The 227,690-nt window shown below is 59.1% G+C and overlaps 17 protein-coding genes, 1 long non-coding RNA gene and 3 pseudogenes across 49 annotated transcripts; 13 read left to right on the top strand and 8 right to left on the bottom strand.

Moving 5' to 3' along the window:
• Window positions 1-703: 703 nt before the first annotated feature.
• On the top strand, window positions 704-8,070 carry NRBP2 (nuclear receptor binding protein 2). 7 transcript variants are annotated; one of them, XM_086694980.1, is made up of 18 exons: window positions 706-1,033; window positions 1,573-1,695; window positions 1,771-1,872; window positions 1,970-2,084; window positions 2,236-2,293; window positions 2,380-2,474; window positions 2,600-2,623; window positions 2,694-2,777; window positions 2,863-2,918; window positions 3,015-3,110; window positions 4,186-4,318; window positions 4,438-4,540; window positions 4,663-4,713; window positions 4,788-4,923; window positions 5,727-5,780; window positions 5,880-5,943; window positions 6,046-6,101; window positions 6,190-8,070. In XM_086694980.1, exons 1-18 carry the CDS (start codon window positions 911-913, stop codon window positions 6,256-6,258), a joined length of 1,542 nt encoding a protein of 513 aa, XP_086551106.1. In that variant the 5' UTR covers window positions 706-910; the 3' UTR covers window positions 6,259-8,070. The 7 variants fall into 7 exon arrangements, with proteins under 7 accessions (XP_086551108.1, XP_086551105.1, XP_086551106.1 ...); XM_086694981.1 differs by having other exon boundaries at window positions 718-1,033; window positions 1,995-2,084; window positions 2,253-2,293; XM_086694979.1 differs by having other exon boundaries at window positions 705-1,033; window positions 2,253-2,474.
• Window positions 8,071-11,797: 3,727 nt separating this feature from the next.
• PUF60 (poly(U) binding splicing factor 60) lies at window positions 11,798-24,572 on the top strand. Of its 8 annotated transcripts, none has more exons than XM_086694992.1 (12): window positions 11,798-11,953; window positions 16,571-16,672; window positions 18,990-19,085; window positions 19,203-19,292; window positions 20,239-20,289; window positions 22,422-22,583; window positions 22,671-22,763; window positions 22,901-23,114; window positions 23,194-23,384; window positions 23,525-23,660; window positions 23,827-24,062; window positions 24,145-24,572. In XM_086694992.1, exons 1-12 carry the CDS (start codon window positions 11,930-11,932, stop codon window positions 24,442-24,444), a joined length of 1,695 nt encoding a protein of 564 aa, XP_086551118.1. In that variant the 5' UTR covers window positions 11,798-11,929; the 3' UTR covers window positions 24,445-24,572. The 8 variants fall into 8 exon arrangements, with proteins under 8 accessions (XP_086551118.1, XP_086551120.1, XP_025778660.1 ...); XM_086694993.1 differs by having other exon boundaries at window positions 11,807-11,953; window positions 16,574-16,672; XM_086694997.1 differs by lacking the exon at window positions 11,798-11,953 and adding an exon at window positions 12,173-12,302.
• A 608-nt stretch (window positions 24,573-25,180) lies between these two features.
• On the top strand, window positions 25,181-46,838 carry SCRIB (scribble planar cell polarity protein). 2 transcript variants are annotated; one of them, XM_086694986.1, is made up of 37 exons: window positions 25,181-25,692; window positions 26,924-27,041; window positions 27,150-27,228; window positions 27,326-27,415; window positions 27,519-27,575; window positions 27,674-27,737; window positions 27,833-27,907; window positions 27,976-28,120; window positions 28,457-28,575; window positions 28,799-28,998; window positions 29,097-29,263; window positions 29,346-29,473; window positions 29,548-29,673; window positions 30,443-30,610; window positions 30,733-31,134; window positions 31,779-31,841; window positions 32,240-32,329; window positions 32,839-32,916; window positions 33,569-33,892; window positions 34,476-34,556; window positions 34,641-34,895; window positions 35,433-35,543; window positions 35,646-35,939; window positions 36,030-36,218; window positions 42,651-42,761; window positions 42,865-42,912; window positions 43,107-43,181; window positions 44,093-44,161; window positions 44,771-44,878; window positions 44,966-45,125; window positions 45,222-45,351; window positions 45,454-45,639; window positions 45,733-45,875; window positions 45,962-45,999; window positions 46,109-46,183; window positions 46,366-46,417; window positions 46,498-46,838. In XM_086694986.1, the coding sequence occupies exons 1-37, from the start codon at window positions 25,534-25,536 to the stop codon at window positions 46,632-46,634; spliced, it is 4,914 nt and encodes a 1,637-aa protein (XP_086551112.1). In that variant the 5' UTR covers window positions 25,181-25,533; the 3' UTR covers window positions 46,635-46,838. The 2 variants fall into 2 exon arrangements, with proteins under 2 accessions (XP_086551112.1, XP_086551113.1); XM_086694987.1 differs by lacking the exon at window positions 46,109-46,183.
• Window positions 46,839-47,029: 191 nt separating this feature from the next.
• IQANK1 (IQ motif and ankyrin repeat containing 1) lies at window positions 47,030-71,085 on the bottom strand. Its single transcript, XM_086694998.1, is given in 14 exon segments — window positions 47,030-47,401; window positions 47,464-47,598; window positions 47,672-47,773; window positions 47,899-48,008; window positions 48,210-48,299; window positions 48,442-48,678; window positions 49,179-49,304; window positions 49,352-49,543; window positions 49,630-49,794; window positions 49,924-49,995; window positions 49,997-50,058; window positions 65,608-65,676; window positions 69,107-69,207; window positions 70,933-71,085. Coding segments are annotated over 13 exon segments (1,773 nt in total). The 5' UTR covers window positions 69,204-69,207; window positions 70,933-71,085; the 3' UTR covers window positions 47,030-47,085.
• SACK1H (scaffolding CK1 anchoring protein H) lies at window positions 66,863-80,907 on the top strand. 5 transcript variants are annotated; one of them, XM_025922945.2, is made up of 5 exons: window positions 66,863-67,778; window positions 74,636-75,097; window positions 75,932-76,096; window positions 76,171-76,295; window positions 76,493-80,907. In XM_025922945.2, the coding sequence occupies exons 1-5, from the start codon at window positions 67,188-67,190 to the stop codon at window positions 79,245-79,247; spliced, it is 4,098 nt and encodes a 1,365-aa protein (XP_025778730.2). In that variant the 5' UTR covers window positions 66,863-67,187; the 3' UTR covers window positions 79,248-80,907. The 5 variants fall into 5 exon arrangements, with proteins under 5 accessions (XP_025778730.2, XP_086551117.1, XP_086551114.1 ...); XM_086694991.1 differs by lacking the exon at window positions 66,863-67,778 and adding an exon at window positions 71,197-71,419; XM_086694988.1 differs by lacking the exon at window positions 66,863-67,778 and adding an exon at window positions 71,474-74,526 and having other exon boundaries at window positions 74,611-75,097.
• Window positions 80,908-82,255: 1,348 nt separating this feature from the next.
• On the bottom strand, window positions 82,256-88,514 carry MAPK15 (mitogen-activated protein kinase 15). Of its 2 annotated transcripts, XM_086695022.1 has the most exons (13): window positions 88,286-88,512; window positions 86,994-87,092; window positions 86,503-86,532; window positions 86,296-86,386; window positions 85,644-85,774; window positions 85,400-85,563; window positions 85,056-85,195; window positions 84,265-84,322; window positions 83,777-83,914; window positions 83,549-83,654; window positions 83,210-83,411; window positions 82,969-83,111; window positions 82,256-82,881 (listed from the first exon to the last, which is right to left on the bottom strand). In XM_086695022.1, the coding sequence occupies exons 1-13, from the start codon at window positions 88,352-88,354 to the stop codon at window positions 82,462-82,464; spliced, it is 1,791 nt and encodes a 596-aa protein (XP_086551148.1). In that variant the 5' UTR covers window positions 88,355-88,512; the 3' UTR covers window positions 82,256-82,461. The 2 variants fall into 2 exon arrangements, with proteins under 2 accessions (XP_086551148.1, XP_086551147.1); XM_086695021.1 differs by lacking the exon at window positions 85,400-85,563 and having other exon boundaries at window positions 83,777-84,322; window positions 88,286-88,514.
• A 270-nt stretch (window positions 88,515-88,784) lies between these two features.
• On the top strand, window positions 88,785-92,731 carry LOC147571760 (uncharacterized). 4 transcript variants are annotated; one of them, XM_086694927.1, is made up of 2 exons: window positions 88,785-90,909; window positions 90,950-92,731. In XM_086694927.1, the coding sequence occupies exons 1-2, from the start codon at window positions 90,060-90,062 to the stop codon at window positions 91,129-91,131; spliced, it is 1,032 nt and encodes a 343-aa protein (XP_086551053.1). In that variant the 5' UTR covers window positions 88,785-90,059; the 3' UTR covers window positions 91,132-92,731. The 4 variants fall into 4 exon arrangements, with proteins under 4 accessions (XP_086551053.1, XP_086551055.1, XP_086551056.1 ...); XM_086694929.1 differs by having other exon boundaries at window positions 88,786-90,279; window positions 90,374-92,731; XM_086694930.1 differs by having other exon boundaries at window positions 88,786-90,252; window positions 90,320-92,731.
• Window positions 92,401-100,259, top strand: LOC147571761 (uncharacterized; annotated as a pseudogene).
• Window positions 100,260-102,462: 2,203 nt separating this feature from the next.
• CCDC166 (coiled-coil domain containing 166) lies at window positions 102,463-104,210 on the top strand. Its single transcript, XM_025922948.2, has 3 exons — window positions 102,463-102,567; window positions 102,743-103,193; window positions 103,274-104,210. Exons 2-3 carry the CDS (start codon window positions 102,753-102,755, stop codon window positions 104,096-104,098), a joined length of 1,266 nt encoding a protein of 421 aa, XP_025778733.1. The 5' UTR covers window positions 102,463-102,567; window positions 102,743-102,752; the 3' UTR covers window positions 104,099-104,210.
• Window positions 104,211-114,324: 10,114 nt separating this feature from the next.
• LOC112859686 (ADP-ribosylation factor 1-like) lies at window positions 114,325-117,731 on the bottom strand (annotated as a pseudogene).
• On the top strand, window positions 117,032-125,511 carry LOC112859687 (26S proteasome regulatory subunit 4-like; annotated as a pseudogene).
• On the bottom strand, window positions 124,603-137,682 carry ZNF623 (zinc finger protein 623). Of its 2 annotated transcripts, none has more exons than XM_086695711.1 (2): window positions 137,388-137,682; window positions 124,603-128,430 (listed from the first exon to the last, which is right to left on the bottom strand). In XM_086695711.1, exon 2 carries the CDS (start codon window positions 128,351-128,353, stop codon window positions 126,842-126,844), a length of 1,512 nt encoding a protein of 503 aa, XP_086551837.1. In that variant the 5' UTR covers window positions 128,354-128,430; window positions 137,388-137,682; the 3' UTR covers window positions 124,603-126,841. The 2 variants fall into 2 exon arrangements, with proteins under 2 accessions (XP_086551837.1, XP_086551835.1); XM_086695709.1 differs by lacking the exon at window positions 137,388-137,682 and adding an exon at window positions 136,909-137,050.
• A 175-nt stretch (window positions 137,683-137,857) lies between these two features.
• Window positions 137,858-143,158, bottom strand: LOC147571762 (uncharacterized; the record flags this gene model as incomplete). Its single annotated transcript, XM_086695959.1, is given in 5 exon segments — window positions 137,858-138,746; window positions 139,113-139,396; window positions 140,849-141,535; window positions 141,538-142,605; window positions 142,607-143,158. Coding segments are annotated over 5 exon segments (2,922 nt in total), but the record flags the coding sequence as incomplete, so codon positions are not given.
• Window positions 143,159-151,150: 7,992 nt separating this feature from the next.
• GFUS (GDP-L-fucose synthase) lies at window positions 151,151-156,157 on the top strand. Of its 2 annotated transcripts, XM_086695712.1 has the most exons (11): window positions 151,151-151,290; window positions 152,031-152,187; window positions 152,503-152,617; window positions 153,800-153,928; window positions 154,007-154,080; window positions 154,274-154,407; window positions 154,493-154,557; window positions 154,932-154,998; window positions 155,160-155,239; window positions 155,418-155,517; window positions 155,803-156,157. In XM_086695712.1, exons 2-11 carry the CDS (start codon window positions 152,042-152,044, stop codon window positions 155,856-155,858), a joined length of 966 nt encoding a protein of 321 aa, XP_086551838.1. In that variant the 5' UTR covers window positions 151,151-151,290; window positions 152,031-152,041; the 3' UTR covers window positions 155,859-156,157. The 2 variants fall into 2 exon arrangements, with proteins under 2 accessions (XP_086551838.1, XP_086551839.1); XM_086695713.1 differs by lacking the exons at window positions 151,151-151,290; window positions 154,007-154,080 and having other exon boundaries at window positions 154,274-154,391.
• A 3,203-nt stretch (window positions 156,158-159,360) lies between these two features.
• On the top strand, window positions 159,361-164,790 carry PYCR3 (pyrroline-5-carboxylate reductase 3). Of its 4 annotated transcripts, none has more exons than XM_086695325.1 (6): window positions 159,361-159,499; window positions 161,519-161,583; window positions 162,112-162,291; window positions 162,606-162,818; window positions 163,070-163,223; window positions 163,404-164,790. In XM_086695325.1, exons 1-6 carry the CDS (start codon window positions 159,400-159,402, stop codon window positions 163,748-163,750), a joined length of 1,059 nt encoding a protein of 352 aa, XP_086551451.1. In that variant the 5' UTR covers window positions 159,361-159,399; the 3' UTR covers window positions 163,751-164,790. The 4 variants fall into 4 exon arrangements, with proteins under 4 accessions (XP_086551451.1, XP_086551453.1, XP_086551452.1 ...); XM_086695327.1 differs by having other exon boundaries at window positions 163,989-164,790; XM_086695326.1 differs by having other exon boundaries at window positions 163,131-163,223; window positions 163,989-164,790.
• A 780-nt stretch (window positions 164,791-165,570) lies between these two features.
• TIGD5 (tigger transposable element derived 5) lies at window positions 165,571-169,810 on the bottom strand. The gene has a single exon (XM_025922514.2). The coding sequence runs from the start codon at window positions 169,727-169,729 to the stop codon at window positions 167,780-167,782; it is 1,950 nt and encodes a 649-aa protein (XP_025778299.2). The 5' UTR covers window positions 169,730-169,810; the 3' UTR covers window positions 165,571-167,779.
• A 319-nt stretch (window positions 169,811-170,129) lies between these two features.
• On the top strand, window positions 170,130-184,112 carry EEF1D (eukaryotic translation elongation factor 1 delta). Of its 2 annotated transcripts, none has more exons than XM_086695323.1 (8): window positions 170,130-170,285; window positions 179,240-179,360; window positions 179,712-179,783; window positions 182,862-182,961; window positions 183,039-183,139; window positions 183,275-183,493; window positions 183,706-183,900; window positions 184,017-184,112. In XM_086695323.1, exons 2-8 carry the CDS (start codon window positions 179,244-179,246, stop codon window positions 184,053-184,055), a joined length of 843 nt encoding a protein of 280 aa, XP_086551449.1. In that variant the 5' UTR covers window positions 170,130-170,285; window positions 179,240-179,243; the 3' UTR covers window positions 184,056-184,112. The 2 variants fall into 2 exon arrangements, with proteins under 2 accessions (XP_086551449.1, XP_086551448.1); XM_086695322.1 differs by lacking the exon at window positions 170,130-170,285 and adding an exon at window positions 176,497-177,581.
• Window positions 183,388-186,234, bottom strand: LOC147571763 (uncharacterized). The gene is made up of 2 exons (XR_015246731.1): window positions 186,117-186,234; window positions 183,388-184,699 (listed from the first exon to the last, which is right to left on the bottom strand). It is a non-coding gene; the product is annotated as an uncharacterized LOC147571763 (long non-coding RNA).
• Window positions 185,426-189,255, top strand: NAPRT (nicotinate phosphoribosyltransferase). The gene is made up of 13 exons (XM_086695324.1): window positions 185,426-185,687; window positions 186,189-186,316; window positions 186,397-186,479; window positions 186,746-186,876; window positions 186,989-187,104; window positions 187,353-187,549; window positions 187,631-187,771; window positions 188,091-188,175; window positions 188,278-188,358; window positions 188,451-188,553; window positions 188,632-188,786; window positions 188,934-189,041; window positions 189,138-189,255. Exons 1-13 carry the CDS (start codon window positions 185,462-185,464, stop codon window positions 189,198-189,200), a joined length of 1,617 nt encoding a protein of 538 aa, XP_086551450.1. The 5' UTR covers window positions 185,426-185,461; the 3' UTR covers window positions 189,201-189,255.
• MROH6 (maestro heat like repeat family member 6) lies at window positions 189,191-196,576 on the top strand. 4 transcript variants are annotated; one of them, XM_086695318.1, is made up of 16 exons: window positions 189,231-189,316; window positions 190,962-191,031; window positions 191,394-191,549; window positions 191,664-191,816; window positions 191,973-192,127; window positions 192,690-192,807; window positions 192,932-193,116; window positions 193,210-193,347; window positions 193,465-193,579; window positions 193,680-193,823; window positions 193,934-194,107; window positions 194,244-194,411; window positions 194,647-194,766; window positions 194,969-195,071; window positions 195,183-195,248; window positions 195,474-196,576. In XM_086695318.1, exons 1-16 carry the CDS (start codon window positions 189,231-189,233, stop codon window positions 195,884-195,886), a joined length of 2,364 nt encoding a protein of 787 aa, XP_086551444.1. In that variant the 3' UTR covers window positions 195,887-196,576. The 4 variants fall into 4 exon arrangements, 3 of the variants coding, with proteins under 3 accessions (XP_086551446.1, XP_086551444.1, XP_086551445.1); XM_086695319.1 differs by having other exon boundaries at window positions 195,406-195,784; XM_086695320.1 differs by lacking the exon at window positions 190,962-191,031 and having other exon boundaries at window positions 189,191-189,316; window positions 191,430-191,549.
• Window positions 196,577-206,701: 10,125 nt separating this feature from the next.
• On the bottom strand, window positions 206,702-212,357 carry GSDMD (gasdermin D). The gene is made up of 11 exons (XM_086695949.1): window positions 212,209-212,357; window positions 210,983-211,242; window positions 210,622-210,814; window positions 209,942-210,110; window positions 208,984-209,086; window positions 208,670-208,723; window positions 207,950-208,045; window positions 207,645-207,820; window positions 207,420-207,561; window positions 207,237-207,310; window positions 206,702-207,115 (listed from the first exon to the last, which is right to left on the bottom strand). Exons 2-11 carry the CDS (start codon window positions 211,197-211,199, stop codon window positions 206,873-206,875), a joined length of 1,467 nt encoding a protein of 488 aa, XP_086552075.1. The 5' UTR covers window positions 211,200-211,242; window positions 212,209-212,357; the 3' UTR covers window positions 206,702-206,872.
• Window positions 212,358-227,690: the final 15,333 nt, after the last annotated feature.

Raw genomic sequence — 227,690 nt, forward strand, 5'->3', positions numbered from 1 at the left:
CTGGGCCCACCCTGGGACGGAAGCCTGGAGACAACCGCGGTGCCGCGCGAGGGTGGTGGGCAAGCGGTGCGGGAAGGACCTGCGGCTCCAAGAGCTGCACAGGGGCGTTTCCCGGAGCCCCGGGCCCGGTCCACGCAGGTCACGGAGCGCCCGTGGAGGACCCGACGTACACGGCTCCAGGCCGGAGCCGAACCCCCTGAGGTCGGCTCGCTGAACTCCGGCTGGCGGCGTGGCCTCTTCTGCCCGCAGCCGCAGCCGAGAGCGGAGGCTTGCTGCAGGAGCGGCTTACCCCGCCCGGAGCTGGACGCCCGGGGAGCGGGCTCTAGTCCGGATAGGCTGGGCCTCAGCCCGGGCGGACTCCTTGGGGCGGGTCCTTAGGCAGGGCTTCGGCCTGGGAGGGCGCCTCACATGGGATGGGGCTCGCGAGTGGGGTCTCGGCCCAGGGCGACCCCTCGGGTGGGGCGGGGCCAAAGGGCGCGGCCTTACCTGGGGGTGGGCGGGGCCTGGGGCTCAGGGCCTCAGATGGGGCGTGGCCGTAGCGGGGCTGGGGGGGGGGGAGGCGGGAGGCGGGAGGCGGGGCCTTCACCTTCATGGGGCCTGGGGTGTGGCCGGGGCGTGGCCTTGTCCGATAGTGGGCGGGGCCAGCGCGGGCTCTGCCCTCGGCCAGGAATCTCCATTAGGGCTCCGGCCCCAGGAGGCGGCTCCGGAGGGGCGGGCGGGTTCCACCCCCGGCTGGCCTCGCGCCCGCGCCTCCCAATTCCCGGAGCAGGGCGCGGGCTCCCGGCGGCAGTCGGCGGCTCCGCTCCCGCCTGGGCGTCTGGGCTCTGGGCCAGGGCGGGCTGGGAGCGGCGGCGGCGGCGGCTCGGGGCCGCGGATCCCACGGAGGGCGGCGGCCTGGGCCAGCCAAGCCATGGCGGCTCCGGAGCCGGCGCCGAGGCGGGGCCGGGAGCGGGAGCGGGAGGATGAGAGCGAGGACGAGAGCGACATCCTGGAGGAGAGCCCTTGCGGCCGCTGGCAGAAGCGGCGGGAGCAGGTGGGCACGGCGGAGCGGGGAGGGGGGAGCGGGGGGGGGGGGAGGGTGGTCACCGCCCAACTCCGGCGGAGGGCCCGGGAGGCCACGGCGGGGCCGTGGGAGCGCTGGGCAAGCCGGGAGGCCAGAAACCTCTCCGCGGCCTCGCGCAGACAGCCCCCTAATTGGGCGGCCCCTGCACCCTTCTGGTCTGGTCCCCATGCCCTGGTGACGACCCTCCCAATTTCCTAAAGTCCAGCCTCCTCCCAGGACCACTTCCCCGTGCCTCTGTGACCAGACCAGCCGCCCCCCACCCCCCGCCCCAACACCATCCTGAATCCCCTGAACCTCGCTCGGAATCTCCTCGGCCCAGCCCCTGGATACCACCACTCGGCCGGTAGAGCCCAACCCGCCTCCAGTCCCGCGGCTTCCCCTAGAGGGGGTCAGAGCCAGCACCCCAAGCTAGCTTCCCCCTCCAAGGGTGTGGGCGGAGACCAAGCCCCCACCCCACTCTGTCTCCTGACACAGATCAGCACACTCATACGCCCTTCCCCCAATGCCAGGTGAACCAGGGGAACATGCCAGGGGTCCAGAGCACCTTCCTGGCCATGGACACTGAGGAGGGGGTGGAGGTGGTGTGGAATGAGTTGCACTTCGGGGACAGGAAGGCTTTCGCAACCCATGAGGTGAGGCTTGCCCACCCCTCGAGCGACTGCGGCCCCCCCACCCCCACCACCCCGTGACCGCACCCCCCTTCCCAGGAGAAGATCCAGACCATGTTTGAGCAGCTGGCGCTGGTAGACCACCCCAACATTGTCAAGCTGCACAAACACTGGCTGGATGCCTCGGAAGCCCGGGCACGGGTGAGCCACGGTCACGGGCACACCACGGGCACACCACAGGGTGGGATGTGGCCACAGGCCGGGTGGGGGTGGGGCGGTGGCAGCGATCCACCCGCAGTTGGCGGAGCCTGCCCGCCCCACAGGTCATCTTCATCACCGAGTACGTGTCGTCAGGCAGCCTCAAGCAATTCCTCAAGAAGACCAAGAAAAACCACAAAGCCATGAACGCCCGGGTATGGGGAGTGGGACAGGGCTGCGCTGGGGAGCTGGGTGAGGGGGGCAGCTCCGGGGACCTGAACGGGCCGGGGCCGGGTCAGGGATGCGAGGTGAGGGTGCAGGGTGGGCGCCAAAGGCCCAGCTGCCTCTCCCGCACCGGTCGGACAGAGTCCATCCGCCACCAGGCCTGGAAGCGCTGGTGCACACAGATCCTGTCGGCGCTCAGGTGAGGGTCTGGGCTCACCCCGCCACACGCCTGCGGCCCCGAGTGACCCCTGACCCGACCACACGTGCTCTTCTTTCCCCCTGCAGCTTTCTACACGCCTGCAACCCCCCCATCATCCACGGGAACCTGACCAGCGATACCATTTTCATACAACACAACGGCCTCATCAAGATTGGCTCTGGTGCTGGCGGGGTTGGGGGGGGGGGGACTGCAGGGGGAGGAGGGGGCTGCCGGAGGCCGTGGGCAGAAGACACGCAGCCCCACCACACTGACGCCTGCTCTTTCTCCCTGCGGTGGCGGGTGCAGTGTGGCACCGCATCTTCTCCAATGGTGCGTGGGGGCCCTAGGGGGATGGGGGGCATGGAGAGGCCGGCCTGCTCATCTTCGCCTCTCTCCACAGCGCTCCCAGATGATCTCCGAAGCCCTATCCGCGTGGAGCGTGAGGAACCACGGAACCTGCACTTCTTCCCACCAGAGTACGGCGGTGAGTCCAGAATCCAGGCGCCCCGGCTGTCCCCCGCGAACACCACGTGTGCCGCACCCGGCCTGACTTGCTCCCCCACTTCCAGAGGTTGCTGATGGCACTGCCGTGGACATCTTCTCCTTTGGGATGTGTGCACTGGAGGTACCAGCCCGGTGGCCCTGTGGCCTCCCAGCTAGCTCACCCTGCCTCTTACCTGTTCCGTCTCTTTTCCACGCCTGACCTGGCCCTGCCTCCCAGATGGCTGTGCTGGAGATCCAAGCCAATGGAGACACCCGGGTCACAGAGGAGGCCATCACTCGCGCCAGGCACTCCCTCAGCGACCCCAACATGCGGGTAAGCACCTTGCCTTGCCCCTCCCGGCTGACTCTCAGTGCTCCAGGTAAGGGCCAGGAAGGTGCTTCGAGCAGGCCTGGAGGTGCAGCGGGCCGGTGCCGCTGAGGGGTATGCCAGCCCCGGTGCCCAAAGGCCTGCCCGCGGGAGGGCCTTACCCACCGCCCTAAGGCTCTGAGGCGCGTTCTAAGGAAAGGGAGACCACAGGGATGCTCCTCGTGTGAGCACCATCGTTGTGCCTGTCTTGGAGATGAGAAAGAGGCTCAGAGAGGCCAAGTACTCTGCCCAAGGCTTTGGGAGAAGTGGCAGACCCAGTGTTCTACCCCACATCCCTGCCTTTAGGCCTCCAGGAAACAAGGTAGAGGCGATGTGGCTCCAGCTTATGTGGGGGGGGGGGGGCGGGGTAGGGGAGAAGGGGAGTAGGGAGCTGTAGGGGGATGTAGTTGTAGCCACAATCTCTCTAGACTGTCTGGCTTGACCACATGGCTTCTGGGGTCAGAAGTGATAGGGCCTTGGGGAGCCTGGGTGGCTCAGTCGGCTAAGCATCTGACTCTTGGTTTTGGCTCACGTCGTGATCTCACAGTCTGTGAGATCAAGCCCAAGTCAGGCTGCTCACTGAGTGTGGATCCTGCTTGAGATTCTCTCTCTCTCTGTGCCTCCCCTGCTCACACACACGTGTGTGTGTGTGTGTGTGTGTGTGTGTGTGTGTGTGGTGTGTGTGTGTGTTCTCTTTCTTAAATTAAGTAAATAAACTTAAAAAAAAAAAAAAAAAAGGAGTGATGGGACTAGATGAGGCTGGTGAGATGTAGGCCCGGAATAGATATGAGAGGCGACAGAGGACATGTGTACAGTAGGGTAGAGAGCTGTGAAAGTCATCTTTGGAGTTGGGCCTGAACGGACGCAATCAAAAGAGGGGCAGTCTGTGGGTAGGGGGGTTTATGCTAGGCCACACTGACCTACAAGAGCCTGGAGGACGGGACTCTTGGGGTCTGGGGACTTCCGGGGCCTCCTCTCCTCGCCCTGTGGAGCCACAGCACCGAGGCTCCACCCACTTCGGCCTTTCCCCTCCACGTCCCAGGAGTTCATCCTCTCCTGCCTGGCCCGGGACCCCAGCCGGCGGCCCTCAGCCCACAACCTCCTCTTCCACCGCGTGCTCTTCGAAGTGCACTCCCTGAAGCTCCTGGCGGCTCACTGCTTCCTCCAGCACCAATGTGAGGGGCAGGCAGGCTGGGGGTGCACCGAGGGCCTGGCGGGGGGCGGGACATGAGAAGGGCCCTGGCAGGACCCGTGGCTCGGGGTGCGCTGCCCTGACTGCTCCTGCGGCCTGCAGACCTCATGCCTGAGAACGTGGTGGAGGAAAAGACCAAGGCGGTGGACCTGAATGCAGTCCTGGCGGAGCTTCCCCGGCCGCCCCGGCCCCCACTGCAGTGGCGGTGAGTGCCTGTTGCCCAGAGGCCTCCGCTCTCGGCCAGCCCCTCCCCCAGTCCTGTCCTCACCCCCCTTCCCCCAGCGGGGCAGACTGGCTGCCCTCATGTGGTTGTCACCCCCATGCCAGGTACTCAGAGGTCTCCTACCTGGAGCTTGACAAATTCCTGGAGGATGTCAGGTGAGAGCTGTCTTAAGTTTGGGGATCTGGTGGCTACCAGGCCTGGGCCCCCAGCCACCCCAGTGTATCCCCAGGAATGGGATCTACCCACTGATGAACTTTGCCGCTGCTCGACCCCTGGGGCTTCCCCGGGTGCTGGCCCCACCGCCTGAGGAGACCCAGAAGGCCAAGACCCCGACACCGGAGCCTTTTGACTCAGAGACCAGAAAGGTGAGCCCCTGCTCCTGCTGCATGGTGCCCATCCTCAGGCCTGTCCACAGCCCACAGGGGTCCCTTTTCAGGCGCTTTGAGCGCCCCCCCCCCCCCCCCCCGCACCGCTCAGCTCTCTTCCCGGCTGCCCCTTTTGTTGGGGGTAGGAGACAAGCCAGGATACCCCCTTTTTCAGAGGCTCCTTGCCCCCTGAAGTCCCCTCCCCTTGCTCCCTGCCTCCCCCCCCCCACCCCCTGCCTGCCAGCCCCCCATCCCTGCCCCATCCTTGCTGTGTTCCAAGCAGCCTCCATCTGGGAATCTCATCCACCCCTAGGCATCTCTGCTTCCCTGCCCTTGGCTTGCTAAGCCCCCGACTTCCCTCCACAGTGCAGCCAGGATTCATGTGCTAATGTCCAAAGCGGCCCACAGAGATGGTGGGGGGTCCTCAACATGACTCCCAGGTGCTCTGAGGCCTGGCCCTGCTGGCGCCCCCTGCGTCTGCTCCTTCATGTTCCTCCTGACCCCTCTCCTCCACCGCTGTCCCAGCTGTCTCCTTACTGAGGTGTTCTCTCCACCTGTGAAAACTCTGTTTCTCCCTCATTGCCCAGACTCGGTGTCTACTCTTCTGGAAGTTTTCCTTAACTTGCCAGACCACTCATGTGATGTGATGTGACGTGAGATGTGCTTTCTAGGCTCTCCTTAGAGATTTACCCCCATTTCCAGTCCTTACTCTTCCTTCTGGGCCCCCCAAGGTGGCATCTGCTCTTGTACTCAGTGCTGAGGTCAAGCCTCTGAGGGTGACCTTGATCCGCCCCTATCCCCAGGTGATCCAGATGCAATGCAACCTGGAGAGAAGTGAGGACAAGGCCCGCTGGCATGTGAGCAGGGCCGGCCCTGGGACCCGCAGAGGTACAGGGTAAGGGCAGTGGGGGATGGGGTGGACTCTAGGAGCCAACCACGCCCTCCTGCCTCCCCAGCTCACTCTGCTTCTGGTGCTGGAGGACCGGCTGCACCGGCAGCTCACTTACGACCTGCTCCCAAGTAAGCCGAGTGGGCGGGGCCCTGGGCAGGGATGACTGCGGGTGTGGGCACAGGCGGTGGCCTCACGCCTCTGCCCCACCCCTGCCTGTGTCCCTGCCTCAGCGGACAGTGCCCAGGACCTTGCTGCCGAGCTGGTACACTACGGCTTCGTTCACGAGGTGTGTGGCCAGCCCAGCCAGCTGGGAGGGGGGCCCAGCACAGAGTCTGCACCCCTCTGTCACCCCACGCCTTCCTCCCACCCTGCAGGATGACCGGACCAAGCTGGCTGCCTTCCTGGAAAGCACCTTCCTCAAGTACCTTGGAGCTCAGCCGTGACCTCCCAACCCCAGCCCCTAGGGACCAGCCCCGGCAGCCCGCATGGGGAAGCTCAGCATTGGCCCAGGGTTCAGAGGACCAGGGGCTGTCCTCTGCTTACATGCTGGGGGCTGATGACCAAACACCTGCCTTCTACAGCTTCCAAGGAGGCCCTGGAGTGGGGTGGGGAAGGTGGTGGCTTTGGAGCTACAGGGGGATGATCAGAGGGTGAAGGAGCCTAGGTTGGGGGTCAGGGGAGTCATTAGGTCCCACATGTCCTTAGGATCAGGATCCCCCCCCCCCCCCCCCCCCCCACCTAGCCAGCTTCCACAACTCAGAATCCCTTCCCGTGTCCACCACTTCCTGGCCAAGAGCTCTCCCCCCACCCCAGGATATCTGGCCAATGATTGTACCTTCAGCATGGGGGAGGCTGCCCCCCAGGGAAGCCCAGTGCTGAGGGTGGGGGACCCGTGTCCTGGACAGATGTCTGGCCAGGGAAATGCTTCACCCCCTGTTGGAACCACAGACCCACGTGAGGAACCCCCACATTAAGCCAGTGGCACCACACCCGCAGACGTCAGGCACATTGCGGGGCACAGGACAGGGCCACAACCTGGCAGGAGGAGCAGTTGACAGAAGTTTCCAGGGGCCCAAGTTCATAGTTTGATGTGCTTCTGCACGGCCCTCCAACCGCTGCCCAGTGCAGACCCGCCATGGAGCCCCCTTCAGACGTTCCACTGCTCGGAGACAGGGATTTGCCAGCCCTCTGCAGATACTCTCTGGTCCCTGCACCCCCCCTCCAAAGGGCTCTTTTCCATTCCCTGGCCTGGACAGGTTGGGCTCAGGCAGATACCCGCTCTTCACTGTGCCTCCTCTCAAATCCATTACCCCCTTTGTTACCTCCCTCACCTCTTCCCATGGCGGCTGCCTCCCAGGTCCCGAGACTGTCAGCTCCTGATTCCCCGTCTCTCCCCCTCAACTCCTTCCCACCCCTCATTGCCCTGGCCTCATTTCTCCCAGACTGCCTCCCCTCTGTCTTCAAATTGAGTTAAACATTCTTAAACATTTTAAATCGCATGTATACATTTGGTGCGTTCAGATTCCTTTTTGAGTATTTCTAGTATCAAATCAGGAAAGCCCACGGTTGCATTAGTTCTCTGTCGTTGCTATAAGAATTTACCACAAACTTAGTGGCTTAAAATACCACAAATTTATTATAATTCTGCAGGTCAAAAGTCTGGTACAGGTCTCCCCAGACTAAACTCAAGCTGCTAGCAAGGCTATGTTCCTTTCTGGAAGTTCTAGGGGAGCCTAGAGCCATTTCCTAGGTTTCCATCTTCTGTTCCTTCAGCTTGGGTCTGCAGGTGTCAGGCATGGTGCAAGCTGTGGGCGCTGGGCAGGAATTCATTTCCTTGCAATGGTAGGGCCAAGGTCCCCATTTTCTTGCCCTGAAAGAAACTGAAGGTCATTGTCAGCTTCCACAGGCACCACATTCCTTGGCTCACGTACCCATCTTCCATCTCCAAAGCCAGCAACAACTAGTTAAGTCTTTCTCATGAACCGTCCGTCTGGTTTTTTGCAGCCAGGAATGCCTCATGTAATTAGGTTGGGTCTACCTGGATAATCCAGAATAATCTCCCTACCGCAAGGTTCCTTAATCACACCTACAAAATCCTTTTTGCCATATAAAGTAACGTTCACAGGTTCTGGGGTTACAGCACGGACATCTTGGAGGGAAGGTGTCCTTTCTCCACCTACCACATTGCCCTAACCAAAAACCAAACCAAAACCAAGTTACCAAGGTGTCTCAAATAAATTAAATGTACAAACATGGTGAATCTCAAGTTGTCTTAAACACCCCAATACTCTACAAAGTTATCCAAATTCTTACATCTTCCAACTTAAATAACAAATCTAAAATAACTTACACGTCCAGTTGGAAATTCTAATGCTATCATCTTAAAATAATTTGAGTGTCAAATGCATAACAGATTGTACCCGTGATTTTTTTTTTAATTCTTTTTTTAACGTTTATTCATTTTTGAGACAGAGAGAGACAGAGCATGAATGGGGGAAGGTCAGAGAGAGAGAGGGAGACACAGAATCTGAAACAGGCTCCAGGCTCTGAGCTGTCAGCACAGAGCCCGATGCGGGGCTCAAACTCACGGACTGCGAGATCATGACCTGAGCCGAGGTCGGATGCCCAACTGACTGAGCCACCCAGGCGCCCAGATTGTACCCGTGATTAAACTGAACGCAAAAATATCAATACTATCATGGCTCCATTTAATCATGCTTATGTTGAGGTTTTCATTTTAACTTTTATCTTTTCAAAGTTATATACATATCGTTTTAAAAGTGGAATGCATTTTTTTTTAACCAACAATAAATAACCAATGCAGTCTCCAACTCTGTTTCCAAATTTAACTCTTAGCTATTTCTTCGGGCTTGTAAAACCCATCTTCCACAAAATGACACATGCTTTTACTGCTTTTTATTGGGTTTTCTACATTAAGGTCTTCCCCGGCTGGTGTCCTGGGAGAAGAGCAGGATCACTAGCCTCAGTTTCCTGACCCAGCATCATCCCAGTGTGGTGGGTATTATTACAGCTTCATTACTGCAGGTCTCAGCAGAGAACAAGGTGTCCTAGGGTTATATTTGCTTTCTTGCACAACTTTTTGTTTTGCCTGGAGTTAATAATTGCCTTATTTTTTGGTTTGCTTAGTTTTCTATACATGTCTCATGAATTCATTCTTAGATTCTCCTACTGAAGTGTGAACTTCTCAATACTTGAGATTCATTGCATAACTGACTGCTCAGTTTCATCTTTTCCCAGAGCCCCCACTGTGCCAGCTCTCTGCCCCAGGCTGCTGGTTCTTGGGCCTGTGACCCAGCTTTCAGCATGAGTTAGTTGTTCCTTCACCAGCATCCTGGAGCACCTCCTTTCTCCTTTGACTGGATCCTTAGCTCTCATCTTCCTTCCTTCACCCTCTGTTTGAGGAGGAACATCCTCCAAGTTTCCTGAGAGAAGGTACATGGGAAGTTATGGAGTCTTTGCCTATTTGTCCCTAGCCTACTCTTACATCTGCTTGTTAGTGTAGCTAGGCACAAAAGTTTGCCTAAGTTGAAAATTATTCCTCCCAAGGATTTTGAGAGTATCATGTGATTTTCTTCTAGTCCCAAGAATTCTCATGCCTTTCTGAATTCTGACCCCTTGTGATTTCTGTCTCTCTCACTTCCTCTTCCTCTCTCTCCCTCCCTTTGGAAATTCTCAATGATAGTTCTTCATTTAAAACTTCTCTTTTATCTGTTGTCCAGAGATCCCAATCCTTCAGTTCTAGGAAATTTTTTTTTTTTTTTGGTTGACTTTCCCCTTTCCTTATTTTGAGGAATTTTTATTATTTAGATGTTGAGCTTTGAGAGGCACAATACACGGTAGTTAAGGGCATAGGCTGTGGGGCCATTCCGCTTCCTGAGGTATGATATCGTGCCCCTACTTTCTTGTCTGTAAAAATGGGATAATAACAGTACCCACTCCATGGGATCATTGTAAAGATCACACAGGTAATGTTTGTAAAGTAATGAGAACAGTGCCCAGAACACAAGCACTCTGAATGCCTTATACGTCAATGTCAAATGTCACAGGGGAAGCTGCCACCAGACAGTGGTGCTTGTGCCCCCCCCCCCCACTCCTGCAGTGGTGGTGGTGGCAAGTCCCAGCCCATTCACTACTTCACCCATCCCTCTCTATCATGGAGGCCACTGAAGTGCCAGTCCAGTTCTAAGCACTGAAGAATACTGATCAGTGTGATTATGGTTACATTTTATCGTCTCTACCTATCTGGTTTTGTTCTATACATCCTAGAAGATTTCCACTGTTATCTTTCAACCCTCTACTGAATTGTTCATTTTCCTCCCATATTTTTCATTTGTAAGCACTCTTTATCATTTGCTGAATATTCTTTCTTTATAGCCTCCTGTTCTTGATTTTGTTTTTCTTTTTTAAAAAAGTTCTTATTTTGCTTCCAGTTAGCTGACATGCAGTGTTAGTTTCAGGTGTGCAATATATCGCTTGTTCTTGATTTTGGATGCAACATCCTCTCTAGCATCTGAGGATAGGAGTTTAGCTTTTCTTCTTTTTCTCTTTGCTTTATTGTCTCTGCTCCTTCTGAGTTCCTTTTCCATTTCCATTTTTGTTCCTTCTCCTTAGGTGTCTGGTGATCCTGGGCTGTCCAGTTGCTCTTAAGAGTGATATGATCTTAATGGTGGGGCTTATTGCCTGGTGAGCTTTGAGGCCAGGGATCTAGCCAGGCCATTCTCCTGAGCACCCTCCAGCTGCCAGTCTTCTTTTGAGCCAGGAGCTACTGCAGACAGGAGCTCTGAGTTTTGTGGTGGGCACATGCTGGGGGCTAGACTTCGAGCCAGGGTGGAAGTGGGGACAGGGCAAGAATCTCACTCCCTTTCAGAACAGGGTTCTGCTCTGACAGCCCAGCCACTGCCAGTAGGGATAGAGGTCCTGGGGGTCTCGTCTTTCTTGCAGCTGCATTTTCACACACGACCCCTCAGATGCTAACCTCCAGGTGGCTAAACAGACCCCCTTCTCCACCTTCCTCCGGTTCCACAATATTTCACTTCTGTGTTCATGGGTTTTTGTCTTTATAAAATTCTATCATTTTAGAGGGGAGGGGTATGAAGAAAATATTCAACCCTGTTTATCTGGACGGTAAAGCCTCCCAGGATTGAGAAGAGACCTGCCTAACTGGGAAAGACACTTTGTTGCCTCAGGTAGGCCGAAGTTGTTGGACTGACAATTTCACTGAGCTTACAGATGTGGCTTCATTGTGTTAGGGTCTTGGGGCTGGGTGTGACATATGGCAGATGTCTAGGGCAGCTCAAGGCCCCGATGGGGACTCTGGGTGCAGGCCCTTCCCACTGGATGGGTTCACAAGCCTGTCTTTTGGATTCCAGTTCTACCGACTGCATGTCATTGAATCTATGACGCCATCAGTTTCAAGATGCACTGCTGTTTTATGACTCACTAGGAAAGAGAATGAGGCTAATTAAACGAAGGCACATCATTCACTGGTAGGCGCATGCTGACTTCAGAGATGGCACGACGCAAAGAAGATGTAACTTGAAATCTGACTCTGAAATATGGCGACTCTTCGTGACCTCTTTCAACAAGATCGTTTGGGCAGATGGGACTTCTTCAGCCCTGGAGGGGATCCAAACTTCCTCTGTCCTGCCTCTTGGGTGAGAGCGGGGACGCAGGAGACACACACATCACCCGTTTTTCTGTTATGGAGGCAGGAAAGTGGAGCAGCGGCGGGAGGAGGGGCAGGAGGGTGAAGCGAGGGGCTAACAGACACACTGAGCCTGGACGGCCCTCCGCCGGCGAAGGGTAAGCGCTGCGAAAGACAAGATGTGTGAGGCAACCGGGAAAGAGGTGCGCGCCGCCGGCCCCGCCCACACGGTCCCGGCCCCGCCCCGTCCGCCGGCTCCTCTTCGGGCCCTTAACGGTCCCTCCCCACACCGGAAGCTCATTCCTCTGTCTTCCCTCGTCGAGGGCGAAGGGGCCTTTTGTCGCGAGACTTCCCTCCTTCTCCGGGCGCATCCGCTGGCACCCAGATCGCGCGAGACCGCGGAGGGAGCAGGAGCGTGTGGCGCGCGCGGCGGCCGCGACGGACGCAAGATGGCGACGGCGACCATAGCTCTCGTAAGTGAGCAGCCTGTGAGCGCAGGCCGCCGCTCGGTCGGCGGGAGTGGGTCGTCGGCCGGGCCAGGGCGCCGAAGGCCTCTTGGGGACGCAGCGGTAGCTCCCGGGCCCCCGCGGCTCTCGGTTGTGCGAGGCGGGGGCGGGCGCGAGGCGGGGCCGGGCCCGCGGCCGCAGCTTCCGGCTCGCGGGCTACAGCTTCCGGCGGTCGGAGTCTGGGGGCCGTGAGGCGCGCCCAGCGCCGCCCGGTCGGGGGGCGGCCGGCCGGGCCTGCGCGAGCGGCCTCGGGTCGCGCCGCCGAGTCGCAGCCTCAGGGCGGAGCCGGGCGGCCGTCGTACCCTTCTGCCGACGGGTGCGCCTGTGGCCGGGGCTTGACTGCGGGGCTCCTGGCCGTGATGGCGTCTTCTCCTGTCCGTGGGAACGGGCCGCCAGGAGTGCAGGGCCTGTAGGAAGGCATCTTGGCCTGGGAAGGGTGGTGGCCTTGGCTCCTTGCATCCACAGCTGCGACTCTGCTGCTCTCCGCTGATGCTCCGCGGGGAGTGGTTACCAGCTAACAGGGATTCCATCCCGGCTTCCTTATCCAGGAAGGAGAGAATGTGCTCTCGTATCACGTTTCTTGAGCAGTTTCTTTGCCCCAGGCTCTGTCCGAGCACTTGGGGGCACAGTGGGCAACTAGACGTAGCCCCGGCCCCGTTCTGGGGTCTGGTGGACCCTGAGGACCAGTTGCCACCCACGGGGCCCATGTGTACTGTCAGCTCGAGGGACCTGTGCTCAGGGTGGTGTAGACATCCAGCGGAAGGAGCCTCTCCCTCCCCTGCTCAGTGCTCACCTACCTTTCAGTCACCTGGAGCGATTAGCATTGATGGAGAACGCTTATATACACCACACTAAATGGTGAAGTTTCCCTTGACCCTTTTTTCTTCCTATTCGGTTTAAATGACTGTTCTCTGGGCCTTGCACAACATCATTCCGTTGCTTTATTTACCTTACACCCTGCCCCTAATCCATACCCACGGTGACATGGTGAGGTCTGTCAGAGAAGGCACCTGTTGCAGGTGGCTGGAGGCTGGACTGATGGGGATGACACCTGAGGTCAGGGAGTGTACTTAGGTTAGAACTAGATCTTGGCCAGGCCCTCTGCTGGGGGCCAACACCCATGAGGGAGGCTGGACCTATGTCACTGGGAGTCACTGGGACAGGAACAGGCTGGGGGGTGGGGGGAGGCCCCAGCTTGTGAGGGGAGCCCAGCGTGTGATCCTCCGACCTTGCTAACTTGACTGTCCTCTTTCTACCGTGTCCCGCTCCCTGTTGAAACCACAGGAGCAAACGACCTGCCTGAGAGGAAGTTAGAAAAGAGACGGAGATAGAGGACTTGGCGACTGTCCCGGACAGTGGTTAGAATTGGACAGCAAAGGAGAGGGAGGCTTGGAGACGAGGACCCAGACTCCTGGGAAAGTGTGGAATGTGGAGGAGGAGAAGCCAGTGAAGAGTGGGTGCCTGGTTTCCCTCAAGCCTCCTGCAGCGGCAGCATGGACACCGAGCGCTGGCCTCGGTGGGTGCCGGAGGCTGGAGCTGGCAGCGCCCTGCACTCACGGACACTGAGGGATGAGTTGGGCTCAGTTGTGCTGTGGCGTGGTGCCAGACAGAGGTGGCCTCACAGTAGAGGTGGCCACGGGCAGTGAGTCTGAGTCCCGCAAACCGAGGTTTTCCATAGGGGTGTTTGTTGCTCATTCGAATTCTCTCAAGAGGTTGACACGTACATAGGTTGGTGGGTGTCCGAAAACCGTACAGTCTCAGGCTTACATCAGATTCCGGGAGTGAGGTCCAGGCTGTGGTCTGACATGTTCCTCTTCTAACCTTTCCAGTGGATGGCTCTCTAGACAGCCTGTGTTCTCACTGTCTTGGTCGGGCATAGTGAGAGCCTGTTCTGTCCCGTGGTCCGTGCATGCTGAGCAGCACAGGTGCTGTCCTGAGATGTGGCTTCAGTTCTTGTGGGACGTGAGGATAGAGTGGCACCGAATTGGGCTGACAGCGATCACTAGGGAAGGACGCAGGAAGATGCGGAAGTGCCGCTTGTCCCTTCTGTGCCTTCCACCTGTTGGCTGCAGAAACAGGCCACAGCCCCTTCTCGTTAGGGGCGTGGTCTTCTGGTGGCATCGTGTGTCTGTGACTTATCGCTCCATTCTTCCCTACCTGTGACCACTGGGCTCACTCCTACTTGGAGCCATTCCTCTTGGTTTCCATCTATGTGGCAGGGGCGCCAGACCCTCTCCCTTCCCTGTGGGCACCGGTGCTTGCTTCTCCTTCTGAAGATGGTCCGCGCCTACCTCGTCGGCCTTCCCTGGCTGCCGCAGCGGAGCACCCTCGGTGCCTTTCTTCGCATCCTGCGCTCGCTTGGTGGTTTTTTCTTGTGCTCATGAACCACAGCAGTCTTCTTATGTAGGTGCCACTTGCCTTGTTTTTGCTGCAAAGTGCCCAGCACAGAACCCAGCCGTCTGGTAGGCCACGTGGCACCGTGTAAAGAGGACTGAACAGACGGAGGGCGTCCTGCAGTGGCTCTGCTCTGGGGATTTGACGCTGGGTGTTGTACCAATGCTGATAATGGCTGAGACCTAGAGCTGCTTGCTCTGTGCCGGGAGAGCCTTGAGTACTTTACACGGGGTGACTCACTGAACCTGCTCGCCAGCCCCGGGACACAGGCCTGAAGAGGCCGAGTCTTGGACACGTTAAGTAATTACTTTAACTTCTCTGGCATTTCTGATGGAAGTACTCGTCTTGAGCCTAGGCCGGTGAGCAGTGGTAGTGCTGGAGTTTGGGGCCCAGAATCACAGGGCTGCACTGCCTCTCAGAGGGGACTTCTCACCCTTTGAGGCACTGCTGCCTGATGACAGGGAGCTTTGTGACTGCAAAGCCTCCTGTTTTCATTGCCAGAGGGTGACAGCACGTGGCCATCTGTGATCATAAACAGCAGTTTTCTCCAAACTTTCTTAGCAGAACTGTGGGCTCTGTGGGACTAGCGCCTTGGTGTCCGAGGAGGTGGTGGCATGTTCCTTGTGGTCTCCCCTGTCGGCCTGACTGTTCCTGAGAAGTCTCTTCTGAGTCGTGTACTACCTTCAGCAATGGCCTGTTTCCTATGTTGGCTGTTATATTAGTTTGGGACAGCAAGAAGTCGTTGATAAATGTGCCCTCGGGTTGGCTCTGTTCACAGGCCTAGGTGCTGGATTGCTTTCGCAGACCTGAAGTCAACTCTTGCTGTGAGCCTCGAGAGGGCAGCCTCGGCTCCAGATGTGCTTCTGGGGGTGCCAGGGTGCTTGAGGCAAGCCAGACATGGACCCTGACCCCAGCTGCCATACGCCCAGTCGGTGGGGCCATGCCACAAGGGTCCCCCATCCTTTGGCTCACTGTGGGGCATCGTTTCTAAGTAGCAGTGGTGCTGAGCTCAGCAACTGAGTGGTGCAGCTCTGGGCAAGGCGCAGGGCTGGGTTAGCCACAGCTCCTGTGCCCACTGGCTGTGTATCCAGCACAGACAGGCTTGTGTTGCCGTCTTCTTTGGGGCTAGATAGAGGGCCTGAGACGAGCTCTGACCAAGTCAGCCCAGTCTCTGGCTTTGTGCACAGGGCTCCCAGGGTAGGCGTGGTTGTCCCCTGTGTTCCTAGATGTCTGTGGGTCTTGTGAGCTGGGAGTGGGGAAAGTGTATTCTGCTCTCCGTTCCCGCTGTGCGGCCTGAGAAGGTGGAGTAGGTCTCCGGGCCCTTCCACCAAGTCCCCCAGCCCCCATCGTTGCTGCCTCCTGCCCGTGGCCTGTCTTTGCTCCTGCTGAGCTGAGTTGAGAGCTGTTCTCTCCTTTGGGCTGTCTCTGCATGGCAGTGGCTCCATACCCCTCTGGGTGTGGAGTATGGCCTAGCTCTCAGCTGCCCTCCCTGCAGTTAGACAGCCCCGGACAGTTTGACTGCTGGCGGAGGGAGGCTTGTGTGTGCAGACCACGTGCCAGAGCCTGTTATTCGGAGAACAGCCCTCCTCAGAGGTGTCTTCAGGAAGGGTTTGGGGTGTGGGCTTGGCCAGAGCCTGTGGAAGGCACTGGGACTGATGCTGAGCCATGGGGCCGGCCCAGACGTGTGTGCAGGCAGCTAGAGAGGTTCCGCTGTCTGCCTCGGGGGGATGTGGGGGATGGCCAGCTGTGCCCCCTGTCATCCCTTGTGGCCTGGCCCAGCCTGCCGGCAGGAAAGGAACTGATCTTTAAGACCTCAGCTGTGTGGCCAGAGGGCAGTTTTAGACCTAGGGAAGGATGCCTTTCCTCGACATGGGGCAGGAGCTCTTATCCTCTGTCCTGTCCTTTCCTGGTGACTCATTGCCAACTCCAGGCTGCCCTAGACTCTGACAGGCCAGCCCCTTTTGCCAGGACCCTGATCAGCTGCAGGTGTCCTGGAGGAATGGGCAGTGTGGGGTGGAGTGGGACACTGTCGGATGCTCAGGGGCCAAGCCAGAGCCGGTCTTGTCCTGTGCCTCTGCTGCCTCTCTTTCTCGTCCATGGACACTTGGCCTTTAGCTAGGGAAGGGGAGAGAGGGCCGGGGTGGGTGGGTCTTATAACTGTCCGTTACAACATCTCTTTCCTGCCTGCAGCAGGTCAATGGCCAGCAAGGAGGGGGGTCCGAGCCGGCGGCGGCGGCGGCAGCGGCGGCGGCGGCAGTGGTGGCAGCGGGAGACAAATGGAAACCTCCACAGGTACTGACCTTAACCGTCCTTGCCCTCAGGCCTGCCCGCCTGCCCGCCTGCCTGCCCGCCCGCCCGCCCGCCCGCCCGCCTGCCTGCGTGTCCCTGGGCCTAGAGAGGTGGGGGTGGGGTGGGAGGAGCTCTAGGGACTCTTCTCCACCTTCTGGGTGCAGGCGCCTGTCTTGTCCCCTCACCACCCGGCCTCAGGCCTGGCTCTCCCCTTAGCATCTGCCCTGCTTTTGTGGTGGGTCACAGCCTTGTGTCTTCAGACGTCGGGCAGATAGTGATGATGGTTAGCTGGGGGCTGACCCAGAGCGACTGCAAGCCCTTCACCACGGGTGTCCTAGAAGAGGGCAGATGTGCCGTTTCAGAGTGTGATGGGTGTTAAGAGCCAGAAACAGAGATTTTCACTTCAGACCTCGAATTTAGATAAAACAGCGAAGCAGAACATGTGTAAGTCAGAGCACGGGGTCTGCATGGGACTCGGGCCAGACTGCAGAGTGGGTCTGGGCAGATCTCGTCTTGCTCCGGTTTCTTTGTCCTTGGGAGCTTGTCCTATAGGAGGTGGAGCCAGTCCTTGTCCCTGGGCAGTAGGGTTCTTTGTGCTTCTCCATGGCAGCGCCTGCCCCCAGCGGGTTCCAGTGGGGGCTCAACAAGGTGGCCTGGGGGCCTGCTGGAGTGGGACCCTCCTGCGGGCCCCCACACACTCAGGGGACGTTTGGCCGTGATATGCAGCTTGGATCCTGGGAAGTTATGGGGGCTGAAGCAGATGGGCAGAGGGGCCAGGGTGTCCATCTAGCCAGCCCTCCCCTGCCCTGATTGATGAGAGAAGGGCCTTTTGTTTACCAAGACAAAGAGGAGATTGAAAAGTTTCTAAGGGGCTGAAAGGGGGTTGGCATTGGTTACCATGGTGACAGCCTGCTCTAGAGTCACAGCCCCTGGCACTCTTGCCTTTGTCTCACTAAGGAGAACCTGGCTTGGGGCCAGCCGGGAGGGTGGAGAGGACAAGCCTCTGGGCCAGACTGGGTCGCCAGAGTAGGGACCTCCAGGCCCCTTCTGCCCTTTGATCCTGTGCTGGAAACCTAATTCTTGGGCCGGTCAGGATGGGGATTCCTGGGGTTTGGGTCAGCTGGCCCCTTCCTGCCTCCTCTGATGTCCTTGCTCATCATGCCTATGCTGGGGGGGGGGGGTCTGTCTGTCTCCTCTGCTGTCCCTCCCAAGGCTGTGCTGGGAGCTGCAGAGCATCCCCTCTGGAGGGGGCTGGTGGTGGTCCATCCTTGCGGTTGCTGGGGTAGCCCCAGGCCCTCTGAGCTCCTGGGCAGGCAGGTGTGGTCTGACTCCTGAGACACGTACTCTTTGGTCTGATGGCTGTGGTTTTTTCTTGCTCACAGAACTGTATTCTTTCGCCTGCACACAGCTTAGAAATGTATTTTGGCAGAAAGAATGTAACCTTAATCCTAGCTGCATTCGCTCTGGTCTGCAGCAGGCTGTGCCTGCTCCCCCCGCCCCACACCTCCCCAAAATGTCTCCTGGTCCCCATGCTCACCTGGCTAGGGTGCTGGCAGGTCCACTTTTCTTCTGTGGCTGGTCTGCTCCTGGCTTCTCTTCCCAGGGGACTGGAGTCCTCCTTGGGGCTGTGGTGGCCTGGGAGAACAAGTCCAGGTTTTCAAGTGTGCAGGGATAGGGGATGGGGCGCTGCCTGAAGGTATGCTGGGAGGGAGGCCCTTTCCCACACTTGCTCCTTGAGTAGTCCCTGGTACTCCACCCAATCAGGAAAGCTGAGTCTGTGACCATGGCTGGATCTGTGGGGCGGTGTGGAGGGCAGAGGTGGGTGACAGGCAGTCCGGGAATGAGGAGTCCCAGCACATCCAGAGAACCATGGCCCCTCTTCCTTATAAGGGATGGCTAAGGCCAGCTTTCTTGCACCGTGTGGGCCTGAGGTTCTGGGGTCAGGCTTGCTCCAAGGGATGGGCCCCTCTTACTGCTCGCTGCCTGTCTCGGTATCTCGTGAGGAGGCCATTGTGGCCTGGGCCCCAGAACTGTTCAGGGTTGTCCACGGGCCCCGACGTACCTGCCTTCCTCAGCGTGTGTCCTGCTCAGGAGTCTTGGGAGAGGTCTGACTAGGGACAGGCACAGGGATGGCGGAGGGGCAGACGCATATCTAGGCCAGGCCAGGGACAGCCTGTGACTAGGAGCTGTCTGTCCCTGGGAACGGACTGGGCCCGAGGCCACGTGCAGGTGTAGGGGGAGGCAGGTGGGGTGGGGTTCCTGGGGCCACGTGGGGTGGCCTTGAGCTTATTCTTAATGATTTCCCGCTCCCCACTACCAGGGGACGGACTCCATCAAGATGGAGAACGGGCAGAACACAACCGCGAAGCTGGGACTGCCTCCTCTGACGCCCGAGCAGCAAGAGGCCCTCCAGAAGGTGAGAGTGTACCTGCTGGGGAACCAGGGCACAGCGAGGGCGGGGAGCAGGTGGCGGAGGAAAGCGCATCTCCCGCAGGCCGGGCCCCCCAGTGCTCCTCACCGCCTTCTCCCGCAGGCCAAGAAGTACGCCATGGAGCAGAGCATCAAGAGCGTGCTGGTGAAGCAGACCATCGCGCACCAGCAACAGCAGCTCACCAACCTGCAGGTGAGCCGCCCGGGCCCCGCCCTCCGGCCTCGGTGCCGGCTCCGCCTGAGGCCGGCCCCGCCCGCCCGGGCCGGGAGCCTCCGCCCGCCCCTCCCCGCCACCCGCCTCCTCTTCCTTCTCTTCCTCCTCCTGTGCCTGTGGCCGTCCCCGCGAGGTGTCGCGGTTCTTTTTCTCAAGGACTCGTTCTTGGGACGCCCAGGCTTCTCCGTGAGGCACGAGTGGCCCAGCCTTACCCATCTGCTGAGTGCCCGCGGCCCCTTCCCGCCCTTGTCTGTAGCCCTGCCCCGCACCCTGAGTTGGCTCCTCCTCTTGGACTTGAAAGCGTTGCCTCAGGTCGCCTCTGCGCCCAGTTGAGGGTGCAGCATGTAGGGGCGTTCCTCCCCACCCCCCATTGCCTCGGATCAGAGGTGTCAGGCCCCGACCCCTGCAGTGAGCCCAGACCACCCAGGCTGGGGTCTGGGACGGACAGGACAGGCTGGGAGCACTTCCAACAGGGCCCTGTTCTGGCCCTGTGACTGGAAGCCGCAGTGGCTGTGGGGAATTGGCCAGGGAGAGGCTGACTGGTTGGTGCCTGGGCCTCGAGCCCCTTGACCCCCTGCCCGGCCCTCAGATATCCACACTGCCAGGAGATGCCCTGGCTCTTCACCGTGTTCCGTCCGCACCCTCCTCCTCTTCCTTCTCCTCCTTCTCCTCCTCCCCCTCCCCCCCTCCTCCCCCTCCCTTCCTCTGCCCCGCCGGCCAGGCTGCGGGGCGGGGCACCTGGGGCTCTGAGGCCCCCCCTGGGCAGGTGCCGGCGGCTGGCCAGTTGGCCGGCAGTTTGGGAAGGCAGGCGGGCCTCCCTGGCAGGGCGGGGACTCCGGGCCTTGCCGCTGTCTGCGTGAGGTGTGACAAGAGCGGGAGACTGCTCGGCTCCAACAGACTGAACTCTGTCTTTACTGTCTTTCAGATGGCAGCAGTGACAATGGGCTTTGGAGATCCTCTCTCACCTTTGCAATCGGTCAATAGAAATGCTCACTTCTTCCGGGGCTCATGTCCTTAGTCAGGGCTAGAGGGGGGCAGTGCAGCCCGCGTGCTGGGGACCTTGCTCCCCTAGCCGGCCCTGCCCGCCAGCTCGGGACGAGCGCAGCAGAGCGCCAGGCGTGGCGGGGCCAGTGGTGTGGGCGGGCACCCACCCGGGACCGCCCCTGGGGAGGCCTCCATCTGCTCTGAGGTCCCGCCTTAAAACTAACCGGCCAGGTAACTGCGGAGGGCAGCAGGCCAGGAGGGCAGCTGCCCACGCCAGGCCCACCTTCACCCATGTCGCCTGCACGCACGAGGCGCAGCGCCTGGGCCTTCAGCTCTGCCGGTCTCCAGGCTGCCCGGGCTCCTGGGTTGGGGTCAGGCCCCCGAGGAGAGACGAGTCCTAACTCCCGGCCCCATCAGACCCTGGAGGGAGGATGGATGGATGGGGCGGGGGGCTGGGGGGTCCCAAGCAAGCAGGAGAGGGAAGGGCAAGAATTTGGTCCTCTGGGCCTGGCTGTCAGCAAGGGGTAGAGGCCATGCAGCCAGGGAGCAGGCAGGGGCTGAGCCCAGAGTGGGCCAGGGAGGAGGCAGAGGCGGTGGCTGTGGCCTTGGCTGCCGTGGGCGGAGGAGTCTGGGAAAGAGACACTGCTCCATCCCCTGGGGGTCATCCCTGGGTGTGCTGCTCTCACAGGGGAGATGTGGCCCTGTCTGAGGGCCAGACAGACCCGACGTCCTCACTGAGGAGTGTCTGTCTATGGGGAGACGTCAGGGAGGAGGGCTCTTGGCCCACCTGCTGTTGGGAAGCCCACCCTGGAGAGGAGACGTGCTGTTATCTTGGGGGGTTTTGACCTGAGGGGTAGATGGTGTATGTGTGGGGTGTCTGGTGCGAGAGGGGACGTAGTTCCACCTTTGCTGGTCCTTGGTCTCTGCAGGGGCCTGAGGCCGACTTGTCAGGAGCCCAGTTTGAGGAGGGCAGTCCCATTTGGGGGGAAATTCCTAGTTGGGGGAACACATGGATCTGATTTTTAGGCTCCTCTTTGAGGGAGGGGGAGGTCTGGTCTACATAAGAGGCCGGTTGGTGCCTAAAGAGGGAAACTAAACTAGCCTCTGGTTATGGGAGCCTTTTGAGGGTGAGGGGAGCCCGTGTTTATGGAGGGACTAGAGCCAGGATCCCATCTTCTTTGCCTGCCCTGGGCCTCTGATGTCTTCCCCGGGGCCCAGCTCCTCCTGGCCGCCCACTGCATATGGCTCTGGGAACCCCCCTGCCTGGCACGTCACGTGTGAGGTGGCGGGGGTGGGAACCCTGTCCCTGAGGGGCATGGGGAGGTCCCTGGGCCCAAGCTTGCCCCGGCGCAGAGGCAGCGTCTGCCCAAGCAGAGTCCTGGGCCCGCTGGGCCTGTTCCCTCCCTGCTCCAAGGAGCCCTGGGGCTTCTCTTTTTGGCAGCTCTGCCACCTTCTGACATTCCTGGGGGCGGGGCCTTGGGGCTGCAGGGGTGAGCTCCAGCCAGCCCTTTTTTGTCAGGTGTTCAACACACTGGGGGGCTTGCCAAATGCTAAGCCCCCACCTGAGTTGGCCCTGCATGAGCAGCTGCCCTTTGTCTCTGCAGGGAGCCCCCATCTGGGCTCCTGACCTCCTCCCCTGGGCTCTCTTCTGGGCAGTAGCTGCCCTGTCTTCTGCCCCCTCTCTTGCCTCCACACCAGTGGGTCCCTGAAGCTTGGATGGCTTCCCCTTCCCTCTTCTGCTAGAGCACTTGACCAGGACCCTGGGAGGATCTTCTAGCCCAGCTTGGGGTACCTGGCCCCCAGACTGGAAGGTGGGCAGGGTGGGAGGGCGGGCAGCCCTGCCTCCCAGCCGCTTGTCAGCTTTGCTGCCAGTCTGCCCAGGACCTGGATGGGCCGGGGTGCGTCCGTGTCCTGCCTTTGGGCCTGGCCTTCCTTCCTGGGGGGTAGGGTCCTGTTGACCCCTGCTCCCCTGACTGCAGGAGCTGAGCCTGCACCTTGTTGCCGTGTGGGGAGCTCTCCCCACAGCGGAGCTGGGTAGGTGGGCCAGGAGGGGAGTGGGCTGCCCAGCCTCTTGCAACCCCCTCACAAGCCAGTGGCTCTCTCTCCCCTTGTGTCCTGCTCCAGATGGCAGCTCAGCGGCAGCGGGCGCTGGCCATCATGTGTCGGGTCTACGTGGGTTCCATCTACTATGAGCTTGGGGAGGACACCATTCGCCAGGCTTTTGCTCCCTTCGGACCCATCAAGAGCATTGACATGTCCTGGGACTCCGTCACCATGAAGCACAAGGTGAGATTTAGTCTGCCCCTCCCCACCCCGCCCCACCCCCCACCCTGGGCCCTGTTCGCCTAACGACAGACACATTCACGTGTTCAGGGCTTTGCCTTTGTGGAGTACGAGGTCCCAGAAGCTGCACAGCTCGCCTTGGAGCAGATGAACTCAGTGATGCTAGGAGGCAGGAACATCAAGGTAGGGGCCAAGGAGGTGGGCCTCGGGGCCGGGACATCGGGTGTGCTCTAGTTTCAGTCCCCTGGGAGACGCAGAGCAGCCCGAAGTGGCCAGGCCTGGGCTGACTGGGGACTCTTTGTCCCTTGCCTCTCTCCCAGGTGGGCAGACCCAGCAATATAGGGCAGGCCCAGCCTATCATAGACCAGCTGGCTGAGGAGGCGCGAGCTTTCAATCGCATCTACGTGGCTTCTGTGCACCAGGATCTTTCCGACGATGACATCAAGAGCGTATTTGAGGCCTTTGGCAAGATCAAATCTTGCACACTGGCCCGGGACCCCACAACTGGCAAGCACAAGGGTTATGGGTTCATTGGTGAGTTTGGGGAGACTGAGGTGAGGGTGGGGCCCACCTGGCACTGGGGCTAACCCTCACTGCTGCCTCTGCCCTGCAGAGTATGAGAAGGCCCAGTCATCCCAGGATGCCGTGTCTTCCATGAACCTGTTTGATCTGGGTGGCCAGTACTTGCGGGTGGGCAAGGCTGTCACACCCCCCATGCCCCTGCTTACACCTGCCACACCCGGAGGCCTCCCACCTGCTGCTGCCGTGGCCGCAGCTGCAGCCACAGCCAAGATCACAGCTCAGGTGAGGGCTGGTGCAGTTGTGTGGTTCGTTTGTGGGTGACAGCTTCTCTCTCCCTCATCCTTTGGGGATTGGCTCTTTGGGTGGTCTTGAGTGGAGGCAGCCAAATCGGGGACTGAGTGTGGTGGCTTTCTGAGTTGCAGGAAGCAGTGGCTGGAGCAGCGGTGCTGGGTACCCTGGCCACTCCTGGACTGGTGTCCCCTGCACTGACTCTGGCCCAACCTCTGGGGGCTTTGCCCCAGGCTGTCATGGCTGCCCAGGCGCCAGGAGTCATCACAGGTGAGCCTGGGTGGGTCAGGGCCTCCCTTCTTCTCCTGCCCCTCTGCGCGTAGCCCTCTGTGGCCAGGACAGGCCATGGTTCAGGCCTGGGTAGGTGGTGCTTCACTCCTTCCTGGGAAGGGCAGAGACGGGGGAGTGACCAGTGGACCTGGTGGATTTGCTGCAGGTGTGACCCCAGCCCGGCCTCCCATTCCGGTCACCATCCCCTCTGTGGGAGTGGTGAACCCCATCCTGGCCAGCCCCCCAACGCTGGGTCTCCTGGAGCCCAAGAAGGAGAAGGAGGAGGAGGAGCTCTTTCCTGAGTCGGAGCGGCCAGAGATGCTCAGCGAGCAGGAGCACATGAGCATCTCCGGTAGTAGCGCCCGCCACATGGTGATGCAGAAGCTGCTCCGAAAGCAGGAGGTGGGCATCTGGGGCCACTGGGGTGGGTGGGGCAGGGTGACCCAGCCAGCCATAGCTCTCAGCTGTCCCCTCCCCTGCACAGTCCACGGTGATGGTTCTGCGTAACATGGTGGACCCCAAGGACATCGACGATGACCTGGAGGGGGAGGTGACCGAGGAGTGTGGCAAGTTTGGTGCTGTGAACCGTGTCATCATATACCAGGAGAAGCAGGGCGAGGAGGAGGACGCAGAGATCATCGTCAAGATTTTTGTGGAGTTTTCCATAGCCTCCGAGACTCACAAGGCCATCCAGGCCCTCAATGGGCGCTGGTTTGCTGGCCGCAAGGTGGTGGCTGAAGTGTATGACCAGGAGCGTTTTGATAACAGTGACCTTTCTGCGTGACCTTGGCCCTATTCCCTGGACTTGCACTTGCTCCTTGTTTCCTCTGGGTTTTATAGAGTGATTTGTTGGTGTCTCAGGCCTAGCCACCCAGCGTGGGGATAAAGGTGCAGATGCTGTTGGCCCCGAAAGTCCCTGTGTAACAGTGGTCCTGTGCTTATTGTCCCGGAAGTCAGCTTGGGGGAAGGGATGGGCAGAGGGGGCCTTGAATTCAGGCCTGCTGGAAAACGGGAGGAAGGCATTTGCAGTGCTCATCAAGGCCTGCTTGGTTACATCCTGCCCTGAGCAGCCCCCGTACAGAGTGGGGCTCTCCTGCTCCGCGGTCCTGGCATCGCCTGTGCAGGTCTAGTGCCGGAAGACTGGCACTGAGCACCTCACGCTCGGGACGAAGTCGGCCCGGAAGTGGAGCACCGGCTCCGCTGGTCGCCTTGCCCCGAGGGAGCCCAGGTCCCGGTGGGAGGGGCGGCTGGCTGAGCAAGTGGTCGCGGGACCCGTCCCAGGGAAGGGTCCGGGCGGAACCTCCGGAAGCCTTCGGCCAGCGTCGTGGCGCTCGGTCCTTGTGCGGACTTCAAGTCCCATCGTGCTTCGCGCCCGGGCCCCGGAGCTGAGCTTCCCGACAGGCTGTGCGCGGGACCGCTACGGGTTCTCGGAGGCGCCGACACCGCGGGGCCTTGTGGGGGTTGCAGTTCCCGGCGGCGATGGGCGGCGAGGGCGGGCCTCGGCTTCCCGGCGGGCTGCGCGGCGGCCGGCGGTTGTCGGCGGGGCAGTCCGGCGGGCAGCGGCGGCCGTTCCGGCTGCGGCACAGCGGCGGGCGAGCGGGCTGGGCGGGATGCGGGGCCGCCGCCGCCGTCTCCTAAGAGTCTGAGCGCTGGCCGGGCCGCGCGCCCCCCCAACCCCCTCCCCTCTCGGGCCGAGCGTTCCGAGCGCGGCCCGGGCCCAGCGCCGCCGCCGCCGCCGCCGCCGCCGCCGCCCCGCCCCTCCCCCGCCCGGCCGGCCGGCCCGGCGCTCATGCGGACCGGGCCCCGCCCCCCGGCCGAGCCCGCCGCCCGAGCCCGCGCCTGAGCCCGCGCCGCGCGCCCGCCAGCCCGCACCATGCTCAAGTGCATCCCGCTGTGGCGCTGCAACCGGCACGTGGAGTCGGTGGACAAGCGGCACTGCTCGCTGCAGGCCGTGCCCGAGGAGATCTACCGCTACAGCCGCAGCCTGGAGGAGCTGCTCCTCGACGCCAACCAGCTGCGCGAGCTGCCCAAGGTGAGCGGCCGCCCGCACCTACCTGCCGCCCGGCCCGGCCCTGGGCACCGGTGGGCACCGGTCGGCGGGATCGGCCCCGCGGCGGCTCCCGCTCGCCCAGGGCTCGTCAGCAGGCGCTGGCCCCGGGCGGGGCACCGCAGCCTCCAGCTGGCCCTGCTGGTTCTTACTGGCCAACCCCACCCTCCTCACCCACCTCGGGTGCTGGCGCCAGGTGGCAGTGCTCCTCGGGTGCTGCTTGGGGGTGACAGGGATAGCCACAGTCTAGGAGCGAAGGGAGCGCAAGCACGGGGGCGGTGGATGGGATGGAGCCCGTCGAGGTGGGTAGGCGAACCTGGTCAGGCAGGTGAAGACTACTTTCTCACACTGCCCGGGAGGCGAGGAGCCCGGCGTTCTCCGACTGCTCTCCTCCTGGGGGCTGAGGCGGGGTAGGGGAGCTGTCCTCAAGGTCCTTGTCCCTGATAGGTCTGCTGCCTGTCTACCTCTCCTTGCAGTTGTGCGTCCCGGTCAGCTTGCTTTCCTTCTAAGGCTGCTCTGGAGAAGAGGTTACTAAAGGAAGCAGGTCATAAAAGGATTTCCTTTTCGGAGACCGCTTGCCAAGCGGCCCAGTGCTTGGGGCTGTGTGCCACAAAGGGTGTGGTGACCCTGTTCTGGGCTTGGGTGGGAGGGCTCTGTCCCTCACCACCTCCAGGAGTCTTCGGCCCCCCTGCACACGAAACCGCTGTACTGGGGGTACTTTGCTGATTTTGTCACTTTTCTTCGTGACTGCCCAGTCCTTGCCGCAGATCTGGGCCGGGTCGGTTGGGTGCAGCAGCAGAGCCAGCAGGGGCCCTGGAGGACTCGCCACTGGACGGGGGGAAGAGGGCTTTCAGGTTGCATGTGGAGTCCTTAAGGGAGCACACAGGGCGAGGAATGGAGAATCACCCAGCTAGACGTGAGAGTACTCACCAGCCAAGACTTGGAACGCTTTGGAAAGAGAGCGGCAGGGAACGTGTCTGAGTTGACGAGAAGGGACCAGGTCCCAAAAGGAACTTAGAAGCTTAGGGAGACGGGGGTGTGCGTTTTTCTGTCCTTTTCCTGCTGCGGACTGAGGTGATGTGGCAGGACCCTGGGTTTCTGTGGGGCCTGCAGCAGGCAGGGGCCCTTGGGATCTGTGAGCTGTGAATTCGTGTCCGCTCTTGGAGGGGCCCTCTGCTAGAGTCCAGACACCCCTGACCCCACTCCCTGCCCGCAGCCCTTCTTTCGTCTGCTGAACTTGCGGAAGCTGGGCCTGAGTGACAACGAGATCCAGCGGTTGCCCCCCGAGGTGGCCAACTTTATGCAGCTGGTGGAGCTGGACGTGTCCCGGAACGGTGCGGGGCCCAGGGCAGGTCTGGGGTGGAGCCTAGGGGAGGCAGGGAGGACTCGGAGTCCTCAGAGACCATGGGTGTCTCTCCATGGCGGTCCCTCTCCTACTACAGACATTCCGGAGATCCCCGAGAGCATCAAGTTCTGCAAGGCCCTGGAGATTGCAGATTTCAGCGGGAACCCTTTGTCTAGGTGGGTGATGGCCACGACAGGGGTGGGGGGCAGTAGCGGGTGCGGGAGGTTACGCAGCCCTGTTCTGGACACCTGAGGTCCCCTTCCTCTGGTGCAGGCTCCCGGAAGGCTTCACTCAGCTGCGCAGCCTGGCTCACCTGGCCCTGAATGACGTGTCCCTGCAGGCGCTGCCCGGGGACGTGGGCAAGTGAGTGCCCTCCAGGGCAGGGGAACTCGGCTCAGCCCTGCCTCTCCACTTATCCCCACCGTCTCTCTGTTTCCGTCACGCCCCACCTCGATCTCTCTTTCAGCCTCGCCAACCTGGTGACCCTGGAGCTCCGGGAGAACCTGCTCAAGTCTTTGCCTGCGTGAGTGGGCTCGGGTCCTCATCCGGTGCCTGCCTGGGCCGAGGCCCTCGGGGCTTTAGGCCGTGCAGTCGAGGCGACACCTGCTGTTTGTTCCGCAGGTCCCTGTCCTTCCTGGTCAAGCTGGAACAGCTGGATCTGGGAGGCAATGAGCTGGAAGTGCTGGTGCGGAGAGGGCGGGGCCGTCTCGGGCGAGGCAGGGCCGGGGACCTCAGGTTCTCGCTCTGACCCTGTCGTCCTGTCCCCGTCCGTTTTCGCAGCCCGATACCCTGGGGGCTCTGCCCAATCTTCGAGAGCTGTGGCTGGACCGGAACCAGTTGTCCACACTGCCCCCGGTGAGTGAGGGCGCGGCACCCCCTGGCCCGTGCTCAGCTGCTCCCTGACCCCCTGCGCCCACCTCCAGGAGCTCGGGAACCTGCGGCGCCTGGTGTGCCTGGACGTGTCGGAGAACCGGCTGGAGGAGCTGCCCTCTGAGCTCGGCGGGCTGCTGCTGCTCACGGACTTGCTGCTCTCCCAGAACCTGCTGCAGCGGCTCCCTGACGGCATCGGTCAGCACCGGCCGGGGCACTGCGGGGGCGTGGCTGGCGGGGAACCCGGGCCTGGAGGAGGGCCCTTTCGGGGAGGGCTCTGACTCTACTTACCTGGACTCCGAGAGACGCCCCCGAGAAGGGGAATTAAGCCGGGGTGGGGATGGGCCCGGTGAGCGGGTGAGGGAGCCTGGCAGTTCGGCTCCGGGGCAGGGAGCTCAAAGCGCTGCAAGGGCAGGTGGGTTGGGTGATGGGGGCCGGGTCTGCAGCAGGACAGGGCTCTGAGCTGTGCCCCGCACGGGCTGCCGGGCGGGGCTTGCCCCACACAGCGGTGTCATCGTGTCTCCCCGATACCAGGTCGGCTGAAACAGCTGTCCATCCTGAAGGTGGACCAGAACCGTCTGTGCGAGGTGACGGAGGCCATCGGTGACTGCGAGAACCTCTCGGAGCTGATCCTCACGGAGAACCTGCTGACGGTAGGCCCCGGCCCGGTGGGACCGGGGACACTGAGGCGGGGAGAGAGGAGCGCCGTGTGGCAGGCCCCGGGGGTCTGCCTGGATGGGAGGCTATGGCTGGAAGCGGTTCCCTGCGGGGGACAGGGAGCGGTGCCAGACCGAACCCCGCAGAAAGGTCCTCTTCTCCTTCCGGGGACCGGGGCGGTTTCCCACCGACCCGTGACCCTCCCTCGGCCCCGACCAGGCTCTGCCCCGCTCTCTGGGCAAGCTGACCAAGCTGACCAATCTCAACGCGGACCGCAACCGTCTGGAGGTGCTGCCGCCCGAGATCGGAGGCTGTGTGGCTCTCAGTGTCCTTTCCTTGAGGGACAACCGTCTGGCCGCCCTGCCGCCCGAGCTCGCCCACACGGCTGAGCTGCACGTGCTGGACGTGGCTGGAAACCGGTGAGCGCTCGCCCTGCCCGGCCCCCGCTGAGCCAGCCGAGCCTGCCGGCCCCCGCTGAACCTCCCGTGCCACCCGCCCCCCCCCCCCCGGCCCCCAGGCTGCGGAGTCTGCCGTTTGCGCTCACCCACCTCAACCTCAAGGCCCTATGGCTGGCTGAGAACCAGGCACAGCCTATGCTCCGGTTCCAGACGGAGGACGACGCCCAGACCGGCGAAAAGGTTCTCACCTGCTACCTGCTGCCGCAGCAGCCCCCACCCAGCCTCGGTAGGTGACCGGCCACGGGGCCACGGGGCGGCTGTGTCTGAGGGGCAGGGCCGGGCGTCCCCTTGATGACCGCGTCCTTCAGAGGAGCCGGGGCAGCGGAGCCCTTCGGAGAGCTGGAGCGACACCCCGCTCGGTCGCGTCAGCGTCATCCAGTTTCTGGAGGTCCCCGCTTGTGGCGACGACGCCGAGGAAGCTGCTGCTGAGAAGCGGGTATGGTGGGGGCGCCCCGGGGGGGGAGGGGGCGCATCCTCCCTGCCCCCCCCTCACCCCCCTGCACACTGCAGGGCCTGCAACGTCGGGCCACGCCTCACCCCAGCGAGCTGAAGGTGATGAAGAGGGGTGTCGAGGAACGTCGGGGCGAAGCCTTGGCCTGCAGGCCCGAGTCTGGGCCACCCTCGCCTTTGGAGGAGGTGCCTATGGGAACCCGCCTGGCACAGAAGGGACCCTGGCCCCGGGCGTCTTGTCCATCACGGGTGTAGGGCTTTGGGTGCCTAGGGGTGGGCGCGGGGGCTGGGAGGAGATGAGCCCGAGGGGCAGGGGTCCAGGGCCAAGTCCGCCACGCTCTCCAGCGGAGCAGGGCCCCGTCACACAAGGGCCGCTGGCGCGAGTGCAGGGGGACGTGTGGTGTAGACGCGCCGGGTAGGAACCAGAGGCGGTGTAGGGGCGGGGAGCGAGGGGAGCGGGTCAGACCTGCCTCGGGTCCTCACACAGCCGGAAGGGGCACGACCGGCTTTGGCATGGCACGCGGGGACCTGAGTCAGGTGGGCCCGGTGGTGCTCGTTTGGAGGTTCCTGGCGTTGGGGTCGGGGAAAGCTTGGGGACGCTTCGGGTGCAGCAGGGTATCTGAAGCCTGGAGGGACGCGGAGCCGGGCCACCCGCTCTGTGAAGCCGCCGTGGCTCATGTGCGGAACCGTGCTCACGTCTGGGCGCCTGGCGGTTGTCAGTCTGGTGGTCTTCTGGAACCTGCCTGGTCCCCATCTTGTGTCTTGCGGGAAGACCCCCGAGGGGCTGCGCCACGGATCTGTGGCTTTGCACACCGTCTGTTCATCTTGATGGTGGCGTGGCTTCCCTGGGGGCTGGGACAGGCTCCGTCTACCCGTCAGGGGGTGAGCCCACCGGGGGCTCTGCAGTCGGGGCAGCAGAACGCCCAGGCCGACCAGCTGCCTGACCCTGCCGTAGGAGAAGAGGCTGAGCACCGAGTCTGGCCTGAGCAAGGACTCACAGCCGTCTGATGGCACGGCCTCCCAGGGTGACCCCGAGGGGCTGCTGACCGAGACGCAGGGGCCGAGCCAGCAGGAAGCCGGCCCGGGCACCCCAGAGGAGCCTGCGGAGGAGACTTACGAGGAGGTGAGGCCGGGCCTCTGCCCCGCGGAGGTCTGCAGTGGCGTGCTGCCCAGCGTCCGGGAGCCGCGTCCGGGCAGGGGGCCCGTGCAGACCACGCCGCCGTCCTCACGCCCGGCTTCACGCAGCCCACAGTGCGCTTCGCAGAGGACACGCTGCTGCTGCCCCCGAGGGAAGACGGCGAGAGCGAGGAGGGGCAGTCGGAGGCGCCCTGGCCCCTGCCCAGTGGGAGACAGCGCCTTATCCGCAAGGACACGCCTCACTATAAGAAGCACTTCAAGATTTCCAAGCTGCCCCAGCCCGAGGCCGTTGTGGCCCTGCTGCAGGGAGCACAGCCGGACGGGGAGGGCCCAGCAGGGCCTGGGGGCTGGCACAACGGCCTCCACACAGCCTGGGCTCCTCGGGACGAAGAGGAAGGTGAGAAGGAAGAGGAGGAAGAGGAGGCGGAGGAGGAGGCTCCTCCGGACGAAGAGGAGGCTGAGAAGGAGGCGGCGGAGGAGGCGGCCCTGGTCTCCGCACCCTCCATCAAGGTGGGTCTCAGCTCACATACCCGGTCGACCCAGGCTCTGCTGGCCCCTGCAGGGTCTACACTGCTCCTCAGCGGGCCTCCATCCACACTGGTATCTCGGGGCACTCACGGTAGCTCTTGGCTCCTCCCCAAGGGCTGCTGACCGCGAGGTCTTCCTGGGCTGGGTTCGGACTTGGGTCCCGAGGCCCTGCCGGCCCCACTGTGGACCCACGCCCCAGTCCTCTCCCTGGCCCTCAGGGGGCTCTCGTGGGCCCGCACAAGGTCCTGCCTGCTCCCTGGGGACACGTCAGCACCACAGCACTTCTGTGCATCTGACGTCGAGGTTGTGCGTGGAGAGCGGATGTGATGCCGTGGCAGCTGAGGGGCCTAGGTGGCCGTACTCTGGGACAGCCAGACACAGGCTCAGCCTGCCCTGGGGGCCCCCGACCCGCTGATCCCGCCCCATTTGTTGTTTTGGCGGTGGCAGTGGTAGCCCTGCGTCTGGAGCGGAGGGGACCGCGTGCCCCGGGAGACGGGCCGGTGCTCGGGCTGCGGGAGCTTGGTGTGGTCTTTCCTCTCTTTTCTGCTCTCTGCGGGGCCGGGTAAGGCGGTGGCAGGGCAGGGTCGGGGCTCACCTGCATGCCTTCGCTGGTCCCGTCCTAACAGGGGGTGTCGTTTGACCAGGCCAATAACCTGCTGATAGAGCCCGCACGCATTGAGGAGGAAGAGGTCTGTACCTGCTCTGTGCTCTGCTCTGTGCTCTGTGTCCCGGGCTGCTGGCCTTGCTTCCCGGGCTGTGAGCTCTCACGCCTCTTGCCCCCCCTCCCCCAGCCCCCTGCCCCCACACGCCTGGGCAGATCCCGCCCACCTCCCCGGTGCTGGGGCCAGCCGGCCCTCTGACCCAGACGGACAGAGATGGGTGCGGGCCTGGGGCAGGCAGCCGGTGTCAGCAGGGGTGCTGGGGCGTCTCCTGCCTCCCAGCTGTGGGGACCCTGGAGCTTTGAGGCAGTATCTACAGGTGGGGGCAGGGCCTTGGGCACGGTCCAGGCTGTGCTCTGCTCTGTCAGTGCCCGTCGCCGTGCAGGCCCCCAGGCGGCCCTCGGACAGCCAGCCTGTTCTGTTTCCAGCTCACGCTCACCATCGTGCGGCAGACGGGGGGACTAGGTATCAGCATCGCTGGTGGCAGGGGTTCTACGCCCTACAAAGGGGATGACGAGGTGAGGACCTAGGGCCCACGAGGCCCCCTCTCCCTGCATCCCCGCCTTTTTTCTGCGAGGTTTTTCGTGGTTTTGAAAGCTGTTCCACTGCACTCTGCAACCTCACGGCGTGCTTTCTTCTGGTGCCTGCTCACCCTCAGGGACCCCTGGCCCCGGGTGCCCGGCCCTGATGGCTGACTGGGGACAGAGCCGGGCAGGTTAGTTGGAGGCAGTGCCGGGTGCCCACGCTCTCCTCAGCATCCCACTTTCCCTCCGTGGGTCACCCCTGTTGGGTCTGGGATTGAAAACCGTCTCAAGAGATTGACCTGGGCCTTCTAGCTCCCTGACTCACAGGACTTCCAGCGGTGAGCCCAGCGCCCATGACTGCCCTGCGCCCTCGGGCATCTCTGCGAGCCTGGTGCAGGGTTTCCAGGCATTGCCCAGCTGCTCCCCTGACGGGACGGGACAGCATGGGACCCCCTCCACGGCCTCCGTCCTGTCTCTCCGCTCAGCCTCTGCTTCTTTTCCAGGGTATATTCATCTCTCGAGTGTCAGAGGAGGGCCCTGCAGCCCGGGCGGGAGTCCGGGTGGGTGACAAGCTCCTCGAGGTGGGTTAGGGCCCCCCCCACCCCCCACCCCCCACCCCCCAAGGCTGCACACAGCCCTTGCTGTCAGGGAGGGAATCCGGGTGGTGCAGGGCACTGGCCGTGCCGGGGGTGGAGGCTGGTCGGGGAGGTGGTCACACCTCTGGCAGGCTGGGTCGCTGGCTTGGTTTCCTGCTCCCGAGCCTGGGCAGGGGCATCCGGGAGCTCTTGCGGGACACACCGGGGCAGGGTCTGAGGGCAACGTGCCCTTTCTGCAGGGCCCAGAAGGGGCCAGGAACGGAGGCTATGGGCCAGGCTGGTGTTCGCCCAGGCAGGGCTGAGACCACGCTGCAGCTCTCTGTGGAGGAGTGTGTGCCGTGGCCAGTACGGCAGGGAGAGCGGAGGAGAGGGAGCCCGACCAGGCTGGGGTCAGGGAGGAGGGATGGCGTCAGACACCCGGCGACCTCGGGCGTCTTCAGTCGGGCCGCTGGGCTGAGGGACGGGTGCGGGCCGGCAGGAAGGACACCCTCGTGTCCGTCAGCCGACCCGCGGCCTCACCCCGGGTTTGTGCGAGTCGCGGGGCTGGCTCTTTTTCCCGTCTCCCGTCTGTGGAGGGAGCGTGCGCAGGGTCTCCCCGCGGCCGTGGCCCTGCCCTGACCGGTGTCCCGCCCCGCAGGTGAACGGCGTGGCCTTGCACGGTGCCGAGCACCACCAGGCCGTGGAGGCGCTGCGGGGGGCCGGCGGCACTGTGCAGATGCGGCTGTGGCGGGAGCGCATGGTGGAACCGGAGAACGCGGTCACCGTCACGCCCCTGCGGCCGGAGGACGACTACAGCCCTCGGGAATGGCGGGGAGCTGCCCTGCGCCTGCCCCTGCTCCAGCCGGACCCCGCCGGGCCCCTCCGCCAGCGCCACGTGGCCTGCCTTGTGCGCAGCGAGAAGGGGCTGGGCTTCAGCATCGCCGGCGGGAAAGGCTCCACGCCTTACCGGGCCGGGGATGGGGTGAGGCGGGTGATGGGGTGAGGCGGGGGCCGGGGATGGGGTGAGGCGGGGGCCGGGATGGGGTGAGGTGGGGGCCGGGGATGGGGTGAGGCGGGTGATGGGGTGAGGCGGGGGCCGGGGATGGGGTGAGGCGGGGGCCGGGATGGGGTGAGGCGGGGGCCGGGGATGGGGTGAGGAGGGTGATGGGGTGAGGCGGGGGCCGGGGATGGGGTGAGGCGGGGCCGGGGATGGGGTGAGGCGGGGGCCGGGGATGGGGTGAGGCGGGTGCCGGGGATGGGGTGAGGAGGGTGATGGGGTGAGGCGGGGGCCGGGGATGGGGTGAGGCGGGGCCGGGGATGGGGTGAGGCGGGGGCCGGGGATGGGGTGAGGCGGGGGCCGGGGATGGGGTGAGGCGGGGGCCGGGGATGGGGTGAGGTGGGGGCCGGGGATGGGGTGAGGAGGGTGATGGGGTGAGGCGGGGGCCGGGGATGGGGTGAGGCGGGGCTGGGGATGGGGTGAGGCGGGGCCGGGGATGGGGTGAGGCGGGGCCGGGGTTCGGGGCCGGGGTCGTGCGCGCGCCACTCAGCTCCTCTTTCCCCTGCAGGGCATCTTCGTTTCCCGCATCGCAGAGGGGGGCGCTGCCCACCGGGCGGGTACTCTGCAGGTCGACGACCGAGTCCTCTCGGTGAGTGGGCGTCGTGGGGCCGGCCGACCGCCACATCCGCTCCACCCACCTCCCAGGGCTCCCTGACGGGCCTCGCTCTTGCAGATCAACGGGGTGGACGTGACCGAAGCCAGGCACGACCACGCCGTCTCTCTGCTGACCGCCGCTTCCCCCACCATCGCCCTGCTGCTGGAGCGCGGGGCCGGAGGGCCCCTTCCCCCCAGCCCTCCGCCAGCCCCCCCCACACCTCCCAGTGTGGCCAGCACCGCCGCGGCCGCTGCCGCCCCTGGGGAGTCTGGGCCGCTGCGGCTGGCCCCCAGCCTACCGGCTGCCACCTTGGAGGGGCCGTACCCAGTGGAGGTAAGACCGTGGCCCTCTCCCTGCCTGTCCCTCGCTCCCCTCCGGGTCCAGAGGGTTCACGCCGGGTGGGAGGAGCGCCCCGCCCTCTCCGTTCTGGTGCCAGGCCACTGGGCGTTCGTTTCTTTTTTTCATTTTTTATTTAAAAACAAATTGTTTTTTGGTGCTTATTCTTGAGAGGGACAGAGCGTGAGCAGGGGAGGGGCAGAGAGAGGGAGACATAGAATCTGAAACAGGTTCCAGGCTCTGAGCTGTCTGACTCGGTGCTCGAACTCAAAAACCGTGAGATCATGACCTGACAGAAGTGGAAAGCTCAACTGACTGCGCCACCCAGGCGCCCCTGGGCCTTCGTTTCTTGGCCACCTCCCCACGTGGTCTTTTTGTCAGTCCTGACGTGGCGGGGCCACCGCCCAGCGTCCCTAACAACCTGTCTGCATGCAGCCACCCTGGGCCCGTACACCCTCTGGGTTGGAGAAGCATCCCTTTGCTGCTCCAACAGGCTCATTCCAACCAGCTCCTCACGCCCTTGGGTATCCCCAGGAGATCTGCCTGCCGAGAGCCGGGGGCCCACTGGGGCTCAGCATCGTCGGGGGCTCTGATCACTCCAGCCACCCGTTTGGTATCCAGGAGCCTGGCGTATTCATCTCCAAGGTAGAGTGGGCCCCGCGTGTGTCTCTGCTAGGAGGGCCCGGCCCAGGCAGGGGGCAGCAAGGCCTGCAGCCCACCGGACCTCACCTCTACCCCCACTGACAGGTGCTCCCACGGGGCCTGGCTGCACGCAGCGGCCTCCGGGTTGGGGACCGCATCCTGGCAGTGAACGGGCAGGACATTCGGGAGGCCACGCACCAGGAGGCGGTCAGTGCCCTGCTTCGGCCCTGCCTGGAGCTGGTCTTGCTTGTGAGGAGGGACCCGCCACCCCCGGGCATGCGGGAACTCTGTATCCAGAAAGCTCCCGGCGAGAAGCTGGGCATCAGCATCCGAGGGGGCGCCAAGGGCCATGCGGGGAACCCCTGTGACCCCACAGACGAGGGCATCTTCATTTCCAAGGTGAGGGCCCCTCCTCGGCCGGCCCCGCCCCACTGGGTTCCTCGGGGAAGAGGAACCATCGTAGACCTCGAGGTCCGGGTCTCTCTGCAGGTGAGCCCCACGGGAGCAGCGGGGCGTGACGGCCGGCTGCGGGTGGGGCTGCGGCTGCTGGAGGTGAACCAGCAGAGCTTGCTGGGCCTGACACACGGCGAGGCCGTGCGGCTGCTGCGCGGCGTGGGCGACACCCTCACCGTGCTCGTCTGTGACGGCTTCGACACCGACGCTGCCGCCCCTGCCGAGGTCAGTGCCCACCCCCATCGGCGCCCTGCCACAAGGACGGGGTCCTGTTTGCAGCGCAGCCTAGACGTGCGAGGAGTGACCCTGTGTGGGCTGGGAAAGCTGGTCTTTCCATCTCTAGGCCTGGGGAAGCCCTCGGCCACTGTGAGTCCACGTGGGAGGGGGCCACGGTCCCGGGTGGGACAGGGCGTGTGAACTGACGGCACGATTGGGCCCTAGAAGAAGCCGGGTGCCTTCGGGTGGGCGGCATCTGCAGGGCAGGGCCACGAGCCGCGACAGCATGGCTTTGAGCCACGCACGCAGCGAAGTTGGGGCCCCTCGGGACTCTGCCTGCAGACACGTGTGGGGACCCCTCAGGGGACCTTGCTTCCCAGGACCTACCTCAGAGCGGAAGCCACGTGGGACGTGTGCGGGGCCCTCGGTCTGAACGAGTCTGGCCTCTGAGCCCGGCTTCCCCTCTGCTCTGGAGGGTCCCCTGTCTCACCCTCTCCCACCTTCTCCACTGCTGTCCCCGGGGCCCCCAGGCAAAAGGTGACGCGGCTGTGCCTGCGCCCCAAACGGGCCTCTGAGGACCCTTCGCCACAGTGGCTGCCTACTCTGCCTGGGGATGGGGCAGCCCCTTCAGACCGGCCGTCTGCAGCGCATCCTGGGGACGGTGGCTCCCTGCCACCCTGTCCCTGCACTGCCAGTGGGGGCTCATCCCTGGTTCTGTGTATCGTCTGCTGCGTGGAAGGGAGGCTGTGCTCACACTCTGCGCTCCAGGCCAGGCCAGATGCCCCGCGCCCACACCTCCCTTTGCCTTCACGGGAACCCCGGTGGTGGCTTCTGGGAGGGGTTTCTCTTAGGACTTGAGGTCTAGACCGGGTGGTCCCAGAGAAGGCTTTACCTTTTGTGCGTTTCCCGTGTGTGTTTAGAAAAGTTTACAAGTTTGCTGACTTGAAAGCCTTTTAGTTGAAGAGAAAAGAACAGCTACGTGGTGAGGGGCTCAAACCCCCAAGGGAGTGGGGCTGGCGTGTCCCCGAGTTACGGGGGTGCCCACACTTGGCTTTGCCGTCCGGGCACGTGGTTCTGCTGGTAGCCCTTTCACGTGGCTGTGCCTAGTGGTCCCTCCACGGGTCGCCACGTCTGCGCCTTCCTCCAGCACGCTGGCCAGCAGGCTCGGGAGCCCGTCTCTGTGCTTTGGGGGCGTTTGTGCGGGAAGGAGGCCTGGGGGCACTCGGACCGTCCGTCTGTCCTCGCAGACCGACCTGTGCTCTTTCGTGTTTTGAGCGTCAGCTTTTTGTTATGTGGGACGCAATTGTTTTTATCGCTTTTGCTTTTTAAGAGTGATTTCTTTGAGGTTTTAGAAACCTAAGTTCTTTGTTAATTAAGTTTTCTGATCTTTCCTTTGTGTCTTTGGATTTTGGGTTTTGCTTAGGAAAATCTTCCTTGCTTCAAAGAATTGTCAGAATGTCGCTGTGTGTTTCTTGCTTGTACTAATGTAACTTTTTAAAGACAGAGCTCTGCAGTCCCCCTGGATTGTTTTCCGAGTGGGCGATGCGTCATCTCAGGAGCGGGGACTGCTCACCTGTCACTCCCCACGGGTCTGAGGACCTGGGGCCATCTTTGTGAGAGCTCAGTGTGTCCAGAGCTGCTGCACGTGGTCCTAAACACGGTCACTTTCTGGTGCCCTTGGATCCCTGATTGGTCACGTCACCTTTTGCTTCTACTTTAGAAAAGCTTCAGTCTATCTCTCTGTGTTTTCTGTTCCAAACAAACCTGTCAAGTTCTGTAACAAAAATTGATTAGGACTCGAGAATTAGCCTTGATCTCGGGAGTTCTTCTACCGCGAGAGTGTGTTTTTTCCAAGCCCACGTGTGGACCGCTCTGCTCTTGCTTACTGTCCTTGCGTGGAGGTCCTGCGTCCTGAGCGGCGTATGCGGGTCTCGCTTTCCTGGTCAGGCCCCCCTGGTCCGCTCTGGCGGCCTTGCCCCCGTGCCAGCAGTGAGAAGTGGACTGCACACACTTCTGTGTGCCCCAGGGCACGGGGCAGGGCCCTCAGAATGCTCTCCTCGCTGCCCGCCCCGCCCCCCCCCCCCCCCCCCCCGGTGTCGTACCCCAGGCTCGTGTGAGAGCCCGTCTGAGCCCCGTAGGGTCCGGGCTTGCCGAGTGTCCCCTGAACCCTTTCGGGTCCTGAAAACCAGTCTCAGCGCCAGCTGGTGCACTGGCCGCCTTCCTCCCGAGCGCCCCTGGCAGCTCGTTAGAGGCGGGGCTCATGAGAACTTGCTGGAGCCGGCTCCACCGGCGAGGCCAGTGCTCCCTCTGTTCCAGCGCAACCCGGGGCACAGCCCTTCCTTACGGCGGAGCCTTGGGCAGGCGCTGGCTTCCCGGCCTCAGTGTCCTCGCCTGTGTAGTGTAGCGTCTGCTTCCAGGGAGGATCGGGCGGTGGGAACGGCACGGCACACGCCCACCGTCCCGTCCACACGGACGGCCACCTGGCTCCTTCCTCCCACCCTCTGCGCCCACGGCCCTTCCCCTGTGCGGTCACGTCCCTTCCTAACGGAGCAGCTGTTATCTTGCCCTCCGGCTCACGTTTGCCAGCGTGTCTCTTACTGGCTTTCCCAGGGGCCAGCATTCGGGCTTTGGCCACGGGTACCTTTCCTTTCCAGCGCTCCCTTAGTCTCTGCCGTGAGGGAGGGCTCCCCCCGCACGCCTCCGTGTGCCTCTAGGAAGAGAGCCCCTCCCGGCCGCGGGGCCCGAGACAAGGCGCTGCCCGGGACAGGCAAGACCGCACGCCGGGTCCCTCCCGTTGTCCCGACGGGGTTTTAAATAACAAGCTGGGGCCTTGGAAAGCTTCAAGGGTAGCAACCGAACCCTTTTTTGTTTTTGTTTTTAGCATTACTGTGAATTCACAGGTCTGTGTGTTCTTGATGTCTTTGAACCCATTGTGTTTTGCACTCACACTGTCCCCTCATTGGACATGTGGCTTCTGTTTAGTGTGGCACCTGTCATTCGATAGCTTCCTTGCACTCCTGAGTGACCAGGTATTTCCTCCCCCGGCCCTGGAATCGGCCATTTCTGAGAGGACCCTGGCACCTCTCAGCCACGAGTGGCGCTTCGGCACCACCCCCCCCACCCCCCCCCCCCCGCCGCCCTGCCCCATACTGGCCTGTGGCACTCATGGTGCTCGGCTCATTGCTTCCCAGCCTCTGCAGCACGTGCGGCCCAGGATGTGGATGTTTCTAGAAAGAGGAAAGCCATGAGTTTGTACTGTTCTTTATTTTTTTATGTAGGCTCCACACCGAACATGGGGCTTGAACTCGTGACCCTGAGATCAAGAGTCACATGTTCCATTGATTAGTCAGCCAGGTGTCACTGTACTGTTTTTTGTTTTTGTTTTTTTGACGTTTACTTATTTTGAGATAGAGAGCAAGTATAGGGGAGGGACAGAGAGAGAGAATCCCAAGCAGGCTCTGCACTGTCAGCACAGAGCCCAACATGGGGCTCGAACCCACAAACCATAAGATCCTGCTCTGAGCCGAAACCGAGAATCAGATGCTTAACTGAGCCACCCAGGCGTCCCACTGTACTGTTATTTTTAATTCGTAATTAAGTTTGCAGGGTTTTTACTTCTGATTTTATATTTGTGTCTCTTTTCTATCAAAACTTTAAGTATTGTTATTATGTTCAATAGTTCTGAAGCTGTTAATACCAAGGTCGTTGAGAGCAAGTTAAGATTTCCCCGAGTTCTTAAGATTTATGGGGCGCCTGAGTGGCTCAGTCGGTTGAGCGTCCGACTTTGGCTCAGGTCACGATCTTGCGGTCTGTGATTTCAAGCCCTGCATCGGGCTCTGTGCTGACAGCTCAGAGCCTGGAGCGTGTTTCGGATTCTGTGTCTCTCTCCCTCTCTGCCCCTTCCCTGCTCATGCTCTGTCTCTCTCTCTCTGTCAAAAATAAATTAAAAAAAAAAAAAAAAGATTTACTTACTAGGGTGTATGATCCCAATACTGTGTTCTAAGTGACTTGGAATAACTCGTCGTGTTGTTATGCTGCCAGCCTGGTAGGCAGCTGGGCTTCCTCATTCTCGGTGTTTAGGGATGGTTTTAAACTGCTCTTTTGTGTTAGTGTGAGTCTTTACGTGGTCCCAAAGCCAAAACTACAAACAGCACTTTGAGGAGTCGGACTTCTGTCCCTGCAGGCCACCAGGTGTGTCAGTCTGGGGTCAGTCTGCCATGATTTCTTTTTGAAAAATATGCGCAAATACATAAAATGATTTTAAATTTGGAAAAAAGCGAGAACAGGCCAGAGAATCTCTCGCTCAGAGGCCGTGTGTGCGCCTCCCCCACGGTCCCCGGCGTCTCTCGTCGCAGAGGGCTCAGTGCGGGAGTGCGCGGGTGGGAGCCTGGTGGCTGCGTCTCTGCAGTCTCCCCGACCCTGACCTTGTGGCCCGTGGCCGCTCCCCGCAGGCTGACCCCTGTCCCCCCAGAGCCTCCTGGCAGGGCGCACAGATGGCGGTCTGGCCCGTCACCCGCGGTCTCCACAGTGCTGTCTGCAGGTGTCCTCACTGCAAAGTGACTCTTTTCCCTTTGAAATCAGTATCGTGTGGGGGGACGTTGGGAGTGTCTGAATGTCCGTCACTCGTCCCGTGTCCGCCGCCAACTCTAGCGCCTGCAGGGATCTCTGGCGTCAGTGTCGCGGTCGTTGCCAGTGATGACATTCTGAACTTGCTCCTCCCGCGTTTGTCGGTCGGCCTTGTGCTGCCAGGAGGGGCTCCCCCTTCTCTGCAGTTAGATACTCCCCCGCCTGCCCCGATCGCAGACTCACTGGCCTCCACGTTGTTTCACGGGTGATGGTTTGTCGCCATGGCCGCTGCTTTCATGCTCCAGTAGCCCTGGACTTGGCCGATGGAAGGGGCTCCCCGCCAGCCCCTCTAAGCTGGCCCACGATCCTTGGAGCAACCTAGTTTCCGGCACAACGGGTCACTCTGGGCTCATCTCATGTTCTCCCGCCCGACTCTGCGGCACATTCCTCCAAGGAGTGCTCGTTCCTGTTAGCGGAAAGTGGTATTTAGAAGCCAAGATCTGGGCCCCAGGTGTGCTCGTGGCCTCCGCGCCTCTCGGCGGACGGGCTCTTCCGTGAGTGGGTGCGTGTTGACATTTGTGTCTCTGACTGTGGAAAAGCAGGAGTTCACGTCGTCATCCACCATCCCAGTGGCCTCCCAGGCCGGCCCCTCCCTGTGTACGTGGCCTCCTCTGCCACGATGGACCCGGCCGCCTTGCCGCTTGTGCTTTCCGCTCAGTCCCCGTGCGCGACTGTGCTCCCTGGTCTGAGGGCCCCGCCTCTCTCAGGCCCGCCTGCGGCCTTCTGACTGCCATGTTCCAGAAGGTGAGAAGGTGGGCTCCTTAGCGTCTGTTACATCTTCCACTGTTGTCAGAATCTCAGTCCCAGTTGGGGGTCTCCCGCTGCAGGGTTTCTGTCGAGCCCGCGTTCCTAGCAGACTCCACTCTCCCCCTCTAGCCTCTTGCCTGTCCGGCGCCCAGTTCGTGTTGTCATACCTGCCTCATGGATGGCTCCGTTCGTCATGACAGCGTCCCTGTCTGTCCGTTGTTTCCATCCTTGAGCCCCTCTTCTCTGCTGTGGGCACCCCCTGTCCTCGCTCTCCATGTGGCTGGCACCTCTCTGCCCTCCCCTCACTCACCCCTTCACTCCGGCTTTCTGAGTGTCGGCCGCAGCCGGATAGGTGTTTTGGCCCACACCGACAGCCGCCCCCGTCAGCGGGAGCCGTTCACACCGAGGGGAGTCTCCGTGCCTCCCCTCCGGTTCCTGCTGCTGTTCACGGCTGAGATCCCCCTCTTGTCTCTCGTGGGATTGGAGTGAGCCCTTCCCGTGTTTCCGCCCACCTGTGTTCACCCTCGGGGCCCACGGTTAAAGCACAGTTTGGGGACAGACCGTACGCTCTTACCCTCCTTCCTCCCACTGCTCTGCCGGCCGGTACCTGGCGGGAGACGGTGCCCGCCCCCCTTACCACCCCGAGCTGCCGGGCTTCCTCCTGCATTGTGTCCTTTGTTTCAGAATGCTTTCTGGGCGCTCGCGCTGCAGATTCCAGAAGCAGCCTGTGAGTCGGAAGAGGCTTTGTGCCGCCAGGCACCCCTGCCCGGTGCCCCCCATCCCCACCCCATCTCGGTGTTGTCACCTGCTTCCCGGGCTGAGTGTACACGGTCAGCCTCCCCTGCCTCCTGCCACGTGTCAGAATGGCCTCTGGTGCTCGTGACGTGCATCCATGTTCTGAGGCAGATGCAGTGACGGCACAACGTCCGGGGTGCCGGCAGTACCCGGTCACGGATCTGCCCACCCCAGAGGCCGCCTCAGCCATATGGGTCGCTGGCAGGTTCAGCCTACCTGCGGAGGGGACCCCCGAGACCGGGGGTCCCGCCCTTAGCCCACGTCTCTCCTTAGGTGTCCCCGGGTGTCATTGCCAACCCCTTCGCGGCAGGAATCGGCCGCCGGAACAGCCTGGAGAGCATCTCCTCCGTCGACCGGGAGCTGAGCCCCGAGGGCTCTGGCAAGGTCAGAACCACCTGCAGTTCAGCCCCAGGGGGCGGGGTGGGGGGAGGGGTGGGCGCGGAGCCTGAGGCCGGTGGTCCCTGACTAGTGCCTTCTCTGCTCATAGGAGAAGGAGCTACCAGGACAGACCCCACAGTGGGGACTGGAAGCTGTGGTGAGTGTCCAGGTGTCCCTGCCCCGTACGCTAGGCTTCCCTTCACACTCGGGCCTGGGGCGCCGCAGGGTGCCAGGGTGGACAGTAGGCAGCGGCCCAGATGCCCACCAGGCCCTCCCTTCCCCTGGCGGCGACCTGTCCCACACTCAGGTGCAGACACGGCCTTTCACACCACTGTCTACTCTGCTCCCCAGGGTCGGGGCCCGGAGGGCCTGAAGCTGGACCACCGCACCCTGGCCGCCACGCCCGGCGCTGGCAGCACGCAGAGGGTCAGTGTCCAGGTCACAGCCCGGCCCACTCTCTCGTCTGCCCTCTAGGCTCTGACCCACCCCTGCCTTAGCCTCCCTCCTCCCCCAAGACCCCAGGGACCAGGCAGGGCCCACGGGGGCACCTGAGGCAGAGGCACGCGGGGCTTGGGGGCCGGATCCCAGGAAGCCCCCTCCCCTCAGACCCACCGGAGGAGAGCCTGAGCCTGGCCTGAGGGCTGGGGAGGGGCGGGCAGAGGCAGCTGGAGGCCTCCAGAGCCACTGGGGGGTCTGCCATTGAGGAGGACAGCTTTAAGCAGCCGTGATGAAGGCCGGGCCGGAGGAAAGTGGCCCGCCGCTGACAGCCGTGCTGGACGGGACGGACGTCGGGTCCTCAGCCCTCCCCCACGAGACGGGAGCAGCCCTCCCAGCGGCTGCCCGAGGCGCCAACATGACCGAGAGCGGCAGGGAGTCATGCTGGGGGGCATCTCGGAGGCTTTGGTTGTAGACCTTCCCTCAACTGTGAACAGCTGAGAGCGGGAACCCCACGGCAGGGGTGGGGCCTGTGTCCTCTGACCAGGAGGACTATGCCACGGGGTGGCAGGCGAGGGTCTGGGCCTCCCTGGCTCACGCCCCTTCAGAGAACACGGGGAGGGGAGCCGGGGGCGCTGCCCACGGGACAGCTGCCTCGCTATGGTCAGAGCCTCCTTCCTGTTCCCCTGGCGTTGTGGGGTGCAGAGGGGACCCTGGGGGGCTCCAGGCTGTGGCCTTTGGGGGGGCACCCTTCGCACTGCCCAAACAGGTGTTTATGTCCACCTGGGGGTGCCCCCTGGACTGGGGTCAGGTCAGGAGCCGAAGACCAGCTTCTGCCAAGCACCCCACCCCCTGCGAGGCCCCACCCCGGCCTGACCCTCACTCCAGCCTGACGCCTGCAGGTCCTGTCTGGAACAGCCGGAGGGAAGATGGCCGAGGCTCCCTGCTCCCCCTCCCCCAGCTGCCAGCAGGTGAGTGCCTAGTGGGTGGGGGGCGGAGGGGACAGCACCTCCCCCCAGCCGCCACTCGGACTGTGAGGGCACAGCCTGCCGGCACCTCCCTGGCCAGAGGTGGTTGGTGGTGTGGGTGAGGGCTCGCCGGGGCCCCCGGGGTCAGGGCTGCCTCACCTCTGCCTGTCCTCTTGTCTGTGAGGCCCTGGGGGCCAGCTTGGCCCTACTCAGGCTCCCTGGGTCAGCTGCATGAGAGGGCAGCGGGGGGTGGGCACTGGCAATGCCAACTCAGAGGCCAGCTCCCGGCCTCTGCCCCTGCCCAGCAGATGGCAGACAGGTAAGTGTCGGCCCCGTGCCCCTGGGTACCCAACCTGACCACTCACCTTGGCTCCGTGTCTCTTTCCTGCACCAACTCCCCCCCCCCCACTTACCTGAACCCCGATCCCTCCCTCTGCTGACAAAAGCGGCTGAGGCCTGGCCAGGGGACTCTGTGGCCCCCAGGGATAGAGGTGATCCCCGTTTTGTGAGCGCTCTGACCTCCAGTGTGCGGGCGTCTCGGGCAGCTGGTGGGGACAGCTGGCGGCTGATGATGGCTGTCTCTGCACGACTCACGTGCACCCCACCCCTCAGCTCCCCTCCCCGCCCTCCCCCGACGCACTGCCCACCAACGTGAAGCAGGCCTACAGGACCTTTGCCGCCGTGCCCGGCCCACACCCGCCGCAGGACACCCCCGCCCAGGTACACGGTGGGCGGCCCGCCCTTCCTCTGCATGTGCTTGCGGGGCGCGTGCCGGAGGGGCCGGGCCTCAGGACCCACTCTCCCCAGTCCCCCACACCTGGGCCCGCGGCCTCCCCGGAGCAGCTCTCTTTCCGCGAGCGGCAAAAGTACTTTGAACTGGAGGTACGGCTGCCCCAAGCCGAGGGGCCCCCCAAGCGCGTGTCCCTGGTGGGGGCCGACGATCTGCGCAAGATGCAGGAGGAGGAAGGTGAGCGGCCGGATGGGCAGCGGGGAGGGCTGGGGCCAGGCCAGGGCCTGACCTGTCCCCCCCCCCCCCCCCCCGCGCCCCCTTCACCCCCCCCAGCCCGCAAGCTGCAGCAGAAGAGGGCGCAGATGATGCGGGAGGCAGAGGGCACCGGGCCCCCCCTGGACCTGGACGGGGAACCCCCCGATGAGCCAGAGGAGCTGCCGCTCCCGACCGGCCCCACCACAGGGTGAGGGGGCAGCACCCAGCGTCTCCCCGGGTGCCCCTGTACCCCCAGCATTCCACCCACCCGGCCCTCCTGTCCCATCTCCTGTCCCATCTCCTGTCCCAGGCTCGGACCCTCGTCCCCCCTGCCTCCGGGAGGCAGCGCCCCGGTGCGCACAGCCAAAGCGGAGCGGCGCCATCAGGAGCGACTCCGTGTCCAGAGCCCCGAGTTGCCTGCGCCCGATCGGGCTCTGTCCCCTGCCGAGCGCCGTGCCCTGGAGGCCGAGAAGCGTGCACTGTGGCGGGCGGCCAGGTGAGGCCCCTGCGGCCCAGCGAGGCCTCCCCTGCCCCCGCTGCCTGCGGCCACCGCACCACCTGCCCAGCCCCGCCTCCCGTTTGCTCTCAGGATGAAGTCCCTGGAACAGGATGCCCTCCGTGCACAGATGGTCCTCAGCAAGTCCCAGGAGGGCCGAGGCAGGCGCGGGCCCCTGGAGCGGCTGGCGGAGGCCCCCTCACCGGCGCCCACCCCGTCACCCACCCCGTTGGAAGGTCTGTGTCCCGGTAGGGGAGGCGGCGGGCCTGCCCTGCAGCCCACACCTCCCCCAACACCCACTTCTTGTCCCCCCCCCCCCCAGACCTCGGCCCCCAGACCAGCACCTCTCCTGGACGCCTGGTGAGGAGTCAGCAGTCGATGCCTGTCCCGTACCCCCCTCCCCAGACTCTGCCTCTCCCCTCACCCTTTTCACGCTCTCTGCCTTTCTCCCTCACGCTGTCCTTTCAAGGCCTTGTCTGGGAGGAAGTTTGACTACAGGGTGTTTGCAGCCCTCCCTTCTTCCAGACCGGTCTATGACCTGCAGGTACAGGCCCTTCCGCGGGACAGCCGCATGGGCTCCTGCCGCCTTTGCACCAGGCCTGTCCCGCCCTCTCTGCCTGTCTCCGGTCCTGTTCCGTGGGCGCGGGGACCCCCACCCCGGCTCTCAGGGGTGGTTGCAGGCAGCCCCTGGCTGCAGTCCTGACCCAACCCTTCTCCCCATCACAGTCCCCAGATTTTGCTGAGGAGCTGAGGTCCTTGGAACCGTCTCCTGGCCCTGGTAAGTGACAGGTGAGGCCCGGGGGTGCCCCCAGGCCACCCCACCCCCTGTCAGCTCACTGCCCTGCCTCTGCCCACCAGGCCTGCAGGAGGAGGACGGAGAGGTGGCCGTGGTGCTCCTGGGCAGGCCCTCGCCTGGCCCCGAGGAGGTGACGCTGTGCAGCAGCCGCCGCCCGATCCGGCCAGGGCGCCGCGGCCTGGGCCCAGTGCCCTCCTAGAGGTCCTGGGTACCTCCCCTGACTCGGGTGGGGGCCCTGCCCGCAGCACCACCGCCCCTGCCCCGAGTCTTTTAACCTGGGTGTTAGCATTTTAAAGAGGCCCCTCCCCAGTTGGGACCTGTTGGCAAGACTGTAACTAGTGACGTTTGTACAACCAAAGACTCTATTTTGTGGTTTAAGAAGAATAAAGTTGACTACGTTTTACCTCCTGTCTGCCTGCCTGCCCACACCCCGGCTGGGGTTCACGGTGGTTGGGGTGGGGGGGGGGCCGGAAACAACGCTGAACCCCCCAGGCCCTCCCCCATCCCGTGCACCCGGAGCAGCGTGCCCTCCATCCGGGCCCCCCCCCCCCCCCGCTCCCCACACGGGGTGGCGTGCACACAGTGGGAGGCAGGTACGGTCCTGGGGGTCACGGCCCCGCATCCCGGGGCCGACTTTATTGGGCCGGGCGCTAGAGGCCCCCGCGGGGCAGCTGCACGCGCACCGGGAGCAGCACCCGCAGCTGCTCCTCCGACGGCCGCTGAGCCCTGGTGACTAAGAGAAGGCGGAAGTGCCGCAGGCGCGCCTCCTGGAACCCGGCGGGGCCGTCCTCGGGGCCGTCCTCGGGGCCGTCGGCCGGCCGCACCAGCGACAGGTACCGCTCCCGCTCCAGGAGCCCGCGGCCCAGCAGCTCCTGCGCCAGGCCGGGCTGCACCGCCTCCAGCTGCTGCCGCACGGCGGGGAACAGGTCCACGTCGCGCAGGTCGAACACCAGCGGCTTCCCGTACCTGCGGGGCAGGCGGGTGGGTGAGGGGCCGGCGGAGGGGCCCCTGCCCTCGGCCCACCTTACCTGAGCGCCCCCAGCAGCGCCAGCCGGATCCTCTGCGGCCGCAAGTGGTCCGGGTTCACCGCGTCCACGTAGTTGGTGTCCTGGTAGCGCAGGAAGGTGGCTGCCTGGCCCGAAGGGTCGATGACAAGAGGCCACCTGGGAGCGGCCACCGGGTCACCGCCGTCCACCCAAACCCTCCGCTCGCCGTCACCCAACCCAGGTTATTGACCTGCCATCCGCGCGGATGCGGTCGCCCACATCCTTCGTTAGTATGTCGTGCAGCTCAGTGACCTGGCACTTCAGCCCCGGGGCCGCCGCTGCCTCCTCCTCCTCCCCCCCCCCCCCCCCCCCCCCCCCCCGTGGGGTCTCAGGATGGTGGCGGCAGCGAGGCAGGAGGACCCAACGCCCCCACCCCCCACTCGCCCAGGAGTGGGCCCCGCCCCCCAGCCCCGCCCACCCTCCTGGGTCTGCTCCCGCAGCTCCAGCCTGGCCATGGCCAGCGTCTCCTCTGCCTTCTGGGCCTCCAGACGTAGCCTGTCCACTTGGGCCTCCGCGTCCTTGATGGCCTGGAGGAGGGGCCCCACTCCGCTCAGAGCATGGCTTTACACCTCCACACAGGGCGCCCCATACACCCAAGGAGGGGACAGCGGGCCCCCTTCCACCCCGGAGGCCGCTGCTGGAAGGTGACACCCCTCGTTGGGGGGGGGGGGGAGGGAGGGAGGAGACCCCTGCCCCAGAGCCCCAGGCCGGAGAGGGAGAAAGCCCACCTGCAGCGTGAGCTCAGTGCGGCCCAGGCGCGTCCCTTCACACTTGTGCTCCGTGATCCTCTGGTTGAGCTCACGGTAGGCCTGCTGCAGCTGGGCGGGAGGGCCCCGGGGAGGCCGGCCTGGAGCCCTGCAAACCGGCTCAGCGCCTCCCAGCGCGCCTCCCGGGGCCAGCAGCCTGCAGGGCGCCTCCCTGCCCGCCCCCAGGCTTCCCATCGGCCAGGCTCCCCCTCACCTCTCTGTGGCGCCGCCGCCCTTCCTTAGCCAGCTGCGGCACTCGGGACTTCAGGCTGGTGGGGGAGGGGACAGCCCGCTCAGAGCCGCCCCCTGCCGCCACCCCCACCCTCCCCCGGCCGCGCCGCTCGGCCTGTGCCTCCTCCTGCCGCTCGGCCTCCATGCTCTGCAGCATGGCCTCAGTGAGGCCTAGGTCCCAGGACCTCAGCACACTAACCACGGCATCCAGGGAGGCCACCTAGTGACAGACGACGCCGGTGACGAGCTCAGCACGTGTGTCCTGTGTTCTGCCTGGCCTGGGAGGAGGCTCGGTTACTCTCCCGTTTAGAGAAAAGCGTGCAGCTGTCACAGCTCACCCTCCGAGGGCCCCCGAAGCCCTGACCGTCGTGGTGCAGCTCCCCCCACAGACTGGGACCGCCGAGGGTCCTCCGGGCCTCCCTCCCAAGACCAAGCAGGTCTCTTTTTCCCACCCCCACCCCCAGTCCCTCCTCCCTCCCCAGGCCCCCTGCAGACGCAGGCGTCCACTGCCCGGGCCACCCTTGGCACTGAGGGTTCCAGGCCTCGGTTCCCGTTCTTGGCTGTCCGCAGGACACCGCCCGCGCCCCCCTAGTCTCAAGCCTCCCCCTAGTCTCAAGCCCTCCAGGGGCCAGGGCCACACCCCCACACCCCCACCCCCCCACCCCCCCCCGACGGCCGAGGAGGGCGGTGCGAGGCGGTGCTCCAGCCGCGCTCACACACCTGCTCGGGGGTGCTACCGTCTTCTGCGTACACCCGGGGGTCGGCTCCGAGCTCCAGGAGCGCCTCCACAGCCTCCAGGTGCCCCCCGAAGGCCGCCCGGTACAGCGGCGTCCGGCCGTAGGCGCCCTTCGCGAGGGGCTCCTGAGCGAGGCCCGGGGGCCACGGGCGCCCACCTTGCTGTTGGGGCTGGCGCCCTGCTCCGCCAGCAGCCGGATGGCCAGGGCCTGCCCGCCGGCCGCCGCCTGCGACAGCGGCGTGTTCCCGCCGCGGTCCTCGCTCTCCACCAGGGCCACGCGCCCCCGCCGCCGCAGCGCCAACCCCGCCTCGTCGTGGCCCACGCCCTCGCGAGTCAGCAGCTCGTCCACCTGCGCGCGGGCCCGCGGTCACCGCGCGGGCCCCGGGGGCGCCCCGACCCCGGCCCTCGCCCCGCCCCCCGCCTCCCGCCTCCCACCTCCCGCAGGACCGCCTTGATCTCGCCCAGGTCCCCGGCGAAGGCCGCCTCCCGCAGCCGCGCCCCGCGCTGTCGATCCTCCCGCCGCCGCCGCTCGGCCGCCTCCTCCGCCTCCCGCCGCCTTCGCGCCGCCTCCTGCTCCCTCCGCACCAGGGCCACGAAGGCCTGCGGGCAGACCCGCACCGAGGAGTCGCGCGCCCCGGGTCACAGGCCGGCCCGCGGTCACACCCCAGCTGTGCAGAGTTCCCGCCACTGGGATCGGACCTCCGGGCCCAGCCAGCCCGGCCGCCTCACCTCCCTCTCCAGCCCTTCAACGCGCTGCAGGTAGTTGCGGTGCTCCTGCCGGCGGCGGGCCAGGGCCCTTCGGGGCCAGGAGCTGCCGGAGCGCACACTGGATGATCGTGGCCGCTCGATCCTCGGCGGCGGGCCCTGGGGGTGGAGAGAGGGCTCGGGGCTCCTGGTCCCCTCCAAGCCGCGGTCACGCAGCCGCTGGGACCCCAACACCAGGCGTGCCAGACCTCCAGGTTCACCCCACCAAAGGACAGAAATGTTCTAAAATCTGCAAACACAGGGGCACCTGGCCGGCTTGGTTGGTAGAGCAGTGACTCTCCATCTCAGGGTTGTAAGTCCCAGCCGCATGTGGGGTGTAGAGGTCACTTCAAAATAAAATCTTTAAAATGGGCAAATGTGGCTGCTCGGGAATAATACGCTGGCCGAGAGCAGAGGTGGAGGAGGACCCACAGGCAAGAGTAGAGTTAAGCCCCCAACTCCTGACCTGCCCCACCCCAGACACAGCTGGGACCCCCAGAGACCCCCGCTGCGGAAGACCAGCCGGAGAAGCTAGTAGGCGCCGGAGGAATGGTGAGAAACATGGCCTCGGGCGGAGAAGCCCCCACGTGCCCCCCACAGGCCCCGCCTGGGCATGCAGGGGCTGGGCAGGGCGGACACAAGCCCACGGGGACTCGGAAGAGGGAGCCCAAGGTGCCTGCAGCCCGAGCTGCAGGCCCCACGCAGCCTCCGTGGGGGGCTATGCACCCCGCAGGGAGCACGGGAACCCGACCCGCAGACCCGCACTGGACGAGGGTCCGCACCCCGTGCCCTGGCCCCCTGCCCACCTGAGGTCGGGTGGGTTCACCTCTCTGGGCCTCCGCGTCCCTTTCTGCAAAACGGGGTAACCGTGACGGTGACACCCCACGGGGCCCCTGCGGGCTCCCAAAAGTTACTCAGTGCTCGGCACGTGCTCCTGGAGTCGTGTGCCAGAGCGGCAGGGCGGTAGCCGCGCCTGAGTGTGGCAGGGCCACCGCAGCACGACCTCGCGGAGTCGGGCCACGAAGGCCGCTCACCCAAAGCGCCCGGAGCCGGAGCCGCGGAAGAGCCTGAGAGGGACTCGGTGCGACAAGGAGTCGAGGGGCGGGGACAGCGAGTGAGGCCGGGCGGCCAGAAAGCTGGTGCAGCGGAAAGTGGACAAGCGGAGACAGCGTAGAAAGGGAGGCGAGAACAATGAAACGTGAGGGTTATTCGAGTCTCCGGAGGTCTCCCCATTGTGGTCTCCGCGTTCCAGAGATAAAACACCAACGGATCTCCTGACTGGAGTCTACGGGTGACGAGAAAAACGTACCGGGAAACGGACCTCTGGCATCAGGCGCACCGCAACTAGGTCGTTGAACCTTCAAACAACAGCCAGAAAGTTCTTCGAGCCTCCGGATCGAAAGAGAAGCCGACCTGGGCTTCTCCTAAGACGCTTCCCGGCCACAGGAAAGGTCACGGGTCAGGGACATGGTGTCCACAAAACCGGAGGGAAAAGAGAAGCTGAAGATCCACAGGGACTCTTCTCCCGGTGGCCGAGCGGGGCGTTCGGACCGACAGACGGGAGGACAGCATGACTGCCTCGCAGGTACGAGTGGAAGGGGGGAGGGGGAGCGGCCGCCCCGGGAAGGGGGCCACAGACCCAGCGGGGCGCCGGGCAACTCGCGGCGCCAGGGGGACAGAACCCGCATGTGATCCGGAGCGCGCCCGCAAGGCTTTGGGCTGAGGCTCCGCTAATGGAAATACAGAAGGCGATTTGGGAGCCGCACAGGAAGAAAAGGACCCGTTGCTTCCCTGAAACGCAAATGTCAGTGAGCGCCCCCATCTTACGTGGCGCCACGCTGGGCGGGAACCCTGAAGGAGCCGGTCTTGGGGACGCGGAACAGAAGCCCCAGCAAACCAATCAGTCCTTGACGGGATCCAGATCTGGAGCCGCCCCCGCCCACCCCACCCCCCCCACACACAGACACCTGACGCCTGCCCGAGACCGAACAAATGGGCCTTGCAGGAGGATGGTGCTGCCCAGGGCTTTGGCACGTTCCAGAATGTTTTGTGTGCCACGTACCAAAATCATCAGGCAAATGAAGAAACACCATCTTACTGAAAAAGAAAATGATGAACAACAGAAATAAACCCAGATAGAGCAAATAAGGAGTTCTTGGACGCGGACCTCATGTCTGAGTGACACGTTCTCAGAATTAGAGACAAATTAAAAAGCTTTGGGACACCTGGGTGGCTCCGTCTGTTCAGCGTCCAACTTCGGCTCCGGTCATGAGCCCCGCGTCCGGCTCTGTGCCGACAGCTCGGAACCTGGAGCCTGCTCCAGATTCTGTGTCTCCCTCTCTCTGCCCCTCCCCCAGTCTCACTCCCTCTCTCAAAAATAAATAACATTAAAAAGCAATTTTTTTCAACATTAAAAAAAAAGGGGGTGCGCCTGGGTGGCTCCGTCGGGTGAGCGTCCGACTTCCGCTCAGGTCATGGCCTCACGGTTCGTGGGTTCCGGCCCCGGGTTGGGCTCTGTGCTGACAGGGCAGAGCCTATTTGGAATTCTCTCTCTTCCCCTCTCTGCGCCTCCCCTGCTCACGCTTTCTCCCTCTCTCCCAAAATAAATAAACTTAATAAAAACAATTGGGGCAGAGAACTGGAAACGACAATAATAAAGAACTAAATGGGAATGTGAGAAGGTAAAGATTCAAAACCTGAAGTTGAGAGTTCAGTGAGCAAGCTCAATGAGGTATCAGACGCGGCTGAAAACAGAACAAAACTGGAAGCAAGACACACGGAGACACCGGGTTAGAGGCGCAGGGGCCAGAGGACAGGCCTGGCACGCGCGCAACTCGAGTCGCAAGCTGAAGGGACAGGGAGGAGGTAGCAACATTCGGAGAAAACTTTTCAAAACTAACAAAAGACGTGGAAAACAAGCAGGGGCTCACACCCACAGCACGCCACGGTAAAACCGCTAAAAACTAAAGACAGCGAGAAAAGTCTTCAAATTAAAGGAAAAAAGGTCAATTACCTTCAAACGGATAAAGAAAAAATTAAGGCAAAACAAACACGCCTTTGGACACACAAAAGGGCCTCAGCAGCCGCAGAGCAGCCCAGCAGGGGTGCGGGCAGGGGCAGGGACAGGGTCCACGGAGAGAACGCACGTGCAGGGGAGATGCTCCCCAGACAGCGCTGCCGTCGCAAACACAGCTCAGTTAGGACACGCACAACACCGGGGCATGTGCCCAGAGGAGGGCAGGGGTAGTTCAAAGTGCCGAGGTCCGCGCCATGTCAGGATGGGGGACAGTCCCACCGGACTTGAAGACTCCAGGACAGGTGACCGCGGCAGGATTAGTATAGAAACACTGGCAGGCACGCCTGGGGTGGCGCCCAGCAGTTTGGGCCCCGTGTCGGCCCCCTCCTGGAACAGGGGTGCCGTCCGTGTGGCGCAGGCTGTGGGCACTGCGCCCCGTGGCTACCCCACGCTCTACAGGGCTCCCCCTTGGCAGACGGGGATCGCTGTTGTGGGCCCCGCGAGAAGGCCACGGGGAGGCACACGCACACGCCCGGGCCGCAGGAGTGCAACACGGCACACGCGAGCTGTCTTCCGTTACTGAGTTTGTGGCCGTTTGTCAAGGCAGCAACAGAAAACACAAAGTTATGCCCAACTGCGAGTGGTAAGTAAAGTCTAAGGCAACAGGCGTCTCTGGAGCTAAAGAACATTCCAGAAGGGGAGGGAGCAGTCTGCCAGGCAGTATGACTCTTACAAAGACGTCCACCTCTGCTGACAAGGCCTCAAAATGCACCGAGCAAAACTATGAAGAGCAGCCGATGAATCTAAAATGGCACTAGGGGGGCGCCCGGGGGCTCAGTCGGTGAAGCGTCCGACTTCGGCTCAGGTCATGATCTCGCGGTTCACGGGTTCGAGCCCCGCGTCGGGCTCTGTGCTGACGGCTCAGTCTGGAACCTCCTTCGGATTCTGTGTCTCCCTCTCTCTGCTCCTCCCCCGCTCACTCTCTGTCTCTCAAAACTGAATAAACGTTAATAAATAAAATCATAACGTGTGTAACGACACAGGAAACGTCTATTTTACGGCTAACACTCTGCCTGGCCGACATGTTGAAAATGCAGGACCCAGTCACCACCGAACCCCGTCACCGCGGGACTCTGTCACCACTGAACCCTGTTGACAGGGAGCACGGGGCAGGCCGGGGCCCAGCACAAGCTAGCACCTCCCCCCCCATCGTGGGTTATGTGGGACATTCCTCAGGCCCTCCCGGCTGCCCAAGGACAAAGGAGAGGAAAGGAAACCAAGGCTTAACCGATAGAGATCACAGTCCTGCAGGGCCTGAGTCTCCAAGTAAATTCCAGGTAAAAGGCAGTCTTCTCAACGGCCTCATCTCTAGAAACTCCCTCCTGCCTCAGGGCTAATGCTTTGCTAGAGGGAAAAACCACCTCAGCTCGACACTAGCTGGGCCTCCAGGAATCTCGAATCCTCTTTAGGATGTGGAAATCCCTTCAAGAAACTTCCTCTTGAGGTCATCCCCCCCCCCCCCACCACCGACCGACCGACTGACCGCACAGTATACCGAGCAGTCACTCTGCACGACCCCAGGGCAGCTCTCCCTGCCCTCGGGTCCTGGCCCCGGACTTTACTAAAATCACCTTCTTGGGGCGCCTGGGTGGCGCAGTCGGTTAAGCGTCCGACTTCAGCCAGGTCACGATCTCGCGGTCCGTGAGTTCGAGCCCCGCGTCAGGCTCTGGGCTGATGGCTCAGAGCCTGGAGCCTGTTTCCGATTCTGTGTCTCCCTCTCTCTCTGCCCCTCCCCCGTTCATGCTCTGTCTCTCTCTGTCCCAAAAATAAATAAACGTTGAAAAAAAAAAAATTAAAAAAAAAAAAAATCACCTTCTTGCACCAAAGACGACTTCCAGGATTCCTTCTTGGCAGTGGGCTCCGGACCCCCCACCGTCACCCCCAAACCTCATCACCTGTCACCACGGTTAAGGTTAAGATCAAATAAGGAAAAATCAAGTAGGGATACCCATACATTTAGAAATTCTGAAGTACGTTTTACAATAAGCCGCGTGTCAGAGGACAAAACACGAGGAAAACGATAAAGTACGTGGAAGCAAATGTTCACGGCGCGCGTGGGTCCCGCCGCGCGGTCAGAGGGTGCAGAGCGCTATCCGAGGGCGATGCCTCCTCCGTGGGTCGGGCCGCGCGGCAGAGCCCGAGCGGGGAGTAAGCTTTTGCCATTTGAAACCAAGAAACTTGTTCCTGAAGACCCGGCCCATCTGACCGATTCAGAAGCAGGCGGCAGACGTTCAGACTGAACCGTGTGGCCCGGGCTTCGGGCCGAGGCGGGGGGGCGCGCAGAGGACGCCCTCTGGGACACACGAGGCACCGCGTGAACTTGTGGCGCCAGGGGGCCAGGCGGGAGCACACGTTGGCAGCGCGCCCCTGGCTGGTTTTGACCAAGACGAGCTCAGAGTACGAGGGGCTGTTTTGCAAGTAGAGGGGGAAAGCGGGCAAGTCCACGCTTCGAGGACCAACCACCTGGATGGAAACGGTAGCTCTTTCAAATCCCAAATAGCGCGGGGACGTTTGAGGGGACGTTTGAGGGACACGCGCAGTGAGAACTCAGCCCCGCGTCGAGGACAGAGCCACGGGCAGGGCCGGGTCTGGGGAGTCCTCTCCTGTGACTGGGCACGACCCTCCCATCGGCCCCGGTAAACTCCAGGCAGCCACGATTAACGACAGGGATGAAAGCCAGCGAGGGGAGGCGAGACAGGGAGACGGACCCCGCCGGCCAGGGCTCCCGGCGCGCGAAGTCGTCCGGAGCCGCACAGGGGGCCGGGGCGGGGGGCAAACAACTGGACATCACGCGTGTCCACGCTGCCTCGTTCCGAACGGCGGGGCACGTGGGTGATTTGTTGCTTTTTCCTTTGATTTTCTGGCACGGCTTCAAATTTGTATGAGTGCGTGGGCTTGGGGGTGCCATCTCATAGTCGTGCACCTGTCCTGCACGGCTGGGACCATCGGCTGTGGACGTCCCTCCGGCCGGCGCCCCCCGACGGCTGGTGCTTCTCTCTCTATCCTCCCATCGCCAGAAGGTCCGATCGGAAGAACACGGACGCTTCAAGAATTACGGGGTCCTCGAGAGAGAGCGACGCGCTATGAACACCCCTAAGTCCCCAGATGGAGGCCTCAGGGGCTGTCCGAGAACTTGTTAAAACGACCTCTTGTATCTCACAGACGCAGGACAGGCAGATAAGCACCAACTGCAGGCTCGGTCGTGTGCGTCGGAAAACCACCACCACCGTCCCCACCTGCTTCACGGGGTTTTGGCTTTGATTCTTTGTATTTGTTAGTCGGATACAAAATACTTAGGGCAGGGTCTCTCCCGCGGTGAGCATGCGATAAGTGTGACGATCAGTGTCCTCATCGTCACTGTTACTGTACGAAAAGCCAAGTGGGAGAGCCGTGAACTTCCTACCAGAAGAGCCAATCAAAGAAAAGGTAGCAAAATTAAGAGGATGTACAGATTCACGGCACAGTGGAGGAACTAAGTTCTTCAGTTTTCGTACCGCAGCAGACGGACAGTTTGTGGACAGTGACTAAGTGATGGTGAGCTTAATCAGAAGCTCACTTCAATCGCACCTGCTGCTCCAGACGCGCCGTCCCATTAATGGAACCAATCAAGGCAGCACTTAGCACCTGTCATGGCTGCGACTATTAACCCGGTCAATGTCTGTCCTAGCCCGGGAAACATCGGCCACAAGTGGCTACTTCAGTGCAGTGACAAAAACCCAGTTGTCCGGGGGCACCTGGTGGGCTCAGTCAGTGGAGCGTGTGGCTCTTGATCCCGGGGTCATGAGTTCGAGCCCCACCCTGGATGTAAAGATTACTTAAATAAACTTTAAAAAGAAAACATTCGGGGCGCCTGGGTGGCTCAGTCAGTCAGGCGTCCGACTTCGGCTCAGGTCACGATCTCGTGGTTTGTAGGTTCGAGCCCCCGCGTCGGGCTCTGTGCTGACAGCTCAGAGCCTGGAGCCTCCTTTGGATTCTGTGTCTCCCTCTCTCTCTGCCCCTCCCCTGCTCACACTCTATCTCTCTCTCTCAAAAATAAATAAACATTAAAACAATTTTAAACAATGAGAAATGAAAAAAATAAAAAAAGTTCTTCTGGGTTGTCACTCCTGTTACTTTTAGCACACAACTGTTCAAAGCGACAGACATATTTCAAAATTTGGAGGTACGATCGCAGAACATAAATACACAAGTGGTGCGAGCAAGCAGAAAGGTAGTGAAATAGAATTTGCATGAGACTAGCCAATGAGCCCAGCATCTCTCCCGCCCCTGCCGCAGGCCTTGGAAAAGGAGCCTGATGAAGTAACCAGAGACGCAGGCAGGGACGCCCCTGCAGGGGCCCATCATCCCGGGTCCCCCCACCCCACCCCTGCCTCCGTGCGGGTGCAGCGAAGGCGTTCCAGGCTCTGACTTCTGGGGAGGTGACAACTGAAGCGAGTCTTGCACGCGTCCTGAGTGTGGGGTCTGGGACGGCCACCCTTCCGAAATCTAGGCGGCCCTCGGCAGCCCGCAGGTGCCCCGAGGCCGGGCCTCCGCTGCCCACTCAGAGGCGGAAGCCCAGCTCTTGGGGGCCCGCCGCTGGGCTCCTGGCCTGCACAGCCGCCCAGGTACCGGCCTCCCACAAGCTCCTGAGCTCGGGCCGTCCCCTCGACAGCCCCTTGCCCGCCCAGGGAAGATGGCCACTTCTGAGGCTTATTTCTGTGAGCTTCCGTGGTCCCTTCCTGATTTTTTAGACTCCCAACAGCTGTTCAACCAACTGTCCTATTAAAGTCTGTCTTTTGATTTTAGCAGGTTTCTGTTTCCTGGAGGGCATTCTGACGGGGACAGTAGCTGGTACCAGAACAGACCCTAAAAGATACAATCACACAAGCAGTTTGGTCCTGCTCTCATCTTCGACCATGGTACCGAGCTCCTGGCCAGCAGGGAGGGAGGTGCCCGTGACCCGTGGCAAGAAGCGGCGAACCAGACCGGCACCTGTGCTCGAACCGGAGGCCTGGATGCCTTCGGGGGGGACCCTGCAGCCCATCGCAGTCAACCCGCCTCCAAGCTCCCCAACGGCCCCGTTTGCGAGGGGGACTCGGCCCCGGAGGAAGGGCGGGGGCCAGAATTCGGACCAAGCACCGGGGCCCCAAAACACCACCGTGGTCCTCTAGTGACAGCGGGGGCTTCTCGTGGACAGGAGATGGTGGAACTGGGGCGCAAGAGGGGGGCCGAGGGCAGGAGGAGGGAGAAGGGGCTTGCTCTCCCCCGTCTGCTGCGCATCCTCACACCGCCCCGGCCACGCAGCGGCTTCCGCGTCAGAGGAGGCCGGTCTTCTGAACCAGGCGGCGGCCTCCACTGAAGCAGCCGCCCTGAGAGGCGAGGCCCCCGTGACCTCTCACCGCACCCGGCCCATAATCAGAGCCAGGGGTCCGAGCAGACGGGCGGGGAAGTGCAAGCCGGCTCCAGGAAGAAATAGCCGGCTTTCAAAAAACTCTTTTTTGCAGCAAACGGTCGATGTGAGTCTACAAAGCCTCCGCCTGGCTGGGATCCTTGGGCACCCCCTGCGCTAAAACAGTAAGAAGGACACTTGTGGGGACGCCTGGGCGGCTCGGTCAGTTAAGCCTGCCCGGGATTCTCTCGCTCTCGGCCCCTCCCCCACTGGTGCTCTGTCTCTCTCTCTCAAAATAAATACACTCGAAAAGAAAAAAGAAAGAAGAGGGGTGTCTGGGTGGCTCAGCTGAGCTTCCGACTCTTGACTTTGGCTCGGGTGGTGATCTTGCGGTTCATGGGTTTGGGCCCCGCGGTGGGTGCTGGCGGCTTGGAGCCTGCCTGGGATTCTCTCTCTCTCTCTCTCTCTCTCTCTCTCTCTCTCTCTCCCTCCCTCCCTCCCTCCCCCGCTCTCTCACTCAAAAAATAAACAAGCTCATTTTAAAAATTACTTTAAAAAGACAAAAGGAAGAAAGACACTTGTGAGTGACTGCGGAGCTCAGTGGCGACTCCGAGGGGAATGACCAGTTTCTGGAAGAGAAGAGGTTAAGTGGCTGCAGCACGCCGTCGTGACAGGCAGAAGGCAGAGTGGTGGTCAGGGCGCTCTGACGTGCGACGGGACACGTGGGCAGTGTGCGGGGCACCGTTCGATCTGTAAAGTCAGAATAACCCCAGGCTCTGCCGAGCAGATATCTGACGTCAGCCATCACAGTCGCCCGCGGTCCCAGACCAGCGCCAAAGTCAAAGGCGGAGCCGCTCTCGGAGGAGGACCCAGCCACAAGCTCTGTCCCAACACCGAATACTCTCGCAGTCCTTCCTCAGAGGGGTCCGTGGCCCTGTAGCTGAATGAAGCGCACACTGGGCAAAGGGGGGCGGGGTGTAGACCTTCAGAGGACCCCCGGGGGGTGGTATCTAAACCGCCACCGCCACCCGCAGCTTTGCAGCAGCGTCAGGGTCCTCTGCTCGCAGAAGGGGCGTCCGCGAGGAAGGCACCGTGGCTTGAGTCGTCTCCCCCGGGTCCGGCAGGTCTACGGATCCGACCTGTAGGTTGGGATGGATCTGCTCAGCCGCTGGAGGGAGGCTCACCTCGGCGCCTTGACCAGCGGGGCCATTACAGCAGGAAGAGCCAAGCGGGGCCCCAGGAAACTTCCTCCCGACCAAGACGGTGGACAAGATAGAAACAGTGCTTTCCCGGAGGACTCGTAGAGATCAGCAGTGACACCAAGGCCTGGAGGGACCCACGTAAATAGTCAACTGATCTTTACCAAGAAGCAAAGGCCGCCTTTCCAACGAACGGGCAGGGACAGCTGGTCACCCACATGCAAAGGGGGAGAGAACGTAGGCTCACAGCTGCACACACTTTACAGAAATTCACTCACAGTGGATCACAGACCGGGGGCGACCGACCGGCTCAGCCGGTGAGGTGTGCGATTCCTGATCTCGGGGTTGTGGGTTCAAGCCCCACACTGGGTGGAGAGATTACTTAAAAAACTAAAATCTTTAAAAAAAAAAAAAAAATGGATCACAGCCCCGAACGTAAAATGCAAAACTATAAAGCTCTTAGAAGATGACACGGCACAAAACCTGGATGGCCGTGGGTGTGCTGACCATCTTTGGATACAACTTCAAAGGCACCGTCCAGAAAGGAAATCGTTGATACGCTGGACCTCATTCACTTAAAAAATTCCTGCTCTGTGAAAGACAGTGTCAGAGAGTGAGAAGACGAGCCACAGACGGGAGAAAATATTTGCAAAAGACGCATCTGGTAAAAGCATGTCACACGGGGCGCCCACTCGTGATTTCGGCGCAGGTCAGGATCTCGCAGTTCTTGAGTTTGAGTCCCTCATCAGGTTTGGCACCGACGGTAAGGAGCCTGCTTAGGACGCTCTCTCCCTCTCCCTTTTTTGCTCTCTCCCCCTTCAAATACATAAATAAACTTAAAAAAAAGAAAAAAAGCCCACGTTATCCAGAGTACACAAAGAACTCTTGAAACTCAGCAGGAAGGAAACAAACAATTAAAAAACAGGCCAGAGGCCTTAACAGACGAGTCCCCCAAAGAAGATAAACAGATGGCAAACAATCACATAAAAGATGCTCCACGTCACATGTGATCTGGGAAATGCAAATGAAGACAACGAGATCCGCCCGCACACCTGCTAGAACGGCCAAAATCCAGAGCACCGACGACACCCGATGCTGGTGAGGACGCGGAGCCACAGGAACGTTCGCTCGTGGCTGGTGGGAAAACAGAATGGGGCAGCCACTTTGGAAGACAGTCTGGAGAGTTCTTATAAAATTAAACATGCTCTGGCCACGTGATCCTGGAGTCACGCTCCTTGCTGTTTACCTAAAGGAGATGAGAACTTGTGTCCACACGAGAACCTGCACACGGGTGTTCACAGCGGCTTCATCCAGAGCCCCCAAACCCTGGAACAGCCGAGGTGTCCGTCAGCAGGTGAACGGACAACCTGTGGTCCACCCAGACAACGGGATGTGGGTCGGCACTAAGTAGGAACGGGCTGTCGAGCCGTGAAAAGACCTGGAGGGACCCTAAATGTATATTACGAGGTAAAAGAAGCCAGTCCGAAAAGGCTACGCACGGTACGATTCCAAGTCTGTGACATTCTGGAAAAGGCAAAACCGTGGAGACGGTAAAAGACGAGTGGGGGCCGGGGGCCGGGGGGCCGGGAGGGACAGAGGGTTCAGGGCAGTGAAGCTACTCCGTGTGACACTCTCAGTATCGGGCACACGGATTACACGTCTGTCCAAACCCGCAGAATGTGCGGGCCTAGAGTGAGCCCTGAGGTAAACTGTGGATGCCGGCTGCTGACGAGGCATCACGATCAGGTACCCGTGTACGTTCACTGACTGGGACGCAGGTACCACTCTGGCGGGGATGCTGACAGCTGGGGAGATCGCACACGAGTGGGGGCAGTGGGTATATGTGAAGTGTGTGTACTTTCCCCTCCGTGCTGCTGGGAACCTGAAAGGGCTCTAAAAAATAAAGCCTTAATTTAGACAAGAAGGCAGGAAGGCTCGAGGAGAGCAGGAGTGGGGTCCCCAGAATGTCTCCATTGAATTCGCCAACCCGGCCTTTGCAGAAAGTGCGTAATGGCGGAAGATAACGGAGCACGAGCATGGTGACCTCGAATGGGTGGCAGGGCCGGTCGCGTCTGCCGTCCGGAAGCGGCGCCTTCGCGGGAGCCCATCCGCCTCTGGCAGATCGCAGGTGGCGACTGATTTGGCACATGCTTTCCCCTCGACAGCCATCACCGGGAGGGCCTGGCCAGGGCGGCAGTCTCCCCTCACCATCTCAAGACCCCGGCTACGCTCTGCCTTCCACTCCGCTACGGCTCACAGGGACCGTGGCAGAGCGAACGATGCCCCTGCCAAAGATGCCCATGTGCTGGTCCCTGGAGCCTGCGAGTGTGCTGTGTTACGTGCAGGAAGGAATTAAGATTGAAGATGGAATTAAGGCACTAATCAGCTGACCTTAACATGGGATGATCACCCTGGGTTATGCGGGTAGACGCAACGCAATCACAAGGCTTCTTACAAGTCGAAGAGACAGAGGGCGCCTGGGCGGCTCAGTCCGGTGAGCGTCTGACTCTTGATTTTGACCCAGGTCATGATCTCACGGTTCCTGAGTTCCAGCCCCACGTCGGGCTCTGTGATGACAGTGCGGAGCCTGCTGGGGATTTTCTCTCTGCCCCACCCCTGCTCATGTGCTCTCTCTCAAAATATACAAGCTTAAAAAAAAAAAAAAAAGTGGAAGAAAGACAGAAGAGCCCATAGGGAGCTGTGACTCGAAAGAAGGTCCAACAGATGCCACACTGCTGACCCGGAAGGTGAGGAAGGGCCAGGAGCCGGGAACGCGGGCACCTCCAGGAGGGAGGACACAGATTTCCCTCTGGAGCCCCAGGAAGGATCTCGGTCTTGCCATGGCCTTTCTGTCACCCGCCGAGGCCCGTGTCGGACTTCCAAGCTACAGTGCTGGCTGTCACAGCAACTGCAGACAGTGGACACGGGAACCCAGATGCTCCCGGCACCTCCCCGGTCCAGGGAGCTCCAGACAGCGGAGGCAAAAGCACGCCGGTGAAGTCTTGAGGGTTCATGAATCCGGGGCGCGTTGGGACATCTCAAGGTAAAGGAGAAATGGCCCGTGAGGACGTGAGAGCAGCACAAGCCATACCTGGGAGTACGGCCCACCCCGCTTACTGAGAGACCCAGAAAAGGCTACCGGCTCCAGCAGGGCCCGGAGGTCGTGGCGGAGGCAGGAGGCGAGGCCGGCCCTGCCGGAGGGTCTGTGGGGAGAAGGATGCCGTCGGCAAGGCCGGGGGACGGCCGCAGGCTCTAGAGTAAGGCTCTGCCTTCGGGGACAGAACACCATTCGTGGTTTGGCCCCTGGGGAGGCGGGGGTCCGGCTGGGGCACGAGAGGTCGTGCAAACTGGGCGGTCAATCGCCGCCTGGGGTCCTCGCCCGTGGACCCCGGTACGGGGCACACGCAGCGGTAATCCACTGCGTGACAACAACGAGCCACCGAGGAGGCACAGTACATTCCGTGACCCACACAGTCCCGCCGTCCTGTCCTCTCTCCAGCAGGATCACAGCCTCGCCACCTGGGAGCACAGGAGGCGGAGCAAAGTCTCGCCTTGATGCACAGGAGGCTCAGCCATGTGATCGCCGCCTGTTACGCTCCTCTGTCAGGGGGACCCTAGAAGACGGCGGTGGAGGGGCTCCCCCAGGGGCACCTGGTCACCCCTCCCTATGGGTGGGAAGAGTGGCCGGAGTGTGCAGAAAATGGGACCCCAGGACACTGGTGAAAGGCTTGGCTGGCTCCTCAGGAACACACACTGAGCAGGACTGGGATGACAGAGACACGCAGGTCTGGGAAGGCACGAGGATGGGCACGCGGCAGGAGCAGGCTGGGGGCACCACACAAGGGTGGCTGGCTCTGCATCTCACCGTGACACGCCCAGACACAGCCCGCTGCGGAGGAGACGACAAACACCCAGGCGGACAGCACAAGGGACCCGTGGGTATCGGCCGGCCTCTCTGCTCGGCTGCCCAGTGCTCACGTGCAGGCCTGCGCTGAGCGGAGTGGCCGCGGTGGCGGTGACGCCGGTGACACTCGGACCCAACAGCATGAGCCCCTCTCATCGAGGCTGACCCAGATCAGATGCTGTCCCGCCCGATGGCCTTCTCCATAGCAGCTCACGTCTGGGACTTGGGGGGCGGCAAGGAGCCTGGGGAGGACTCCCTCCGAAGGGACTTCTTGGAATAAACCCAGAGCGTGAGAACACTCCTGTGTTCCCCTCTGTGGCTGGCCCCCTCCCCCCCCCCCCCCCCCCCCCGCAAAGGCGGCTCTGGCTTAGCAAACGGACGCGGAGACTGTCCCAGGGCTCAGGAGCCACATGCCCCCGGCAGCAGGGCAGGGCCAAACACACCCTCCCCTCCGGGTGCCCAGGCCCGAACACATTTCCGTGGAAAGGGGACACCATTTATTCTGGCTGACGTGGGTTCCCACGGGGAGGCTCCTGCTGGGCCGCCTGCTCTGCTCACGGTGCCATGTGCGCAGACCTGCTAACCCCCAGTGCCAGTCCCAACCCCCGGCTCACAGCAGAAAGACACAGTGCAGGGGCCCGTCGGGTCTCATCCCACGCCCCAGAACAGCTGGCCTCAGACACGAGTGGCAGGGCCTGCTGGAGGCTCAGGACTCCCACCCTGTCAGACTGGGTGCTGTTCTGGAGAATTCGGTGGGAGCCCACTGCCCGCTCCGGAAACCGAAACAGAAGGCAGGGAATGACGTCTGTTCCTCCTTCCCCTGACACTGAGAGTGTGACCTAAGTGTGGACAGCTTCTCCCCAGGAGTCTTGGAAAAGTCACACCAGGCCACGGGCTCAGCAGAGACAGTTCTCCGTGGAGCTCCAGAGTCCAGTCCAGCCAGCACTGGCTTCCAGTGACAGAAGGGACATCCTACGCAGCCTTCGTCCAGGGTCTGACCTTGCCTGCGTCCTGTACTCCCGATCACTTCTGCCTCTTTCCCAGCCCAAATCCCCAGCTAATGAATATCCTTCCAGTACATTCCATTTCTACTTAAACTGCATAGAATATGTTCCTTCTGTACGTAATCCAGAACCATGACGAATACATCGGGCATATATAGCTTTTATAAAACCATTAGCTTTCACAAACCTTCTGTGGTCCACCCCTGTCCTCAGGACAAGGTCAGGCTCCTTGTCCTGGCCCTTGGTGTGTGGGTGCGGTGCTGGGAGTTCATCCTGGAGCCAGGCCAGCACCACCCACACAAGACCGGGTCTGTGTGGGGTGTGAGCCCGCTCGCCCTCCGGGGACTAGACTAGAAGTAAAATGGGACTCAGAAGGCAAAAAGACCAGGGCCAGGGGAGGGAAAGAAACCGAGAACACGAAGAGCTCTCCGTGGGCACGAGGGCTCTGGCTCAGGTCACCAGGGAGCAGTCTTGGGAGACTGGACAGCAGAGAGGAAGGGTCTACCCTTGGATGCGCTGGCGAGTTGGAGGACACCCAGGAGAGGGCTGGGGGGCCGAGCCGAACAGGGGATCGCGCACAGGAGGACGGTTTGGTAAAGACATAGCCCTGGAAGTCAGTGCCCATAGACGGCAGCGGAGGCTGTGCGAGGGAAGACGGCCTGGGACGGGGCCCCAGGCGCAGGCGCCCAAGAGTGAGCAGGAGAGGCCCGGTGGGACACTAAGGCGGTGCCTCCCTCCAGGCCCCGGGACACCCGCCGGCCGCTGGAGCTGAGGAGGGACGGACACGACCACAGGGAGTTAAAGGCAGGAGGGAGAGGGACTCCCGAGAGGCCGCGCCCCTGGGAGGCGGGCACGGAGCCAACCCCGCCCAGCCCTCACCTCCCGGGGAAAGTAGGAGGCCGGAGGCATCAGAGGGAGGGAGGGCCCGGGTTCGCGCGCCGCCCGCTCCCGGGAGGGCCGCGCGGCTGCACGAGCCCCCGCGCGCATGCACGCTCCCACTCGCACACACGCGCGCACTCCCGTGCATGCTGGCCACGCGCGTCCCGGCCCAGGGCAGCCCCTTCCCCGCCAGCCCACCCCCCAGTCCTCCCCCTCCCCGCCGGCCCCCAGGCTCTCACCTGCGGGGGCCTCGGCCTCCGGGCCGGTCTCCCTCTGCCCTGGCGGCTGGCGGTGCGTTCCCGGCTTCCCTGGGGGAGGGGGCGGTCAGCGCGGTCGAGACGTGGACCCTCCCCCTCCCCTCAACCTCGGGAGGCGACTCTGCACCGAGTGCAGTCACCTCCTGGCTAAGCAAGTTGCCTCCCGCCGTTAAGGAGCGCCCACCCCGGGGGCCAGCCCTCCACGGAAAGCAGAGCATCGCCCCTGGGGTTGCCGCGCGGGGGCGCCGGTGAGCCCGGCAGGCAGGGCCGCCCCTGCACCTGGGTCCCGAGGCCCCAGCTCCCGCGAGCCCAGGTGCTGCGAAGCCTCCGGGAGGAGGAGCCGCTGTTTGCTCCACCCCTAGGGCCGCCCGCATCTGGTGCCGCGTAGGTCCGCGTAGGTCGCGCGGGCCCTACTCCCTGTGTGTCTGCCTGTGCTCCCCGGAAGCTTCAGGGGCGAGGGCCGAGCGGGAGGACGAAGAGGGTGCTCCCAGCAGGGCTGGGCGAGGCAAACCGGTCAAGCCAGTGTGGCAGAGCCGGCTGGGATGGGGCCCTGGGCGTGGGTGTGAGTCAGCGGCCCCAGGCTGGGGAAACGCTGGGGAGGAGGGTTGGGGAGGAGGCCGTCTGGGGCCTCCTCCCAACAGGAAGCCCCGGGGGACGCCAGCACTCCTCCGGCCCTGTGCGCCCCCCCACCAGCCAAGGTCCGTCCCTGGGGATCCAAAGGCCTTTGCTTCTGTGGGCAAGGTAGCTGGACCCCCAAGCGCGAGGCTTCCAGAGCCACGGCCCCACCCCAGGGCAGGATGGACTGTTGCTTACTACCCCATGTCAGTCCACAAAATGCCTTTCAAGGCCCCACCTCTCCAGTCAGCCCCCACTGAGTGCCAGCACCCCCCCCCAAGAGGCCACCACTCTGGGCAAACAGCTCTGTCACCTCCACAGAGCACCCCAGGCAAGCGTGCGCCCCTGTGGGGCCCCTCTGGCCGGCTGGGGAGGGGGGTGCCAGGGTGCTCAGTGTGATCTGGAGCCTCCCATGCCAGTTGGGTTGGGACTCTCTGTGGTCAGGCTGGGATGCAGCTCCCGGCCCTGAGCTGGACCAGGGGTGGGGCGGGGGCAGGGGTGGGCGGTGGGGGGCGGAGGCACTGTTGCCCGCCCAGGGCAGGACCAGACTCGCTACACACAGCCTGCGATCTGGTTGCCAAGTCACCTCCGCCAGTTTCTCAGTCTCCCTCCCAGTCTGGCCAACGAGGCCTGTGGCCTGTAAAGTCCTGCGCCCTGTGTCAGCACGTTAGTCAGCCCTCGCGCCTGGGTGAGCCACCACGCCGCCGGAGTCCCTATAAACTCCCCAGCGTGGCCCAGCCCAACGAGCGGGGCCCGTGAGCCCCACAGGCAGAGCCAGGGCCCGGAGCCGCCGCATCATAGACACCAGCCAAGGGGCAGGGCAGGAGCGGAGGACCCACTGTGGCCTCCCGGGGATGGCCCCTGAGCCCGCCTGATCAAGGCTGGCCGGCAGTGAGCTAGGGCCCCGGGGCAGCAGACACCGGGTAAAAGGCGCCGGATCGCGGGCCATGTCGGGGAGACGAAGTCGGGCTCGAAGAGCCCGAGCCAGGAGGGCGGGCAAGGCACAGCAGGCCTCGGGTCAGCAGGGCCCTGAGGCCAAGCCCCCGCCCCCTGCCGCAGGGGGCCCTCGGGACGAGGTGGGGGTGGCCCCTGCAGGGCACGTGACCAGCAACAAGCCAGCTGCCCAGGGACACCCCAGGGTGGCCGAGCCAGAGCGGCCACAAGTAGCCGAGCGGCCAGTGCAGGCCACCGCTCTGGGGTCCGAGCTGGTGTTAGTCCCCCCTGCGGACATGGAAGGCTGTGGAGCGGGGGGCCTGGCCCCGGGCCTGGGTCCCGAGCTGCTGAGGCTCCACGAGGTCCAGCTGTGCCTGGCCCAGGAGCAGCTGCTGCTGGAGGACCGGCGGCGGCAGGTGCAGCTGCAGATGCAGCTGTGGCAGGAGGAGCAGCTGTGGAGGGAGCAGCTGTGGCAGGAGGAGCAGCTGTGGAGGGAGCAGCTGCAGGAGCAGCAGGCCTGGGTTCGCGTGGAGGGGCTGGAGCTGGCCATGGCCCTGGAGCAACTCCGGAGCGAGGGCCTTGAGGTGCTGCAGACCCAAGGCCAGGTAAGGGGGTGGAGGGGGGGCTCCGGACGACGCGTGGGGGTGTGGTGACCGTGCAGGCAGCTCACAGGTACCCGCCGAGGGCCAGCCGCCTGCTGCTGTGTGTGCTGCGGCCGGGGTGGCTGCGGGCTAACCGTGGGCCCGTTTTCGTATTTGCAAGTCGAGGCTGGTGCCCACGGCACAGGGCGCTACAAAGACCGTGCGACGGCAAGCCGTCCCGGGACATTTGTTCAGGGAAATTGAGGCAGAGGTGTTCCCACAGAGGACCCGGGTGTCCTGGCCAGCTGGGCCAGGACAGGTGGCTGCAGGAGCCGTCTGGGGCAGTGTCGGGGTACACAGGGTGACCTGCAGCAGGGCCCCGGGTGGACAGTCAGCAGGCAGCGGAAGCGAGGACATGCCTGCCCCCACGCCCCCAACGCGGCCTCCAGGCCTGCTGGCCCTGCCTCCACTGTTTACTGCAGTGTGTGCTCCCAGGGCTTGAGATCACAGAGGCAGCGTGCGGCCCTCAGCCTGTCATCCTCATTCCAGAAAGGCTGCTTCCTCAGACGCCGCTGGGGCTATTTTGGGAAACTAGGGTCTGACCCCGGCTTGACATGAAGAGTAGTCACCACCGTCCCAACCGTCCCGGCAGGTCATGCGCTCTGTGAGCCCTCTGGGGTCCAGGGACTTGGACCGCCCCCCCTCCGAGCAGAGGGGCCGCATCTGGGGAACAGGGTGGGTGCTCCATTATCCACCACAGACCCCTGGTGCAGGCTGGGAGCTGGAGGGACCCAGAACCACCGCCGGGAAGGCCGGCGGCTAAGTAGACAACTCAGACGAACGCCACGACAGAGAAGACGACAGAGAAGACGTGGGACTCAGAGAAGGGAAGGACGAGGGCTGGGGGGAGGTGCCCCTGCCGACCCCTGGCAAGGCTGAGCCAAGGGCAAGCGGTCACCATTCAGCCTGGAAGTGGCTATGGAGAGGGTGGCCCGAGAGAGCAGCAGCAGGCAGGGAAAAGCGGCGGATGGCCCAGGTGGAACAGAGGGTCACAGCGGACCACACACTTAGCCTGAGGATCCCCAGCGCGAATTGTCACCGAGCTGTCTCAAGCTGTGCTCCTCCACGCACTGCTCCCCAGTCCCAGCCCGGGGGTGCAAGTCTCAGGGTCAGGGCCTGGAACGGACTGCTGAGCCCTGAACCCTCAGTCTGTCATACCCAAGCCCATCTCAGAGGTCCCCTGAAAGCCACTCTCAGGGGGAAGGGTCTTCTCAGACCATCCCCGGTGGCCGCGCAGAGGGTCTCACAAGCCGGTGTCTGAGTGGAGGTGCCCGGAGATCAGACTCACGTACCGGCAATGGCTCTCGGGGCTCCCGGCCTGGCTCCAGGGACGGATGTCTGCCGCTTCCCTGACGGTGCAGCTTTGGCACCCCCCTTCTTGCTGCTCATTTTCCTGGGGCGGGGGGCGGGGAGGAAATGTCAAGGAGTGTGTGCTTAGAGTGGCAGCGGCAGCAAGGACCAGCTTTGCGCACGGACTTGGGCCTGTGTGGACCCCCCCCCCTCGCCCCAAACACAGCTTCCCTCCGGCTTCCTGGCCCACCTGCCTGCCCCTGGCCACTGGCTTGTGTGCGCCCAGCAGCTCAGGGGGAGTGCGCGACAAGAACATCCAGCCACGGCTCACCCCCTTGCCCTTGTTCACCTGCTGTCTCCACACCGTGGCTCATCCGTCCTTGGTTCCCAGGCCCTGACCGGCACCCCCAGCACTGGGTGTCCGGAACCTACGTCCCTGCTCCAAACCACTGGGCAGCCAGCTGGACAAGCTTCCTCCTAACGCACAGCTCAGTCCTGCTCCGCTGAAGCCTCCGTGCTGCCCCCACTGCCCCCAGCCCCCCCAAAACACTGACACTTCTGTGACCCCAGCCCGCTCCTGCTTCCGCCCTGGCAGGTGTTCCTGTCAGGGCCTGGAAGCACTGCCTTTCCCCCTAGTCCAGGCGGCTGACCCCAGAGTTTATTCCCCCCCGGGAGGTCTCCTTGGCCCAGGCTGGGTCGGGTCCCCTTGCCTCCCCCCCATGGACAGGTGACTCACTGTAGCACTGCATGGGCCCTGGTGTGACCCCAGGCCCGTGTGCGTGCCACTTGCGCTGCTGGTGTCTCACAGTGTTTGGGGAAGGAATTAGTGAAACTGACCCAGAAAACGGGGTCATGTGGCAAGAGGGACACGGAGGAAGGTGAGCAGAGACCGGCAGGAAGAGGGAGGGGAAGGGGGGGAAGGGGGAAGCCTTGGACAGTTGGACAGGGGACCTGGCTCGGACACATGGCTGACCACAGGGCAGGGCCTGAGGGGGTGAGGGGACTTCAGTGGAGTCTGATGGGGGACTGGGGCAAAGATCTGCAGTGTTTGGGGGGGGGGGACAGAGGGCTGCTTTGAGGGTGTCAGTGCGTGCATCCAGGGGCCCCTGTCCGTGTGGAGTACTAGCAGGTGCCTGCTGGGCGGAGGACTCCCGGTGTTCGTGTGGGGTCCTGAACACGCGCGCGGGTCTGTGGGGGAGGGTCCTGATGCTTGTGGAATTGTGTGCGTGGGGGATCAGCGGAGGCGGGGTCCCCTGTCTGCGTGTGGGGCCGGTGTGTGAGGGCTTCCCAAGTGCACGGGGCGTCTCTTACGTGTGTGGGTGGACGTTGGTGTGTGCCTGGGTAACAGGCATGTGGAGGTGGTGTGCATGTAGGGTCCCCTAAGCGTGCAGGGGTCCCCGTGGTGGGTCCCCATTGGTGCGGAGGGAGGTAAGCGTGTGTGGACCCCATGTGCCTGTGGAGGTGGGTGTGTGCAGAGGCCCCTGTGCCCGCAGGGTCCCTACGCGGGTCCCTCTGTTCTTGGGCGGTCCAACCTACATAGGGGGCATTGGCCTGGGAGGGTCTATGGGTGTGGGGAGAGGGTCTGTGTATGTGTGTGTGTGTGTGTGTGGTGGTGGCGGGGGTGTCTATGACCGCAGCGTCCCTGCGTGCCAGTGGGGGCCCAGGTACTTGGGGGTGTTGTGTGCGGGGGCGGCGGCGGTGGGTCCTCCGTGAGGGTATCAGGTTAGCGGGCGCTCGAGCGTGGCGGGGGACCCCCGGCGCTCGCAGGGTCCCCGGGCCCGGGCCCGCCCCAGGCTCGACACCGCCCCCGCGACCTCACCTGCCTCACCTGCCTCCCCCAACTCGCAGACCCGGGCGAGAAGCCCCGCCCCGCACGTCGGGCCGACCCGTTTCCTAGCGACCGAGCCGGAACTTCCGAGTCACCTCGACTTCCGGGGCGAGGGTCAGGGGTCAGGCGTAGGGACCCGGAGCTGGGGCGGGCGGATGGGCCCCGGGGGCGGCGGGCCGCGGGGGGCGGGGCGGCCGGGGGCGCGGGGCCGGGGGGCGCGGCGGGGGCCGGGGGCCGGGGGCGCGCGGGCGGCGGCGGCGGGCGGCGGAATGCGGGCGCGCCGCGGGTGGGGCCGCCCCGCCCCCAGGTGCTGCCCGGGCAGGCCGGCGGCGGGAGCGGCGGGCGGGGCGGGGGCGGGCGCGTGAATCAGGCCGCGCGGCGGGCGGGCCGCGACAGGGAGTGGCTGCCGGACCGACCGGACCGCGAGGCCGCTGGGCGGCGGTCGGCTCCTGCTGCCCTTGTCCCGAGACCCCGCGCACCTGGCCAGGTAGGGCCCCCTCCCCCGGCTCGAGCGGGGCGGGGCGCGCCGGAGGGGAGTGGGGGGGGGAGGGGGAGGCCGCGGCCGGGCCCGCGGGGCGGGGTCGGCGCGCTCGGCGCCCCTCGGCGCGGCGTCACCTGGGCGGCGCTCCCACCCGCACCTGGGCCGGGGCCGCGAGGCGGGCAGCGGGGCCGCGGGAGCGCGGGGGCCGGGCCAGGTGGGCCCGGGTGGGGAGCGGAGGGCGCCGAGGCCGCGTGTGCCGGGGTGGACGGGCGCGCCCTCGCACGACGCCGGCCCGGCAGGGGCCGAGTGGGAAGGGGCCGGGGGGGGGGGGGGGGGGGGTGCCGAGGCCATCCGCGCTCGCTCCCTCCCTCGCGGCCTAGCTGGAGCCCGGGGAGAGTGCCGGGCCCGGCCTGACCCCTTCCCTGGGGGCGCCTGGGCCTGGGGACGGCTGGGGTGGCCCAGGCGGTCTGGTTTCCTGCGTGGAGCGTAGGGAGAGCGGGAGGCCCGCGTCCCCTCGCGCCCGGAGTCCCGAACTGGGGCGGGTGGAGGGGACGTCAGGCCTGGGCGGTCGCTGACTCCTTGGGTGCAGTAATCCCTTTCGGTCCTGCGGGGCACACCCCGAAAACTACGACTCGCCAACTTCCAGTCTGTGAGTCCCATCGGGCCGACCCCCGTCCCCCTCCCGCGCCCCCGCCTCCATATGCCTAACGCTTCCACATGCTTCCTGCGGTGAGCCTCCCGCACACGTCCGCACGGAGCCCGGGGTCACCTCCTGTGCATTAGCCCCAGAGCCTTCCCTCCTTCCCGTCGCTTAGAAAACCCACCTCCTGCCCAGGTGGGAAGGACCCACGCTCTGAAAGCTCCTAGAGCCCTCAGGGCCCTGGAGGATTTGTGGGCCTTGTGTCAGAGGTCAGAGGTCAGCAGCGGAGGTGCAGATCCCTGCTGAGTCATGGGCTTGGGTGGGATGGTGCCCCTCCCTCCCTTAGGGCAGGCCTGCGGAGGACGACGGGTTCCCCAGAGGGGGCTGGAGAGCGGCCTCTGCCCGGTCCACAGTTCAGGGGTGTGCAAAGTGAAAGGACTAAGGTCATTGGATTATGGACGTATTACGGCGTGAGGCCATGCAGGGTCACCGGTGTGGTCACTCAGGATGGGCACCCCCTTCCTGGTGGGCCCTGGCGGATGAGCTGGCTCCTTGTTCATCATGGGATTTCCACCCCCCCCCCACCCCCATTGCAGGCAGCCTGGACAGGTTGTGTTGAATCCCCTTCTGAGTAAAGTGCAGGGGGCTGCGTCCCTTCTGTGGTTCCCCACCTTGGGAAGTGCTCCCTCTCAAATGTAGTGAGCAGGAAAGTGCCCCCAAAGCCCTGCTTGGCCCAACACTGACCCCATACAGCCAAGTCCACAGTGTCTGACCAGAACCACCCTCTGTCAGATACTGTGTGAGACACGCACCACCCTCCCCCCCCCCCCCGCCCCCAGCCCCGGGGTCAGGCACAGTGGGAGGCCCCACTACAGACAGGCCTGCACCTTGTTCCTTAACGTGGTCCTGCTATGAAGACAGCATGGAGATCCTGTATGTAACCACACCAGAGGGTGGTGCCCCCATGAGGGAGCGTCCGAAGAACTTTTCCTTAATACACCAGGTAGCATCTGCTGGATGTGGATGGGATGGCACACAGAAGTACCCCCCTCCCACCTTTGGGTTAGCTTGTCCCCCACCCCAGGAGGTGGACAGGCCCCCCTACCTAACCTTCACATCATGCTCAGCCTGTCACCGAAGGGGGACAGGAAAGTTTCCTCAGGTCACCACACACAACAGTCTTGGTCCCAATGTTCCCTGGCTGCCCAGTGACCCCATCCAGTCGGCGTCACCCGCCGCTCCTGCTGAGCAGGGCACACTGGGGAGTCTTGCAGGACCGGCGTCCAGGAACCCATGAGCCGGGCGGGATCTGAAATCCAGCTCAGTCCCAGCCCCAAGTTGCAGCCTCGGTGGGGTGGGCAGTGCGTGGGGCTCTCCTTCCAGGGTATCCGGGCAGTTCTGGCGATTGTGGATCCAAAAGCGGCCCCCACGTGGCCTTCCGGAGCTAATGGTAGCTCCTCCCAGCCTAGGTCCCCTCGGGCCCTCGGGGAACAGGTGGACTGGAGCGGGCCACGCCTGGCTTGGGTGTCAGTGTGAGGTTGGGGCAAGTGGTGAGGACGGGGAGGCACATTTGGAGCCCAGGATGAGCCTGACGGCCACAGCAAAGGGCTCTGATTTCATCTGGAACACAGTGAGAAGCAGAGCATGACCGGGGACTTGGGAAGACCACCGCTGCCCACATCTGCTGGGGGTGGGGGTGGGGGGTGGCGCTCGGGAGATTTTATCTGGAAATAAATAGTGGCTAAAAACAGTGGAGGGGTGGGCCAGAGGGAAGCAAGTGGTCCCGGTGGGCAGGGGTCAGAGTTGGAAGGGCTGTGAAGTCTGTGAATGGGCTGTGGGGCTCACGGTGACCCATAGGATGGGGTCCCCCATAGGAAGTTCTTGAGCTTCACGCCGAGTCCTGGGACAAAAGTAGTGACGAGTTTGTGTGCTGAGCTCATGTTGGGCCAGGTGTGGTATCAGGTCGACCCTGACAGCTGCATTTTCCAGTGGAGATAATGAGCCAGAGAGGCAGTGAGTGGCCCTGGGTCCCCTCTCAGCCCCCTGCACTGCGGACAGACACAGGCGGGGGGCCACCCGACTGGTCGGTACACACAATGCCAGAGGCCCACGAAAATACATTAATGCCAAAGGCAGAAGGAAAAAGTGACTATAATAAAGAATCCAGTCTGGATCGTGTTTTCCTTGTAACAACAATCATAAAATACTGATTTTCTCCTATGGAGGAAGGGCCCACAAAGAGGTGCCTGGGTCACAGAGTTCCTAAAATAACCCCGAGCGGGGTCTGCGTGCAGCCGGAACCCCTGCGGGGAAACCAGGCTGCAAGCACTCCTGAGGTCCTGGCCGGAGCAAGGGCCCAGCCAGCACGGAACAACATGAGACAGGGCCGGGGGCGGGCCTGTGCCTGGGCGCTCCGCTGGCCTGCCCCGGCTGGGGGGCAGTCTGGGTCCAGGCGTGTCTGGAAGGCCTGCAGGTATGGCCTGCACTCCACCAGCCCTTTTCTACAAAGGGTGTGTCTGCTGGGGGGGGGGGGGCGGGCACGGAGCCCCTGCCCCAGTAACGTGTCTCCCCGCCCCTCCCAGGCCGCTGGCCCCGACATGGCCCGTCGCTCCCAGAGCTCCTCGCAGGGGGACAACCCGCTGGCACCTGGGTACCTGCCGCCTCACTACAAAGAGTACTACCGCCTGGCGGTGGACGCCCTGGCTGAGGGCGGGCCAGAGGCCTACAGCCGCTTCCTGGCGTCCGAGGGGGCACCTGCCTTCCTGTGCCCTGAGGAGCTGGAGCATGTGAGCCGTCACCTGCGGCCCCCACAGCATGTTGCTCGAGAGCCCGCTGAAGGCAGTCCTCCCAATGTGGACATGGATGGCTCCTCAGGCACCTACTGGCCCATGAACTCAGACCAGGCAGTGCCCGAACTCGACCTAGGCTGGCCCCTGACCTTCGGCTTCCAGGGCACTGAGGTTACCACCCTGGTGCAGCCACCACCGCCTGACAGCCCCAGCATCAAAGATGAGGCTCGAAGGATGATCCGCTCAGCCCAGCAGGTGCGCTGTCGTGGGCTGGGTGGACCGTGGGGGAAGGGCAGCCCGAGCTGGACCCTGAAGCATGAGTAGGAGTGTGCAGGTGGAAGAAATATGAGCATGCCCAGCTTCGGGGGCAAGGGTGAGGCCAGGGTAGCTGGCCGCGCCTTTCCAGCCTTCAAGCACCAGCGAGGGCTCCCTGGCTGACAACTTTTGGGGTCACCAAGGGTCTGGTTATTGCAGGCTGCATGCTGCACAGGCTTGCTTGCCGGTGGTCCTGGCCAGTGTCCAGAAACTCAGGGGCTCTGGGATGGCTGCGCACGTCTCCTGGTTGGATTTATGGTTCAGAAAAGTCTCTCTAGTTTTAACTTTGACCCAGCTGAGGGCTTCTTACCCCCACCAAACAGGTGGCAAACAGCAAAGGAAGCCTGGTAAATCTTGGAGGTGGGGGCCACAGGTCCTGCAGCTAAAGACCCCAACTGCCCTCTGCACCCCGGGCAGCACTAGAGCCTGGGCTCCGCCATCTATGGGGTGGGGTGGCGGGGGCTGTCGCAGGGCTTTCGTTTGCCTTTGCCCCTTCCCAGAAGGAGGTGGACCCTCTGTGCCTGCCTAGAAGGCCCTGTCCGGCCATGATGGGCCACCCACCCGCCAGCAGCCCCCCAGCCCCCCATGATAGGCCTTTTCCTCCTGAGCCCTGTTCCCCGACAGGGTCCCTGCTCTCCTCTGGGACGGGCTAGAGGACAATTTGCAGTGTTTGTGGGAGATCCAGAGGCCCCCGTGCGGGCCATGCAGGTATGGCCAGAGAATGGTGGGGACAGCAGAGGGGTCTGTCCTCTGTCCCTAACTCGACCCCTGCAGGTGGTGGCCGTGGTGATGGACATGTTCACCGACGTGGACCTGCTTGGGGAGGTGCTGGAGGCAGCGGCACGCCGCGTCCCGGTCTACATCCTCCTGGATGAGATGAACGCGCAGCACTTCCTAGACATGGCCGACAAGTGCCGTGTCAACCTGCACCACGTGGATGTGAGTGACAGAGAGGGGGCGGGGAGGGAGGTGGGAGACTCCCGCGCACAGACCTGACGCCTCTCGCTCCCCAGTTCTTGCGTGTGCGCACTGTGGCGGGCCCCACCTACTACTGCCGCACTGGGAAGTCCTTCAAGGGCCACGTGAAGGAGAAGTTCCTGCTGGTGGACTGCGCCGTGGTCATGAGTGGGAGCTACAGGTGCGCCCGGCCCCGCGGCCCCAGCACCTCCCCACCTAAGGGCCTCCCCTGCAGAAGCCCGGGTCCCACAGCCCCTGACGCGCCTCCGCCCCGGGGTTCTGGTAGGCTTCAGGCTTCCGGGGCGGGCCGCAGGTGGGGGCGCTGCGGCCCTCGCGGCTGCTTGGCCCCGCCCCTGACCCGCCCCGCCCCGCCCGCAGCTTTATGTGGTCCTTCGAGAAGATCCACCGAAGCCTGGCGCACGTGTTCCAAGGCGAGCTGGTCTCCAGCTTCGATGAGGAGTTCCGCATCCTTTTCGCGCAGTCCGAGCCGCTGGTGCCCTCGGCCGGGGCGCTGGCCCGCATGGACGCTTACGCCCTGGCTCCGTACGCGGGGGCTGGGCCCCTTATGGGCGGCCAGGTGACCGGGGCGCCGACCCCTTTCTCCTTCTCTAAGCGAGCGCACCTCCTGTTCCCACCGCCCCGGGAAGAGGGCCTGGGCTTCCCCTCCTTCCTCGACCCCGACCGCCACTTCTTGTCGGCCTTCCGCCGGGAGGAGCCCACGCGGATGCCCGCGGGAGCCCTGGAGCCGCACGCGGGGCTGCGGCCGCTGTCGCGGCGGCTGGACGCCGAGGCGGGACCGGGCGGGGAGCTCGCGGGCCCGCGGGGCTTCTTCCAGGCCCGGCATCTGGAGATGGACGCCTTCAAGCGGCACAGCTACGCGGCCGCCGACGGCGGGGGCGCGGTGGAGAACTTCGCGGCCGCGCGGCAGGTGTCGCGGCAGACGTTCCTCAGCCACGGTGACGACTTCCGCTTCCAGACCAGTCACTTCCACCGCGACCAGCTCTACCAGCAGCATTACCAGTGGGACCCGCAGCTGGCGCCGGCGCGCCCTCAGGGCCTGTTCGAGAAGCTGCGCGCCGGCCGCCCCGGCTTCGGCGACCACGACGACCTCGCGCTGGGGGGCGGGCCACGCTTCCCCGAGCTCGGCCCGGACGGACACCAGCGGCTGGACTACGTGCCGTCCAGCGCGTCGCGCGAGGTGCGCCACGGCTCGGACCCCGCCTTGGGCCCCGGGCCCCGCGGCCTGGAACCCGGGGGGGCCCCGCGCCCCAACCTTGGCCAGCGCTTCCCATGCCAGGCGGTGGCGAGGCTGGGCCCGGAGGCCACGCCCGACGCGGAGCCCGAGCGCAGGGGCGGCCCTGAGGGGCGGGCCGGGCTGCGGCACTGGCGCTTGGCCTCCTACCTGAGCGGCTGCCATGGCGAGGACGCGGCCGACGAGGGCCTGCCGGTACCCATGGAGGCCGAGGCCTACGAAGACGATGTTCTGGTGCCCGGGGGACGAGTGGCCCCCGGGGACCTGCTCCCCTCGGCCTCCCGCGGGCCCGCACTCTTCCCGGCCAAGGGCGGCGGCGACGGCCTGGAGCGCGAGGGCCCGGAGGAGGCGGGCCTGTCCAAGCAGGACTCCTTCCGCTCGCGCCTGAACCCGCTGGTGCAGCGCAGCTCGCGCCTGCGCTCCTCGCTGATCTTCAGCGCTTCGCAGGCCGAGGGCGCGGGTGGGGCCACGACGGCCACCGCCGAGAAGGTGCAGCTGCTGCACAAGGAGCAGACGGTCAGCGAGACGCTGGGCCCCGGCGGCGAGGCCGTGCGCTCCGCCACCTCCGCCAAGGTGGCCGAGCTCCTGGAGAAATACAAGGGCCCGGCGCGTGACGCCGGAGGGGCGGGGGCTCCGGTCACAGTCGCCGGCCACAGCAAGGCTGTCGTGTCCCAGGCGTGGCGGGAGGAGGTGGTGGCGCCGGGTGGCGCAGGAAGCGAGCGCCGCAGCCTCGAGAGCTGCCTGCTGGACCTGCGCGACTCCTTCGCACAGCGGCTGCATCAGGAGGCCGAGAGGCAGCCCGGAGCGGCCACGCTCACTGCCACCCAGCTGCTAGACACGCTGGGCCGGAGCGGCACCGACCGGCTGCCCTCTCGCTACCTTTCTGCCCAGGGCCGTTCCTCCTCCCCACAAGGGCGGGACAGCCCCCCGCTGGAGGGAGGCGCCCGCCAGGCGCCCCACGCTGAGCCGAAAGGGAGCCCCACCTCTGCCTACCCTGAGCCGAAAGGGAGCCCCACCTCGGCCTATCCCGAGCGCAGGGGCAGCCCCGTGCCTCCTGTGCCAGAGCGCAGGGGCAGCCCCGTGCCCCCCTTGCCGGAGCACAGGGGCAGCCCCGTGCCCCCCGTGCCCCCCGTGCCGGAGCGCAGAGGCAGCCTCACCCTTACCTTCTCCGGGGAGTCTCCCAAGACGGGGACCGCGGAGGAGCCGGCCGGCGGCCCAATGGAAGTCCTGCGCAAGGGCTCCCTGCGCCTCCGCCAGCTGCTGAGCCCCAAGGGTGAGCGGCGCACGGAGGATGAGGGCGGCTTCCCAGCGCCACAGGAGAACGGGCAGCCAGAGAGCCCCCGGCGGCCGTCGCTGGGCAGGGGTGATAGCGCTGAGGCTGCCGCCGGTGACGAGCGGAGCCCGCGGGCGCGCATGACCTCCGCCACGGCCAATGCCTTGTATAGCAGCAACCTGCGGGATGACACGAAAGCCATTCTGGAGCAGATCAGCGCCCACGGCCAGAAGCACCGCGGGGCCCCGGCCCCGGGCCTGACTCACAGCAGTCCCGAACTAGGCCGCTCACCAGCTGCCGGCGGCCTGGCCCCGGACATGTCCGACAAGGACAAATGTTCTGCCATCTTCCGCTCGGACAGCCCGGGGACACAGGGCAGGCTGAGCCGCACGATGCCCGCCAGCGCGGAGGAGCGCGACCGGCTGCTGCGTCGCATGGAGAGCATGCGCAAAGAGAAACGCGTCTACAGCCGATTCGAGGTCTTCTGCAAGAAGGAAGAGGCCGGGGGCACGGGGGCAGGGGAGGCCCCTGCAGAGGAGGACACCAGGGACAGCAAGGTGGGCAAGTTCATGCCCAAGATCCTGGGCACCTTCAAAAGCAAGAAGTGAGTCTTCTGGCCCAGCAGTAGCCCAGGTCCAGGTGCCTGCGTCACTGCCACCCACCAGGCAGAGCACCTGCTCTCACGGGGGGGGGGGGGGGGGGGGGGGGGGGGACGGGGGTGGTGGGCAGGGCCGCCCGCGGAGCACAGCCTGAGCCTGGCTCCGCCCGGAGCTCACCCAGCGGCGGGCCTGCCTTTTGCCTCTGGCCTCTCCCCTCTGGGGCTCCAGCCCCTCACTGCCCTGCGCCTCCGGCTCCATGCCCGCCCCTGTGCCCTGAGCCTCCCCCTTCAGATTCCTCTGCCTCCACCACCTGGTTGAGCTTCAGGTCCCCTATAGACCTTCATTCGCCTCAGGGCTTCATCTCCTTGTGCCTTAGGCCCCCACCTTTTGGGGGGCCCACCTCTTTCTGCCTCGGCCCCCATCTTCTTGGGGGGCCATCTATGCACCTCAGCCCCCCATTCTTTGGGGGCCTCACGTCTCAGGGCTTCCGTGTCTCAGGGTTCCCCTCTGCTCACTGCCTCCCTGCTCTGCTGCTGCTTGGTCCTCCTTTCCCGGCTCCCGGCAGCCCCAGCCCCTCTCCCTCAGCCTCCCCCCTCCCCAGAGCCCGGTGTCCCCCCCCTCCCCCCCCCCCCCCCGCCCATCACCAAGACAGGTGGCTCAGGTCTCACTTCCGGCCCTGCTTGCTCTCCTCACTGCCTCCCTCTCTGCCTCCTGGTACCTTTCGTAGCCGCCCATCCTCTCCCTGTGGGGACAGAGCTGCCTGTGGGTGACGCGTGTTGGGGGTGGAGCCAGACCCAAAGGCGGTCCCTCAGGAGGCGCTGTCCTGTCTGCTGGGCCACCGGCAGATGGGGGCACAGAGGAACTGAGAGACCGCCTTGCCAAGAGGACTCAGGCCTGGCCACATCTGGCCGTGCTCCAGCCAGCACCTGGTGAGGGGTAAGAGCTCCGAGTTTTGCAGCACGAAACCCTTCAGGTGGATGAGGCCAGCCCGAGAAGGGCTGGATGTGGAGCGCCAGGCCAGTACTCACGGGTGAGGGTTCTGGTTCAGGTCCCAGCCGACCCCAAGTCCGCCCCGTTCTGGCTCCTTTCTTCTTTGTCACCAACCCACGAGATCGGAGTTTCCCTGCCGACCTTTTCTTGTGTCTTTTTCACCTGTGGAGAGTGACTTTCGTTTGGAATGACACATTTTGGCACCAAATGCTGAGGAAGACCCCTGCTGTAAGTTTTAACATTGGGCAATTAGTGTTTGTGCAACAGTTTTGGGGGTTTAAGTATAAGAAATGGCAGTCACTCGGACCGGGGAAGGACTGGACACACGAGGTCACTAAGCAAAGGCAGTACTGTGACTCCACGTGGCAGGAGAGGGAGGCTGGGGGGACAGTTGCTCCTCAGCAGCTCAGTCTGGTTACCAAAGCCACGAGCCAGGTGAGGTGACAGCAGGGACTTGGGGCCAGGCGGAAAAGGTCCCCCAGGAGCCAGATGCGCTGCGGTGCCCTTGGCCTGGCCGCACTTGCTGATAAGTCCGCTTGCACCCTCCTGGTGCCGGCCTGTTGCCAAGGGGGAGCCCTGGCAGCCTCCTGTGTGTGTCCTCTGCGTCGTGCCGAATAACATCTCAAATGTGACCCTGCACATTTCGGTGTTAACAATAAAACACAAGATTTTCCAACACGTTCCTAAATACCTATGATCGCCCAGTTGTACGTTGCAAACTTTAGTCCTGTGAACTTCTCAGATGTCCCTCTGGACTCCGCCGCCCATCCCTGTGGGGACCACGGAAGACCCCCGCCTGCCCGCCTGTACCGCAAACACCTCTCGCCACATCCCCTAACCTCGAAGAAAGACTCCTTCCACCTCAGCCCTCTCCCGTGACCGTGATCGTGACCGGCTCCCCTTCAGGGCCAAACTGCTTTAGCCCACTACTCCCGCTCCCCACTTCCACCAGCCCTGCGCCCCCCACTGGTGCGCCCCTGGGGGGTCCGGGTCACTGAGCCCCCACACACTTCCCAGCCTCCCCTGCACTGGGTGCCAGATGTCTGGACCTCTCAGGGCCCCCAGGTCTGTGTTCGCAGGGGTGGGCTTCCTGGGGCCTCGCCTGCTGCTTTCTGGGCTGCCGTGCCACTTCCCAGGGCCTCATCCGCCCCCTGTCCGTCAGCCGGGGACTCTAGGACCCTGACACGCTGCCCCCTCCGTGGCTCCTTACCTCCTCGCCGCCCCTCTTGGCCTCCTCCCAAATCCTGTTCTGCTCTCTCGTGGCCCCCCAGCCTGGCCAGCTCTCCTGTGCCTCCCCCTGCGGCCCCCAGCTTTTCCAGGAGCCCACAGCTCCTGCTGCGGGCAGCCCCACCCCCAGCACAGCAAAGGCCGCACCCTTTAGACTGGGAGCTGCCACCAGGCAGCCGGAAAACAGCCTCCCCTGTGTTCCAACCCCTGCCCAGGGTCAGGTGTGGTGCCAGGCACCCTGGAGCCATGAGACAGGTGCCCACCAGGCCCCTTGGATCTCTTCAGCTCCCACACCCTGGACCCACCCCCCACCCCCCCCACCCCCCCGCCAGGACAAACCAGCTGCCAGTCACTGTTGGTGACAGAGGTGGCTGGGGTCGGCAACAACAGCCAGTCAGGAGCTGTACCCCGGGGCACCACCCCAACATCTCTTCCACTTTTACTCTGGCTCACGGTCACAAATGCAGTCGTGGGATGGCTTGCATCCAGGCAGCAGGTGCACGAGCCCCTGCCCTTCCAGGAACCCCGGGGGACAGCGCGGTCCCTCTGATGGGCACCACGCAGTCCCCAGAGCATTTGTGGACAGAGGACGGGAAGCTGGACCCAAGGAGCGCCCCCCCCCCCCCGCCCCCGGGCCAGCCTTTGGTGACGTGAGCCTAGAGGGAAAGCACTGGGCGCTGGGCAGAGGGGGGCCACGCAGCTTCTCATAGACTCTATACTAGACATCTGGGTTCTCGGAAGGGGGTGGACTCCGTGGCCTCGGAGGGAGTCCCTCAATGAGGACAAAAGATGAACAGGGAGACTGTGGCCAAACACGACTTTATTGGAGGAAGTGGCTGGGGGTGGGTGGGGACCTCTCCCACTCCCCCAGAGACGGCTGGACAAGCTCCCTGGAACTCAAGGGTGTGGGCAGGCAAGAGGGGGAGCGGGTAGGAGGGGGTGGGTAGCACGGGGCACTCGGGGGCAGATCCAGGGCTGGGCGAGGGACGCGGGCTGAGCACAGGAGCTAGGTCGCGGGCTGGCAGGGCGGCTTACGCGCGGGGCCCGGGAGCAGGAGCAGGCGGCCCAGCGCCGAACGGCAGACGGTACCGTAGGCTTGAGAATAGCCCCCGAGCGCGGCCCTCGCGGCCCCCTGCGCCCCCTGCCAGGCCGAGGCGCCGAACATCCGCCGGCCCGGCCGGGGCTCGGGCCGCGCATCCGCCGGAAGCCCGCGAGGGACCCGCGCGCAGTCTGCGGGCCGCGCGAGGGGGCGGGGCCGGGGGGCGGGGGGAGCGGTCGGGGGGCCGGGCGGGCTCACCCGTCGCGCGCCGCTCGCCCTCACCCCACGGCCCGGATTCCAGTCGCTCCGGATCAGGGCCTGGACGGCCACCCGGGCGGCGGCCTGAGAGGCCAGGGAGGGCGCCGCCCCCTTCACGCTGGGCTTCACCTGGGAGGGGGCGCGTCACAGGGTCACCGCCCCACCGGGCGCCGCCCTCGGAAGTACAGTGAGAGGGGCCCTCCCCGGTCAACCTACCCACGAGTGGCCCGAGGGGGCCTGTGCCGTCACCCCAGGGGGCCTTTCCGCCCTCCCGAGGCCCCCTGGGGGCGGGGGCTGGAGCAGGGGCGCCACGTCCGGCCGGGGAAGGTTCTCGGCTCCGCAGGGAACGTCTGTGGGGTCTGAAGACCAACCCCCGGGGTTAGTCCGGCGCTGCGGACCCTTGGTGGCTCCACCCAGAAGGGTCAGGGGCCGCGCTCCGGGGGGACGGGGCACACACCGTGTGCGGACTGCTGACCCAGGCTGCTCTGGGCGTCGGCACCGGGCTTCTGCGAGGGCGAGCCCGGGGACAGCTGAGGGACGGCTCTGGGTGAGCGCAGGCGCGCCTGGGCCCGGGGGGCGCTGGGCTCCGTCCCCGGGGGCGTGCCCCCCGGGCCCTTCCCTCTCGGGACGGGGCCGCCGCCCCTGCGCTCCAGGATCATCTGCGGGAGGCGAGGGGCGCTCAGAGGTGGACGGCGTGGGTGTAGAGGGTTCTGGGGGTCGCTGGAGCGGGGGTGGGGGAGGGGGGACCCGAGGGTGAGCGTGGGTGTGGGAAGATCGTGGTCGCGGACCGGAGCACCTGATAGACGCGGCTGCGGTACTCAGGCGCTGACAGCTGAACTCCTTCGAGCACCGGGAGCCGCACAGCCGCATCCAGCGTCTGCTCGCGAGCGGGGCAGTGGAACCTGCGGGGAGCCAGCCTCGGGCTGCGGTCAAGACGGCCTCTCCGGCCGAGCCCAGGTCCGGGACCCAACACCCAAGACAAGACCGGCAAAGCAGCAGCTGGGCCAGGGGACCCCGCCCCTACCTCTGCACGTAGGGGTGCCGCAGCGCCTGCGCTGCGCTAAGCCGCTTGCCCGGGGCAAATACCAGGAGTCCCTTGAGGAGATCCAGGGCCTCCGGGGGGGTGTCTGGCGGCAGGAGGGCGTCCAGCGTCTGCCGTGGCCTGTAGGTGCCTGCATATTGTCCCCTTTCCAGGGCGGGCTCCTCCCCGTCCTCTGCCCAGCGCCACTTAACTGCCTCCGTGCATCTCCCCTCCCCACACGACACCCCCAGGCAGCATGGCACTGATGGCCGACCCCTCCCTGCCTCGTCCTCTGGTCCCTTGCTCTCCATGCCCCGCGCAGTTCCCGCGGGCCTGCCCATGCCCCCAGGCCAAGCCGGGCGGTGCTGGAAATTCCAACTCGCTGGGTTTGGGCCTGCCATCCGAAGGCCAGGGCCCGGGTCTGGGCGGGCAGACTGGCCAGCAAATTTACATGAGGAGTGCGAGCCAGGCTCCTCAGCAGCCCCGCTCACCGGGACCCCAGGCAGGGCAGGACTGCGGCGCTGAAGCTTGAGCTGAGAGCCAGGAGGTCTGCAGGGAGGGTGGACAGAGGTGGTGTGTGGTCAGGGGGGCCTGGCCCAGGGGGGCGGGTGGCTCAGGGAGGTCTGGGGCCAGTCGTTCTTCCTGCCCCATGGAGTGGCCTCTCTGCAGGGCTGCGGCAGTCTGCCAGGACTCAAACCTTCAGTATCCGGATTCGTGCCCCATCCGTGTGCTGGCCCTTGCACACTTACACCCCCCACGCGTGCACTCCACATCCGGGCACTCCCACCTCCATGGAAGAACCCCTTCCCCGACTTCCCCACCCGGTCCTTCCCCTCTCTTGCTCTGCTCCCTCCCCCAGGAACAAGGACAGACCCTCCCCACCCCACCCCCCCACCGCCACCTAAGCTACCTACCTCTGCTGCAGCCTACCTTCCTCCACATCTTCCGCCAACCCCCAACCTCCCCTGCCCGGCCCCCATCCCTCAGCCGCTCAGCTGGACCCTTTATGAGCACCGCTCGGCCCTCAAGGACCTGTGGCCAGGCCCTGCCCGCCTTGCAGACCTGTCCAGTTGCTTTCCCAAAGCCCCCAGCAGCTCCTCCCTGGGCCTGCCATGTGTGGGGCCTGCCCTTTCCGGTTTTCCTGAAACTTTGGACCTTCCCCACCCCTCTTCCCCAGACTCCTCCCTACTAGTCCTGGCCCATCATGTGCTGTGCCCCCAGAGCTGTATGCTCTGACCCTTGGGATCCCCGGTGCCCAGCAGGCCCCTGTACACATACTCACCCTCCTTGGATGGAGGCGGGATGGTCTCCAGGATCAGCTCCAGCTGGTGGAGTGTAGATGTGCCTGGGAACAGGGGTCTCCCCCGAAGCATCTCCCCCAGGACGCAGCCCAGACTCCACATGTCCACCCCAGGGGTGTACCTGGGGCAGGAAGGGGTGGAGGCTTGGGGGGGGGACCCCAGAGGTAGATGTGGAGGGAGGAGGAGAGACACTCAAAGGGGCAGGGCCTGGGGTGCTAGGAGGGGGCCGGTGAGGGCACAAAGTGAGGGCACAGGAAGGCCTTGGGGCCTTGGCTGGGTGAGAAGACATAGGAGGTACTGCAGGGGGAGGGGGCGACGCTGTTACCAGCTCGAGGACAGCAGCACCTCTGGAGCCCGGTACCAGCGTGTGGCCACGTAATCTGTCAGGGCCGGGCCCTCAGGCCCCTCAGGGAGGCCCCCGAGAGGGCGGGCGAGACCAAAGTCACAGAGTTTCACCAAGCAGCTGGCATCCAGGAGAATGTTGGACGGCTGCAGGAGAGGAGGTGGGCTGAGGGCTAATGGTGGGTGCACACGCTGGGGGGCAGCCGTGACTGGACTGTGGGTGGCACCTTCTGGTCCCGGTGGATGACGCCTCCTGAGTGGATGAACTTGGTGGCCCGCAGGAGCTGGTACATGATGAAGCGCTTGTGGACGTCCTTCAGCAGCCTGCCCTTACAGATGACGGCGTTCAGGTCAGTGTCTGGGGGAGCACGCAGGTCAGTCTGGGGGGCCTGGGGACACTGGACAAGTCTGCCCCACCTTTGACCCTTGTGGGGTGCTCAGCCCTCCCCCGGTCGCGGTCCCCAGGTGGCACCGGCCACCCTCAGAGCCCTGTTCCTAACCCTGTCCTGGGTACACACGCTTCCCAGTGGCTCTAGCAGGCTTCTTCAGGCCTGTTCTGTCTTTGTCAGCACAGCAATAACAGTTTCTGGGGTGATTTTTAATACTTTATTTCATGTTGCTTTGTTTTATAACATGGGTAGAAAAAGGAAAAACAGTTGCAAACAGTGGAAAAAGCAGGAGCCTCATGGAGGTGGGCTCGAGGGGTCACTGCCAGGCCCAGGCGCTGACCATGCACCAGCCACACCAAGAAACTGTTCTGGGTGACAACTGACCACTGTGGTGACCCGGCCGCAGAGGGACATGTAAAGGGATCCAGGCCATTGGAGGGTCCTGGACCAGGACTGAGGTGAGGCTGGAGGGTGAGAAGGCCTCACTTACCCATAGACTCAAACACCAGGTAAATGTCCCTGTCGTTCTCCGCCCGGATCACGTCCAGGAGGCGGATGATGTTAGGATGGTCCCCAAGTTGCTGAGGAGAGAGCCAGGGGCTGTGTGCTTTGGGGGGGACGCAGAGCTGGGTTTCCCCCCCACCTTGCTGGGAGAACCTGCACCTGGAGGGGCTGCCAGGTGGCCTGGGCTGCTCACCTGGAGCAGCATGATTTCCCGGAATGTTCTCTGGAATGAGACAGAAATTTGAGCATAAGTATGGGGCGAGAAGGAAGCCCGCCTCCTTTTTTTTTTTTTTTTTTTTTGGAAAGACAGAAAAAGAGAGCACCTGTGTGAGCAGGAGAGGTGCAGAGGAAGACAATCGTAAGCAGTCTCCAAGGCTAGCAGAGCCCTATGCTGGGCTCAGTCTCACAAATCGTGAGATCATGACCAGAGCGGGAATCACGAGTCAGACGCTTAACTAACTGAGCCACCCAGGCTCCCCGGAAGCTCATTTCTCGAAAGGATCCACAGGGATTGACAGACGTCACCCACACCTGCTGGACCACAGGTTCAGGTCATGTCTGAGCAAATTATAGAGACCTGCTGTGAATCGGCTTCAGAAATACATTGGAGCTTCCAGGCACCAAGGCAGAAGGGGTCCCCCCCCCGCACCCCTGCCCTTGTCCTCACGCCTCCTCTCCATTCACCTGGGCGTCCGTCTTATCCCTAAAGGCATCGAAGATTTTCTTGATGGCCACGACTTCGCCAGTCCTCCTATCCACTGCCTTCCACACAATGCCGTAGGCCTGCGAGGACGGTGGTCAGCTTGCTGGGCACGGGGCCAGCCTCCTGTCCAGCCCTCCCCTGCCCAGCAGGCTGCCTGAGGCTCCCGGGAGGGAGTGAGGGTGTGGTGAGGGCCTAGGGCTCCGGGCAAGGTCCCCACAGCTGCGGGCTGCTAAGGCTGCTGCAGCAGCCCCCCCCCCGCCCCCCCCGTTTTTCCAGAAGATGGTGATGAGAAGCTAGGCTCCAGGAAGAAATAAGGTTACAAAAGGGAGACTCAGGGTGGAAGCCAAAGCCTGTTCTGGGCACCTCTCCCCTCTTTCACACCCTGCATCCAGCCTATCAGCAAATCCTGTCCGCTCCACCTCCAAACTTCATCAGAATCTGACCTCTTGCTGCCCCACCTGGGACTCTTGCCTCTCCCCCATCTCTTGTCTGGATCGCTACACTAACCTCTTAACTGGCCTCCCTAGCCCACACTACAGTCTGTCCTCTACACAGCAGGCAGCGTGAGCCTTGTAAAGCGGCACCAATGTCTACTACCACTCCGTGTCATGCCCAGAAATCTCTGCAGTTCCCCAAAGCCACAGGTGATCCCAGCCCTCCCGTAGTTACTCTTAACCAGTTCACATCAACTCTGCTGTTTCCCCACAGCCAGCAGGTTCTTACCTCAGGGCCTTTGCACCTGCTGTCTGTGCTGTTTGGACCGTGCTTTCTCTTCTCCCCAATACCACCCACCCAGTCACACACCTTCACAAACACTCTTGTACACAATCCCACATGCTGTCACACACAAACGCACAATCGCTCACATGTGGTGCACTCCGTGCCCATTTACCCGCTCAGGCCCTTCCTGGGCCAGGCTTGGGACCCACCCATCGCCTTTAGTGATTGGAGTGGGTGGGCCCGGCCTCCTTAGTGTTCTATGGGCCCCAGGAGAGGCAGCTGGGAGCAGGGGACGTGGGCGGGGGAAAGGGTTTGTCCACGATCCCTCTGACCTGAGGCCGCTGTGAACCTAGAGCCAGGCGACAGGTTCACTTGCAGTGGGCGCTGTTAGAGCCCCCCTACAGGAAACTGAGGCCCGAGGGGCTCGGTGGCTTGCCCAAGCCACCCTCCAGTCCACGGAGGAAACAGGACGTGAGCCCAGGGATCCCTGGCCGCGTCGGAGGGAACAGACCTCCGACTGGACCTTCCCCCTCCCTGCAGGTGCCGGGCTCACCCCCTTCCCCAGCCGCCGCTTGAGCAGGTATCTCTGGGCAACTTGATGGTCCACCTCCGCGGCGCACATGCCAACAGGTGGGCGCCCGGGGGGCCTCCAGACGCCGGCAGCGCAGAAACTGTTGAACCCGGTTGCCTTGGAAACTGGGGGGGGGGGGGAGGGCGTGGTGATACCCCTCCCTTGCGCCTCCGCGGCGCTGGCGTGGGGCGGGATCTACGGCCCAAGCCCCGCCCGATCCGGATAGGCCCAGAGCCCCTCCCGGCCGCCCCGCCCCCGCCCGCCTTACTGCCTCCTGGCTCCGCCCCCGCCGCGCTCCCACCCCCACTTCCGCACCCCGTTCCCTCCCAGGCCCCCGCTGCGGTCCCCACGCCTCTACCCGTACCCCGTAACCCCGCCTCCGCAGCACCCCCGACCCTCCTCCCACCCCGTAACCCCGCCCCCGCTGCGCTCCCCACGCCCCCCCTCTCCCCCCCCCCCCCCCCCCCCCGGTCCCCGCCGCCCCGCGGCGGCCCCCTCCCCCTCCCCCTCCCTGGTCCCGCTGCCCCTTTGCGCCCCCCACCCCGGCTGGGCCCCGGGGCCTCTGAAGACGGACTGCGGAGCCAGGCATGCTCTCTCCCTCCCGACCGCCTCCTTGCAGTTCCTTGAGCGTAAATTCACCGTGACCCCGGCGTTCTTCCCTGGGTGCTTGCCCAAGAGAAATGAAAACTTGGGTCCACACGGAAAATCACGCACGAATGTTCGTAGCAGCCCCGGACTGGAAACGACCCGAATTTGAGACAGGAGTGGATAAACAACAGGCCGCTGCGCCTACGGTGGCGCGGGGCTCAGCAAACAAGGGAGAAGCGCCTGCGAACACACACGCTGGACCTCGGAGGCGGTCGGCCCACTAGGCCAGACTTCTCGCGAACCCCGCTGTGTGATTCCGTTTTTCCAGAGCTGCAGAAAATGCGTCGCACCGCGTGGAGAGGCGGGGGGAGCCGAGGGGAGCGGTTGCGAGCCCCCTAGAGCTTCCCAAGGCCTCAGAAGCGCTGGGTTGTGCGGACGCGCTCAGGGTGCACACTTAGGTCTGAAGTGTCTCAGTCGTGTACCTGCAGTGTGTGCCACTTCAGTCGTAACACGGTGTGAAGTTGGAGGGCGCGGAGAGCAAACAGGGGAAAGAAACCCGGAAGGACCAAGAGAGGCCGCTCTTCCGTTCCGACCGAGTCACCAGCACTGGACGCGCCCTCCCCCGGGAAACAGCTGGAAAACTGGACAAAACATGTGAAACAACTGTCTGTAGGTTGGGCACCCAGCGGCGCAGGACCGCGATCTTGGCAAAACAGGAACAAACAAGGTCCTGGGATTCCAGGGCCGGCCTGTGTCTGGGGAGGAGTGGGAGAAGGTCCTCCCAGGCTGAGACGGGGAAGCTGAAGGACTCCATACAAATCTGCTTTTTGTTCCTTTTCCTGCTTCCCTTCTTCTTTTTTTTCTCTTAACGTTTATTTATTTTTGAGAGACATAGAGAGAGAGAGAGCACGAATAGGGAGGGAGCAGAGAGAGGGGAGACACAGAATCCTAAGCTGTCAGCACAGAGCTTAAGGTGGGACTGGAACCTCCAGAACCTTGAGATCATGACCCCCGTTGAAGTCAGGCCTCTAACCGATGGAGCCACCCAGGCGCCCCACTACTTCTGTTCTTGGTAGGGCCCGCACCCCACTCTACACATGCCTCAGAATGCAAACAGTGTACATCCTCCTTGTAAGGGACAAGGAGTTCATGATTTCTCTAGAACAGAATGTCTAAGGAAGGACTGGGTGAGAATGACCTGACGAAGTCATTACATGTGTATTCCAGACATCAATGTCAGACCACCAAGCCAGACCTCCAAGCCAAGACCTCCAAGCCAAGACCTCCAAGCCAGACCTCCATGCCAGACCTCCAACTCAGACCTCCAAGTGAGACCACCAAGCCAGACCTCCATGCCAAGACTCCATGCCAAGACCACCAAGCCAGACCTTCATGCCAAGACCACCAAACCAGACCACCAAGCCAGACCTCCATGCCAAGACCACCAAGCCAGACCTCCAAGCCAGACCTCCATGCCAAGACCACCAAGCCAGACCTTCATGCCAAGAACACCAAACCAGACCACCAAGCCAGACCACCAAGCCAGACCTCCATGCCAAGACCTCCATGCCAAGACCTCCAAGCCAGACCACCAAGCCAGACCTCCATGCCAAGACCACCAAGCCAGACCTCCAAGCCAGACCTCCATGCCAAGACCACCAAGCCAGACCTTCATGCCAAGAACACCAAACCAGACCACCAAGCCAGACCACCAAGCCAGACCTCCATGCCAAGACCTCCATGCCAAGACCTCCAAGCCAGACCACCAAGCCAGACCACCAAGCCAGACCTCCATGCCAAGACCTCCAAGCCAGACCACCAAGCCAGACCTCCATGCCAAGACCTCCATGCCAAGACCTCCAAGCCAGACCACCAAGCCAGACCACCAAGCCAGACCTCCATGCCAAGACCTCCAAGCCAGACCACCAAGCCAGACCTCCATGCCAAGACCTCCATGCCAAGACCTCCAAGCCAGACCACCAAGCCAGATCTCCATGCCAAGACCTCCATGCCAAGACCTCCATGCCAAGACCACCAAACCAGACCACCAAGCCAGACCTCCATGCCAAGACCTCCATGCCAAGACCACCAAACCAGACCACCAAGCCAGATCTCCATGCCAAGACCTCCATCCCAAGACCTCCAAGCCAAGACCTCCAAGCCAGACCTCCAAGCCAGACCTCCAGGCCAAGACCTCCTGGCTCTCAGGAATAACCCCTATGCCCTGGTGTTTGTTCTGACCAGTTCCTGGATGCCGGAGAGGACACCTACACCAGACCACCATCCTCAGTGAAACCCCAGACCCAGGGGCACCTGGTTGGCTCAGTCGTTAGAGCATGTGACTCTTGATCTTGGGGTTGTGAGTTTGAGCCGCACGTTGGGTGTAGAGTTTACTTAAAAATAAAACGGCGCCCAGGTGGCTCAGTCGGTTAAGCATCTGACTTCAGCTTGGGTCACAATCTCACGGTTCATGAGTTTGAGCCCCGTATCAGGCTCTCTGCTGTCAGTGCAGAGGCTGGAGCCTGCTTCGGATTCTGTGTCTCCCTCTCTCTCTGCCCCTTCCCCAATCGTGCTTTGTCTCTCTTCCACTCTCAGAAATAAGTAAACATTAAAAAAATATTATTTTAAATGAGACAAAAATAGGGGCTCAGTCAGCTGAGCATTCAACAAAAAATCTTTTTTTTTTTTTTTTTTAAATAAAACAAAAGAAAACCCAAACCCCAGACAAAGATGAGACTCATGGTCCTGTCCTTTCTGAGTCTCCCAGATGCTCTGTCTGTATCTGGTCTCCCTGTATCTTCAATAATGTCTGCTCTCACTTCCTGTTGACTCATGTTTGATTTCCGTCCTGCGTCCTTCATGAAGCCAAGGAGAGTCCTGGCTGGTCCTATAGGATCCCCTGGGTCCTCGAACCTGGCCTACTGCCATCAAGTCCAGGCAAAGAACAACTTGGCAGCAGGGGGTGGGGCCTGGAGGTGTGGGAGTTGCTGAACAACTCTCAGGTTTCACTTAGGTAGGGAGGTCGTTAACTGCCAAGAAGCCACGTTGGACACCAGAGCATTCAGGAGAGAGCCGAGACAGGTCACATCTCAGTAAAGTGACTGAACCAGCTCTAGACTAAAGCCTACTCCACACCCATCATGAGTGTGGAGAACAAGCCTTGAAATGAACAAGATTATACAAACAGAGCTTAAATGGTTGCCAGAAAACGTCAACACTCTTTAAAGGGACACATCAAAGGGGCGCCTGGGTGGCTCGGTCAGTTGAGCTTCCAACTTCGGCTCAGGTCATGATCTCTCAGTTTGTGAGTTCCAGCCCCGCGTCAGGCTCAGTGCTGACAGCTCAGAGCCCGGAGCCTGCCTCAGATCCCATGTCTCTCTCTCTCTCTCTCTCTCTCTCTCTCTCTCTCTCTCTCTGCCCTCCCCCACTCATGCTTTCTCTCTCTCTCAAAAATAATAAACATTTAAAAAATTTTAGAAAAAAGGACTGAAGTATGGCTACATGTTACAATGTGGTGAGTCTCAGAAACATTGTGCTAAGTGAAAGAGGTTAGATTCAAAAAGTCACACACACAATGCCACATATATGAAATATTCAGAATAAGTACGTGTATAGGGACAGAGAGCAGATAGGTGGTTTCCCAGGGGGAGAGGGGGTTGGGAAGAGGAATGGGTAGTGACTACTTAGTGGATACAGGTTCCCTTTAGGATGATGAAAACGTTTTGTAAGATCGAGGTAGTGGTTACTTAACACTGTGAATGTACCAAATGCCACTGAGATGTATACTTTAATGTAGGTAATTTTATGTGAATTTCACCTCAATAAAAAAGTTACAAAGCTTACGAGGAAGGAGGAACACATGACCCAGACCGAGGAGAAAAGCCAGTTGACAGAACTAGACCCATAAGTGACAGAGATGATGGAATTGGCAATGACTTAAGAATTAGCTGTTATAGGGGCACCTGGGTGGCTTGGTCGGTTGGGCGTCCGACTTCGGCTCAGGTCATGATCTCACGGTCCGTGAGTTCGAGCCCTGCGTCGGGCTCTGTGCTGACAGCTCAGAGCCTGGAGTCTGTTTCAGATTCTGTGCCTCCCTCTCTCTCTGCTCCTCCCCAGTTCATGCTCTGTCTCTCTCTGTGTCAAAAATAAATAAAAGTTAAAAAGAAATAAAATAAAAAAAAAGAAATAGCTGTTATAAACATGCCCAGGGATTTAAAGAAAGACATGAATATGATGAGATGAGGAGTTATAAAAAAGAACTTGCTAGAGTTGAAAAATAAAATCTCTGAAGCGAAAATTCATTGGATGAACTTAACAGCAGAAGAGATATCAGTGAACTTGAAGACACAGCAATAGGAACTATCCACGTTGAAACAGAGGGGAAAAAAACAAAACTAAACTGAAGAACCTGTGGGATCATATCAACAAAAGAGAGCGATGTAGAAAGTATCATTGAGAGCAATGGCTGAAATTTTTGCAGATTTGAAGGAAAAATCATACACTCACAAGTCTAGGAATTTCAATGAAACCTAAGTAGGAAAAACGCAAAGGAAGCCATAATAAGCACATGATAAATAAATTGCTGAAAAAGTGATAAAAGTACTACAATTATAAAAAAAAAATACAGAGAAACAAAAATAACTATGACTTTAGAGTTCTTGTCAGAAAATAATTTTAAGCCAGAAGACAAAGCAAGAACATCATTAGTGCACTAAAAACAAAAAGAAAAATAAACAAAACAAAACAAAAACACTGCCAATCTAGAGTTACATACTCAGAGAAAATATCCTTCAAAAATGAAGACAATAGTTTTTTCAAAGAAAAAAAATTGGAAGTATATAACACCTGCAGACCCACACTACAAAATAAAATAAAATAAAGTTTTCTTGGATGAAGAAAAATAATTCTAGATGAAAATCTGGATTGACATAAAAAAAAAAAAAAACAGCCCTGGAAATGGGATATAGGTGGGTAAATATAAAAGACATTTTTCTCATCTACTAAATTTCATTAAAGGATAGTTGACTGCCCCACTTAGACCTGATAACTCAACGATATAATCAGAAGTCTCTCTCGAATCAAATTACAACCATGATGAGATACCACCTCATGCCTATTAGAACGGCAAAGAACAAAAACAACAACAACAAAGCGAAGCAAAGCAAAGCAAACAAAAAATGAAAATGGGAAATTGGTGGTGAGGATGTGGAACTGGAACCCTTGGACACTGTTGGTGGGATTATAAAATGGTGTAACCAATATGGAAAACAGTCTGATTATTCCTAAAAGAATTAAAATTAGAACCACTCTATGAGTCAGCAATCGCACTTCGAAAAGTGAGTATATATCCAAAAGAATTAAAGGCAGGGTCTCAAGGAGATATTAGCACATCCTTCTTCATAACATTATTCACAATAACCAAGAGGTAGAGACAGCCCAAATGTCCGTTGGTGGATGGATAAACAAAATGTGGCTATACATACAATTGAATATTATTCACCCGCAAAAAGGAAGGAAATCTTGTTATATGCTACAACATGAGTGAACATGGACGTTATGCTGAGTGAAATAAACCAATCACAAAAAGACACACACTGTGTGGGGCGCCTGAGTGCTTCAGTCAGCTGAGTGTCTGACTCTTGATTTCTGTTCAGGTTGTGATCTCATGGGTTCGTGGGATCAAGCCCTGCGCCATGCTCCGAACTGCCAGCACAGAGCCTGCTTGGGTTCTCCCTCTCTCTCTCTCTCTCTCTCTCTCTCTCCCTCTCTCTCTCTTTCTCAAAATAAATAAGTAAACATTAAAAAGACACATCCTGTGCGGTTCTTCTTATACGGATACATAAAGTAGTCAAACTCATAGAAACAGAAAGTGGAATGGTGGTTAACAGGGGCTGTGGGGAAGAGAGAGTGGTGAGTCATTGTTTAAACATTGTTTAATGCGTATCAAGCTTCAGATTGCAAGATTAAAAAATTCCGGAGATCTGTGAACATGTGAATACACTTAATATAAATACATTTAACACTACTGAACTTTACACTTAAAATAGTTAAGGCAGTAACTTTTATGTTGTGTTTTTCTTTACCACAATTAAAAATAATTTTTAAAAAGATAGTTAACCAGGGTGCCTGGGTGGCTCGGTCAGTTAAATGTCCAACTCTTGATTTTGGCTCAGGTCGTGATCTCAGTTTGCGGGATTGAGCCCCACGACAGGCTCTCACTAGCAGAGTAGGGCCTGCTTGGGATTCTCTCTCTCTCCACCCTCCATGGCTCTTGCATGTGCACTGTCTTTCTAAAAATAAACAAATAAAACATTAAAAAGACAGTTAACTGTTTAAAGGAGATAGAATAAGAACATATGGTGAGATGTATAACCTGTAAAAGTAAAATGAAAACATACCTAAAGAGACATAGCTAATAAGCCCATAGTCTAGATAAAATGAAATATTAAAAATTACTCAGAAAGAAGGCAGAAAAAGGAGGACGAAGAAACAGATAAGACAAATAGAAAACAAATGCTGAGATGGTATACGTAAACCCAACCATCTAAATGATTACATTAAATGTAAATGGTCTCAATGCTCCAACAAAAAGGCAGCAATTGGGGCCACCTGGTTGGCTCAGTAGGAAGAATGCACGACTCTTGATCTGGGGTCATGAGTTTAAGCCCCACATTGGGTGTAGAGATTACTTAAGTAAATAGATAAAATTTTAAGGCAGCAGTTGCATAACCTTATTTTCGTTTAAATTTTTTTCTTGACGTTTATTCTTTTTTGAGAGACAGGGCACGAGCGGGGGAGGGGCAGAGAGCGAGGGAGACACAGAATCCGAAGCAGGGTCCAGGCTCCGAGCTGTCAGCACAGAGCCCGATAAGGGGCTCCAACCCACAGACCACCGCAATCATAACCTGAGCCAAAGTTAGATGCTCAAGCGACTGAGCTACCCAGGCACCCCACAACCTTATTTTTTTTTTTTATCAGAATCCAAGAATATGCAATCTACAAGAAAGGCACTTTAAGTATACAGACATAGAGAAGTTAAATGAATGATGCTGTGGTCTGAGTATTGGTGCCCTCACCCCAGGACTCATATGTTGAGACATTGTGGTAATATCAGGAAGTGGTGCTTTTAGGAGGTGCTCAGGTCATGATAATAAAGCCTCATGCTGGAATTTGTGCTCTTAAAAAACAGGCACCAGAGAAATCCCTAACCCCTTCCACTATGTGAGAACACAGAGAGGCGCTGGCCATGAACCATGAAGAGGGCCCTCACTAGATTGCAACCATTCTGGCCCCTTGATCTTGGACTTTTTTTTTTTTTTTAAGTGAGCTCTACTCTCCAATGTGTAGCTCAAACCCATGACCCCGAGATCAAGAGTCACATGCTCCATTGACTGAGCCAGCCAGGCTGGTGCCCCAATCTTGGACTTTCCAGCCTCCAGAACCATGAAAAATAAATTTCTGTTGTTTATAAGCCACCCAGTCTGTGGTATTTTGTTACAGCAGCCTGAATAGACTAAGGCAGATGGAAAAAGATAGATCATACCAATAGTTATCATAAGAAAGCTTCAGTGGCTATATTAATATCGGACCAAGTAGACTTCAGAACGTGGAATATTACCAGGAGAAAGAGGGACACTTCATCATGATACAAGTGTCAACCTGTCAAACAGATAATATAATCCTGAGAATGTCTGAACCTAATAATACATTCTCAAATACATTAAAGTAAAACCTGACAGAACTGAAAGAAGAAATAATCAAGTCAGTTGGGAGACTGTACACTCCCTTTTCAATAATTAGTAGAGCAAGCAAGCAGAAAATAAAGATATAGTAGACCTGAACAATATGACTGTCCAACTTGATCTAGTTGGCATTTATAGAACAATCTACCAACAACAACAGAATACACACTGTTTTCCATTGTGTATGAAATAGTCACCAAGATAAACCATATTCTAAGTACCATAAAACAAAGGTCAACAAATTTAAAATTATTGAAATAACACAAAGTATGTTCTCTGATCTCACAGAATTAGAAATAGATAACAGAAATATATTTGGAAAATCCACCCAAAAATTTGCAGGTTAAACAACACATCTAAATAAACAGTGGGTCAAAGAAGAAATCACAAGGGAAGTTAGAAACTATTTTGAGCTGGAAGATAATGAGAACGTGAGGTGAGAATGTGCTGGGTGCAGCTAAACTGCACTTAGAGGGGAATTTATAGTTGTAAATGCTCATGTTAGAAAAGACAAAAATTTTAGTTTCCACCTTAAAAGGCTAGAAAAAGACAACAAATTTAAACCCCAAATAGGTAGAAAGAATGAAGTAATGATAAGAGTACGAATCATTGAAATGCAGTGTATAAGCATGAGAAAAAAACCAATACAATTAAAAGCTGATTCTTTAGGTAAATTGAATACAATCTAAGGAGACTCATTAGGGCTAAGAAAGAAATTACCAATGTCAGGAATGAAAGACAGTACATTCCTACAAATTCTTCAAACGTTAGAAAGATAACAAGAGTTTATTAGGAACAACCTCACATCAATTGATTTGATAACTTAGCTGAAACGGCAAATCTACTGAACAAGTGGGAGCATTCCCCAGATATACTCAAGAACAAACATAAATACGGATGGAAGAGCTATAAGCCCACCAGGACTGAGGGCAGAGGAGAAGGCACAGGCATGGGCACAGAGGGAGGGCTCATAGCTAGTTGCCCAGCCTGCAGGAAAATAGACCCGGTCCCACTGATGAAGAGCCCAAGGCCCGGAGAGGGCAGCAGGATCCTTCATGAGCTGGGTTAGCGGGAGCCTCTTCCCAGTCCTGTGCACCTGCTGAGGGCGGCTGGCATCAGGGCACCAAAGATATGTGACAACTGACAGGCCGGTCCCTCTTTGCCTCGCCTTCCCCCACGAACCCCAAGCTAGAGGCGTTCCTGACCCTGCCGTTTGGCCACCGAGAGTGTAGTCACTAAGCAAAATCAGACCGACATCAGGGAGCTTCAGCATAAAGAATTCTGCTGAGTGAACTTCATTACATGTAATTATTAAGACAGTTTTTCAATGGGCATTTGATTCATCCATTAGTTGGTATCTTTTAAAGCTGCTGTTACGTGTATTCTCATGGGGCCGCATGTCTGCAAAGCGCCACGGTGCCTTGTCCAAACATTACCCCTGCGGATGTAAATTTGGGCAAAAGAGTTTACTTTCTCATCGATTGTTAGCCGACAGCCAATTTTGTTGCACGCGGTCGTCACCCTCGGCTTCGTTTGGAGTGCATCATCAACTGGAGTATTTATTAGGAGTTAGCTAAAAAGCGGACTGTGTAGTTCGTTTTTAGCTGACACGTGGGAGAATCACGGCAGCTTGGGGAGGCCTTGTCCAGAAGGCCCAGAGCCAGCAGGGAGCGGGTGTGTGGCAGGTCAAAGTCCCCAGGGTGAAAGGATGTGGCGGGAACTTCCTGCTTCATCCATTGCCGGCCTCCTTGTAGCTCAGGAGACCAAACTCACTCGGTCCCCACCTCCCAGGCCGCGTCCTCTCATCGTCCATGTGCGTGCGCCCCACCCCCACCCCCCAGGGTCAAAGTCTGAGACATAGCACAGCTGTGTCCACACCTGCGTCACAGCTGTAGCCACTGTCCCATGCACAGCCTCTCCCACGCTGCTGGAATGGGCCTGGTACAGTCCTCCAGCACCTGGGTCTCCAGAGCCATCCTGTCCTCTCTCCTGGTCCTGGCACGGGCTATGGACTCAGGTACTCCAGGTCACTCCAGGAAGCCACGTTGAGGGTATAGATGTGGTTGTCTCTGAGATCACGAGTCCGACTCGGGAATGAGGGTCCCGGAGGAGGTGTGCCCTTGGCTGGGCTCCCCCTCAGAGCTGTCTCTCAGGGGCATCTCTGAGCCAGCCTGCAGACGTGGGTGTGGGCATCGCCACTGGGGCCTGCGGGGGGGCTCTGGACACTGGGCATCCTTCTGTCTGTCATCCTTTTCCTCACAAACAGAGGTAGTGGGCATTCCTGGGGAGGGGGGACATGCCGGCTGACCTAGGCCACACCCCAAGCCCCAGTCTACCTGGCTTGACCCCCTCAGCGTGGGGGGGGGGGCAAGCCCACAGGCCCTCCCTGGGTCCCAGAGAGGCCTTTCAAAGCTCATTAGCCTGCCCTCAAGCTGTGACCCCGCTGACCTTGAGCAGGCCAGACCCAAGGCTCACCACAGCAGCATCACCACGAGCCCCACCCGGCCTTCGCGTGCTCCCTGCACCCACCAGCGATTCCTGCGGGCCGGGGCCTGTCTTGGCTCCTGTGAAGCTGTGGCAGGCCGGCCAGGGCCCTCACGGCACCTGCACCGTGTGTCGGGGAGGGCAGAGCGCTTCCTCCAGGGGCAGCCGTGGCTGTGGGAGCCGACGCACCTCGTGGCCGGATCTGGGCTTTCCGCCTGGGGCTGACTGTGAGGCTGGCGTGGGTCTGGCACCGGTTCCAAGGTACCTGGGGTGAAGGGAAGGCCACTTGAGGAAGAAGGGTCTCTGCCTGGTGCCCAGCCTAAAGCCAATTCCCGGAGCTGGGGGTGGAGGGGCAGGCCCGCAGGTGGTACCCAAATTAGGACACAGGCGAGGGGACAGATTTGGTCCCCCCCAGGGCCCAGAGAACAGCCAGGCCTGGGCTCCCCAGGGCTTGACCCCAGCCAGAGGACACACTGGGTAGATAGGCTCTCCTGCTGGACTTTGCTCCTGCCCACCATCCCCTTTGTGGTGGTGATCACCATCAGCGCCCCCCCCCCCCACCCCGTGCTTCTGGTCAAGAGGGGAGGTACTGCTGGGGTGGGGCTGGAGCATCCCTACCACCGGGCTCCCCAGGGTCCCCTCCTCTGACCACTGTTCAGTATCTGGCTGTCCTGAGTGTCAGCCTCCCACCCACAGCTGAGCTTCCAGAACCGGTTTTGGTGTCGCCTGAATCCACCCATTCTACGGGTCCAGCTGGCATTGGCAGGTAGAAGGGTCGCGGGCGCCAGGCATGTGCCGGCCTCAGGCTGCTGTGGGGTGGGTCCAGTGGCTGGCTCTGCCCCTTGCATCAGGACACAGGGCAGGGGTGGGGGGAAGCTTTGGCAAGAGGCGGTAAACGGCAGGAAGAGGCCACCAATGCCTAAGTCACAGCCCTCGTGACTCCAGGGGTCCTGGGACAAAAACAAAATCACCTTGTGCCTCAGTTTCTCCATCTGTGAAATAGAGGCGGAGGCTGCTGGCAGCGCTCACCCCGGGGGTCAAGCACAGCCCAACCCCACCACCGGCTACTCCTGAGGAAGGGGGCTCACCCCAAGTCTCAGAAGCTGAGTAGGGAGGGCGTCCAAGGCAGAAGCCACAGCGAGACGGGGGCAGGTGAGTGGGCCTTTGAGAAGCTCGCCTGCGGGTGGGGGGGTGTGGCCGCGTGTGCGGTGGGTACTGAGTACCCTGCCGAGTCGTGTGAGCTTCAATCCAAGAAACTGCCTTGGGGGTCCGCGGCAAGCCCCCAGCAGAGAGCTGGGCAGGGGCAGCCTGGGCGGAAGCTGAGCAGACAGCTAGCCCACCCCCCTCTCTCCCAGTGTCTTTCCAGCTCGGTGTTCTCCCAAGAGGTGAGTGACCCCTCACCCCACACCCTCCTCAGCCTGAGTCTGAGGGAGACACAGTCTTGGCCCCACCACCCTATTCACGGAGGGAGGGGGGAAGAACCCCAAGGAGGGGGGAGAAATATCATGGGTAAAGCCTGACTTTGACTCTGAGCCCTCGGAGGTTAGCTGTCTCTGTGCGCGGCGCTGGGACCCGGTGGACGCCAGAGGCACCCCTGCGGCCAACACTGGAAAGGCCCCTGGTTGGGGGTGCATCTCGGCCTGCCTCCAGGCCAGGCACTGTGCCTGGAACCATCCATGTGCCCCGAGGCCTGCGGCGCGTAGCAAGCGCGAGGCAGCAGAGGAAACGGGGTCCTAGCTTTCCGCTAAATGGCGTGGGTGGGCGGTGAAGCCCGGCGCCCAGCGGCCGAGACTCCGCCGGGGACGGAAGTGGGGGAGCCGCGGGGGAGGGGCGGGGCCGGAGCCGATCCGGGGTTGGGCGTGGCTTGAGGGCGGGGAGAGCGGGACGCGGGCTGCGGGCGAGGCCGGGGCTGCGCCCAGAAGGGGGGTGATCCGGATGCACCCCCGCGGCTCTCCAGACTATTCCGTGGACATTGCAGTATTGGGAAGAAGCGAGTCTCGAGGAACGCGGAGGCAGAAGAGAACAAAACGCTCGGCGGACCTGTCCTGGGAGGAGGCATTTGTCAGCCGTAAAGCGGAGACAAATCCGCGGGAAGTACGGGGGCTGGGACGACTTAAAATCCTCTGCGCATGGAGTCCCTCGCCTCGCACCAGAAATTAAAAGACCGAGGCCAACCAGACACACACACACACACACACACACACGCCCGGGAGGGGCTGGGGGGGGGAGGGGGGAGAGCAGGCCTCCGCTCCTCGCGGCCTGTGTAGCAATCTGGCAAATGGGGGCGGTGGCCCCGCGTGGCCTCGAGGGTGGCCAGGGAGAGGAGCGCAGGCGTCTGCCCCGGAAGCAGAGGCCCTGGTTGGAAGCGCCAGGTCCTAGAGATAGAACAGACATCCTCACTGGCTCCGTGGAGCCCCCACTGCAGGGCCTCGGGTGCTTTTCACCCTGATTCTACTTGGTCTTTTCTTACATTCCTGTGAAGTTAGATACCAATTTCCTATTAAAAACACCGTATCTGGGGCGCTTGGGTGGCTCAGTTGGTTGGGCGTCCGACTTCGGCCCAGGTCATGATCTCGCAGTCTGTGAGTTCCAGCCCCGCGTCGGGCTCTGTGCTGACAGCTCAGAGCCTGGAGCCTGCCTTGGAGTCTGTGTCTCCTTCTCTCTCTGCCCCTCCCCTGCTCATGCTCTCTCTCTCTCTCAAAAATAAGTAAACATTAAAATAAATAAATAAAAAAGAGCGAGTGGGATGAGTTGAACAGGTGCACACGTGTGGGCTTAGGAACCCCACAGAGGAAATCCCAGGGAGAAATACAGTGGACAACGGATGACATCCGAATGGACACGATCTTCCCCATAACCCTAACTCCCACCGAGGCCCCCAGGAAGAGGGAAAAGAATCACGAAGTGCTTCGAAGAAAACTAGGATCTCCAGAGAAATGATAAGCTGTGGGGAAGCTCTGTCCCGACAAGATATGGAAATTTCACACGGGGTGGGGGGTGGGGGGCTTGCCCACGCCTGGAGGTCGGAAACTTGTGGCGCCATTTCCCCATATGGGGGCGCCGGCGGTGAGGGTCCCCTGGGCGAAGGGCCCAAGTCTCCCGGCACGCCAACAGTGGGGACTACTTGGGCTGCTGCTAGGTCGGATTCGGAAGCAAGTCCTGCGTCCTCCTCCGGAAGTCAAAATCCTGCCCATCTGAGATCGGACCTCTGCAGGGCGCGCACACGGGCTTGTCACGCACCGACTTCGGGCGAGGGAGTGGCGGGCGGTGGGGGTGGGGAGAAGCCGGAAGGGGAAGCCGGGCCGTTGCCCAAGCGACGGGGTGGGAGTGGAGGAGGGCGACTAAGTTCTGTCTCCACGGAGACCGTGCAGCATGAACGCCAAAGTTACTGAAGGTGGGCACACCCCGACGGACCGACGGCCACGGCCCGGAAAAGGCCCAAGAGTAAAGGTTGGAGACGATGCCCGGACCCCCATGCCCCTGACTCTGCCTCCCCCGATCTCATGTCCCTGAGACGCGTCCCTCCCCGCTAGAATTTTCGGGCGGGCGGGGAGGGGGTGGGAGGGAAGGGCCAAGCTGGAGCAGCGGCCTGGGGGCCGTGCTCTCACGCGTGCCCGTGCCCCAGGCCCCAGCCCATGGCTCCCAAGAAGAAGCTCGGGACCAGCGCGGGGCGCCGGCCGGGCGCGGCGGGAGACGGGGCCGAGCCGCCGCTGTCGGAGCGCGCGCAGTACCTGCAGCGCGAGTACACGCTGCTCTCGGAGCAGCTGGACGCCTGCGAGGCGCGCGTGGACCAGGTGCTGCAGGAGAACGCCTTCCTGGACCGCGAGGCGCTGCGCTTGCGCGAGGAGAACCGGCTCTACGCCAGCTACATGAGCGCGCGCGCGCAGCGCTGCGCCCACGCCGTCGTCCGGCTGGAAGAGCAGAACCGCGTGGACCTGACCCAGATCCACGGGCAGCGGGCGGAGCTGGAGGCGCTCTACCGCGGGCGCGAGAACGGAGTGCGCGCGCAGCTGCTGGAGATGGAGGCGCGCGCGGCGCGGATGGCGCGGCAGGTGCAGGAGCTGCAGCCCTACAAGGCCAGTGCGCCCGCGGACGTGCCCGGCGGGAGGGGTGGCGGCGCGCGGCGCCCGGGCGCTGACCCGCGCCCCTGCCGCAGGAGCTGCAGCTGGAGCAGTTGGCCCGGATCCGGGCGCTGGAGCGCGAGCTGCTGCACATGCGCGTGGATCACACGCAGCTGCTTCACCGTGTGAAAAGGCGCTTCCTGGAGGACAAGGCGGCCTTCGAGCGCGAGGCGCGTCAGCGCGTGCAGTCCTTGGGGCGGCGCGCGGAGCGAGAGGCGGCGCGCGCGCTCGTCGCGCACACGCAGGCCATTAAGGCTGACAACGCGCGTCTGCGGCAGGAGCTGCTGCGGCTGCTTAGCTGGGCCCAGCTTCTGCATGACACGCGGCGCCAGCTGCTGGAGCAGCGTGAACAGCTGCGGCGCGAGCACGAGGACACTTGGGACCTGGCGCGTGTGCATGGCTGGCTGCGCCGGGGCCCAGGGGGCCCGCCGCTCTGGCGGCCGCCGCCGCCACCGCCACCGCCACCAGCGCGGCCCGCCTCGCATCAGGGGTCCTTGGCCGCCTCCACAGCCCCATCGCGCGGGGCCTCCCAGACCCCGACATGGCTCCCGCGGGTGGGCTCCAGGGCCCCATCACAGGCCCCTTCGAAGGAGGGTTCAGGGGCTTCATTCCAGGCCCCGTTGCGCGCGGGCTCCCACTTCCTGTCCTCGACCCCGTCCCACCCCGGCTCTCGGGTCGCGTCCTCCACCCCATCCCGCCCGGGCTCCCGGGTCCCATCCTCGGTCCCGTCGCGCCCAGGCTCCCGGGTCTCTTCGCGGGCCTCGTTATACGGGGCCTCAGAGAATACCGCCCCCTCTGCCAAGTCTGTCCCGGGGCCAGGTTCTTCCCGTCCTCCAGACGCAGGAGCCCGTGGACACTGACGCTGCAGGGGAAGCCGCCCCAAGGGGAGCCGGAATCTGCCGGGGGCCGTGGAGGGCGCGCGGTGCTCAGGTGTTTGGTGAATGCAATGTTAATAAAGGTGTGACCCGCTCACCGGGCTCTGGCACGGCCTGCTTTCCCGCTGCAGCGTTTCCGGCGGCACAGGGGCCGCTCGTTCCGGCTTCCAAGCCCCAGAGTAGCCTGATGCGCCCCTCGCCCTGAATGTCAGCGGGGATCCGGCATCCCTCTAGTCCGCAGCTGACCGCAGCTGCTCCGCAAGGACAGAGAAGTCGGCCGCACCAGTATCCTCCCACCAGGGCTGACGGAGACGGAGGTCGCCGGCGCGGACAAAAGGTGTAAGAGCAGGAAAGGAGTCGCACCAGCCAGGAGGGCCAGCGTGGGGTGCGCTGTGGTCAGGAGGGCCCGCCTGCGAGGGGGAGGGGTGTCTCCAGCGCCACCGGGACCATAGGGGGTTTATGTTGAACCTGTTGGAGGTTTGGGGGTAATTTTTAATTTGAACGTGATTTCCAACTTGGAGAAAAGCTGCAGAGCACAGAGAACTCCCGGGTCACCATTACTCACCAGCAGTCTGCTTCCACTCCCTGCAGCCGAGTTTGCATTTTCCCCTAAACCACTTGACATCAGGCTCAAGATGCCGTGTCCCTTCACTTTTAAGTCCTTTCGTGTTCCTGAGCACAGGATGTTCTGCTACCCCAGAACAATGATCCAAACCCGGAAACTTAGTACAGAGAAAACAGTATTAGCTGAGCCACAGACCCCACTGAAATGGTGTCAGTTGTCCCCACGGTGTCCTTTGCAGCCACCCCCTCTGCCGGGGCCACACGCCGCATTTAGTTCTCAGTCTCAACCTGCAGGGGCTGGTTATTAAGACGTCCCACAGTTGTGGTTTGTATTCATCCACAGCCATGTTTTGGGGGGGGGGGGTTGTCCAGCAGCTCTTGGGAGAGCCCAAGCCCTGCACACCCTCAGTACTGGCCCAAGGGCTAGGGGCTTCATCCTGAGCACCGAGGGAAGGTTCTTGAAATTTCTGGGTCTTTGGTTGCACATTGGTGCCCAGTGTTGGAGAGGCCCAAACAGGAGGTGGCAGTGGCTAGGGTGGCTGGTGCACTTCTGGCAGGAGGGTGCAGACACGGTGGGGCCTTTGGGGCACTGCAGAGCAGCCCCCACAGTGGCCCACGGACCACGGGTCCAAACAGCAGCCCCTGATTGCCTTGTTAACCTTAAAAATTAAAAGGCCAGGTATTTTACCAGCAGAAATAGGTTTGTTCGGGAATAGCAGAGAATTGCAATCCAACACAAGCAGGGGAGGGCTAGACCACAGGTGCGGCCTCAGAACAAAGGAGCTGAACAGTCTTTTATAGGGGAAAGGGGGAGCTGGGCGGTGCTGTTGTAAACAAAAAGTCCTTTGGAGTAAACGGAGCTGAAAGCGTAGTGGCTGCGCTTTGGCTGAGCCCCCGGCAGGGCGGCCCCTGGTGGGCTGGGAAGTAGTGACCGGCCAGGTCCCACTTGGGTCTGCAATTGACAAGATGGTGGGGCAGCGGGAGCTCCCCCTGCTGGCCTCCCGGCTCCATTCGGCTCCGTTCGAAACGAGGTTTCCCTTTGTGAATTTTCACAGCCCGCATGGGAGGGCCCTAGGGTTGGAGAGGGCGGGTGGAAGCAGGCTGGACCTGGGCCCGGTGGAGGCAGGAGTTCAGATCACAGGTTTTAAAACGGAGTTCTCAGTCGTCGCGGGCAGTGCACGATGAGGGTGAACCACTCGGAGGAAGCGGGCGGAAACCCCGTCCTCGCCCAGCTGTATGCTTTGGCCAGCTCTCCCACCCCCACCCCCCACCCCCGCCATGAAACTTTAAATGTTCTGGACCTGGGTGGGCAGTGCTCTTGGGCCCCTCCCAGCAGTAAACACACTCTTGGAAGAGTACACCATTTCTGTTTAAAAGGAACTAGGGCTCCTTTGAGATTTGGGGAAGGAGGTAATACAAAATGAGTTTAGGATTTCCTGTGCCGCAAAGCAAGGCTGCTCCCAGAGAGACACCTGCCAGAGGGGCAGGGTGACAAAAGTGAAAGGCTCTGAATGGCCAACAAGTCAACAATTTCAACATCAAAAAGAATAATGGCTGCACTGAATAGAAACATATCAAATATAATAAAATGCATGCGCTTAAAACAGTATTAACACCCATTCCATTGGTCATCTTGAAGGTTGCTAGTACAATAACCCATTATTCTAAAAATACATCCATTCTGCCTTTCCCCTATGAACTGTATTTCAGGATAAATTGGTGGAGGGAAGTTATGTATCGAATTCCATCTAATAAATGCAGAAGAAATAATCGGCAATATCATAATGGTAGTGAAAGCCAATTGGTAAAAGACTGATGAAAATAACGGAGGGTTCAGCTGACCCTCTGAACCCATGAGTGACCCAAACTTTGCTAAGAGATATCAAGTGCCTCCTGGTGTGAAGCCATTGAATCCTGCACAATGCAACACAGAGCACTCTTGATGAGAAACAAACTGATCTGATCAAGTTTCTGGATGCGACTACTAATGCATACAAAATACAGGGGAAAGAGGAACATATTAAAAGAGAGAGTAGGGATGTAGTCATCCAAACCCCCATAGGGCAAATGACTGCTTTTTCCCAAGTGGGAAGTAATTCTTTTTTTAAAGAGGAAGGGGACATTGATATGGATTAGCAGACTTAAGACACATTTCCACTAAATGCAACATATAGACCTTGTTCAAACCCCTATTCTAGTTTGAAGTGTTACATCAAGATAGAGTTTCTTGGCAATTATGAAGCTAACAAGCAGTGACACGCCCCACACTTCCTCGTCCTGGGCATTCCTTCTGGCAACTGACGTTCCAATGTCTCTTCTGCCCAGACACCCCGTCCTCAAGACCCTCTAGCCCACTGATTTCCATGAAATAATGAGACACATCAGAGTAGGCATTTGTCCATTTCTCTTTGCAGTTCTGTCATTTTTATTTTATGTATTTTTGAAGCAATTATTAATTGCGTACAAGTTTAGATCACTAGCTCTTCCCCGTAAACGGAACCTTTTATCAGCCTGCCTTCCTTGCTGTGTTCTTCCTTGCCTCTGCCTACAGCCTGTCTGTTATTGATGTGGCTGCTTCAGCTAGTCTGGAAAGTCGTTCTTTGTGACTAAAGATCCAAACATTAAAAAAAAGTAAACACACATTTGTTAGAATGGCTAAAATCCAAAACACTAACACCACCACATGCAGGTGAGGGTATAAAGCAGCAGCAACACTCACTCGTGGCTGGAGGGGACACAAAATGTGGCAGCCACTTTGGAAGACCAGTTTGGCGGTTTCTTACAAACTAAACACTCTTACCACGTGATCCTGGAATCACGTTCCTTGGTATTTACCTAAAGACTTGAAAACTTGTGTCCACACGACAACCTGCACACGGGTGTTCACAGCGGCTTCATCCAGAGCCCCCAAACCCTGGAACAGCCGAGGTGTCCATCAGCAGGTGAACGGACAACCTGTGGTCCATCCAGACAACGGGATGTGGGCCGGCACTAAGTAGGAACGGGCTGTCGAGCCGTGAAAAGACCTGGAGGGACCCTAAATGTATATTACGAGGTAAAAGAAGCCAGTCCGAAAAGGCTACGCACAGTATTATTCCAAGTCTGTGACATTCTGGAAAAGGCAAAACCGTGGAGACCGTAAAAGACAAGTGGGGGCCAGGGGCCGGGGGGACGGGAGGGACAGAGGGTTCAGGGCAGTGAAGCTACTCCGTGTGACACTCTCAGTATCGGGCACACGGATTACACGTCTGTCCAAACCCGCAGAATGTGCGGGCCTAGAGTGAGCCCTGAGGTTAACTATGGAACGTATCAGTATTGGCTCATCAGTTATAACAAGTAAACCACACTAATGCAAGATGTTAGTAACAGGAGGAACTGGGGGTGGGGGGATATGAGAACTACTTTCTGATCAGTTTTTTCAGCAAACCTAAAAATGCTCTAAAAATAGGAAATCCATTAACTCTTTTCCAAAAGCAAAAACAAAGTAGTGCAAGCATTCTATAATCTTGAAGATTAGGAAGCATTTTTTGACAAGAAAGAAAACCTCAAGGCATAAAGTATCGCCACGCAAAGGTATGAAACATTAACGTGAAAGACGTTATGCTAAGACACACCATCGATTAGGAGACAGCAATGTTTACAACAAGTAAAGTAGAAAAAGGATAACTTTACGAAGAGCTGAAAGAAAAGGGCCGACCACTCACCAGAATAAGGAAGGAACACCGCGGCACCGGCCAGGTGTCAGGGAGGCAGGTGACATTGAAGCCCAAAGGACAAAAGTCCTCATCCCGGATGGGGAGGGCAGCCATGGCCGCTGGGCCAGAGATTGCGGTGGATCTAAACTTTGGATCTACTAGATTAAAGCAGACCTACTCGGAGCCGGCAGTATTCTGGGACCCTATTCTGCATGGAGGGTGTGGATTGAACTGTGTCCCCCAAAGTCCTAGCTTCGGGATGTGAGCTGATTTGGAAATAGGGCTCTGGCAGATGGAGTCCCCCGGATAAGGTGGCTCTAACCCAACAGCATTGGTGTCCTTATAAGAAGATGGCCACGTGAAGACACAGACACGCAGGGAAACACCCATGACAACGGAGGCAGAGACCGAAGCCATGCGTCCATGAGCCAAGGAACACCAGAGGCAGGAAGAGGCAGGGAGGACCCTCCCCTCGAGGTTTCTGAGGCAGCGTGGCCCTGCCGATGCCTTGACCTTGGGCTTGTGACTGTGGAACAGAGACAACACATTCTGTTGTTTCAGCCGCCCCAGGAAACTGACACGACCCACGTGCATACAGGAGGCTCCCAGGAGATGTCCTCCAGCAGGACGCGTGTCCTGCAACCCCATGAAGCTGTTCAAAGAAGGGGGACAAAACCATGGAGAAGGACATGGGCCGCACGAGTCCACCACCGCGAGGAAAACAAACCAAGATCATGTGTTACTTACCTGGCACGGGATGAGCGCTAGGGTCAGGCTGAGCCGCTAACCAAATAGCCGTCGGGCCGGGGCTGGGTGGTGGGGGGAGCTCTGGCTTTTTGTCTGGTTCCCACAGAGATACTTTATCGGGTGAGGCTGATGTTGAACTGTAACTTGGAATAAACTTCACTAAAGCAACATGCACTTGGCTCTCTTTTCTAGACAAAAGTTGCCTGATTTGTTGGTCGAGGGACCCAGAAGCTCACTCCACCCTCCCCGACGGGTGAACGTCTGCACCTTCACATCGGACAGTCAGATCCCAGGGGCCTCCGGCTGAAGGGATTTCCAAGTGTCACAAAGGACAGGGATGAAGGAGACACAACACAGCAGCCTGGGCCTTCTGGGACCCAAATGGGGGGTCTTCGGTGCTAGGCTCTGCGGGCCCGCTGCCCAAGGGGGCCAAGGACAGAATCACGTGCAGAGGGAAGCCTGTGCTCCATATGGACAACCTACAGGCGGCTCTGAACGTGGCCCCCACGGAGAGGGAAGGCCAGGTCACCGGCATGGCTCACCCGCCAGCCCCCAGTGGCACACCTATCCTGCCCGAGTGGACTCGCGTCCTCTGCCCTAGACGAGCGCAGGCAGAAGGGGCGGTGTGGTGGGGGAGGGGCATGTTGCTAGCCAGGCTCACCTTACAGGCCACCTGCCTCCAGAACCCCGTCACTCTGGACGTGGTGATCATCGAAAACCGACCTCTGTGCTCCGGAGCCGAAATACAACCCGAACAACAGACTTTGAGGACAAAGAGGAATGACAGTTTTGTGACTTTGCTGCAACAGGCTGATGCCTTTGAACCCGCACACCTGCCCGGCGTAGGTGGCTGAGGGGTCTTACACGTTTCCACGGGCCTCTGGTAGGCCCCGCCAGCTGCCTCCGTCCTGTCTTCAAGGTGGTCGTGACCGGTGCTGGGTCCGTGGTGGGGTCTCCCTACCAAGTATCAATGCCAAGTTCCTGGAACACAGGGTTCCACGGGAAAACAAGTGAAGAGTGGGGGAGGCTTCAGGAAAAAGAAGAGAAACATTTGTTCACTTTACTATAAATGTTTATTTTGAGACAGAGAGGCAGAGAGGGAGAGAGAGAATCCGAAGCAGGCTCCGCACTGCCAACGCACAGCCCCAGGAGGGGCGCGATCCCACAAACTGCGAGATCATGACCCGAGCTGAAATCCAGAGCCAGACGCTCAACTGACTGAGCCTCCCAGGGGCCCCCCAAATTTGTTCAGTTTAAGCACTCCTGTGTCCGTCTGGACTTGCGCCCCTTTACCGTGAGCGGTGCCGGTGACGGGATGTTGACATGCAGACCTCACGGTGCTTTTCCGTTGCTTCACCGCCGCGGTTCCCTCCCCAAGCTGTGCTGAAGGGTGGTTTGCTCAGGAAGTCATGCACAGATATGCACAGGAGCACCAGCCTCCTGAGCCCCCGACGTGCCCGTTACTGCTCCCTCAAGGGCCTCTCCAGCCACAGCCCCAAAGCGGAGCACAGACGACAGACTGGGACTCGCCCCACAGCTGCGGCCTCGGCAGCCAGCACAGGTGAGCGAGGGGACACTGGGAGCCTGACGCTCCCACCGTCCCACTGCCACGAAGTGCCAAGGTGGCCCACTGGGATTGGTCCATAGCTGTCATCAGAGGGAATGTAGCTAATCGCATAATTCTGCATTGTTCATATTTAATTCCACACAATCGCATCATGAAGTGAAAGACCAAAAACCAGAAACCGGTGACCCCGACACACAGCCAGCCGGTTTCTGCAGGATACGGCTCAAGTCCGTAGCACGCCTGCCTTAGCGCTTACTGCCCAAAGATGGGGAACGGGCCGGTAGAACCTGCACTTGGATGTCCCGCGAAGGCCCTTACAGCTCCACAGGTCGGGGACAAGAAACCAGGCACTCCCCTGCCCGACTGTGCTGAACTGGAAAAGAAATACAAACGCTGCTACAAACGTTTGGATTCTATGAATAAGAGACACCCACGCACTCCACTGGGCAGATTTCCATTCATTCTGGGGGCCTCAGGACCCAGGCCCTATGCTTCAGTAGCCATGCTGCGCCTGTCCTGCAGGAGCAAGGCCTTCCCCAGCTGGTCTGCGGGCCAGGACTGACCCAGGGAAGATTCTGCTATGGAATGAGTTGTCCCCCCCCCCCCCCCCGCCAAATTCCTACACTGAAGCCCTAACCCCAATGGGATGGTTCTTGGAGGTGGGGCTTTGGGGGTGATTAGATTAGACGAGGTCATGGGGGGGGGCCCCCCCAACAGGCTAAGTGCCCTCATAAGATCAGACACCAGAGCTCCCCCCACCCCCTGAGCTCACAGCGGGGAGGCGGCCGTCTGCCCGCCAGGAAGGGGGCCTCCCCCGCACCCGACCGGGCCGACGCCCCGCTCTCAGACTCCCAGCCTCCAGAGCCGCAAGAAACAAACGTGTGGCTTACAGCACCCGGTCTGTGGTGCTGTGTTCGGGCCGCTGACTGAGCCGAATGGCCCAGCACTGTCACTTAAGGACTTAACGGCTGTTTTCAATCATCTTCAGTACATACTAATGAACTGAAAATATAAACATCCGGTAAAATAAGAAAAAAAGAAGAAACTTTTCAGACACAACTAGTTTCAACAGCTCATTCTGCCAGTATGCTTTTGTCCGTCTTCTTTTTATTAGAATTTTAAAGCAAATCCCCAACACCTTGTCATTTCACCCACAAATAGGTCAACATGCAAATGCGTCCCTAATACGGATTTTTTTTTTTTTTTTAGGTAGGCTCCACACCCAGCATGGAGCCCAATGTGGGGTTTGAACTCACGACCTGAGATCAAGACTTGGAGGTTACCCGCCGGAGCCACCCAGGCGCCTGCCCACACAGGCCTCTCTGACCACCTGCCAGCGTCTGGCCACATAACACTGGGAACAAACGTTCCCAAAGCGCACACAGTGTGACTGTAGACGAGTGAAGGCATGACGTGGTGCCCATGAGTGAATTCAGTTGGGGAGGTTGCATGGGACGACGGCACCGTCAGCACGGGGTTCTAAGACACCGATGGGGATGCGTGGCCGGCGTGGGCACCAGATGGGATGCCCTGTCCTCATGCGGAGACAGGACCAGGACAGCCCGAACCTGCGCCCTGCACATGTGAATGTTCTCACACACCTTCCCACAGACAGGGACCCGTCACTGCCTTCTCCCAAAGCAGGGGTGGGGCAGCCTGTCACTCTTCACTATTCTTCCTCTAGAACTTGTCTGTTGCTCACTGGATTTGGGACTCAGCCACAGCCTCCCCTAAACTGTGCAGCCAGGGTCTGCTCAGCGCCAGCCTCTGACCCCAGCTCTGTTGAGAGCCATCCTCCTCGGAGTCACCGAGTTTCCTGCTGCCGTGCGCACCTGTGTCTTTGCCAAGTCAAGGACAGAGCCCCAAGATGCAGGAGAGGCCAGTCCCAGAGATGCCCTGAGAAAAGACAAACCACCTGGAGGAAAAATGCCTAGTTACCCATCAGGGATGAAAGGAAGAGATCTCACTATAGATCGTACAGACATTATCAGTATCATAAAGAGCCACGAGGAGTAAAAGTATGCCAACAAGTTCCCTTAAAAACACAACATTTGGGGTGCCTGGGTGGCTCAATCGATTAAGCCTCCAACTTCAGCTCAGGCCATGATCTTGTGGTCTGTGAGTCTGAGCCCCACGTCCGCCTCTGTGCTGACAGCTCAGAGCCTGGAGCCTGCTTCGGATTCTGTGTCTCCCTCTCTCTGCCCGTCCGTCCCCTGTTCGCACTCTGTCTCTCTCAAAAATAAATAAACAAAGAAATTTTTTAATTTTCTGCCTATCAAAAGTCAGTTCAATGAAAAAGCAAGTCGCAGCCTGGGAGAAAATAGTCTCAATACACGTATCTTAGAAAAGGCTCCTATCCAGAACTAGAAATCCTACACGAGTAACAGAAATAAAAAGAAAGCTAAAATGAGCAAAATATTTGAAGGTTTCACTAAAAGACCCACGACGGTCTCTAAACGCCCGACACAGAGCATCAAGCCCGCGTCCCCAAGAACTTAGAGGAGACACTGAGCTCCCCTCGGGGCTTAATGACCATCCCCGCGAAGTACTGAGCGCAGCCCCACCAACAGGGCGCCCAGGGCGCGCCACCACCGGTGAGACCCCGTGAGCTGAAAACAGAGGGGAAGGGGATGCACCACACGAACGACGGCCGGAACCGCATCCAAGGCCCCCCGCATCGCAGCCGTCCAGGCCGCGGCGTGGCGAGGAGCGCGGAGAGGGAGGAGCCCCGGAGAGCACCGAGAGAAGTTCCATTTTGGAAAGGTCCCTCGGGGTGGACAACTCGGAGGGCAGCGGGTCGGGTGGGGAAGACGGTGAGGCGCCGGCCGCCGATCCCGAGGGCGGGAACGGGGCGCGCCAGCCGCGAGGACACTAGGCGTCTGCGGTGGCGGAGCGCGGGCGGGAGGAAAGGGCTCCCACCTGGGGACAGCCACCTTCCCGGTGGGGCCGCCGGGGAGGAGCAGAGAGCTGGGCGTGGAGAGCCGGGGACTTGGGACACTGCGCCCGCGGCGCCACAGTCGCGGTCCCGGCGGAGCCGTTCGGGCACGCCCTCTGTCCGCGCCCCGCCCCGCCGAGGCCACCGCCCACTTCCCCAGCGGAAGTGCTCCTCCCGCCGCCGGAAGCGGCGCTCCCGCCCTGCCCGGAAGCGCGTCTCGGTGGTGCGCGCGGGCGGCCGGGCGGGCGAGGTGGCAGCTCAGTCGGCCGCAGCGACCGTCCCCCGGGCCCCCTCCCCGTCCCCCAGCTGTCCCCACCCCCCGGCGGAGCCCCTCCACCTTCCAGCCTCGCTCCCCGCCGCAGCCCTCCGCCGCGTCTCTACAGTGGCTGGCGCTCCGGCGTCTCCGGCCCCTTCGCCAGGTGTGCGTGGCTGTGCGTGGACCCGCGACTAATACAGCCATGGCGCCGCTTCTCGAAGCTTTCAGTACCGGGCGCCCCCCCCGCCCATGTCCAGCCGCTCAGGCCGCGTCCTTCCCCCTGGGTCCTGCGGTGTCCATCAGTCACCCACTGGAGCCCGGGGCCCGTCTCCAGAGCCCGCAGTCCCTGTGGGACCCTCGTGGTGGGCAGGTGGCCGCCTCCCTTGGGGCCACCTGGACGCCCGCTCCGCCGCCCTCCGGTGCGCGCTCCCAACCCGCCCGGCCAGTTATGCCTTCTTATTTTTAATTGAAACACACGTAACTTAGAATTGACCGTCTTAACTAGTTTTGACTGCACAGTGCACTAGTATTAGGTACGTCACAGTGTTTTGCATTTAAGCTCCAAACTCCAGATCTCGCAAAAGAGGAACTCTGTATCCATAAAACAGCCACTACCCCCCACTCAGTCCCTGGCAACCATTATTCGCCCTCTGGTCTTAATGGTTAAATGCCTCACATTAAGTGGAATCGTACAATATTGGGCTCTGCGTGACTGGCTTATTTCACCTGGCAGAAGTCCTCCCCTCTCATGTTGCAGCCTGTGCCCGGAATTTTGTTAAGATGGAGTAGTATTCCATTGTATGGATAAGCCACCTTTTGTTTATCCACTCATCCCTTGAGGACAGCTGGATGGCTTCCATCGTTCGGCTGTTGTGAATAACGGTGCTGTGGACCTGGGTGTGCAAGGATCTCTGCACGTCCCTCCTTTCGCTTCCTTATGTAGGCAGAGGTGGAACTGCTGGGTCGAATGGTAATTCTATTTAAACATTTTTGAGGACCAGCCATACTGTTTTCCAAAGGGGCCGCACCTTTATATTCCCCCCAGCAGTGCACGAGGGTTCCGATTTCTCCACATTTTCGCCAGCACTTGTTACTTATTTTTCACACTAGCCATAGCCATCCCAGTGGGTGTGAGGTAGCATCTCATTGTGATTTTGATGTTCGTTCACATAGTGATTAAGGATATCAAATGTCTTCTCGTGTGATTATTGGCCGCTCAAGTATCTTCTTTGAGGGGCTCTTGGGTGGCTCATTTGCGTAAGTGTCCAACTCTTGATTTCAGCTCAGGTCAAGATCTCACGGCTTCTTCGCTTGATCTTGGCCAAAAGGTCGAGAAGCGGTAAGATCTCACGGCTTCTTGAGTTCGAGCCCCATATTGGCTTCTGGTGCTGACGGCGCAGAGCCTGCTAGGGATTTTCTTCTCTCCCTCTCTCTGCCCCTCCTCTGCTGGCACTCACGCTTTCTCAAAATAAATAAATAAACTTTTAAAAAAGCCCCACAAATATCTTCTTTGGAGAGATGTTTGTTGAAGTCCTTTGTCCATTTTCAAATTCAGTTTTGTTGTTGCTGTTTTTAGGAGTTCCTTATATATTCCGGGTATTAATCTTTTATTAGATATGTAATGTGCAAATATTTTTCTCCCGTTCGGTTGCCTTTTTATTTGTTGATAGTGCCCTTTGATGCACAAGTTTTTAGTTTTGATGAAGTAACATATATCTATTTTTGTTGCCTGTGCTTTTTGGTGGCGTATCCAAGAAATCATCACCAGATTCAGTGTCGTCAAGCTTCTCCCCTATGTCTTCCAGGAGTTTTATGGCTTTAGCTCTTAAGTTTAGGTCTTTGATTCATTTGCAATTAATTTTGATGTTTATTTTTGTTATTTATTTTACTAGTTAAGAGACTTTAGTAGCTATAATTACAGTGCTTGTTTGTCAAAATGAAAACTGGAAATAAGTATACAAAACAGTTGATTACCAATTGTGTATCGAAAGCAGTATGAGGTTCCACGATACCAAATAAACCAGTTCTGAGGATTTCCCCAAGATAAAGTTGAACGGCTCCAGCTTCTTCAGTGTTTATCAAAGTAAGAGAAAAAAGTAGAGGTCGTTGTTTCGTTGGCAAACCTGACCCTTGCAGGCTGAGGGAGTGAAAGCACATGTGGACGGAGGTGGGGGGTGGGGGGCTGCCTTCTGGTTCTGGAGCTGATTGGATAGCCAGTCCAGTCCCTCATAGAGCCTGTCCCCGCTGGTGGCACAGGTGGCCCGAATGTACCGGTTCCTGTGGCGCAGCGAGTGCAGGCCCAGCTTGTCCATAGACTCGGCCGCCTTCATGGCCTCAGGGAGGTCCTGGTGGGCGAGGCCCGGCGACCTCCGGTCAGCGGTCCACGGGGACCACCCCTCCCCGCCTCCCACCCCGCGTGGCCGGGGCGCACGGGCGCACACACCTGCTTGCTGGCGAACACCAGCCGGACGGCATCCCTGAGCTCGTCCCCCGCCAGCATCGTCACGGGCTCCTCACGGGCCTCCTTCACACCCTCTCTGACCTTGCTGTCCACCAGGAGGATGAGGCCTTGTGTGTTCCGGAAGAAGTGGCGCCACAGGGGCCGATCTTGTCCTGGCCGCCCACGTCGCGCACGGTGAAGCTGATGTTCTCGTACTGCACGGTCTCCACGTGGAAGCCTGGGGTGGGAATGGCGGTCCCCATCTCACCCAGCTTCAGTTTGTACAGGATGGTGGTCTTCCCTGCAGCGTCCAAGCCCACCATGAGAGTGCACGTCTCTCTTTTTGCCAAAAAGGCCCTTGAAGAGGTTTGCGAAGATACTTCCCATGCTGGAGACTGGGGCGGGGGCAACACTGGCTGGAGGACCCCTCGACGGCCACTGCGAGGCTACTGCTACGAGCCAGCCGTTGCTTTTGCCCCCACCCGCAGTTAATTTTTACACAGTGTTAGGTAAGGGTCCAATGTCCCTTCTTTGGCATGTGGAGGTCCAGTACTCCCAGCACCATTTGTTGAAAAGACTGTCCTTTCCCCACGGAATGTTCTTGGCACCCATGGTAAAAATCATCCGACTATACATAGAAGAGTTTATTTCTGGGCTTTGCTCTACTCCAATAAATGTCTGTTTATGCTACTACCTACACCAGATTTTATACCCATGGAAGCCGGAGGTAACCTGGCCCCAACAGGTCAAGTCCATAATACTGTATGGTTCCATTTATATGACATTGTTGCAATGACAAAATCATAGACACAGAAAACCTTAATGGTTGCTAGCTGAGAAGGAGGGGTTGAAGGCAGAAAGGGAGTGAGTACGGATATAAAACAGTGAGTTCTTCCTGGAAAGCAACTCTTCTGTATCTTGAAGATGTCCATGTCAATCTCCTGGCTGTACTGTTGCACTGTGGTCTTCAAGATGCTGCCATTGCCATTGGGGTAAACAGAACACGGAAACTCTGTATTACGTCTTACACACAGGCATGAATCTACCGTTATCGCAAAAAGTAGAAGATTAAAAAAGTGACTGTGGAGGATGCCTGAGCTAATTACATCAGCCTGGGCTCCAGTAGGGCCACCCCAGGGGCTGTTAAAACCCCCCAGGTGATGCTGAACCATAGCCAGGGCCAATCTTACTTCTCCTGAGGTCTCTACCTCGTTCCCTCTGCACGGGACACAGCTGCCGTTATCCCGGTACTTGCCAAACGTCAGGCAGCTGGGGAGACCTAGCCCACCAAGTGGGAGTGGGGGACCCCCAGAGGGCTGACCTAGAGGGCTAGAGCCATCCCAGAAGAGCTGGGAGAGGGTACAGACCCCACACAGAAAGCACAGCGGACCCGGTTCACAGGCGGGAGACCGTACCCAGGAGGGCACACGCTCAGGCACGTGCCTTTGGCTCCTTCCCTTGGTGCGGGGACAGTGGCATAAGGAATGACTGGATTGCAGCGGTCCAGCGCAGTGGGAGACCTCTTAGCCCAAGTCCTGATCAAAGTCCCTGTATACCCTGGGGTCGAGACTCTAGCCCCAACCCCCTCTTTCCCCACCTAGGACTACATGCGCTCAGCTCCCCCCTTCTGCCACTTCCCAACAACTTGGTCCATAGCACCTGCCCGCCACCACCACCCCCCAGTGCAGGAAAGACTTAGTTGCTGTACCACCCAACCCCACCCACCACCACACGGAGCCCGTAACGGAAAACATTCCGAATTTGACAATAATAAACCCAAAGCCAACAAATTCGAAACCAATAAACTCCAATCCGGATAGTAACAAAAACACAGCAAGGCACATCATAACCAAATGGCTGAAAGCCACTGATGAAACCTTTTTTTTCTTTTTTAAGTTTATTTATTTTGAGAAAGAAGCAAAACCTGGGGAGGGGCAGAGTGAGAGGGAGAGAGAGGGAATCCCAAGCAGGCAAGGCACAGTCAGTGCAGAGCCCGACCCAGGGCTTGAACCCACGAACCAGGAGATCATGACCTGAGCCAAAGTCAGACAGTTAACCACCCGAACCACCCAGGCGCCCCTCGTTGATAAAAACTTAAAAGCACTTAGAGGCAAAAAAGACATTATGAAAAGAACAAAGGCAGAACGACTGCAACATTTTCATCAGAAATAATGCAAGCCCGGGGCGCCTGGGGGCTGAGTTGGTAGAGTGTCTGACTTCGGCTCAGGGCATGACCTCATGGTCTGTGAGTTCGAGACCCGTGTTGGGCTCTGTGCTGACAGCTAGGAGCCTGGAGCCTGCTTCGGATTCTGTGTCTCCCTCTCTCTCTTCCCCTCCCTCACTCATGCTCTGTCTCTGTCTCAAAAATAAATAAACATTAAAAAACATTTTAATACACTTTATTTTTAAAAAATGTTTATTACTTTATTGAGAGAGAGAGAGAGAGAGAGTGTGCACATGTGGGAGGGGCAGAGAGAGAGAGAGAGAGAAACCCAAGCAGGCTCTGTACTGTCAGTGCAGAACCCAATGCAGGGATCAAAGTCACAAACCATGAGATCATAACCTGAGCCAAAACCAAGCATTGGACACTTAACCAACTGAGCCACTCAGGCGTCCCTCCAAGAAATACACTTTAAATACACTGACATACATAGATTAAAAGAAAAAAGTACAACTATGTCCTAGAAGCACTAATCATAAGCCTAAAACAACCGCATTAGCATCAAATTTTGGGTTTTTAAAAAACACCAAAGATGGATACTTTTTTATTTCTTATTTAAAAAAAAATTTTTTTTTAACGTTTATTTATTTTTGAGACAGAGAGAGACAGAGCATGAATGGGGGAGGGTCAGTGAGAGAGAGGGAGACACAGAATCTGAAACAGGCTCCAGGCTCTGAGCTGTCAGCACAGAGCCCGACGCGGGGCTCGAACTCACCGACCGCGAGATCATGACCTGAGCCGAAGTCGGCCGCTTAACCGACTGAGCCACCCAGGTGCCCCAAAGATGGATACTTTTAAATGACAAAAGGGTCATCAAAAAACCAGCAAATCAGAGCGCGTGGGTGGATCAGTCGGTTAAGCGGCCTACTTCGGCTCAGGTCATGATCTCACAGTTCTTGAATTTGAGCCCTACATCGGGCTCTGTGCTGACAGCTCAGAGCCTGGAACCTGCTTCAGATTCTGTGTCTCCCTCTCCCCTTACCCCTCCCCCGTTCTCTCTCTCTCTCTCTCTCTCTCAAAAATAAAGATTTAAAACATTTTTAAAAACTCGGCAAATCTAAATGTTTATGTAACTGAAACCAGAGGTGCAAAATACATAAAATTTGACAACATCAAAGGAGAAAGACAAATCCGCAATTATAATTGCTGAGTCCAACATACCTCTCTCAGTGACAGAAAAGTAGAAAGAAAATCAGGAAAGATACAGAACACATGAACAAGCCTATCAGACAGACCTGACATGCACAGAATCCTAACACCTGACACCAGCAGGATGCAAGTGTGTCACAGGGGCACGTGGGGCACTCAGCAAGATAAGCCACCATCTGGGCTGTAAGACAAGTATTAAATCGAAAAGAGTTAATACATGGAACATGTTGTCTGATTAGACAATGGAATTAAACTAGAAATCAGTAATAAAAATAACTGGAAAATGCCCCAAGTATTTGGAAATTAAACAGACTTCTACATAAGTCATAGTCAAACAAAAACTCCCAAGAGAAATAGGAAACTAGGAATGACGATGAAAACAACATATCAAAATTTACAGAGTGCCGCTGGTACGGTATTTAGAGGAAAACTGCTCTCGGTGTTTACGTGAGAAAAGAAGAACGATCTAAAATGAATGATGTAAGCTTCCACTTCCATAAGCTAGAAAAGGGGAAATTGGTTCAAAGCGGAAGGAAACAAATAACGATTCTATTTCGATGACACAGAAAACGGACAAACGATAGAGAAAAATCAGGGAAAACAAAAGCTGTTTCTTTGAAAGCAGCAATAACATTGGTAAATACCTAGCCACATTGGTCAAAAAGTAGAAGATACCAATCACCAATACCAGGAAGGAGGGAAATCATTTAAAATGTAACTAATTCTCTCTCCCTCTGCCCCTCTCCCGTGCTCATGCACTCTCTCTCAAAAAAAAAAAAAAAAAAAAATTGAATTTCTAATTTTCTCAGAAAGAAATCCCCAGGGTTTCACTGGTGAAACCTATCACACATTTAAGGAAAAAATAAATTACTATGCAAATGACTTCAGAAAACGGATGTGGGTAGGATGCTTCACCACTCTTGGAAAGCAACCTTATCCTGATATCAAGACAAGACAAAACAAGGATGTCTTCTCATCACTTCTAACGCAAACGTACAAGATGCTGTAGTCAGTGAAATAAAGCAGGGGGGATAAGGTCTATAAAAGTTATAAAGGAGGAAGGAAAATTCTTTGATTATCTGCATAAGAAATGCCAGAGAATCTAGAAAATCATTAATGGAACCAGTACATGAATCCACCTGGGTTCCAGGATGCAAGGTCAGCATAGCAAAATCAAATGTATTTCCACACACTAACAAGAACAATTGGAAAATAGATTTTTCAAAACCTAGAAAGAACTCAAGAAATATAAACAAGAGATGCATTTTCCATAGTGGCAGTTCTAGTGGCCAAAGCAAGATAGGTCAGTCAGAGTGGTGGTCATGGCCCTGGAGGTGGCAAGAAGGATGACAGGGACAAGAAAAAGAAATACAGACCTCCTGTGCCAACTAGAGTGGGGAAAAAGAAGGGACCAGATGCTGCCAGCAAGCTGCCACCGGTGACACATCACACTCAGTGCCGCTTAAAACTACCGAGGTTAGAGAGAGAGAATGAAAGACTCTCTTCTCAGGGAGAATGAGTTCATTAGAGATCAGTAACAAATGAAGCCTTTAGAAGAAAAGCAAGAGGAGAAAAGATCAAAGGTGGACGATCTGAGGGGGACCCCAATGTCGGTAGGAACATTGGAAGAGATCATCAAGGGCAATCGTGCCATCGTGTCCACATGTGTGGGCTCAGAACACTGCGTCAGTATTCTTTCCTTTGTAGACAAGGACCTCCTGGAACCAGACTGCTCAGTCCTGCTCAACCACAAGGTACAGGTCATCGATGACACAGATCCCTTGGTCACAGTGATGAAGGTAGCAAAGGCCCCCTAGGAAACCTGTGCTGACACTGGGGGGGTTGGACAACCAAACTCAGGAAATTAAGGAATCTGTGGAGCTTCCTCTCACTCATCCTGAATATTATGGAGAGATGGGTATAAAGCCCCCAAAGGGGGGGGGGGGGTCATTCTCTATGGACCACCCAGCACAGGTAAAACCTTACTGGCCAAAGCAGTAGCAAACCAAACCTCAGCCACTTTCCTCAGAGTGGCTGGCTCTGAACTTATTCAGAAGTACCTGGGTGATGGGCCCAAACTTGTTCGGGAATTGTTTTGAGTCGCAGAACAACACGCATCATCCATCGTGTTTATTGATGAAATTGACGCCATTGGAACAAAAAGATAGGACTCAAATTCCGGTGGTGAAAGAGAAATTCAATGAACAATGTTGGAACTGTTGAACCAATTGGGTGCATTTGATTCAAGGGGTCACATGAAAGTGATCATGGCCACAGAGCAAATAGAAACTTTGATCCAGCACTTATCAGACCAGGCCGCACTGACAGGAAAACTGAGTTCCCCTCGCCTCATGAAAAGACTATGAAGTGCATCTTTCAGATCCACACGAGGAGGAGGACGCGGGCCGATGATGTGACCCTGGACGACTTGATCATGGCTAAAGATGACCTCTCCAGGGTTGACATCAAGGCAATCTGTATGGAGGGTGGTCTGATGGCTAGAGAGAATGCAGAATGAAAGTAACAAATGAAGACTTCAAAAGGCTAAAGAAAATGCTCTTTATAAAAAACAAGAAGGCCGGGGCGCCCAGGTGGCTCAGTCGGTTAAGCGTCCAACTTCAGCTCAGGTCATGATCTCACGGTTTGTGAGTTCGAGCCCCGCGCGTCGGGCTCTGGGCTGACAGCTCAGAGCCTGGAGCCCGTTTCAGATTCTGTGTCTGCCTGTCTCTCTAACCCTCCCATGCTCGTGCTCTATCTCTCTCTCTCTCTCTCTCTCTCAAAAATAAACCTTAAAGGGGCGCCTGGGTGGCGCAGTCGGTTAAGCGTCCGACTTCAGCCAGGTCACGATCTCGCGGTCCGTGAGTTCGAGCCCCGCGTCAGGCTCTGGGCTGATGGCTCAGAGCCTGGAGCCTGTTTCCGATTCTGTGTCTCCCTCTCTCTCTGCCCCTTCCGCGTTCATGCTCTGTCTCTCTCTGTCCCAAAAATAAATAAACGTTGAAAAAAAAATTAAAAAAAAAAATAAAATAAAATAAACCTTAAAAAAAATTTAAAAAAGAGAATCAGGAAAAAAAAAAAAGGTCCCCGAGGGGCTCTACCTGTAGTGACCACATTTGCCTTCAAGGAAACGGTCGGGAGCATCCTGACTCCTCAGAGGGATGAGGCTGGGAAGCCGCCCGGAGGAACCCACGTTCCAGTCGATCTTTCTTAACAGAACTTCCCGTGTCCCTTTCTGAGCTGATGTGTAGGGTGCCTACTGGGCTGCCTTCACGTGTTGGCCACTGCGGGGCTTCCCCCCCAATAAAGCAAGCTCCTCCTCCTCCAAAAAAAAAAAAAAAAGCACAGACTAGAAAAGTTTGGTAAACTGTAGACTTAATAAAATGGTTTTTAAATCTGATCTTTAAAAGATACCATTCGGGGGGCGCCTGGGTGGCTCAGTCGGTTAAGCGTCCGACTTCAGCTCAGGTCACGATCTCGCGGTCCGTGAGTTCGAGCCCCGCGTCAGGCTCTGGGCTGATGGCTCAGAGCCTGGAGCCTGCTTCCGATTCTGTGTCTCCCTCTCTCTCTGCCCCTCCCCCGTTCATGCTGTGTCTCTGTCTCAAAAATAAATAAACGTTAAAAAAAAAAAAGTTTAAAAGATACCATTTGGGCTAAATGGGTGATGGCTATTAAGGAGGGCACTTGTTTTGAGCACTGGGTGTTATATGTAAGTAATGAATCACTAAATTCTACTCCTGAAACCAATTGTTACACTACATGTTAACTAACTAGAATTTAAATACAAATTTGAAGGAAAAGAAAAAAAGATACCATTAAGAAAATGAAAAGGCGGGGCGCCTGGGTGGCGCAGTCGGTTAAGCGTCCGACTTCAGCCAGGTCACGATCTCGCGGTCCGTGAGTTCGAGCTCCGCGTCGGGCTCTGGGCTGATGGCTCAGAGCCTGGAGCCTGTTTCCGATTCTGTGTCTCCCTCTCTCTCTGCCCCTCCCCTGTTCATGCTCTGTCTCTCTCTGTCCCAAAAATAAATAAACGTTGAAAAAAAAAAAAAAAAGAAAATGAAAAGGCAAGCCAAAGATTAAAAGTACTTGCAATGAATATATATTTGGAAAAAAGACTCTTGTCTACAATATAGAAAAGACTCTTACAAGTCAGTAATAAGACAAACTCCCCAATTTAAAAAATGGGCAAAAGGTGGGGCACCTGGGTGGCTCAGTCAGTTAAGCACATGACTTCAGTTCAGGTCACGATCGCGTGGTGAGTTTGAGTCCCGTGTCCAGCTCTGTGCTGACAGTTCAGAGCCTGGAGCCCACTTCGGACGCTGTGTCTTCCTCTCTCTCTGCCCCTCCCTCCCCCCCTCAAAAATAAATAAAACATTAAAAGAAGTTTTTAAAAATGGAGAAAAGGTGTGTAGACACATCACAAAAGACGATAGGTAATGGCAACGCGTACACGACAAGATGCTCAATGCTATCACTGGGCGGACAAATATAAATTAGAAACGCAAATACACCATCACACACAACTAGGATGGATTACATTTCAGAGGAGTGTGGCAGGAGTAGGAAATGGTACAACCACTATTGAGAACTTTTTGGCAATTTCTCATAAAGTTAAAAACACACTGGAGCTTCTGGGTGGCTCAGTCGGTTAAGCGTCCGACTTCGGCTCAGGTCATGATCTCACGGTTCATGAGTTTGAGCCCCGCGTCGGGCTCTGTGCTGACAGCTCAGGGCCTGGAGCCCGCTTGGAGCTGTGTCTCCCTCTCTCTGCCCCTCCCCGACTCACGCTGTGTCTCTCTCTCTCTCTCAAAAATACACATTAAAAAAATAAAAATAAATAAAGTTAAAAACACACTTGTAACTCAGAAAGTAAATTCCTAGGCATTCACTGAAGAGAAATAAAGAGGCATTTCCAAATAAATACTTTTACACAAATGCTCATAGCAGTTTTATTCGTAAGAAATCTGGAAACCCAAATTTCTATCAACACGTGGATGAGAACAAATGGTTTGTCCATACAACGGAACACTACTCAGCAGAGAGATACCGAAACACAGAACTACTCGGTTGAGTCCTTAAAACATGCTAAAGCAAAAGAAGTGAAGACACGCGGTGTTATATACTGTTCGGGTCCTTTTAACGTGAAGCCCTACAACAAGCAAAACTAATCCACGCTGATGGAAAGCGGTTACTTGGGACTAGGGTAGGATTAACTGGGAAAGGGCCAGAGGGAACAGTGCCGTGTGATAAAAATGTTATTTTTCTTTATTCTAACGGTGGTTACACAGGTATACGGTTTCTCAAAACTCTGTACGCTTTAAATAGGCGTCGTACTGTATGCAAACTGGGCCTCACCAAAGGTTACTCGAGTGGTCCGGTACTCTCTCTTCTGTACCACGTGAAACATCTCTAGTGATGAGTTTTCCAGAAGATGCAGCGCTGCGTGCCCCTCTTGATCACTTACCCCTGGAGGCTTCTAGCGTTGCTGGAATTTAAGAACTCAAAATCTGCCCTCACAGGCAAAACAAAATTGGTTTATGTCATTTCAAAACCGGTCGTTCTGGCTCACGTCAGAGAAAAGACGTTCAGAGGCAAACAACCGTCAAGTTCTGCGCCGTTAGCTACCGTGCCATGAAGGCTGCCAAAACGGGAGTCCACCGCCTCCCTGTCCTGCAGCGTCCTCTCCAGGTCACTCTCCTTCTCGAGCTGCCACGGTTCTCTCAGTCCCGGCATCACCTCTTCTGTGAAGCTGTCCCAGACCCTCCATGCCCAACTAGTCCCCTCCTTACCTGTGTCCTACACAACCGGGGACTTCTACGTCAGCACTTAACGCTGCGTGTGATCTGTCTTCCCCAGCGGACTGAACGGCGTCATCTGTTTTCCTAGGGTTCGGCACTGGTCCTTCTAAATCACCACATTTTCAAGTAAATGACAAAGTGAGCCAGAAAGCAGGTGGAGAGACCAGAAGCGATGAGGTCAATCATGGAACTGAGACAAAACCTCGTGCAGTGCGCTGGATCAGAGTGGATCAGAGTGGATCAGAAAGATACACAGGCAACCAAGCGAAGACAGCACTCCCCAAAACCAAGTGGACGAGTCAAGGGTGAGCTCTAAAGGCAATAAATATGAGGTGTGCTAGTCTTACACTAGCTGTTGCTTACAACTTCTAAGTACAAGCAGAAGATATCAACAGGGCTGAGAGACAAGATACTTCCTGCAGACCAGTAAATGATGCTGTTACGGAACAAGAACCCAAAATTTCAAACACAGCAGTATAGAAAGGACAAAGCAAGAGAGGTGCCAATCACACACAGATGTGGGGTGTGCTCTTTATTGTCCTGCACCAGATACAGGGACACATAAGTCAGTCAGCTATGGTCACGTCCTTAAGGAGCCAATAGGGTAAGGAGGAAAGAGATAGTAGATAAACAACGTAACTTTGATAGAACAAAGAGCAGTAACAGAAGTGCCCCCAGCAACACAAGCACAGAGGGAGAGGAGCTGGCTGAGCCTGACACGATACCTGAGGAGTCAGGCAGGTGCGGGGCAGGGAGCATTCAAACAAGGACAAAGACGAGGAGCAGCCTGGCTAAGTGGGAGCGTCGACCAGTTAGCGTTGCCACAACACCAATCACGTGGCAGGTGGTTACGCAGTGGATGCAACTTCAGGAAGCAAAAAGGTCTTAGAAAGCAGGAGTGGGAGCTTGGGAAGTATCCTAAGGACAACAGGGAGCCAGTTTGTGGTGGTAAAGAAGAAAGATCTTTCTCAACTTGCCTTTTTAATAGATCAACATTTACTGTGTGATATTCTCTGAAGTATTGAGATTAGATTCAGAATTCTGCCTTAAAAAGGCTTTAACTCGGGAGTGACCTGTAATTGTGCAATAAAATACAGAACCTTCTCTGAGACCTAGCTCCTCCCCCAGCACTGTTCCAGCCCAGAGTCACTTGTGCAGTCTCGTGGCTCTCCGGAGGTCACACATTCCTAGCCGAGGACAGCAGCCCAGCACCGCCGCACAGCAGTAGGGGACAGCCCACTCTGAAAGCAGCCCTGCCTAAGACTTTGGAAAATGCTGACACATCCCAAGTCACATGAACGGAATCATGTGAACTCGTGCCGCTCCCTTCTAGACATCACCCACTGAGTTGGAGAAGCTATTTTATAAGTCAGCTGTACATTCCCCGTGACCTGCAGACTTCTCACCCAAATGTATGGTGGTCTTATTCAAGGGAAGTCCCTCCTGGTGAACACTTTGATTATTTTTAAAGTTTGGGGTCGAGCTGAAATCTTTCCCATACTGACTACATTCATAGAGTTTCTCTTCAGTATGAATTTTCTGGTGTTGAAGGAAGTTTGACCTCTGAATAAAGCCTTTCCCACAATAACTACATACATAGGGCTTCTCTCCAGTATGAATAATCTGATGTAGAAGGAGTTTGGAGCTCTGAATGAAAGCTTTCCCACAGTCCTTACATTCAAAGGGCCTATCCCCAGTGTGGATTTTCTGATGTTCAGTGAGGTGGGCTTTCTGGAGAAAGGCTTTCCCACATTCCTTACATTCATACACTCTCTCTCCAGTGTGGATTTTCTGGTGTCGAATAAGGTACGAACTCAGAAAGAAAGCTTTCCCACATTCATTACATTCATAGAGTTTCTCTCCAGTGTGGATTCTCTGATGCTGAGTAAAGTTTGACGTCTGGCTGAAACGCTTCCCACACTCGTTGCACACATAAGGCCTTTCCCCAGTATGGATTCGCTGATGCTGAATAAGCTTTGAGCTTCGAATGAAGGCTTTCCCACACTCGTTACATTCAAAGGGCCTCTCTCCAGTGTGAATTCTCTGATGCTCAATGAGGTCTGAGCGATGACGGAAAGCCTTCCCACACTCCTTACATTCATACTGTTTCACCTCTGTGTGGATCTGATAATGTCGAATGAGGCTTGAGCTCCTAATGAAGGACTTTCCACATTCGTTACATTCATAGGGTCTCTCTCCTGTGTGAATTCTCTGATGGCGAATAAGCAAGGAGCTCTGACTGAAGCCTTTCCCACACTCCTTACATTCGAAAGGCCTCTCCCGGGTGTGAACTCGCTGGTGCCGAACCAGGTCTGAGCTGTGATGGAAGGCTCTCCCACACTGCACGCATCGGAACGGCTTTCCTCCCACATGTGCCCTCTGGTGCTCAGCGAGTTCTGCGTAGCGAATGAAGTCCTTCCCACACATGTTGCACACATAGAGTCTTTCTCCAGTGTGAGCTCTCTGATGCTCAGCAAGGTGGGAGCTCTGGCTGAAGCTTTTCCCACACTCCTCACACCTGCAAGATTTCTCCCCAGAATGAGCAATCTGATGTCCCACAAGGTCTGAGTTAAATGGGAAGGTCTGGCCGCAAGTCTCACACTGGTGGGCTTCCCGTTCCACAAGCTCTCTCTGGAGGAGGAGGAGGTTTGAGCTCAGAACTGGGCTTTCTCCTGATTTACTGCCCACCCGAGCTGTCTCTCCTGCTTGGATCTTCCAGTGGGTAACTGTCACCTGCCTGAAACCTCCCTCCTGAGGGGGACAGCTCCGCAGGTTCTGCCCTTCTGGGTTTCCTAACAGCTCCCCTAATCCGGGTTCGGGGAGTGTCTGAGACTCAGTGGCAGGGGGCTCCATCACTGTGAGTGTTTCTGACATTGTCTTAGGCAGATTTCCATCCTCAGAAATTCGGGCTCCAGAGTCACCTTCTTTGTCACAAGTTCCTAGGTCAGAATCTGAAATAAAGGAGAAAAGATCATCTTTTCCCTTTATCAACAGACAGGAATCTGCTGGAGCAGTGGACGATAACACATATCCAAAGAGTGGGAGGGAGGAATGTTTCCCCTGCTCACACTCCCCACCCAACATGCGGACATCCCAGCATGCATCTCAGACACCTGCCTCACCCACTTGAGAAGGCTTCTCTGGGGTTCCACCTCCAACACCCAACTCTGGGGACAGACTAATGGGGAGGGATGTGGCTTGGATCCATTAAAAAATTAAGACACATTTCCAAAGAAACAAATGTATCGACCTTGCCACCCCTTCACTGTCCTCCCTTTCCTCTGTACCCAGCTTAGATCACGTGGTCTATGGTGCCGTGTTTATCTTTGGTCATATTTTATAACCATCTTCTTACATATTAGTCCTAACTCTCCCTGCCCCTCCTCTACCACGCTTTCGTGGGAAAATCCCGACGTGGGTTAAATTCCACTTGCTTCCTGTTCTGCATCTGCATCTACACCAACTGAGCTCTCTGTACATTTACAACCCCTTGCCTACCAGGGCCCTGAGAGCCACCAGCAATCTCTACTTTCCTCATTCTCCTACAAGACCACCCCTTTTGTCCTCTCTTCTCAAATGTGCAATGCCCCCCTCCTCCCGCTCAGCTGATGCCCTTGCTTATTTCAGTAAGACAGAAGCAATGAGAGGAGAATGTCAACTTTCTCCTACTGCATTTACCAGCCTACCTGTCTATACCCACATCAGGCCCTCCCTTCTTATATGGTCACGCTGCCCTTGATCCTGGGCACTACCTGGGCACTAAAACCCACCCCTCTCATCCACTCAATGACACCAAGCCTCCCCTGCACAAGTCTAGAGCTGGAATGTTCACAGCAGCACCATTCATAACCTCCAAAATAACCAACAGAGAGATGGATAGACTGAGGAGTACTCCCACAAGGGAATAATACGCAGCAATGGAAGAAACCTGCTAAATACAAAAGCAAAGATGAATCTCAAGACGCAATGTTCAGCAGAAGGAGCTCGTCACAAGAGAGTTCGTACTGTAGGGTTCTGTTTACATCAAGTTAAAAAAAAACAACAGACAAAAGTGATCCGTGTGGGAGAACTAAGACCCTGATGACCTTTAGGGAGAAGGTGAGAACTGGAAGGGGACGCAGGGGCACAGGGTGCTGATGGCCTACATGGAGCTCTGCGTCCCGCTGGTCTGTTGCTGTGGGAAAGCTTGTGCAGTCAGGGGTGCCAGGGTGCCATGCCCACTCCCATCCCCAGCTCACACTGGGGACCAACTGTAGGCAGGACTCTGCCTCCCCACAAGGTCACGAGCCTCCCTTTGAAGGCCCACTCTTAGTTGTCCATCACCTGTGACAATGCACCACAAACACAGCACAAGACGGCACATCTGACATCTCACACCTCTGAAGGTCAGAGCGCAGCCCAGAGTGACTGAGACCCCGGTTCAGGGCCACACAAGGTGTCAGCCAGGCTGAGGTCACATCTCGAAGTGCTGGGAAACCTGTTTCCAAACTCATTCAGATGCCAGTAGAAATCAGTTCCTTACAACCACAGGACTTTCCCTGAGTCCTTGCCAACTGTCAGCTGGAAGCTGCTGTCAGCCCCCAGGGACACCTGAATCTTTCAGGCAGGAACAGTGCATAGAACCCCTGACTTCTTTTCTGCCACCAGCTGTAGAAAACTACTTTCCAAGGGCATGCATGACTAGGTCAGTCCACCTTGAGAGCCTCCCCACCTTACACCAGCTGACTCAGGACCTTAAATACAACCGCAAAATCCCTCCAAGGCAGCTGGGAGGAGGTGTGTGTACCTTAGGGGCCAGGGATCTTGGATGGCCGTCTCAGATGCCTACCACACCACAGCCAATGCTTGGCCAATCACAGGAACCCAGAGTGTGTGTCCTTGTCTCCATCTGGGGCACCTGAAGTGTGGTCCCAACCCCACAGCTCCACTGGGAATGGCCGCAGCCTCAGTGTCAACCCCACCGCCTGATCCAGCCCTTCTCACGGATGTATCACCTGAGAACTCTACAGAGTAAGTCCACTTCCAGGGAGCTCCATCCAAGGTGACCCCAAACAATCACTTCTTGTCCCAAGTTTGCACCAGTGGGAAGCAGACCTTGCTGCGCAAACCTGTGAAGGGATGCCCTCCAGACCCATTTTCAACGTGGCCATCAAGGACAAGGACCCGCCTCTGAGGGCGAAGCTGGGGGCAGGGTGGAACAGGAGCAGGAGGAGAGTGAGCGACCAGGCAACACGTGTTCTCTGGCCCAGGAAGGGCGTCCTTTCAACACGATTTTCTCTTTGATGCGAACCGCAACTTGTACAAAGCGCACACATCTCGACGAACTCCCTGTGACACCTGTTTAACAACACCAGGCCGACACAGAACATTTCTGTCTTCCCAAAGGCTCTCCCTCCAAGGGCAGCCACTTCTGTAAGTAAAGGAGAACTCTGCCCATTTAATGGCTCAGTCAGCAGAGCCTGCAACTCTTGACCTTGGGCACGTGAGTTCAAGCCTGATGCTGGGCACAGAGTTTACTTAAAAATGAAAAGATACAAACACGACATTTCATTTAAATGGAATCACACGTGTTTGTGTCTGCTTTTTATTCGACACACACCCATTTTTTTGAGTTATAACTCACAATCTTAAACATGTGTTATTTTGAGAAACAGCACAAGAGTGCGCATGCGCACAAGTTGGGGAGGCGAGAGAAGCCCAAGCGGGCTCTTTGCTGTCAGCGCAGGGCCTGATGCAGGGTTCGATCCCACGAACCATGAAATCATGACTGAGGGGAAATCCAGAGTTGGACACTTAACTGACTGGGCCACCTATGCACCCATAAACTCACCATCCTGAAGTGCACAAGCAAGTGTTTTTTAGAATATTCCTCAGATTGCAAAACCACCACCACTGTCTACTTCCAGAACATTTCCATCGCTCCCCCAGAAACGTATCTGCTTCGGCTCAGTACCACGCCCGCGAAAGTCATCACCACGGCAGGCAACGACAGCTCACGCTCTCCAGTGACACGCAGCATACCGCTGCACGAACAGGTCACCATTCACTTCTCCACTTCTCACGAACGCCTCAGGTGTCTGTGGTCTGGACGACAATTAAAGCTGCGGTAAACACTCCCGTAGATGCAGGTCGCTTCTGCCGGGTATACACCCAGGAGTGGGACTGCTGGCTCACGGGTCCTAGAACTGCTTCGGTGGCCGCCTGTTCAGGACACGTTTGCAGATTCCATTGGGAACCCGTGCAGGCGTAGCATTCAGGGAGGCCAGGACTCGTGTGAGTTTTGAGTACAAACGACCGCACTGGCGCCTGGTGAAGAAAGCCACGCCCGCCCATCTGGGCCAGAGGAAGTGACAGGTGTGTGGGACAAAGAGCAGTGGGGGAGAGGGTAAGCTATGGCCGACCGAAGACTGCCCAGCGTCCCTGCTTCCCACCTAACATCTGAGCGGGCACGCGGCCGCCCAGCCAACGACTGCACTCGGTAGAGCCCCGAGGTCAGGTTCCACCCAATGACACGGGAAGGGAACGGATGTGTGCGGGGTCCCTACCTCCACCCATGGTGACATGTGGATGTGGCAAAGCAGCCAGGCTCCCAGAGGCCTTGAGGGCCAGAGCCGCCTAGGTAGGTGAAACGGAACGAGAAGTCAAGTTTTTTGAATCTCTGTTATGGCACCTTGAATAATGCCTAAGTAACGCTAATAAACAACCTGAACTCAGACGCGGTGCTCCCGATGATGAAAAAGAAACTGAGCCCACATACCAGTAACCGGCGCTGAGGACAAGGAGCTGAGCACAAGTCTGTGTCAGGCACTATGTCTGCGTGAGGTCTGCCAACACGGTTCCCCGGAGCAGCGCCGCTCGGCGCAGCGCGGACCTGGGCCACGCGAGGCCGGCCTGCTGGCGCTCACTGACCGTGTTCTCCTGAGCCAACTCACTAACATGATTTAAAAATATCTTGCTCCTGCTTATAAAAATTACTTTCAACTAGTTAGTTTTTAAAGGTATGAGATAAATTATGCCAACTGAGAAAACCGAGACAATGCAAATACTGAAAACAGAAAAATAAAATGACCTTTAAACCTAAGATTACCAGTTAGCATTTTCTCTCTGGTATTTTTTCTGCACCAGTATTTTTATGAAATCAGGACCATATGGCTCAGTTTTACATCCTGTTCTACTTTTGCATCCTTTTAATTCTTAGCCACTGCAAACATAAGATACACACTGTAAGAGTATTTCAAATAATAAAGTGTAGACGACATAGACACAGTAAAACCCCCCACCAATTCAACAGACTGCCCCCGTTAGCTGTTCTGGTTATACGCATTCGCTCACACTTTGCTTGCACAAAGGCCGTGCACTTGTGCAAAAACATATCCACTTACTCAGGCACACACGATTTTCAAAAATAAGAACGGAATCACACCACATTCACCATCTGCAACCGTCCCATTTACAACATATCCTGCGACGCTCCAGTCCATCCACACAGATGCCACCTCGTTCTCTGAAGGGTTTCACCACCGTAGGTAGTGACTGCATCCCTATTCGGATCAGACACGAAAGGCACATCCGTCCCCGTGCCCCCGGGGTGCCAAGCTGTGCCCCTGGTGTCCCGAGGAAGCGCGTTCCCTGAGGTATTCTGCCCACCTGCCCGGGGCTGTCTGCCCCCCAGAGATGGAGGGAGTCAGCCGGATCCGAGGGCTGGGGAAGAGCAGGCGGCTCGCTCGGCCCGGCCGGCCCCTCCCCTCTGAGCCGCCAGGGCTTCCCGGCAGAGGGCGCCACAGTCTGACTGTTGCTCTGGCCCAGCCTCTGCCAGTGGGAAGGCGACCGTGGGCTCAAATGCCTCATTGGTTCAGAGCTCAGAAGGGGAGGAGGGGCACTATTTTTAAGGGCCCCTCGAGCCCCGCCAGGCACAGTGCCGAGCACCTGACTCCCACTGTCTCACGCGCTCCTCTAAGCCTTAAGGCAGGTGTTCCCTGGGTATTTACTCTAGTTTACAGGTGACGAAACAGAGGCTAAGGGAGAAAGTCCATTGCCCAAGGTCACTAAACTAGTAAGAGGCAGCACTGAGGTTCAAATCTCGATCTGTCTTCCTCCAGCGCCCATGTCCCTAACGCAAAAGATTTTTTTCCCCAAGTGTTACCTGTCGCCGTTACGGGATGCTTTGCTTGGATCACGTGGAATGAGTATTACAGAAGCGAACAGATTAAGTCTTGCCTACCCTAATTAACAAAGGTGGCAGCAAAACGTTGGGGTTTTGTTTGTCTTGAAAGTAACGTCCTCCGATTTTTATGCTTAAAAGGACTGCTGGACTCCCCGCAAACACACTTTCATCTGTCTACAAGAAAATAGCTTTAAAAATGTGTTTTTTGGGGCGCCTGGGTGGCGCAGTCGGTTGAGCGTCCGACTTCAGCCAGGTCACGATCTCGCGGTCTGTGAGTTCGAGCCCCGCGTCAGGCTCTGGGCTGATGGCTCAGAGCCTGGAGCCTGTTTCCGATTCTGTGTCTCCCTCTCTCTCTGCCCCTCCCCCGTTCATGCTCTGTCTCTCTCTGTCCCAAAAATAAATAAACGTTGAAAAAAAAAAATTAAAAAAAAAAATGTGTTTTTTGCCTTGCCTGGGACCCTGTGATGACAGCCGAGAGCCTGGAACCACTTCGGATCTGTCCCTCCCTCTCTCTGTGCCCCTCCCACGCTCAAGCTCTCTCTCTCTCAAAAATAAAAACGTTTCAAAAAAAAATTTTTTTATTAAAAAAAAAGGGGGGGGGCACCTGGGTGGCTCAGTTGGTTAAGCGTCCGACTTTGGCTCAGGTTATCTCATAGTTTGTGAGTTCGAGCCCTGCATCAGGCTGTGTGCTGACAGCTCCGAGCCTGGAGCCTGCTTCCGATTCTGTGTCTCCCTCTCTCTCTGCCCCTCCCCCACTCATGCTCTGTCTCTGTCGCAGAAATAAACATTTTAAAAAAAGTCATTTTTAATGGTCTTCAGAATTTTTTTAACGTTTATTATTTTTTTTTTCAACATTTATTTATTTTTGGGACAGAGAGAGACAGAGCATGAACGGGGGAGGGGCAGAGAGAGAGGGAGACACAGAATCGGAAACAGGCTCCAGGCTCTGAGCCATCAGCCCAGAGCCTGACGCGGGGCTCGAACTCACGGACCGCGAGATCGTGACCTGGCTGAAGTCGGACGCTCAACCGACTGCGCCACCCAGGCGCCCCTTAACGTTTATTTTTAAGAGAGTGCGAGCACACGTGTGCATGCCAGGAGGGAGGGCAGAGAGAGAGGGAGGGAAAGAGATAATCCCAAGCAGGCTCTGAGCTGTCAGCATAGAGTTGACAAGGGGCTCAAACTCACAAACCGTGAGATCATGACCTGAGCCACCCAGGTGCCCCTCATATTTTTTTCTTACCATCAGAGAGCTAAACCTTGCTTTGAATAAACATTTATCTGAAAATCAGCCTTCTTTCAGTTTCTGCTTAGCTGTTTTCCTCTGTGAATTCAAGCAAAATTACACTGATACACTTTCACTTAAAGAAACCTGAGCGAAATGAACAAAAGGAAGTAAAAATACAGCATGCTTTTGACCCCACAACACACTGAGCTAACATGGCCCACCTTTCTGTTAGAACACATAGAATCTGCTGGGTAAAATGTAACACGTGTAAATACACACTTGACGTTGAGAGAGAAGGGAAAATCCTTGGAGTTGGAAAAGAAGTGGGATCTTAACCTGGAGCAGGAACCTGTGAGCAATCCCAAACGGCCCTGGGGTGGAAAGAGAGGGGCACTGAGGCAGGCACTGGTCAAGGGTACCGTGGCCCTGGGCTCACAGGCTCCCAGAGTCGCTGTCTGCGGCTTACAGCCTAAAGAAAGGAAGCGCTACGCTGCCCGAGCTTCACCACTGGTAATAACGGGAGCAAGGGGCACCTGACTGAGACACGAAGCACAGCTCCTGGAGAACCTGCACCTCTGTAATTAGGAAGGAAACGGAGAAGCTGGTACGTGCCGGTCACTCCGCAAGGTGTCTTGTTTCTAGTTTCCTCGTGTTCGCCTCACAACTACCCAGGAGGTCCAGGCAGGTGACTGGCTTCAGGCCAAACTAGCTGCTGTCCCCTCCTCCCCACCCCACAGTCCTCTGGTTCCTGCTCCCCGGGCTCTGCCCGAGGATACTGACGGCCTTCTCCTCTCCTGACAAGTCCAGTGACCTTACACCGGTCACCTTCCACGACCTGAGGCGGCAGTGGACACGCCTGACGGCTCCCTGAACCGCTTCGATGGCACTGCCCCGCTCTGGGTCAGCTGCTTCCCCCACCGCCCCTTCCATCTGTGGCTCACGATTGTTGTCTGGGCCTTTTCAGCTCCGTCCTGTCTCCACATCACCCCCAAGACCTTTGCAGGAGTCAGCCATCCATCCCCATCACTTCAGGAAGAGGCCGGGGCTGCGTGTGCAGGCTTGTGAGAAAACAGAGCAATCCCTCCCCCTAATTTTTCTCCACGTCTCCCTTAAGAGAGATTCTGTGGTTCTTGGCGTCGTGAACACAGTTACGATACTACATCTCTAACAGGGTCAAAGGTTCCGTATCTGTGGACAGGGAGCAAGCTATCACCTGAAGACTAGGTTAGATGAGGATCTCGGATCCCATGCGGGCAAGAGACACTTATCTCTACCATTCACTGGGACTGGCTCACGGGGAAAAAAGACATGCCAAAGAGCGATTATGAGCACAACCTCTACACACAAACTTGCTGAGTTCCAAGCCTGCCTCCCGCTAACATTCCTGGGAAACCTCAGGCGTGCTCCCGGCCGAGGAGCTCGACACCATGAAGTAACCAGTCTCTGAGGGGGGGACGGAGGGGGCGAGGGTAAAACGTTCCTGACATCAGCAGTCAGCCACTGGGATTGATAAAGACTTCTAGAGGGATGGGAACCCTTAGGAAAGAGCTAGAACAGCGCAGCCAACCACTTCATCACGCCAGAGAATTCTTCAGGCCCAATTCCCTCTGCGCCCTACCCCCGCCAGGGCACGGGGTGCTGGCTCTGCACCCCCACCAGCACAGAGGCCCCAGAGAGAGGGGACAGGCTGAGAGCGCAACAGCAGCGCTACCTGCAGCCCTCACCTCCTCCCCCAGGTCACCCCGGAGCTAGCCGACTGGAGCACTGCGGCGCAAGGCGCTTAAGCTGGAGGCTCCACGGCCTGGGACCCGAATATCTGCTCCCATGACGGCGCCCAGGGAGAGAAGGTGCGGCCCCAGCAGCCGCGCGGGGGAGGCCGCGACGGCTGCTCGGAGGCGGGCTCACCGAAGCCCCGGCTCCGGGACTCCCGCGCGGGGCGGGCCGCGCCCAGAGCCGAGCGCGGCGCCCACGACACCTGCCGGCCTGGCGGACCCCACCGCCCCCGCGCCCGTCCCCCGCCGGACACGACCCACTCACCCGGCGACCAGCGGTAAAAGCACGGCCCGCCGACAAAGCCCGCAGCGCCGCCCGCCCGCCGCGGCCGGAAGTTGGCCGAGGCCCAGCCCCGAGAACTTCCGGGGCCGCTCTAGGTGCAGCGGGGCTGACGGACTCTCGCTGGTGCGCACTTCCGCCCGGGCGCGTGTGTGTGTGTGTGTGTGTGTGTGCGCGCGCGTCGCCGCCGAGACGAGGCCGGTGTCCGGCCCCCGCGCTCCCGCACCCCTAGTGCCGCCCGTTCCCGAGAGTAGATGCGCGCGAGGGATTTCGTTGCCGGCGAGCTGTAAACTCTGGCGTCGGCGCCGGGTGGAGCGCGGGTCCCGCCTCCAGCGGGCGGAACCCGGGGCCTCTCTTCGCGGCCGCTCCGGGGCAGCCGGTGGTGGTGAGAGCCGACGGCCGCGGTGCCGCAAGGCCCTTACCGGTGGAGACGGAAGCCGCAGCAGCCGGGGCCGCGCTCTTACCTGGCTGTGTGGCTCGTGCTGCGGGGGCACAAGTAGCCTCCAGACACGGTCCAGTGGGATCGGCCCCCGCAACTCCCCCCCGGAAGAGCCGGTGTCGAACGGCCGGGCCGGGCCACGTGGCGGCGGCGGGCCGGTCGGGAACTACCGCAGCCACGGCGGTGCCGCGGGCGCTCCTGCCCCACCTGCAGGGGGTGCAGAGGACCCCTGATAGCGAATGGAGCACAGCGTTAGGAGCGCACAGGAGCGAGGAGCATATCTCCTGCCAGTCCCGGGAGCCGCTGGAAAGTGTGGGCAGGCGCGGCAGGAGCACAGTTGTTGGTATCGCTATGTGCGTGCGTTTTGAGCACTCACGGAACAGGCGTGCCAGTCATTGTGCAGTTGGCTGCTTTTACTCGGCATTGTTTTAAAATGACCCCATGTTAATGTTATGCCCAGAATTCGTGATCCCCAAAGACCACTAGGGAGCCGAGTCCGATGCAAAAGCAAAGAGCCTTTATTTGAGCTAGCTCGAGCTCAATCCCCTACCTGCACCGACACAGCGGTGAGATACCAGGGAAAGAGAGCGAGTTTCAAAAGGACAAAGGTTTTATTGGGGCCTGGGGCAGTTGGTGAGGTAATGGCTATGGCCTCAGCCGATTGGCTGGGGAAGGGTCCTGGGGAAGGGTCCGAGTCCTGTTAGGCAGGTGAGGGGGGGGTTACTCAAGGGGAGGAGGTGTGGTCAAGGTGAAGGACACAGAACAAGATGGAGTCGGCTGGCGTAGGCCCGCCCTTTCATTCCCCCCTTGTCATGTAGCTTAGGGACCCAATCATGGGACCGGCTGCATTTATGGTGACAAGGGGAACAGAGTTTGGAGGTTTATGCAAAGTTCTGGGAACCAAGTGTCCCTGGGGTGGCTCTGGGACGTCTGATTAAGTATTGTCCCCAAGCTGGTGTCTATGATCTGCCAGGTGATGTTTTGGGGGGCGTGGGGACTCCCGGCAGCATGAGCAATGACAAGCAGTTAACAGAGTTACCAATATTAGGTAGGTCAAATGCGCTGTAGCTTGAGCTTGAGCGGGTTGTGTTGGTCCCGACTGATGGCCCATCGCGTGACAACGTCCTTCCGGATCGAGGAGGGGTCCGCTGGCTGAGCGTGGGTGTGATGGACCCAGGTCGCGATGCCGTCTACCTTGAGAGCGGTGGGGGTTGTCAACACCACGATGTAGGGTCCCTTCCAGCGCGGCTCGAGAGTCTCTCGGTGGTGCCTCTTGACGTAGACCCAGTCTCCCGGCCTGTACTGATGAGGTGTCGCGATCGGGCCAGCCTCGTAGATGGCACGGAGGCGCGGCCAAATGTCCTCGTGCGCCCTCTGGAGCCCGCTCAAGGAAAGAAATAGTTCTTGATCTTTAAACTCAGCAATAAGTTCAGCTCGAAGGCTGGGAATAACAGGGGGTGGCCTGCCAAACATAATCTCGTAGGGAGTAAAACCCAGAGTGTAAGGAGTGTTTCTAACCCGGTAAAGGGCGTACGGTAGGAGAGTCACCCAGTCCCCGCCAGTCTCCATGGTTAATTTGGTAAGGGTCTCTTTTAGGGTTCTATTCATTCTTTCTACCTGTCCTGAGCTCTGGGGCCTATAAGCACAAGGTAATTTCCAGTTTGCCCCCACCGCCTCGGCTACTGCCTGTGTTACCTGCGAGATAAAAGCTGGTCCATTGTCTGATCCTACCATGGCAGGAAAACCATACCTGGGTAAGATGTCTTCTAGTAGCTTCTTAGCCACCGTCTGAGCCGTTTCATGCTTGGTTGGGTATGCCTCCACCCAGCCAGAGAAGGTGTCTGTAAATACTAAAAGATATTTAAAACCATACTTTCCTGGTTTGACTTCAGTGAAGTCGACTTCCCATTGGGCTCCCGGTCTGGTGCCTCTGAGCCTGGTTCCTTTTTTATTTGATGTGGCCCTCGCGTTGGTGAGTTGGCAGGTCTTGCAGGCAGATACAACTTGCTCTATTTTGGTGTCCTGTTGGTGAATCTTAATTCCGGCATGTCGGATTAAGTCTTTTAATTTTCGGGCCCCCATGTGAGTAGACCGATGCATGTGCTCTAATATTGAGACTCCGAGCTGGTCTGGCAACACGAGCTCCTTGTTATGTGTATACCACCATCCCTTTATCTCCTGGGCCATAGGGAGTTTCTTGATCCGCTGTAACTCCTCCTGGGAGTATTTGGGCTGGTCTGGTAAAACTGGGTCTCCCGGGTCTGGTAGTTGTATGGTCATGGTGGGGACTGGAGTAAGGGCTACTGCCTTGGCTGCCTGCTCAGCCTTTCGATTACCTCTAGCTACTGGGTTATCAGCTTTTTGGTGCCCTTGGCAGTGGATAATGGCTAGCTTGGCAGGAAGCCATAAGGCTGTAAGCAGGTTAAGTATCTCCTGCTTATTTTTTATAGTCCGTCCTTCTGCCGTCAGTAACCCCCTCTCCTGATAAATTGCCCCATGAATATGAGCTGTGGCAAATGCATAACGGCTGTCTGTGTAGATGTTAAGCCGTTTTCCAGCTCCCAGCATCAGCGCCTTGGTGAGGGCTATGAGCTCCGCTCGCCGGGCTGACGTTCCAGAGGGTAGAGCCTCCGCCCATACGGTGTCCGTTTCGGTGACCACCGCTGCACCCGCATACCTGTGTCCGTCTCGCACAAAGCTGCTGCCATCAGTGAACCAAGTAGCCTCAGCATCGGGGAGGGGCCGGTCGGTCAGGTCCATCCGGAATCCATGTACTTGTTCCAGGATTCCCGCACAGTCATGTAATGGAGCACCTAGGTCAGGGTCAGGCAGCAGGGTTGCAGGATTGAGGGCTGCACTGGGGTGGAACCGCACTCGTGGAGGGTTGAGTAGGAGGCTCTGGTAATGAGTCATACGTGTATTGCTCATCCATCTATCCGGAGGCTGTTTCAGGACCCCTTCAATGGCGTGTGGGGTCATGATCCAGATCTCCTGTCCTAGGGTCAGCTTGTCTGCATCCTTGACTAGGAGTGCTGTCGCCGCAATAATTCTTAGGCATGGCGGCCAGCCGGCAGCCACTGGGTCTAGTTTCTTAGACAGGTAAGCCACTGGACGGTTCCAGGGGCCTAAGGCTTGAGTTAGAACCCCTTTTGCTATTCCCTTATGTTCATCTACAAAGAGGTGGAAGGGCTTTGTAATGTCTGGTAGGCCCAGGGCTGGGGCACTTAGGAGGGCCTTTTTTAACTGATTAAAGGCAGTTTCTTCTTTTTCAGCCCATTTAAATGTTTTCCCCTCTTTGGTAGCTTCATATAGGGGCCTGGCGATCTCAGCAAAACCTGGAACCCAGAGGCGGCAGTAGCCGGCTGATCCTAGGAAGTCCCTCACTTCTCTTCGGGAGGTGGGAGTAGGGATCCTTAGGACAGTTTCTTTTCTGGCTTCTGATAACCGCCGCTGTCCGCCCTCCAGGATATATCCCAGGTAACTTACCCTCTTCCTGCATATCTGAGCCTTCTTCGTGGATGCCCGGTATCCTAAGGCCCCCAGGGTAGCCAGCAGGTCCTGGGTCCCTCGCTCACAGTCTTTGGCCGTGTCCGCAGCAATCAGGATGTCATCTACCTACTGTAGAAGGGTGAGGCCAGGGTGCTCCCTTCTGTACTCACCCAGGTCCTCGTGTAGTGCCTCGTCGAAGATGGTGGGTGAATTTTTGAATCCCTGAGGTAGCCGTGTCCAGGTGAGTTGCCCACTGGAGCCCTCCTCCGGATCATGCCACTCGAAGGCGAAGAAGGGTTGGCTCTGGGGTGCCAGCGGCAGACTGAAGAAGGCGTCCTTTAAATCTAGTACAGTATACCAGACCCTGGAGGGCGCTAAGGAGCTCAAGAGAGTATATGGGTTGGGAACAGTTGGGTGTATGTCCGCGACCCTCTTATTTACTTCCCGGAGGTCTTGTACCGGTCGGTAGTCATTTGTGTGAGGCTTTTTGACCGGCAGTAAGGGGGTGTTCCAGGCAGACTGGCAAGGAACTAGTACCCCTAGGCTTCGTAGTCTCCGGATGTGTGGCTGGATCCCCTTCCGGGCCTCCTGAGACATGGGGTATTGTTTGATCCTTACCGGACTCTCTCCTGGCTTGAGCTCTACCAGGACTGGGGTCCTGTGAGCGGCTAATCCCATCCCCCCCCCGTCTCTGCCCAAACCGAGGGGAATTCTCATAGCCATCTGTCTATATTATCCTCTCTCGGGAGCGCCTCCTGGTGGAGGAGGTATTCATCCTCCAGTTTCATGGTCAGGACCTAGATGGGGTGGCCCTTGCCATCAGTGACCTGAGGCCCCCCTTGTCTGAAAGTTATCTGAGCTCCAATCTTGGTCAGTAAGTCCCGTCCTAACAGCGGGTAGGGGCATTCTGGTATTACCATAAAGGAGTGGGATACCCGGCCCGTTCCCAAATCTACTGTTCTTCGGGTAGTCCATGAATACTGGCTCATACCAGTCGCCCCTTGTACCCAGGACTTTTTGTTGGCTAGTTTTCCTTGTGGGGTGCGGAGGACCGAATGTTGTGCTCCAGTGTCGACAAGGAAGTCAATAGGGGTCCCCTCCACTTTAAGAGTTACCCTGGGTTCGGGGAGAGGGTCCGAACCCTGACTCCCCTAATCACTTAGTTCATCCAGCTCTAGGACTTTTACTCGATCAGTCTTGCTTCCCTTCCCGCCAGCTCTTTTTGGACAATCTCGGGCCCAATGCCCTATCTCCTTGCAGTATGCGCACTGATCCTTCTGCAGCCTCTGCTTCCCCCCCTTGGTGGTTCCTTTACCTTTTCTTGTGTCGTCTGCCAGCTGCCGGAGACGGCGGTCTCGTTCCTCGGGGAAGTCAGCAGTGGTAGCTAGTAGTATTCTGGCCAGGTCTCGAGTCTGCTTACTGCTGGCAGCCGCCATGGCGCGAGCCTGCTTGTCCTCAGGAGGCTCCCGGTTATTATATACCTTTTCGGCTACCACCAGTAAGTCCTGCAGACTTTTTTCTCCTAGTCTATCTATTTTCTGTAATTTTCTCCTAATGTCTATGGCCGATTGGTTTACAAAGGCCATGAGAACAGCTGCCTTGCTTTCCGGAGCCTCTGGATCCATGGGGGTGTAGGTACGGAATGCCTCCATGATCCGTTCTAAAAAGGCGGCCGGAGATTCATCTTTTCCCTGTTGTACATTTCCTACCTTGGCCAAATTGGTTGGCTTTCTAGCAGCCATTCGGAGACCCCCCCATTAGAGTCTGGCGGTAGACCCGGAGCCTCTCCTTACCTTCTGCCGTGTTGAAATCCCACTGGGGCCGAGTTAAGGGGAAGGAGGCATCTATCTGAGCCTGGTTGGTGGTGGGATTTCCGTCTGCGCCTGGAACTAGTTTTCGGGCCCCACTGAGGATTCTTTCTCTTTCTTCAGTCGTGAACGGGACCTGCAAAAGCTGCTGGCAATCATCCCACATGGGCTGATGGGTAAAAAGAACAGAGTCTAATAAATCAATAAGCCCTGCCGGTTTCTCGGAAAACTTAGGATTCTGAGCTTTCCAATTGTAGAGGTCACTAGTGGCGAAAGGCCAATAGTGATGGGGCTGATTCCCCTCCGCGTCTGGGGGTCCGGTGGCTCGCAGGGGCAGAATAGTGGAGTCGGCGGCGGAGGCGGATTGCCCCCTCTGAGCCCTTTGTCTGGTAAAGGGCGGGCTTCCCCCTTGGAGCGTTTCCGCCTCCCGCTCTCGGAACAGCGTCTGCCTCCCCCGGAGGGGGAGGATGGTGTTCTTCCGGCATCCTAGAGGGGTTATACGGGGGAGGAAAAATTAATTCTTCTTCAGTACCCCCCTGTAGGACAGGGAAGAGGGGTGCTGAAGGCTGGGTAAGACTTTTCCTCTTCTCTGTCTCCTGCAAAGCAAGAATGGGTTTTGGCTCCGGAGGGAGCAGGGTTAGGAAGGGCTTAAGCCAAGAGGGTGGGTCTTCTACAAGGTCCTGCCAAGTGATAATGTAAGGGAGCTGATCAAGATGGCCCGCCTTAGGCTGAGAGATGATACTCCTGGCTCGGTGGATGGTAGGGAGGTTGAAGGTCCCCTCTGGTGGCCATCCGACATTGAAAGTTGGCCACTCGCTAGAACAAAAAAACTGCAACCGACCTTTTCGGACTTCCACACTGAGGTTGTTAGCTCTTCCCCTCACATCCTTAAAGTGATCAATCATAATACTTAGAGGAGTAGTCTGAGTCTGTCCCATAACGTCCGTCCAGTAAGTCCACAGAACAAAACAGAGAAACACAAAAACAGACAGAGGGCCCCTAGAAAGTCTTCCAACTCCATGGAAGCAAAACTGCAAGCTAGCTTAGACCTTTGAGGGGATTCCATGTCCCTCCAAAACCGATGAGGGGATTCCACGTCCCTCCAAAACCGATGAGGGGATTCCACGTCTCTCCAAAGACGACGGCCTTACGCCGACCAGCGGGAGCGACCCGCCTCGTCTCAGACCTTTGAGGGGATTCCACGTCCCTCCAGAAGGGAGAATCGGAACGTCTTCCGAAACTCCCGGCCCGTGGTCCTCCAGTGCGTCCACTTAGACCGCGTCGGGCACTACCAGAATTCCAGAAATGAGCTCACACAGAAAAGACAGAACAGACACTAACCGTGGCCAGTCAGGCTCTCCGGGTCGGGGGTCCCTCGGGGTTCTTGGGGATCCCGGGCCGAGCCCCCAAATGTTATGCCCAGAATTCGTGATCCCCAAAGACCACTAGGGAGCCGAGTCCGATGCAAAAGCAAAGAGCCTTTATTCGAGCTAGCTCGAGCTCAATCCCCTACCTGCACCGACACAGCGGTGAGATACCAGGGAAAGAGGGCGAGTTTCAAAAGGACAAAGGTTTTATTGGGGCCTGGGGCAGTTGGTGAGGTAATGGCTATGGCCTCAGCCGATTGGCTGGGGAAGGGTCCTGGGGAAGGGTCCGAGTCCTGTTAGGCAGGTGAGGGGGGGGTTACTCAAGGGGAGGAGGTGTGGTCAAGGTGAAGGACACAGAACAAGATGGAGTCGGCTGGCGTAGGCCCGCCCTTTCAGTTAACACACACAGTGGGTCTGGTCCACCCACTCCCACTGCATTCCGCCGTGTGTCTACACTGCTCCCCACCCCTCCTTATTGATGAACGTTCCGTGTGTTTTCTACTCTTCTCTGTTGCGAGTGATGGAAGAGAGCACACCGCGTACGGTATTTCCATGTCTGAGCAAGGATTTCTCTAGGCGACAGGTCTAGAAACGGGATCCAAATGTGCAGATTTTAGTGTTAGCGTGTTGCCACATTGACTTTTCAGTGGCTGTCCTAACTTTCGCTCCGTCTATCGCAGTGGGAGACTCCGTTCCCTGCAGCTTCACCAACCCTTATCTGGCCTGAAATTGGCCGATCTAAGGGGTGAAAAGCAGCATCCTGGTTTTTGTTCTCAAATTCAGTGAGACCTAACTTAGCAGATGCATTTGTTTTTAATGAGTACATGTGATAAATAGCTCTGCCAAATGTATCCTCCTACGTGACCTCCACGATCCAGACAGAACATCTCCATCCTCCCAATGCTCCCCTGCACTCCTCCCCCCAAGTCTCACCCCTCCAGCTGCTTCAGTGAACCGACTGATTTGCTAGTCAGGCCAATCCTTCGTGCTTATTAGCCATTTGAGCCTCTTGTTAACGGACTAAAATGACTTTGGCCCGCTTTTCCACTGAGCTTGTCTCTTTCCTTGCGACTAGGAGCTTTTTAGGGTGGCTACAAATCATTTGCCTGCTACGTGTACTGCAAACATATTGCCTTTATTTCTCCACAGTTCTGTGTGCCCTTCACTAACTCTGGTGCCCTGGGGTCTCTTTTCCTTTGTGATGTTCACTGTCCGTTCCTCTCAGAGAGGGTTTTTGTTTTTGTTTTTGTTTGTTAAGATTTTTAAGTACTCTCTACACACACGTGGGGCTCGAACTTACAACCCAAGGTCAAGAGCCGCTGGCTCCACTGAGCTGGCTGGGTGCCCCTTTTCTCAGGGAGGTTTAACGCTTTTACTTTCCATGCTTAGGTCTTCCAGCCATCTGGAATTTATTTCTGAATATGATGAGATGTTGGAATCTGATTCTTTTCCATATGGTGAGCCAGTATCCCCATAAAGCGAGTTAAACACCCCGCCCTTGTACACAGTGTCCTGTCGGAGAAAAGTGTCTCGAGAGTAATTGTATTGAAAAGACACGACGGGCGCCTGGGGGGGCTCAGTCGGTTGGGCTTCCAACTCTTGATTTCAGCTCAGGTGACGACCTTGTGGTCATGAGATCAAGCCCCACATCCTGGTCTGCGCCGAGCACGGAGCTCACGTGGAATTCTCTGTCTCCCTTTGCCCTCCCCCCACGCACTCTCTCTCTCTCAAAAAAAAAAAAAAAAAGAAAAGAAATGAGTGTTGCAGCCACAGTGAGTGGAGGTGTGTGAGTAAACCTTGAAGTGATGGCCTCATGATACGTAGGACGTTACACACAATGTAATCACGCGATGCAGGTTGTCAGCTGGCCAGCAAAGGAGGACTGCACAGACCCCACCCCCCCCATCCCTATTTGAGACTTGGCCGGGGGGCGCCTGTGTGGCTCAGTCAGTTCAGCATCTGACTCTTCATTTCGGCTCAGGTCATGATCTCACAGTTCGTGGGTTCAGCCCCTACACTGGGCACTGTACTGACAGCAAGGAGCCTGCTTGAAACTCTCTCCCTCCGTCTCAAAATAAATAAACTTAAACAAACAAAAAAAGAATTAGGGAGCGCCTGGCTGGCCGGCTTGCTCTATAGAGCATGTGGCTCTCGATCTCAGGGTCATGAGTTCTAGCTCCACGTTGGGGGTAGAGATGACTTCGAAAGAATTCAAAGAGACTTAGAAATAGGATAATGTTGAAGCTAAGGGGTCAGAGCAGAGCCAGACCTCTCCCAACCTTCAGCACAGGCCTGGGGGACCCGTGAAGCAGGGCTGGTCAGTGGGACCCTGGGCTCCCCGCAGAGGAGAGGGAGGCTGGCTGGGAGTAGAGCCTTTCCTGGATCTGCAGGGGCAGTGGGGGCTGTCCTGGCTGAGGCCTCCAGAAATGCCACCTTCACCCAGCACAGGCGCCCAAGAAACAGCATATGCTTAATCTCAATTCCATCCAAAACCTTGCAGGGGTTGCATGGCTTCTCTTACAGGCCCGGCTCCCAGGAAGGACACCATGAGGATGCCTGGGGGGTTAGCACTGTGGGAGGGCCACCCGCCTCTGCTCAACAGCCTCCTGCGGGAGTTAATTCCTGTTGCCCGTCTCCCCCCCACCCCCCACCCCCCAGACTAGCTCTCTGATGCTGGAGTCTGGCTGCAGAGCCCTTGTTGCCATGAGAACTTAGTGGCAGATGAGAAACGCCATGGAAGGGGACCAGTCACGCTGCCTCAGAGACCCACCCTCTGCTTAGCGGCTGGCAGCTGCCCCTCCCTGCATTGCAAGGTGGACCCTAAGCCCACGTCTGGGTTGTGATGACCAGCCAGAGCAAGGTTTTGGAAGCAAAAGAAAATCTGAAGGAAGTTGAGGAAGGACGATATTCACAAGGGGTGAGATGCAGGGAGCAGAGGACTCACAGGGAATTGTAACAATCAGAAGTTTGAAAAGGGGCTGTGCCCCTGGGCCCCCTCAGCAAGGCAAGGAAAGCTTCCTGGAGGACAAGGGCTCTTACAGATGCCTGAGTGGAGACAGGACTGCCTCTCTTAAAACATGGATAAGATTGGGGTGCCTGGGTGGCTCAGTTGTTCGGGCGTCTGACTTCGGCCTCGGCCATGATCTCACCGTTCCCGAGTTCAAGCCCCGTGTGGGGCTCTGTGCTGACAGCTCAGAGCCTGGAGCCTGCTTCTGATTCTGTGTCTCCCTCTGTCTCTGCCCCTCCCCTGCTCATGCTCTGTCTCAGAAATAAATAAACATTAAAAAAAAGTTAAAAAAAAAAGTAACTCTGTTTGCCACTTGGGACCATGATTTGCTCTTTGGGAACCTTCCGCTGTCTTGCTTAGGTCTTCAGCCTTCCAGTATCTAAATTAAATATACGTGAAGCCCATAGTCAGCATTCCTATCACATGTCCAAGGCTGATGACAAGGTCAAATGTGATGTGGTTTTCCAAGACGTTTCAGCTTTGGGCAGATCCAGAAAATACTGTGTTTGATCTAGAGAATGTCATCATGATCAGTACAGTTAAAGTCAGGTCTCCCTGTGACATGACATGTCGCACAAAAAATGCTCCTGCTTTTTTGGCCAAAATTTCTGGCTTGTTCACTTTTATTTTCTCCAACCATATCGGTGCCAGTGGTATCTACTTGCCCCCAATAATTTTTTAAATCAATCCCTAAAACTGTATTTTGCTTGTTCCCAGTCCTTTCCTTAAGTCAAATGCGTGTTTCATCTATGCGTACATATATGTAGATTTAAGACAAATATGAATTGATGTTGCAAAATATTCCTCAGCCACTATTGCAAATCCTGCATTAATTTCTGGGTACTCTTAAAATCCCAGATTGGAACAGGAAGGAAAGCAAGAAAGATCTGACTCCCTAGTTTACATTTTTTCTTACCTAAGTGCCTCCACCATTCAACTTCCCCTGTACAACCCACAGATATCCTGCTCTTCAAATTTTTATTTTTTTATTTTTTTATTTTTGAGAGAGAGAGAGAGAGACAGCAAGCAGGGGAGGGGCAGAGAGAGAGGGAGAGAGAGAATCCAAGCAGTCTCCATGCTGTCAGCATAGAGCCCAACTCGGGACTCGAACTCACAAACTGTAAGATCATGACCTGAGCTGAAATCAAGAGTCTGACACTTAACCAACTGAGCCACCCAGACACCCCAACAACCAATGTGTATTATCTATAATAATGAACTTCCAAAAATGAAAATGAAAACTTGATAAGTATTTCACTGATTTTACTCATTTTGAAGTGGCTCAGGTTTTGACTTAAGTGAAAAGCTTTTTTTTTTTTTTTTTAAACCTTGAATTTGGGGGCACCTGGGGCTCAGTCAAACATCTGACTTCGGCTCAGGTCCTGATCTCAGGGTTCACGGGTTCGAGCCCCACGTTGGACTCTGTGCTGACAGCTCAGAGCCTGGAGCCTGCTTCAGAGTCTCTATCTCCCTTTCTCTCTGTTCTTCCCCCACTCATGCTCTCTCTCTGTTTCTCAAAAATAAATGTTAAAAAAATTAAAAATAAAAATAAAAAACCTTGAATCATATGCACGGATTTAAAAGATTGTTGAAGGCAAACCTAAGAAAATGGAACTAAAATGGTTAGTAGAGAAAAAGGTGAACCAGCCAGAACTTAGGCTGGAAAACTAGGTGTATTACTGTGTCATCTTTGGAGCATTGGTTTATCTGTGCTTGAGGTGTGGCCTCAGTCGTGCTGTTAATACTCCTTAAAATAACTCAAAATCGGGGTGTTTTTTGATTTGGCCCAGAGATAGAACACCTTGATGAAATATGGATCGATTTTGACCTTGAATCTCTCCCTGCCTAAGACACATCCTGGGATCTGGGGCTAAACACTAAAGGAATTAGGTTTGGCGTTGAACAGATGTGGAAGCTCTAAGAGAGAAGGCACACAAAAGGTGCTCACAAGAACCGACTGTCTTTCCTAGAAAAGAAGATCAGTTTTGAATTTGTGCTGCCTCAGCGATTTGATACGAACTGTTACTGGTTGTTTCTGATATTTGTAAAGCTGACAGAACCCTAAAGAGAGCTAAGGTTGATAATTCCACTTTCAAACGGAATTTTAAAATGGATTGTTTACTTTTAGAGAAAGTGTTTTTCTAAACCGACAGAAACAGAACATGAAACACACAAGAGTTACATTCCGATAAATATGTGAGATGGAAACAACGAGAAACAAAAATGTTTGCATGACCACGAAGGAGAACATTCTCACAAAAATAAGCCCAAATGTAATTTTAGTAGAAATGATTTTCTGATTGTTACAGATGAAACTATACTACCAAGAAGAGTTGTAAATAGGGGTGCCCTGGGAGGCTCAGTCAGTTGAGCGTCCAATTTCAGCTCAGGTCACGATCTCACAGTTCAGGAGTTCAAGCCCCTGCATCGGGCTCTGTGCTGGCAGCTCAGAGCCTGGAGCCTGCTTCGGATTCCGTTTCCTTCTCTCTCTACCCCCCGGCCGCTCACACTCTGTCTCTGTCTGTCTCAACGATGAATAAACATTAAATTTTTTTTTAAAAGAATTGTAAATTGGATGTCGTTTGCTATTTTTTGTCTTCTTTATAATATTCCAGCATTAGAAAATGTGAAAGAGCTTACGAAATACTGCACTGCTGTGATAGTAAATGACACTCCGTAGCGGGGGACGATTTTAAATCTGAATTAAAGCATTTGCTAGCATTTTCTGCAATACCAATACATTACCATATGCAACCCTCTTAGAGTATGGGAATGTGATCTGTAAAAATCCACGGTCCATTTCTGAATCTAAGTACTGCTTTATGGATTTTTCTTGTCAATTCCAGCTGCTATGGCCTCAGCAAAGCAGTTTCTCCAAATCGAAGCAAACTAAAGAACAAAAAAACAAAACCAGAAAACTACAAAGACTTAGGAAAGACCGTCTGATGGGGCATTATGGTCAAAAGAATACAAATTATGTGACAAATTTTGATTATAACATCCGGCTTAGTAACTGGTGAAATGCAGACAAGAAAACTAAATTATATAGGATGACTGACTATGCAGCAGTGTGGGAAGTGCGGTATGTTTTTTTTTTTTTTTTTTTAAATTTTTTTATTTTTGGGAGAGCGCAAGTGGGGGAGGGACAGAGAGAGGGACAGAGGATCTGAAACGGGCTCCCGGCTCTGCACTGACAGGCTGACAGCAGAGTGATCCTCGAGATGGTGACCTGAGCTGGGGTCCAAGCTCAAGGGACTGGGCCACCCAGGCGCCCCATCAGCTGTGCTAATTATTCGTCCGTCTCTGATAGTTTCTTGACTTCTAGGTATATAAAATTTGTTTATTGTTAAAGTTTATTTATTTTGAGAGAGAGACAGAAAAAAAAGCACGTGCAGGGGGGAGACAGAGAGGAGCAGGGGAGGGGCAGAGAGAGAGAGAGAGAGAGAGAGAGCGCGCGCGCGCGAGTATCCTGAGCAGGTTCCCCGCTGTCAGCGCAGAGCCGGAGGTGGGCCTCCAACCGGGGAACAATAAGGTCATGACCTGAGCCAGCCTAACCCAGTGAGCCACCCAAGCGCCCCCAAATTTATGGATGTTTTTTAAATGGAATATATTTTCATAATAATATGTTGTCAAGGTCGGAGGGCACAGCACATTCTGTTTGCCAGTGTGTTAGCAAGGTCGGTTGCTGTTAAATATCTGCATTTAGAGAGAAGGCCCGTGGGCCTCCACGCGACCTTTCACCCCGATACCCAGAGGTCCGAGACCCGTCCGTCCCCGCGGCGCTCAAAGGACGGCGCCGGCCAGCGCGCCGGTCGCGGTCTGCCCTTCGGACCCCGCAGCTCGCGCCTCACCCCCCGAGGCCGGCCCGCGGCCGGTCGCTGTCCTGCAGCCGCGGCCGGGCGCCTGCCGCTCCCCCTTTCTGATGCTGCGGAGTTTCCGCGTACACGCGGCCTCCGCGGCTCTCCCACCACCCACCCGCCCCGGCGGAGCAAACGGGGTCTCTCTGTCCGGTACCCTGAGGCCTCGGGGAGGCGGAGCACCGAGAACCACATTTCCCAGGCGGCTGCGCGTTCCCGGACTCCACTTCCCGGCAGCGCCCGGGGCGCCCCCGGGACTGCATTTCCCAGAGTGCCGCGGGAGTGCCCGCCGGGTCCCTCCCGGTTCCGCCCCTTCCACCTGGCCCCTGCACGCGTCTGGACGCTCAATCCGCTGCCGGAAGCCGCTCTTCGGGCGACGGGCAGGTGGGGCAGTGCACAGGTGAGACGCCGCGCGGCGGCGCCGAGGATCCCGGCGGGGACCCGGCGTGGCGAGCTGCGGCTCCGGCCCTCGATGTGCCGTGACAGCCGCAGAACCCTGAGGGGTGTGGGGACTCCGAGGGCGTGGAGGTGTCCCGGGGATCTGGGAGAGGAACGGGGCGCGGGAGGAGTCCCGGCCTCGGTGGTGTTTCCCCACCGACCTGCCGCTGGACTGTAGGCGCGGTCGGGAGCAGCCGATGTCGCGGTAGTATGCCCTCCGGTTGATGCTGGCCATCAGGCCCTGCAGCTGGGTCAGAGCCGTCCTGTAGGGGCCGGAGCAGATTTCCAGCCCCTAGGCTAGGGTTCTCGAGGGTGGTGGCGCCCCGAGGCTTGTCCAGTTCTGAGCCGGAAGTGCCACCTGCCTAGGAGGAACTAGGCTGGCAGAGGCTCTCCTGGAGCAGCTGGCTGCCACCGGGCACCGGACTGCAAACACGGGCTCTCCTCTTCCTCGTCTATGGCCTGTGAGCTTCTAGGCAGAAGGCTTCCTAGGGAATGGGGCGGGGAGGGGGAGACTCGGGTGGTCCCCAGCAGGCTCTCTCTCCTCCCCTGCGGGTCTCATCCTGTCCCAGTTGCCCCAGGAAACCTCGGTCTAGCCTTTGGACAGTTGCCCTGGGGCCCAGTGCTAACCAAGGGCAGTGACCCCACGCAGGGACATCTACAGGGAGTGGGGCTCCATATGCCTCCCGCCATTTGCCCCCACAGGTGTAGCCAACATGAGTGAGCCTGGGGGGTCAGTGCGAATCCTAGTGACAGGTGGCTCTGGGCTGGTGGGCAGAGCCATCCAAGAGGTGGTAGCAGATGGAGCTGGGCTGCCTGGAGAGGACTGGGTGTTCGTCTCCTCCAAAGATGCTGACCTCACGTAAGTGGACCCATCCCTGGAGCACACTCACCCACACCCTCTCTAGACCCAGAGCTCCAGGCCAGGCCTGTCCCTGAGCCTGGTAGCCTCCGGTCTGGGTCCTCCCCGCCAGGTGTCTGGCCTGGCTTGGGTGTGTGCAGCTCTGTTCCTAGGCAAACATCCTGCTATCTCTTCTGGAGGTCCACACCCTCATACCAGCCAGCGCCTGCACGGGCCACTTTCCTTTGTGGCAGCCTTTCCTGCCATCAGCCCTGTCTACTCCTGCCCCCGTTACCCCACCCCCAGGGTGCTAGTTCCTTCCCCGGCTCCTCCCAGGGATGCTGCACAGACCCGAGCCCTGTTTGAAAAGGTCCGGCCCACACATGTCATCCACCTTGCTGCAATGGTGGGGGGCCTGTTCCGGAATATCAAATACAATTTGGACTTCTGGGTAAGTGAGAGGGCCCCGTGGAGCACTGGGAAGTTCTTGTTGGCTTTTCATGCTCATTTGTCGTCCCCAGGAAGTCCCTGAGGGTCAGGGCTTGGCACAGCCTGGTGGGGGCAGTCCCCATGGGGTCCCCGGTGACCCACACTCGCTTTGTAGGCAGATGGGCGTACAGGTGGGTGGGGGCATTTGGCCCCACAGGAAAAGCCATGGAGTTGACTGTGCGTTGGAGGAACTGAGAATAGCCAGCCTTCGCTGTTTGACTTCGATAGGGTTGGTTTTTACCCGCAGAGCCCCCCCAGGTCTCTAGACCCTTCTGCTCCCAGGATCTCTGGTCCAGCTGCGCTGAACCAGGCCTACCATGCATTCTGGGGGCACAGAGGTGTGAGCTGGGCTCTGGGTCTGAGGTGTCTGACCTGGGGGCCTGGGATGTGGTGGAAGGGGCAGGAGGGGAGCAAGGTTCTGCCTATAGCCCTGCTCCTGCCAGGCTGCGCCCCTGAGGCTTGGACCCACCATTGCTGGGCATCTGGTCTTTATGGCGCAGGGATGGCAGAGGCTCAGATCAGATTCTGCCCCGGGGCGCCCCACCCCAGGGCTTTCCTTGTCTCAGGCCAGTCATCCAAGAAGGCCGCCTAGTCAAAGCCTCTCCGCCTCCAAATGTCTGGGCCATCTCATGCCCAGTCTCATCCCAGGGTCTGGGGAAAGTGGGGTCTGGGGAGGGGTGGGGCTGCCCAAAGCTTCACTGCTACCGGCTGGTAAAGTTGGGTAGTCTCCTTGGGCTAGGGGAGTGGAGGGGCCCCCTTCTCTCCACCCTTGTTGGAGGCTAGATCGGGCCTGCCCTCAGCAGCCTGTGAGGGTGAGGCCCAGCCCTGAGCTAGGGAATGTGGTCCTCTCCTCCAGCCGGCCGCGCCCCACGGCCCCAAGGGTTGGGGGGGGGGGGGTCAAAGGACTGCCTGCCTAGGATGTAACAGGCCCAGAGGGGGCATGGTTGCTGGGAGGTCTATGCTGGGAGGTCTAGCCTTGTCCCCAGGAGCAGTTAGGATAAACTGGCTCAGGTGCTGCCCTCGTGGGAGGGGCCAGGGTGTGTCCTGCTTCTGTCCCTGGAGGAGCAGGTAAGGGCTGGGGTCCTGCCAGCAGATTCAGAGGGGCTTGAATCTGCCCTGCCCACCCCCCTCACCCCCACGCCAGAGGAAAAACATTCACATCAACGACAACGTCCTGCACTCGGCCTTCGAGGTGGGCGTGCGCAAGGTGGTCTCCTGCCTGTCTACCTGCATCTTCCCGGACAAGACCACCTACCCTATTGACGAGACTATGGTGAGGGGCGGGGCCAACGGGGGGGCGGGGCCAGCGGGGGCGGGGCCAGGAAAGCAAAGGCTGCCTCTGCTCCCCTAGATCCACAATGGGCCGCCGCACAACAGCAATTTTGGCTACTCCTACGCCAAGAGGATGATCGACGTGCAGAACAGGTCGTCCGCCCGCTGGCCCGGCTGAGGCCGGACAGGAAAAGGGAGGAGGGCCCAGTGGGTACCTTGGCACAGCTCCCAAGCATCGTGCCCTCTCTTTGCGGGCCTCGGTTTTTGCCCCCCTCAGAGGCCAGGGCGGGTGTGGTGGGGTCAGCGGTCCCAGGCGAGCGCCGCAAGAGACGCTGTGACCCTGCAGGGCCTACTTCCAGCAGCACGGCTGCACTTTTACCGCCGTCATCCCAACCAACGTCTTCGGGCCCCACGACAACTTCAACATCGAGGACGGCCACGTGCTGCCCGGCCTCATCCACAAGGTGCACCTGGCTAAGAGTGAGTGCCTGCTTGGTGAGGTCCGGGGGGTGGGGGGTGGCTGGTGGAGTCCCCTCTGACACCTGCCCCCTCCCTGAATCTGCAGGCAGCGGCTCAGCCCTGACGGTGTGGGGCACTGGCAAGCCACGGAGGCAGTTCATCTACTCATTGGTTTGTGCAGGACTGGGCCTAGCTCTCTACTAGAACGTTCCCTGGCCTGCCATGCTGGCTGTGGGAAGGCCATAGTGTGAGGGAGCCCCAGAAAGGAGTGAGGGTCCAGGCTGAGCCTCTGGAGCAGCAGCCACTGGTCCTCGCTGGGTCCCTATAGGTGCCTGGCCCCATGGGAGTCGCTGGGTGCAGCTCTGAGCTCAGTGAAAGATAAGACTCTCTGTCAGGTAGGCTGGGGTGGCTAAGCTGCCCAAAGGGAGAGACCTCCCCCCCGGGGAGCCCAGGCTGTGCCCTCACCGAACAGGGCCACCCAAGAGAGGTGGCCTGTGGCTCCAGGTGGGCGTGACTTGTGTCCTCTGACCCTGTCTGACTTCCAGGACCTGGCTCGGCTCTTCATCTGGGTCCTGCGGGAGTACGATGAGGTGGAACCCATCATCCTGTCAGGTGGGCACCCTGTGGCCCCACTGCCCCTGCCCCGGGGCAGAACCCACGTCTGTGCCGAGGGCAGCTGGGGCTGGGAATGGGAGTGTGGCGGGGGGCTGGGTAGCTGCAAGGCCGCGTGGAGGAGGCCTCACCTGACTGTTGGTCCCCCCTGCTCCCCACAGTGGGCGAGGAGGATGAGGTCTCTATCCAGGAGGCAGCCGAAGCCGTGGTGGAGGCCATGGACTTCCGCGGGGAGGTCACTGTATCCTTTGGCTCTGGGGCAGGACGCTGTGGGGCTGATGGATGCAGCATGGCTCTCGCCTGGCAGCTGGAGAGGAGGGGCGCTCTTTTGTCCCCAGAGCTCCCCTGGGAAAGGCAGGTTCAAGGGCAGGCTGGTGGGGCGGGTGCCCCTTGTGCTGTGGCCTTGACAGGGCACCTAGTTTGATACAAGCAAGTCAGATGGGCAGTTCAAGAAGACGGCCAGTAACGGCAAGCTTCGGACCTACTTGCCCGACTTCCGGTTCACACCCTTCAAGCAGGGTGAGCCCCCGGCCCTCCCGTGGCTCTCCCACCCCATCCCTCGGGACCTCCCAGCCCCTCCTTCTTGGCTTTGGGTCACTCCTGCCCCTCCTTAAGCAGTGGCTTCCTTGCTTGGAGCTGAAGACACCCTGTAGATTTGGTGTCCAAACCCTTGTCGGGGAGGCAGGACCCAGAAGGGGTGACTGCCTGTGTCCTGGGGTCTCCACCCTCCGCATCTCCTCCAGTGGAGGTCAGCGCAGCCTCGGCCCTCACCTGCCACCACCTGTCACCCGCCCACCTCTGCAGCTGTGAAGGAGACCTGTGCCTGGTTCACCCACAACTACGAACAGGCCCGGAAGTGAAGCACGGTGTGGGAGCAGGTGCCGGCTGCCCCCGAAGCCCCAGAGATGACACCCTCAGACCGTGCCGGGAGCCAAGGGCACTGCCAGCACCGGGGGCCCACATTCTCACCCCTCTGCCAGGGCGGCTCTGAGCAGCTGTGCAGTGAGGCCACCATTCGTGTCTGTCCTCAGGGAAACCAAGGCCTGGCCAGGCCCGGCACCTTGCTCCCCAATGCCGGTCTCTGGGTCCTAAGCGTGTCCACTTCTGATCCTGCTCTCCCATTCCCTGGGAGCCAATAAAGTCTATTTTCCCAGGCCTACCCCCAGCAGCTCTGTGCCAGCTGTGTCCCTCCCACCATGGGCACTGCCTCCGTGCGCCTGGCTGGCCCCAGGACCCACCATTCACCTGCTGGTTCCTCAGAAAGCTGCTGGGCCAGGGTGGCCAGCTGTACCTGGGTAGGCTGCAGGGCGGAGGCAGTGCACAGTCAAGTGGTGGGGGTGCAGGGCAGAGCACCTGTTAGTGGTCCCAGCTGGTGCTGTGGCCACCGCTTAGCCTTTCCACATGAGGTCATATGCAGGCCTGGGTGGCCTGAACTCCCGGGGCCTGCCTGTTTGCCCCAGGACCCTGGGCCATGAGGTTGCTCTGGAGTTGGACAGGCTGAGTAGGCATCTGGATGGACCCAAGGGGAGCGTGGTGATTGGGACCCCAAGAGAGAGCTGAGCCAGGCCTGGCCCCTCATCTCCCTAGCCATCAGGCCGCAGCTTGTGATGGGGCTTGGCCCGACCTTCTCCCTGGACAGTAGCAAAGGTGTCACAGAGGAGGGCCTGTCACAAAGGTGGGTAGGGGAGAGCAGCTCAGGCCTCCCCATTCTCAGCAGGAATACAGCAGAGTCCCCCAGCCAGCCAGTCAGTGCTGGGGTGTGGACCCAGGAGTACCCAACTTGAAAACCCTCAGTACTGCCTAGCCCAGGACCCAGACACCTTCCCTGGCTTTGGGCCCGCCTCCTCTCAGGTCCCCTCTCTCCTGGGTCACCCTTGGTCATCCTCATGCAGGTGGCCCCCAGCTTCCTTCTGACCCCAGATGTGTCTGCCATGTTAATTCCTCCCTCTGTTCAGGCAGTATTGGCTGTCTTCTCAGTGCCAGGCACACAAATTCCCACCTCTGTCCCTGTACCTAGCTGGTCTTTCATGGCATTTGTCCCCACCCCTTCTCCAGCAGGCTGTGTGTTTCTCCCGCAGGGCTCTGCTGGGGCTGGCCCAGGACCCTCATGTCAGTGCCTGTCCACCTTTTAGGCCTCAGTTGAGGTGTTCCTTTCTCTGAGTGCCCACTCTGCTGTGGGACTCCTGTGTGCTGGTCTGGGAGCACCTGGGAGCCTGCTCCTCCCCCCAGGACTTGAGCTCTAGGACGTGGGTCAGCCCTGTATTCCCTGGGCTCCAGCCCTTGTGAACAAAGAAGGCTCTGCTCAGGAGTTCAGGGAGGGGGTGGTGCCTGAGATGGAGCTTGAGCCAGCCACGTGAGCACATACAGAGGGAGGCCCCTGCAGAGCAGAGACCTGCACACACGTGGCAGGACACAAAGAGTGGCTGTGTGTCCTGAGCCATCCTCCGTACTGTTCTGTGTGTGTGTGTGTGTGCGCATCGCGTCACAGAGGGGCTGCGTCCCCAGCCAGAATGCAAGTCCTCAAGGTAGGGGTTCCGCGGCCCAGTCTGCTGCTCCATGGCTTTCCTTGGAGCAGGGCTCACACCCTGCAGGGGCAGTGCTGAGTGAATGAGGGGATTTCATCGTTGAAGAGTTTAGAATGTGTCAAAGTAGAGTTTAGAGTAACCAAACATCTTTAAAAATTTTACTTACTTTAGAGAGAGAGAGCATACGTGCGGGGAGGGGCAGAGGGAAAGAGTGAGAATCTCAAGCAGGTTCCACGCTAAGTGTGGAGTCTGATCCCGTGGCCTTGGATCACCACCCTGGCCAAAACCAAGAGGCAAGCTGAAATCAAGAGTTGGATGCCCAACTGCGAGGCGCCCTAAAACGTTTTTAAAATGCAATCTTAAACAGAAAAACTACCATCTTCACTCTCCAAGCTTTATTTTTCCCGTGCCAGTTAAAGATTACAAACATTTGGGACACCCGGGGGGCTCAGGTTGGTTAAGAGGCCGGCTCTTGAGGGGTGCCTGGATGGCTCAGTCGGTTGAGCGTCTGACTTTGGCTCAGGTCACAATCTCACGGTTCATGAGCTTGAGTCACGTGTCAGGCTCTGTGCTGACAGCTCAGAGCCTGCAGCCTGCTTCAGATTCTCTTGTCTCCCTCTCTCTCCCCCTCCCCCTTTTGCGTTCTCTCTCTCAAAAATAAACATTAAAAAAAAAAAACAAAAAACCCTGCTCTTGATCTCAGCTCAGGTTATGATCCAGGATCACGGGATCGAGTCCCGAGTTGGGCTTTGTGCTGACAGCGTGGAGCCTGCTTGAGATTCTCTCTTCTCTGCCCCTCCCCCAGGCTCACTCGCTCTCTCTCTCAAAATAAATAAACTGAAAAAAGAAAAACAAGTACTACTACCGCTACCCTTCCATCAGTTTCAAACATGGGCCCTGGCGGTGGCCAAGCACTCCCATCTCCCCCAGGACCAACAACAAGATGGGCCAGGTCTCCGCTGGGGAGCCAGGCCTCAGGAAGACCTCTCCTGCCTTATCGCAGCAACCTGCGAGGCCCACGAAAACCAAGATCCAGGCTGGCTGGAGGAACTTCATTAATGCAGTCAATACATGCCCCGTTCACACATTTCACTGGCAGTGCTAATGCTATACTGTCACCTGGACCTGCTGAAGCTTGGACAGGGGCTGACAACAAGCCCTGGCCAGGCAGCCCTGCCCTCCCCACCCGAGTCCGCTCCCAGGTTCCAAAGAGAGAACCTGGGTGCCCCTGAGAACGTGGCTGCCACCCAGAGAAAACGGCCTAAGGCTGGTAGGGCTCCACTCCCTAGCTCCTGACATGTCGTAACGATTGGCCAGGGTCAGGACCTCGCCCGCCCGGGCCCTTCATCGGAATCAGGACGATGCTTTCACCTGGAGGCTAAACTGTCCAGCGCCAGTGGTTTCCCGGACTCTGCGGCGTTCGCGCGAGGGACACCCAACCAGGCACGCTCCAGGGCACAGACCTCCGGAAGGACTCGGAGGAACCCCCACCTTTTCCAACCCTTGGCCACTGAACGGAGTCTCTCAAGCTCCGATCAGGAGCTGATCGACACTAGGCCCCCAGAATCCTGCCACGGAAGCTTCACCCACCTCGCCAGACGCGGCGCTTCTGCCAGACTCTCCAACGCGCGGTGGAAGACGGGGCGCGGCGCCCCGCCCACCGGAGCCGCAGCGCCCCGCTCGCCCGGACCAATGAGCAGCGCGGGGAGGGACTGGAGCGGTACTGCTAGTCGAGCGGTAGGGCGCAGAGCCCGGAAGGGAGTGGGCGGGGCGTGAAGTCCAGGCAGCCAATAGACAAGGACAGGGCGGGCCGGCGTAGCCCATTGGCGGGGCCGAGGGCGTGGGGCGGAGCAAGGCCTGGCGGGGCGGTGGCGAGATGGCGGTGGTGGCGGCACCCGGTCTGGACCAGTTACGCGTGGGCTTTGTTGGCGCCGGGCGTATGGCAGAGGCCCTCGCGCAGGGCTTCATTCGAGCAGGTAGGGCGCCTCGGGCGTGGGGGCGCGTGGGTCCCTGGGCCTGGGGACCAGCGGGCGTCCGACACCGGCCGGTTGTGCGAGGGAAGGGTTTCTCTGCGTGGAGGGATGCATCCCGCAGAGCTCCTGGGCGGGGAGCGAGGGCACCGTGGAAGCGGAGCGGGGCGGGTCCGGCCCGGCGGGCGTGGGCCCGGGCGGAAGGCGGACTCTGCTCCTGGGGACCCTGCGTCCCTGTGAGCACAGCGGGGACGGCTGTGCGTAGGAGGCTTAGAGTTGGTTGTCCCCGCACTGGCCAGGAGCCACATGGGGCCATAGACCGCCCACCATGGAAATGTGGATGGTTCGCGTTGAGATGTGGCGTGAGTTTATGGCATAAAATCTACGTCGGGTTTGGAAGATTTAGCACACAAGAAAAGAGAAAGTAACATATTTTGGTAACTTTTAATGCTGACTGAAACGAAGTTTTGGAAGAATAGCATTTTCTTTATATCGTGTTAAGTCAAATATGTTACGATTGATTTCACCTATTTTCCTTACTTGTTTAATGTGACTACTAGAAAGCGTGAAGTTCTCTACGTGGCTTCAGTGATATTTTTCTTGGACAGCGCTAGCTTAGAGCCCGGGATCTCCTACTAACTACCTGGTCTGCCTGGGTCCAGTTGCCTGACCTTTGAGCCTCCTGTTTCCTGTTTGTTTGCCGGCTCTACTCTGGCGGCGCGCTGCAGGTTTTCACAACCTCCGCAGCACTGTGGACATTTGGGGTGGGATAATTCTCCATTCTTCACATTGTAGGGTGTTTGGCCGCGTCCTTGGCCTCTTCCCACTAGATGTCAGTAGCATCCCCTGTTGTGAGAGGCAAAACTGTCTCCAGCAGTTGCCACAAGTCCCCTGGGGTTGGAAAGGGGCAGAGACTTCCCTGGTGGTGAACCACTGGTTTGCAGCAAGGCATGATAATGCTGTCCCTAAACTTACTCCACAGGATTTAGAAACCTTTACGTGTAGATTATAGGCTGGCTTTCTCCCTTCAGCCACAGTCAAGGTTCAGTGGGGTCAAAATCATCAGAAAATACTTTACTGCAAAACTCTCAAGTGTTTTACCTATAAAACCGCCAGTATCTCCTTCCTTCCAGGGTGGTGCAGATTCAGTGTTGAACACAGTAGCGGTAGGAATGCATGGCACTTGTCATTGTCCTAACTGGCCTTGTGTTTGGGTTGTGGGGTGCACTTCTGTCTTCCTGTTAGACCTTACAGAAACTTAATTGCCTCAGCCCTGTACCCGACAGGTGCAGATGATTTCTACCAAATGGGCGTTTAGCCCCAGCGCGGACATCCCAGCACAGATATACCCCCAGCTCCCCCGGAAGCTTGCCCCTGTTTGGCCTCCCTACCCACCACGGCCCCCTCCTCCCCTGCCTTCCTGTCCCTCGAGGTATAGGCCCCTGAGATCCATGTCCTCATGAGACTAGGCAAGCTCCTGGCCCCTGTGTCTAGCGGGGTCTGCGGCCGCGGCCACAGATGGGTGGTGGAGACTGACAAGTACCACAGGATGGACGTGATTGCCTGGTCCCAGCCGAGTGGAACACGCCTGCCACGCACTTCGGTTCTTTTTTTTTTTTATTTTTTTATTTTTTATTTAAAAAAAAAATTTTTTTTTTCAACGTTTATTTATTTTTGGGACAGAGAGAGACAGAGCATGAACGGGGGAGGGGCAGAGAGAGAGGGAGACACAGAATCGGAAACAGGCTCCAGGCTCTGAGCCATCAGCCCAGAGCCCGACGTGGGGCTCGAACTCACGGACCGCGAGATCGTGACCTGGCTGAAGTCGGACGCTTAACCGACTGCGCCACCCAGGCGCCCCATCACTTCGGTTCTTACAGAGTCTCAGGCAGCCAGCGGCCAGGATGGCCCAGGCATGGCTGAGTGTGAGAGACCCTTCGGTGAGGGGCAGGCCAGGCTGGCCCCTGTTCCTTCCTTCCACCCCACCTCCTCACTGACCCTTCTGCTCTTTGCCTTTCTCTCCAGGAAAAGTCGAAGCTCAACACATACTAGCCAGCGCACCAAGTGACAGGAACCTCTGCCACTTCCGGGTGAGCTGGTCCCCGGCTCTTCTGAGTCGAGGCTATCCTGGTGGGGGGGGAGAGGGGGCTCATGGTGGCTCTTGGCTCCTGTTCCTCTGAGACACTTCCTGGGGACAAGGGAATGCTGCTTAGTTAGCTAAACTTTTGAGACTGTCTGGGTTGGGGAAAGAGGAGGTCAGAGACTAGAAGGAAAGTCAAGGTTGTGGAGAGCAAGGGCGGAGTAACGGGGCGTGTGTGTGTGCACGTGTATCTGTGTGTTGGTGTGGGCAGAGATGGTTGTGGGCCCTCACTGGGGTCAGAGGGCGTGAGGAGGTCCTGACATCAGCAAGGCCCGTGAGGGGCAGGTTGGGTCCTGAGCAAGAACCCGTGGTCTGGGTGAGTCTTGGGCATTGTGAGGGGGCTGGTGCAGGCGTTTGCAATGGGAGGAGAGATCCCTGGGGACCCCTGGGGATGCAGGGTGGCCTCTAGCAGGAAGGGCCATGGTCTGGGAGGCTGCCGCACTTCACCCCAGCCATGATCCCGCTGTCCCCACTGCAGGCTCTGGGCTGCCAGACCACCCACTCCAACCAGGAGGTTGTGCAGAACTGCTGGTTAGTCTTCTTTGCCACCAAGCCCCATGTCCTGCCAGCTGTCCTGGCAGAGGTGGCCCCCGTGGTAACCCCTGAGCACATCTTGGTGTCTGTGGCCGCCGGGATCTCTCTGAGTACCCTGGAGGAGGTGAGTGGGGGTTATGTGGGAGGTGAGGCTTTGCCCCCGGAGTCAGTTCTGCTGGCCAGGCTCTGCTTCCCACCCCTTGCCATCTGAGACTGGTGCCAACCTGACTCTAGCCCTTTAGGGAGGCGGGATGGGTGAGACGTGTGACACTTGGCCTTCCAGACAGCCCGAACAGGGGGCCGAGGGGCCTGAGGTTCAGGCTCTTCCTGGCACCGCGCCCAGGACCCGGGGAGGGGAGCCCACGGCTGGCGGAGGCGAAGGCCTGCCTGGCAGCGCCGACCCCACCCGTTCCCTGACCCCTGCCTCTCTCTGGCCAGCTGTTGCCACCAGCCACACGGGTGCTGCGGATCTCCCCCAACCTGCCCTGCGTGGTTCAAGAGGGCGCTATGGTGATGGCCCGTGGCCGCCACACTGGAAACAGCGACGCCGAGCTCCTGCAGACCCTGCTGGAGGCCTGCGGGCAGTGCGAGGAGGTGCCTGAGGCCCACGTGGACATCCACACCGGCCTCAGTGGCAGCGGCGTGGCCTTCGTGAGTGTTGTCTTATCCCCCACCCCCCAGGCCGGCCCTTGACAGAGCAGAGCCTTTTCAAGTCCCTGCAGTGACCCCTGCCTTTGGGATCAGATGGCTTGATCCCCGAGCTGCCTGTATCTCTGCTCTCCCCCCTCTTTGAGGCTCAGGACTCCTCCAGTCGGAGCCCTGGGCTCAAGCCTCAGACCGGGTTCCTGCACTGGTGGCCAGTGCTCTGGGCCTTGTTTCTGAAGGTTCTACGCTTTCTCCAGACTGGGTGCTTCATCCAGGGAGAGCGTCAGCTTTGTCAGTCCCCACCCCTCACTGCTGCAGGTGTGTGCCTTCTCCGAGGCCTTGGCCGAAGGTGCCATCAAGATGGGCATGCCCAGTGGCCTGGCCCACCGCATTGCTGCCCAGACCCTGCTGGTGAGTGAGGGCAGCCCCCAGGGACTGTGTGAAGAGGGATAGGCTGGGGTGTCTGCAGAGCAGCGGGAAGGGAGACAGCAGGCCCGGGAAACCTGAGTTAGGATCTGGGATGGCAGGCAGAGCAGGCTACACAGTGGGACTGAGCCTCCCTTGAGTCACCGCCGGTGCCCCTCTCCCCAGGGCACGGCCAAGTTGTTGCTGCAGAAGGGGCAGCACCCGGCTCAGCTGCGGACAGACGTGTGCACGCCGGGCGGCACCACCATCTATGGGCTCCATGCGCTGGAGCGGGGCGGGCTGCGGGCTGCCACCATGAGCGCCGTGGAGGCTGCCACCTGCCGGGCCAGGGAGTTGAGCGGGAAGTAGGGAGCGGGCACTGGCCGTGGCCACCCCCAGGCCCTCCTTCCCTGCCCCTTCCCGGCACTGCAGCTCTCCCTCAGGCAGGAACCCCCAGGGCTGCCCCATCCCTGCGTGAGGAAATGAAGACAGGACTGGAGGGGTTCGCAGGCAGGGGATCCCCTCACCTGTAGGAACCCCCCCTACCATGGGGCAGAGAGCACCGTGGCGGTGGCACCCCTTCCTGGGTGGCCTGGGTTCTGGGGGCCTGAGCGTTGGGACGTGGTGGGCTGGCTGCGTGAGGCAGGAGCAGAGAAGCTGGGCGGGCCCTTCTGACAGCTGTGTAACCACCGCCAGCTGGGGGGTGACGCAGAGACTGCACAAGAGACTTGCTCTGTGCAATGAAGCCAGCCACATCTGTCTCGTCCCCAGGCTGACCTGCCATTAGGTGGGGCTACCCACAGGGAGCTGGGCCCTGACCCTGCCAGGCCCCAAGAAGAGAACGGGGCTGGGTGTCCTTGCCCTGGCTGAGGAGGAGCTGCACCCAGGTCCTTCCCTTGGGGACACTTGAGCAGAGCCCCCGCAGGGTGGCCGCAGTGCTCCAGCTGGCAGCAGGCCACGGGCGGTCTGGGAGGGTGGCCCGGCCAGCTGCGGGACAGAGACTTGGCTTCAGCTGGCCGTGGGCCCCCTGCCCCTGCGGAGCAGGATCTGGGTGATCTGCCCTGATGACCCTTGCATGGGTTGTCCTGGAGGGTCTCGTGGCCTGGCCTCAACTGCAGGACGTGGCTCTTTGGCATGTCCCTGAATGGAGCAACCAGCCCGGAGGGCAGGGAACTCAGGTCCCGAACTGAGGCTGTGGGGCCTGTGGTGGAGGGTGGGCTGCCCGCACTGCCCACCCCCCTCCCCCGGCAAGGCCCTGGAGTGCTGGAGCTCCCCTCCCCTCCCCCAGTGGCCTCCCGACACTGTGCCAGTCACGGGGTGGAGCTAGCTGATTGTGCCACCTGCAGGCCGAGACGAGCAAATCAGTCCTGTCTGTAGGTGGCCTGGTGGCACATACCCCCCCCCCCCCCCCCGCCACTGTAGCAGTGCCCACCCTGCTCTCGCTCCTGCCCTCCACCCCCCTTCCACCGCCCCATTCCATCTTGGCACACTGGCCCTCCTGCCTGTTAGGAGGGTCAGCCTGAGGACATTTCTGACTTCTCTGAGATGGGAATAAAGACGCTGCTGTCCTGTAGCACTGAGTGACCATACTTGGGCTGACAGAGCCAGATTCCAAGGGCTTAGAGGTACATCAGAGCTGAGGCTTGGGGCACGGGGCTCCTGGGAGCTGGTCGAGCGCAGGTGGCGTGGGGGCAGGGGCGACCCGCCCTGGCTGTACGTCACCATCACCAGAGAGCTCTGGTCAGGTGGGGTCGCTGGCTTCCTGACACCCCAGCCTCACCCTCCGGTGTGTCGGTGGGCTCCAGCAGCGCATCTCCCCACGCGGTCCCTGAGAACCTGGGCGGGTTGGCTTGTGGGGCAGGGGACGAACCTGTGACCAGCCCTGCCATGAGCAGGCCACTCACTGAACGAGAGGCGTCTTCCTGAGCCCCCAGCCTGGCTGGCGGGGCAGCCTCGCCCCAGATGGCGATGGCCCTGGACAGGACGGGAACGAGAGTGGCTTTGGGGGCCGGGTCGGCAGCCTGATCATTGGCTGGCCACAAGCCCGCTTATGCCACAAGGCTAAAGTTAGGTTTTCAAGAGACTGGTGGGTCTAGTCTCTCCTTTCATCAGTTTTTTTGTCTTTCTCGCTTTTTTGAATCATGAGGTGTTCTAGATCTAAGTATTGGATAGAAAATTATAAAAATAAGACTTTACAGGTACCTGGCTGGCTCAGTCCTACAGAATGAAACTCTTGTTTCTTGGGGTTAGGAGTTCAGCCCCTGTGTTTCATGTAGAGGTTACTTAAAAAAATAAAATATACCCCAAATTCAAAAAAATATATTAAAAGAAGACTTTAGAACAGGGATGCGTATGAAGTTGACATGAACTTTTATTACAAAGCGCATTGGGCTGACTGGGTGAACACCTCTGGCAAGGATGGGCGTGAAAAGGCTCGACTGCGTGCACCCCCATAAGCCCACGGTCCCCTGGAGGACACGCCTCTGGAGATGAGCCTCACCAGGGGACACCCCTATCTGGGGACAAGCAGTGCCCAGCGCCCATCCTAGGGCTCCGCATAGCAATCCTGACCTACAGTGGGTGGAGGCGTGGGCTGGGGGTCCCTGGTCCCCTCAGCTCGCGGGCGCTCCGTTCCCCTCCCCACATGGTGGCGTTGCACCTGCAGTCCACTCCATGTCTGGGGGTCGCTTCCCAAGCACGTAGCCCCCTCGGGCAAGGCCGTGCATCTCAGATGGGCAACTCTCCCCAAAACACAAGTTAAGTGTGGTTTTAATAGGAGCCCACACACCCACTTCCCAGTGCCCCCTTCTGCAGCCCGCTGCCATGCCCTCCGGACACCCCAAGCAGGCCCAACAGCCTCTTCCTAAGAGTAACAACCTTTGCTGCTTTGAGTATTCAGCCGTTCTCCTGAAGACACTCTTGGAGCCCCAGGTGCACCCCTGCCTAGCGCCTGCGGGCTCCCAGCCCTACGTCCCTGAGCTGCCATCAGGTGGTGGAAGGAAGGCTTCCTGAAGCCCCGTGCCAGCTGCTTGGGTTAGAGTCTCAGGGCCAGCCACAGCCGGCCACCGGCTCCTCTAGGGGTGCAGGCTTGAGATGAGCGAGCAGAGGTGCCAGCTGGGCCCCTGCCTGCTCAAGCTTCCAAATGCTCCACTTCTTCCCTCAGCTCTCAGATTTGAGACCCACGTATGTAACACGCACACACCTCGACTGAGGACAGCTCCAAGGAGCGGTTTATGTTCTCAGACTCGGGGAGCTGCTCCGGGGGCTCCCTCACCAGTGCATTGCCCCTCCCTCCCACCAGCACACTGCCGGCCTACAGCCTCCGCAGTGTCCGGCGAGCACGCGGGCGGTGGGGGTGTGGACCGCAGACCCAGCCCCCACCCTCCACGAGAGCTCTGGGCAGCAGCTCCCCAGACAGTCCCCGAAGGCCCCGGGCGCCTCTGGGTCCCAGACCACCCGCAGGACTGAGCCCAGAGCGGGGCAGTGACACACCAACACTTGCCTCCCTCTCTCCAGCTGGGCCACTCGGAAGCCCAATTCCTGGGGCTGTGGGAAGCCCTCCTTCGTCACGCCCCTGGCAGTGCTGGAGGGATGGAAAAGCCTTGGAGGGCACTAAGGCACTGTGGGATTGTCCTGGTGTGGCCGTCAGTGCCGCAGGCCAGTGCCGAGGAGGTGGCGTGGCTCTGGGCCCTGGGGCTGGACCGAGTGGGCTGTGGCTGGTCTGGGGAGCTCATTCAGCCATCGGTCAAATCACCAGGGCCCAGAAAGGCTAGAAGGCTGCCAACCCCACAGAATAGGTGTGACTTTGGAATGGAATCTTCCTAAGGAAAACTAACAATCCCAGTGGAACAGAAATCTACACTTCCTGCTGCACCCGGAACGCCCGGCCCCCCCGAGTGCCGGGCACTATCCTCCCTTCCCAGCCGACAGAGCCAACCTCCAAGACTGGCCCCAGGCTGGGGGTGGGGGTGAGACGCCACCCTGGCTCCCATGAGGGGTATCTGTAAAAATGGACTTAATGTGCTAAACACCAAAACTGACTGGGGTGCTTCCCCGTGGAGATGATCACGTGGCTGTAGCGCGGGAGCCACAAAGCACCAGAGCTCCAGACTGACAGGAGTGCTGGACCCTCGTCCGGGGCACGTGACGGGCGCCTGGGGAGGAGGGCCAGAGGTACAGACAGGCACAGGGCTGAAGATCTCAGCTCTCAAAGGCCGGGGCGGGAACGCCGACAGCTGCCCTGTTAAGTGCGTGGTGTCGTGTGTGCGGCAAGGACCCTGGCCAGAACCACAGACCCCACGAGTGTGCTTGCCCAGGGAGGTGTATGAGCCCGAGGCCTCTCTTCTAGCTCCTCCCTCAGGAGATGGGGGACCAGTGAGCAGAACGACCCTTCACCAACAGAGCCCCTCCAAGCCAGCCCGTGCTGGGGTCCCTGGAACCCCCTGAGCCATAGGGTGGGCCACCTCTGGGGAGGGGAGGAGAGGAGACGGAAAGACTGTGTGTCCCCTCCCTCCAAGTGCAGCAGGAGAACAGCCACTGGGGGGCCACTTGGGCTGGCTTGGTCACACCCCGTCCTCGGGGACTGCGGGAGAAGGACCAATGCCTCCCAGCCTCCGGGCCATGCTGATCAGTGAGCGCAGCTGCACCAGCTTCGGTGGCCCCACCTCCCGGGGGTCCTGGTTCTCCAGCCACCGAAGAGCTGTCTCTAGTCCCCGCACCGCCTCCCCAGCAGTGGGCACCGCGGCCTCCTCCTCCTCCTCTCCACCCCCCATGACAGAGGGTAGGCTGGCGGGGGGTGGAGGGGCGGCAGGGGCCAGCACCGGGGGCCGGCCAGGGCCTGCCTCCTCTCTGCAGCTGTCCGGCAGCCCCCCGTCATCGTCCAGATGCAGCCACTTGGCCACTTCCTCGGGCGCCAGGCGCTTGTAGGCCAGGGCCGCCAGGTGCGTGAGGTCGCTGAGCACCCGGCTGTGCTCCGCGGCCTCCTCGGCCTGGCCCGCTGGCTGCCCAACACACTCCTCACTGGGCCGAGGCTCGAAGGCCGCCCGCAAGCCGAGAAGCCAGCACCGCTCAATGCTGCCAGCCTGCACCAGGTCCCAGGAGAGGCCGGCCAGGTACAGCATGTCCTTGAGCATGAAGCTGCGCATAAAGTCCAACGGGGAGCCCCCCGCACAAGACACAGCTAGCCTCAACAGCTCCCGCTTGTACAGCTGCTTGAAGGCGGCCACCACTCCCTGCTCCAGGGGAGCAGGGATGTGTGCCCGGCTGCTGCCCTTGGACAGGAACAGCACCCGCACGGCACCATCCGGGGTCTGCAGCTCTTCTGGGGAGCTGAGGGGCTCAGGCCGACACCGCCTGAGGGCCTCCTCATTCTCCTCCAGGGCGGGCGTCCTGGCAGCCGGGCTTGGGCAGGGCGGGTGGGCCACCAGCAGCACAGCCCTCTGCTGCAGGCAGCTGCGGCGCAGGTAGCGCCTCACGCCAGGGACGAACTCCTCGAAGAACCAGCCCCGCAGCAGTGGGCGACTGAGCCAGGCATCCGGGCTGTAGCGGTAGGAGGCTGGGAACTTGTCCTGGTTGTGGTGGCGCAGGCTGGGCGGGTCTGGCAGCTGCCCGATGACCAGCGGCTTCAGCTTGTGGCTGCCGGTCAGGTTGGCGGCCAGCAGCACTGTCACCCGGTCGCCCCGCCAGCGGCGGCCGCAGCCCCCCGCGCCGGGGTCTCCCGCGCCCAGGGGCGCGGCCTGCTCCGGAAGCAGCTTCCAGTAGAGGCCAGTGACGTTCGCGTTGTAGATCTGTTCGTCTCCGTAGCCGCCCTCGGCGGGGGGCGGCGGGGCCGGAGCCCGCTCGGGCAGGGGGCCGGAGCTGGAGCCGGGGGGCTGTGCGGGCTCCTGCTTGACGGGCGGGCCGGGCGCGGGGCCCGCGGCCAGAGGCTCGGCCTCGCCATAGATGCGCTGGCTGGAGATGCCGTGGCGCTTCTGCCAGCGCCAGAACCAGCCGTGGCTGGCCTTGAAGGTGCACTCGGGCCCGTAGATCTGGCGCGCGAAGGCCTCGGCCTGAGCCTGGATGAGCGGCCCTGACAGCGGCACGCCGTGCTGGCGCAGCGCCAGGAACCACGAGTAGACGGCGCGGTCGATCTCCTCCTCGTTGGCCAGCCGCATCTTCTTGCGCTGCGTGCCCACCTCTCCGCCCAGCTGCTCCAGGAACCAGCGCAGCTTGGGCTCGTCCTTGAGCCAGCCGCGCAGCGTGCCGCCCGGCACGCCGAAGTCTCGGCACACGCTGGCCTGCCGCTCGCCGCCCTTGACGCGCTCGATGGCCTGGAGCTTGTCCTTGATGGAGTAGGCCTTGCGGAAGGCCATCTTCACGGCCACGCGGGGCCGCGGCCCGGGCGCGGGGGGCGGCGGCCTCACGGCGGGAGCCGGGGTGGGTGCGGGGAGCCGCGGCGGCTGCGCGGGGCGCCCGGGCAGGGGATGGCGGCCGCGGCGCGGGGCTGGGCCGGTCGGGGGGCCCGCGGGGTACATGGCGGCTGCGGCGGCAGCGGAGGCGGGGGCGCGGGGGCCACACGCCGGCCCGGCCGGCCGCGCGGGGCGGGGCGCTGGGGGCGGGGCCGGCCGGGCCCTCCCCTTTGTCTCGCCAGCTCCGGGGGCGCAGGCGCGCTGGCCCGGCCACCCAGCCCCGCCCCGTGCGTCGCCCAGCCCCGCCCCGCGCCGCGCCGCGCGCCGTCCGGCGCGTGCCGGCTCAGCAGCCCCGCCCCATCCCGGCGAGCCCACTGCACCGGTAGCGCAGGGGTGCGGACGAGCTGCCGTCCTGTTCGCGGCTGCTAGCTCCAGCTTCTCTGGGAAACTGCGAGCCCCGTGGTGACTCCCACTGGCTTCTGTCTTTGCAGCCGCGGGGAGCGTTGCGTCGCGCGGAGGGCTGTGACGGCCAGGCGGGACGTGCGCGGGAGCCGCTTCCCCTGCCGCGGCGCGTGGTGCATCCCTCTGCTTCATTTCCCGTGCGCGGCCGGGGCGACTCTCCCTTTCCTCCACCGTCGCACGCCGCGAGCCCTCCTCCTTGGTCGCCGCGTCCTTGGCTGGCGTGAGTACCGCAGCCCGCGCCCGCAGGAGCGGCACGCGCCGCGGAGGGGCCGGGGCGGGGGCGGGGCGGGCGCCCGGGCCGGGGCGTTAGTGCGGCCGGGGTGCCGGCGTAGGGACGGTGGGACGAGCGCGGCGCTAGGGGCGGGCGCAGGGGGGCGGGGCGCGCGGGCCACGTGGCCGGCGGGACCCCGACTGCGGTCCCGGCGGGAAGGTGGCGGCCGGGAGGCCGGGGGCCGCGTGGGCCCCTCGGTCTCGGTTGGTCCCGGTCCTGTAGCCCTTCTTTTGTCGGGCACGCGTCCGTTAAGCACCTGCTGCACGCCGGTTCTGGGCCCAGCCCTCGCGGAGCCTTGAGGGTTCGTGAGCGCGGGAAAGAACAAGGGAGTGACTGCTGAGTGACTGTTGAGTGACTCAGGAGAAATTCTTAGGGTTCTCGGAGTGGCCGGGAGTCCTGACTTGGATAAGGGTCCCGGCAGGAGGCGACGTTGAAGCCGGTCTCTGTAGGGGTGGGTGACGCCTTCCCGAGAAATGCGCCCCGTGATTGGAAGGAAGAAGGGGGCCAGAGGAGTGGAGTGGGGTGGAGGCTTGCGTGAACGAAGGGCCACCCTTCAACAAGACAAATATTTGTCCGGCTAAGCTTTGGGGCGATCCCTGCCGGAAGGGGAACACCTCTTCGAATTGACTCTGGCGTGTATCTTCTCTGAGGGCTCAGGCTTGGCCCGGGGGCGGGGAGGGACACTCTCAGGACGCTTCTGCATGGGCAGCTCTGACACCCCAGCCTTCTCTGGGTACCCCGAGCCTGGCTGAGCCGCCGGTGAGCTGGCTCACATGGGATTCGAGCGTTCCTGTGCCCTGCCCTGTGAACAGGGAGTCCCAAGAAAGTGTCATCTTGCAGAGTGACTGGCACCCGAGCTGAGGAGCAGGCTTTTTCTGTCACCTCTATGGGGGCAGTCGGTGTTCTGGGCCTCATGCCAGTCCTGGGAAGAGCCTTTTACCGGCCAGAGACAACTGCCCTCTGGAGGATCCTGGTGCAGGGCCACCCCCTCCCCCTCAGCTTTGCCCCTGCGGAGCAGGGTGAGGCTGCCAGGGTTCAGCACAAGTGGGCAAATGTGCTTGAGCAGCGTTTCTGTGAAAGAAGTGTCCTTGCAGGGATGTGTGTGCGCGCGTTTGAAGACTGACCAGAAAAATACCTCCAGCAAGTTGTGCGTTGGTGTCGTATTTTGGGGTTCCACAGGCAGGAAATGCTGGCAAGCGTATTTGTTGAGCCTCCGCCCTGCACCAGTATTTTAAGGTGACATGTATGTGGTCAAAGCAGGTGGTAGCATGGCATTGAAGCTCCGTGCAGGCGATGGAGGCAGACACGGATCCCGGGCTCTTCACCTCCCTGACTCGGGGGCCTCCCTTCTCCGCTCAGTCTTCCAGCTGTGTGAGGCCCGCGTGCACAGAAGGGTTGAGGAAGCACGTGCAGTCCTTGGGGTCACCCCGAGGGAAGGGGGCATAGGCCCGGCTGGTTAGGTTAGACAGGTCTGGTAGGCTGTGGCATCTGAGGCGTGGACGTTGTTGAGCCTGCCCCGGGGTGACCTAGGTAGCTGTGGTGTGAGCCTGGAATCTGAGGGCCTGGGGGGCCCCCTTTCTGCTGCCAGGACAAGCCGTACTTCTAAGCGGGGCTGACATCAGGAGTCAGGTTGGGAAGCATGTGGGGCTGTGGAGTGCCCCCTGCGAGAGTCAAGTGGCATCACCCCGTGCACGTGGAGACGCGCCGTCGGGTAAATTTACCCCTCTGTGTGCCTTCCCCCCGAGACTCACGGTTCCAGGTGTCCCGGCGCTCTCAGACGTCGCAGGTACGGCAGGCTTTGTCGTGAGGAAGACGGAGCTGGCCTGCAGACCTTTGCCCTCTGGGCGGACAACTGGGGGGCTGGTCCGGGGGTGTGGCTGTGATGGGGTGGTGTCCAGGGGAAGGTATCGTTGGAGGGCAGAGTCTGGTGAGGGGCCAGTTCCTCCCAGAAACCTACCCCATTCCGCTAGGCCCCAAGAGACTTACAGGCCCTGGCACCTTGTGAGCGCAGTGCCGGGGGCCACATCCTCGCCTTCCGACCAGGCCGTCCAGCCAGGGGTGTGCTGTGGGGGCCGCTGCCAGGGCCGCTGTAAGAACTGCCTTCCCAGCTCACGTGCTTTCGAGCACGTCTCCACGGGGGTGCTGGGACAGTTGCAGGGGAGGGGTCGTCTGTGGCCAGGACCAGCTCTCCTGCATGGCTCACCTCACCCCGGTCCCTGGTGGCTAGGTGGGGCATGGCCCCTGAGTACCCCCTCCCGTGGGCGAGGTCTCAGCCTGCCTGAGGCTCGGGGGCTAAGTCTTGGTCACGGGCAGCCCAGCTGGGCCCTGCAGTGAGCAAGCAAGTAGACGATGGCAGTGGGCAGGGACGCCTGGGGCCCCCTCCTCCTGGGTCTTCGCTCTGCTGTCCTGGGGCCTTGTTCCTCGTCCTTCACTGTTACGGAGCCAATGCTGTGTGTGTGGAGAGAGCACGGGAGAGAGAGGAGGGTCCCTGCTCTGGCTGGAGGCTCGGATGTTCGTGTTCTCAACGGGGATCATTTAAACTCAGATTTGCTTTTCTACCAGAGAGAGGGGTTTTCAGTTCAGCAGGTCCTCGTGGGACGTGGAGCGCTCAGAGAGCGGGGAGATTGAGGCAGTAAAGGTGGGGGGCACTCTGCCGGCTGTCCTGGGAGATGGAGAGGCCGGGGGCAGGAGAACCCGGCTGCCTGGTTCTGCAGCAAGTGTCCCCGGAGTGCTGTTGGCCTGTCACCACACCGGCTTCACTGCCAGCAGGGCGGCTCACCGCCATGTGTGCAGGTCGACTGCCCAGGGCCTGCTGTGTGCTCCTGGGGGGCAGCTCCCTGTCCTCGCGCCCGTGTCCTTGTGTCTGCCGCACCCGCGGGCACCTTGGACGTCCCTGTCAGTGACTTGGTGCTGCTGCTCTCCTTGCTGCGGTGTGGGGCAGACGCGGGGGCCAAGGGGCCTGGCTGGCAGATCTCTGGGTTCCGGTGAGGGAGCAGCTGGGGGGGCTCCCGGTGCAGGGCGGGCAGGGCGGGCAGGGCTGTCCGCCGTGCCCTGCAGGCTTTCTCAGAGATGGCTTCGTCTGCGTGTGGCTTCCTCGGCTCCTGGACTGCTACCTCTGTCGGATTTGGGGCGGGGCACTTAGTGTTTCTGGTCCGTTTTCCCATCTGCGAAGGGACTAAAAGCCCTGTCCTTTTGTGCACACCGTGGGGACTTTGTGTCTTTGTTCAAGCGTGGAGTGGTGGCGGCTCCCTGCCCCAGCGTGGGCTCTGGGGCTGCTGGGTCCCATGGGTGGTCCTGGTTGTCTCTTGCCTTGTCCAGCGGCCCTGGACTTAGGGCAGCACGACAGCGGGGCCAGGTAGGGACCCCCTCGACAGCTGCACGTGGCAGTGGGGGCACTGAGTGCTGGCTCCTCTCCCCCCAGAGGGCTCGTGCTGGAGTGCGGAGCGGGTGGGAGGGGTGCTCAGACGGGCTTGCCCAGTCCAGCTAATGCGAACCATAGGAACTGCTCGTTTTGTGGTGCAGGGGGTGGGGGGGTGGGGGTGCTGTCCCGAGTGGGTGGACTTGGTCACCTTCGGGGATTTGGGTGGTGGGTCTTTGGTGCTCATCTTCAGTTTGCTCGGCCAAACCTCGCGCCACCTTTCCAAGCACCTTCTGCAGAGACCTTCCAGCCGCTGTGCTGCCCTGACTGCCTCTAACCTTGCTGCTTTCTCTTCATGCCATCCTAGGAGACCAGAGGGAAAGTAAGTACCCACCTGTCCCGTGCCCGGTGTTCCCTTCACCTCAGCCAGGGAGCCCCTGGCCCACAGCGTACGAGGCATTCCAGCGCCTATGCAGGGCCCGGCTTGGCCAGGCTGCCAGGCCTTACTTTCCTTGTCTGCTACACAAAGGAGTTGGCTTTGCTGTCGTTGGGCTTTGATCCTGCCAGGCAGGGCAGCGCGTGGGTGTCTCAGTGCATCCCTGGGTTGAGCCAGGTTGTGCCTGTGGTGGGGGGCACTCCCCGAGCAGGCCGGGGCCGGCGTGCTGGCCCTCCCCTCTGGGCAGAGGACACCGGGGACACCCCCTGCCACAGGCCACACCCCTTGTTCTTGAGAAATCTTCAGAAGCAGTCTCTCCCCGCCTCCCCCAAGGTGTGGCCCCCAGAGCTCTGAGCAGGCCCTGATGTGATGTCAGGAGACAAGGACAGCCTCTAGGCCAGTAGGTTCCAACAGGACTTCACCAGTGGGGCGTCAGCCTAGTGGAGCTCAAGGGGCTGAACCAACCGAGCCCTGGGCCCCTCTGCTGAGGGTCTGCTGGGGGCTTGTTGCCAGAAAGTTTGAAGGGCGGACAAGCCCTGCCTGATTGGCCTGCAGTCCCCTCAGGGACGGTGGTGATGTCACAATGCCTTGCCTCTTGAGCACACGCTCCCCGCCTCTCACCACTGCCTCTGTTGTCAGCCTGGCCTTGGTAAGGACTGCTGCCGGCCTGGGGAGGACGGCACAAGGGGGCGTCCCAGGGGTCTCTCCAGGCCTGGGGCTTCCGTCCTGTGGCTTGTGCCATTAGAGGCCCCCAACACGTCCCTTCACAGTTCAAGGGAGAATCTTCCCCCACGTCTTGAGTGGACGCGGGGCTTACACAGCCGGCATGTCCCACGGGGTCATTAGAATCAGGTTTCAGTTTTGTTTCGGGGTGTCAGGAAAGGGATGTCGATGCTGCTGCAGGTGACGGGAAAGGTTTGCCGCCTTCCCTCTGGAGACCTGGTCTCCTGGAGACAGGGCCCAGCAGGTGCGTCCCCCCACGTAGGCTACTGACTGACCCCGCAGAAGCTGGGATGGTCCTGGGTGTTGGTCATCTGGCGTGGGCGCTTCTGCTTTCGGGAGCAGGGGCCAGAGTCCAGCCTGTGTCTGGACAGGATCTCTGCCAGCTACAGCCATTCCTCTAGAACAGGCCTGTGGAGTGTGAGCTCAGACCACTGGGCACGTCTTAAGAGCAGACTGGCTACTGGGGCTTTCTGGGCTTGAGCCGTTTCTGGCCAGAGGCTGCAGAGGTGGTGGCAGTGGTGGCCCAGACTCCTCTATTCAGATGACTGTGGCCTCCAGACTGGAGGGGACACCACCTCTATTGAAGAGGCTGAGGTTCTCGGCAAGGGTTTGTCCACAGTGGCAGATGGGACACACAGTTCCCCACCTGCCTCCCTCTGTTCTAGGGATGGGGCCCCTCACATCAAATGGTTCTGTGACTAGAGGCGGGTGCCCTAATGACCCTGGGGCCCAGAGTTTCCCACGTGGTCGCTCCTGTATTGCGGGTGCGCCCAGAGGTGGCTGTGGCTGACCCGGAGCCTGCTTGTCACTTGCTGCCTGAGCCGCCAGGCTCCTTCTCTTCCAGATGGTCACTAGCATCCTCCCTGTGTCTCCCCCAGTGTGGCCCCTGCAGGGCCGGGCCCTCCACCCTGTGCTCCCAGCTGCTCCCCGAGACACTAACCCTTGTCTGAGACCCTTGCCAGCTCCCCTTGGAGCATGCGCTGCTGCAGGCGGTGGTGTGGCTGCGGCAGGGGTATGCCACCACAGGGCAAGGTCCGCCGTGGTGGCCTGGCCGTGATGGGGCTGGCCTGGGAGACTGCCGCGTATACTTCTAGAAGGCGGAAGCCCCAGTGCCTCAGGCAAGGTGGCCAGATTTAGCGAAGTCAAAGGATGTCCTGTTAAAATCCTAGATGAACGACGAATAACCCTTCAGCGTAAACGTCTTAAATATTTCGTGGGACGTGTTTATTCTAAGAGTTATTTGTTGTTTATATATCAGTCAAGTTACCTGGGTGTGGTGTGTATTTCATTTGGCAACCCCCTGTGGAGGCTCTAGGGGAGAAGGCTTCTGTGGTTGAAGAAGTTTGGAAACCGTTCTCTAGACCCCTCTGGAGAGCCTGGGCGCATTAGGAAAGATTAGCTTTACAGCTAAAAGAACGCATACGTACGCACATGCATGCACGTCATTGCTTATCGCTTTACTGAGCTTCCCGTGGACTTGACTTCGGGTCCTTGCTTGTGTCTTCCTGGCACCCCCACCGGGGAGCACTCCCAGGCCCGGCCAGCCCTGAAAGTCAGGCTGAGGAGGGGGGCGGGGCGCCATCCCCATGGCCCGCGGTGTTGCAACTGCCTTCTTGTGCTTGCTTTTTAACGCTGTGCGGAAGATGAGGAGCGGGAGAGCCGCCTGTGCCCTGGAGACCGTCTGGGAGGACAAGCAGAAGTATGGGGAAGCCGAGCGGCGTTTCTACGAGCACGAGGCCACACGAGCCGCCGCCACCCAGCAGCTCCTGGCTGAAGCGCCAGCCGTGAACGGGCCTGGGCGGGAGGACGCCGAGGAGGCAGACGCCCCTGACAGCGGCAGCAGGAGCGACCCCAGGAGGAGCCACGACGGAAAGAAGCCTCTGCAGAAGAAAAGGAAGCGCTCACCAAAGAGCTGGTTCGGCCAGGCAGACCTGGCCCTCGTGGGCCTCTCGGCCGACCACGTGTGGCTGGACAAGCCGATGTTCGACCAGGCAGAGAGCTCCTATCGCCAGAGGCTGGCGGATGCGGCTGCCCAGGCGGCCCAGCGGGTTGCCCTGGTCCCCCGAGGCCCCTGCACCCACGGAAGCCAGGTGGCCTGCCACCATGTGACCTGGGGCATCTGGGTCAATAAGTCGTCCTTCGACCAGGCCGAGCGGGCGTTCGTGGAGCGGTCGCAGGCCTCGCTGTTGGCCACAGAGGGGAGTGGCAGGCAGGGGGCTTCTGACACGGGCCAGCAGGCAGCTGCCCCCGATCTGGCTCTCGCCCGCCAGCCCGGCCCGCTGACCGACGGCCAACCCCTGCTGGGCAGTCTGCAGGCGCTGGTGCAGGAGGTGTGGCTGGAGAAGCCCCAGTACGATGCGGCAGAGAGGGGTTTCTACGAGGCCATGTTCGACGGCCACCCTCCTGGGAAGGTGCGCCTGCAGGAGCGAGCTGGCCAGGCTGAGGGGGCCAGGCGGGGCCGCAGAGACCGGCGAGGCCGAAACGCCGTGGGAAGCAAGCGGGTCGGGCCTCGGCGGGTTGACGGGGAGGCCTCCTCTGCCCTGCCCTACTGGTATCTCCTGCACAAAGATGCTGAGGCCCCCTGGCTCAGCAAGCCCACCTATGACAGCGCAGAGTGCCGCCATCATGCCGCAGAGGCCCTGCGAGTGGCCTGGCGCCTCGAAGCTGCATCCCTGGCTCACCGACCTGGTGCCCGGTCTGGCCCGACCATGTCCAGCCTGAGACCCAAGTAGGAGAAACCTGCCGCCTGGGTTCCCGGCCCGGGCTTCCCTGGGCTGGGGCCCTGGCTGCTCTTCTCCCCACCCCCCCTCGCCCCGGCACGGCTCTCCCCAGCACTCCTGGACCCGGCTAAGTTGGATGCAGGAGTGGGTTGGGCAGAGGTGTAGCTTTCTGTTCCTGGGGCAGTGCAGCCTCCAGGGCCACCTCTTGGGGATCACAAGGTTTGGGGCTGTTGAGGGAGGAAAGGGGTTAGCACAGGGCAGACTCTGCTTGGGTAGGGTTTCCCTTTCTGCTGGGCAACTCCCAGTGCCCCTGGCTGTCGCAGGGCAGGGCAGGGCCAGTGTTAAAGGCCTCTGGCCCGAGCCCTGCTGGGAAGACATGGGAGCTGGCACGTCCCTCCTGCCCCTTCTGTCTGTCCTCCCCTACCTCCCGTTCCATAATCACCTCCAGGGTGAGGCGAGTGTCTCAGGCACACCGGCATGTTGTCAGTCGAGTGGTCTATGTCTGAGGGACACCTACTGCATGAGGCTCACTTGCCTTCGGCCCCAGGATGGTTCCATGCAACACCGGCAGTGGTGTCTGGACGCCAGGATCTGGAGAAGGGCAGGGGGAGAGGCAGGCGGCCGGGCAAACGGCAAGCGCGGCAGCGGGAGGGTCCGGGGCGTGGGTGGCCATGCGGAAGGCCGGGCCCCAGGGAGCGGTGCCACCCTGGGCCCCACATGCCCATCAGCAGCCTGTTAGCTCGGTGTGAGCGGCGGGGTGTGGGAACCCGTGTGCAGGAGCGTCCCCATCAGCAGCCTTGGGTGAGTGTGGAGCCAAAACTGTTCACGGTTCAGGGCCTGGCTGCACCTGATGGCTGTGTAGGGGTGGGTGGAGGAGAGTCACGGGGCCCGGCTCCTTTCCTGACACCAGGGGCGCACTCGGTGTGGTCCAGTGATAGCCCGGGGCCCTTGGCACAGAGGATTGGTGAGATCGGGTCCGTTTCTGTCACCGTTGCTCAGGAACAGGAGGGGCCATGCCAGGTGGAGGGCGGTGGGCACAGCCGTGCGGCTCCCGCTCTAGAGCAGCCGTTCTCAAACTTCCAGGTCTCTGGACCTCACACGGTTTCTGTGCTGTTGAGTTTTGTCACGTTAGCAATTAAAATAGAAACGCGGGTAGTTCTTCAGTCGTTGAATAAGAAGTCGATCACGCGTTAACATAATGACTTGTTCCTACGAGCAGCAGTGTTCCCAAGACAAAAAAATTCAGTGAGCAGAGCGGCCTTATTCGACATTTTTGCAAATCTTAGTGGCTTGTTTAACCAGGAGGCACCCGGTTTGTCACACTTTCTTCTGCATTCAGTCTGTTGGTGTGTATTGTCTGATGGACATAATTGTGCCTTGCACAAACGTGTAGTTGGACAGGGAGGACCCCGGGGACCCCCAGGGGCTCCTCACCACACTTTGAGAACCAAAGGGGTGGGAGCCGGGAGTTGGGGGGGGGTGCGGATTACAGACTTGGTTCGGGCAGTGCCAAGGCACCTGTGCTCCGACCTGGACCCCTCGTCACCTTGCACCCTTGGTGTCTGGGCCGTTGTGGGGCACTCACGCAGGCCAGGCCTGGGGCCTTAGGGCACGTACCCTCTCCTCCCAGCCAGGCTGTCTCAGTCTCGCCTTCCCTTCCCAACAGGAAAATGGCTACAAACTTCCTAGCACACGAGAAGATCTGGTTCGACAAGTTCAAATACGATGATGCAGAGAGGCAGTTCTATGAGCGGATGAACGGGCCCGTGGCTGGCTCCTCGCGCCAGGTGGGGGCTGCCCTCGGGGCACCGGGGGACTGTGCCAGCACGGGGTGGGGGTGGGCAGAGGCACGTTCGGCCCCAGCGGCTCTGCTCCAGGCGCTGGTGGTGGGGTCTTTGCGGGTGCGTCCCTGGATCTGCTCGAGATGGGACGGGGCACCTCGCCGTGTCAGACCAGCAGGCACACCGGTGCCCATCAGGACGGGGTGTGGGCCTCGGGGCCGTTGTCATAGCTCCTTGCCATCCCACTGAGCCTTCGGTTCTGTGCAGCTCTTGCTGTCTGTAAGGGTTCGTTCCTTTTTTTCCGCTAAAATTGTTCTAACGGAAAGAAAAAAGCGGTTCTTTCTGCACTGTCTATAGGAGAACGGTGCCAGTGTGATCCTCCGTGACATTGCCAGAGCCAGAGAGAACATCCAGAAATCCCTGGCTGGGGTGAGTACCTGCAGGCCCGCATCGGCACTGCTGCCCTCCGGCCTGGCTGCACGCCTCCCCGCTGCCCCAGTACCCCGGTACCGCTGCGATCATTTGGGCCTCAGGAGCACAGTTGGGGCGGGGCGCCCAGCACGGTGTTCCCGCCCCAGCGGGCTTCGGTGACTCAGACTGCCACAGGAGCCGACGGCATCCGTGCTGCTGCCCGGTGGTCACCCAGGACTCCCACCTGCTCTCACCCTGCCTGTTGCTGTGGCGCCATCCCCAGGCTGGGCCTGGGGGCCTCCTCCCTGCTCTGCACTCTGTGTGGGGAGGAGTGGGAGAGGCCTTTTTCTCTTGCTTCCTAGGCCTTGCCTCCCTGGAGAGATGGGTTCACAGGATGGGAGTCCAAATGATAAAATTTGAGGCCCAGAGAGGGGCCGTCCAGCTGCGTTTGGCCCCCGGGTCCCAGATTGGGTCACAAGAGAGGAAAGCAGGTCCATGTTTAGCTTTGTCCCCAGCCTGGCTGGGCAGATGTCCCCAGGAGGAGACAGACCCGCTGCTCCGCCTTCTTAGCGAAGTCGAGACCTTGTCCTCTCTCTAGGACACATGGTGTCCTGTCCTTGAGGGTCGAGGATCAAGCAGAGTTCTGCTCCTAGAGACTTTAGGAGAGAATCCTTTCCTTGGCTTTTCCAATTTTGAGAAGCCGCCCACATTCCTTGGCCTGTGGCTTCTAGCCATCAGAGAATCCTGATTGATGGCTGTTTCTGTTACGTTTCCTTCTCCTCTGCCTCTTGGGTACACGGAGCCTGGTGATGACGCTGAGCCCACCCACATAATCCAGGAGGATTTCCCCATCTCCAGAGCCTCCGCTTCATCACGTGCGAAGTCTTTTTTGCCATTTAGGTCACCTTTTTACAGGCTTGGGGACGACTACGTGGGCACCCCCACCTGCCCAGCTGCTTTGGCTATACTGGCTCTTGGGCCATAGGCTGGACAGCTGGGAGGGGAGGGTCCCTGCTTGGGCCAGGCAGCCGTGGGGAGGAGCTGGCGCCAGGTGCGTGGGGTGCGAACCCCCAGAAGGCCAGGGTGCCCAGTGGCGCTGAGGTTTCTGGGCCACAGGAGCCCCCCCTCTGGCCCTCAGGGGGCCCTGGATGTGTTGGGGTCGACCTCTGGCTCCGGGTCTTGGGGAAACCATGTGGGCCCGCTGGGAGGGCTTGGGGGAGCCCCTGTGTGCTGGGGGTGGCACTGCTGGAGGCCAAAGCATCAGAGACCAAGAGCTTAAATGGATTCCTTTCTCAGTCTGCAGGCTAGAAGTCCAAAGTCAAGGTGTGGGTAGGTTCTGAGGCCTCTCCTGGTTTTCCTTTGCCTTTACATTGTTTTTTGTGTGTCTGTATCCAAACTTCGTTTTATAAGAACACCAGTCAGAATTCGGGCCACTCTCCCGACTTTGTTGTAACTGGATTAGCACCATAAAGACCCAGTTTCCAAACAAAAGCCCCTGTTCTGAGAGCGGCACGAAGTTCAGAGGAGTATCGTTCAACTGCTAATGGACCGGGAGGGACCTTGTTGACCCAGCCCCAACGCTTGGGTTTGGGCTCGATAGGGCTCAGCAGACACTGGGCCTTTAGAACCAAGGGGTTCCTGGGAACCGTGCATGCTGCCAGGGACAGGGTCGGAGATGGGGTCGGAAAGGTCTGGATTCCAAACCCTGGCATGTGGCACTGTCCTCTGAGGCTACTACGTGGCTGGCTCCTTATGACGCACCGTCACAGGCTAGGATTAGGGTAGCCTTGGTCTGCCTTATTGAGGCTGGGGTTGGGGCGGGGGGGGGGGGGGGGCTAGACTCCCTGGTGAACAGGAGGAGGATGGTCCGGGCCTCGAGGGAACAGGAAGGTCTGGATTTCATCCCTATCTGATGGAAACTTTTGGAAAATCCTAGTGAGAACGGCATTGCAAGCTGGGGTGCTGGGGAAACAGGTGGAGAGGAGGCCATGTGGCCGCAGCCAAGGGTCGGGCGAGTCCGGCACGGGTCTCCTTTGGCAGGGAGGTGGGGGGGGGGGTTGGGTGTGGACACTCACGTTGAGCTGAAAGGAGGGGAGTGGTGCCAGCCACTCCTGGCTCCAGTGCTCTGACCCCAGCTGCACAGCAGCATCCCGTTCCACCTTTGGCCAGCTCTACTAGGAGCCAGACGAGGGAGCTGCTGGGTCACAACGGGTAGCACTGCCCTCCGGTCCCTGGGGCAAGGAAGCCAGGCACCTGTCTGCCTGTACTTCCTGGAGGTTTTAAGCTTGTCTGGGCTCCGGGGGTACACAGAACAGAGGAGGAAGCCACGGGGCTGGTTCTGTGGCTGCTTGGCAGGTGGGCTCCGGGTCCAAAGTCTTCATAATTGGACACAGGGAAGGAGGGGAGGGACAGCGGCCCTCAGGGAAGGGCCAGGTACACTCCGTCCTCCTAGACCATTCTATCAGGGTGTGTAACTCGGGCGTGGACTGCGGCGCTGTGCTGAGGGGCTCCCTGGGTGGCACCGCTGGAGTTGGGTGATAGGGATTCCCAGTCAGGGAGGAACCAGAGGGAGGCTGGCAGGCAGGATGGGGCCCCAGGTCACTCAAGCCTTTCGAGGGCAGGCTTGGTGAGCCAAATGGCAGGTGCGTGGCCTGGGGGAGGCAGGGTACTACGTACGGAGTGGGCGCCCCCTGCAGCAAGCACTCCTGACTCCCACTGGCTCCTCAGCTGCCCTCCCAGCCTGCTTCCAGTTCCCAGCTGCGCTGCCGGGCCCTGCTGTGTGGCCCAGGCCGCTCCTGGAGCTTCCTCCCACCCGACTGTGGCTGTGGGCCCCGCAGTAGCTCCGTGCTGGGGCTGCCCTGGGCGCTGTGCCTTCCGCTTGGCCAAGGACGTCGCTCACTGCTGTCCTGCTTACAGGGCCTCCTCCCACCCTCGGGTGCAGTGTCACAGGTGGACCCAGTGGGCTGACAGGAGCTGCTTCCTAGCGTCCAGCAGTTTTCCCACCTTTCTTGGGGCCCTGATTCTCAGTGGCTGTGACTGGGGGGAACCCTGGAAGCAGGCAGGGGTGCAGAGTCTCATTCTCCCCCTGCCTTGCAGAGCTCAGGCCCTGGGGCCTCCAGCGGGCCAGGCGGAGATCACAGTGAGCTCGCCATCCGGATCGCCAGCCTGGAAGTGGAGAATCAGAGCCTGCGAGGCGGTGAGGCCCTGGGCCTAACGGGTGGGGCACCGCACCCAGTCCCCGCCGTCTGACCAGCGGCCCCTTTGCTCCTGCAGTGGTGCAAGGTCTGCAGCAGGCTGTCTCCAAGCTGGAGGCCCGGCTGAGCGCACTGGAGAAGAGCTCACCCACCCACCGGGCTGCAGCCCCACAGACCCAGGTGCGCGCCCTTCTCGGGCCCTTTGGGGAGGGGGTGGGGGGTGTTCCTGTCCCCCTCCCCGCCACAGCCTCTTAACCAGGGTGCAGAGCTGGGGCCCCGGGGGCGGGGCCCTCAGCCTCCCTCTCCCAACGGCAGCACGTGTCCCCTATGCGCCAAGTGGAGCCCCCTGCCGGCAAGGCGGCCACCGCCGCAGAGGATGACGAGGACGATGCCATCGACCTGTTTGGCAGCGATGACGAGGAGGACAAGGAGGCAGCCCGGCTGCGTGAGGAGAGGCTGCGGCAGTACGCGGAGAAGAAGGCGGGGCGGCCCGCGCTGGTGGCCAAATCTTCCATCCTCTTGGACGTCAAGCCTGTGAGTGACCCCGCCCCCGGCCTCTGCCCCTGGCCCTGCCCCGGGCTCCCGGTGGGCTCAGCGAGCTGGCCGGGAGCTGGCCGGGTTCAGCCGAGAGGAGAGCTGCGTGCCCTCTGTGCCCTGGGGGGCGAGGGCAGGGGCCGGTGAGGGGAGGGGCACTCCCTGGGGTCTGCAGGCTCCTGACCCAGCCTCTCCACCCCTTGATCTCCCAGTGGGATGACGAGACAGACATGGCCCAGCTGGAGGCCTGCGTGCGCTCCATCCAGTTAGACGGGCTGACCTGGGGGGGCTCCAAGCTGGTGCCCGTGGGCTATGGCATCCGCAAACTGCAGATTCAGTGTGTGGTAGAGGACGACAAGGTGGGGACGGACCTGCTGGAGGAGGAGATCACCAAGTTCGAGGAGCACGTGAGTGGCAGGCCCCCAAGGGAACCCCTGGCCTGGTAGGGTGCTGGAGTGGGTGGGTGGGTCTTTGGGAACCAAGGCCCCACTTGACCACGGGCCTCCCTCCTCCTCCTCCTCAGGTGCAGAGTGTGGACATTGCTGCTTTCAACAAGATCTGAGCCCCAGCCTGCGGCCGTGGGGTGTGGGGCCCTCAGCCATTAAAGACGGAGATTCCACTCTGGCTCCTGTCCTGGTCTGGGCCCGGTGGGTGGGCACATTCAGGGAGCAGCACTGCTACACCCCAGGCCTCAGACGTGGCCCGCACCTGGGTCGTGTCCCACCCAGGCCCCTACACCCAGGAACCCACGGCGCCAGTGCCGTCCTCCCCCTCCTCGGTTTCTCCACGGCATTCTTTTTTGTTTTCAAGTGTATTTATTTTGAGTGAGTGGGGCTGAGGAGGGGAGGGACAGAGGGAGGCAGGGAATCCCAATCAGGTTCCGTGCTGTCAGCATGGAGTCCAAACCCAAGAACCTGATAGATCATGACCTGAGCTGACATCAAAAGTTGGACACTTGACCAACTGAGTCACCCAGGTGCCCCGTCTCTGCCGCATTTTGGTGTGTGACTGAACCCCGCCTGCCCTCTCCCCTCGCTTACAAGTGCCGCGAACGGTTCAAGCTATTGAGGCAGAAACAGCATGCGTGGCTCCTTCCTTGTGTGGGTTGCTGGCCCTCCAAGGCCCCTGAGGCATCTCTACTCTGCCTTCTCTGGGTTCCATTCCCAGCCACGCTGTCTCCATGGGGGCTAAAGTGTCCGCCTGAAACTGTCCAGGAACAAAGGTCCCAGTGGCTGACCGGGCCCTGCTGCTGTGACTACATGGGCCCCCCAGGTCTGACCTGTGTGACACCTGCCAGGCCTCCCACCACATCCAGGGACAAGCTGGGCTGCTTTCCTTAGATGCGGCCGGTCCCTCCCTCGCTGGAGAACTGGACTTTGGACAGGCCCATGGTTAATTCGTGCCCACTGTCCCGCGTGGGCAGTATTTGGGCCACTAGTGGCTTCTCTCCAGGACTGCTGGCCAGTGTGGCTGGTGAGACCACCGTCCTCACAGTTGGGGAGAAATGAATGGTGTGGGCTGTGGCATGTCACAGCTGCTGTCCTCCAGGGTGCCGAGCCACAAGGGGAATGGACTGGCCCCCTTGATGGTGGGGACCCGGCAGGCTACCCGTTCACCGCCTTGCTCTGTCAGCACCCCACTGGTTCCCTAAGCCGTATGGTGTGGCACCACGTACGTGCCCAATTGGAGCAAGTTCTAGAATCCCCTCTACCTGCTGCCCTGCTCTGGGCCTGGGCTGGTGTGCAGTTAACACCACTTACCCCTCCGCCGGCGGGTGGGGTGGGGTGGGGGGAACCCCAGATCAGACCAGGCCCCTAGGGGAGGAGGGGCCCCTCCGCTGACCCGCCCCACCCGTTTCCGCGTTGGGGGGGGGGGGGGTGAGGGGTGGGGGAGGGGAGGCTCCGGGCGTGGGGAGCGGCGTCACGTGGGCCAGGCGGGGCGCGGCCAGAGTCCGGGCGCGGGGGCGGAATGGCGGCGGAGCGGGACCCCGAGGCGAGCGCGGCGGCCCGGCCGCTGCTCACCGACCTCTACCAAGCCACCATGGCGCTGGGCTACTGGCGCGCGGGCCGGGCGCGGGACCAGGCCGAGTTCGAGCTCTACTTCCGCCGCTGCCCCTTCGGCGGCGCCTTCGCCCTGGCCGCGGGGCTGCGCGACTGCGTGCGCTTCCTGCGAACCTTCCGCCTGCGGGACGCAGGTAGTAGCCCCGCCGTTCCCGGCCGGCCCCCCACGACCCCGCCAGGACGCCCCCCACTTGATGAGCTGTCCCCGCCGGGACAACCCACCTCCTCGGGCCCCAGCGAGCCCCCCACGATCCGCAGAGCCACCTGCTACCTAGATGACCCGCCCTTGCCAGGACACCCCACCCCGGCCAGGCGAGCCCCCACGACCCCCAGGACACCTGCCACCTAGATAGACCGCCCCCGCCAGGACAGTTTCCCACCCCACCCCACCCCCAACTCCCGACCTGGCGAGTCCCTGACCCCTCCAGGCCACCTGCCATCTAAGCCAGCTCCCCCCACCCCGCCCCAGGCCTGATGAATCCCGGACAAGACTCTCGCCTGATGAGAGTCTTCCATGGCCCAACAAAGGCCCCCCAAGGCCCCCTACAGGCCCCTTTCTTTACCGCGGTCCCAGCCCCGACGAGTCCCCACGGCCTGCGCTGGCTGCAGCCCACGAGGGCCTCTGTCACCCCCAGACGTGCAGTTTCTGGCCTCGGTGCTGCCCTCCGACACGGATCCCGCATTCTTCGAGCACCTTCGTACCCTCGACTGCTCCGGTGTGACGGTGCGGGCCCTGCCCGAGGGCTCCCTCGCCTTCCCCAGCGTGAGTGCAGGGTGAGCGGGGGCAGAGGGGCGCGGGACCGAGCGGGCCGGGCGGCGCCCAGCTGACCACCCTCCCCGCAGGTGCCGTTGCTACAGGTGTCAGGGCCACTCCTGGTAGTGCAACTGCTGGAGACGCCACTTCTCTGCCTCGTCAGCTACGCCAGGTGGGGGGGGCGGGGGGGCCGCCGGCCGGAGGAGCCCGGGGAAGGCAGGGCCCCGGGAGAAAGAGCGGCGACTTCCGGGGGGGGCGGGCCTTTGGGAGGGGCGTGGCTCCGTGGGTGGGGTGGGGCCCCTAGGCTCTGTGGGTGGAGCGCAGGGCCCTGGAGAGCGGCTTCCGGCTCCCACTGTGGAGGGCCTCAAAGAAGGCCGGCGGTGCCGCGGTGACTTCCGGACCCTCACCGCAGGTCCCCTGCTCCTTTGCCCCCCACAGCCTCATCGCCACCAACGCTGCGCGGCTTCGCCTGATCGCGGGTCCGACGAAGCGGTTGTTGGAGATGGGGCTGCGGCGAGCTCAGGGCCCCGATGGAGGTCTTACGGCCTCCACCTACAGTTACCTGGGCGGTAAGAGCCCAAGGAGGGAGACAGGGGTCAGGGAAGGAGGAGGCCTGCCGGAAGCCCTCTAGCCAAGTCTGACGCCCGACTGACGCCCCCGCCCTCCTGGCCCCTGATGCAGGCTTCGATGGCAGCAGCAACGTGCTCGCGGGACAGCTGCGGGGGGTGCCCCTGGCTGGAACCTTGGCTCACTCTTTCGTCACTTCGTTTTCGGGCGCTGAGGTGCCCCCTGACCCGGTTAGCATCCCTCTCTCCTCCGCTGCCCTCCAGAGGGCAGTCCCGGAAGCCAGTCCTTGCCCAGGGGAAGGAGGGACTGCCATGCCCCGCCCATCTGAGCCACCCTAGCAGGTAGCTGCAGTCCTGCGCTCAGAAGCGGGCAGATGGTGGCAGGCATTACCCCTGCTTAGACCTCAGCCTGGGGGAGCCAGTCCTCACCCTGCTCATCCACTAAGGGTTGTCCATCCTTCACTCACCCGTTTCCATAGATGCTGGCTCCAGCTGCCAGTCAGGGCCCCAGGGTAGACCTGGCTGCATGTGTGGAGGCATGGCTGGAACGCGTGTGTGCCCATCTGGGGCTAGGGGTGCAGGAGCCCCACCGGGGGGAGCGGGCAGCCTTTGTGGCCTATGCCCTGGCTTTCCCCCGGGCCTTCCAGGGCCTGCTGGACACCTACAGTGTGCAGAGGTGAGGCCCAGGCACCCCCCTGGGTGGGCTCTGCCTGAACACCTATGGCCCCTCCACCAACCCTTCTCATCTTGCTGGCAGGAGTGGTCTTCCTAACTTTCTGGCAGTAGCCTTAGCCTTGGGGGAGCTGGGCTACCGAGCCGTGGGCATAAGATTGGACAGCGGTGACCTTCTGCAGCAGGCCCAGGAGATTCGTAGGGTCTTCAGGACCGTTGCGTCCCAGTGAGTCCCCTGGGAGGGGTTGTGCCTGCTGAGAGACCCTGTTGGGGGCAGGAGTGTTGGGATGGGGCAGAGGGAGGGAGGGAGGGATTTGCTCCTCCCAAATTGAGGAGCTCTGATCTGGCGGCTACCACAGTGGAGACATCGGGGCTCTGGGGGGAGAGGTCGGGGGAGTGGTTCACCCAGGGGCTTGTAAGCAGAAGGCAGAGCCCATGTGGCTGAGGCCAAATTCTCAGGTGGAGAGGGTGGGGGGAGGTGCGTAACTGAGAATAGAGAATGACCAGGTGAGGCAGGAGACCTGAGGGCTGTCCACCCGTCACAGGTTCCAGATGCCCTGGTTGGAATCAGTCCCCATCGCGGTCAGCAACAACATTGACGAGGAAGAGCTGGCCCGGCTGGCCCAGGAGGTGGCTGGCGGGCAGTGGGGAGCAGGGGCAGGGGTGGTTAGGAGGGCTCTGGGCCTGCAGATGTCAACCAAGCTCAGTGCCACCTTGTCCCTCCTCCTCCAGGGCAGTGAGGTGAACGTCATTGGCATCGGCACGACCGTGGTCACCTGCCCCCGCCAGCCTTCCCTGGGCTGCGTCTATAAGGTCAAGACAGGGTCTGGGGTCCAGTGGAGTGGGCCAGAGGGGTCATGGGTTTGGGGGGAGATTCCCATGGTCCCATGCACTTGTCTCTGCAGCTGGTGTCTGTGGGAGGTCAGCCCCGAATGAAGCTGACTGAGGACCCCGAGAAACAGACACTGCCTGGGAGCAAGGCCGCTTTCCGGCTCCTGGGCTCCGATGGTGAGGCCCCTCCCACTCCCCCACGGCCCTCCTCCTCGAGTCCCCAGGCCCCCCACTTTATTCCTGCTGCACACACAGGGTCTCTGCTGATGGATGTGCTGCAGCTGGCAGAGGAACCACCACCCCAGCCTGGCCAGGAGCTGAGGGTCTGGCCTCGAGGGGCCCTGGAAGCCTGTGTCGTGAGGCCTGCCCACGTGGAGCCCCTGCTGAGACTCTGCATTCAGCAGGGACAGGTAACTGCCTCTACCTGCTCCCTCAGTCTGCACGGTGAGCCTGAACTGAGCCCTGGCACCTGCTCCTGCCCCCTGCCCCAGCCTCTCCCTTCCCGCTGCCCCAGCTTCATGGGCCTCTCTCACCTCTCCCCTTCCCTCTCCCCGCAGCTGTGTGGGCCTCTCCCATCTCTGGCTGAATCTAGAGCCTTTGCCCAGCTGTCCCTGGGTCGCCTGAACCCTGAGCACAAGCGGCTGGAACAGCCCACACCGTACCAGGTAGATAGATGCCCGCCCCCCCCCACATCATTGTCACTTTGCCTTGTGTGCCCTCTCTTTCTACAGCCACCCGTCGATTCTCTCTTTTCCCTGTAGGTGGCGCTGTCTGATGAGCTACAGGCCCTGGTGGACCGACTGAGTACAGGAGGGTCCTCGTGAGAACTGTGGTGGAGACTGCCTGGAATCAACATGAGTCACTCACTGTCCTGCACAACTTGTCCCGTGTCATTTCTTCACTCAGCCTGCCACTCACTTGACCCCCAGGGCCTCCAAGGGTGGGTTGGAGTCTGGGGTCAGAGCACGGGGTCATGCTCCCAGGGGAGGCCCAGGCTCTGCCAGGGTGGGGAGGCTGTCCTGTGCTGAGGTCTGAAGGTCGCAAGGAGTTAGGCCAAGGCTGGGGAGTGTCCAGGGCTTGGGAAGCTGGACTGGGGGGGGGGGGGGGGACAACGCTATGGGGAAAGGGAGGCTTTGGTGCCCACCCAAGAGTTGTTGCAGGCAACTAGGGAGGCGGAGCCACAGGGCAGGGACGGGTGCCAGAAAGAGGGTCTTGTATCCAGGCACGGCCCCAGACTCCCCTGCCAACCAAGGTCCCCGCCCCGGAGAGGTCAGCAGGGCACCCCAGCTTCCAAAGCCAAAGAAGTGCAGGTGTCCCAGGCCACCGCTGTGGCCAGGCCTGCAGGACTCTGCCACTGGGGACGCTGGGCTCACGGGCTGCACCCAGCCGGCTCTCTCCAGGCCCTGGCATCTGTCACAGGGTCAGCAGGGCCTGGGCCCCAGGGGAGCCGGCTGCTGATGCAGCAGCCTTGCAGAGAGAAAGGCTCAGGGGTGCACATGAGAGCCCGTGAAGAGATTCAGGGTGCTGGGCTGGCCTTGCCTCACGCACACGAAGCTGCTCAGGCTTCTGCCAGCTTTGGCAACTTGCGTTCCAGAGAAACCACTCACGAGAGACGTTCTAGGCTCTGGGGGAAGTGGGGCAGGGGCGCCGGGCGCCTCTGATTGGTCCGGCACAAGGTGGCAAAGGCAGGCGAGGGCGTGTGGAGGGGAGCGGGCTTCCCGGGGGTGCTTCCTAGAACACTTCCGCCTCTCCAGGTATCTGACCAGACTGGCTTTTCTGGATCCCTAAGCTTAGGCCAGTGCCCATGTCACTGGGTGAGGATGACAGAATTTAGGGCAGAGGCCCTGGGGAGCATGAGGCTTCGAGACACACAGACTCACGAACACCCACGTGGCAGAACACACCCACCCCAGGTTCCCACAGGTCAACACTTCTCAGATGGGCACTTCCCAGGCGCCAGGACCCGGGGGGCCCACCTCAACAATGGCAGTCACCAGCAAGGGCACCTGGGAGGCGGCCTCTGCTCCAGCCCGAGGTTGCCTGAGCTGGGAGGTGGTGACGGCTCTCCCAACCATCCTCATCCCCCAGATGTCTGGCTCCGTGGGAATGCAATGGGGACAGCCCAGTCCCTGACCCCAGGCCCTGCCTGGACACATCTGCTTCTTTTTTTTTTTTTTTTTTTTTTTTTTTTTTTTTTTTTTAATTTTTTTTTCAACGTTTATTTATTTTTGGGACAGAGAGAGACAGAGCATGAACGGGGGAGGGGCAGAGAGAGAGGGAGACACAGAATCGGAAACAGGCTCCAGGCTCTGAGCCATCAGCCCAGAGCCCGACGCGGGGCTCGAACTCACGGACCGCGAGATCGTGACCTGGCTGAAGTCGGACGCTCAACCGACTGCGCCACCCAGGCGCCCCCACATCTGCTTCTTTAGGGCTGAATCAGGCAAGGCTTTAACTTAGGATTGGGCCCAGACTTCTGGTCCCTGCTGGGGCTTCTTCAGGGCTGGGCACACTTCCACGAGGTCTCCCCGCCCAGAGGGGCTGGAGGTCAGGGGTAAAGGGCCCTTCTCCCCCTCTCCTTGTAGATCCACATGCCAGGGCTCTTTATCCCTTCCCCAAGACCCTGGTGGGCTGAGCCAGATCCCAGACGCTCAGGTATCAGGCTGGCTACTCGCTGCCAGCAGCAAGGGCAGGAGGGCCCTTCACAAGCCCCTGCTGTGTGCCACACCCGGGCACGCCTCGGCGTGGCTCCCCAACCCCCCACACGCACAGAGCATGAGCTCACAGGCATGCGCCACCACGCCTGTCCTGGGTCCTGTCTGCCCAGGGCCAGCTTCTAGGTCAGGCCCGCGCATGACTTCCGGGGAGAACCAGTGGCAGGTGCCGTAGGCTGGGTCCAGCTGAGTAGCTTGGGGTGTGCGGCAGCCATGGCTTGGGGGGTATGGGGCAGGGCTCGGGGGGGCCCTGTGGGGGCCCTAACCCTGACAGCTCTGGCTGAAGAGATCCGGGCCAACCAGGGGCAGCCCCCAGGACCCTCTTCCATTGACCCTCAGCCTGAACCTGAGCTTGAACCTGAGGCGGAGCCTATGGGTGTCACTGCCATCCCCACAGCCCGCCCTGTGCCCTGCTCTCTGCCCAGGGTGCAAGAGCCAGCCCCCAAGGGGCTCTATCAGGTGAGTGGTAAGGGAAGGGGGGCCGAGGGGACCACAGGGAGGAGGCTGGGGAGGTGCTGGGGAAGAATTGGGAGAGGCAAGGGGACTTCGTACATCCCACCCACCCTGCTCTAGGACCCCCCAAGTTCCTGGGAGGAGGGGGCCCTGGCTGACCTGGCATTGTATGCGGCTGCCTGCCTGGAAGAGGCTGGCTTTGCGGGGACCCAGGCAACAGCCCTCACACTGTCCTCAGCCCTGGAGGCCCGGGGGGAGCGTCTGGAGGAGCAGGTGAGCCAGCACCCCCTCCCTGCCCCCAGGCTCCTGCCGTGGAGTCCCCAGGTTGGGGGATCCCAGTGAGCAGCCTGTCAAGCTCTCTCCCTTCGGGTGGCACCTGTCCAGGGGGGTCCAGAAAGTCTCCCACTGACGCGGGCTCCCTCACGCCAGGTGTATGCCCTGGTGCGCGGGCTGCTGGCACAGGTGCCCAGCCTGGCCGAGGGGAGGTCCCGGCAGGCGGCCCTCCGGGTACTGAGTGCGCTGGCCCTGGAGCATGCTCAGGAGGTGGTGTGTGCGCTGTTGCCCAGCTCGCTGCCCCCGGACCGGTAAGCCGCCTGGCCCAGGCCAGCCCCGCGTCCCGAGGCACCACGCAGCTTCCTTCCCTCTTCCAAATTGGCAGCAGTCTGGTCCTGGAGGGGCAGGCTGTGGAGAGGGCCTCAATTCCCTCCGTGTGACTCCCGCCCTCCACCTACCCCCCCACCCCCCAAACCTCGGGGGCCTGCCTTCTCCCTCCGGGTCACACTAGGAGCCCAGCCTGGGGGTAAGCTCCAAGGTGGGGTCAGCAAGCCTGGAGCCCCTGGCTGTGTGGTTACCCTGCCCCAGGAGAAGTTCTCTCTGGTTTTACTCTCCACAGTGATTGTCTCCACTATCGGGTCTGTTTCGGGGTTGCTGGCCCGACCAGGTTCTGAACGGTCCCTGCCAGGCAGTTAAGGTTGCAGGTTATTTCTTCACTGATGCTGGTTATCTTGCTTCTCTGGGATTTGGGGGTGGAGTGTCGGGGGGGGGGGGTTTACCTACTCTCCCACGTGGGAGTCCCAGTGGCCACCTCCCACCCGGCCCCGGGGACCCCCCACATCAGACCGAGTCTCGGGCGCTCCGCACCCCCAGGGTGGCTGCTGAGCTGTGGCGCAGCCTGAGCCGAAACCAGCGCGTGAATGGGCAGGTGCTGGTACAGCTGCTGTGGGCACTGAAGGGCGGAGCCGGGGCCGAGCCGGAGGCACTGGCGGTAAGTGACTCCCTTGGGGCCCCGGGGGGCGCCCAGCGCATGCATGATGTTCCTCAAGCATCAGCCGCTTGTCCTGGTCCCTGCTCCCTGCACCAGAGCCTGAGATGGGCTGCTTGTTCCACAGGCCACTCGTGCCCTTGGGGAGATGCTGGCTGTGTCCGGCTGCGTCGGCGCCACTCGGGGCTTCTACCCACACCTCCTGCTCGTGCTGGTCACACAGCTGCACCAGCTGGCGCGGTGCGCGTCCTCCCCTGACACCCCCAAAGCTTGGACCCCATCGCACCGAGGGCCGCCACACAGCCACGCCAGGTGAGGGCACACACCAGAGCGGAGTGAGGCCTGGGCCGGTGCCCTCCCGGCCCTCACCCCCCCTCCCCCCTCGCTGCCTGCCCCCACCTCCAGCTGCGCTGTGGAGGCCCTGAAGGCCTTGCTCACCGGGGACGGCGGCCGCATGGTGGTCACGTGCATGGAACAGGCTGGAGGCTGGAGGAGGCTGGTGGGAGCCCACACCCACCTCGAAGGCGTCCTGCTGCTGGCCAGGTGCTGGGGAGGGGGTGGGGGGGGAAGAGGCAGGGGCAGGAGGCGGGTCGGGCGGAGACGTCTCCCGGGGTGAGGCGCCCAGAGGAGGGAGAACGCCCGTTTCCGCCCCATTCCCAGTGCCATGGTGGCCCACGCGGACCACCACCTGCGAGGCCTGTTCGGGAACTTGTTGCCCCGGCTGCGCAGCGCCGACGACACGCGGCGCCTCACGGCTATGGCCTTCTTCACCGGGGTGAGCCTGCGTCCACACGGGCGGTGAGGGGTGACCGTAGACCCGGCCTCTGGGCGGTGCCTGGGGACCTCGAGCATGCTGACCCCGCGTCCCCGCTCAGCTGCTGCAGAGTCGGCCCACGGCAGGGCTTCTGCGGGAAGAGGTCATCCTGGAGCGGCTCCGCGCCTGGCAGGGCGACCCCGAGCCCACCGTGCGCTGGCTGGGCCTGCTCGGCCTAGGCCACCTGGCGCTGAGCCGCGGGAAGGTGAAAGCCGGGGGCCCCGGGCGGGGCCTGGGCGGGGCCTGGGCGAGGCCTGGGCGGGGCCTGCGAGGGGCCGCCCACGAGCTCCCTCCCCCTCCCCCCCCCCCCCGCAGGTGCGGCACGTGAGCAAGCTGCTGCCCGCGCTACTGGGCGCGCTGGGCGAGGGCGACGCGCGGCTCGTGGACGCCGCGCTGGGCGCGCTGCGGCGGCTCCTGCTGCGGCCTCGGGCGCCCGTGCGGCTGCTGAGCGCCGAGCTGGGGCCGCGCCTCCCGCCGCTGCTGGACGACGTAAGCCCCGCCCCGCCAGGCTGCCTCCCCGCCCCTCCAGCCCGCCCGGCCTCAGGCCTCTCCAGACCCCCTGCCAGACCGCCCTTCTCCCTGGACCTGGGTTCCCGGTGTGCCCTGACCCCTTCCTCCCACGCAGGCCCGGGACTCGGTTCGCGCCTCGGCTGTTGGACTTCTCGGGACGCTGGTGCGGCGGGGCCGGGGCGGGCTCCAGCTGGGGCTCCGCGGCCCCCTGCGGAAGCTGGTGCTGCAGAGCCTCGTGCCGCTGCTCTTGCGCCTGCAAGATCCCAGCAGGGACGCCGCTGAGGTCAGCTGCCCCCCGAGACTGTCCCGCTGCTGTCCCCATCCAGCCTTCTGCATCCCCACCCTGCGCAACTCCAAAGAGTTCTACAAGGACGTCAGGTGCAGGTGTCAAGGGCTCCTAGCTTCCTGGTCTTTCCTGGACCACCTGCCCTGGGCTCCTCCACCCCTCGTCCTGGCTACACCCCAGCCACCTCTTGCCTCTCCCTGACCCCTACCCCTGCTCCCTTCGCCCGTCCTAGAGTTCAGAGTGGACCCTGGCCCGCTGTGATCACGCCCTCCGTTGGGGCCTGCTGGAGGAGATGGTCACCGTGGCCCACTACGACAGCCCTGAGGCCCTAAGCCGCATCTGCCACTGCCTGGTCAGTAGGGGGAGCAGCCACTCGGTCCCGTGTACCCCAGGGCCACTCTCCCAGCCAAGGTGGTGGCAGGTCTAAGACCTCAGGCCCTGATGCCGTGCCTTGGGGGTTCGCCAGGGGGTCCCAGCTCCTGGGCTCACCTTTGCCACCTTCTCTCCATATGGGATTGGCCCTTCCATACTGCCATAAGCCTGTCTGTCCCCAGGTTCAGCAGTACCCGAGTCACATCCCCAGCTTTCTGAGCCAGACCCAGGGCTACCTGCGGAGCCCGCAGGACCCCTTGCGCTGGGCAGCTGCTGTGCTCCTAGGTGAGGCAGGACTGGAGTCACACTGTCTCTTGAACTCAGAGTTCTGGGAGCTGGACCGGCCCCTCCCTGGTGGGGCCTGGGGCCGGCACTCACTGGTTTGCCTTGGTCCAGGCTTCCTCGTCCATCACACAAGCCCCAGCCGGGTCAACCAGGACCTGCTGGACTCCCTGTTCCAGGGTAAGGACCCAGCTCGCTGGCCAGGGTTGGGGTCCTAGAGAGGCTGTGGGTGCTAGGACGGAGTGGATGGGAATGGATGGGTGGAGGGCCAGGAGTCTGGGGTACTTAGCGGTTCTGAGAGTCTTGCAACCCTGCCCGAGACGCCCTGTCCCTGCAGACCTGGGGCAGCTGCAGAATGATCCAGAGCCAGCCGTCGTCGCCGCGGCTCAAGTGTCCGCCCAACAGGTGGCGCTGCTGGCCCGCGCACAGCCGGGGCCGCGCCTCCCGCGCCTCCCGCGTCTCCTCCGCCTGGGCCTCTGGCGCCGCGCGGGTCCCCACCGACCCCCACCAGTCTACGCGAGCAGTCCATTCCAGCCCCGGAGCGTCGTGGGCCGCTGGGGCTGCTTGGGATCCGGCTGTGCCTGACCCCAAGCCAGCCCGCAGGGTACCTGGGTCTGAGGCAGGCACCGCACTGCTCTGTGGTTCATCCTGGGTGGGGGGTGGGGGGAGCGATCCGCAGAAGAGGCTCCGCTCCAGGGGCCCCTGGACCCGGGACCAGATGCTGTGAGCAAGCCCCCTCCCCCTCTCCTGCACTCAAATCCTCCAGGCCCAGGGCCACGACGGCCTGTGAGCTGGGATGGAGACGCCTCCTGTCCTGAGTACTGTTTCAGCTTGGGTGAATCCGTCCCCACTCAGGCCAGACCTGTTGCTCTCCAAGCGCCCAGGAGTGTGCCCCCACCTCTGCCAACTTCAGCCTGGGCTCCCGAGCTGGGGTCTGGTTGGGGACACTGTGAAACTAGCCCAGCCCGGGGAGCTGGTGCCCTGGCAGGCTGCCTGCTCTCCGGGTCTCTGTCTCTGCGCACAGCCTGGCTCGGGCTCCCCTGCCTTCCTTGGCACCCCTGCCTGGCAGCCCATCATCCTCCATCATGTGTCCACTCATCACCGGCCTGTCCCCACATCCCCACACCCTCACCCCTGCTAGCCTGCCAGACCTCACCTGAACCTTCTCCAGGAGGTTCTCCGGACCGCCCCACGGGACACCACAGGCTTGGGATGATACCTGTGGGCTCAGGTGTGGGGTGCCGACATCTGCACCCCACTAGACGCTCCCCCGTGCCCTGTGTGGGCTCAAATGATGAGAGCATGACCGAACATGCAGAGAAACAGCCCCTCTGTTGTGACTGAGCCTCTCTGGGCCGTTCAAGGCCCTCCACCTAGCCACTTCAGAGAGGCCTTGGTTCGCACAGCCTTTTGGAGGGGCTGGGAGCAGTCCCCCCCAGACTGGAGACCCCTGGGGTCCTGTCCACCCACTACAGAAAGTGTTTAAAATAAACACAGGTGGATTTAAAGACTCTGGCGTCTTTCTGGAGACTGGGTCTGAGCCAAGGATGAAGTTCTGATGACCGTGGCCTGGTCCAACATTGCGCTCAGGCTGTGGTTATAGATAAGGCAGCGTGTAGCCAGGAAAGAGGGTCAGCCAGGTTCAGGGTCCAGGCTTGTGACTCAGGGCTTACCTTGAGTCAAAGAGCAAGTTTGAGGGATGCCTGGGTGGCTCAGTTGGTTGAGCATCTGACTTCGGCTCAGGTCATGATCTCGCGGTTTGTGAGTTCCAGCCCCGCGTCGGGCTCTGTGCTGACAGCTCGGAGCCTGGAGCTGCTTCGGATTCCACGTCTCCCTCTCTCTCTGCCCCTCCCTGTCTTACGCTCTGTCTCTTTCTCAAAATGAATAAACATTAAAGTAAAAACATTAAAAGGAAAAAAAAAGCAAGTTTGGGAGCTCAGGCAGGAAGGAGCTGGGGTCTCTCTTTAGAGCATTTCTAGGGCCAGGCAGGGTCAGGCCAAGGCCATGTGTGGTTTGGTGTATTTGTTCAGAGCCTCCAAAGCAGATGCCAGAACAAGGTTAAAGTGCGTAAAACCTTGGGTTGCAAGGAACTTGTTCTGCAAGTGTTCCGCAAGACAAGCAAACATTTCTAATAAATTTTAACTTGACAAATGAACGATGTCTTGCAATACAAGTAGTATGTGATGCTGAATGTCACATGATCATAACTGAGCCAATGGTTCTCTCTCTCTCTCTCTCTCTCTCTCTCTCTCTCTCTCTCTGTGCAATTGTGGCCCATGCTTGGATGCTCGGTCTCAGGCTGCAGCGTTTGACAGAAATCAGTGATTTTTCAGAATGCCGGAAGGTGCCTGTCACTGGAACTAGTGTATTTTTCGTCACTTCAAAGCACCTGTGGACAGTCCTTTGCTTTTCCAGACAAGCATGAGCTTAGGAATGCTTTGCCTCATTCTAGGTCAGGCTGCCTTAGATAGAGACCCTTTCCTCTGCTGCTGTTGAGTAAGAAGTTGCTGCGGCCGAGGTCAAAGAGGTTTTTGCCTGCTTTCTCCTCGAGGATTTTGACAGCTTCCTGTCTTACGTTTAGGCCTTTCATCCATTTTGAGGTTATTTTTGTGTCTGGTGTAAGAAAGTGGTCCAGGTTCATTCTTCCGCATGTCGCTGTCCAGTGTTCCCAGCACCACTTGCTGAAGAGACTGTCTTTATTCCATCGGATATTCTTTCCTGCTTTGCCAAAGATTAGTTGGCCATACGTTTGTGGGTCCATCTCGGGGTTCTCCGTTCTGTTCCATTGATCTGAGTGTCTGTTCTTGTGCCGGTACCATACTGTCTTGATGATGACAGCTTTGTAGTACAGCTTGAAGTCCGGGATTGTGATGCCTCCAGCTTTGGTTTTCTTTTTCAGGATTGCTTTGGCTATTCGGGGTCTTTTGTGGTTCCATACAAATCTTAGGATTGTTTGTTCTAGCTCTGTGAAGAATGCTGGTGTTATTTTGATAGGGATTGCATGAATATGTAGATTGCTTTGGGTAGTGTCGACATTTTAATAATATTTCTTCTTCCAATCTATGAGCATGGAATGTTTTTCCATTTTTTATGTCTTTTTCAATTTCTCTCACAAGCTTTCTATAGTTTTCAGTGTATAGATTTTTCACCTCTTTGGTTAGGTTTATTCCTAAGTATTTTATGCTTTCTGGTGCAATTGTAAATGGGATCAATTCCTTGATTTCTCTTTCTGCTGCTTCATTATTGGTGTATAGAAATTCAACCGATTTCTGTGCATTAATTTTATATCCTGCAACTGTACTGAATTTATGGATCAGTTACAGCAGTTTTTTGGTGGAGTCTTTTGGGTTTTCCATATAGGGTATCATGTCGTGGGCGGAAAGTGAAAGTTTGACTTTCTCCTGGCCGATTTGGATGCCTTTTATTTCTTTGTGTTATCTGATTGCTGAGGCTAAGACTTCCAACACTATGTTGAATAACAGTGGCGAGAGTGGGCATCCCTGTCTTGTTCCTGACCTTAGGTGGAAAGCTCTAAGTTTTGGGTGGTATTAGCGGTGGGTCTTTCACATATGGCTTTTACCATCTTGAGGTATGATCCTTCTATCCATACTTTCTTGAGGGTTTTTGTCAAGAAAGGATGCTTTATTTTGTCAAATCCTTTGTCTGCATCTATTGAGAGGACCATGTGGTTCTTGTCCTTTCTTTTATTGATGTGATGAATCACAGTGATTGATTTGCGGATATTGAACCAGCCCTGCATCCCAGGTGTAAATCCTACTTGATCGTGGTGGATAATTCTTTCAATGTATTGTAATTGGCCTGTCCTTCTCCTTTCTGGTGGGGTCTTTGTCTGGTTTTGGAATCAAGGTAATGCTGGCCTCATAGAAAGAGTTTGGAAGTAGTCCTTCCACTTCTATTTTTTGGAACAGCTTCAAGAGAATAGGTGCTAACTCTTCTTAAATGTTTGGTAGAATTCCCCTGGAAAGCCATCTGGCCCTGGACTCTTGTTTTTTGGGAGATTTTTGATTACTGATTCAACTTCTTTACTGGTTATGGGCCTGTTCAAATTCTCTATTTCTTCCTGTTTCAGTTTTGGTAGTGTATATGTTTCTAGGAATTTGTCCATTTCTTCCAGATTGCCCATTTTATTGGCATATAATTGCTCATAATATTCTCTTATTATTGTTTTTATTTCTGCTGTGTTGGTTGTGATCTCTCCTCTTCCATTCTTGATTTTATTTCTTTGGGTCCTTTTTCTTTTTGATCAAACTGGCTAGGGGGGTTATCAATTTTGTTAATTCTTTCAAAGAACCAGCTCCTGGTTTTCATTGATCTGTTCTACTCTGTGTTTGTTTTCGATAGCATTGATTTCTGCTCTAATCTTTATTATTTCCTGTCTTCTGCTGGTTTTTGGTTTTATTTGCTGTTCTTTTTCCAGCTCTTTAAGATGTAAGGTTAGCTTGTGTATCTGAGACCTTTCTTTCTTCTTTAGGAAGGCCTGGACTGCTATGTACTTTCCTCTTATGAACGCCTTTGCTGGATCCCAGAGGTTTTGGGCTGTGGTGTTATCACGTTCATTGGCTTCCATGTACTTTTAAATTTCCTCTTTAACTTCCTGGCTAGTAGGATGTTCTTTAATCTCCAAGTATTTGTTGTCTTTCCAAATTTTTTCTTGTGGTTGATTTCAAGTTTCATAGCGTTGTGGTCTGAAAATATGCATGGTATGATCTCAGTCTTTTTGTAATTGTTGAGGGCTAATTTGTGTCCCAGTGTGTGATCTATTCTGGAGAATGCTCCATGTGCACTCAAGAAGAATGTATATTCCTCTGTTTTAGGATGAAATGTTCTGAATATATCTGTTAAGTCCATCCGGTTCAGGGTGTCATTCAAAGCCATTGTTTCCTTGTTGATTTTCTGTTTAGGTGATCTGTCCATTGTTGTAAGTGGGGTGTTCAAGTCCCCTACTATTATGGTATTATTATCAATGAGTTGCTTTATGTTTGTGATTAATTGATTTATATGTTTGGGTGCTTCTTGTTGGGGGCATAAATGTTCACAATTTTTAGATTTTTTTTTTCTTGGTGGATAGACCCCTTAATTATGATATAATGTTCTTCTTCGTCTCTTGTTACAGTCTTTATTTTAAAGTCTAGATTGTCTGATATAAGTATGGCTACTCTGGCTTTCTTTTGTAGACCATTAGCATGATAGATGGTTCTCTATCCCCTTACTTTCAATCTGAAGGTGTCTTTAGGTCTAAAGTGGGTCTCTTGTAAACAGCATATAGATGGATCTTGTTTTCTTATCCATTCTGTTACCCTATGTCTTTTGATTAGAGTGTTTAGTCCATTGACATTTAGAGTGTGAACTGAAAGATATGAATCTATTGCCACCGTGTTGCCTATAGAGTGGGAGTTTCTGGTGATTTTCTCTTGTACTTTCTAGTCTTTGTTACTTTTGGTCTTTTTGTTTTGTTTTGCTTTTTTTCTCCTCTCAGAGAGTCCCCCTTAAAATTTCTTGCAGGGCTAGTTTAGTGGTCATGAACTCCTTTAGTTTTTGTTTGAGAAATTCTTTTTTTTTTTTTAATTTTTTAATGTTTATATATTTTTGAGAGAGAGAGAGAGAGAGAGAGAGAGAGAGCGCAAGCAGGGGAGGGGCAGAGAGAGAGGGAGACACAGAATCTGAAGCAGGTTCCAGGCTCTGAGCTGACAGCACAGAGCCTGATGTGGGGCTCAAACTCACGAACCTCAAGATCATGACCTGAGTCGAAGATGGATGCTTAAGCGACTGAACCACCCAGGCATCCCTGTCTGGAAAACTCTTTATCTCTCTTTCTATTTCAAATTATGGCCTTGCTAGGTAAAGAATTCTTGGCTGAATATTTTTCCAATTCAGCACGTTGAATATATCCTGCCACCTCTTTCTGGCATGCCAAGTTCCTGTGGATAGGTCTGCTGTGAACCTGATCCATCTTCCATTAAGGTTGGGGACTTTTTTTTCCCCTTGCTGTGTTCATAATTCTTTCCTTGTCTGTTTATTTTGTGAATTTGACTCTGATGTACCTTGTTGATGGTCAGTTTTTGTTGAATCTAGAGGGAATTCTCTGTGCTTCCTGGATTTTAGTCTGTGTCTTTCCTCAGGTTAGGGACATTTTGTGCTATAGTTTGCTCACATAAACCTTCTGCCTCTTTCTCTCTCCCTTCATCTTCTGGGACTCCTATGATTTGGATGTTATTCCTTTTTAATGAGTCAGAGTTCTCTAATTCTTATATCGTGCCCATTTGCCTTAGTTTCCCTCTTTTTTTCTGCTTCATTATTCTCCATAATTTTATCTTCTATATCACTGATTTGTTGCTCTGCTTTATCCATCCTTGCTGCTGTGGCATCCATTCAAGATTGTATCTCAGTTATAGCATTTTTAATTTTGTCCTGACTAGATTTTACTTCTCTTGCCTCCACAAAAAGGGATTCTATTCTTTTTTCAACCCCATTTAATATTCTTAATATCATGATTCCAAATTCCCGTTCAGACATCTTGCTTATATCTGTGTTGATTAAGTCCCTGACTGTAATTTCTTCCTCTTCTTTCTTTTGGGATCAATTTTTTTGTCATTTTGGAGGAAGAAAAAGAATTAATAAAATAAATTAATTAAAAGCAACACAAAAAATCAAATAAAGGAAGCTAGATCCTAGGTGTGTTTTGGTCTGCTTGTTGAAAGAAGCTTGATAGAATAGAGAAAAAAAGGAAAGAAAAGAAAAGAAAAAAAAAGAAAACGTTTAAAAATTTAAAAAATGTATACAATAAAATAGAATTAAATGAAATGAAGAAGGTAAAATAGAATAAAAATTTACAAAAAAATACAGTAAAAAAGTTTTTAAAAATTTTACAAAAATGGAAAATAAAAATAATTTTTTTTTCTCTTTCTGTATCCAAGATTAAGGAAAGAAAAGGAAAAAACAAAAAAAAAAAATACCCCCCAAATAGATGAACCAAGAAATAGAATGAAATCCGAATGAAATTACAGCCAGTTTCCCCTAGAAGTCAAACTATGAAGCACTTTATAGTCCGTACACTAAGCAGGGGAAGAGACTTGTTCTGGTCCTCTGGGGCCTGAGCTTGGTTGGCACAGTTGGATGGGCTTGGTGTAACAACTCGGTTCTCCACTAGGTGGCACTGCTTAGCTTACTGGGGTGGATCGGTGTGGCACGTGCGTGTGTGTGCACGTGTGCAGGAGAGGTGAAAATGGCTTCTCCAAGGTTCCCAGTCTCTAGCAACAGAGCTCTGTGCTCTACCCTACCGGCCATCAGGTACCCCTCCTTTGTCTCCGGCTTCCGTCCACTTCCCGCTTCTACGCTGTCCGCATCCAAGCCATTGTCCTGCTAGGCGGCACCTCCCTCCTGAATTTTATCTCAGATGGGGCTGTGTTTCCCAATCCCTCACTTCTGAAAACCCTGCAGCTTGGACCCGGTCCAACCCTCTCGTTGAGCAATGGCCGGGTGCCAGCTTGCCCCAGAAACGTTCGTGCAGAGGTTCAGAGGTGATGGTAAACCACAACACACGGCAGGCACCAGGTTTCACCACACCCTGGTGTCTTTGTTCCAGTACCAGTAAAGGTGGCTGTTCTCTGGTCCACTGGGACCTTTGCCTGTGGGGAGGCTACCGAGTGCCCGCTCAGCAGGGGGAACCTCTTCTCCCTGTGTGGCCCAAGGACCCCAAGGACCTCAAGGACCTCGCTGCCCGCTCCTGGGGATTCGCCCTTCCCACCAGAGCACCCTTGGGTATTGAGCTGTGGAATTTCTGACTCTGCTCTCCCCTGTTTATGGAGTCCTACTGGTATTGAAACCCTCACCTTTCTCCCTTTCTTCTTCAGGCACTTGTGGGTGTTGCCCCTCTTTCTCTTCCTCTCCAGCTACTTTTGGGGGGAGTGCTTTTCCTGTACTCTCCCCCGTTTTTCTGCCCTCTCTCCACAAATACAGCTCCCTACCCTCCAGGGCTTCTCTGTCCCCCAGTTCACCTCTCTGTGCCGCGTCCCTGCTGAGTTCTGTGGCTCAAGTTATACAGTGTTGTGTTAATCCTCAGATCAGTTTCCTAGGTGTGCAAAATGGTTTGGTGCTGACCCAGCTGCGTTTCAGGGACGAGAGAAGCAGAGAACTTCCATGCTGTTCTGCCATCTTGGCCCCTCTCTGCCTTAGCAAATTTTCAACTGCTATGAGATGAGGTTTTTTTGGAAGGGGATGCCAAAGAGAACGTACGTTACAGAAGAAGAGAACGCAGTGCCCGTCACAGGCCCGTGAAAGACCGTCGCACCCTCTCGTTTTGCGCTAACGCGAGCAGGGGTTTCAAAGTCAAGCCCCTGCTCGTTTGTCATTCTGAGAACCCACGAGCCTTCAGGAAATGCACGATGTAGAGGAGCCAGTTAAACGTTACGTGGAGGTCCATCAGCAAGGCTTGGGTCACTCGTATCTTGTTCGTTGAGTGGCTCAACGAGGCCTCCGGTCCTGCAGTGAAGAAATACCTTTTAGAGAATTTGCCGCTCAAATCCTTGCTGGTTATGGGTAATGCCCCTGCTGAGCCTCCAGGCTTTGAGGACGACTTCCTGGAGGAATTCGAGTTCATTAAGGGCAGGTTCCTTCCTCCCAACACCACTCCAGTCCTCCAGCCCATGGAGCAGCAGGTCATTTAGAACTTTAAAAGGCTTTACATCAAAGCACGATTTCAGCGATGCTTCGAGGTGACCGAAGGATAAACCTCACCCTCCAAGTTTTGGAAAAATCGTTTCCACACCATGAACTGCCCCAAGATCATCGATAAAGCCTGGGATGGGGCCACCAAGAGAACCTTCAATTCTGCTTGGAGAAAACTGTGGTCCGGTTGCGTTCTTGGACGTGACTTAGAGGGGCTTGTTCATGAACAGCAGCCACCAGTTGTCGATGAAACTGTGTCCTTGGGGAAGACCAGGGGACTGGAGGTGAACAAGGACGACATTCAGGAGCTGGTGGAGGAGCATGGCCAGGAGCCGACCACCGACGAACTGATGGGTCTGCATTACGAGCAAGAGCTAGAGGTTATGGGGGAGATCTCGTCTGCAGAGGAGGAGAAAAAGGCCGAGGAATCCCTCGCTTCAAACGAGATTAGGGAGATGTGTAAAATGTGGGAAACAGTGAAACATTCTGTAGAAAAGCACCACGCGAACAAGGCTGCAGCAGTCCGAGCGATGAATCGGTTTAACGACAATTCAATGTCACATTTCCGCCAAATCCTCAAAAGGAGGCAAAAGCAGGTGTCATTGGATAAAGTTGAATGAAGAGCAAAGGATTCCATTGAGCCAATAGATGGCAGTGATTCCGTTGGCGATGGTGAAAGTCGTCCTACACAATAACACTCCTCTCTCTTGCCTCCCTCACACCAGCCACGAAGGTTTTCAAAAGAAAGTAGGTTAATTTGTTTATTTTTCTTTATATTCCGTATTTTCTTTATTATTTTGTATTATATTACAGTATTATAATCATTTTTATAGGAATATTTTTGGGTGGAACGAATCATCTGAGTTTCCATGATTTCTTAGGGGGAAATTCGCTTTGATATACAAGTGCTTTGCTTTACGAGCGTGTTTCCGGAAGGAAATCTGCACGCAAACCAAGGTTTGACAAAACAAGAAATGTATGGCGGATGCTCTGGACAGGTCAGGAGGCCCTCCTACCACCGTGAACGGTAGGAGAGAAGGAAAAGTTTGTCGGTGGGAGCATCCTGCCGGGCTGTGCTGGCCTCGGAGCTCCCAAGCTGGCCACCCGCGGGGAAGGACCGCAGCTCGCAGGATGGCGTGTGGGGCAGGGCCCAGTCTACCCACTTCGGTTTCCCCTCCGTGCAGCCGGTGTGTGCGGGGAGCGTCCTCAGAGCCCCTGGCTGGACCCAGGCCCTGGGCGGGGCCGCACGGAGCCTCATGCCCCCCTCGCCGGTCGCCCTGAGGGCGGAACGTGGGGTAGGTGTCCGGTGCCTGTTCCTCTCGCCAAGCACAGCGCGGCCGGACAGCGATGCCCTCCGGAAAGGAGGTCCCAGACTCAGATGAAGGCTCAGGCAGGCAGCCCCCTGTCCCGGGCCACCCCACCTCGGCTGTGCCTGGGCGTCTCCCACCTGGGGGCCCCACCCCCGCCCCAAGAGCAGGAGCACAGGCTGTCTCCCGAAGGACCAAGGACGCGTCCGCCTCTCGTGGTCGCGTGTCCGCCCCGCCCCCTACCGGGAAGCCCCCCTCCCACTACCTGCCCGCCAGGTGTGAGGTCGTGGCCCGGAGGCCGGGCTGTGGCCACCCCCCGGATGTGTGACCCTCCTCAGAGGCTGCTCTGCTGGGCTGCCCCGCGGCAGCACCACAGCCCCGTGCGGCTGAGTGCTTCCGGCCGGGGGGTGTGCGGGGTGGCCGGGTCCCCCAGGTCTGTCCGCAGAGGGCCCGTCTGCTGCGACTTGCCAGCATTGCTAGGCTTGGACCCGCTTCCCTTCCGTGCGAGGCCCTCTTGCCTCGGTGGCGGTGCTCAGACGCTCTCGGCGCGCTGCTGCTCCTGGAGCCTGGACCATCAATCGGACCCCGCAACTGGGGCTCGGTGGGACACCCACGGCCCGCCTCGGCCCCTGCCCAGGTGCTCCTGAGACCCGGGCCGCTCCAGTTCCGCCGGCGCACTGCAGGTGGCCTTTCAAGTGCCCCCAGGGAGGGTTCTCTAAAGAGGAGCAAAGCCCTAGAGAAGACCATCGGGCCTGGGGACGGAAGCCTCTTACTGGGCTGTGTGGGAGGGCAGCCTCAGGTTGCTGCCCGGATCTGGGAAGTGGGGCGTGCAGTGTCCCTTCTGTTCTGATATTCATTTTACCGCCGGGCTTGGGTGCCAGATACTCTCTGCAGTTAACGCCCCAGCCTCAGCCGGACCTCCTGTCCCTTCTCATGAAGCCGCCTGTCAACGGTGGCCGGGACAGAGGGCGTCAGAAGGCGTGTGCCTTCCTCTGCCTTCCACCACGAGGGCGGTTGACTGCGTTCCCACCGAGGAGAGGCAGATTTCCCCAGAGATGGGGAGAGCTTCCTGGCTGGATCACGTACCCTCTCTCCCTGCATGAGGGGCCGCATCTGCCACGCGCAGCTCAGGGCCTGCGAGGGCCCGGAGGCCTGCCAAGGGCCCTGGATGAGCAGCTCAGGGGCTGCGGGCCCCTCTCCGGGCAGAGACTCTTCCCCTGGAGCAGACGTGTTCACAGGAGGCCCGACCGAAGGCCCGTTTCTCTGGCTTCTCACGTGGGGCATTGCTTCCCCTGGAGCCTCCCTGCAGCCCCTGGCCGACTGCTTGCCAGCCACACCTACCCCCCCCAATGCGGCCCCCACTACCTCCTGGCAGCGGCGTCCTCAAGGTCCCTGAGGCAGATACAGACCCTCTTGGTAAAACCGCTCTGCCCTGTTCTTCGTTGGGCCAGCACAGCGGGGAGGGGCCAGGGCCCAGCCATGCGGCGCTGGCTCCGGAGCGGCCAGGGTCAAACACAGGGCGGGCTCCCCTCAGCCCCCTAGCGCACCAGCGGCGAGACCACGGGGCGGACGCCTGTGCTCAGTCCCCGCCGCTGCTCCCTACCCAGATCTGGGGCCCCTCAAAACCTCAGTGATCCCATCTTTCCTTTACACATCACATTTATTGACTTGCCCCAACTCCTGGCCCCACGCTGAACCGGCCACGTGGCCGGTCGGGCTCTCGCCTCCCCGGGGCTGGCCGCCAGCTGGGCAGGAGCCCCGCCCCGCCCGGAGGGCTGCCCAGGCGCCCCGGCGGGAGAGCCAGGCTCGGCCCTAAGCGCTGTCCTGGCTCAGATGCGGCAGCAGCACCAGGCAGGCGTAGAGGGCGCTCGTGCGGCCCTGCGCGTCCGGCTGCCAGTGCACCTGGGGGACGTCCACCCGCAGCTCCAGGCCGCACTCCTCCAGCAGGACCCAGGCAGGTGCCTTTGAGTCCCAGCTGCTCCCCAGGAGCTCCTGCGGCAGGGACACAGCCCTGTGCTCCTTCCAGGGGGAGCTCTGCTCCAGGACGCTCTGCACCTGCAGGACAGTGTGGGAGGTCGTCGCTGCCCACTCCACTCCCAGCATCCGGCACGTGGCCCCCCCCCCCCCCCCCCCCCCGGCAGGCCCAGCCCTGCCCTGGCCACCCACGCTCTCTCACCAGCCTGGACTGCCCGGACAGGTCCCCTGTCTCCAGCGCCTCTGCGAGCAGTACACGCTGGGTTTCGTTCAGCTCTGGGGAGAGACTTCAGGTAAGAGGGGGTTCCAGAAAGCCAGCTGGAGAAGCCCATCTCCCTGTCCCCCTACCTGCCCCCCCCCCCCCCCCCCGCCAGGAGCCTCTCACCAGTCAGTGCTTGTACGAGGTAGAGGATGGGGCGGGCGAGTTCTTCCTCTACCTTTCCAGAGGACTGCACCAGGCACTCCAGGATGGCACCCCCCGGGGCATCGGGGGACGCCACCCACCCACAGCACAGGCCCTGTTCCAGCTGGGGACATATGGTGGGGCGGGTGAGCCCGACGGGCAGGGCGCAGGTCCCACCCACCCTGCCCACTCCAGCAGGCTGCTCACCTCCTCCTGGAGGCTCTCCAAGGCCGGCTCTTCCCGCAACACCTTCATCAGGCCTGCCAGGATCTGCCCGCACAGTTCCCCGGACAAGCCCTTCAGGCCGTCGGCGTGGACACTAACCTCTACCTTCAGGCCCTGAAAGTCTTCAGTGACTGGCATCTGGTCCTCGATGTCCCCATCTGTGTGGAGAGGGCTGGAATTGCCCGGGCGCCCGCAGGACCCTGGAGAGCCCTGGTCAGGAAGGGCAGACTCCCAGGGGGCAAAGGGGAGCCCACCAAGGGTCTGAGGGTCGTCAAGAAGGTACTGACCCGACACCATGTCCACGGGTGTAGATGGGAACCTCATCTTGAAGTAGCTGAGAGGTATCTGTGACAGGAGACCTGTGCTGCTTGTAGGCTTGTGGCCTGGGTGGAGCAGGGTGGGTCAGTGCAGGGTACGGGTCCCCGAGCCAGACAGGGCTGAAGCCTTCCCCAGACCCCGTCGTCCCTCACCGCCGCCCCAGCACTGGCCGCCCAGGGCAGGGAGTGAGGGTGTGCCAGGCCGAGGCTGGTGTGGTGTTGCTTTACGGCCCGTGAGTGTGTGTGCACGTGTACGTGTGTGAGTGCACATGTGAGCGTGCACGTGCGAGAGCATTGTGTGAACGTGCACATGTGCGTGCACACGTGTATAGGTGCATCTGTACGTGTGCAACCGTGTGTGCAACCGTGTGTGTGTGCGTGAGTGCACTGTGTGTACATGTGTGTGTGCGTGTGCATGTGTGACAGTCCGTGCGCACGTGTGTGTGCATGTGAGCGCGTGTGAATGTGCGTCGTACGCGTGAGTGTATGTACGTATGTGCACATGCGCGTGCGTATATGCGTGCGCACAAGCACATGTGAGCGGGTGGGTGTGTGCACGTGAGTGTGTGGGTGCATGTGCGTGTGCCCGCGCGCCCAGTCCTCGGGAGCCCCCGGCTGAGCCATGCTGTGCGGAAGGCCTCAGCCGCTGGTCGTCTGCCCGCGTGGGTGGGGGGGATCCCCGGTCCTCACCTGTCTGGGGCAGCCTGAAGGTCCTCTCGTCCTTGTGCCGGAGGTGGTGGATCTCTGGCCGCCGGTGGGAGTGGAGCGGGGCGGGGGGGGGGCAGGTCAGCCAGTGACCCCAGCCTCTCCGTCACCCACCGGGGCCACCCTGCACAGTTGTCCCCGTGTGCCCCAACCCCTCACATGCCAGAGCATGGGATCCTCAGCCACCGCAGCCAGGAAGCTGTGCAGCCAGACCCCAGCCGGCCGGCGGCTCTTCCCGTGCCTCCCTGCCTCTCTGCCACGGAGCCCAGGCCCCCCAAGTCACCCCAGTCCCCACTCACCCCAGTCAGGGCCAATAACCAGCAGGGCCGTCTGGAATGCAAGGACGCTGCCTGAGGGGATGGTGACTGTCTTCTTCCGGTTCAGGTGGCCCTGGCCCTTGCCCTGAGGGATGGGCGTGGGCTGAGCAGTGAGCTGTGGGTTGTGGGGTTGGGTGGGCCGGGCGCGGGTGCTGGGGGTCTGCCTGGGGGTGCTGGGTCTGACCAGCAAACTCTGGGGTGGCCGAGGACACATCACTCCAGACTCCTGAGTCAGAGAAAGGAGAGGGCAGGGGGCCAAGGGCTCTGGCGGCGATGGCCCCGAGCAAAGCTCTTCTCCAGTTTTGTTTTTTTTTAATTTATTTTGTTTTACGTTTATTTATTTCTGAGAGGCAGAGAGAGACAGGGCCCAAGTGGGGGAGGGGCAGAGAGTGAGGGAGACACAGCATCAGAAGCAGGCTCCAGGCTCCGAGCCGTCAGCCCAGAGCCCGACGCGGGGCTCGAACTCACAAACTGCGAGATCGTGACCTGAGCCGAAGTCGGACGCTCAACCGGTTGAGCCACCCAGGCGCCCCTCTTCTCCAGCTTTTATTGAGAGTCTTATCAGTACAACTCAAGGGTGCAGGGGAAAGGAACGTGTGCTTTCGGAAGCAGGAAGAAAGCACGCTCATTAACTGTCGGGGGATCGGTCCGATCAGGGTAGTGACGTGCGGGCGGCGGGGGTGGGGGGCGACGTGTGGGGGGCAGTGTATACGTCACGGGAAGGGGGTGGTTCTTCTACCTCAGATTAAGCGTTTACAGAGCGGGGAACACGATCCACCGGCAAGGTGTGGACGTTTCAAAGGAGACCGGCTCTTCTTGGTCCGCTTTGCTGCTTCTCAACCGGGCCGCCAACGTTCCCTTCTTAGATCCCAGCCGGCCAGGCTCGGCCGCTCCCTCCTGCCTCCCCGACCCCTGCCCGCCCACGGCCCACGCCACGCACCTGCAGGCGTAGGGCTCCGGGCAGGGCGAATTGGCCACAGCCCTCCTGCTTCTGGGCCCGGGTGACCTCCACCTCCTCCTGCGTCTGCAGCACCTCCGTCACCACGAACACGTCGTTCCCGCAGCTCCGCAGCTGCTGCAGGATCTTGTGCTCCGGCTGCCGCAGGCGCCTACGGCGGGGGGCAGGTCTGGAAGCTCCGGGGGCGCGTCCTGCCCTCTCCGGCCCCGGCCCCGGGTCATGGGTCGAGCCTCCCTCCAGGGACCTCAGCCTTCGTGCCGGTGGGGGGCTGACACGGGCCCCGGGAGTGCGGGGGCTCTGCGGGGCCCCGGGCACAGGACCCCCGTCGCTCCTTCCCCGGGGGCTCCCAACAGGGTTTGGGGGCGGGGCCAGATCCAGGGGTGATAAGTGGACACCCACAGACGCCTGGAGGTGCCCCCCCCTTGTCGGCTCCACCCCAGTGGCCTGGGCTCTGCCTGACCACCCTGGCCCTCAGGAGGCGCCCCCCCCCCCCACCTCTGCAGGCTCGGCAGCCCCCTGGGGACTCCCCCACCCCGACTGTGCTGACCCCTTGGCCTGGCACCGACACCCTGTGACTCCTGATGCCCCAAGGCTGTGACCCAGCGGTTGCTTAAGGTTGGAGCCTCCCCGGCAACCCCCCCCACCCCCCGCCACCGGCTCACCTTTCTTTTTTCATGGCCCCCCACGTGTTGAGGGGCACTTTCAGCATGCACACGTTCACGGAGGTGCTGGCTGTGGCCGACACCGCTGCCCCGCTCACAAACTTGCCCTGTCCCAGCGCTTTCACCTCCACGTTGCCCTCCACCATCCCGTCCACGAGGTCTTCGATGTGGAAAGAGGCGACGCGTTCCACAGCTAGAGTCAGACCAGAGCTGGGGCTCCATCCTGCCAGCTGCCCCGCCCCGGGCAGAGGTGGTGCTTTGTCTTTTGAAAGCACACAGCCCAGACGCCCAGAGCAGGCAGCAGGCCAGCCTGTTCGCTCCCCTCCCACCCGAGGCCCCGACTCAGTGCCCAGCAGGGTACCTGGTTCCGGGGCATCAGGCTCCAGAATGTCCCTGATGGACAGGTTGAGACACTTGTAGCGGGGTTTCCAGAACCATGAGCTGGAGAGCTTCCTGCCCAGCAGGCAGTAGGGCCGGAAGCTGATGGAGCTCCGCAGGCTGTCCACGGGGATGAGGTCTCCTTTGGGGTCCAGCTCCCGGACCACGCTCTTGACCACCCTTTCGAAGGTGGACGTCATGCTCCCGAGGGGTACAGATGGCTCAGGCGTTCTGCGATCAGGGCTGGAAGAATGGGAGGGGGCCCGGGGCCAAGTGGGTACTTGGATGCCTCCTACGACAGGGAGCTCTTTTCCTCCACGGGCCAGTCCTGGGATGCTCCAACAGGCAGAAAGCTCCCGCCGCTGATCATTACTCAGCACTGTCTACCCTGGCATCCACTCGAACCGTCTCTCCATGGGGTGGGTGAGTGCCCCTAGGCTGGGACGGCATTCGCAGCCCTCAGTGGGACTCAGGCCATTCACACCATCTGTACCACGGCCAGAGTGCCCGCAGGATGCCCACGAAAGCCCAGGGACTCTCAGTGCTTGGGGAAGGGTGGGGCAGGGCCGCCCTTGGCTACCCACAGAGGCCTCCGTCGTGTTGCCAGCCCAACAGCGCTTAGAGCCACTCTTGAAAAGCAGCCACCGAGGGAGGGCAGGGCAGGGGCCTCAGGGTGAACCCCAGGCCGGTGCTCTCTCTGCTGCAGCAGCTGTCTCCCTGGCTGAGGTGTTCAGGGGGCAGAGGAAGAAACAGGAGGCACCAAGTTCCTGGGCACTTGGCACAGGGGCCACAGCGAGGCCCAGTCAGAGCGTCCCCAGCTTCCAGGTGAACTCTCTAGGGCTTCTTCTGTGCCCAGAGTCTAAGGCTGAGGCTTCAGGGGTCAGAGGCCAAAGCAGGCCTGACCCGGCACCCAGGAGCCTGGGTCCCAGGCAGCGGAGCTCCCTTCGGTAGGAACCTCTGAGCCTCAGTGCCCGTCTGAATCGGGAGCGGACCAAAGGGTGACCGGAGACCCAGATGGGCTGGTGAGGGCGCTGCCTTCCCAGACGCCTCGGGCTTCCCCAAACTGGTCTGGGATCATGGGGAGTCCTGGAGGGTGCTGGGACCAGGTGGCCCCCCGAAAGGGCCGACGTCCTCCGCCCCTGGTGTGAGCCACCCCCACGCCCCCGCCCAGCCAGCAAGGAACGGCACTGGGTGTGGGGCACAGCTCACCGTGACAGTCACCCCAGGCTCCGGGCCCACGACGTGAAGCAAGGCCTCCCTGCAGACCAGGGCTGTGCCGGGAAGCTTCTGAGCAAGTGCACAGACCCAAAAGTGAAACTGTGGCCTAGGGAGGCTGGCCGATGCTCCCGGAAACGCCCCAGGCGGCACACACCCCGTGGGGCCCCTCTGCCCGCCCAGAGTGGAGCAAGCCAGGGGCCATGTGGCAGCCCACGGCCTCCGCCTCCAGCCGGCAACACCTCTCGTGGTTTCTTTCTTACGACTCGGGCGATGGCAAAGGCTCCATTAGACATTTCTCTAAGGAAAATGTACAAACGGGCAGCAAGCACTGAAAAGCTGCTCAGGTCATCGGCCACCAGAGGCCCGTGCATCAGACCACACCTGTCGCGACCGGCGCAACAAACACCGAGGTCAAAGTCCTGAGGGTAGGGGAATGCAAGAAAAAAGAGAGAGAAGGAAGTTTGGGAACAGGAGGGTCCCCTGGGCTGATGGCCCAAGTGACGGCTTTATTGTTGCTGTACGCGATCTTTTATATCCAGACTCTTATGGGTCAGGCCATTCTAAGAATAAACAGGTTTCGCATGATCGCTGCCAACCAAAACATTTAGTTCTGTGTTTCTTGTGCATTTTCTAGACGGGTCACAACAAGACCTTGTTGATAAGATTGCTGGCAAAACACAGTTCCCATGTTTGTTTCTATCTGACCCGGGGTAGAAATAGGGAGGTAGCATTACTGCCAACACCTGCAGACCACGGGCTTCAGGAATTAACTCTCTCAGCCTTGACAAGGCTTTCGTGTGCCCTTGAAAGTGGGGGAATGGGACCGGGAACCACCGGGTTGGCTGAGTCGACAGGGAACCGTTGCTCCACCCGGTCTGAGCCTGGCGCCGGGGCCCGGCCTCCCACACGTCCCCCTATTGTTTGTAATTGCAACATGTGCATCCTGGCCTGGTATGTGGTAAAGGCAGTAAGACCTCATCTCCAGAAACAACACAGCAAGACAAGTATAACAGATATTACGGAAACAATTCCAATAAAGATCCAAAAGGAATGCCGAAGAACATTAAATGGATTAAACCCAGTAAGTTGGTGCAGTATGGTTTCAGCGAGATCTCCAGGGTCAGGGAAACTGAGTGAGCTACTTGCAACAGCATTTATCTCTTCTTGTAGCTGTAAGAGGTCTAAGCTAGTGTTCGCATCATGCCAAACCCCTTGTAAACGACGACGCACTTGTCCCCATGTCACATTGGTATACTCTAAAGGGGTAACACAGATGTGCTCATAGGCATCATGACAAATTAAAGAAAGTCTGGTACGCAAAACAGCAAACTGATCACCAAGATACATTAATGCTTCTTGTAGTGCCTCTAACTGGGCTTCCAATTTACGGTCTATTCGTTCTTGAGTGGCAAACACCTTGGATACGTTATGAGCGAACTCATTTACATGGGATGCCGTTTGGGCACTTTCATGTAAGGATATTACAGATACAGTTGCAGAGGCAATTACAGTCACTGTCGCTATGAGTCCAGCAATCGAGAGTCCAAGAAACCGTCTGGTCCTGCGCAGCCGTTTACTGATTTCTAAGGCCGATTGCGTCCCATAATTAGGATACCAAGGTCCTGTAACTTCCACTGGCAACATCCGATAGGGAGGTGGTAAGACCAGATAAACCTTCATTCCACTTCTAGAGGGCCCATCTATTGGTAGACAATTGGTCAAGACACAAGCAGGGCACGTCAGACGGTATAACTGACGACCATCTTCTTTCACCGGAGTAATGGTCCCGTCTCCAACAATCAGATAGTAGGGTGGAGGAACACAGGCACGCAATTGCAGAACTGGAGAAACATACTATTCTGGAAACCTAAAGCTGTCATTAGTATATATTTTATCAAAGGTAGCATATAACTTCCAAAGATCAGAATGAATTCTTCCTTCAGGGGATTGCAAAATGGTTTGTGGGATAATCTTGTGGTGTACCTGTACCTCGCTAGGAGGTGGACCCACGACCCTGGGATCAAGAGTCCCATGCTCTACCGACTGAGCTAGCCGGGCCTTTCGGGAATAATCTGTAATGGTATAGTTTATGTCTTTAGGAGTCATCCTCAATGAAGAGGATTGGGCACATTTACCCCAAGGTGAGTCCCCAGTAAGGCCTTGACCAGCTGAGGGACATATAGGAAGATTCCGAGGGGGATCACGCGGCCCAAAAAACATCCATTCTCCTAATAATTGTCTCTTTTGCCAATAAGCGGCAACGGAGCGGGGTACCCGTTCAGAAGGACGCTTGTCATTTGGCCACATAGTATAAGTAATAGACCGCCCTACTGGTTTCGTACCCAAACACCCATGAGCAAGTTTGTACGGCGTAGACTCCCTTTGCAGGCAGATGGGTGTGCCTGCAGAGAGTGCCGTCCAATTTATAGAGGCCGACACAGTGGGCAAAAACCCTGCCTCTTCCCCTCCCATAAAGGTGAGACTGGCGTATCCTTTGGGTGTGGGGTCTCTCCATGGTACAGGTTGTGCTGTAGGAGGACCTACCACGTATGCCCAACAGAGGGCAGACTCCCCGGCTGTAGTGAGAAGGCACAGGCATGCCGAGAAGACATGTGTGGCCGCTACCTCTCTACCCGAGGCCATCACTACATCAGTGGCCTGGGTCAGCAGGTTCTTTATCTGTCCCCAGGTGGGTGTACCCGCCTTATGACTCCGCCGTTGTCGCTTCTGGGGGGGCTCCGTCGCTGTCAATTTGGCCATTTTTCGGCGCAACCGTAATGTCTCTGGGGAGCCGAAGCGGGACCCAGCGTGGCACTTCCTCATCCCGTGGAAAAACACAAGCATACCCTCGCCCTTTTCGAAGGACTGGGTCTGGGCCTCGCCAAATGCCTTCCGGCGTATCTTTCCATCTTGCCATCAAGAGAGGTTCTTGACTCCTTCCCCAGCGACGCTCTGCAGCAGTCCTCCCTGCTTCATTGACATTAAAAAAATCTAAAACGTACAACACGAGAGTGAGATGTACATGTGGGGAATACTTTATCTTTCCCTTTAATATCTCCCCCTCTTTAAGTTTTTGCAGATATCGTTTTAGAGTCAGATGAGCTCGCTCAACAATAGCCTGTCCTGTGGAATTATAAGCAATGCCAGTTGTATGCTCAATTCGGAGTCGGTGGCAAAATTCTGTAAAAGATTTAGAAGTATAAGCATTACCATTGTCAGTTTTTATTTTACGAGGTTTGCCCATTGCTGCAAAGGCAGAAAATAGGTGATTTTGAACATCAACAAATGCTTCTCCTGAGTGGGCTGAAGCATGTATATAGCCTGAGCAAGTATCTACAGACACATGTATATATTGCAATTTCCCAAAAGGTAAATATTGGGTGACGTCCATTTGCCGCAAGTCATTGGGCCGAAGACCTCGGGGATTTATGGCATAGACCGGTTGTGGGAAGAATTGCAGACAGATGCCGCATCGTCTAACAATTTGGCCGCTTCACGAGATATTTTGAATTCTCGTCGAAGGGCTGCTGCATTCTGATGAAAATTATCACGACTCCTTTTGGCTATTTCCAAAGGAGTGGTGATGGGCAGAACTTGCAATAAATGGGTTGCTGCATCGGCTATCCGATTCCCAGCAACTAGGGGACCGGGCAGATCGGTGTGAGCTCGAATGTGGGAAATATAAATTGGACTGTGCCGTAAATTAAGAAGTTTTTGTATAGCACGAAATAGATGATAAAGTTCCTCATCTGCCGTCAGTATAAAGGCAGTGGGAAGCTGCAACACGGCTTTGACAAGGTATTGACTGTCAGAATAGACCTTTATAGATTCTGGGTAAGTTCTTAGGGCTACCTGAGTGGCATAAAGCTCGGCCCTTTGGACAGATTTAGTCATATCATTTAAAGTGATCAAATTTTTATGTTGGGAAGTGACATAATACACTGCAATTTCACCCTCTTTACTAGCATCCACAAAAATGGAAGCAGCACGTTCAATCGGCTGACAGACAATAGGATTATAGGGCAAAATATCTATAAGACTGAAACCTTGTATTAAAGAATCAGAAGGTAAATGAAATTTAATTTGACCTGTAAAATTAGCCAAGGCAAGTTGCCATTCGACGGACTGGGCAAAAGCAGCGTCCACCAGCTTCTGTGTCAGAAAGGCACAGGCAATAAATTCTGGATCGTGTCCAAAGAGCTGAACAGCTCGGGATCTTCCTCTAATGATGAGAAGACAAACCATAGATAGCAAAGGATTAATGACATGCCGAGAGTGTAAGGCTAAATGTAGCCATTCAAGTGGGCCATGAGATTGCCACAGAATTGCAAAGGGGATGACCTGAGGTTTTAATATGATTAGATACAAAGGCTGAGAAGGGTCAACTCTAGTGACTTGGGCCTGCTGAATGCCCTGTTCTTTTTTTTTTTTTTTTTTTTTAACTGAATGCCCTGTTCTATATGTCTTATAGCTTCTTTCGCTTCTTGAGTGAGACTTTGCGGGGATGCTGGAGAACTATCTCCTTTTAGAATATTAAACGAAGGCAGTGATTGTTCTGTGGTGACCCCTGGTGTGTTTCTAATCCAGTTTATATCTCCTAATAATTTCTGAAAATCATTTAGAGTAGTCAAATGTCCGGTTCTAACTGATACTTTCTGAGGTCGGACAGTTGATTTGGAGATGAGATACCCTAGGTATTCAAAAGGTGCTTCCCTTTGAACTTTCTCGGGGGCAACAATCAAATTATATGCTTTAAGGCATCTTTGAAGAGAAATAAAAGCCTCCTGTAATAATTCCTCAGTTTCAGCAGCCAAAAGTAAGTCATCCGTATAATGGATACAATATACGTGGGGAAAATTCTGTCTAAAAGGGGCGATTGCTCTGGCCACAAACTCTTGACATAAAGTCGGACTGTTGGCCATGCCTTGCGGTAAGACCTGCCACTGATACCGCTTAGCAGGCTCCTGTAAGTTAGTGGACGGCAGGGAGAATGCAAAATGTTCTCCGTCGCCAGGGGCCAACGGAATGGTAAAAAAACAATCTTTTCAGTCCCAAACTAGTAATTGATATTGTAAAGGAATGGCCGATGGGGAAGGGAGGCCGGGTTGCAAAGCCCCCATGGGCTTCATGACAGCATGAATTGCTCTCAAACCTTGCAGCAACCTCCATTTATTTGACTTTTTTCTAATCACAAAGATTGGGGTGTTGCAGGGACTGGTGGAGGGAACTAAATGACCTAATTGCAGTTGTTCCTCTATGAGGTGAGCAGCAGCCTCCCTCTTTTTTTTTTTTTTCATTTTTTTTTTTCAACGTTTATTTATTTTTGGGACAGAGAGAGACAGAGCACGAACGGGGGAGGGGCAGAGAGAGAGGGAGACACAGAATCGGAAACAGGCTCCAGGCTCCGAGCCATCAGCCCAGAGCCTGACGCGGGGCTCGAACTCACGGACTGCGAGATCGTGACCTGGCTGAAGTCTGACGCTTAACCGACTGCGCCACCCAGGCGCCCCGCCTCCCTCTTAACAGTAGGTAAGGGCCATTGGTCAACCCACACTGGAGTGGAAGTCATCCACTGGAGAGGCATAGCGTGGGGAGTTTCCAATGGCCCTAGGAAAAACCCAATCCGAAATGGTCTCTTTTGGGCTCGGGGACATACGGCTCAGGATTCCCCTGTAACTCCTTCCCTAAGCCTTTCCCCTCAATATAGCCCATTTCCTTCATAAGGTGCATAGCAAGATTAGTCTGTTTTTGAATCGGGACTGCCTTAGTCTCCAGAGTCAAATTCATTGCAGTTCATATGTCCCTGCCCCAGAGATTAAAACCTATATTCAAAACAAAAGGCTGAAAAGTTCCAGTCATACCATCAGGCAGTCTCCAATGTAAATAATCAGAGCTTTGCAACAGAGCAGAGGCATAACCAACACCTTTAATTGGAATATTAGTCACTTGAGTAGGCCATGTGACAGGCCAATTTTTTTGAGCAATAACTGAGACATCTGCACCTGTATCCACTAGTCCCTCAAAAGGGACTCCTTGGATATGCAATGTAAGCATGGGCTTTTCTACAGAGATCATTTTAGCCCAATAAAGATCTGTGGAGCCGAACCCTTGATTTCCCCGGTAAGGTTTAACAGCCTTATTATTGGAGGATATCCGGGGTATCAAGATCAGTTGTGCTATGGGAGTCTTGGGCTCAAGCACCAAAGTTCCCATAGTTAAGCTGGCCAAAATTTTTATTTCTCCAGTGTAATCTTCATCAATAACTCCAGGATAGATCACCAATCCCTTAAGAGTCCAGCTGGATCTTCCCAATAATAACCCCCGAGTATTCCTGGGTAGAGGTCCCCATATCCCTGTGGGGATGGCTTTAGGGGGCTGTCCTCCTTCTAGGTAAACGGACTGAGCTGGGGCAAGATCTAGTCCCGCACTGGCGGGGGTACCGCGGTGTAGTTGGCTAATACCTGGGAGGTCTCCAGTGTTGGACACAACGGGTGGGAAGGTGCCCGTGGGAACATTGCCGCAATTGTTTGAGGGGCCTGCGGCCGGCCCCGCTTCCAGTTTCCCTGAAGAGGTTTGCCATTACGATCAGTTTTAGAGCGGCATTCATTGACCCAGTGATACCCCCGTCTACATCTGGGACAAATAATTGCCGGCTTGTTATTAATGTGAGGGCCACTTGGCAAACCGGGGGTGGTGGGAATTATTTCTTTACTACGACATTGGGCCTTCATATGGCCCTTTTGGCCACATTTGAAACACACTATTCCACCCGACTTCCCTGGATTAGTTCTTACGTTTTTACCCTGAAGCTGGGCATGCACCTGTAAGGGGTCCATTCCCTTTAAGGCGGCTGCCAAGGTAATGCCCTGAATATAAGAGGGTCCAATCTCAGCACATAGCCTGATATAATCCTCCAAGGTACCCTGATTTTTCCAAGGACGAATGGCTGCCTGACATGCAGAATTAGCATTTTCATAAGCCAGTTGTTTTGCAATGATGGTACCTGCCTCCCCATCAGTAACGATACGACTGACTGCAGTCAAGAGGCGCCCAACGAAATCCTGGTACTTCTCATCTGGCCCTTGCCTAATTTTAGACAATTCCTCAGTTCTGCCCCCTGTGGAGGGGAGTTTTTTCCAAGCTGCAATGGCACAGGTATTAATTTGATTATACGCAGTTTCAGGATAATTCAGCTGGAGGCCCCCATCATAATATTGTCCTGTACCTGTGAGCATGTTGAAATCCACTGGTATGTTAGTTCTTTTATTATACATAGCCTGTTTTTCGGCATTCTCTGCAAATTCTGCTTTCCACAAGAGGCTATCTCCCACACTCAAACAAGCCTGAGCAATGACTTTCCAATCTCCTGGGCACAACGCCTCCCTGCTCAAATCATCAAGCATAGGCAGGGTAAAGGGAGCTGTCGGACCATACTGGGCTGCAGAGGATTTCAAATCTTTCAGCAATTTAAAACTTAGGGCGGAGTACACTCTCTGTCCCCCCTGCTGAATAACAGGGTCAGCGTGAAAAGCAGAGGTGTCTTCCCCACACTGTGTTGCTTGATACAGAGTCCGCTGCAAAGGAGTCGCTCCCATAACGGGGTAAGAGTCAGTGGACTGTTGATTCTGAGTAATAGGGAGAGCCAGCCGAGCTAAGCCTCTATCTGGTGCCTGAAAAGAAGGTCGTTTTATTTTATTTTTTTTTTAACGTTTATTTATTTTTGGGACAGAGAGAGACAGAGCATGAACGGGGGAGGGGCAGAGAGAGAGGGAGACACAGAATCGGAAACAGGCTCCAGGCTCCGAGCCACCAGCCCAGAGCCCGACGCGGGGCTCGAACTCCCGGACCGCGAGATCGTGACCTGGCTGAAGTCGGACGCTCAACCGACTGCGCCACCCAGGCGCCCCAAGAAGGTCGTTTTAAAGGTACCTTCTGGACCAGAGGGGCCAAGAAGGCAGGCTTCCTCTGGTCTTCCAAATACGGCCCATCATCCCCCTGATCCCCGAAAGGAGAGTCATCATTATTTTCTGGATCTTGCACAGATAACTGTTCTAGGAGGGGGAGAGGAGGTGAAGGTGAAGGCACCCGTGACTGTCCCGAAAGGGCATTGAAAGTAGTTTCTGGAGGGACAGGAGCATCTGAAGTCACTAAGGGTTGGGCTGCTTCCGAGCTAAGAGAAACGATTTCAATAGAATCCTGCGGATCAAGGACCTCCTTAATACAGGTCCAACTAGACCACAAAGCCCCTGGAACTGCAGCCCCACGAACCTTCATTTGCTTCTTAAGTTCCTGACCAACTCGCTGCCAATCCTTTAAATCAACTGTACCCCCGTCTGGAAACCATGGGCAATAATCATGCAGTATGTCAAAAAATTCCCTAAGGGCTGACTGAGAAACCTTGATTCCCTTCTCCTTCATAAGAGCCTGCAAGGCAGTTACAAAATATCCCTGTTCCGCAGACTGTTTCTGTCCCATAGTCTTACTCCCGTCGTCTGTGCTGCTGGCACAGCTCCCCTACCTGAATTAGACGCCGCGCGGTCCGCTTTCGCTTTCCTCCTTGTTGTCTCAGGTCCCTGTTCGGGCGCCACTCGTCGCGACCGGCGCGACAAACACCGAGGTCAGGGTCCTGAGGGTAGGGGAATGCAAGAAAAAAGAGAGAGAAGGAAGTTTGGGAACAGGAGGGTCCCCTGGGCTGATGGCCCAAGTGACGGCTTTATTGTTGCTGTACGCGATCTTTTATATCCAGACTCTTACGGGTCAGGCCATTCTAAGAATAAACAGGTTTCGCATGATCGCTGCCAACCAAAACATTTAGTTCTGTGTTTCTTGTGCATTTTCTAGACGGGTCACAACAAGACCTTGTTGATAAGATTGCTGGCAAAACACAGTTCCCATGTTTGTTTCTATCTGACCCGGGGTAGAAATAGGGAGGTAGCATTACTGCCAACACCTGCAGACCACGGGCTTCAGGAATTAACTCTCTCAGCCTTGACAAGGCTTTCGTGTGCCCTTGAAAGTGGGGGAATGGGAGGGGGAACCACCGGGTTGGCTGAGTCGACAGGGAACCGTTGCTCGACCCGGTCTCAGCCTGGCGCTGGGGCCCGGCCTCCCACACACACCTGAGATGCCACTTCACGGCCAGCGGGACCCCTGGGACAGAATCCACGAGCTGGGGACGGCTGGAGCTTCTGAAATCGGAGCCTCACATGCTGCTGGGGGCTGTGAGCTGGAGCAGCCCCCGTGGGGGACAGTGTGGCGGGGCTTGGACGGGTTCCACGGACGACTCGCCTAACCCTCATCCACTCCACTCGTAGGTGGACGCCCCGAGGGAATAAGGACGCACGTGCGTACAAAACCCTGCACGCGAACGTTCACACAGGACCGCGCGCAAGCACCAACACGTGGAGACGACCCAGGTGTCCAGCAACTGATACGCGAGTACACGCGTGGGGAAACCCACACAAAGGACGACAGGTGACAGAGTGCTCACGGACCGTGAGAAGGAAGGAAGTACTGACACACAGAAAGGTGAACGAAGCTGACAGAGAAGACACATCCCCTGATGTGCGGACGTGACACGTCCACGAGCCAGGCCAAACACAGAAAGCAGGTGACCGGCTGCCCGGGGCTGGGGGCAGACAAGGGGGAGAGACAGCTGATAGGCACATGGTTTCTTTGGATGTGATGGGAGGTTCCAAAATCAATCGTGGTGATGGTTTCACAGCTCCGAATATGCTAACGCCCGTGGACTTTTATACTTTAAATGGGTGAATTGTGTGGTATGTGAATTATGTCTCAATACGCTGTTATAGAGAAAATGTGGAGTCCAGTAAGGACATCCAACCGGTCACAAGGGCACTCCTCAGTGCCCTTCCGGTCCTGGGTCACGTGTGAATCACAGCCCGAGCAAGGCGGCCGGGAGCCCCACGCCCTTCCTCCACCATCACATCCTGCCTCTGGGCTCTTGCCGTGTGCCACCCTGGAGCCCACACCAGGGCTCCTCCCTCGGCCTGAGACTCACCCTGAAGGCTCTGCCACGTTCTTTCACTGACCCACGAGCCTTCCGTCCGGGGGGCGTGGGGGGAGGGGCAGGGTCTCTGTCTGGGTCTGTCCCCGGGCCAGGAGTCTGCGGTGCAGGCCCGAGGGCCCTGCTGGCCGAGGGCCCCCGGGGCCGTGGGCACATCTTCAGCTCGGTGTGGGGCTCCCAGCTCCAGTCCAGCCCCTGGGGCCCATTTGCCGGTATAGACAGGGCGTTCTTGCTGGTAGCAGTAGGAGGCTCCGAGAGCCTGGGTAAGGCTGAGTGCGCGTGTGTGTTCATGCGTGTGCGTATGCGTCTCCACATGTGTGCACGTAGTGTGCGCACGTGTGTTCACACGTACACACGTCCACCATGTGTGCCTGTGCGTGCACGTGTGTGCACTTGTGATGAGGGAGCAGGGGGCAGGCTGGGGCCGGCGCAAGCTAGCACCCCCGCCCCCCATATGTGGGACATTCCTCAGGCCCTCCCGGCTGGCTGCCCAAGGACAAAGGAGAGGACAGAGAACAAGTGGCCAACCGACAGAGATCCAGTCCTGCAGGACCTGAGTCTCCATCAGTTTACAAATGTCTTAGTAAATTGCAAGAAAAAAGCAGTCTTCTCAGTAACCTCATCTCCAGAAACCCACAGACTCGGTTTCCTGGGGCCCCAACATCACCCCTCCGTAGTGACGTGGGGAACAAAGGCAGAAGGAAATAGGAGGTAACACGAAATGTCCTTGTGACCTGCAGCCCATCGACAGGCAAGCCGAGGCAGGTACAGAGTACAGCCTCTCCAGGAACAACCCTTCTATCCTAAAGTTAATGTCTTACTAGGTGGAAAACCACCTCAGCTTGACAAGAGCCAGGCCTCAGGTATCTTAGGAGTCCTCTTTACCAAATCAAAGGCCCTCTGGACGCCTCGCATTTGACCTTGCTCCCCCAACTTCATAGCATATGAGGAGCCACTCCTCACGACCCCAGGGCAGCTCTCCCTGCCCACGGGTCCTGGCCCCGTGCTTTAATAAAATCACCTCTTTGCACCAAAGACGTCTTCGAGAATTCTTTCTTGGCGGCGGGCTCCGGACCCCCACCGTCACCCCCAAACCTCATCACTTGTACATTTGTATTTGTGTCTGTACATGCTTGCATGTGTTGTGTGCGTTTGTGTGTTGGGGGCTGCGAGGCCCACGGCTCCTACGTAGGGGCTCTCTCTCCTGCAGCCCTGCCTGTGTCTCTCCCTATCCCTGCAGGCAGTCCCCCCCACCCCCCACCCCAGGGCACGGGGTCTGGGGCAGAGGACCCAGGCAGGGGCCATCCACGGGCGGGCGAGAGGAGCAGTGCCACACTGCCCAGGGCCACCACCAAGGGCGGCCCATTGTGAGCCCGGCTGCCCTGAGGCTTCCGGGGGCCACCGCCTCAGGTGGGGCGAGGTGGGGTGAGGCGGGGCGGGGCGGGGTCACCACAATTGCGGGTCCACATTTTCAGCTCTTCAGCAATAACCAAAACAGGAGGCCGGTGCCAAGCCTAGTGCCATGACCTGGGCTCCTGACTCTATCTATAGAGGACAGAAGTCAGCCTGAGAGGGCGGGGGTGAGCCTGTGGGGAGGAAAGGTGGAAAGGGTGGGAAGGGATGGCCCGCAGCCTATCCCCTCCCCGGGTCCCATTCCAGAGGAAAGGGGTGGCCCCCAGGACATTCTGAGGGCCAAGGAAGTCTGGGGTGCCATTATGTCCTCCTCCAGCCCCCTCTAGGTCATACCGAGGGAGATAAAGCCTGCCGTGGCCTAGGGGTGGGCGAGCCCTGGGGTCCGCAGCTAGGGCGGACACTGTGTCCCTGACAGCGTGCGGTGACCGGAGACTGGGAGCCTGCGGAGGTCACTTCGTGCCTGGACGGGTCGGGGAGGCTCGGCCTGCGGGGGCCGCTAAGGTGCGGGAAGGTGGAGGGCGCTCGCTGCCACCAGGAACTCTGCCTGACCCCATCCAGGGGAAGGGGCCGGTGCAGGGGTGGCAGTGGGCAATCCAGCGCAGACCCTGCCCTGGGGGTGCCCTGCCCTGGGGGTGTCCGGCCCCTGGCCAAGACGAGGCAGGTTGCTAAGGTTCCAGAGACAACCTCGAGGGCTGGATGGAGGTGGAGGGAGCGGGAGCCGGGGCTTAGGGACGGGAGTCCGGAGGCAGCTGCATTCCAGGCAGGGGGGTGGCCGGCAGGCCCCACGGGGCGGCTAGAGGGGCGCCAGGTTCCCGGGGACCGGTGGGCCGGTGCAGTGCCCCCAGCGGGAGCCGCTCAGGCCCGTCCCGCCCGACCCTCCGGGGACACTCAGGGCGCCCACACCCTCCGCGGCACCCCGCCCCCCAGCGGCCCCGCTCCCCCTCCTCGGGCGTCACCCGTTGCCGTGTCTGTGTCCCGTCCTCGGGGCCCCTGGGAGCCCTGGCCCGGAAGAGCGGCAGTGGTCAGGATTCGGGACCCGCCCGGCCCAGAGAGCACGAACGCTGACGGCAAGTCCCGACAGTCCCACCTTTGGAGGGACTGGGTGACCCGCGGGGCATCCCTCCCGCTGGCCGCCTGGGCCACCCCGTCACTAGCTCTGGACGCTGGGGCGTGCCCGCAGTGGCCTGGTCAGCAGGCCCCGCCCGGCAGGCGCTCAGGCAGCCTTCGGAGGGTCCCCGGGCCGCCTGGGCAGCCCCAGAGCAGGGCGACTGGGTTCAAGGGCGGCTCCGGGGGCGTGGGCGGCAGGAAGGCACTGCACAACGGCTGCTTCCTTTTGCAGTCCTCTGCTGTGACCTGTCTGGCCCCCTGAGCTTTCTGCCTGCTGGCGGCGGGGGCACAGAACCGTCTCCCACCCCAACTGGGCCTCTGCAGGAGGAAGCAGCCCCCTTGCTCTCGCTTTTTGTATTTTGAGCCTCACTCCCCTCTGCCCTGGCCAGGACTAGCCTTTCCGCACAGCTGGAATCTGGGCATTGCTGGGGCAGGAGGGGGGATTATGGGCTGTTTGCTCAGTGCCCGGCACTGGCAGGTTTGTCTGGTGAGGTTCATCCATCCTGGTCCCGGAGAGCCTAGTGGAAATGCTACCATTTAGGGGACAGTAGACCAAACACTCTCCTCCCAGCAAGATCTGGCTCAGAGAGTATGAGGGTCGTGCTGTTTAGTGAGGGCCAGTGATGCTGGCGTGCAGCAGGGGTCCACAGGGTCCTCGAGGGCAGCTGTCTTCCACACTAACTTCCTGCTCTCTTCCCTCTGGGACGAAAGGATTGGGGGCATCCATGGGGTAGCAGTCCCAGCCTGCCAACCACCTGTTCCCACCTGAGTTGGGTCACCTGACTCCCACCCGCCTGCAGACCTGGAGGGAAGGAGGAGGCAGGGAAGGGAGACCCCCAGAGGGGTGGGGGTGCCGACCGGGTCGGTGGAAGGAGGGAGCGGCTCAGGCAGGTCAGATTTGACATTTTGTGCTGTCCATCCTGCATCAGGCCAGCCCTGACTCATTCACGAGGTGACAGTTGTAGGATCCTCAAGAGAAACAACACAGGGCAAGTCCAAGAGTGTTCCCCAAGCTCCCGAAGGGGGATTCCATCTCAATCTTCAAGCACTCCCCTCCCCTGCCCTCATTTTGCCAAGGCCTCAGGATCTTACACCAGTCCCAGTACGTAAGTCCCCCTGAGCCTGTCTCCATGGCCCCTCCCCTGGGGTGCCTCTGGCTGCCTTGTGGGAGAGGGAGAGGTGAGCTCCAGTTAGAGTTCAGCAAGGACAGCGGCGGTGGGAGCGGAGGAGGGTACGACAGAGCATGGACAGGGCCGGGCGGCGCTTGGAAAGGGGCCAGAAAAGGCCCAGGAAGCAAAGATGCTTCCAGATAGATTCTACTTCTCAAAGTCATCTGGGTCGGGGGGGATTCCCAGCGGGGTTCTGCAGCCCGAGTGCAGAGGCAGCCAACGCAGGCTGGTGTCCTCGGCCAGGCATGCGGCCGCCACAGGAGGAGCCCAGCGTCCGTCGCAGTGCACAAGGTGGCGTAGCACCCACCCCCCAGGGGCGCTTCAGCTGCTAACCTGGGAGGCAGGGCATGGCTCTCACCTCCAGCAGATGCACTTGAACCCCTTGCACGATCGTTGGCATGTTTTACTTCCACCCACGTTGTAAACCCACCATCTGTTGTTTTAATGAAAAGCTCCACGAGCTGCCTGCCATCCCTGCGCGGGGTTAAGGCACTCTTCTCCGGAATCACTGCAATTTTAGGCCACGTGCTGCCGCAGCAAACACGCCTGGAACGTTATTAGCATCGTTATTTATATTTTTATCGCAACTGCTTGTTTTCATACTTTTTTTTAAGGTTTATTTTCGAGAGAGTGTGAGCAGGGGCGGGGCAGAGAAAGAGGGAGACACAGCATCCGAAGCAGGCTCCAGGCTCCGAGCTGTCGGCACAGAGCCAGACGCGGGGCTCGAACCCATCAACTGTGAGATCGTGACCTGAGCCGAAGCTGGACGCTCAACCGACTGAGCCCCCCAGGCGCCCCTCTAACTACTTCTTTTAAAGCAAATAAGAAGTGAGAATTACAATTTACTAACAAATTTTCCATTTCCTGGTCTCTTTCTTCACACGGATGTTTCCACGTCCTATCATTTCCCTTCAGCCCGAAGAATTTCCTTTAACATTTGCTATCGCACAGGCCTGTGGCAAACACATTGTCCATTTCATTGTGGTAAAAAAAAAAAAAAAAAATTACAACATACAAGCTGTCACACAGCTATTTCTAAGTGTCCAATTCAGTGGCATTAAGTACACAGTATTGTGCAGTCACCATTTCTTTCCAAAACTTTTTCATCGTTCCAAACAGAACCCTGTACCCACAACGTTTTCACTCTCTGTTCCTCCTTCCCACAGCCCTTGGTAACCTCTAATCTACTGTCTCTAGAAATCTGCCTAGTCTAGATATTTCACAGAAGCGGAGTCATACGACATACGTCCTTTTGTGACCCGTTTATTTTACTTAGCAAAGTGATTCTGAGGTCCACCGTTGTCACAACGGGGATCGAGAAGTAGTACATTCCTTTCCGAGGCTAAATCATAGTCCACTGTCTGGACAGACCACATTGTCCATCCATTAATCCTCGGGGACAGTTGAGCCGTTCCACTGACCATTGTGAATAGCGCTTCATGGAGCAGCGGCGTGAGTCCCCGCTCTCACTCCTCGTGGGTACACACGCAAGGTGGAACTGCTGGGTCATATGGTAATTCTAGTTTTGACCTTTTGAAGAACCTCCAGATTGTTCTCCCCAGCAGCTGCACCATTTTGCACCCCCCAGCAGCGTACAACGTTTGTACATCTGTTTTGCACTTGTTCCCGCTGATAAACCGAAATCTTTCACGTTTTCAGAGCTTCCCCGCCTAGGGACCCCTCGTTCCGGAGTTTCCTCTCCTGCCCTGGCCCACGGGGCAGCGTTAACAGAGAGCCTCTCCGGCGCTCGTGCCACC

Source organism: Puma concolor, chromosome F2 (genome assembly GCF_028749965.1).
Source record: "Puma concolor isolate L17-30 chromosome F2, mPumCon1.1.hap2, whole genome shotgun sequence".
NCBI classification, from domain to species: domain Eukaryota; kingdom Metazoa; phylum Chordata; class Mammalia; order Carnivora; family Felidae; genus Puma; species Puma concolor.

Bases quoted from the DNA above. Each gene is read 5' to 3' on its own strand.
- MAPK15 (XM_086695021.1), bottom strand. From the start codon at position 88,354: ATGTGCGCCGCGGAGGTGGACCATCAAGTTGCCCAGAGATACCTGCTC. The intron at 86,533-86,993 runs GTGAATGGAGAG...GTCTCATTCCAG, and splicing joins GGGATAAGACGGACGCCCAG to AGAACATTCCGGGAAATCAT. The intron at 84,323-85,055 runs GTGAGTATGTGT...CCCTCCCTGCAG, and splicing joins CCCGCCTCCATCCAAGGAGG to ACCTCCTGGCTCTCAGCTCA.
- SACK1H (XM_025922945.2), top strand. From the start codon at position 67,188: ATGTCGGGGAGACGAAGTCGGGCTCGAAGAGCCCGAGCCAGGAGGGCG. The intron at 67,779-74,635 runs GTAAGGGGGTGG...CGCCCCTCCCAG, and splicing joins TGCTGCAGACCCAAGGCCAG to GCCGCTGGCCCCGACATGGC. The intron at 76,097-76,170 runs GTGAGTGACAGA...CTCGCTCCCCAG, and splicing joins TCAACCTGCACCACGTGGAT to TTCTTGCGTGTGCGCACTGT.
- NAPRT (XM_086695324.1), top strand. From the start codon at position 185,462: ATGGCGGCGGAGCGGGACCCCGAGGCGAGCGCGGCGGCCCGGCCGCTG. The intron at 185,688-186,188 runs GTAGTAGCCCCG...TGTCACCCCCAG, and splicing joins CTTCCGCCTGCGGGACGCAG to ACGTGCAGTTTCTGGCCTCG. The intron at 189,042-189,137 runs GTAGATAGATGC...TTTTCCCTGTAG, and splicing joins AACAGCCCACACCGTACCAG to GTGGCGCTGTCTGATGAGCT.
- PYCR3 (XM_086695325.1), top strand. From the start codon at position 159,400: ATGGCGGTGGTGGCGGCACCCGGTCTGGACCAGTTACGCGTGGGCTTT. The intron at 161,584-162,111 runs GTGAGCTGGTCC...TCCCCACTGCAG, and splicing joins GGAACCTCTGCCACTTCCGG to GCTCTGGGCTGCCAGACCAC. The intron at 163,224-163,403 runs GTGAGTGAGGGC...CCCTCTCCCCAG, and splicing joins TTGCTGCCCAGACCCTGCTG to GGCACGGCCAAGTTGTTGCT.
- TIGD5 (XM_025922514.2), bottom strand. From the start codon at position 169,729: ATGTACCCCGCGGGCCCCCCGACCGGCCCAGCCCCGCGCCGCGGCCGC.
- LOC147571760 (XM_086694927.1), top strand. From the start codon at position 90,060: ATGTCTAAGGAAGGACTGGGTGAGAATGACCTGACGAAGTCATTACAT. The intron at 90,910-90,949 runs CTCCATGCCAAG...ACCAAGCCAGAC, and splicing joins CAAGACCTCCATGCCAAGAC to CTCCATGCCAAGACCTCCAT.
- NRBP2 (XM_086694979.1), top strand. From the start codon at position 911: ATGGCGGCTCCGGAGCCGGCGCCGAGGCGGGGCCGGGAGCGGGAGCGG. The intron at 2,778-2,862 runs GTGAGTCCAGAA...CCCCACTTCCAG, and splicing joins CTTCCCACCAGAGTACGGCG to AGGTTGCTGATGGCACTGCC. The intron at 3,111-4,185 runs GTAAGCACCTTG...TCCACGTCCCAG, and splicing joins TCAGCGACCCCAACATGCGG to GAGTTCATCCTCTCCTGCCT.
- SCRIB (XM_086694986.1), top strand. From the start codon at position 25,534: ATGCTCAAGTGCATCCCGCTGTGGCGCTGCAACCGGCACGTGGAGTCG. The intron at 44,879-44,965 runs GTACACGGTGGG...CACTCTCCCCAG, and splicing joins CGCAGGACACCCCCGCCCAG to TCCCCCACACCTGGGCCCGC. The intron at 46,418-46,497 runs GTAAGTGACAGG...TCTGCCCACCAG, and splicing joins GGAACCGTCTCCTGGCCCTG to GCCTGCAGGAGGAGGACGGA.
- GFUS (XM_086695712.1), top strand. From the start codon at position 152,042: ATGAGTGAGCCTGGGGGGTCAGTGCGAATCCTAGTGACAGGTGGCTCT. The intron at 152,618-153,799 runs GTAAGTGAGAGG...CCCCCACGCCAG, and splicing joins AATACAATTTGGACTTCTGG to AGGAAAAACATTCACATCAA. The intron at 155,240-155,417 runs GTATCCTTTGGC...CAGGGCACCTAG, and splicing joins ACTTCCGCGGGGAGGTCACT to TTTGATACAAGCAAGTCAGA.
- CCDC166 (XM_025922948.2), top strand. From the start codon at position 102,753: ATGGCTCCCAAGAAGAAGCTCGGGACCAGCGCGGGGCGCCGGCCGGGC. The intron at 103,194-103,273 runs GCCAGTGCGCCC...CCCCTGCCGCAG, and splicing joins AGGAGCTGCAGCCCTACAAG to GAGCTGCAGCTGGAGCAGTT.
- EEF1D (XM_086695322.1), top strand. From the start codon at position 176,497: ATGAGGAGCGGGAGAGCCGCCTGTGCCCTGGAGACCGTCTGGGAGGAC. The intron at 179,361-179,711 runs GTGGGGGCTGCC...CACTGTCTATAG, and splicing joins TGGCTGGCTCCTCGCGCCAG to GAGAACGGTGCCAGTGTGAT. The intron at 183,140-183,274 runs GTGCGCGCCCTT...TCCCAACGGCAG, and splicing joins CTGCAGCCCCACAGACCCAG to CACGTGTCCCCTATGCGCCA.
- ZNF623 (XM_086695711.1), bottom strand. From the start codon at position 128,353: ATGTCAGAAACACTCACAGTGATGGAGCCCCCTGCCACTGAGTCTCAG.
- MROH6 (XM_086695318.1), top strand. From the start codon at position 189,231: ATGAGTCACTCACTGTCCTGCACAACTTGTCCCGTGTCATTTCTTCAC. The intron at 191,032-191,393 runs GTATCAGGCTGG...CGGGCCAACCAG, and splicing joins GCCAGATCCCAGACGCTCAG to GGGCAGCCCCCAGGACCCTC. The intron at 194,108-194,243 runs GTAAGCCCCGCC...CCTCCCACGCAG, and splicing joins TCCCGCCGCTGCTGGACGAC to GCCCGGGACTCGGTTCGCGC.
- PUF60 (XM_086694992.1), top strand. From the start codon at position 11,930: ATGGCGACGGCGACCATAGCTCTC. The intron at 11,954-16,570 runs GTAAGTGAGCAG...TCCTGCCTGCAG, and splicing joins CGACGGCGACCATAGCTCTC to CAGGTCAATGGCCAGCAAGG. The intron at 22,764-22,900 runs GTAGGGGCCAAG...CCTCTCTCCCAG, and splicing joins TAGGAGGCAGGAACATCAAG to GTGGGCAGACCCAGCAATAT.
- GSDMD (XM_086695949.1), bottom strand. From the start codon at position 211,199: ATGACGTCCACCTTCGAAAGGGTGGTCAAGAGCGTGGTCCGGGAGCTG. The intron at 210,815-210,982 runs GTACCCTGCTGG...GTCTGACTCTAG, and splicing joins GCCTGATGCCCCGGAACCAG to CTGTGGAACGCGTCGCCTCT. The intron at 209,087-209,941 runs GTGCGTGGCGTG...CCCATCCCTCAG, and splicing joins CCGGAGCCCTACGCCTGCAG to GGCAAGGGCCAGGGCCACCT.